This window comes from Mastigoproctus giganteus, chromosome 5, assembly GCF_048544385.1.
Source record: "Mastigoproctus giganteus isolate SK-2022 chromosome 5, ASM4854438v1, whole genome shotgun sequence".
Lineage (NCBI taxonomy): Eukaryota > Metazoa > Arthropoda > Arachnida > Uropygi > Thelyphonidae > Mastigoproctus > Mastigoproctus giganteus.
In genome coordinates this window covers 25,819,702-26,108,059 of record NC_143579.1, presented here as the reverse complement: position 1 = coordinate 26,108,059, position 288,358 = coordinate 25,819,702, and the positions used below count along the sequence as shown (strand labels likewise).

The 288,358-nt window shown below is 36.9% G+C and overlaps 1 protein-coding gene across 12 annotated transcripts; it reads right to left on the bottom strand.

Annotated features, from left to right (window-relative positions):
* Positions 1-54,832: 54,832 nt before the first annotated feature.
* Positions 54,833-275,585, bottom strand: gish (casein kinase I gish). Of its 12 annotated transcripts, XM_090373943.1 has the most exons (12): positions 274,917-275,585; positions 201,157-201,197; positions 174,047-174,116; positions 167,585-167,733; positions 165,744-165,978; positions 150,481-150,651; positions 144,071-144,219; positions 98,749-98,814; positions 95,471-95,475; positions 66,807-66,837; positions 64,212-64,420; positions 54,836-55,387 (listed from the first exon to the last, which is right to left on the bottom strand). In XM_090373943.1, the coding sequence occupies exons 1-12, from the start codon at positions 275,104-275,106 to the stop codon at positions 55,339-55,341; spliced, it is 1,365 nt and encodes a 454-aa protein (XP_090230069.1). In that variant the 5' UTR covers positions 275,107-275,585; the 3' UTR covers positions 54,836-55,338. The 12 variants fall into 12 exon arrangements, with proteins under 12 accessions (XP_090230062.1, XP_090230061.1, XP_090230065.1 ...); XM_090373936.1 differs by lacking the exons at positions 66,807-66,837; positions 95,471-95,475 and adding an exon at positions 115,282-115,377 and having other exon boundaries at positions 54,833-55,387; positions 98,731-98,814; positions 144,071-144,216; positions 167,585-167,745; XM_090373935.1 differs by lacking the exons at positions 66,807-66,837; positions 95,471-95,475 and adding an exon at positions 115,282-115,377 and having other exon boundaries at positions 54,835-55,387; positions 98,731-98,814; positions 167,585-167,745.
* Positions 275,586-288,358: the final 12,773 nt, after the last annotated feature.

The following is a 288,358-nucleotide window of genomic DNA, read 5'->3' as shown; positions in this document are numbered from 1 at the left end:
TCCTTATAACGACGATAAACATTGATTTACCCCAGTTGGACCTTGGAACTCTGGTAGTTGTTAAAATATTTCAAAAGAGAACGACTAGCGCATAAAGTTTGATCGAACCTCTCCTTGATCACATCAAAATTCAATCAGAACATACATCGTACACATTACCTAAGCTTCCTTCTGGGAGTCATATATATAGAAAGAGGGTGTTTCAAAAGTGATGGGCAATAATTTAAAGGTGAACTTTAGAGACTACAATATGCAAAAAAAAAAGCCTAGTAAAAAAGGATCCTTAAGTGAATCGTTTTCGAGATATTGCGCATTTCTTGTTGGGATCCACCACTGACAAGGTGAACTGTACAGATAAGGGATCCACCACTGACTTGTTTGTTTAGGTTTGTTTATGCTCATTCTCTCTCTTTCCCCTCTCTCAATGCTCTAAGACGTAGCAGGCACACTAGTACTTGACAAATGATAATCAACATGGAAAGAGGTTACAGCAACGAAGAGTATGCGGACATGCACTTCACGTATAGTAAAGCCAACGGCAGTGCACTCGAGGCTGCACGTTTGTAGCAAGAAGCATTTCCCCGCCGAAGGCAGCCCAACAGGCTCATATTCCCCATGGTACATCAATGCCTTACAGAACATGGGTGCTTCGTACATGGAGTAGGAGCAGGTAGGCCCAGAAGCATAACAGCTGATGTTAAGGAAAGGGTTGTAGAAAGAATATGTGTCAAGGTCAAGGTCAAGGTGTGTTTGTTTTAATTGTGGTCTGCAGGGTTATCTCTATATGACCCTGTAGTATCTCGAAAGACCAAGGCCGGCAAGTGTATGTATGTAGGTGTGTAAGTATGTGTCTTTTTATGTTGAGTGCCGGCACCTGGCAACTTTGCAGCCAGGGGCAGGGCAGGGGGCAGGGGACTAGGAGTCCCCTGCCCCCTGACTCCCAACCTTGGTCACGAGGAGGCTCGCCAGAGTCCGTTCTATACCGAAATATTTTTTTTCAAATTATTTCGGTATAGAACGGGTTCTCCCTATACATACTGGACTTCATTTACTCTGGTATCTTTTCACCATTTGAGAAATATTTTGCCAAAACCTTTCACCGTGTCTTTCGGAGGCTGGTACCAAGTATTCAGAAAAAAGACTAAATGGGAATGCAGAAAATGAAGAATTACAGCATGTTGCATCCCAACTCCCTGTACGCTAAAATGAGCCCTTCTAAAATTTCACTGCAATTTTGTAATTTCTCATTGCATAAAATATTCCTGCTGACGTTTTGGAACGCCTTCCAAAGGCTCTCATTTATGTAGCATTTAATTTTTTAATGAATTCCCCATCTTGGAATAGTAATTTTATTTGAGGACCACCTAAAATTCGCTCTTTTGCATCACTTGTTCGAGGATCCTTTTGCCTCAAACAGGAAAATCCTTCTCCTTTTTTGTCCATTGCTTTCACAAATATTTTTTATCAAATTAGCTTGATGTGAAATGGAAGTTAATAGATTTTTGACACATCCACCAAGCGATGATATCTTACATTTTTCTGTTCTAGTGTAGTTTTTGAACGGTCTGGCCTTTTTTTTTTTCATCCTATAGAGGCAATCCTCCGGTCGGATTTCGCACTTGCCTAAAAGGCACCGGTATTTAGCGTATCCACCTACCAATTTTAGGTTGGCAGAGATATTCCATTTGTATTCTTGATATATTTATTGTAAGAGAACCCAAAGATTCTAATATGTGTCATTCATTGGTCCATGCAATTCATGTGAATTGCAAGGGCAAATGGTATAGATGGATACTTATTTCCATTATGGAGCGAAACTGTTTTCAAACTGACCTTGGATTAATCAATGAAAAGGATCCACTGCTCGGGAACGTGTTCCAGATGAAACTATTTCATTAGTTCGTGGACACAGTTATAATAAACAAAAGCACCATCGATGGAATAATAGGTCATTATATTACATTGCCTCTTTCTATAAAAAGACCCATTGAAACCCTTTTCAAGAAGATTCCACGGCTGAAACCGTGATCCAAGTAATTCAGCCGTGGTTTTGGACTTGTTCAAATTCTGAGAAATCATTGAATTCCGCCTGAGTTATTATAACATACGGGTATGTAGTATAGAGAGCTGGAAAGTCTCGGTCTCCACTCTTTCTGGGTTATGAATCCTCTTGGGGCACATTTTCGGTGCCGAAGCAGAGTCAACTTTATAAATTTCTGATGGCTTTGGCACTCTCATTGTATCATCGTGAGGAACCGGCATTAGAGCAGAGGATACGTTGAGATGTTCCATGCTTAGATCTCCCAGAAAAACAAAAACAACAACAAAAAAAAAAAAAACATCGGTGACGCAAAACTAACAATTGGTTATGCTCTGTGATTATAAACCAGACATAATCCATCTCAAAAACATGTACCACAAAATTTATTTGGTTCGTATTTGGCAACTGGATTATGTTTATAGGAAATGTGCCCTCCGATATATTTCCATTAATTTTATTCCTGATATTTCTGTTGAGATTCCAGGTTATCTAGTACATGATGTTGTTGTGTTAGGGTTTTAGGAGCATCAATGAGTAAGGTAGCACTGCTCAGAAAAAAAAAAAAACAACGTTACATCCCGCTCGAGAACCACTAACTCAACAAAATCTTGAAAAAGTCCCATCAAGATTCCTCACATAAAAAATTCCTCAATGAAACTCTTGTCATTTACAAATGGTGTCGTTTCCAAAAGGAAGCACGCACATATGGCTGAGATTCATGAAAAACGTCAAAACGTTAGTAGCTCAGTTTGTACAGCGATGTGACGTCACACCAAAAATCAAGAGCTATTGTTAGTATAATACGTCAATACCATTGAAAACCCCTCTTCTATTGTTGTTTATCCACTCTATTGTAGTCCTCTAGTATAAATAAACTCGATCGCTTGTAGTTGGTGATTATCATTACCGAGGAGTGCTGAGAATGAGCTCTCTTAGATACATCCATGGAAAGTGGAGGAAAAAGAGAGTTGGTTCTCATCCGTTGCAGTCTCTCTCCTGATATTATTGAGATGAATTTGGTGTACTACTCCTAATGGTAATCGAACTTGTCTTTGTTATTTAAGATTAATTTACATTAGAGGCGGTGGTACAGAACAGCCGGTCATGTTTCTTTGTGGAATTTTGCAAATTCAATTGTAATCTACAAAATTCCAGACGTGCATCGGGCGTGTCTCTTCGAAGACGCTATATACCACGGGGCCATGGTTTTTCAAAAATAAAAAGACAAGAATTATCACGAGAATCGAACGAGGTACCACGTCGGTGATACTGGTTTGGTTTTTGTGATATGGAGTTTATCAGCGGTGTCCTTTGGTGGCTGAGCGAGGTGAAGATGAAGGCTGGCTTTAGTTCATTTGCGGATTAACTTTTAACAGAGGATGTTTCTCGTAGGGGTTACCATTAAGTGGTGTTTCAAGGAAGCGGGAGCGGAACAAGGGGTTGATTGAAACGGAGTACTGTGGCGATGTTGGTTTTACTGTGGTGGAGATTTTTGTTCTGCGACAGAGTAAAACGCACAGATGCTAGTATTTTTGGAGGTACAGTTGGGGTTTATGGTTTTGGGGGGGAAACGATTGGCCACTGTAAATATTGGCGGTACAGTGAGGGTTTTTTTTTTTTTTTTCGGTGTTGGAGTGAAACTATGGTTTGCTAATTTCATTTAAGCGATTTGTATTGGCAAATCTTTGGGAATCGTTCCTTAATGGTGATTCAGCCAGATTTATCTGAGTGAGGTGGGAGGGCGGGATTATTACCATTGTAGGTTCATTGGTTCCTTGCTTATTTCATAACCACCTGCAGCTTCATATAATTCAGATTTATTACTTAATTCATATAAACAGTATACTGCACATTAAAAAATAATCATAAATATCAAATTAAGTAGCAGTTCGAAGATTTTATAAAGACATTTTATGAATTTTTCGCATGTTGGCGCTTGCGAAACAAAGTGATCAGTCATTACGATCAGCAACATTTCAGCGACGTTGCTGTGGAAACTTAAACATAAAGAACTGCCCTCTGACAGCATTTATTCCTAGCATCAGTCCTTGTTCTTTTATGTGCCCTGCTGCACAGTTGGTATAATTGAGATCCTCGAGACACTGTGTGGAAAAACCTGATGATGTATCCCATTTTAACAAGCTGGATTTTTAATCGCGTTTTTCAAAACGTGGCAAACTGAATCGGACTCAGCCAAGGTTAAGAGGGTTTCGTTTTTCTGGCAAAAAGGAAAACGCCAGAGAACAGGCAATTTACAGACAAAATTTTTCGGGATGAAAAAATTTCACAGAATGAAATTTACGGATGTAACTTTAAAACTTATTCCGAAGCCGCTTTTAGATTAAAATTTTTCCAGAACCCGAATCATATTGCATATATGTGAGTCTGCGACGAGTTCGGAAGTTAGACCAGTGATGCGCCCATCCATTATTACAAGATCAGAAGAATCCAGGGTGTTCTTTGACTCTTCGCAATAACGGGTGGTCTGCTTCACTCATTACAAGGTTCTAAAATTTTCTGCAAGAGATTGCGAAAGTGTTCTATTTTAAACAAACATCACAGGAAAATCTTCAATTACCAACCTGGCAGACACCACAGAATGCCAGGTTGGTAATCTGTGGTTCTATCCTGTGATATTACTGCTGGTGTAACGCAAAGAGTGTGCTATCTAATGTCCTGTTCACGGCAATCCTCATGCCCACTATTACCACCATTAAAGGTCTCTTATGCTATGTTGTTGACCTCAACCTGAAGTTAAACCAGGCAAACAACCCTGCTCAGCTGAACAACAGGATCAATTCGCAACTTGGCGTTCTGTTTGATCAAAAGAGGTCAAAGATCAAATCCTAAGGAAGTATTAGGAAGATAACATTCATTCACATGGCCTCTCTGCTACTTCCTCAGCGGTTTTGAGCAGGCAGCCATGCTAAATGAATATCGCATGCATACCCGTTTCTGCAGTCTCAATAACAGTTTTGCTTACTTCGTGCCCATGGTTACACTGGTGTGCAAAATTTAATGACCAGTCGGGTTTTCACCTGTAGCTTCTCATGGGAGTGGCCTGGATATGGGAAAAGCATTCCAAAGGAACCTCGTGATGTACAGAAATGAAGGAAAACAACACCGGCACAACGGAAACATAACGGTACAGAGGGACTTTATTCAAAAATGGCAACGTAGCAGTGACTGCCATGATTCAGATGCATCACTGCCAAAGAGAGAACAAAGGGAAGAGGTGGTCCTCAGTAGGAGATATGGCGACCCCTAATATCGATGCAGGCGTTGCACCGCCTGTCCATACTTAGAACTATGTTGATAGGTTCTTGCGGTAACATCATCCATTCCTCTGTCAGCGCCATCTTCAGCTGGTGAACATTTTATGGTGGATGTGGACGTGCCGCTAGGCGTCTAACCAGAGCGTCCCATATGTGATGAGATTTAGAACTGTGGAACGGGCAGGCCAATCCATACGAACAATGTCCTCACTTTCCAAAAGCATATCAACAGTTGCAGTGCGATGGGGTGTGGCATTATCATCCGTAAACACGAACTCGCTAGGCGTCTAACCAGAGCGTCCCATATGTGATGAGATTTAGAACTGTGGAACGGGCAAAATGGCACCTCGAAACAGACGCACATGGGGAAGGAAAAAAGAAAATGATGAATTCATAATAAAAGCTAAGAAAATTAAATATGAAATCTTATTACGTTTGATTGCCCTCAGGGATGTGGTACACAGGCTGAAGCTGCACAATACACTTCCGTTAATGGAAATTCTCTCACTAAAAATTCCATTAAATATTTTGGATAACTCAGTCATAAATTCTTATTTTTATTTTTATATTTTTGTCATTATCTTTAAATATTTTAAATATTAATATATTTTCACTTTATTCGCATTTTATTTTCAACACTGTTCTTAAAAAACAAATTTAATTGCTTTAAACTTCAGCATTTTAAATAATTATTATATAATTATATATATATATTTTTTTTTGTATTTTATCATCAGTTTCACGTAAATATTTAAAAATATGAAAACACAAATTCTTATTATTGCAAAGTAAATTAAAGTTTTCAAAAATATAGCAAAATCATTTTGCATATCCAATTAAAAATAAATAAATTCAAATAAAAGAAACAGTCATATTTTATGAAGACTTACATTAGGCTTACTAACAGAATTATTTTAATTCATAGTGAAAAACAATCCATTTTGAAATAAATTATTACGCAAAAAAAATAATTTTAAATGGCAATTAAAAAGCATAATAAATATAAAATTCACATCAAAATCAATTAAATGAAAAATAACATTAAAATCAATTAAATCAAGAATAACATTTCAGTCAATTAAATAAAAACTAATTTAATTAAAAATCACTAAATTGAAAAACATAAAAATGAAGACTCATAAATTAAGAGAACACAAAATTGAAGACTCACATACATTAAAAATCACAAAATAAAATATATTGAGATCCACATAAAAATCACATAAAATCACACATTCAACAAGTACAGATCAATGTTGATCAATGTTTTACATTATAAACCATTTTAAAATGGTTTATAATGTAAAATAAAAATAAAAATAAATCACAAAATAATAGGAAGTTTCAAATATCGTCTACTAGATGGCGATGTTGGACATGCACAGCAAAGTATTCTATCTGCCAATCTAAGAACTGATTATATAACTAGTCATCTCTTAGTGTGGCAGACCCAACTTGGGAATTCTACTGGGATTACCCAGATTGTCAGGGAGACGGGGAATATACAATAGGTGGAACAGGACCAGGGTTTATCTGCCAGGGGCAAAAGTTGGTGATGTTATAGAGCAGATATCATTTTTTAAGGGCACAAAAGGTGATATTGTTGTACATGTTGGAACTAATGACATTAAGAGTAAAAGATCTGCAGATTTACTCAAGTACAGATCAATGTTGAAAAAGAGTCTCGGGTTAGTGTTGAATGTGAAAGTGTCTGCAATTATGCCCAGACACGATAGGAGGGAGTATATGGTGAGAGCCTTGTCAGTCAAAATTGCCCTGGAGAGATTGTGCAAGGCTCAAGGGGTAGAATTTTTTCAGCTCGTCTGTGCTTGTTGACAGGAGAGTCTGCTTCTACAGGGATGGGATACACTGAAATAGAGGGGGGTGCAAGAATAGAGGGGGGTGCAAGCAGGGCTTTTGTGGATTTATTGGATGATTGTTTTCTACATCAGCATGTTTGGGAGGCAACTAGAGGGAGTAATACTCTTGATTTGATTATCAGCAGTGATTCTTCATGCATTAAGAATCTGCAGATAAATGAACCACTAGGTGGCAGTGATCACAGTGTGCTGAAGTGGGATTTACTCAAAGAGGTAACTACCATTAGGGGTAAAGGGAAGGGTTATTGCTTCCGTAAAGGCGACTACGATGGACTGAGACAGTATTTAAATTCTATACAGTGGGACCAACTGATGATGTTACCAACAGCAAATTCAAAATGGGAAGCATTCAAAGAACTTATCTTGGAAGCTACTAGGCTTTACATACCAACTAAGAAATATTGTTCAAGGTTTAGGCCAAAATGGATGTCAGATGAACTAATGAGGCATATGGCAGAGAAGAAAAATGCATGGGATACATACAAATTAACACATGACACAGAAGCCTATGATAGATACAAGTTGATATGCAACCAAGTTACAAAGGAGGTTAGACAGGCGAAGGCAGATTACGAGAAATCCTTGGCAAGGGATGCAAAGAAAAACAGCAAAGAGTTCTTTACTTATGTAAACTCTAGAAGGAAGGGGATGAATCAGATTGGTCCACTTGATATTGATGGGTCAAGTGTTGATGATCCTGCTCAGGTGGCTAACAAACTAAATGAATATTTTGCATCGACATTCACACATGAGGAGTTAATCAGCGAGGGGAATGCCAGAGGTGTATTCAACTCTAGCAGTAAGCTACAGAATCTTGAAATAACTGGGAGTAAAGTGGAGGAGAAACTGTTGATGATAAACACAAGAAAGGCACCCGTGGTGGATGGGATCTATCCAGTTATATTAAAGGAGGCAGCAAAGGAAGTAAGCAAACCCTTAGCCATAATTATGAGAGCTTCCTTGGACTCAGGGGAGGTACCCATAGACTGGAAATGTGCAAATGTGACCCCAATTCACAAAGGGGGATCAAAGGCTGACACAAATAATTATAGACCTGTGAGCTTAACTTCTGTTCCAGGAAAATTAATGGAGGCACTGGTTAAAGAAGCACTGCAGGATCATTTAGACAAGACTTCAGTTATAGCTCAGACACAGCATGGTTTTGTTAAGGGGAAGTCTTGCCTGACCAACTTGATTGGATACTATGATGCAGTCACAAAAGAACTGGATGCAGGGAATAACTTTGATATTATATACTTGGATCTTAGAAAGGCTTTTGATACTGTTGCACATGGAAGACTGCTACACAAATTGGAGCAGTGTGACATTGGAGGCAAATTGCTGCTATGGATAAAGGGGTGGTTGAGGGGGAGAAGACAGAGAGTGGTAATCAATGGACACTGCTCATCGTGGACTGATGTTATTAGTGGAGTCCCTCAGGGCTCAGTGTTGGGTCCATTATTGTTTTCTGTATTTATAAATGATATTGATGATGGTATATCGGGCTTAATGTCCAAGTTTGCAGACGATACAAAGGTTGGCAGGGTTGTCAAGGACACTACTGACACTATGCTGCTGCAACAAGATCTGGAAAGGTTGAGCAGATGGGCTGAGAGGTGGCAAATGAAGTTTAACATTGACAAATGTAAAGTACTACACATGGGAAACAGCAACCCCAGAGCAACGTATCAACTCTGTGGTACAACACTGACAGTGGTAGAGAATGAAAGGGACTTGGGGGTGGTTGTGCAGGCAGATATGAAGTTCTCTGAGCAGTGCAGACGGGCTGCAAGAGTAGCTCATGGAGTATTGTCAATGATATACAGGAATTTTTCCAGCAGGGATAAGGAGGTGATTATTCCATTGTATAAGGCGATGGTCAGGCCACACCTAGAGTACTGTATACAGGTCTGGAGGCCTCATTTCAAGAAGGATGTAGAGCTGCTGGAACGAGTACAGAGAAGGGCAACAAGATTAGTGAATGGAACAAAGGGGTGCTCTTACGAAGAAAGGCTTAAGTTTTGCAAATTACAGTGTCTGGAGACTAAGCACCAGCGAGGTGATCTGATAGAGGTGTATAAAGCCTTGAATGGTTTAAGCATGCTCAATGCTGATGGGATTCTTCCTCTAGCTCAGAAAAATCACCTGAGAGGGCATAAATTCAAATTGAGGAAAGACAGATGTAGGATAGACGTGCGGAAATTTGCCTTTAGCCAGCGGGTGGTTGGTTGGTGGAACAGACTTCCATCCCTTGTGGTGGAGGTTGATAGCCTAAATAAGTTTAAGGCTCAGCTGGACAGGTATTTTGAACGAACAGAGGGGTGAAGTGGAAGTGGTTTTTTTTTTTTGGCTGATGCTGCATAAGCTTGCTTTCTTGCATCAAATGCCTCTACTAATGCTAATGCTAATGCTAATATTTGCTCATACTATCGAGGTAGAGTTAGGACGGTCGGAAAACTGCTAGCTTGGGGGGACTCAGAGTAAAAAGTTAAAAGTGGCCACAGGTAGAGGCACAAGTGATTCTTGCACTGCTTCTATTAGAATGAGCAGCAGCATGGAAAGCAAGGCAATGGAAATTTCCAGGACTGCTGGGAGTCGTAGTGGAACAAATAAATACATGGGCTGTGTTAGGGTAACTAAGAGTAGAAACAGGTACATATATACTTGCATGTACACCAATGCTAGGAGTATAGTTAATAAATTTGATGAGCTTGAAGTGCTAGTCAAGACATCAAAGGCAGATATTGTTGGGATATCATAGACCTAGTGTCACACAGACATAAGCAGTGCAGAATTGGAATTTGGGGAGTACAATGTGTACAGATAGGATAGACAGGACAGGAAGGGAGGAGGGGTTATTCTGTTAGTTAAGAAACACACAAAATGTAAGGAAGTGCATCCAGTTGATTGTTGGTGGACAATGCAACGTTGAGTCAGTTTGGTGTGACAAAAGCACTAAGAAAGGAAAAATGAGAGTAGGTGTGTGTTATAGGGCTAATGAATCTGATGAGTATAATGAGCAATTCTGCAGAGAATTACACTGGGCCAGTAAATCAGAAAGTGTGTTTTATAATGGAGGATTTTAACTTTCCAGACATTGATTGGAACTTGTGGGTTAATCACTCGCACACTAGCATGAATATTTTGGATTTATTGGATGACTGTTTTCTGCAGCAGCATGTTCGAGAAGCAACCAGAGAGGGTAATACTCTTGATCTGGTTATCAGCAGTGATCATTCGTGAGAATTTGCACATAAAGGAACCACTGGGTGACAGTGATCACTAGGGTTCGGATTTTTATGTATTATCATATTCATTTTTCGTTTATATAAAGACATGAAACTTAGTGTGTCCATGTTACATGGTCTGAGGATCATAGAGAAGCGTGTTTATAATTTCATATTTCATCATATTTACACATTAGGTCATAATTTCAAAAAATATATGAAATATCATATTTAATAGCATATTTTATACTTGTTGACATAAAACTTTCATATTTCGTCTTACGATAATCGACAAATTATTTATAAAATTGATTTAAAATATATTTCTAAAAAACCGTAGGAATTTACATTTAATCATTCCACATTCCAGCATGGGCGGGCACGAGCGGCTAAATCTACTTATTCTCAGTGAGTACCATCGCCCAGACGGCACCGTTTTAAGGCTAGTTGGCTTTTCATCGGTGGGTAGTGGTAGGACAAGTAACAACAGTCTTCTCTATTAGTGAGGCATTACTTATCCGAGGTAGTGCAATACATGGGCAACTCGTTTTGAAGGAAGAGCACAATATGAGATACAGACGAAATGATGCCTTTCACATTATTATCGTAGTTGTTCTTTAAGAGTTATCTATGGCGTATCTACACCAAAATTATATAGGATCTTAAAGATAAGATGCCTTGTTGCATTTAATTTTACTTAAATATTATCACGTACACCTTCTGGCATCTCTCATATTGTGGGATTATCTTCACAAACAAATAATAATGTTTTTTTTTTTTTGTGGGATAAATTTTAATTTCGTTGCAAAGGTTTAGCTCTCCAGAGATAACAAATACAATCGCTTGCAAACACGACCACACATTTCGTTTGGTGGTAATATTTCGTTTGGTAATTTTAGCACCTGTGGAAGACAACTTATGCACTTATGCACTTTGGGAAGATTATAAGAGGCTTTTAGTCATTAAACAAAATGAATTATTATAAGTTAATTGTACTGTCGAACCAATCAATAAGGATTTAATCAGTGAAAATCTGCTGAAGACGCTATTTATGACTTGGTTCTTTGTTCACTGACATGGATCATACGCCCCTCGAAGTCTATGAACATTTCTGAAAATATCAGTAAGGGCACGTCATTTAGTTTACGACACATTGGTATACCAAGGATGTCCCCAAGGCTCTGTACTGGGGCCCGTGTGTTGGAATCTTGTATTACATCAGTGACTCTCTCTCGTTGTCTTTAACACTGTCATTCTATACCATATGTAAATGATTTGGTAATTTGTGTTTTGGAGTCTTCAGGATTAGTCTTGGAGACAAGGAATCAGAAATTATTGGAGTATCTGACCCAATGAGGTTGAATATCTCTATAACAAAACCGAAGCTGATGGTTTCTAAAGGAGTTTTCCATTATGATCGTCCACCTACTGCACGTATTTATAATAAACAAATAGCGTATGTCAAGACCAATAAGTATTTAGGAATAATTATAGATTATAAGCTAAGTTTTAGAGAATTTAGCTAATAAAGTAAGTACTTTTAGTGCAGCTATAATTAGGATAATGAGAACAGAACTGAAATTAAATAAAAACCCTTAGATTGAATTATAAGGCTGTTTTCTTGCCTTATAATATAATAAAATTGTTTGCAGATTGGTTGCAAAAAGGGAGACTGAGCAATTAAATTAGATTGATTTTTTTTTTTATGAAAACCCCAAACACGAGAGGTATTGGAACCTATAGTACTTAGTACCGTGCTTGGGTTGGAGGTTGAGAAGACGAAAGAAGGTATTTGTTGACATTGGACTTGAACTTCTGTAGATTGTAATTTTCAGGAAATACGTATGAAGGAAGGTTGTTCCAGAAAACGGCAGTTGAATGAATAAACGAGGAAGATGAAAAGTTGGTTCTGTGAGTTTGAAGTTGGACAGTAAATGGATGTTGGCTGGTGGCTGCACGTGTTCGGACTGTTTTGAAAAAGAGATTGGGAATTATAGAAGCCAATTCAGAAGAACAGTGCCCATGGAAGTATCTGTAGAAGAGGCATGCAGCAGAAACAGTACGTCTATGAGAAAGCGAGTGGAGAGACTCTGTTAGAGATGAATCATTAGTTAACCTAACTGTCCTCTTCTGAATGGAATCAAGAAGCCTGGGAGAGGTTTTGGGGGCACCACCCCAGATGTGGGAACAATATTCCATAGCATGGCGGATTTGCGATTTATACAGAGTGAGCAGCTGTTTGGAAGAAAAGTAACGCCGAGAGCGAAAGAGAAAACAAAGTTTTTTAGATGCAGAGGAAGCAATATTTGTAATGTGCTTGTGCCAAGAGAGATTAGAAGTCAGGGTAATCCCCAAAAGAGATATATCATCTTGCCCGGAAATCGGAGTGCCAGCAAAGATAAGCATTGGAGTAGAAGGTTCATTTTTGCGAGATATACGACAGGACGGAGTTTTAGCAGGGTTGAAATCAACTAAGTTGTCTTTGCCCCACTGGAGAATTACCTGGAGATCGGCATTTAAGGAATTGGTAGCAGATTTTCGAGAAGTGGAAGCTGATTGAACAGAGCAAGGTTTCTCAAAATGGAAAGTAGAATGCAATGTGCTATCATCGGCAAAACTATGGATAGGATTTCCAGTCAATGGAAGACGGTCGTTAATATACAAGAGAAAAAGGGAGGTGGAAAGAACTGAACCTTGGGGGACACAGCATTAGTGGAGAAGTTAGAAGACAGAGAGCCATCTACCATCACCCTCAGTGAGCAATCAGAGAGTTGGCAAACCATAAGATGGAAGCTTGTTTAAACGATCTTTATTCCAAACACGATCAAAAGCCTTTGAGATGTCAAGAGCAACTGCTTGTGTTTCGCCAAACGTTTCCATTGAATTTGTCCATAAATGGGTAACATAAGCCAAATATCACCAGTGGATCGACACTGACGGAATCCATACTGGTGATCGTTGATCATACGGAAGTTTTCTTGGTAATTTAAGAGTTGGCAGTTCCTTACTTTAGAAAGAGTAGAAATAATTGCAATGGGACGATAATTGGATGGGAGGGACAGGTCACCCTTTTTAGGAACTGATTAGATGAACAAAATTATTTATTAACTAAAATTGATAATTTAGTGAAATGATTTTGGAGTAGAATACAGTGGCAAACAAAAAAAACTGCATCACCTTAAAAAAAGTAACATTTGTAGGGAAACGGCTAAGATATTGTTCGATTACAGTCAATTTGTTTGTCGCAAAGCAAAGGTATTGCGTCAGATAACGCTTCTATACGTATCAGATACGGGGGTCGAAGGGTATACACGCTCATCAGTATCCTGTTTTCCGCAGGTATAAGCATAGCTCCATATGTTCAGTTGACACCAAGAAAAAATTGTAGCTGTTGCTCTGTCCCAGGAAGGGCTTTCTGCGCATGCTACCTTTGATAAAATAGGCTGCCACCAGTCAATAGTATCCCGAGTGCTTAAATTAAAGCGTGATGTGAAGAGAAGACCTGGATCAGGCCGTAAAAGATTGACTACGCCTTCCCAAGATCGATATTTTAAATGGCTATGCCTTCGTAATGCTCGCTAGTGCTCCTGATCTAAAACTGGACTTTGAAATGGCCTCTGGTGTTGAAACTTGTGCACGAACTATCCAAAGATGGCTTTCGGAATGTGGTCTGAATGCCTATCGGTCCAAGAAGAAGAAGCCTTTCTTGTCCCAACAAATGAGGAAGAAGCGACTTGCTTGGGCTAAAATGCATGTTTCATGGACAAAAGAGCAATAGCACACAGTTATCTTTTCTGACGAATCGAAATTCAACCTGCATGTCTCGGATGGTAAGCGATACGTCAGAAGACAAAAATCGGAGGCATACCATCCTGACTGCATAACACTGACTGCAAAGTTCCCCGCAGGTCAGATGGTCTAGGGATGCATAACAAGCAAAGGGCGAATTAAGTTTATTAATGGAACGATGAATGCAGAAACCTACACTGCTATCTTGGAAACCAAAGGTACCTCAAGGTACCTCTTGAGGTACAGAAATTATGAAGGACACAACACCGAAACAGCAACGGAAACAAAACGGTACAGAGGGACTTTATTCAAAAATGGCAACATAGCACTGGCTGCCACGATACAGATGCATCACTGCCAAAGATGGAACAAAGGGAAGAGGTGGTTCTCAGCAGGAAATATGGCTACCTCTAATGTCGATGCAGGCTTTGCACCGCCTGTCCATACTTAGAACAATGTTGTTGATAAGTTCTTGCGGTAACATCATACATTCCTCTGTCAGCGTCATCTTCAGCTGGTGAACATTTTATGCTGGGTGTGGACGTGCCGCTAGGCGTCTCCCCAGAGCTTCCCATATGTGTTCGATGGGCTTCAGATCGCGGAGGAACGGGCATGCCAACCCATACGAACAATGTCCTCACTTTCCAAAAGCATATCAACAGCTGCAGTGCGATGGGAACTGAATGTCAAAAATAATTTTGATATCATATACTTGGATTTCAGGAAAGCTTTTGATTCTGTTGCACACGGAAGACTGCTGTACAAATTGGAGAGGTATGGCATGAAGGGTAAGTTGCTACAATGGATAAAGGGGTGGTTGAGTGGAAGACAACAGAGAGTGGTAATCAATGCACACTGCTCCTCGTGGACAAATGTTATTAGCGGAGTTCCCCAGGATTCGATGCTGTACCCATTGTTGTTTTGTGTATTCATCAATGATATTGATGAAGATATATCAAGATTAATGTCCAAGGTTGCAGACGATACAAAGGTTGGCAGGATTGTTAACGACAATAAAGACAGTATGCTACTCCAACTGGATCTAGATAAGTTGGGCAAATGGGCTGAGAAGTGGCAACTGAAGTTTAACATTGACAAATGCAAAGTACTGCATATGAGTAGCAATAACCCGAGAGAAAAGTACCAACTGTGTGGTACTACATTCAGGGAAGTGAAAAGTGAAAAGACCTGAGGGTAATTTTGCAGTCAAGTATAAAGTTTGCTAAGCAGTGCAGACGGGGCTGCCAGGGCGATTCATGAAGTCTTTTCAATGATATATAGGAATTTTGCTAGCAGGGACAGTGAGGTGATTATCCCGTTTTACAACGCAATGGTCAGGCCACACCTAGAGTATTTTGTACAGGTCTGGACGCCTCATTTTAGGAAGGATGTAGAGTTGCTAGAACGAGTACAAAGGGCAACAAGATTGGTGAGTAGAACAAAGGGGTGCTCTTACCAAGAAAGGCTTACGTTCTGCAAATTGCAGCGCCTGGATTGTTGTTGTTCTTTGGGGTTTAATGGCGCAAGAGCAACTTCGGCTATATTGCGCCTCAGCGCCTGGAGAGTAGGCACCTGCGAGGTGATCTGATTGAGGTGTATAAGGCCTTGAATGGGTTGAGCAAGCTGAATGCTGATGGGATTCTTCCTCTTGCTGAGATTAAAAATCTGAGGGGGTATAGATTCAAATTGAGGAAAGACAGTTGTAGAATAGATGTCCAGAAATTTGCCTTTGGCCAGGGGGTGATTGATTGGTGCAACAGACTTCCATCTTTTGTCGTGGAATTTGATAGCCTAAATAAACTTAAGGCTGAGCTGGACAGATATTTGGAGCGAATGGAGGGGTGAAATGGGAGGGGGGGGGTTGGCTGATGCTGCATAAGCTTGCTTTCTTGCATCATATGCCTCTACTAATGCTAATATCCATACACTTTTAAATCTCTGGCCTTTACAGCGTACTGTAACATACAACAATGTATACTAAGCAGAGATGGAGGAAACTCCTGGTGCCGTTACACCCTAAACACACTTTACAGTTATAACCAGGGCCGGCCTTAGGCCGTTTTGGACTTAAGTTAAAGGGCTCGTGTGAAACCTGAAACAGTGACTTTTTAAATATGTTTCGAAAATATGATTAACATTTTATTAATGAGTACAAAGGACGCAGACAAAAATAATGTTTTTATTATTATTATTTATTTATTTATTTTTTATATTTTTTAAATTCATAATATGTGAACAGCAAAGTCTATATAATCTATAAAGGAGTGGAAATTTTATCCATTGTCTTGGTAATTATCTCAAGGCCAGTTTTGACACATCCCTCGAAATATCAAAAGTAATTAATTTTCACACATGCATACCCCACTTTAGGTATGGGCCAGCCATTCACAAATTATCAATGATCCATGACGTTGTCCAGTTTTGATGCTAATATGTTACTCATTGCTGTAGATTTATTTATTTAAATATTTTACTATTCTTTGCGTTCTGTTGCAATTGGACAGAACGATTTGTAATTTTATTACTCTGGTGTCAGCATTTTTTTTTTTTATTGAAAATTTGCTGAAGGATCATTTACAGGTCAGAGAAAGATGTAATATGAATTTAAAAAAGATATTTTTCTTTTTTTTTAAGTTTGCGTTATGGACAATAATGAATGATAAATGGCTGGAAGTCAAGAGAAGAATTAATTTTGGATGGATAGCATTCAGGAAATATAGTCACATACTGAAGAGCAATATCCCAGTTTGTCTGAAACGTAAAATAATGAATCAATGTATACTCCCCACCATGACTTATGGAAGTGAAACTTGGGCACTCACCAAAAGAATAGAAGAGAAGCTGAGAACTACACAGCGAAGAATGGAACGAATTATATTGGGAATCAGACTGTTAGATAAGAAGAGAAACACATGGATTAGGCAGCAAACTCAAGTAAAGGACATTCTTATCAAAACTAAAGAACTAAAATGGTCTTGAGCAGGACACATAGCTCGAAGACATGATGAGAGATGGAGTAAGAAAATAACAGAATGGTACCCAAGAGAAGCAAGAAGAAAACCTGGAAGACCACAACGTAGATGGACAGATGAAATTCACGAGTTCGTGGGTAGTAAATGGATGGCCATTGACCAAAACAGAAGGAACTGGAAAGTTACTGGAGAGGTCTTCATCCTGCAGTGGATTGAAAATGGCTGATGATGATGATCGTAAGGAGTCCAATATTGGTTTAGCATTATCAATAAAAATAAAAAATAAAAATAAATAGGAGTAAAGACGTTCTCCTAAACATCATTAAGACTTCCATACGGCCCAGTACTACCATAGTATCGGACTGTTGGAAGTCATATGATTGTCTGGATTCTAAGGGTTTAAACAGCTTTCTGTAAACCACTCAATTCATTTCGGCGACCAGGAAACAGGGGCAAACACTAACACAACAGAGAGAACAGAGCACCATTAAACGGCAACTGTCATTAAGCAAAGTCGATGATCAGTTCGACTCCTAACTAGGAGAATATATATGGCAAAAGAAACATTCCGGCAGCAGCGACCTTACCCTGGATTTTTTGAAAGCTGTGAGCAGATGCCACGTGCCACCCGCGTGTCACTTGATAACCGCTGGGCGAGGAGAGGAGGGGGAACGCAGTGAGTGGACGGAGTCACAACCCGTCAATCACTGCTTTCCCTTCCTCTCCTCGCCGCCATTTTGAAAGGGGTACCCATCTCTGAATATTTACCAAAAGTGATCTTTTGGAACAAATAAACACAAATGAAATAATAAATTCACATCTCTTAAAGCAAGGCAACATAAATTTGTATTAATTTTTAACATTATACTTTCCCTTTTATTTTATTATTTGTAATGAATATATGTTAAAATACTATCACTAAATACAGATCAAAATGATCACACTACGTTAGTAGTGCGAAGGGCATCATTTTATCTGTATCTCTTTTTGTCTGTGCTCTTCCTTCACAACGAGTTGCCATGTATTGTACTACCTCGAATAAGTAACGCTTCACTAAAAGAGAAGACTATTGTCAGTAGGTAGCACCTATTCTCAGTGGGCACTACCACCCAGACAGCACCGTTTCAAGGCTTGTTGGCCTTTCATCGGTGGGCGGGCAGCAGTGGTGTATTCGTGCCTGAACGACGTTCCGGTTCTTTTTTTCTAAATGTCATACTAGAAAATCATTAAATTTATAGACCTAATATTATGAAACAATGGCATAATCAAAGGGGAGGGAGAAATATCTATTTTACCCATTGCTACTAAAAATATATCTTAATAGTAATCTTTAAAATTAATAGATTTCTTTACAAACAAAAATATAAATTTCGCAATGAAACGAACGTTTCTTACTAAAGTACAATGTGTTAAATAAAGAGATCGAACGAATGAGATATACTGTGATGCGTGCGAACGCTGCATTTTGATTTGTCATGAGCTGAACGCTAGAACTGGTTGTTCTATGAACCATGAGTCTGAAATCTGATTCAGTTACTGTACAGTCGATGTGGCGTAAAAACCTGTAATTGCACACATGACTATCCTTCTGAAATCTCTTATATTGTGGGATTATCTTCACAACTGGATTGTCATGTCTGCAATACTAGGGTGCCTGCCCACCCACCGATGAAACGCCAACAAGCCTTGAAACGGTGCAGTTTGGGTGGTGGTGGTACTCACTGAAAATAAGTAACAATAGTCTTCTCTATCAGTGAAGCGTTACTTATTCGAGGTAGTGCAATACATGGCAACTCGTTGGGAAGGAAGAGTACAATATGATAAACAGATAAAATGATGCCCTTCACACTACTAACGTAGTTTTTGTTTAAAAATTGTCTATGCTGTTTTTAAACTAATATTATATAGATTATTGTACTCTTAAAGATATGATGCCTTGTTGCATTTAATTTTACTTAAATATTATCAGGTACACCTTCTGCCATCTCTCATATTGTAGGATTATCCTCACAACTGGATTGTATTCATGAAGATGATTCGAATTTCATCATAGATAATTTCTTTATCTGTAATATTTTCTTTATTCGTCTCTACTGATTATTCCAGAGGATAACAATTACTCTTCTAAATTACCTCAAAATAATAACCAAGAAAATCGCATCCAAATTAATATCACGGAATTTATCACAGAAATTCAAACCTGTGGAATCCAGCGAAGAAGCATAGAAGACACCATTCTGCATATTCGATGTATTTTCGAACAATACACTCTCATGGAGAAACCGTGCCTCCTCCTGAGTGTAGACTTCTAAAATCAAATCTTTTGACACTGCCAGCCACGAATACCTGACAAAAGTTATCAAAGCGGCAGGTTTTGGAACCAAATTCTAAAACTGGATTAGAACATTTACAGCAAAGCACAATCACAGATAATTATCAATAAAATCTCTCGGCATCGTTTCCAATAAATTGCTCATGTGAGACACGGAGACAATTGATCCATGATAGTTTTTGTCCTTACCTTAGACACAATTCCAACATCCATGGAATAGAGATACAATGGTAGAGCAGTGCCAAAATAATGGCATACGCCGATGACGTTATGCTGACCATTGCATCCGAACAATCGATAAAAGAAATATGGCGCATCCTAGAGAAGTTTGCGAATGTCTCAGCACTCAAAATAGACCTCCAAAACACCAATGCCGTGTGGATTGGGAATAGGGAAAATAGACCAGAAGTTCCAAGAGAAATAATAATAAGATTCTTTATTAACATAAATTTTATACACTAGTGATTCCTTACACAGAAACCCAGAGGAATCTTACAATTAGTTGTTTATACAAGTGATTTTGATTTATAAAAAAATAAATAAATAAATAAAATAATAATAATAATAATAATAACTAAATAATAATTAATAGATCAAAGCAAAGATAATAGTCAAAATGTAAAAATGAATGAAGTAGTAATTACTGCGAAAAAGGAGCAGAACATGAAATTACATCGGCTAACTAAGATCGGCACTTACATAAATGTCCTTTACAAACAGCAAGATGGGACAAGATGCCATCTCGATATGCCTTGTCTAACGTCCACAGGTCGATGTCGATGTTGAGCGAGTTGAGAGTGTCCAGAGTCACATTAGGGAAGTGTCTCTTGAAATTATGTAACCGCTGGAGCCTTGAGCATAAGGAGGGAGTACTACGGAGATGTCTGCCTGGCAAACGCCAACCAACCGTGTTCCAGATGTTGATGTGATCCTGCTTAGCTGAGCACAGATGAAGGAATGACTTTATTTTTAGCACATGGGCTCTGTGGACTATGGGCGTATATTGCAGGTTGCAGCAGAGAGTAGATTTAGATGTTGTGTAGATCTGGTGCGACCACAAGTTGGCTCACTTCAGCACCCAGAATTCGAGGCCCCATAGTTTCCTGAGGCCTGGTGGGTGGTGCCGCCGACCAAACTTCCACGGCATAGGAGAGTACACTACAGAAGTAAGTTGCGAGGTACTTCTTTATTTTCTTATTGTGCGTTTTGCACAGATCAATTTTCATTCCCCAGAACACTCTCAGGGCTTTGGAATACTGAGCTTGGATTTGTTTTTTATAGGTGAGGTTGGCATCAAGGATTACTCCTAGGAATTTGACACTTTCTGTGGGAGTCAGGAGACATTTCCTGCCAATTCCGGAAGTAGAGAAGATGCAGTATCAGTAGAAGTCATCCGACTTGGCATAAAGATGAGATAGTTTGACTTCTCTGGATTGACTGACAGGCCAAAAAATTTAGCATACTTACAGAATGTATTTAGGTAGCTGTTTACAGATTCAGAGGCGGTTTGTCTTTCTTGTGAAGGACCAACATGGCGTTCGCATGGCAAGTAGCAAACAATATCATCAGCATACGATAGGAACGCTGGAATTTGATCCATCAGTGGAACGAATATTGCTGCAAATAACAAGGCTGAGAGAAAACTACCTTGTGGGATCCCTACTTCGACGCTTTTAGTGACTGTAATGCCATCGCCTTTGAAGTGAAGCATTCTCCTATATAGCAAATTATTGAGGATCTCGAGCATATTTTCGGATATTCCGTAGAATCTCTCAAGTTAGGCAAGAAGGGGTGTTATTTGGACTGAGTCGAAAGCAGATTTCATGTCGAGAAAAATGGTGTGAAGATCTTCGTTGTCATTCCAGGCCTGAAGTATTTTCTGTGATAATGACTGTAGGCAGGTTACCGTAGATCTATTAGGCATGGCATAATGGGTGTGTTCTGGCCTATGCGCAAAGATTGCGAGTGCTACATCGTTATAGATACACTTCTCGAGGCATTTCAGGAAGGGAGAGGCAATTGATATTGGCCTGAAGTCAGCCGGTCTGGCAGTTCCGAAAAAGCACAAGGCTTTTTCGGAACTGCCACGACTCTGTATGATAACCAGCTTGAAGGCACCTGTGCAAATTTGAGTACTTTGTTGTAGAGTTGAGTGAGCTCTTTGCTGATGAAATAGGAAGCAATTTTTAGACTAAAAAGAGGTATTGCGTCAATTCCTATGGTGGACTTGTCAGGTAGAGAATTTATTATTTTTATTAGTTGTTCTTCGGAAATTTCTGTATTACTAGTAGGTGAAGAAATGTTAAACGCTTCGTTCCAAGGATATGCTTCGGACACACGGTGATCTCGCTTAAAACGCAGTACATGCTCACACCATTCCTGGACATCTAAAGATAGAGGGGTGCAAATATGACTAGTGGACCACACACGTTTTCCCCTGAATAGCCGGCCGTTCATGAAATTGTCAATAGAAAATTGTTTCCCCTTCTGGAAATCCATCCTTGCTTTGGAAAATCTGGCGTATGACTCTTGTGAAGGCGACTTCTTGTAAGAGGCATGGGCTGCCTGTTTTTCCCTAAAGGCCTTGGTCAGGAGGTCATTCCACCATGGCTTTGAGTGGGGACTAAGGATGCAAGTTTTGGACATTGCAGACCTTGCAATGAATTCCATCCATCTCGAAAGCCAGTAGGCAGCCTCATTTATGTTAAGCTCAGCCAGTATGTTCCATGGGTAAAGTTGGAAAAGCGTAGTAACTTTTCCAATGTTGATGTATTTTGGATTGTATACTCTCCTGACAGTATTCGTAGTTTGTACTTGTGTGGGTTCATCCTTAGGTGCCTGCAGAGATATCATCGCAGCAATCGGAACATGATCGGACGGGAGGAAGTTCCAAGTTATGGTCAGGGTTTCCTCTACTAAACAGTTTGAGAAGATGCGCTGCAGGGTGGCATCGCCGTGTGATGGAGGAACATGAATAAGACCAAAGCCCATTTCCGACATGTTCAATGACAGAGTATCTAGGAGCTTCTTTGTGGCTGGCAGTGGAAGGTTAAAGTCTCCGAGGATGATGAGCTTTTGCCGATGATTGATTGTGGATGACAGCCATGCTGTCAGATTAAGGACAGAATCCTCAGAAACTGGTGGAGGTAAATAAACGGCACACACAGAGATCGACAACCAGCAATTCGGTAGATTCCAAGAACAGCTTCTATGTCACCTCCTGAATAAGTGGATGCCTTAATCAGGGGTAGTGAACTCCTTTGACAGATTGCTACACCGCCACCTCGTCTCCCAATTCTATTAGCAGCCAGCGTGTGATAGCCAAGATTTGAGGTGAAGGCAGCAATTTCCATTTCATCTCTGAGCCAGGTTTCAATCAGAATGACGAAGTCGTACTCTGAGCAGGAAAGCAAATCTCGTAGACCCTCTAGCTTGTTTTTGACACTCCTGATGTTTTGTAGGAAACATCGAATTTTTACTTCGACAGAAGGTTGTACTATGATGAGATTACTCTTGGAACAGTATTTGCTTTCCACATAATGATCTGAAATCTCGTCCCGGGATTATTATTATTATTATTAAAATCCGTTTATTAAAATAGCAAGTGTTTGCTTTCACCCCTTATACACAGCCGACCGGCTAGAAGGGTGTACAAAATGCAAGAATTGCAATTATATACAATATAAGGGTGTACAAAAAGCAAAAATTACAATTATTTACAGTATTTACAATATAAGAAGAGTGTACAAAATGCACGAATACAATTATTTACAATAATTTACACAAGTGTGTATATTTACAATATTGTTTACAAATTCACTCATTGTCAAGATTATAGTTGAAGTAAGCAGTGCGCTTCTGAGATGCTCTTCACTCTGTACTGCTTGCTTTCGGAGTATTTCACAGGGTCTATTGTCAATGAGTTGAAAAGGTTCACTGCGTTGTTTGGGAAGAAGTTCTTCAGACAGCACAGGTTGGATAGTGTAGAATGCAGTGGTAGGTAGGGACTGTCATTACTGCATCCAGCACGTGGAGTAGAGATAAGTCCTCGAAGACTGGGGGCGTCAATCACACCGGTAAGCATCTGAGAAAGAAGAAGAATATTCCTGGATGCAATGTGAACTCTCCAGGGAGTCATATTTAAGTTGGTATATAACACAGCCCTGGAGATGGTGAAAGCATTGCCCGTGACCCTGTTCATCCATCGCATTACCCAGTACTCGACTGCGAGGAATCTATCCCTGTTCATCCATCGCATTACCCAGTACTCGACTGCGAGGATCGATGTCGCGTTTGATGTGCTCTCTTACTGGATATTCTAACTGGAATGCGATCGGTCCGATGTCCGCTCGTCATCTCCACGTTAGACATCCATAAGTTGCACCCGCTCTCGGATATAATTTGGGAGACTCCGCTAGAGAGGACAGGTAGCTATGCTGGTGTAGTTATACATTGTTGTGGAATGGGGTTCGGGCTTGATAAGTTCTTGTTCTTTGGTGTCCCATAGTATGGCATTACCAACAGACCTCTGGGCCAGTATTCTGCATTGAGGTATTGTTGGTAATTAGGCCCATCAATCTGTCGATGCAAAATCGATGCAAAAAAACATGTTTCAAGGCGAAATGCTAAAATCCATGAAAGAATGACTAGAGTGTTTGGGGAAGTAGCACCCGGAGTTCGAAAGAGGACGGGAAGGCGGTTGAGGATGATTGGTCGCCCATCTATGAAACAGTCAATTCTGAAACAGTTGCCATCGTTGATAAAACTTAACGCAGAAGGATATACTTTTCTTATAGAAGTATTTCAACAATAATACTTCCTAAAACGAGGTCTGGAGGCCTCATTTTAGGAAGGATGTAGATTTACTTAAGCGAGTACAGAGAAGGGCAACAAGATTGGTGAGGCGAATGAAGGGATCCTCTTCAATAAAATTACCACCTCACAGATCTTAAGTTCTTAAGATCTGTGAGGTGGTAATCTGTGACAGGCTTAAGTTCTGCAAATTGCAGTGGCTAGAGACTAGGCACCTGCGCGGTGATCTGATTGACGTATATAAGGCCTTGAATGGGTTGAGCGCGCTGAATTCTGATGCGATCCTTCCACTTGTTCAGATTACGAACTTAAGGGGGCATAAATTCAAATTAAGAAAAGACAGATGTAGAATAGATGTGCAGAAATTTGCCTTTAGCCAGCGGGTGGTTAATTGCTGGAACAAACTTCCATCTGTCGTTGTGGAAGTTGACAGGTTAAATAAATTTAAGGAGGAACTGGACAGGCATTTGGAAGAAATGGAGTGATTTTTTTTTTTTTTTCTGGCTGATGCTGCATAAGCTCATACAATTGCTTTCTTGCATCACATGCCACTGCTACTTCTACTTCCGTAAAAATTCTCACTTTTTTTTTTTTCTCGTTTTTTGTTCAATTTTTTTCCCTTTTTTTCTGGGGCTCCATGTACAGCCCCGGGCCCGGATGCCTTGCACCCGCGGTATCCACCCTGTGGCTGGCCCTGGGCACCTGTGAGGTGATCTGATTGAAGTGTGTAAGTCTTTGAATAGATTGGGAATGCTCAATGTTGATGGGATTCTTCCTCTTACCCAGATTAATCCCCTGAGGATACATAAATTCAAATTGAGGAAAGACAGTTGTAAGTTTGCCTTTAGCCAGCGGGTGGTTGATTGCTGGAACAAACTTCCATCTGTCGTTGTAGGAGTTGACAGCTTAAATAAATTCAAGACAGAACTAGACAAACATTTGGATCGAATGGATGGGTGAAATGGAAGGGTTTTTTTAACTGATGCTGTCTAAGCTTGCTTTCTTGCATCCAGAGGTGTATTGCTAAAAAAAATAGTACCGGAACTCTCGTTCTCCAGAAGACTATATGATAACGCCACATCGACTGTACCGTAACTGAGTAAGATTTCAGACTCACGGTTCATAGAACAACCAGTTCTAGCGTTCAGCCCATGGCGAATCAAAATGCAGCGTTCGCACGCTTCGCAGTATATCTCATTCGTTGGATCTCATTATCTAACAAATTGTACTTCAGTAAGAAATGTTCAAGTTTCATTGCAAAATTTATATTTTTGTTTTTAAAGAAATCTATTAATTTATTTAATTTATTAATTTAATTAATTTAGTTTTTTATGCTACTAAAAATATATATTTTTAGTAGCAATGGATAAAATAGATATTTCTTCCTTCCCTTTGATTATGCCATTGTTTCATAATATTAGGTGTATAACTTATTGGTTTTTCTGTTATGACATTTAGAAAAAAGTACCGGAACGTCGTTCCGGTCCGAATACACCACGGCTCTGCTAATGCTAAATGAATTTTGGAAAATTAAAGTTATTATTAGCAGTGTGTAAAAGAAATAGTGATATTTTTTATTTTATTAAAATGTAATTAAAATTAATTATAATCTGTACGCCAATCTTAAAAAGTCAGTAGCTTTTCATCCAGAATGCTGTTTTTGAAAAGTTGGATTTTTTTAGAAAATAGTTTAGTCACGTAGTTAAAATCATTCTTTTTTACAAATAGATATAATAATCGGAACTATTAACCTGGGACTATTACTTTAATCTTAGTTTGAAAGAAATTATCCGTCTAGACGGATAATTTCTTTCAAACGGCCTAAAATTTCTTTTAAAAGGCCTAAATTTTATATTTAGACCTTTTAAAAGGCCTAAATATAAAATTTCATGAAAATCCATCTACTGGGAATCCCTCTGTTACATACGGACGGACATTTAAAAATATCTGAACTATTAAAAATAATTCGAGAAATGAAATTAATAAGAATTAGCAATTCTTATTAATAGAAATATCTAGCATTAATAAACTCCAAACACAATTCAACAAAACTGAGTACTATGTAATCCCATTATTATTATTATTATTGCTCTTATATTATTTCTCCCTCATTGGGGATTCCACCTCGTGATGGGTATTGCTACTAAGTACACACACAATTGTTATTATTATTAGCCATGTGGTGCAAAGAAACCTGAGGCTTATGTTGCACTAACCAAAAGAAAATTATGCTGCACCAGCAGAGAGAGAGAGAGAGAGGTGGGGAGGGTTCAAATCTGGCCTGTTGCCGGGCCAGTCCAACACTGTAATGCCAGCATTTCCGAGGTACAACTACACGTCAAGGGAGAAAAACGAGGGAAAACATTGGTGTAAGTATGTTTTAAGCCTTGTGAGACAAGATATGAAGCAGATATGAAGTTTTCTGAGCAGGGCAGACGGTCTGCAAGAGTAGCTCGTGGTGTCTTGTCATTGATATACAGGAATTTTTCTAGCAGGGATAAGGAGGTGGTCATCCCCTTGTATAAGACAATAGTCAGGCCACACCTTGAGTACCGTATACAGGTCTGGAAGCCTCATTTTAAGAAGGATGTAGAGCTGTTGGAAGGAGTACAGAGAAGGGAAACAAGATTAGCGAATGGAACAAGGGATTGCTCTTACGAAGAAAGGCTTAAGTTTTGCAAATTACAGTGTCTGGAGACTAGGAACCTGCGAGGTGATCTGATTGAGGTGTATAAAACCTTGAATGGTTTAAGCATGCTCAATGCTGATGGGATTCTTCCTCTTGCTTAGAATAATCATCTGCTAAATTCAAATTGAGCAAAGACAGTTGTAGGATAGATGTGCGGAAGTTTACCTTTAGCTAGCGGGTGGTTGATTCCTGGAAGAAACTTCCATCTGTCGTTGTAGAAGTTGATAGCTTAAATAGATTCAAGGCAGAACTAGACAAACATTTGGAGCGAGTGGGTGGGTGAAATGAGAAGGTTTTTTTTTTTTTTTTTTTTTGGCTGATGCTATATAAGCTTGCTTTCTTGCATCATATGTCTCTACTAAAGCTAATGCTAAGAAGACAAACTCATCATCAATGTCGTGGTGGGTTGCCCAAACGTGTTCGGCAATGGCCGAGTGTTCTACATCCGCTAAGCGGATTTAGAACACTCGGCCATTGCCGAACACGTTTGGGCAACCCACCACGACATTGACCCACACCGCGATGTCGTGATTGTGGACAGGTCTCGCCACTATTGACGACGCGCCTGGTTGGAGTCGTTGAACATCACATGCTCCAATACCTCGGTCAACAGGAGCAATCGATGTCGTGTCCACCCTATATCGAAACAACCATTTTGATTAATGAGAAACGTTGGCAACGTCCACATGCATCACAGCCACAGGCTTCAACATCCAGCAATTAATCATGTACTGATTGGCAGTACACGTGTTCCACTGTCAGCTTGACCGAGAAGGTTGACAAAAGGTTAGCTTTCCACCTGCAATAGCAGTAGGATAAAAATTTATCCCGCAATATGACAGATGCCAGAAGGTGTACATGATAATATTTAAATAAAATTAAATGCAACAAGGCATCATATCTTTAAGAGTATAATAATCGATATAATATTGGTACACACCATAGACAATTCTTAAACAAAGAAAAAACTACGTTAGTAGTGTGAAGGGCATCATTTTATCTGTATCTCATATCGTGTTGTTCCTTCACAACGAGTTGCCATGTATTGCACTACCTCGAATAAGTAATGCTTCACTAAAAGAGAAGACTATTGCCAGTGGGCACCACCTATTCTCAGTGGGCACCACCACAACCACCCACACGGCACCATTTCAAGGCTTATTGGCCATTCATCGGTGGGTGGGCAGGTACTCTGGTATTGCAGACATGACAATCCAGTTGTGAAGATAATCCCACAATATGAGAGATGTCAGAAGGATTGTCAAGTCTGCAATACCAGGGTACCTGCCCACCCACCGATGAAAGGCCAAGAATCCTTGAAACGGAGCAGTATGGGTGGTGGTGCCCACTGAGAATAAATAATAATAGTCTTCTCTTTTAGTGAAGCGATACAGGGAAACTCTCTCGGCGCCTCCGTAGCCAGGTGAGTAGGAGCATCAGTGCGTAGCACACGCTTCTTGATTAGACCGGGGTTCGAGCCCGTCACCACCAAATACAGAGGATGCGGGAAGGTCAGGGAATGACCACTGCACCGGAGCAATATGGCCTTAGTTGCTAATGCTCCTAAAAACCAAAATAACAACAACAACAGGGAAACTCGGTGTGAAGGAAGAGCACAATATGAGATATAGATAAAATGATGCCCTTCACACTACTAACGTAGTTTTTTGTTTAAGAGTTGTCTATAGTGTATTTACACCAATAATATATAGATTATTTTACTCTTAAAGATATGATGACTTGTTGCATTTAATTTTACTTAAATATGTTAATACAATTATTTTTAATATATGAAATAATATTTAAATAGGGATACTATTATATTCTTAAAAAACATCAATGTTATGCATAAAGAAGAAATGAAGAGCAAGATCTGTAGAATCACTTCCAAAACATCTGGTTAGCTAGTGATTCAGCTTAACTTCTTGCTTGGGCATCTTCTGATGCTATTTCTCAAAGCGCATCATCGAAATCACCAACTTGATACCTTTACACTGCATTCGCCTTGTTTCACAGAGAGGCTTTACAGAAAGCCCCTTCACATATTTTTGGACGAAAAACCCCAGTTTCTGGGGGGAAATCTTGCAATCTACTCCTGAGACCGACTAACTCAGCCACGGAGTGAAAAAAAACCCATAAAGTTCCTCGCGTTATCGATGGGATTCGAAACTGGGCCTTTTCCACCCGGTGTGGAGAAGACAGTGACGATACTACTGTGCTACCCGTGCAGACACAGGAGCTCCAGAAGCTGATTATAGCTCGAAGTAGGCGCCTTTATCCAGATTTCTAGGATATGCAAAGGGCGCTGAAAAAAATCTTTCTGCCAGGGGCGCAGGAATACCTTAATCTAGACCTGTTCCTGATGGCGGATATCGGGTGTACAATTAAGAATAACACTCGGCTGATTTCATTGCACTAGAAAATTCTTTTTCTAGTGCAATAAAAGATCGTTCTCACAAAAAACTATTCAAGTGCTTGATCAATTTTCTCATCTGATCTAATTTTTAAATCCTCGTAACTGGGTAGGACCAGCATACCGATGACCCCCCCCCCTGCATTGCACTACCTCGAATAAGTAACGCTTCACTAATAGAGAAGTCAATAAGTATATCGCAAATACATATTAATTTTCGAATAATTAATTAATGTTTTACAATTCTTACTCTTTGTGCCACAGATAATTGTTCAACTGTATCACAAGATACCTTACATTACTAACTAATTAGTGACAACATTGACGTAAAAAATCGCAATGTTAATAACAATCATACTTCAGCTTAAAAACGGTTGGTATGATCCATATAATTTTTATATTCAGTATTTACAACATACACTGTGCTGCCACTTTATTAGGTACACCTACCTAGTAGCGCGTTGAGCCTCCTTTAGCCTTCAAAACAGCCTGAATTAGTCTAGGCATGGATTGAACAAGATGCTGAAAATGTTGGGCAGGAATGGAGTACCATGCAGACATGAGTGTGTCACGCAGTTACTTGAGACTCGACGGAAGTGTAGGACTGCAGCGAATAGCTCTTTCCAGCTCATCCGAAAGATGTTCAATAGGATTGAGATCCGCGGGCTGAGTGGGCCACTGCAGCAAAGAAAAGTCATTGTCTTGTTCCTGGAACCATTCCATGGTGATTCGGGCTTTGTGCACCGGCGCATTATCCTGCTGGAAGTAACCATCTGACTGAGGATGAACTGTCAACATGAACAGATGCACTTGATGAGCAACGATGTTTAGGTTCGATGTGGCATTCAGACGTGAATCTATGGGTATCAATGGACCCAACGTGTGCCAAGAAAACATTCCCCACACCATAATACTGACCCCACCACCTTGCAGAGTAGTCGTCAGACATGACGGGTCCATGTATTCATGTTGTTTTCGCCAAATTCTAAGCCTTCCATCAACATGATGCACCAGGAACTTTGACTCGTCAGACCAAGCAACTGTTTTCCAATCCTCGATAGTCCAGTGCTGGTGTTGCTGTGCTCACAGGAGGCGTGCTCTCTTGTTCTTCATTAATAACAAAGGTACGCGATGTGGCTGTCAGCTGTTGTAGCCCATTCGCGACAAAGTGCGACTAGTGGTCCGTTGCGATATTTTGTTCTGCGCACCATTGTGACCCGTCTGCTTGCTTGCACAAACCTAGCCATCCTCCTCTGACCTCTCTCATCAACAAGAGATTTTATTCCACAGGAGTGCCGTTGAGAGGGGTGTTTTCTGTTCGTTGCACCATTCTCGATTCACCCTTGAAACTGTGGTGCGTGAAAAGTTCAGGAGAACTGCCGTTTCAGAGATGCTTTGTCCGGCACGTCTTGCACATACTGCCATGCCACTTTCGAAGTCCGTTAAGTCATTCCTTTTCCCTATTGTTGCTACGGTTTGTACGCTTAACTGATATAGAAAGGTTGTTCTGCTGCATTTATATCCACAACTGTGGTCGTGTGACTTGCAACGTTGTGGAACAAACCATTTGGGTGCACAGTAGGGGTGTACCTAATAAAGTGACAGCACTGTGTATATACACAGTAGAACCAGGATAAGAAATTTTTCAATGGACTGGAGGTTTAGAACTTACGCAGGAAAACTTCTTAGAAGAGAAAAAATTATCTATGGGTATGAAATATTAACTACACAAATAAAAATAAAAATATACGCATATTATTATTATTATTATTATTATTATTATTATTATTATCCATATGGTGCAAGGAAGACTGAGGCTGTTGTTGTACCAGTCAAAAAAAAAAAAAAAAGAGTTACTACCAGAGAGAAAACAACAGTCAGAAGTAGAAGGGAATCATCAAGAAAGAGAAGAATGATATCCAATCCAGCTCAGGACCGTGGGTGTGCCAAACCCATACTCACCAGATGTGAGCCACATAAATTAAAGATGATTTTTAAAGTATCATTTCAGAATTTATAAATATTTTACTGTGCCTATGGAAAACATTTTTAAACTGAGGATTACTAATTGCTTAACATTCTGTTCATTAAGCTTATTACCAAGTTAGAAGGATGAGCTCCTTTCGAGTTTCAACATACCTTAAAAGGTCACAATTACAATAAGACAGAGCAACACTGCACTAAGTAATTCAGAACTTAACACTTAACGTGGTCGACGTATCCAATTATGAAAACAATTGCAATATGTCACTTCCATTATATCAAAATGCTTATACTAAAAAGGTATATCAACGCTGAAAGCCTCAGACTACAGAAAATTCACTAATCGAACAAGTTAGTGCCAAACAAAGCACCATTTCAGCCACCCAATTAGGTCAAATGGCATTGTTTCTATTATATCTCATATTACGAATGCCTTCACAACGAGTTGCCCTGATATTGAACTACCTGGAATAAGCGACGCTTCGCCAATGGATTCTTCTCTTTATTGGCGAAGCGTTGCTTATTGGGGGTAGTGCAACATCAGGGCAACTCGTTGTGAGGGCATTCACAATATGATATACATGTATATCAAAAATGATGCCATTTCACCAACTTCGGTGGTTTATTACAAACTAAAATGATGCTTGGCATTAACTTGTTGGATTACCAAATGTTTATATTGTTTAATATTTTTTTTAATATTAAAAATAAATAATTTATATATTTAAAAAAACGTATTAAGTGGTTAAACATCATTAGAATAATACACTGCATTCTTTATTACGAACTTTTTATGCGGGAAAACAATACACTGCAACATATACAGTTGAAATCGGGACTTAAGAAACCAAACCTAGTACAGGGGAAAAAAAAAAAAAAATGTATATATATATATATATATATATACACGCCGCGTCCCTAAAGGGCCCGGAGGCCTGCCTACATGGTAGCTACGCCACTAGTGAGGATAGTAGAAAAGGAAGTGTAGCAGATATGTGAAAGTGAAAGAATGTTAATATCCTAAAAGTTATGATGAATTAAGAAAATTATGGACTGAAATTTTTTTAATTCATCATAACTTTTAGGATATTAACATTCTTTCGCCTTTCACATATCTACTACGCTTCCTTCTCTACTAAAAAAAACCCAAATTATTATTTTTAGGTCACCCGAATAATTCAATTCATCTGTCGTGCTGTGTGTCATATGTCTGTTAATTGCGTGTGTTCTATGGTCGATTTGTCTGTTTTTCAGGACGAAAAACCCCAGATTCTGGGGGCAAAACCTTGCTATCTATGCCTGAGGCCGACTAACTGAGCTACGGAGTGAAAAAAAGTCCATTAAAGTTCCTCGCGTCATCGACGGGATTCGAAATTCGTTCAGAAATCTGACAAATCGACAACAGCACGAGTGGAATTTATAGACATAATCTTATAGACGTAATCTTTATAGACATAATATACATTTTCTTCACACTGGAGGCCTCGACGCAAAGTTTCAAAGGCTGCCAACATTTCAAGTTTGGAAGATTTAATATTGCCCTCATTGCGTTCGTTGCTCCCAATTTCATCCAACTCATCGTCGATATTGTCACTAGTTCTTTGAATACTCTCGAAAAGTTGAGGTCACTCGGATATTCAGCTACTGTGACATCCTTTCCAACTCCTAAAAATTCTTCAAGAACAATTTCTCCACTGATCAAACCTCGCTTGGAGTTCTTCCCAAAATTGTTCAATGTCTTGCATTCTTCTCATCGCTGTTAATTGGCACTCAATGCGATTTTTCTGTTTTGTTTCGTCATCTTTCTATTGAAATTTAAAATCCACTGTTCAAAAATTTCACTTGTCATCCAAGCTTTTTTGTTGTTTTGTAGTTCAACTCTAACAACTTTACTCCTTTGAAACATCGGGTTTGTTTACTTTTGCTTATTACCAAAAGCTTTCATTACCAGCCAGATTTTTCATTACCAGCCAGATTTGCACTAGCCAGTGTCTTGTTCGGCAAACATTTAAAAAATAGACCTGTTTCAACAAAGTTGAATATGTCTTTGGGCTCGTAGTCCTCCATAATTTTTTTCAAAACTGTTTTTTTCCAATAGTCTTCTTCAATTGCAACCACACTTTCACCAGAAATAACTGTTTCGATTAGGCCATGGCGCTTTTTAAATTTGTCCAGGCAACCAGAACTGGCTTGAAATGTTTTATGCCACAGAAAAGATTAGTGCTCATTGACTTTTCTTTTATTAATGGCCCAGATATCGGCGTGTTTAGATCTCAAATCAACTTCATTCACTTAAAAGCGGCTTAATCGTAATGATTTCGCACGTTTCCTCAAACAGCTTGAGAATAGAAAGACGGTTTTCCAGTTGACACGCTACTGACAGGAATAACAAATTTTTTTTTTTTTTTTTTTTGATTCTCCGATCTACACTAATAAGCACTTCAACTTCACTCACGGATTTCCTCCTAGACACCGTAAGGTTACTTGCACAGCAGCTAAATCAAAACTGATTTAAACACAACTTGTACCTACCATACAGAGATAGGTGAAATTTAGTGAAATAGGGATAACTCATTTCTGCTTAACAACAGATGAATATCCGGGTTAAAAAAGTTCGCCCTCTCCCAATTCTCTAATAGGGTACTTACAATAGAAAACAGGCTGACCAGAGCCAATGTCCGTGTCGGGAATATTCCTTAATCTTTGCCAATGGCTGTGGACACACAGATAGCAGTTGACCAGCGCGACTTCTCGTTACAGTAAATGCTTTAACCCTTAGCTATTAAAGCTAAAGTGATTAATTCTTAATCCATTTAGCTCTTAATTCGTGCTTTCTACAGCGTCAGCGCTATTGCCTAACAGCCAGAGTTACGAACAATGCGTATCCAGATTTCTCGAAATCAGTTCAATATAACTGTAAAGTGTGTTTAGGGTCTAACGGCACCAGGAGTTTCCCCCATCTCCGTTTGGTATACATTATCGTGTGTGTGTTACAGTATGCTGTAAAGACCAGAGATTTCAAAGTGTATGGATATTGTGGGGTGTAGTGTCGTGTATGGTTGTTCATCTGGCCATTTAGCGGCTGGACCCCTGCTGAGGCCCAACGTTGCCTACACTAAGCCCCGTGGAGGCAGACTAGATACACCAGTTATTATTAGATAAGTACTCTGGCAGGTCCTGCTACCTAGTTAGCATTAGCATTATCAAAGGCATATGATGCAAGAAAGCAAGTTTATATAACATCAGCCAAAAAAAAAAAAAAAAAAACTCTTATCTCAACCATTCACTCGTTCCAAATGTTTGTCAAGTTCTGCCTTGAATCTATTTAAGCTATCAACTTCTACAACGACAGATGGAAGTTTGTTCCATCAATCAACCACGGCTAGCTAAAGGCAAACTTCTGCACATCTACCCTACAACCGTCTTTCCTCAATTTAAATTTATGCCCCTCTCAGGCAATTATTCTGAGCAAGAGGAAGAATCCCATCAGTATTGAACATGCTCAAACCATCCAGAGTTTTATACACCTCAATCAGATCACCTCGCAGGTGCCTAGCCTCCAGGCACTGTAATTTGCAAAAAAGCCTTGCTTCGTAAGAGCAACCCTTTGTTCCATTCACTAATTTTGTTGCCCTTCTCTGTACTCGTTCCAACAACTCTACATACTTCTTAAAATGAGGCCTCCAGACCTGTATGCAGTAATCAAGGTGTGGTCTGACCATTGGCTTATACAAGGGGATGATCACCTCCTTATACCTGCTAGAAAAATTCCTGTATATGATTGACAAGACACCATGAGCTACTCTTGCAGACCGTCTGTACTGCTCAGAAACCTGAGGCTTCCAAACCTGTACACAGTACTCAAGGTGTGGCCTGACCATTGCCTTATACAAGGGGATAATCACCTCCTTATCCCTGCTTGCAAAATTCCTGAATATCATTGAAAAGACACCATGAGCTACTCCTGCAGACCATCTGCACTGCTGAGAAAACTTCATATCTGCCTGCACAATTACCCCAAGGTCCTTTTCATTCTCTACCACTGTCAGTGTGGTACCACAGAGTTGATACGTTACTCTGAGATTACTGCTTCCCATATGTAGTATTTTACATTTGTCAATATTAAACTTCATTTGCCACCTCTCAGCCGATCTGCTCAACTTTTCTAGATCCTGTTGCAGCAGTGTATTGTTATTATGTCTTTACTTATGTAAACTCTAGAAGGAAGGGGATGAATCAGATTGGTCCACTTGATATCGATGGGTCAACTGTTGATGATCCTGCTCAGGTAGCTAACAAACTAAATGAATATTTTGCATCGACATTCACACGTCAGGAGTTATTTAGCGATGGGAATGCCACAGGTGTATTCAACTCTAGCAGTAAGCTAGAGAATCTTGTAATAACTGAGAGTAAAGTGGAGGAGAAGTTGTTGAAGATAAACAAAAGAAAGGCACCCTGGGTGGATGGGATCTATCCAGTTATATTAAAGGAGGCAGCAGAGGAAATAAGCAAACCCTTAGCTATAATTATGAGAGTTTCCTTGGACTCAGGGGAGGTACCCACAGACTGGAGATGTGCAAATGTGACCCCAAGTCACAAAGGAGGATCAAAGGCTGACACAAGTAATTATAGACCTGTGAGTTTAACTTCTGTTCCAGGAAAATTAATGGAGGCACTTGGTAAAGAAGCACTGCAGGATCATTTAGACAAGACTTCAGTTATAGCTCGGACACAGCATGGTTTTGTTAAGGGGAAGTCTTGCCTGACCAATTTTATTGGATACTATGATGCAGTCACAAAGGAACTGGATGCAGGGAATTACTTTGATATTATATACTTGGATCTTAGAAAGGCTTTTGATACTGTTGCACATGGAAGACTGCTGCACAAAATGGAGCAGTGTGACATTGGAGGCAAATTGCTGCTATGGATAAAGGGGTGGCTCAGGGGGAGAAGACAGAGAGTGGTAATCAATGGACACTGCTCGTCGTGGACTAATGTTATTCGTGGAGTCCCTCAGGGCTCAGTGTTGGGTCCATTATTGTTTTCTGTATTTATAAATGATATTGATGATGGTATATCAAGCTTAATGTCGAAGTTTGCAGACGATACAAAGGTTGGCAGGGTTGTCAAGGACACTACTGACACTATGCTGCTGCAACAGGATCTGGAAAGGTTGATCAGATGGGCTGAGAGGTGGCAAATGAAGTTTAACATTGACAAATGTAAAGTACTACACATGGGAAACAGCAACCCCAGAGCAACGTATCAACTCTGTGGTACTACACTGAGAGTGGTAGAGAATGAAAGGGACTTGGGGGTGGTAGTGCAGGCAGATATGAAGTTCTCTGAGCAGTGCAGATGTGCTGCAAGAGTAGCTCATGGTGTATTGTCAATGATATATAGGACTTTTTCTAGCAGGGATAAGGAGGTGATTATTCCCTTTTGTAAGGCAATGGTCAGGCCACACCTAGAGTACTGTATACAGGTCTGGAGGCCTCATTTCAAGAAGGATGTAGAGCTGCTGGAACGAGTACAGAGAAGGGCAACAAGATTAGTGAATGGAACAAAGGGGTGCTCTTACGAAGAAAGGCTTAAGTTTTGCAAATTACAGTGTCTGGAGACTAGGCACTGGCGAGGTGATCTGATAGAGTTGTATAAAGCATTGAATGGTTTGAGCATGCTCAATGCTGATGGGATTCTTCCTCTCGCTCAGAATAATCACCTGAGAGGGCATACATTCAAATTGAGGAAAGACAGATGTAGGATAGACGTGCGGAAATTTGCCTTTAGCCAGCGGGTGGTTGGTTGGTGGAACAGACTTCCATCCCTTGTCGTGGAAGTTGATAGCCTAAATAAGTTTAACGCTCAGCTGGACATGTATTTCAAACGAACAGAGGGATGAAGTGGAAGTGGTTTTTTTTTGGCTGATGCTGCATAAGCTTGCTTTCTTGCATCAAATGCCTCTACTAATGCTAATGCTAATTAGTGCCATTAACAACCCTTCAAACCTTCGTATCGTCTGCAAACTTGGACATTAAGCTTGACATACCATCATCAATATCATTTATAAATAGAGAAAACAACAATGGACCCAACACTGAACCCTGAGGGACTCCACTAATTAAATTAGTCCATAAAGAGCAGTGTCCATTGATTACCACTCTCTCTCTCTTCTCCCACTCAACCATCCCTTTATCCATAGCAGAATTTGCCTCCAAGGCCATACTGCTCCAATTTGGGCAGCAGTCTTCCATATGCAACAGTATGAAAGGCTTTTCTAAGATCCAAATATATGATATCAAAGTTATTCTTTGCATCCAGTTCGTTTGTGACTACATCATAGTATCCAATCAAATTAGTCAGATAAGACTTACACTTAACAGACCCATGCTGTGTGCGAGCTATAACTGAAGTCTTGTCTAGATGATCCTGCAATGCTTCTTTAACCAGTGCCTCCATAAATTTCCCTGAAACAGAAGTTAAACTAATATGTCTGTAATTACCTGTGTCTCTCTTTGATCCTCTTTTGTGGATTGGGGTCACATTTGGACATCTTCAGTCCATGGGTATCTCCCCTGAGTCCAGAGAAGTTCTCATAACTATGGCTAAGGGTTTGCTTACTTCCTTTGCTGCCTCCTTTAATACAACTGGATAGATTCCATCCACATCTGGTGCCTTTCTTGTGTTTATCTTCAACAATTTCTCCTCCACTTTACTCTCAGTTAATACAAAATTATCTAGCTTACTGCCAGAGTTCAATACACTTCTGGCATTCCCCTCCCTGAACAACTCCTCATGTGTGAATCACGATGCAAAATATTCATTTAGTTTGTTAGCTACCTGAGAAGGATCATCAACAGTTGAACCATCGATATCAAGTGGACCAATTTGATTAATCCCCTTCCTTCTAGAGTTTACATAAGTAAAGAACTCTTTGCTGTTTTTCTTTCCATCGTTTGTCAAAGATTTCTCGTAATCTGCCTTCGCTTACCTAACCTCCTTTGTAACTTGGTTACAGACCAACTGATATCTATCATATGCTTCTGCGTCACGTGTTAATTTATATGTATCTCACACATTTTTCTTCTGTGTCACGTGTCTAATTATTTCATCTGACATCCATTTAGGCCTAAATCTTGAACAATATTTTTTTGTTGGTATGAAAAGCCTAGTAGCTTCCAAGATTAATTCTTTGAATTTGCTGTTGGTAACATCATCAGTTGGTTCCACCGTATAGAATTTAAATACTGTCTCAGACCACCGTAGTCACTTTTACGAAAGTAAAATCCCTTCCCTTTACCCTTGATGGTAGTTACCTCTTTGAGTAAATCCCACTTCAGCACACTGTGATCACTGCCACTTAGTAGTTCCTTTATCTGCAGATTCTTGATGCATGAAGGATCACTACTGATAATCAGATCAAGAGTATTACTCCCTATCGATGCCTCCCGAATATGCTGCTGTAGAAAACAATCATCCAATAAATCCACAAAAGCCTTGCTTGTGTGTGAGTGACCAAACCACAAATTCCAGTCAATGTCCGGGAAATTAAAATCCCCCATTATAAGACACTCTAATTTACTGACCCACTCTATTTCTCTGCACAATTGCTCATTATACTCATCAGATTCATTAGGCCTATAACACACACCTACTCTCATTTTTCCTTTCCTAGTGCTTATGTCACAACAAACAGACTCAACATTGCATTGTCCACCAACATCAATTGGATGCACTTCCTTAGATTTTATGTCTTTCTTAGCTAACAGCATAACCCCTCTTCCCTTCCTGTCCTGTCTATCCGTAAAGTACCTGCCCGGCAACCCAAAGGTCGCGGGTTCGATTCCCGCCTCGGGCTTGGATCAAAGTACTGCAAAAACCTTGGGAGGTGCAATATGGCCCCAGAAGCCGATGCGCCAACAACTACCAAATCAATCAATCAATCCTGTCTATCCTTTCTGTACACATAGTACCCCCCCTCCAAATTCCAGTTCTGCACTGCTTATGTCTATGTGACACCATGTCTCTGATATTCGAACAATATATGTGCCTTTGATGTCTTGACTAGCACTTCAAGCTCATCGAATTTATTAACTATACTCCTAGCATTGGTGTACATGAAGAATACATGCACCTATTTCTATTCTTAGTATACACAGCCCGTGTATTTACTTGTTCCACTATGACTCCCAGCAGTCCTGGAAATTCTCATTTCCTTGCTTTCCAGGCTGCTGCTAAATTGCATTTCAATAGAAGTAGTGCAAGAATCACTTTTACCTCTGCCAGCGGCTACTGTTAATCTATTAGTCCATGTATCCCCCTAAACTAGAAGTTTTCCGACCCAAGTCTGCCTCGATAGCATCACCAAATATTCTTGCGCCCTTTCTATTTAAGTGTATCCCATCCCTCTCAGTCTCTCCTGTTAACAAGCACAGACCACGCTGAAAAAAAGTCTATCCCTTGAGCCTTGCACAATCTCTCCAGGGCCGAATTGATCGACAAGGCTTTCATCATATATTCCCTCCTATCGTGTCTGGGCAGAATTGCAGACACTTTCAAATTCAACCCTAACTCACGGCTTTTTTTCAGCATTGTCTTGTACTTGTTAAGTAATTCTGCCGGTCTCCTACTAGTTTCCTGAGATTACAGTGGCTACGACTTATTAAAAAAAAAAAAAAAAAAAAAGAGGATAAGACCCTGTTAGCACTGAGAAGACAAGAGAGTTTGCATATTGATTTGGATGCTTTAAATTTTGGTTGTGTGGGACATTCGCTGTTGATTTAGACAGAGTAGGAGGGTGATGAAGACTGGGGCATGAAAGTCAGAGTAAGAGGTCGATAGGGAAGGGGACCCCTTTGAAGATCAGTGGGGCAGGCCCATGCCCCACCAGAATTTTATAAAAGATACTACTGGATGTTTGAAAACCTCTTTCTTAAAATTATTCGAACGATCAAGAGATGGAAGTCATGTCACCTGCTTTAAACTTAGAATGTATCGCATTAATCCCGAAAAGCACAAAAAAAACCCTTAAAATGTTTTTAAATAGATAAATTATTTATTATATATATTATAAAAAATATATATTAAACAATATAAACATTTGGTAATCGAACAAGTTAGTGCCAAGCATAATTTTAGTTCGTAGTAAACGACCAAAGTAGGTGAAAAGGCATCGTTTTTGATATACATGTATATCATATTGGGAATGCCCTCACAAAGAGTTGCCCTGATGTTGCGCTGCCTCCAATAAGCAACGCTTCGCCAATAAAGAGAAGAATAATGTTACTTATTTTCGGCAGATACCACCACCCAGTGGTGGTATCCGCCGAGAATCCATTGGTAAAGCGTTGTCTATTCGAGAATCCATTGTCGAAGCGTCGCTTATTCGAGGTAGTTCAATATCAGAGCAACTCGTTGTGAAGGTATTGTAACGCCGCCTTTTCTCTCCGTTATAGCGCGGGCATGCTACTGTAACTTTCACCAATATCCATACACTTTCAAGCATGCTCAACACTAAAATGAATGTCCAGAGAGTCGGGTTTTAATGTGTTCGTCTACCAGTTTGAATTAGGACATAAACCTCACGTGTTCTTCAATCTTATTCGTGGAATAAAATTGGCAACATCGGAGGGCGCTGTGTTCTCCACCCTGATTCTCTATTGAATTAACAGAGCCTCTAGAGTGGCCGCAAATAAAGGTTCTTTCTTAACTTGGATTCCGTGGTCCGTGTGTAACCAGAGAATGTCATGAGGCAAAGTTAGCAAACAAACATGGTTTATTAAACAGCAACATTACATAACAACAATACATATAAACATACAATAAACATAATATAACCGTATCTAGTATCCAGGTAATTGTTTAGTTAGTTTTAGGGATATTTGGTTGGTACATTAAATCTGTGTATCTTCTTGTAGTTAGGCAAACAACGATTCCTTTCCTCTAGATGATGACATAGATATTCTCCTATCTTAGTGTTAAATGAGTAGCAAAGGTAATTGCTGGGTAAACAACAGAACACAATATGGTATCATTGGATAATATTACTTTACTGTTACAATCACATCAAACACATCTTGAAGCTTACTTCAATGAGAAGAAAGGTGGGTATAATATGACATACTATCATATACAATTCTATTGATTAAAATGGGGTGAACTTACCGCAAAGTTCTGAGCCACGTCGGAGCGAGGACTTCACTACCTCCGGCATCATCTTATCTCGCTTCTACTCGGGGTAATACCGCTCTCTGCCTCTTTTCTCCTTACTGCTCTCGAATCAACTCGACTGCGACCACTGGACCACGGCAACTGGACAACTTTCTGATCAACGAACTGGACCACTCCCTCGACGACGACTCGACTCCTTTGTTCTCAATCTCTATATATAAGTTTGTCCCCTTTCTGCCTTTCCCTCTGAGATGCAGGTGTTCATCTGGACGGTCAGGCAAAAAGGGTTTTTGCTTGACACTTTTAGGACCTGACTCACCCAGGGACGATATTTATGAAGGGGCTTGCATGTTCGTGCAGGGCTGCTTTGGAGAAGTTTATGTGACATTCACTTCTCCCCTTTTTAGTCTCCCCACTACCAAACATTCCGCTGATACGTGATTCAGTCGGCATCAGTAGTATGACTCTCACAGGGGCGACTTTTCTCTCTGCAGAGTGTCACATCTCACATTCTCTCTTTTGAAAACATGCGTCAGCCCACTGCCTGGGGAAAGATGACCACTCTCCGCTAGTGGGCGGCACATGACGGGGCGATACTGTTTCACTCGCGCGGCGTCACCTGCACACCACAGGGGGCAGCGACGCAACCTTCTCCGTTGGGGAGGGAGGAAGCTTTACTTATACAGGCCGTGGAAAAGTATTCGCGTTTCCAAGATTACTTATTCAGATAAGTCCAAGAGGTAAAATAAAGCTATTTTTACAGTATTCACAATATGAGATATAACAGAAACGATGCTATTTCGCCTACTTGGATGGCTAAAATAATGCTTCGCTTGTCAGTAACTTGTTCGATTAGTGAATTTTCCGTAGTCTGAGGCTTTCAGCGTTGAAACCTTTTTAGTATAATCATTTTGATATAATGGAAGTGACATATTGCAATTGTTTTCATAATTGGATACGTCGACCACGTTCAGTGTTAAGTTCTGATGGTTTTGAACAGTTCTGAATTAATTAGTGGAGTGTTGTTCTGTCTTATTGTAATTGTGACCTTTTAAGGTATGTTGAAACACCAAAGGAGCTCACCCTTTCAACTTGGTAATGAGTTTAATGAACAGAATGTGAAGCAATTAGTAATCCTCAGTTTAAAAATGTTTCCTATAGGCACAGTAAAATATTTATAAATGATAAAATAATACTTAAAAATCATTTTTAATCTATGGGGCTCACATCTGGTGAGTATGGGTTTGGCACACGGTTCTAAGTTGAATATCATTCTTCTCTTTGTTGTTGTGATTCCCTTCTACTTCTGACTCTTGTTTTCTTTCTGGAAATAACTTTTTTTTTTTTTTTGACTGGTGCAACAAAAGCCTCAATCTTTCTTGTACCATATGGTTAATAATAATGTGTATCTTTTTATTTTTGTTTAGTTAATATTTCATACCCTTAGATCATTTTTCCCCCTTCTAAGTTTTCACGCGTAAGAAGTTCTAAACCGCCAGTCCCTTGAAAAACTTCTTATCCTGGTTATACTGTGTACATATGTTGTAAATACTGAATATAAAAATTATATGCAGCATACCAACAGTTTTTAAGCTGAGGTGTGGTTCTTATTAACATTGCGATTTTTTATGTCAATGTTGTCACTAATTAGCTAGTGATGAAAGGTATCTCGTTATACAGCTGAACAATCTGTGGCACAAGGAATACGATTCGGAAAACATTAATTATTTGAAAATTAATATGTATTTGCGATATACAGTACTTATTGACTTCTCTATTAGTGAACCGTTACTTATTCGGGGTAGTACAATGCAGGGGGTTGCCGGTATCATATCATAAAAAAAAACCACGACAACTCTCGATTCATTCTTTATTGGCACAACTTAAAAATAGCGTAACTTCAATAAACTTTACTTAACCGTACATTGTGCAAAATATTATAATAAAAATGCTTAATAAAATAATTTTCTCATTTTTCAGTTCCTTCATCCAGTTTTTACCACGTACAAGTACATAATAAACATTATCATATAATATCGGTGTAGATACACCCAGTGGCGGATTAAGGATAGTTGGGGCCACTAAGCAAATTATATTTGGGTCCCCCCCCCCAAAAAATAGTAATAAAAAAAAAGAATAAGAAATAAATAAAAGTTATGTGGAAATAAATGAAATTTTGTACTTTTTGAATTTTTTGCTTAAATTTTCCCTTAAATTAATCAAAATTTTTATGTTTAGTGAAAACTATCTATTTTAGAACACTATAGGAAAATGTCTTGGCTTGGGCCCCCCCAAAGCCTGGGGATCCCAGGCACGTGCCTCATTGCCTTAATGGGTAATCTGCCACTGGATACACCATAGACAACTCTTAACCTGCAGGCCGAAGAAGACGCCTTTGTTGACCCAACTAATGAGTAAGAAACAACTTGCTTCGGCAAAAACGCATGTTTCATGGACAAAAGGGCAATGTGACACCGTTTTTCTGACGAATCGAAATTCAACCTGCATGGCTCAGATGGGAAGCAATATGTCAGAAGACGAAAATCAGAGGCATACCATCCTGACTGTATAACACCGACTGCCGATCAGATGGTCTGGGGATACATAACAAGAAACGGGGTGAGGCGGACGAATTAAGTTTATTAACGGAACGGTGAATGCAGAAACCTACACTGATATCTTGGTGGAGTGCCTGAAACCCATTATTAGGGATCACTACACAGACATCCAAAACTACATTTTTCAACAGGACTCAGCACCTTTCCACACTGGCAAATTGGTAAGTTTTATGCTATTTAGATTTAATGATGAGTTTTGTCTTCTTGTCTCACAAAGCTTAAAACATACTTACACCAATGTTTTTCCTCGTTTTTCTCCCTTAAGGTTCAGCCATACCTCAGAATTGCTGGCATTAGTCTTGGACTGGCCTGGATTTGAACAGTGCAGATTTGAACCCTATCGAAAATTGCTCGTACATAATGTCGTCTAAAATTGCTCAGAAGAAGCAAACAAGTAAGGTTCAGCTGCAGAAGAGCATTGTAAGGTGTGGTACCACGAAATTGGGCAACCGTATATCCAGAAGTTGAAAAACTCTAGGCCAGATCGTTGCAAGGCTGTAATTGCAGCTTGAGGAGGAACAACAAAATATTGAGAACTTATTTTGCTGATTTATAGTACATAATACTATTTAACTTGTTATTTCAGCTTGTACATGTAAATGCAATAAAATGTATGTTTGGTTGTCATGATTGCCATTTGCATGATTTCTCATATTTCCATTAATTACGCATTTTAAAATTTGGGAAGATATTTATGGCAGTTAGGTATATCATATGGAGTCTATTTTATTGGATTTCATTCACAGAGATATATATCCCAGCTGACAAATGGATTTCGAACATTTCAGCAACCCAAAATGCATTGCAAAACACTATTTGCAAAATTAACAAGTGATGCAATTTTTTTATCTGCCACTGTTAGAATCTTAAACTTATTTAAAATATTATGCCTAGTTGCATTTAGTTTTATTTAAATAATAAACATTATGAAAATTTGGTCTTTAAGTGGAATGATCTGGAACCAATTATCCTCTGATAACGAGGATCCCCTGTACTTGGTAATGCATTGTGAAGGATGAACACAATATGAGATAGATGAAATGATGCTCTTCATACTGCAATCATAGTTATAGTATATCTATATAGATAAAAGGCTGCTGTACAAACTGATGGAATGTGGCATGAAAAGGGCAAGGTACTGCTATGGATAAAGGGATGGTTAAGTTGAAGACAGAGAGCAGTTATTGATGGGCGCTGCTCTTCATACTGTTATCAGTGGAGTTCCCCAAGGTTCAGTGCTGGGTGCATCATTGTTTCAGTATTTATCAATGATATTGATAAAGGTATATCAGACTCAATGTCTAAATTCACAAATGATACAAAGATGGGCAGGATGGTTACCAAGTCATCAGTTTTAGCTACTGCAAGATTTAGAAAAATTAGGTCAATGGGTTGAGAAATGGCAATTGAAGTTTAACATTAACAAATGCAAAGTACTGCATATGGGTAGCAGTAACTTCCAAGTAACTTATCAACTGTGTGGTACTACACTCAGGGTAATGGAGAATGGAAAAGGCCTGGAGGTAATAGTACAGTCAGATGCAATTCTCTGCACAGTGCAAACACAATGCCAGCCACCTCATGTGGGTTTGCCAATGATATGCAGAAACTTTGCTAGAACAGGAATAATGAGATGATTATCCCTTTGTTTAAGGCCACATTTTGAGTACTGTATGCAGGTCTGGAGCCTCACTCTAGGATGTAGATCTGCCGAAACAGGTGCAGAAAGGGGCAACCAAACTGGTGAAAGGAACAAAAGGTACTCTTACCTAAAAAGGTTTGTTTGGCAAATTGCATCTCAAGACTAGGCACCTGCAGGGAGATCTGATTGAGGTGTTTAAAGCTTTGAATGGATTGAGCAAGCTATGTTAATGGCATTCTTCCGATTGCTGAGACTACACAAGGGGCATAAATTCTAGTTGAGGAAAGATAGTTGCAGGATAGGAGTGCAGGATGTTGCCTTCAGCCAGCAGGTGTTTGCTTATGGGAACAGGCCTGCAACTGTTGTGGAAGCGGATGGGTTGAATTAATTCAAGGAAAAACTAGAAATTCTTGGAGCATACTGATGGCTGAACTTTTTTTTTTTTTTTTTTTTGTGCTGATGCTATACAGGAGGAATAGTAAATATTTTGGGAGGTTATAGTATTGATTATTCTGAGTAAAAAAGTTCACATAAACATGTCCAATTCTCAATGGATGGAGATATAACTGTTTGAAACTGGCATGCACAGCAGATGTGACCAAGCAGTTATAATCTGACAATGTTTGGTATTAGAAGTGTTGTTAAGAATGCCACACATCTTCACACATGCGGAACATGCCGATATGGTGTTTGTCTATGGTTTTGTGGTGGAAGTGCTACCATTGCTTGTAGAGAATACTGTCGACAAGTTCCTATCCGCAGAATACCAGATTCAAGGGAGTTTCCTAGGGTTTACACCAAACTCTGTGACACTGGTAGTTCCCAGCACTTATATTTCTTCTGAATGTGCAAATGAACAAAATGTGGATGAAATAGAATGCATTCTTCAGTCGGTAGAACGTAGTCCTACTATTAGCGCACAATGAATTTCCACACATATTGGTGATCCAGACAAGAATATAGCGAACATTATGTGAGCACAGCTTATATCCCTTTCACATACAGCTGGTGCAATACCTTCAACCAGGACGATGCCCAGTGATTGGAATTTTGTCAGTGGCTAAATGCTAATTGCCCATTAATTCCATTAATACTGTTCAGCGATGAGGCTACTTTCACCCATGATGGTATCAACATCCATAATTCTCATAGGTGGTCAGATGAAAATCCACATGCCATAACTGCTTTATATATGTCAGAAAATGTAACTTCAAACTCATATTGACTGGAGAAATAAATAGTATAAAATGTAAAGAAGTGGTACAAAACAAGCATTGGGAAACAAGTAATATGTATCTCATGGCCAGAAGTCAATTTTATTTATTTTTTATTTTTTTTTTTAACTGGGAGTTTTGTGACCTGTAAAAGTAAGTCTTGGAAAGGGAAAAAAAAAAAAAAAAAAAAAGTAAGAAAAAACTTATTTTTCCATTTGTTATATGAGTAGTTAAGTACACAGGTTAGGTGCCATAATATCAATCAACAAAAATATTTCTCTGGGAAAATAGATTAGATAGCTTTTCTGTAGTACATTGTCACAAATTAGAGCTTTACACAGATCTTGAGATAGACAGGACTATTTTAGGAGGGTTAGGATTAATTTGAATCAACAGAGATTAAACATTTTACCTCTATTCTCTTCACAAACTTGTTGAGAAGTAATGCTTAATTGTTGATTCAACAGTAATATTTAAAACAGTTCACTAACTTGACTATATTACCATTCCATCCATCGTAAACAGCATATAAAAACAGGATAAATGTACAAAATCATTAAATCTTTTTCATGAACCATGATGTTTTAAACTATGGTGTTAAGGTCAAACTGAAAATTAGAAATCTATACATAAAGTCTTCATAGTAGTTTTTTCCGTAATAAATGATACTACAAATTAATTTTTAGTTACAAAAACTATGAAAAAGGAGAATTTTACATGAAAAAATTTCAGGATTGCTTTCACTACACTTCCCCCTCCCAAAGAAAGAACTTCTTGAAAGGGTCTAAAGAAGGGCAACCCACCTGGAGGAGATTGGCAAAAGAGTGCCTATATGGAGGAAAGACTTTGAATCTAAGGGCTACAAAAGCTTGGTGATTAAGAACCTTGGAGGAGGGGACTATGAGGAGAGAATAAAGTGAATGAAGATGAAATTAGCGGGTTAAGCTACCTCTGTCACAGTTCAGGCTGACAGCTTCAAGAAATTCAACAGCCACTGGACAGGTACCTACATGAGAAGGAAAACACAGACGTACTTTATTTGTTTACTTTATTCTATTTGTTTATTTTTGTTTTTTGGCTGCTGCAGCATCACATATCACAATCAACTTATTATTGCTGCATCAGCAATAATAAGTTGAAGTAAACCCTGTGTCTTTTTATAAAATATCAAACAAAAACACTGGTTTTAGTTGTAAGACTGAAAATAATTTTTCTAGTTTATATACATGAGCAGAAGAACATTACTTTTTACATGTGTACCTTACTCATATATATGCCAGTGCATCAAATTTCTTATTATCACAAACAAAATAAAAATTATTTTTTAGCATTTCAGGCCAAGGCAAAATAGCAAATATTTTATCGAATAAGTATGAAACTGCAACGAAAAAATGCTTTATTGTATGCATAAGCCTATTCTTATTTATAAATAAATGGTTATTTTATTTTAAAAATATTATGAATACAGTAAACTCTCGCTAATCCGGATCAAAATATGAAAAATTCTGTTTGCAGTTGAGTATTTGAGAGAGCCACAGGATTTAGGAAAGCAGATGAGTCACTCTGTGCACCGATTGATTGCACACAGAGAGACAGAACATACATTACATTGTCTTGAGTGTTGTTCAGTATCACTGTTGACTCTGAACCAGACGGATGTTACTGCTTATATCCTTTCATCTGCATACTTCTTTATATGTATATATGTACATAAGTTAACATATTTTACATAATTATGAATTATAAAGAATTGAAAAGTGGAATAAAAAGAAAACAGGTTACTTTAACTATCATTAACAAGCTCAAAGTGATACAACTTGAAAATGGTGTTTTGGAAAAAAAAAAAATTCCTGAAGAATTTGGTATTGACCAACAGACTGTGCAGATATTAAAAAACAAAAAAATTTGATGTGGGGAGTGATAAAAGCAGTGCATCAAACAGACAGACATTAAAAATACCAGAAGCGTTGCTACAAGCTGTATTATTTAAATGGTACTCACAGAAACAATTAAGTGGCATTGGCATGCAATGCCAACAATGCCACCTGATAAATGTATAAAAAGACAATACATTTATTTATCTATTGATGGATAAACGTATTGTTTTTTTATGGTTTTTAAATAAAGGCTCTACAGTAATATATTTTTTTATTTATTTTCATCAGCACTATTTATATCATTAAATTTTCAATTTATTTGCTTTCTAAGTTTCTTTGTCTTTTAGGGCATCTTTTGCTTTACTAATCCGGATTATTGCTTAATTTGGAAGCCCTCTCCCTTAATTAATCCGGATTAGCAAGCGTTTATTGTATATGCAGAAATTAGCTGACAGTGAAGATTTTACAGAAGGTTTATGATTTCACATGCCCATATATGTATTGGTGCATGTAAATATAAATACCGCATAAAAGAAAACAGACTTTATAGAATATTATAACATATATTAAAAGCAAATTTAATAAAAAGAAAAAAATAAATGAAAATGCTGGTATTCAAAATTTTCAGATACACTACTGTTAATGGTTACCTGTTGTGTATCTTGTTATTAATAAAAAAATAAAACAAAATGGAATATAGAATATAAATAATATAATACTTTTAAACAATACACTTTAATGTTTTAAACATTAAGAACTATAAATTTAATCAGATGTATTCTTTTTTGAAGAAATTAGAAATTTGCTGTTGAGTAAAGGTTCTGATTGCATTGCATTTTGTTCTTCATGCCATGATGTTTTCAACTGTATTTAATTTATTTTTTCTGTTAAATAATTATTTCTTTTATAAAGTTATCGTAAAACTATTCTGAAGGAATTCAGAATTGTACCTTTAAATTCTCATTTAGGAAATATCTCACTCTGCATATATAAAAAACCCATACATAAAAAAATAATGCAGTCAAAATTAGCGAGATTTTATGGAAAAATATGTGTACAGTACTTTGTACCACAATTACTTTTAGCACATAAAGTAAAGCATAAATGTGAGATAATCCCAATCCATTATTGAGAAAGCTGATTTAATGTAATAAATTGCCCATGCATCAATTCTGTAACTTCTGTGTGTAAAATCACCAATATAAAATTTTTCTAGAAAAGTCAATGCAGGAAGCATCTTATACAATTATTGCAACTTATATCATGTTATGTTGCATGTATCTAGATAAAATTGTAGCTTTACAACCAGTTTCCACAGCCTGTCAAGTAGAGTTAAAAATTCTATTATTCAAACCATTTAATGTGGCGAAATATTTAAATTTTAATAGTTTGTAACAAGAAAAAATAAATAAAAAAAAATTGTACCACTTCAATAAATATTCATTATAAAGATGTAAGACTTTTTTTTTTTTATTTTGCAGCTCAGATTATTTTAGCTTTATCTAAGAATTATAATTCGTACTTAATAAGGAACTTTGTAAAAGAATAAGAGAAGTTTACCTCAATATGATACGTAAAACACTTCCATACTCTCCAGAAATTAAAACGAAAACAATTTTAAAAAAATCGAAAATCTTACATTACAGTAAGAAATAATTAACAATAATTAAAAATAAAATGAACACAATTAAAAATCAATTTTAACGCAATTAAAAATTAAGTAAAAATTTAATTTAACGAAAAAAATGCAAAATGATTTGTCTTCCTGAAGCTGACAATGCTTTTCGACCATATGTCGTGATCACACGAATGAAAATTACCGAATAGGGCTGAGCATGGAACTTAAATAGGGATTATTTGTTTTCACGCATGCGCATAAAGGACCGCGAGTCGGAGATTAGATATGGCTGGCAAACATTAACAGAATTCTTATGTAATTTAATTTCGACAGTTTCTGCAATTAAGTCTCGTATAATTACATTGGACACTAAGTATTTTGGCCTCGTTAAACAAAAAAGTATTTATTTTTTTAAAAAAAAAGTAAAAGAGGAAACTGCATAGAACCCTGATAAGATGAGTCACAATCACCGCAAGAAATGTTGTATACTAGGTCATTTATTTGTGTTGTGAACGAGGTAAGGACTGAGCGATTGTTCGGTGTAGTGTTTAATTTCCATATTGGCCTGGCTACAATTTTAAATTTGGTATCTTTAAAGAATCTGTTGTTTGTGCCACTGTTCAACATATAGGACAGAAAGTATTTTTTGATATTACTATTGTTGGTTGGTGTATTTTTTTGTATTCTATCCTTGGCTTGTATCCTAAAAAAAGATTGATATCAACATAGAACGTATTGAGCATTATAGCTCTGGTTCATACTATCAAATTAATAAGGAACTATGAGTATTAAAAAAAAAACTCAAAAGCAATTCTGTGTTAGAACTGTTTCAGATAAGGCTGCCAAATAAATTGCAACACATTGTCAGATAATTTTAACCTACCACACAGGAAATACCCATTCAGCTCAGTATCTGGAATATTTGCAATATTCCAGTAAACTGTATGGTAAAATAAAGACTGTTGAACATATCTGTTATCCATGTGTATTATTCAGTAAAATTACATCTTAAAAGAGTTGTCTTTTTATGTAGTAATAAAATACTGGAATCAACAGAATAGAGCTAAATATACGTTCTTGACAATTTTCATATTACTGCTTTCCTTTAACTCCTGAATGGGTGCATTGGAGTTGGGGAGTCCAATCCTCAGATGAAATGTGTTGTTATCATCAAAACATTCCATCGAGCTTCTTATCTCTAAAACATTTCTCACCTGCTAGTGGAAGTCTTCACCAGGAAGGTTTAGTCCAAGTGTTGTATGAAGCAAGCAAAGAACTTGATTTTTGTTTTTGAAGTGAAAACTTTTGTTTTTAGGTTTAGAAAATGGAAAAGAATTCTCATCCTACCACAGTGTATTATTAGTAATATATTCTCAGATGAAATGTGTTGTGGCTTATTTTGCAAAATAAGACAATCTGAAATTTGATGGTGAAAACATTTTTCAAGATGTAGTTTATATGAGGAGAAATCTAAGTAATCTAGCTACTTAGATTTCTCCTCATATAAACAGATTAATGCACTTACAAGAGTTGACTGATTATTTTCAATTCTTTCCAGTATTCACTATATTCATGTTTTCAAGGACTGGCTGAGGATCTTGGGGAACACATGGTCACTGTTATGCACGTTGTACAATCAAAACCTATGCTATAAAATTATACTGCCACAAAAAATGCATGGCCAATTTGTTAACTGAGTGCTGTTCAATTTGGGTCCCACAACAAAGAGTTGTAAATCACCTTCAGACTTGCAGCTATTTAAAAGCATAAAAGAGAAAAACTTTTTTTCCTGAACGTATAAAGTTTAATTAATCCAGTGATATATTATATTCTAAACCTGACACAAATAAGGAAAATTTAGCTGCTGATAAGTTTTGTTGGGGTGGTGGTGGTGGTGGGGGAGCAGGAACATTATATAGTAGCTGGGCCATCAACTACAGGATATTATTACTATCTGAATCAGTTTTGTTAAGAATAAAATCAGGAAAAAATTTTAAGGAAAAAATCTACAAACCAGATTTTCATAGCAATTTTATAGTAGCAGTTTCTGAGAAGTAAAACTTTTGTTAATACCACTGATTCAAATACTTAAATTTGCAGTTTAAACAGACAATTTAAACTGTTGAGAAACAAATGTAATGACAGGATTATATACATCTATATATATTGATAGCACATAAAAAATTAAAAACTGCTGACATGGCCATTTTCAGACAAAATCTTATCTTAAATCTGGTATCTCTCCCATTTGCCAAAAAGTAGGAACTAGATTCAGCATTCCTTTATGTATGAATATATGAGTATATGAATAAATTATAGCACCTTATTTCCCTGGAAAGAAATACAAATTTCTTTTAACTAATGAAAGAAATTTTGCAAGCTTTCAGTTTGCTTTGCCTCATGTCTCTTCCTCCCACCCACCCACCACAGCCATACCTGATCTTAATGATAAAAGGGATTATTTTTCACATCTCTGAGCACTACATACAAAATACTGGAAAATATTTGACCATGCTGGCACATAAGCATTTATTAACAATCACAAACTAAGCATTCAAGAAAATTCTCAATATTTAAAGGAAAGGATTTATCATAAATCTTTCTATTTTTGGCTCTAAAAAATTTATAAAGCTTCAAGGCTGGTTAACTAATTTGAATATGAGAATGTTTCAGTAATTAAATTCATGAATATGGAATTACTGTCTGGCTAATAAACATGCAGCTCTTATGTATTAACTCCAAAGTATTAACTCCAAGAGGATATGCTGTGCCCAAAAAACATTGATCACTTTTTTAATTTTTCGTTTCCTGAACAGTTACTTATCAATGACAAGAAGAAGAAATTTAATTGAAAATATTTTTATAATTATCTGAAATACAAAAAAAAATAATAATAAAAATAAATAATAATAACAATCAGTCATTTTCTAAATCAGTCCTTAATCATACAAAAATGATCAAAAATACCACACCTTCAACAGACCTGGTTTTTATTCCAGCTATACAGAATACAAATATTTGTGAGAATTTTACACATAACTACAAAACTTATACATAACATTCATTCATGAAAAAAATTTCATGAAAGAACTCAAAAGCCACAGGACTGACTACAATATAGAAGGCAGGAAATACCCAATCCTGCCCGAGCACCTAACACTGTTGTCGGGATTTCAAGCAATTATTACAGCAGGTACCACCACTTGATGTGTCCCACCTGAAACAACCATAAGATAAAATTGTCCTGTGAGCTTTTGGGGGGAAAAAATGAAGTAAAAGAAAAATTAATATATGCATGTACATGTGTGTACAGTATACACATGTACATACATACACATACTCCCTTTCCCTCCCTCCCTCCCGACACACACACATGCACACAAAATCAAACAGGAACACCTTTCATAAGGTGCTACATGTCACACTTTCTAAAGTTATTTTGTCCTTGATTCCATTACTGAAGCATTATAGTGGAAGCACATTCACAAAATAAATTATAACCAAATTATGCCAGAAAATAAAGGGGAAAAAAAAAATCAAATAAGCATTCTGTGAAGTAATTGTGAAATATTGTTGGAGCTCTGCTTTCACAGTTTCTGTTGAGGCAATTTTTAATTATATACATGTGAATCAGCAACATGAACTGTGAAAAATGGGCTTAAAATGTGCTTAACTTCAAAGAGGAAAATGTGCAATCTGCTCAAGCAGAAATTTAACACACAAGTGCACTGAAAGACTCAGACATCACCATTAACTGCCAAATGCAGTGATAATGGTGAACTGAAATAATGTAATATTTACAGTATGAAAATTACAAGTCAAATTTCCGTTACATAACACTCTGTATCAGAGTAAACATTCATACAGTAGCAGCGGTGGCAGCAGCATTCAAAGAAAAAAAAGTAAAAGAAATAAAAAAAAAAAAAAAACCCTCAAAACTATAAGAATTCAGTCTAAAGCTTCCTTATGCACAGAGATTATCTAAAAGATAAGTAAAGTACGTGCAAAAGCAACCACGACAAAAGTGATTTTCATTAAGTACTAGGCTTTACACTCCTCAGTGCCAATTATAATTTAAAAGTATTTATATTAAATTACAATACCTATAATATATATATATATATATATATTTATATATATCAATGTCTCATGAGTATGTATATAGTTATATATATAGATATGTATATATATATATATATATATATACATATATATACACACACACATACAGACTTACTAATTAATATTTTAAAATTCCCTCAATTTCTTCAGTGTTTATTCATGATTAGGTATTTCATAATGGAACATGGCTAATAATCACATAAAAATGTGACTTATGTTGAATGGCATACAGATTGATTTATGGAAAAAAAAATTTGAGTTTTTAAAGTACTTCACCTATCTATCAAAAACTAACAGCACCTTTGATATTCTAATCATACTATGTTACGAAATTATTCTGTGCTTTTTTTTTTAATGTTACTCGTTTTGTACTAAACCTACTGTATTTATAATACACGTGAACAATGGCCACATATTTTACTCTGCTGCCAGTCACTTGCAACTCAGACATGATCCAAATATTTTTACTGCTGCACCTGATGATCAAAGCCAGTGTGTCTTACACTGTTAACCACGGGAAGGTAAAACCAGGAAGTACTTATTACTGCACTCAAGATGTCCCAGTCTGTGCAGGAATTGCGCTCACACTTTCTTTTGAATTTGAAGTTGAGGTCCATAGTAACACTGCCTCTTGCTCAGGACTACATGTAACGGTGAGTCATTTCTGTCTTCCAGGTTTCTTTTTCTTTTTGAAGAAGCAACAGCACCTAATAGATAAAAAAAGTGACAATATAATTTTTTAATACAAATACATATATTACAAAACATGAAAGTCTATCTGATTCTCCAAAGTCCATGAAAATCAGATAGGATCTCACAAACTGATTCTAAACTTTAATTGTAGATCTATAAATTTGGTAGAGGCAAAACTTCAATTACAAGTTGCATATAAATTATCAACTTCATTAACAAATATGCTACATTAAAATTATATATGCTACAAGAAACTAGAAAGTTTAGAATTCAATTTGCAACCTATAAGTAGATTTGGCAGTAGGTGCTAAGGGATCTGATGAGTCATCATTAATATTTTCCATATAAAAGCAAGTTATCCAATCATGCACTTAACATCAGTATCTCTTAAAGACATTGAAGGCTAATGAAATGAAAAATAAAATGAAAAATCCTAATTCTCATAAATGATGCCTACTCAGGAACAAGTGGGCCCATGTATAGCTGAGTGGTCAAAGTGTACCATTCTTTCTGAGTTACTCATACCCCTTGTTCAAAGCCATATGTACCAAACAAGGAAAAAAAAAATGTTCTTGTATTCTCTATTTAACCCCTGGCCTTCTGACTCTGAAGGGCTTATATAACAGTTGTGTTCATTACTTTTCTCATTGCAAAAGTGATTCATATGTCAAGCACAGTTATAAATACTACAAATTAATATTTCTTTTTGTGTCAGATCTAAAAAGTGGCTCACAAATTATCCAAGGATAACAGAGTAAGCTTAGTGATTACGTATGGGAGTACCAGGTGCTACACACCATTCAGTGTTGCTGAAGAATTTAACAAGCAGAATTGATACTGGCCTCTAATATTAAGAGTAGGAGATCTGAGGTCTTAATACTAATAAGTACAGAGCAACGTTGAGAAAAAGTTTGCAAGTTGTGACAGAATTTGAAAGTGTCTGCAATTCTGCCCAGACACAGGAGGGAGTATATGTTGAGAGCCTTGTCAATCAATTCGGCCATGGAGAGAATGTGCAAGGCTCACGGGGGTAGAATTTTTCTCAATGTGGTCTGTGCTTCTTAACAGGAGAAATTTGTTTTTACAGGGATGGAATACACTTAAATATATGTGGAGTGCACGAATATTTGCTGATGCTATCGAGGCAGTGACAGGTGGGTCAGAAAACTGCTAGCTAGTGGGGGGATACACAGAATAAGAGATAACTAGAGCCACAGGCAGTGGTGAAAGTGATTCTTGCACTGCTTCTACTGGAACGTGCAGCAGCCTGTAAACAAGGTGTTGGGGATTTCAGGCCCTACTATGGATCATCATGGAACAAGTAAATACATGGGCTGTGCTAGTGTATCTAAGAGTAAGAACATGTGCATGTACACTTTCATGCGCACTAATGCTAGGAGCTTTGTTCAACAAATAAATTTGATGAATTTGAAGTACTGATTAAGTCATCAAATACAGATATTGTAGGGATATCAGCAATGTGGCGTTACTCAGACATAAGTGAGACTGAATTTGAATATGAGGAGAACAATGTATATAGGTAGGACATACAGGACAGGAGGGGTGGAGGGGTTATGCTCCAAGTTAAGAAGCATATTAAATCTAAGGCATCCAAGTCAACATGGGTGACCAGTGTTGAGTCAGTTTGGTGTGATATACGCATTGGGAAAACAAAATTGAGAGTAGGAGTGTGTTATAGGACTAATGACTATGATGAGTATACCAAACAGAGAAACAGAGTGGGCCACAGTAAACCAAAATATCTTATATGACTTTTTTCTACAGCAGCACGTTAGAGCCAACATGAGGAAGCAACACTCTTGATCTGGTTATCAGCAGTGATTCTTCATGCATTAAGAATCTGCAGGCAAAAGACCCACTGGGATCCAGTGATCACAGTGTACTAATGTTGAATTTAATTAAAAACATAATTACAGTCAAGGGTAAAGGGAAGCGTATTACTTTCATAAGGATGACTACAGTGGTCTTAGACAGTTTTTAAATTTTATGTAGTGGGACCAAATGATATGTGGGAATGTATTCCCAATTCATAAAGGGAGATAAAAGGTGACATGAATAATTAGACCTGTTAGCATAACATCTGTTCTAAGAAAAATAACAGAATCACTGGTTAAAGAAGTAATGCAGGACCATCTAGACAGGAATGCAATTTTACTCAGTCAGAGCATGGATTTGTTAAGGGGCAGCCCTGTTTAACAAAACTGATAGGTTACTATGAGGCAGTGATCAAGGAACTGCATGCAAAAAATAATTTAGATATCATATACTTTGATTTCAGGAAGGTTTTAGATATTGTTGCACATAAAAGACTGCTGTACAAACCAGAGCAATATGGCATTAAGGGTAAGTTACTGCATTGGATAAAGGATGGTTAAGTGGAAGAAGTCCTTAGTCCATGAAGAGCACTGCACTTCATGGACTAATGTTATTAGTGAAGTTCTCCAGGGTACAGTGCTGGACCCATTGTTGTTTTCAATATTTTTTAATGAAACTGACGAAGATATATTAGATTTATGTCAAAATTTGCATGATACAAAGGTTGGCAGGGTGCTTAATGAGAGAGTAATCAGGATGAACTAGGGCAACAAGATCTAGAAAAATTAAGTCTATGGGCTGAGAAATGACAGTTGAAGTTTAACATTGGCAAATGCAAGGTGCTGCATACGGATAGCAGTAATCCCAGAATAAGTTATCCATTGTGTGGTACCACATTCAGGGTAGTAGAGAATGAAAATGACCTGGGGTAATTGTGCAATCAGATATGAAATTCTCTGAGCATTGCAGACATGCTATCAGGACACCTCATGGGGTTTTGTCAATAATATACAGAAACTTTGCTAGCAGAGTTAAGGAGGTTATTATCCCTTTGTATAAGGCAATGGTTAGGCTGCATCCTGAGTACTGCATATGGGTCTGGAGGCCTCACTTTAGAAAGGATGTAGATCTGCGGGAATGTATGCAGAGAAACACAACCAGATTGATGAAAGGAACAAAAGGATGCTCTTACCTAGAAAGGCTTCAGTTCTGAAAATTGCAGCATCTTGAGCCTAGGTACTTGTGGGGAAATCTGATTGAGGTGTTTATAAATCTTGAATGAACTGAGTAAGCTGAATGTTAATGGTATTCTTCCACTTGCTGCAACTATACATGTGAAGGGGCGTAAATTCAAGTTGAGGAAGGATGGTTGCAGGACAGACGTGGAAGTTTGCCTTCAGCCAGCTGTTAGTTGATTGTTGGAAAAGGCTTCCATCTGTTGCTGTGGAAGTGCTGTGGTGGTTTGAAAAAAAAATTCAAGAAAGAACTAGACAATTCTTGGAGAGTATGGATGTGTGAAGTGTTTCCTTTTTTTTTTTTTAGCTGATGCTATATAAGCTTGCTTTCTTGGATCATTTGCCACTACAGCCACTCTCTGACTTACATAAGGGTTAGGTTCCGTGGAACTCTACGCAAGTCGAAATTTCCCTAAATGCTTATGCAGCACTCGCAACTATGTGCGCTGAATCTGATTTAAGTAAAAAAGAAATGTTCAATGAACATGTAAATAGAATTATTTATTCAATTTTTTTTTATCTCATGTGCAGGAAAAATTACAAAAACTATAAAATTACAAAAAAGAGAGCAAGGAGACCAGCATAACATCAGCAAGTTTTACCTTTTGAGCATTGTTGCCAGAATTAACTCTCCAGCTGATAAGCGTGCTGCTGCAGAAGTTGAGGGCTTTGGAGATTTATAAGGGGTTTTTACCAACATATCACAAAATTTCTCTGTAGCTGCAGAATCGGCACTAGCAACTTCACTGCATACTTTAACGTTGTGGAAACCAGCACGATGCTTGAACACCCGTTGCCTGCCACGAACTTGGCTTCGGGTTCACCGTACTTACCCTTAATATCTTCATAAATACTTCTTATTTTTGCTTGAATGGCCATTGGACTCAGGGACACTTGCTTCCGAATCTGATTTTCCATCCATATTATTAATAGCTTTTCCATCTTCAATATAGCACCTGAACACTGTTTTGTGATCACTGTTGCTCTTAAATGTGTTGATCCTTTAATATGTTCATTTATACGCGCACTGTTCCTTAAAATAGTATTCGCTGGTGTAGCAGCAAGACCTAATTCCATGCAACAGATGACAAACTTTGTCCCGCTTCGTACTTCTTAATTAATCATCTTCATTTCTAAATCAATTTTGTTTCATTTCCTAGCACTTGCACTTTCTGTTGGTCCCTTTCCCCTCACCATTGTAAAAGGTAAATAGGAATAAAGAGAAGATACTGAAAATTTATTTATGTTTTTTATATGATTGAAGATTTCAGTGAAGGAGAACTCATTTCAACATAAGATGTGCAAATGTATCCCCAATTCACAAAGGGGAATCAAAGGGTGACACGAGTAATTACAGACCAGTTAGTTTAACTTCTGTTCTGGGTAAAACAATGGAGTCACTGGTTAAAGATGCATTGCAGGATCATCTAGACAAGACTGCAGCAATAATTCAGACACAGCATGGGTTTGTTAAGGGCAAGTCTTGTCTGACAAATTTGACAGGATATTATGATGTGGTTACAAAGGAACTGGATGCAAAAAATAATTTTGATATCATATATTTGGATTTCAGGAAAGCTTTTGACACTGTTGCACATGGAAGACTATTGTACAAATTGGAGCAGAATGGTATTAAGGGTAAGTTGCTACAATGGATAAAAGGATGGTTAAGTGGGAGAAGACAGAGGGTGGTAATTAATGGGTGCAGCTCTTCGTGGACTAATGTTATTATTGGAGTCCCACAGGGTTCAGTGTTGGGTCCAGTGTTGTTTTGTATATTTATCAATGATATTGATGTAGGCATATCAGGCTTAGTGTCGAAGTTTGCAGATGATACAAAGGTTGGCAGGGTTGTTAATGACAGTAATGGCAGTGTGCTACTGCAACAGGATCTAGATAATTTGGGCAGATGGGCTAAGAAGTGGCAACTGAAGTTTTACCTTGATAAATGCAAAGTACTGCATATGGATAGAAGTAACCCCAGAGAAACGTACCAACTGTGTGGTACTACACTTAAGGTGGTAGAAAATGAAAAATACCTGGGAGTAATTGTGCAGTCAGATATGAAGTTTTCTGAGCAATACAGACAGGCTGCCAGTCATGGGGTTTTGTCAATGATATATAGGAATTTTGATAGCAGGGAAAAGGAGATGATTGTCCCTCTGTATAAGGCAATGGTCAGGCCACGCCTTGAGTACTGCGTACAAGCCTGGAGGCCTCATTTTAGGAAGGATGTAGATTTGCTTGAGCGTGTACAGAGAAGGGCAACAAGATTGGTGAGGGGAATGAAGGGATCCTCTTACCTAAAGAGGCTTAAGTTCTGCAAATTGCAGTGGCTGGAGACTAGGCACCTGCATGGTAATCTGATTGAGGTGTATAAAGCCTTGAATGGGTTGAGCACATTGAATTCTGATGGGATCCTTCCACTTGTTCAGATTATGAACCTAAGGGGGCATAAATTCAAATTAAGAAAAGACAGATGTAGAATAGATGTGCGGAAATTTGCCTTTAGCCAGCAGGTGGTTAATTGCTGGAACAAACTTCCGTCTGTCGTTGTGGAAGTTGATAGGTTAAATAAATTTAAGTAGAAACTGTACAGACATTTGGAGGGAATGGTGTGATTTTTTTTTTTTTTTTTTTTGGCTGATGCTGCATAAGCTCATACACTTGCTTTCTTGCATCACATGCCACTACTACTACTACTATAACACCGTAACGTAAAAACCCACAGAATTCTAGTTATCGGTATTATCACAAATGCAATAAGATCGAGTTTACTACCTGCTTATAATAGATTGTGCTAACAGAAAAGCCCAATAAACTGGAAAGTACAAATTTTTTTATTGTTTTATGGTAGTGACCTCCAGAAATGTGTTTTAGAAAAATACCACAAAGGCATTCAAAATTGATTCTTATAATGGAACATATAATAACAAGAAGATAATGGTTTCATGCAGAACTGCCCAAGGGAACTACTTTGAAGGAGACAAAAATAAATAGGGGGCAAGTTCAATTTCAACTTTCTTTCAAGTCATTTTTGCAACTTTCTAGTTTGCTGCCTTGTATGGCAGCAAATGTCTTTTTTCTTTTGTTTTTTTTTATTATTATTAATTCTAAATTACAGTCAATAATATTAAGTATTAGTGTATCAATATGATAAACTTTTCTGAAAAATAAATAAATAACTACAGTCAAATCTCATTAATACAAAGTTCAAGGGACCTAAATTTTCACATTTTGTAATAACGAGGTCCCCCCAAAAGTGTCAATTTCCCCCCTTTTTTTTGGTACATACTGTATATCCAAGAATAATAATAATAAATAATAATAATATCAGAAATAAATTAGTTTAAATTAACAAAATAAATACAAAAGCCTTGTCTAACAATACAGTAATAGGAATAACATATTATTATTAATCTTTAAAAGATTTTATTTTATTTGTAAGATGATCTAAGCAAAAGGCAATTAATGGAAATGAAAATATTGTACAGTATATATTTTGATATACCGTATAGAATATTTTAATATCACAGTAAATAGAATTACAATCTTAATATAAAAGGAGACATACAAACCATTAACTTTTTAATAAATTAATCTAATTTAAAGAAAGAATCCAAATGTTGTTTGCATTTGCACTTATATGCATTTTTAACTACAGCACAGACATTATCAAATGCAATAGTTGTTTCTTTATCAACGTTACTGCAGGCCAACACATTCTCTATTTTGTTCAATGCATTTTTGGGCATCTTTTTTAGATGGCAGTGTGTGTGTGTGTGTGTGTGTGTGTGTGTGTGTGTGTGTGTGTGTGTGTGTGTGTGTGTGTGTGTGTGCGCGCGCTTCTTCACTTTCCCTGTAGCTGGTAACAAAAACATCATTTTGTTTGCTGCTCAGCAGCTGGTGTTGCAGTGGTAGCAACTTCATCATCCATCTTTACAAACTCTTCAAATTCGCCAACAATATCCATATGCTCCTTCAAATTCCTCAATGCCTTTTCACATTCGTCTGCTGGAACATGTTTTTTGATGATATTCTCACTCTTTCTGAAGCAAGTTGATTATTACACTTGATGCAATACTGTCTCAAGCAATACATAACAAGATTACATATAGCATCCAAGACATTCCAATTTGGCTGCAAATTGTTCCCTCCTATGTTGCGGATCAAGTACCTTATCAGGTAGGCTCTGTATGCTCTCTTTCGGTTATAAATAATGCTTTGATCCAGTGGTTGCATTAAACTGGTGGTATTGGTGGGTAAAAACAACAGTGGTATATTTGTCAACTTATGTGTCTCGGCAGAATGTGCAGTAGAATGATCTAGAATCATTAAAATGTTCCTTTTTCTGAAGCCATTCTTCTTCTGTCCACTTTTGATAACCAAGACTGAAAAATTTTGACCATAAGCCAAGCACTTCTATTGGCCTCATAATCACAGGGAAGTTTTAACTGTTTTAAACCATCTTGTCTTGGAATCACAAGTGGGCGTAGTTTTGTACTGCCATCTTAACTGCAGCATAACAGAACAGTGAGTCTTTGTTTGCTAAATTTTTCACCATGACAAGACTCTCCTCGAACAGCAAATGTTTTGTTTGGCAGCAAATTATAAAATAAACCTGTCACGTCAAGATTAAAAATATTTTTTGCCTCATTTTTCAAGAATGGACCATACAGAAGACAACCAGTCTGTAGCCTTTTCTTTGTTGACTAATCCAGACTCACCGCAAGCATTTCATGAAACCAAGTTATTCCTGTCTTTAAATCTTCGGAGTCAGCCACCGCTGCATTTGAAATCACTAATTCCATGTTGCTGAGCTAGATAATTTGCCTTTTCTTGAAAAATCCGTACCTGATATTGGCAAATTAGATGCACGCATTTGCTGGTACCACTCAAAGTTTTGTTTCAAGCTCCTCGTGTTTGGCACCACGAATTTGTTTCCTGTTTTTCATCGCTGCTCCAGTGTCATGCACTTCAAGTCTTATTTTGGTTTTTCAGTATTGCAGATAAAGTAGGTAAAGAGATGTATTCCTTTGCAATGTCTGTTTTACTTCTTTCCATCCTATCAGCCTCTTGTAAATATTTAGTTTAATTTCCAGGCCTAATTTTATCCATTTACATTTTGTTGCCATAACATGGCTAGATAAGATTTAATATAAACAAATTTTAAATTAATTTAAAGAACACAGGTTCCAAAAAAAAGCTCAGATAAAATGGCACAAAAAAGACATTGCTGTGTACTGTAGAAAAAGACTCTTTGAATTGGCATAACAAATGCAACTGACCTCAATCCTGTGGAGAGTGAGGAAGTGCATGTAAGAAAATTTGAAAAACTTTTTATTCTTTTGTTAATTTAACAACTCACCCTTCGGAAAGATGTTTTTCAGAGTGCACTTGACGTTGCAGCCACCATAATCTGTTTCTGTTTACAAAACTAATTTCTAACAAGTCAGTGCTGTCCTTCGGGAAGTAGGGAGCTGGGTGGCCAGAGGCAGTAATCGGACAGCTCTGCCAAGATTTGTATTAAACATACAAAAATTACAATATTTATTTCTCACGGGGTGAAAAAGAACTTTGTAATACATATTAACCAAATTTTGTAATAAACGAAAATATTTACATAGAAAAGCCTATCCTTTTGTAGGGGAATGGTATGTGCTTCATATAAACGAGTACTTTGTATAAAACGAGTTTGTATTAACGAGATTTTACTGTAATACCACTATAAGAAAGAAAAAAAGCAAACACTAATCATGGTACTCACTTTGTTTCTGAAACAACTTCCACTTCCACGGGTACTGTAATAGGTGTATTTGAGTGGCCTGTGGTAGGATCATCATTTGCTAGATCTCCATTTGTAGAACTTACAACTTGGACAGATCCATGCCGATCAGCAGGAGTTAAGTTACCACCAAGCATGTTATTTCCTTGTTGTTTGTTAGGTTCAATCCAAGCACCGCGTTGTTTACCTTGCTGCAATTGCATATATCGTAATAAATATGTATAAAATTATTCAGAAATTTTAACAAACATGCATGTATATAAAACTGTCAACATTAAATTCACTTAATTATAGGACTTTTGCCATTTTGTAAACATTAGTGAATTACCTAAAAACAGTCCTTGCCAAAGACCTTGAGCTCTTAGGCTGCTATGCCACCACAATCAATTGTCCCTGTACAACACTAACTATTTCTACAATTATACAGATAAACAGCAGTAATGTAGCATCACCTTAATAACCTAACCGTTTCAGTTGTTATAACTATTTCTTAGAAAAATAGTATGCAGTCAGTGAAACAACCATATAGTTGCAATTTAAATTACAAGATAAGAGATGGTAATAGTTTAGAAACATCTTTGAAAACAACTAACCTCTTTATTCTGCACATTTAAATATTCACGTAGTAATTTCAGTGTGTTGAAACTTGGCAACAAAACAAAATTGAACAGAGAGACTCAATAGATGTAATGGCAAGGAGAGAACTAATCTTTTCATAAGCACATTGTAAACTGCCATATGATGTAATGCACGCATGGAATATATGGGTTTCAACTATTAGGGGAAATCTTGATGAATAGAGAGCCTTTTCTGCTTGGCTAGTAGAAAACTTAACATTCTCAAGACACCAGACACTAGAAAAATTAATCAGGGGTCTGGAATGTAATGTGTACAAGTATTCTAATTTATATTTCATTACGAGTGCTTCCACAGTGTGAAGTTTATAATAATTAATTTAATTAGGATTTCAGCATTATCTAATTATGGTTTATGTTTGTGATTACGTGTGTGTATTGTAATTTTTGGAATTTCATTACCAGTACATACTGATGAGCAAAAACATTATGGCCAGCAAGTCGTTATGCAAATCGAAGCAACTACAGGTGAACTATGTCACGTGCATGGGTCGGGACACTGTATAAAAAACACCTGATACTGGGCTGCATTAATCAGTGTTACTCTTGTTCTTCAGATGAGAAAGGTAGCGGACTTAAGCGAGTTTGACAAACACCAAATTGTAATGGCCAGACGACTGGGTCAGAGCATATCCGAAACGGTATGGCTGGTGGGATACTCATGGTCAGCCGTGGTTAGTACCAACCGAAAGTGGTCTGAGGAGGAAAAACCCACAAAGCACTTGGTGTTGGATGACCACAGCTCATCGATGCTCGAGGTAAGCGAAGGCTCTCCCAGATGGTATGTGGCAACAGAAGGGCGACTGTGGCACAACTCGCCGGTAATTGGAATGCTGGTGACTTGAGTAATGTGTCACAACACACAGTACATCGAACCCTGCTGAAAATGGGGCTGCGTAGCCACAGGCCGCTCCGAGTGACAATGCTAACCATGATTCACCAGCGAGAGCTCCTACAATGGGCACGCGAGCATTGAAACTGGACCTTGAGTGACTGGAAGAAGGTCGTCTGGTCCAATGAATCACGTTTCCTGTTGCACCATGTGGACGCCTGGGTACGTGTGCATCACTTACCTGAGGAAGTGATGGCGCCTGGATGCACCATGGGATGAAAACAAGCCAGTGGCGGCGGTGTTGTGTTTTGGGCGATGTTCTGCTGGGATACCCTGGGTCCAGTCATCCAAGTGCCAGGCACTCTGATGTCTACCACCGACCTAAACATCATTGCTGACCAGGTACACCTTTCACAGCAATGGTCTATACCTCTGGCAGTGCCGTCTTTCAGCAGGATAATACACCAGGCCACACTGCCCAGACTGTTTGAGACTGGTTCGCGGAACATGAGGAAGACTTCCAGGTATTGCCCTGGCCTCCAAATTCCCAAGACATCAATCCCATCAAGCATCTGTGGTTTGTGCTGGAACAGCAACTCCGATCTGCAGCATCTGAACCACAGACCTTAGAGGAGTTAAAGGATCTGCTGGTTACGTGTTGATACCAGATACCACAAGACATTTAGAAATCTTATAGCATCCATGCCTCGCCGGTTATGAGCTGTTTTGGCTGCACGTGGAGGACCAACATCATATTAGTTAGATGGTCATAATGTTTTGGCTCATCAGTATATATTGTATTCATGAAAGTAAGCATGCATGTTTGACACATCGGAGCATCCATTCCTGACAGTGTGGACTCATCAGACCATAAAACTTGCTTCCAAGTTCTCCTACATCCATCCTCTGTGTTTCTGGCACTGCCAATGCAACTGTATTTTTTATAGGTTTCTTTGCATGGTGTGGGCAACAATGCCACGTGATATTTTTCGGAATTAAATGCAGAGGTTAGCTGTCTCATCATATGGTTAAGATAATACTTTATTATCTGCATACAGCCTTGTGAAGATAATACTTTATTATCTGCATATAGCCTTGTGAAGATAATACTTTATTATCTGCATTTTGCATACAGTCCAAACTGCCATGGTCCTAAATAAAGTAGCCAGGCAGTGTATATATTCCAATACGATGGAGCAATGCTCACACAGTCTACACTGGAAATGTCAAGGTTGTCCTCCCTACATTTAAATACAGTTCATAAAACATGAAAATGCATAGGTCATGAAATTTGAGGGGGCACATGCAACCTATTTGGCACCTCTAATCTTTCAGGCATTTTTCACTAGCATACGTGCATTCTTTTCTAGCCCATTCTCCAATCAATCTGACTTGTGCATAGTGTCACCAGAGCCCACAAGTTATTTATATTTGATATGAGTGTTAACGAAAGTCAGCTTTTCATATATATTGTGTTCTCTACAACTAAAGCATATACATAGACAGAGATATTTGTAAGCCTCATTCAGCACACAGAGTTATTAATTTAGGTATAAGTGGCTATTACAGTCTAAACTCAGTGGGAGTAAGTCAACAAACAGAAAACAGGAAATTAAGTTTAATAAAGAAGTTAGACATATTCTTTGGGGAGTGAATAAGCACAAAAAGGTTAAAACCAAAATTAAAAAAACATAGCCAGTGGGTACAAAAACAAATCCTAACTTTTTGTGCTAATCTGAACTAGAAAGTGCATTATGATGCTTCTGCTATATAAATAACTAAAACGTCATGCAATGTTATTGTGCTAGTCTTAAATGATGAAAATGAAAAAGATTTTCATTGGAGTAGTGTTGCACTAAGGGCAAGTTGCTGCTATGGATTAAGGGAATGGTTGAGTGGAAGAAGACAGAGTTATCAATAGGTACTACTCTTCTTGGATTGATGATATTAGCTAGAAACCAGAGACATATGAAAATTAAGATTTATACTTAAACTGGTCTTGAACTGCTCAAATTAAAATTTATTTTTCTCTTAAATTTCTATAAACCAAAATAGGTCAGAATAAATTATTTACTCAGAGGATTTTAACATTTATATTGTGGAACAAATGTATAAAAAAATCTTTACAAGTGAAACTATTATACAGTGTGTCTCAAAAATATCGGTACAAACATTTAGGGGAGGTAGGTAACATCTAAAGGAATGCGAATTGCATAGGAACCCATAACCGGAAACGTAACCGTAAGTCGGTACACGGCGCTGTTCATCAGTTCGCGATAGGGAAAATTTCTGGTTTACTCATTCGAGCAGTAGTCATCATCGCACAAAGAGCATGCATCGATATACGAACTGTGAGCTGGCAGACATGCACCTAGTGTATGGATTAGCAGAGGGCTCACAAAGTGTGCGCCCCCATGCGACACAACATCGCTTCGCAATAAATGTGTGGGCAGGTATGGTCGGTGACTGCTTAGTCAGCCCATACCTATTACCATCCCGCATGAAATCCACTAAATATCGGATCTTTCTTGAACAAGTTCTACCAGGTTTACTTGACGATGTTCAGCAAATGTGAGATGCAACATTTGGTTTCAACATGACGGGGCGCCTGCCCATTATGGAAGGTGTGTTTGTGACCATTTGAACAGGCGTTTTGGATGTTGATGGATAGGCCGTGGTGGGCCCGCTGCCTGGCCCCACGCTCACCTGATTTATCGCACCTTGATTTCTTTCTGTGGGTGGGCCCTCAAATCTATCGTGTATGAATCTCCTGTGGAGATGGAAATGGATCTCGTGGCGAGACTCGTCTGCGCTGCTGCTACTGTCAAAGAAACTCCAGGTGTGTTTGACCGTGTCTGCCAATCCATGCTGCATTAGTGTCACACATGCATCGCGTCTCATGGTGGAACCTTCGAGCATCTGTTGTGGACTAATGTTATTAGTGGAGTCCCACAGGATTCGGTGTTGGGTCCACTGTTGTTTTGTATATTTATCAATGATATTGATGAAGGTATATCAGGCTTAATGTGGAAGTTTGCAGATGATACAAAGGTTGGCAGGGTTGTTAATGACAGCAATGGCAGTGTGCTACTGCAACAGGATCTAGATAATTTGGGCAGATGGGCTAAGAAGTGGCAACTGAAGTTTAACCTTGACAAATGCAAAGTACTGCATATGGGTAGAAGTAACTCCAGAGAAACGTACTAACTGTGTGGTACTACACTTAAGGTGGTAGAAAATGATAAAGACCTGGGAGTAATTGTGCAGTCAGATATGAAGTTTTCTGAGCAATGCAGACAGGCTGCCAGGGCAGGTCATGGGGTTTTGTCAATGATATATAGGAAATTTGCTAGCAGGGAAAAGGAGGTGATTGTCCCTCTGTAAATGAGGCCTCCAGACTGTGTACAGGTCTAGAGGCCTCATTTTAGGAAGGATGTAGATTTGCTTGAGCATGTACAGAGAAGGGCAACAAGATTGGCGAGGGGACGGAAGGGATCCTCTTACCAAGAGAGGCTTAAGTTCTGCAAATTGCAGTGGCTGGAGACTAGGCACCTGCACAGAGATCTGATTGAGGTGTAGAAAGCCTTGAATGGGTTGAGCACGCTGAATTCTGATGGGATCCTTCCACTTGTTCAGATTATGAACCTAAGGGGGCATAAATTCAAATTAAGAAAGGAAAGATGTAGAATAGATGTGCGGAAATTTGCCTTTCACCAGCGGGTGGTTAATTGCTGGAACAAACTTCCATCTGTCGTGGTGGAAGTTGATAGGTTGAATAAATTTAAGGAGGAAATGGTGTGATTTTTTTTTTTTGGCTGATGCTGCATAAGCTCATAACACTTGCTTTCTTGCATCACATGCCACTACTACTACATCATGAAATGCATCCATCTCATACTCCATTGTTAATATTATGTCAAATAAATGTTTGCCACTAATTACTGTCTTGTGTCATTTCTGCTTCTTGTGCCTCTGCTACTACTTTCCCGTGACGTTTCCAGTTATGGGTTCCTATGTGATTCACATTTCTTTAGATGTTACCTACTTCCCCTAAACGTTTGTACCAATATTTTTCAGACACCCCATATAGTTTTAAAAAAGTGTTTTGGCATCGTTTACATTTGAATTTGCATAGTATACCAATCAAGGGTTATAAATGAAATATTTCAAAGGAGGAAAAGAAAAGCAACAAAATCATGATAGTAACTGTAAAACTGGAAATAAGAGTCAGCTAAATCAGACAAAAAGAAACTGTCTGTAAAATATCAAGGAATAAATAAAATAAGATTATAAATGCCACAGTCTTAAATGATGAAAATGAAAAAGATTTTCATTGGAGTAGTGTTGCACTAAGGGCAAGTTGCTGCTATGGATTAAGGAAATGGTTGAGTGGAAGAAGACAGAGTTATCAATAGGTACTACTCTTCTTGGACTAATGATATTAGCTTCTAAAGGTTCAGTGCTGATCCAGTGTTGTTTTTTATATTTATTAATAATATTGTTGAAAGCATATCAGGTTAATGTCCACATTTGCAGATGATACAAAGGTATGCAACAAGATCTAGGCAAATTAGGCAGGATGGCTGAGATGTGGCAACTGAAGTTTAATATTAAAAAAATGCAAACTCATATGACAAGCAGTAATCCCAGATTAATGTACCCACTGTGTGGTACCACACTCAGGCTACTGAAGAATGAAAAAGACTTGGGGGTAACTGTGCAGTCAGATATGAAATTCTTTTAGAATCTGTGAGGAGATCTTATTGAAGTGTTTTAGGCTTTGAATGGACTGATTAAGCCCAATGTTGATGGAATGCTTCCTTTTTCTCAGACTGCATAGACACAAGAGGATATAACTTAAAACCGCGGAAGGATGGCTTGCAGGTTAGATGTACGGAAATTTGTCTTCAGCCAATGTGTGGTTATTGTTAGGGGGAACTGCCATTTGGTTTTGTAGGGGTGAGTAGTTTGAAATTCAAGGAAGAACTAAACAAACTGTTCGAAGAAATGGACAGATAATGTAGGAAGTTTTTTTTTTTTTTTTTTACTGATATTGTATAACCTTACTTTCTTGCACAATTTGCCATGACTAATACAAATAAACACCTTTCTTGATTAAAACGGAAAATGCCAATTCCATTTGAATCAAGAAAAAGTGTGAAACAACAATAATGCAATCTTTTGTCTTTATCAAGTTCTTTAAGTTTGTGCATTACATGAATGTGATGAGGATGTAGGCCTAATTTTTTTTTTTTTAACAGCCCTTTGTTTACCTGAATAAGACATTCCCATTTGCAGTGCAGGTCAAGTCAGTGATTTTTTGGGAAAGAAGCAAAAAACATTGATCAAAGATAAAATAAAACAAGATAAAATCTTCAAGTTCTCTTTTTGTCACAAACACTAGCTGTTTCATGAAAATGGGTTATTAATTGTGAAACTGTTGATTTATTTGGTACTGATGAATTGGAATATTTTTCTCAAATTTTGGTCTTGACGATGACATACAATACAATTTTGAACAAAAGTACTGTTCAACTATAAACTCACATTCAGACATGAAATATGTCATGATAATTTTGTCATGAACCAAAGTGATATGGATAAGTTTCTAACCAAATAACCATTGTTCTGCATGCAGAGGTATACAGAATTTCCACTGATGTGCAAACTTATAAGGAAAAAAAAAAAAAAAACCCTTACCATATCACCTGTCCATCACTTCTAATAACACTAGTTTACAAATTTAAGTTTGTTCACTGGGGTTTGAATTTCAATAGGTCCTACTGCTGAAATATGTTCCCATGATTTCAAATATGACTTAGATTTTTTTCTATCACATCCAGATACATCACAATTTAAGATATAAAAAAAGTATTTTTTTTACAAAAGTATATAACTTTATTGTATTTAGTAATGACAAATTGATAGGATTACATTTTCATATATCAAAAAATACATAAATACTAACAAGTATTAATTTTCGAGCTTCTGAAACTTTCATTAATCAGACCATCTCCTTGTTTGAAAAGAACATTTAATTGTTTTTCCTTTATGTACAGTGCCAGATTTCTCTCTTTTTAAACACCAGCAGTAAGTGGCCATCATGCTTATATTCCACCTTCCCTGGTTGTTTGTTGTTTGGTGTTTAGGAGCATTAGCAACTAAGGCCATATTGCTCCAGGAATATGCGGTGGTCATTCCCTGACCTTTCCGCATCCTCCGTATTTGGTGGTGACGGGCTTGAACCCCGGTCTAATCAAGAAGCGTGTGCTATGCACTGCTGCTCCTTCCCACCTGGCTACGGAGGCACCACCTTCCCTGGTACCTCTGCTCCATTTCCTTTATGTCCTGATGGAATCTCTCCCCTTGTTCTTCACTCATCTGTGCAAGATTTTTCGGGGAAAAATCAAGATGGGCATGCAAAAAGTGAATTTTGATGCTCATATTGCAACCTAAATTGTGAAGCTTTTCGAGCATATTTTGAACAAATTTCTCATAATCCTGTGATTTATGATTTCCTAGAAAGTTTTCCATTACACTTTTAAAAGCAATCCAGGTTTCCCTTTCAACATCAGTCATAGTAGTTTCAAACTAACCGTCTAAAACCAATTTTCTAATCTGGGGACCAATGAAGATACTCTCCTTAAGTTTTGCATCAGATAAACCGGAAAATTTACTGCAAAGGTACTTAAAGCAGTTGCCATCCTTATTCAATGCTTTAACAAATTGCTTCATTATGCCTAACTTGATATATGGTGGAGATAAAAGTATATTATTTGGATTCACCAAACTTTCGCACACAATATTTTTTTACCCCGGTGTAAGATTGTGCCTCCGAGGCCATTACTTCTTTGTCCAATGCAGTGCTTTAGCTCTGCTATCCCATTCACAAAAAATGGCATTTTAGTGTACACACCCTGTTGCCTCAACAACATATATAACACTTTTAAGTCTCCACATAGTTGCCATTCATGATCTTGATATTTAATTTTCTCCAGAAGCAACTTTAGATTGTCATAAGTTTTTTTTAAGTAGACTGAATGAGCAACTGGCACAGATGTGTACTTATCTCCATTATACAAGAGAACACCTTTTAAGCTAATCTTAGAAGAGTCTATAAATAGTCTCCATTCACTAGGAACATATGATGGAGCTCCTAAGGCACTTATTAAACCAGCGATATCACTGCAATATATGAGAGGGCCTTTCTGTGAAAAATACTGTATAAACTCCCTTTCACGATTTCTGTACCAGGAAAATGAAGTACCTGGAGCAAGTAAGTTCTTTGCTTAAAGTCTGGATCCCAGAATTTCAGTAACATACTTTGGAAGGCCTAAGTCCCTTACTAAATCGTTCAGTTGTTTGTTTGTTATTGGTTTTTAGGAGCATTAGCAACTAAGGCCATATTGCTCCGGGGATATGCAGTGGTCATTCCATGACCTTTCCGCATCCTCCATATTTGGTGGTCACAGGCTCGAACCCCGGTCTAATCAAGAAGCGTGTGCTACGCACTGCTGCTCCTGCCCACCTGGCTACGGAGGCGCCAAATCGTTCAGTTCGACTTGCGTGAATTGCTGTGCCGTTAAAATATTTTCTGGTTGATAACATTCCTCTTCACTAACCTCTTTAGCTTCTGCTTCGATGGAAGAAGATGTGGACTCCAAAGTTTCTGGTGGAGGTTTTACAGGCAGATCAGGTCCATGCAGAACTGGTCTTATGGCTGCCGGTAGATATAGATATTTGATGTCCTTTTTTATTTTTGGAATTGTAACCTTTAACATCACATACACAAAAGTAACATTCGGCATGGCTTACTGGCTCACGCCACACCATAGAAATAGCAAGCACACCTTTTTTCCTTGACTCCATTTTCTAAGATGTTCGACACATGTATGGCATACTTTATGCGGTGCCCACGATTTATCCTGATCACCTAGTTTTATGTCAAAGTATGCATAATGCGATTTTTTTTACAAAATCGGTAATATTTCGCCTCTGCTTTACAGGAACAAAACAACCACATAGGTAACAAAATATGCCGGGACAGTTTATACACTTTCTGGTTGCCATACTAAAAGAAAATTAACACACAATGAGAGCTCACGACGGTTTTTACAGGAGTACTGTAATCACATAAGGGATGTGCCACTTATATAGGCTCTGTGGCTGAGTGGACTGTACAAACAAGTGAGTGCATGCTCATACAAGTTTAACTTGAAACTACACACAGGAGTCTCCGAGGCACCTCCGTAGCCAGGTGGGAAGGAGCAGCAGTGCGTAGCACACGCTTCTTGATTAGACAGGGGTTCGAGCCCGTCACCACCAAATACGGAGAATGCGGAAAGGTCAGGAAATGACCACCGCATATCCCGGAGCAATATGGCCTTAGTTGATAATGCTCCTAAAAACAAAAAAAAATAAATAAATAACAGGAGTCTCCCAGACTCCACTCGGAAAATGAAATTCTGGGAATCACAGATGGGTCGGAAGAGCGGAATGGGGGGCCATCTACCTTCCTGGGTCAAGGTTGGCTACCTTGCAGTGTGTGTAGTTACGGGTTAAACATGCACAGTCTGTTGTATTTGAGGCAAATATTTTATACTGATTACAAATATAGGGGTATAAAACTTGTAAACCATTGCAGAAACTATAGTTATGTACACATTTGTGTATAATACCTAGGTAATATTTTGTTAATGAATTGTGAAAAATCTTTGTGTGATAGAAACAAACAAACTTCGGTTTAGTAATCAGTAAATGTGCATAAATAACTGCCACATACTTTTACTCAAACCCCAGATACACTGTAAACCAGTGTAATTTATCCAGTTCTCCCTTAAATTTATTCAAACTACCTACATCTACAACACCAGATGGAAGATTGTTCCCACAACCAACCAACCACCTGCTAGTTGAAGGCAAACTTCTCGACATCTATCCTGGAACCATCTTTCTTCGATTTGAATTTATGCCGGTCATATATATAGTCTGAGCAATGGGAAGGATTTCATCAGCTTATTCAATCCATTCAAAGCCTTAAACATCTGAATCAGATCTCCTCACTGGTGCCTAATCTCCAGATGCTGCAATTTTCATAACTAAAGCCTTTTCTGGTAACCGCAACCTTTTGTGCCCCTGACTAATCCTGTTGCTCTTCTCTGCCCCATTTCAACAGATCTACATTCATTCTTCTTGAAATGTGGCTTCCAGACCTGTATACAGTATTCAAGATGTGGCCTAACCACTAGCTTATAACAATGGGATAATCACCTCCTTATTGCTGCTGGCAAAATTCCTGTATATCATTGACAAGATCCCACGAGAAGCCCTGGCAGCCTGTCGGTACTGCTTTTGTTTTCACATGTTACCAAAATAAGATAAAGTAGCTCTTTCATTATGGCTTACTAAAGTGTTTAATTACCCTGCAATAATGACCGCAAAAAAAAAAAAAAAAAATTAAAATAAAGTTTGCACTGCTCTGGTCATGGTAGCCAAACCGAGTATTAAGGAAATTTATTTATAAGGAAGGAGATGCAACTACAGAAGTATAATATATAAAATTAATATAATACTTATTGAAATTATGAAAATAACAGAAAACAACACTGTGACATACAATGAGACTTCACATTAGTTCATTTTTGTTTATACAAGGTAAAGGCAAAGAACTGCAGCTGTCACCTTTAATATGGAATAGATGCAAGAGAAGCATTTAGTGAATAATAGATATTACATTCTGCAGAGCTCAGAAAAACAATTGAAGTACAGGGCAATTCATCTATTCTGATGCTCCTGCAGAGAAAACTGGCAGATGATTTGGTAGGCACACTAAACAGAGTGCAGACTCTCTCTCAAGGAGGAATCATATGCAGACAAATATACACCAATACAAAGCATAGGTGTTCATAGCTTCTGTAATCATTTGTGAGTGATAATACAAATTATACGACTGTATTATAAAAAGACTACAACAGCAGTGAAACTTTTACAAGAATAAAGGCAGTGCACCAGCAACGTTATAAGAGTTTCACTGTACTCAGCCAGTCACTGTACAATGTGCATTTATGGAAGAATTTATCACTGGTCTATTCTTTTGAGAAGAAATCATTCCAGCAGCTCTACACCATGTTCTTTAAATGATAATCACTACTATTTTGTTTCGGCTAGCTCTTTTATTGCAGCTCTCCAATAGCATGGATGCCTTGACATAACTATTGTTATGAAAACTGGTACTTCTCCTTCACTACATGACCACCTCAGTAACTTTATCTGAATTCTTACAACTCATGACTGGTATTTTCTAAAGAACAATGTCTGTCTTGGCAAAATTGACACCTTGTAGATCCAAAAGGAAGCACAAATATATTACTGCCAACATCTTACATGTTACAACTGAAACAATTATTTACGTCAAATATATCACAAAACACAAATGACAGTGAACCAAATAATTCATTTCTCAATGCTGGTGCATCTGTCTGTGGTTATTCACACCTCAGCATCAGTAATAACACACAATATAAACACACCTCTCTAGCTGTAAAGTTTGGCACTATCTATAAATTTTATGTGCAACATCTTTATACTGTGCTTACAAACAAAATACACTTTGCGTCAATTACCAAGAGTAAGCAAACTTTAATTACAACCACTATATATATCTAAAGATGTCACAAAACGGACAAAGTACAAAATCCAAAGTGAAAAAAAGTTACAGAATATTTTGTGTATCAGAGTTGGTCAATACCAGAAAATAAGATGAACTGATTTTTCCTTTTTCTGATAACCAATACATTCTGTCAGAAAACTGTAAAAGATACAACTAGAGATACCTGTTTACAAACTATTCTAAAAGTGATTTGAGAAATAGAGCATAATACTTAGAAAGTATGAGAGAAAGAGGAATAAAGGCAATGGGTGAATTCTAACAATAAGAGAGAACACTATCAAGGGATGAGTTGCATGAGGAATACAATAAGGAGGATCAAAGTCACCTAAGCTGTGGAGAGAAAAAGCAATTAACAGTTATACGACTCAAAATCAAAAGGAAGCATTAATTGGACCTGCGGGAATGAATAGAGAAAAAAAAGAGAGAAAACTCTAAAAAAGGGAAGAGAAATTGTTGTTAGGAAGGTGAAAAATGAAAATGCCAAATGAGATAAACAGCTGTGAGAAGAAAACTGAGCAGGAGGGAGACAAAAAATGAGGAAAGTGAAAAGGAGTATGAACAGACTGCTTAGAAATTTGTGATTTTTTAGTGGACTGACTACTTTGGTTACAGTGCACCAGTTCATAAAGTTTATCACATGTCTGTACAAATGTGCATTAGCTCAAAGACAACTTGCATATTGCATGGATTTAAAAAAACTAGAATAACTCATGGGTGGGGGGAAGTCATACTTCCTTCTCTGCCTATGATTAGCAGAGGAATGCCTCTTTAATTGAAGAAGCTTTTAAGAATTTATGATTTGGATTGGAGTTGAATCCAGACTTCTCCAAATGAGTGATAATACATTATGAACAGTCTTAGCAGATTAAGGATAACTTCCATCTGTCATAGTAGAAGTTGATAGCTTAAATAAATTCAAGGCTGAACTAGACAAACATTTGGAGCGAGTGGATGGATGAAATGAGAAGTGTTTTTTTTTGGCTGATGCTATATAAGCTTGCTTTCTTGCATTATGTGCCTTTACTAATGCTAATGCTAATATAGCATTATAGCAATGCTAACACTATAGTGCTATATTCTTAGATACTCCTGATATAACTGCTATATAACACAGGAAATTAATTCTGTTTATGCTTTGTTCCAAGTCCATTGTGCATATTTTCTTATACAAAGGAAAGAATTTTGTAATAAATTCTGTAATGTGAATATTTTACTGAAATTTTAATGTTATGTCTTAACAGTGTCCAGATAAAATTTTCTTTCCTTCTTTCTTCTTTTTTTTTGTTGTTGTTATTAATACTGTGAACATTATAAGTTATCAAACCAACAGTTCTGGGTCATTTTATGATTGAATTGTCAGAAAGGACTTCTGAACACAAAAACTTGTTGAAATATTTTCTAAAATGTTGCCCAAATACAGGTGTAAGATTCATACAGAGTTTTGCACATAATATTTCTTACCTCACTTAATCTTTATCATACATTCTCTGTCACAAGGCAGGTCCACAGACTCAACCACATCTTCAAAAACACAAAGCAACACAATACAAATTATATTCTTTTCATATAAATCAAAAATTTTGACATCCTGCTTTTATATCATTTCACATCCCTTTGAATTGATTTTTTTAAATTATATTTCTTTGAGTTAACAAGTAGGATGCATAACTTTGTTTTTCAATCCCTTTAAAAATAAATCTTCACAGTGGTGCAAGGGAAGATATGTATTTTTTATTATCTCTCTATACATTATAAACGTTTCCTCCTGATATTCATTTGACCTTGAGAATGCTGCATGGTGGGGATGGGGTAGCCAATGGGAGAAGAGGGATGTGGGTCACATGGTACAAGTGGGTGAGGCAATTACTTCGCAAAAAATTTACAGAATAATTACATAGGTAATTTCCTGATTAGATAGCGATTAGTGCTTTTCAACGGGTGTCTGAAATCTGTGTCATCTGATTTGTTAATTATACATACTAATGTAGTAATTAACAAAATGATGCAACATAGATTGGCAATCACGGATTCTGAGAGAAAATGACGCTGTCAGGGGTCTGCATAGAAATATAGAGAGAAACATGCCGAAAGGTTATGAACTTTACATACATACTAGCTTTGGGGGATACACGGACTAATAGATTAACAGTAGCCGCTGGCAGAGGTGAAAGTGATTCTTGCACTGCTTCTATTGGAATGAACAGCAGCCTGGAAAACAAGGTGCAGGGGATTCCAGAGACTGCTGGGAGTCATTGCGGAAAAAGTAAATACATGGGCTGTGTTAGGGTAGCTAAGAAAAGGAACAGGTGCATGTATACTTGTGTGTACACCAATGCTAAGAGTTTAGTAAATAAATTTGATGAATTTGAGGTGCTGGTCAAAATATCAAAGGCAGATATTGTTGGGATATTAGAGACGTGGTGTCACACAGATATAAGGAATGCAGAACTGGAATTGGGGGAGTACAATGTGTACAAGAAGGATAGACACTTTAGGAAGGGAGGAGGGGTTATGCTATTAATTAAGAAACACACAAAATCCAAGGAAGTACAGCCAGTCGACATGACTGGATAGTACAATGTCGAGTCAGTTTGGTGTGACATAAGCACTGGGAAAGAAAAATGGAGAGTGGGAGTGTGTTATAGGCCTAATGACTCCAATGAGTATAATAAACAACTGTACAGAGAAATAGAGTGGGCTAGTAAATCAGAGTGACTTATAATGGGGGATTTTAATTTCCCAGATATGACTGGAATTTGTGGGTAGGTCACTCACACACTAGCAAGGCTTTTGTGGATTTATTAGATGATTGTTTTCTACGGCAGCATGTTCAAGAGGCAACTAGAGGGAGTAATGATACCCTTGATCTGATTATCAGTAGTGATTCTTCATGCATTAAGAATCTGCAGATAAAGGAACCACTAGGTGGCAGTGATCACAGTGTGCTGAAGTGGAATTTATTATCATTATTAGCTATATGGTGAAAGGAAGCCTGAGGCTTATGCTGCACCAGCCAAAAAAAAAAAAAAAAAAATTCCCGAGAGAGAAGTAAAAGGAATCACCAAGAAGAGAAGAATGATGATATCCAGCTCAGGACCCTGGGTGTACCAAGCCCATACTCACCACGATGTGTAACTACCATCAGGGGAAAAGGGAAGGGTTTTTGCTTTCATAAAGGTGACTATGGTGGTCTGAGATAGTATTTAAATTCTATATGGTGGGGACCAAATGATGATGTTATCAACAGCAAATTCAAAATGAGAAGCATTCAAAGAATTAATCTTGGAAGCTACTAGGCTTTTCAGACCAACTAAGAAAATCAAATACTGTTCAAGGTTTATGCTTAAATGGATGTCAGATGAACTATTGAGACATGTAGCAGAGAAGATAAATGCATGGGATACATATCTAGAAGATAAATGCATGGGATTCATTTAGCTAACAAACTAAATGAATATTTTGCATCGACATTCACACATGAGGAGTTATTCAGCAAGGGGAATGCCAGAGGTGTATTCAACTCTAGCAGTAAGCTACAGAATCTTGAAATAACTGGGAGTAAAGTGGAGGAGAAACTGTTGAAGATAAACACAAGAAAGGCACCCGGGGTGGATGGGATCTATCCAGTTATATTAAAGGAGGCAGCAAAGGAAGTAAGCAAACCCTTAGCCATAATTATGAGAGCTTCCTTGGACTCAGGGGAGGTACCCATAGACTGGAAATGTGCAAATGTGACCCCAATTCACAAAGGAGGATCAAAGGCTGACACAAGTAACTATAGACCTGTGAGCTTAACTTCTGTTCCAGGAAAATTAATGGAGGCACTGGTTAAAGAAGCACTGCAGGATCATTTAGACAAGACTTCAGTTATAGCTCAGACACAGCATGGTTTTGTTAAGGGGAAGTCTTGCCTGACCAACTTGATTGGATACTATGATGCAGTCACAAAAGAACTGGATGCAGGGAATAACTTTGATATTATATACTTGGATCTTAGAAAGGCTTTTGATACTGTTGCACATGGAAGACTGCTACACAAATTGGAGCAGTGTGACATTGGAGGCAAATTGCTGCTATGGATAAAGGGGTGGTTGAGTGGGAGAAGACAGAGTGGTAATCAATGGACACTGTTCATCGTGGACTAATGTTATTAGTGGAGTCCCTCAGGGCTCAGTGTTGGGTCCATTATTGTTTTCTGTATTTATAAATGATATTGATGATGGTATATCAAGCTTAATGTCCAAGTTTGCAGATGATACAAAGGTTGGCAGGGTTGTCAAGGACACTACTGACACTACACTGCTGCAACAGGATCTGGAAAGGTTGAGCAGATGGGCTGAGAGGTGGCAAATGAAGTTTAACATTGACAAATGTAAAGTACTACACATAGGAAACAGCAACCCCAGGGCAACGTATAAACTCTGTGGTACTACACTGACAGTGGTAGAGAATGAAAGGGACTTGGGGGTGATTGTGCAGGCAGATATGAAGTTCTCTGAGCAGTGCAGACGGGCTGCAAGAGTAGCTCATGGAGTATTGTAAATGATATACAGGAATTTTTCCAGCAGGGATAAGGAGGTGATTATTCCATTGTATAAGGCAATGGTCAGGCCACACCTAGAGTACTGTATACAGGTCTGGAGGCCTCATTTCAAGAAGGATGTAGAGCTGCTGGAACGAGTACAGAGAAGGGCAACAAGATTAGTGAATGGAACAAAGGGGTGCTCTTACGAGGAAAGGCTTAAGTTTTGCAAATTACAGTGTCTGGAGACTAGGCACCAGCGAGGTGATCTGATAGAGGTGTATAAAGCCTTGAATGGTTTAAGCATGCTCAATGCTGATGGGATTCTTCCTCTAGCTCAGAAAAATCACCTGAGAGGGCATAAATTCAAATTGAGGAAAGACAGATGTAGGATAGACGTGCGGAAATTTGCCTTTAGCCAGCGGGTGGTTGGTTGGTGGAACAGACTGCCATCCCTTGTCGTGGAAGTTGATAGCCTAAATAAGTTTAAGGCTCAGCTGGACAGGTATTTTGAACGAACAGAGGGGTGAAGTGGAAGTGGGTTTTTTTTTTTTTTTTTTTTTTGGCTGATGCTGCATAAGCTTGCTTTCTTGCATCAAATGCCTCTACTAATGCTAATGCTAATATAAATTAAAAGGTAACATGGAAGCCTAAGATAGATATAAGCTGGTCTGTAACCAAATCACAAAGGAGATTAGGTAGGCAAAGGCAGATAGTAATAGTAACAGTGGCATGTGATGCAAGAAAGCAAGCGTATGAGCTTATGTAGTATCAGCCAAAAAAAAAATTCACACAACCATTCCCTCTAAAGGTTTGTCCAGTCCTTCCTTGAATTTTTTTTAAGGTACCAACTTCCACAACAACAGATAGAAGTTTGATCCAGCAATTAACCACCTGTTGGCTAAAGAAAAATTTCTGCATATCTGTTCTATAACTGTCTTTCCTCAACTTGAATTTATGGCCCTTAGATTCATAATCTGAGCAAGTGGAAGAATCCCATCAGAATTCAGTGTACTCAACCCATTCAAGGCCTTATACTCCTCAATCAGATCACCTCGCAGGTGCCTAGTCTCCAGCCACTGCAATTTGCAGAACTTAAGCCTCTCTTGGTAAGAGGATCCCTTCATTCGCCTCACCAATCTTGTTGCCCTTCTCTGTACACATTCAAGCAAATATACATCCTTCCTAAAATGAGGCCTCCAGACCTGTACGCAGTAATAATGGCATGGCCTGACCAAAGACTACAAGAAATCTTTGGCAAAGGATGCAAAGAAAAATAGCAAAGAGTTCTTTATTTATGTAAACTCTAGAAGGAAGAGGATGAATCAGATTGGTCCACTTGATATCGATGATTCAACTGTTAATGATTGTGCTCAGGTAGCTAACAAACTAAATGAGTATTTTGCATCTAAATTCATACGAGGAGTTATTCAGGGAGGGGAACACCAGAGGTGAATTAAACTCTGACAGTGAGCTAGATGATTTTGTAATAACTGAGAGCAAAGTGGAGGAGAAATTGTTCAAGCTGAACAAAAGAAAGGCACCTAGGGTGGATTGGGATCTATCTAGTTATATTAAAGCAGGCAGCAAAGGAAGTAAGCAAACCCTTAGCTAATTATGAGAGCTTCCTTGGACTCAGGGGAGGTACCCATGGGTTGGAGACGTGCAAATGTGAACCCAATTCACAAAGGAGGATCAAAGGGCGACACAAGTAATTACAGATCTGTTAGTTTAACTTCTGTTCCAGGGAAATTAATGGAGGCACTGGTTAAAGAAGCACTGCAGGAATATCTAAGCAAGACTTCAGTTATAGCTTGGACACAGCAAGGTGTTGTTAAGGGGGAATCTTGTCTAACCAATTTGAATGGATACCATGATGTGGTCACAAAGGAACTGGATGCAGGGAATAAATAGATATCATATATTTGGATCTTAGAAAGGCTTTTGATACTGTTTCAAATGGAAGACTGCTGCACAATTGGAGAAGTGTGGTATTGGAGACAAATTGTTGTTATAGATAAAGGGATGGTTGAGTGGGAGACAACAGTGAGTGGTAATCAATGGACGCTGATCTTTGTGGACTAATGTTATTTATTAGTCCACGAACAATGGCCCTAACACTGAACCCCCCAGGGTTCAATGTTGGGTCTATTGTTGTTTTCTGTATTTATTAATGATATTGATGATGGTATATCAGGCTTAATGTCCAAGTTTGCAGATGATACGAAGGTTGGCAGGGTTGTTAATGACACTAATGACAGTACACTGCTTCAACAGGATATAGTAAAGTTGAGCAGATGGGCTGGTTTTGGTTTGTTTTTTTTTTTTTTTTTTTTTTTAGGAGCATTAGCAACTAAGGCCATATTGCTCCGGGATATGCGGTGGTCATTCCTTGACCTTTCCGCATCCTCCGTATTTGGTGGTGACGGGCTCGAACCCCGGTCTAATCAAGAAGCGCGTGCTACGCACTGCTGCTCCTTCCCACCTGGCTACGGAGGCGCCTCCAGATGGGCTGAGAAGTGACAACTAAAGTTTAACATTAATGTAAAGTACTGCATATGGGAAGCTGTTGTTGTTATTTGGTTTTTAGGAGCATTAGCAACTAAGGGCGTATTACTCCGGGATATGCGGTGGTCATTCCCTGACCTTTCCGCATTCTCCATATTTGGTGGTGACGGGCTCGAACCCCGGTCTAATCAAGAAGCGTGTACTACGCACTGCTGCTCCTTCCCACCTGGCTACGGAGGTGCCCATATGGGAAGCAGTAACCCCAGAGTAATGTATCAACTGTGTGGTACTACACTGACAATGGTAGAGAATGAAAAGGACCTGGGGGTAATTGTGCAGGCAAATATGAAGTTTTCTGAACAGTGCAGACGATCTACAAGAGTAGCTCATGGTGTCTTGTCAACGATATACAGGAATTTTTCTAGCAGGGATAAGAAGGTGATTATCCCCTTGACAACAAGTGGGTGGTTGATTGCTGGAACAAACTTCCATCTGTTGTTGTAGAAGTTGATAGCTTAAACAGAGTCAAGGCAAAACAAACATTTGGAGTGAGTGGATGGATGAAATGAGAAGGGTTTTTTTTTTTTTTTTGGCTGATGTTATATAAGCTTGCTTTCTTGCACCATGTGCCTTTGCTAATGCTAACTAATCAGAGAATAGTACAGTCAGTCCTCGTATAACACGTGTTTACACTACACGAATTCGATCATACACGATTTATAAATAGGGGAACGATACCTTATATAACATGAACCGAATTCACTTATGCACAATTCGCCTTTGTGTTTACAAGAAATGGCAGTCGAATGCAGAATCACCCCAACCGAACGCAACACGATAGGAATGAAGAGAAGATTCTGAAAATGTATTTATGCTTTTTATATCAGTGAAGGGGAAACACATTTCACCATAATAACTTAAAAACCAACACAATTCCAGCTATCGGTATAATCGCTAATGCAATTAGATCGAGTTTACTACCAGTTTATAACAGATTCCACTAGCAGAAACGCAACTGGAAATTGTTTTTATTGTTTTATGGTAGTAACCCCTAGAAATGTGCTTTAGTAAAATGTGAGGTGTTAATAGTGTATCTCTGCCTTTACGGTGTTGTTTATTCAGTTGCTACATGCGCGCAGCTTTGTTTATGTGTATCAAGTGTGCCTCCTCGTTTTGTAATTGTGCTTTATTCCCTAAAAATGAGTAAAGTACTTAAAAGGTGTGAAAAGGAAGCGTTCTGGTGACGACACTGCAGATTCAGAGAGAAAAAGAAAAGTAATAACGATAAACAGAGGCAGACTGGATCAAAAATTCTTACCCAGGAAAATTTATAGTGGCCTCATACTATGGTTTATGGCCACAATCACACTGGCCTCCGGCCCAACGGGGGTTTCCCCGGTAAGGCTTATGGCCAGTCCGCCTCTGTCGATAGAGAAAAAAATATGAAATTGTGAAATGCTTTGAGCGAAATGAAAGACCATGTGATATTGCACGTGCTACAGACCTAAATTAGGCAACGCCGAGAATTAGAAAGAATGCAGAGAAAACAAAAACAACTTTCATAGCAGGAACAACTCAAAGTGTAACTAAAATCCATTATATTAAGACACAAAGAATTGGAAGAGATGGAACCGCTGTCATCTGTGTGGATAGAAAATCAAACAAAAAACAAGTTTGCTTACGATAGAAGTAAAAGCATTAGCAATATTTTATTACATAATAGTCGTAATAAAATGCGTAAGTATTTTATTACGGTATGTTTTTTTGGTATGTTTTGGTTACAAATGTGTGTTCAATCTTGGGTGGTCGGCACCTAACCCCATTTTTCCCATAGGGCCTATTGTTTATATTGCACGATTTTGCATTGCACGAGGGTTTCTAGGAACGCAACTATCGTGCTATACGAGGACTGACTGTATTTTATTTGCATTAGCATTAGTTGAGGCACATGATGCAAGAAAGCAAGCTTATAGAGCATCAGCCAAAAAAATTCCCATTTCATCCATCCGGTCACTTCACGTGTTAGTCAAGTTCAGCCTTAAATTTATTTATGATATCAACTTCCACAACAAGAAATGGAAGTTTGTTCCAGCAATCAACTACCCCCTGGCTAAAGGCAAACTTCCGCACATCTATTCTACAGCTGTTTTTCTTCAACTTGAATCTATGCCCCCTCAGGTTCTTAATTGCAGCAAGTGGAAGCATCCCATCAGCACTGTGCCTGCTCAAACCATTCAAGGCCTTGTACACCTCAATCAGATCACCTTGCAGGTGCCTAGTCTCCAGATGCTGCAACTTACAGAATTTAAGCCTCTCCTGGTAAGAAAACCCCTTTGTTCCTCTCACCAATCTTGTTGCCTTTCTCTGTACTCATTCTAGCAACTCTACATTCTTCCTAAAATAAGTTCAATGACAATGGAGAAAGTGGAAAATCAGCACCACAGGAAGCAGGTAGCTAATATGGATGAAGAACAGGCCAAAACAGCGAGCCATTAAACGGCACATAACACAAGATCTTCACAAGATCCTGATAACGAAGAAACCACTGAAGTATCACATTGCAATGAGCCGCACTAATGTGCAGTTCTTTAGAGGTGCAGGTGTTGGTGAGCAAAGTGAGCAGAGGTGGAGCCCCATAGTTATTATTATTATTTAAAAATCTATGGGAACAAAATCAACAAACCATTTATACTTGATTTATCAAATATCCACATTTCTATTTTGAAAAAAATTGAGAGAATTTGGGAAAAAAATTTTATATCAGTTTTAAAATCACATGCCCTAACACACATTTTTAATCACAATCTTATCATTTTGTATCATGAAGCCCTAGATACAATCTGTAATACAGCGAAAACTCCATTTATACTGTACCTCTTCATACCACAGTTTTTGATGTAAAGTGAATGTGATCATGTCCCACAAAACGAATTATGAAAAAAAGTGTATTCAAATAACTAGCAATTTCATACTGTATACTGGAAAAAGTGAAGGCTGTATGTACTCTTATCTACTGTACATCCTACTAAGATATTTCCAAGAGGGAAAATTAGCTATTATATTTGCTTCCATATATTCAGTATTCAGTTGCAGAGTAAGTTTTGTAAACAGTAGGACAGCCACTGGATGGTTGTTCTACTGGAGACAACCAGTTTCTTCCCTCAGCTAGCGAGATGCCACTCGCTTTCCAAAAAACTTGGAAAAAAAAAAAAAAAGGGCTCTGATGTTCTGAAACCAAAAGATGGCAAGATAAGAGTTGCATTTCTGCCAAGGAACACAACTGCATTAAGTCAGCCCATGGATCATGGCATTATTTGAGCCTTCAAAGCCTACTGTCGTGGTGAGCTACTTGGTGTTGTGAACGAACTCCAAAATTCAAATTCTAGAATTTCTGAAAATGCTAACACTGAAAGGTATTGCGTGCAATATTGGATTAGCATGGGAGAAAGCAGCTCAAGGAATTGAAAACTGCTGGAAAAAATGTATTGCAAAAGACAAGATTACTAATAATAACCTTGAACTAGCAGTATTTTCAGAACAAGAAGCAAAGACTGCTCATAACATATTTGGTGGCAGTCTGCTTGGAATGAGGTGGAAGCACAAGATCTAGTTATACTGACTGTTTCCATAACAGTCACCATTGATAACTTTCATATCACTGATAAGTGCAATATGGCCTAAGTAGCCCTTGCGCCAAAAATAACAATAACAACAACTCTAGTTATGCATTACTTGAGTGAGGAAGAAATCGCAGCCTCTGTGAACATTGGGAGGACAATCGACAAACAGAAAGCCAGTAACATAGGGAGTGACTCAGAAGATAATGTGGATGACTTGTGTAAGGAAAAAACATCAAATATTAACAGTGCTTGAAAACAGTAATGAGGTGATGTCGAGGTTAGAATGTCAGAGCAATAGTGAACGTCTTCATTTATTGCATCTGACCACTATTAAGAATTATGTACTGAAAAAAATTCTATCATAGGTTCAGGAAACTAAATTATACAACTACAGTATTTCAAAATGGATGCATAAAATGCAAGTCCATAACAGAATTATGTATTAGAAGAATGTAAAGGGAATGATATGACCTTTAATAATTTGTCTTTTAGTCTATTACTCATAAAAGATTAGTAAATAAAGTATTCATTTACATAAATACATTTCATTTAAATTATTAAAGAAAATGTAGTAGTAGTAATTGCAAATGATGCAAGAAAGCAAGCTTATATAGTATCAGCCAAAAAAAAAAACAATAGTTCACCCATCTGTACCCTCCCAGGAATTTGTCTAGTTCACCCTTGATTTTATTCAATCCATCCACTTCCACATAACATGGAAGCCTGTTCTAACAATCAACCATCCAGTGGCTGAAGGCAACCTTCCACACATCTATCCTGCAACCATCCTTCCTCAACTTGAATTTATGCCCACTCATGTGTAGTCACAGCAAATGGAAGAATACCAACATTCAGCTTACTCAATCCATTCAAGGCTTTAAACACTTCAATCAGATCTCCCTGCAGGTTCCTAGTCTCAAGATGCAGAAATGAAGTCACCTTTCTAGGTAAGAGTACCATTCTGTTCCCTTCACCAATCTGGTTGCCATTCTCTGCACCCATCCCAGCAGATCTATATCCTTCCTAAGTTGAGGCCGCTTGAAAACCTGTATACAGTACTCGAGATGTGGCCTAACAATGACCTTATACAAAGGAATAATCACTTCCTTATCTCTGCTAGCAAAGTTTCTGTATATCATTGAATTTCATGTCTGACTGCCCAATTACCCCAGGTCTTTTTCATTCTCTACTACCCTGAATGTAGTACCACACAGTTGATAAGTTACTCTGGGGTTACTGCTACACATGTGCAGTACCTTGCATTTGTCAATGTTAAACTTCATCTGCCATTTCTCAGCTCATTGACCCAATTTTACCAGATCTTGTTGCAGTAGCGCATCCTGATGACTGTCATTAACTATGCTGCCAACCTTTATATCATCTGCAAAGTTAGACATTAAGCCTGATATACATTCATCAATATCATTGATAAATATTGAAAACAATGATGGGATCAGCACTGAACCCTGGGGAGCTCCACTAATAACATTAGTCCACAAAGAGCAGCATCCACTGATAACCAGTCTCTTGTCTTCTTTCACTTAAGCATCCCTCTATTAGTATTAGTAACGGCCGTATGGTGCAAGAAAGCCTATGGCTTATGCTGCACCAGCCAAAAAAAAAAAAAAAAAAAAAAAAAATTCCGAACAAAACAATGATAAAAACAAAAATTAAATAAATAACTAAATAATAATAATTAATAAATAAATAAAAATAATAAAAAGAAATAAAAAATAAATAACAAGGAAATTAATCCTATCATCCTATGCGCTTCCCTTACCCGAAAGTACTATCCAGATGACCTTTGAATTTCCCCAAACTGTCGGCCTCTACCACCCATGAAGGCAACTTATTCCAGTAATTTATAACTCGCTGGCAAAAATAAAACTTCCTGCAGTCCAATCTAAACATTTCCCCCGTAACTTGAATTTATGTCCCCTAGTTCTAGCATCATTTATAATCTTGAAAATTTTGTCCTCATTCATTTTACTGATGCCTCTCAGAGCCTTAAACACCTCAATCAAATCTCCTAGGTGTCTAGTTTCCAAACTCTGCAACCCACATATTCGAAGTCTTTCTTCATAAGGACGCCCTTTTGCCGATCTCACCAGGCGAGTTACCCTTCTTTGCACCCTTTCAAGAAGCTCGATGTCTTTCTTTAGGTGCGGTCTCCATACTTGAACACAGTATTCCAAGTGTGGTCTAACATAAGCCTTATATAATGGGATCTATCTTAATCAGTAACTTGCCCTTAATGCTACATTGGTCCAGTTTGTAGATCAGTCTTTTATATGCAACAGTATCAAGAACCTTCCTGAAATCCAAGTAATGATGTCAAAACTGGCTTTCTGTTTGTCGACTGGTTAGACAAAACCACCCTTGACAAATCCATGACTGTAGTAAAATTGCATTCCTGTCCAAATGGTCCTGCATTATTTCTATAACCAGTGATTCCATTATATTTCTTGGAACAGACATTAAGTTAACAGGTCTGTAATTAATCATGTCGCCTTTTGAACTCCTTTTATGAACTGGGGATATATTTGCACATCTCCAGTTAGGTTTGCACACTTCCCTGAATCCAAGGATGCTCTCATAATTATGGCCAAGGGTTTTCTCACCTCCTTTGCTGCCTCCCTTAATATAATTGGATAGATTCCATCTGCCCCAGGTGCTTTTTTTATGGCCATCCTCAACAATTTCTTCTCCGCTTTCCTTTCAGTTATCACCAAGTCATTTAGGTCCTGATTAGAGCTTGATATACTTCTGGCATCTAGCCTTACCAAACCTTACTTGAAGTCTTACCAAACTGTGTAAGCTTTGTCCACTAATGTCTTATATTCTTTAATCTCTTGCTTTCTTCCTCTTCTGGGGATACCTATTTCTTTCATCCCAATGCTTTCCTTCTCTTTCCCATCCATTCCCTTACTCCTACTTCTCACGTTATGTTCCTTCCTTTTTATTTTTCATTGGGATAACAAGTTTTCTTGTTATCCCACTAAGAGTCTTTACCTGTTTGTGGTCTCTGGCATGCCTCCACGTGGCATGGGATGGGAGTCAGGGGGCAGCGAACCAGGTGTTCACTGCCTTCTGACTGCAAAGTTGCCTGGAGCCAGCATCAACATAACACGCATATAAATTTTACACACCAATACTTATTCACACTTGCCGGCTTAGGCATTTTTGCTTTTCAGACGACTTTTGCTTTTCAGACAGGATTTCCCCTGTGATACACAGGGGAAATCCTGGAGACTGGCCCAAAAAACAAGAATACCTTAAATTCCTTAAAAATACTTCTGGCTTCCCCTTCCCTAAAGAATTCCTCTTGTGTGAATGTAGATGAAAAATACCTATTCAATTTTTTTTGCAACCTGAGCAGTGTCATGAACAGTTAACCCACAGACAAAGTGGCTCAATGTGATTCAACCCCTTCCTTCTACTGGTAATATAAGCATAGAAGTCTTTCACTGTTTTTATTTGCATTCTTTACCCTAGACTTCTCATAATCTGCCTTAGCTTGCCTAACCTCCTTTGTGACTTCATGACAGAGTAACTTATATTTACCATAGGCTTCTGTATCACCTGATAATTTATATGCATTCCATGCACTTATCTTCTCTGCAACATGACTCAAATTTATCTGGCATCCATTTAGGTCTATGCTTTGAACAGTATTTCTTTGTTGATATGAAAAGCCTAGTAGCTTCTTTGATTATTTCCCTGAATACTTCCCATTTAAAATTTGCTGTTGTTACATCATGATTAATATACAGGCATACCTCGGTTAACGTTACCTCTGATAACGAAGCTTCGATATAACGAAGTCCGCAATTTCAAGCCCCATTTAACATAAAAAAAAAAATATTCCAGTTTAATCACCTGAAATCTAAACAAACTGACGAAATTACGGAAACCTTTTGGGCTTCTCGTGGTTGGTTCGAGAAATTTAAAAAACGGGCCAGGGTTCATAGTGTAAAATTAACAGGAGAAGCCGCGAATAAGTTTTCAGAAAAACTAAAGGAAATAATTGAACGTGAAAATTTTCCACCAAATTTGGTGTTCAGTGTTGACGAAAGCGGTATGTTCTGGAAACGGCTACCAACAAAAAGTTTCATTTCTATTGAAGAAAAACCAGCTGCTGGGTTCAAAGCAGCCAAAGACCGTTTAATGTTACTCTTTCGATCAAATACCTCTGGCGATTATAAATTAAAATTGTTATTAGTTTACCATTCAGAATATCCGAGGGCGTTAAAAGGTAACATAAAAATGAATTTACCTGTAATATGGAAAGCAAATAGAAAAGCGTGGGTTACCAAGGAGTTATTTACTGATTGGTTTGTTAACCACTTTTGTCCTGGAGTAAAACGGTATAGTCAAAAAAACAACTTTGAAGAAAAAGCTCTTTTGTTGTTAGACAATGCTCCGGGACATCCTACTGATCTTAACACGTTGGACACATGCATTCCTGTCAAAGTTGTGTTTCTTCCAGCAAACACAACTTCTCTGATTCAACCATTGGATCAGGGAGTGATAGCATCATTTAAAGCTTATTATCTGCGTCGAACATTAAGCAATTTAACTGAACTAGAGGATAAAGAGGAAATGACAGTTAAAACCTTTTGGAAAACCTACACCATTAAAAAGGCAATTGAAAACATTGATAGTTCTTGGAAAGAAGTCACTAAGAAATGCTTAAATGGAGTTTGGCGCAAAATACGGCCAGAAGTTGTACTAGAAGAAGAAAATAGCATCCAAGAAATTAGAAATGAAGTTATCCAGATGGCTCAATCAATAGGTTTCGAAAATGTCGATGAAGAGGATGTTAGAAATTTATTGAATGCAGAAGATGATGGTTTTTCAGTGGAAGATTTAGAAAACCTTGTTGGCAACGAAGACAAAGATAATGAAGACGAAGTTAAAGAAGTTCCTGCCGAAAAAGTGTTAACAAACAAAGATTTAAAAAGCTGCTTAAATGACATTGAAAACGTTTAAATTTTTTTAGTGAAAATGATCCTGATTTAGGAAGAAGTTTTATTGTTAAGCGATCAGTGTTAAATGCAATAACTCCGTATAGGCAATTGTTAAATGAAAGAGAAAAAAAGCATAAGCAATCAACTTTAGACTCATATTTTAAAATGTGATTTCACTTTGTAAGTTGAATGTTTATTTAATAAAACTTTTCTTTGTTCGAAAAAAAAAGCTTTTCATTTTCTTTAAGTAGGAACATATCCCTATTCTGGCCATAGTATTTTTACCTCTGAAAACGAAGTTTCGCTTAACGAAGTAATTTCGTGGAACGCATCCTATTCGTTATTCGAGGTATGCCTGTAATTCACAATTTAAAAACTGTCTGAGACCTATATAGTCACCCTTACAAAAGTAAAAGCCTTTCCCTTTACTCTTGAAAGTAGACGTTGCCAAGTGGTCAGGAGCGAGAGTGCATAGCACATGTTCCTTGAGTGGACCAGGGTTCAAGCCTGTGACTACTAAATACAATAAATATTTGTATTGACAATTTATTGTAAACTCTACTGACTTTGTTGTCGTGCCGGAGTATAAACAGAAAAAAATTAATGTCTTTAATTAAATTCCACATTAGTACACTGTGATGTTAAAAAAAATTGGGGAAAAATGGTCAAATTTTTTCAGCTATAATGCACTTCACTTGTAATGCAGGTATTAAAGTTGTCACCTGATATCCACATCATATCGATGTTGCACTGCACTTATTAGTGAAGCTATCTTTCTGAAGTAGACTGGTTAATCTTTTCCAGCAGAATATGTACATACACACATTTTTCATGTGTGGGTCTTGAGGAGTATATATGTATGCACTTATGTGCATAGATATATATTCCTATATAAGATTTGATTTTTGAAATAATATACATACTCCATAAATAAGATTTTATTTTAAAAATAATTTCACTCCAATATATGGTAACAAAATAAGAACAAATTAACATTTAAAAGCACTTGTGTACAAAGTTTAAATTTCTTTTTTATTTTCAAAATTGCACAGAAAAATTCACTCTAGAGTTAACATAAAACTCACTACTCAGGGCCCAGGAAACCCACTCTGGTAAAGATTAACCAGAACTAGTTTTACTTTTATAAAAAATATAAGCCTAACAAACTGAAAGTATTCCCTAAATTTAACTATATATACAGAATAATATACATCAAATAATAGAGATATACTATCATCAAAAAGAAGGTTAATTTGCTATGAAAAGTGATTAAACATTTAATATTTTTAAAAACAGCATTCTACGATACACCCAAATATTGTATCTGATGTATAAAAATAAATATGTATACTGTGCATGTGTGTGTTCTTTTCTTTCATAAATTATATAAAATTATTCAAATAGTCTAAATGGAGCACTTCATTTTTAACAAGTTATGAGCTATCAGACAAATAACTGCTACTATAATTCATTATTCTGTTGTGCACATGAACATCAAAGAAAATCATTAACTCTTGTATATCATAAAGAGAGAGAGAGAATTTATGAAAGAGATTTAAGAGCAAATGGCAGAAATTTCTTAAGTAAAATTTTTTTAACTACAAAAAAGTCAAAGAAAAGAATATGACTAATTTGGTTAATTATTATGGTCCAAGTAAAGTGAAATTTTGCTCAGAGAACTAGTATTATGATGTTTTCTTTAATTATTCAAAATTATTCTCACTCATTTTGTAACTTATGCATATTTAAGGTAACACTTATTTAGTTAAAACTACTAAACACTGTTCTTAAATTAGTGTTGGATTTTAATAAAAACATGGGAATACCTAGCTAGAATAGCATTCTGTGGACAGTCGAAACATATTTTAGTCTCATGTCAACCACTGTAACTATGTAGCCCAAAATCAACATGATTAAGTGAAACAACAATGAACAACATTCAGTATGGAAAGACACAAATAACCTTTACAAGGAACTGTGCCTTCTCAACACTACGCATAACATTTTGAAACAAATTTCATGACCATTAGCCAATGTGATGTATGCTACTGTGATGAGTAATAGTGAAATGACATCTTTCTGATATCCCATTTGTATGCATACTAAATTGTATGCATACCACACTGTACTTTGTGGTACACACTTTCACAGTGCAACTGTCTGAGCAAGCCAAGGACCACACAAGTATATTACATATCAAAATGTTGGCTATAAATACAGAACTGAGAAGAGTTGTACTAAAGTTTAATTGTATAAAGGATGCAAAATGGACAGATACTGGAGAATAACATTTTCAGTAATATTAATTATTTATCAAATTATATGCAGGTAAAGTTAAGTTCCATTCTTGCCTAGTTTAACCATTTCTTAAAGAATTCTGGAATCACTTTTTTTTTTCTTTTTTTTTTTTTTATAAAATATACATACATAATTGATGTCTTTTTATCTATTACACTATATACTTCTATATCAACTCAAAATTTATCAAATTATAATAAAATAATAAATAAAGCTTGTTTGGGGAAATATTATAAAACATTACAGATTAGAAAATGTATATATATAATTAGAATCTATAAAGTTTAAATAGACTGAAACAACAGGGCTTATCTTATAAACTGCATCAAAAGATGAATCAAGCATTAATGCTTAATATAGTAAAATATATGATTTAAATTCTTCTGTAAAAAAGCAAACATTAATTGCAAAATGAAATATTATGCTGCTAAATTAATCACTCCACTACATACACTTATTTAGAAATGATAAGCATATCTGTTGAAATGAATAAAGTGTACCGTTGCAAGAGCTGTACTTTGAAGATAAATTCTCAGTCAGAATATAATTCTTGCAAACAAGGCCAAAATCATTTCTGATTGCTACCAGGGGGTAAACTAGGAGAAAACATTAATATTTTCCTAAATTATCCATATTAACTCTCACCAAAATTAAATCACATATAGTGGAGAAACAATTTACATCTAAGTCATTATATACGATTTTTTTTTTTCTTTAAACCAAAGTCACTCCCAGTGAAATTATATTTCAATACTTGTTTACAATATAAAATATTGTAATAGTTCATAAAACAATGCTACCCTGCATTAGTTTTTACTGTCGACCATTTGAGGACACTGGTGTCCCTCCAGTGGAGATATTGCTTCAGCTTAAGCTTTTTAGAAACAACTACATTTGTCTATATAGTCAACCAAAAGTAACTAATATAATTTTTAATCAGATAATACCACCCAGCAGGCAAATCTGTTATCCACTAAAAACTCAAGGTGGCCAGTTAAAAATGATATTAGTTACTTTTAGTTTATTATATGGACAAAATATAATCTAAAGATCCATCACCACAATCTAATCACCATTACTGGAATGACAACAGCATTCCCAGATGGTCAACAGTAAAACATAATGCAAAGTATCATCGTTTTATAGAACTATTTCAATTTATTAATAACCTGCATTGAAATAGACACTGCTGCTTAATTACATCGTAAACTATTATATTCCGACTTTTAACATATATATATATTAAGCTGTATTTTGGTGGGAGATAATGAGAAAAGATGACAGAATTCAGTGTGTTACTTAGAAAATAACTCTTAAGGACTCAGAAGACTAATATGGATGTCAGGCTTTTGAGTCAGTAACTGAGTAAAGAGCCTTAAGATAATGATATGCATTTTATCAACATATTTCAACATGGTTTCATGTGTATAGTTAATTATATATACAGTAAACTAATTATTTGAAAGGCTTTCTTCCAATCCATTTTTTTTAAAAAAATAGGCATTACTAAAAGACTTTGCTTGCTTAGCATACAAAATCCTTTAGAAATCCAATTATTGAAAAATGGTCCTGAATTATAAAATTAAACAGTTTTTTTAACATGACACAGAAAGCTAATCATTGATAATTTAAACAGCAGTCATTCCCCGATTTGTATTTTAATCCCATTTTTATCTTAACCAAATAAAAAAAAAAAAAAAAAGAATATTTTGGCAATGTGGAAAAATATCAAATTCATACTCATTCTAATGTATGATTAATTTTTTTTTTGTTTCAACTTCTAATTTTAAAATAGCATACATGATTTCATAAGTATGTTTCAAAAATAATATGTAAAATTATGAAGTATAATTTAATAATTTATAAAGCACTTGTACAACTAACGGTAAATGAAGAACCTTATCTCTTATTGTATAATGCAAGTATCATAAAAAAAAAAAAAAAATTTGCACAAGTATAAGTTGGTCTTGAGTGCATTAACAAATACTACTGTGTCCATTTACAAGAAATTGAGAAACTGATAACTAATGAAACTGATTTTGACATCCAATTTATTGTTTTTTTTTTTTTTTTATTCAAACTGTAATTTGTAATCACTGATTTGCTTATTTTCTTGTCATCATATGATTTCTTTTAAATAAATGCAATGTGACCTGTTATTGTTGATTTTTTAATAAATGCAAAATTATCGACTTTCCGTAATCTCTCTTCCCGCCCCCCTTTCTCTTTTTATATCTGCCATATATATTAATGACAGACATTAATTTAATATTTAGATGATAATGTCAAGTTTGGAAGCAAATTATATAAACACTATTAAAAACTATAACAACAAGATACATCTGGGTAAGGAGAAGCAGCATTCTACCACAGAATGAGCAAACAATGGACCATATGAAACAGGTTATAAAAATTGGATTATATAGGAATCAGCGGTCAAGAAAAAATTGCAAGAGCAGAAGCACTTCTTTTGTTGTTATTCAGTTTTAAATGAAAGAAGTTTGTTGTTTACACAACTTATTTATACTCCTTTTAAACAGAATATAAAAAAACACAATATTCAACTTGCTTTGACAAAAATATGTGCCATCATATTTAACCAGATATGCAAATTACTTGTGCTTATAAAATTACCTGTTGTTACTCATAAACTACATCATCATACATTTTATGAAATTATGTGAATTAAAATAAATTCATGTTATATCTAAATACTTCTTGAAAAACCTAAATAAAATTTTCTAGTGTACTTAATTTTACATCAACTTTTGTAATTGCAATGTTGATTTGCAAAGTGATGGAATCCACTAACATAAGACTACTGCTATTTGTGTGTTACTAATTTTAAAAATTTCATCTCTGCCCAGCTCATTTCACTTAGTTTATTAGACATTATGTAAATTCTGACTTAGATTCAAATTGTTTAATCCACTCCTTGTGATCTCTTGTATACTTATATAATAAAATTGAACTTGCCTTATTAAATAAAGTTTGCATATTTTACCGAATATGCAAACTCTATTAAAACAAAAAAGAACGAGATCAACATAAAATTCTGACCTATTTCCAAAGCATTCATTCATTTTTCATCACTTAGAGAAGCATGACTTCTATCAGTGAATTATGTGAAATTATTCTGTTGACAATTAATATATCATAAATTGTAATTTTTTTTAAAGACAGCATATAATAGAAATCAGTAATACTAATTTAATATCATAAATACTATTTAAGCATTTAAATTTTTCTGCTAAAGAGCATGAAAAGCAAAATTTCAATAATAATCTTAAAAATTTACTTGATATCAGATTTTGAAACAGAATATGATCTTATGATTCTATTAAACCCTTTGAATCTGATTTTTCCCCACTGTGATTTGAATAATCTTTGAAGACTGTATATTTGTGAAGTACATTCACAGGCACTTAACTGTTTTCCAACCATCAAGTCCAAAAAAAATATTCCTGCATGCTCCACACAAAATGTATGGAATTAAAATATAAAATTCAACTATCTTCAGGATTACTGCATTGCAGTTTCCTGCAAGCTTAATAAATATTTAAAGTTCCTCATAAAAATACAGATACTAATAATTTCTTTAAATGTAGCAGACGATATGTAGGCAAATTAACAACTTTGAGAAACTAATAAACACTAACTCTATGTTAAAATTAAAACTGATGAACTCTCACATAATCTGAAATGTCACTTATCTGCTGTGTAGAACACAGTGAGAATAAAATTTTAAGGTAGAGATAAAATTTTATTCTTGTTTTTATTACCAAGTTAATTACACTGCACATGCTGACTGTGCTTATGATATAAATCTTAATGAAAAGCGAAATGTAAAATCTCCAAGTTAAGTATACTGCACATGTGATTATGTTTATCAAATAAGCCTTAATGAAAAGTGAAATGAAAAATATTAATGAATTACTTTTTTTCCAGCACCATCTCACACACACACACGCACCCACTCTAGTATTTACTTCCATTATCTGAAAAACAAAGTAGTGTACAAAAGAAACTCCTTTTCTATTGTTTTTTTGACACATCATACAGATAGCCACAACTAAAATTTATGGTGACCCACAGCCATTCAATTATTTAATGTTTCACTAGCTTTGCATGAATCAATATTAATCTCCTTCAAAATAAGTAATCATTGCTAGTGTTATAAATAATTTTGCTTTTAATATTATTCTTATTCTGTCAGAGAAAGAGTTATGATTATTAACACAGAGGATAAATACAGATTCAATTGTGATAAGGGTTATTATTATTCTTAATACTATATATACATATATGTACTGCATAATATAACTTAACTACAAAAAAAAAGTTTGAAATAAATTTGATTTATGGTATGTCTGAAAGGAAATCTGCAAGTATCTGCTGACACAGAAAATAGTTTCAGCATGTTCAGCAGACCTAATCAGTTACTTACCCGTGTATCAGATGTTACATGCCTTTCCCTATTTGGTGACACAATTACTTCCTGACCAGTTTGCAAAGAACCTACAGGGGTAGCCTATAAAAAATATTAAATATATTTTTGGTTTTATTTTGGTGCTCTGTATGATCTCTCTTTCTCTCTCTTTTTCTCATCACATTCTTAACACTGATAGTAAGAAAAATCAATGTTGTTTTTGCTGGTAACATTTAAGTCTTTTAATTTTATAATGATATTTTATAAACCCAACCTTCTAATCATATGCCAATAATGCTCATTTTCTATTAATGAGCTTTTAAGTGATTTTATTAGATTCTCTTAAAAACAGCTAGACAAAAAAAAAAAAAAATGCATAAAACTGCATGATTAGCTCTTTTAGCTAATCTCTCTGCTTTAAGAAGTATATATATAAACTTTCTTTTAATTTACATGAAATTTTTATATACTCTATGTAAATTATATGAGTTGTTCAAATGAAGCATACATAAACACTGAATGGGAACAGAACTGGTTTCAATGGCACACCACCTTGTGTGTATGCCAGAGATGCATATACTGGTGCAGCAGGCAGATTTTATTATTTATTTATTATTTGGTTTTTAGGAGCATTAGCAGCTAAGGCCATATTGCTCCGCACATATGTGGTGGTCATTCCCTGACCTTTGCACATCCTCCGTATTTGGTGGGCACGGGCTCAAAGCCCGGTTTAATCAAGAAGCGTGTGCTACGCACTGCTGCTCCTGCTCACCTGGCTATGGAGGTGCCGCAGCAGGCAGAGCAGACTATGTTAAAAGTGCACGATAAACTGTGGCATACACAAAGTGTAGCTCAAAAATTTGCACAAATCAGCAGTGTGTTGTAAAGCAGTTTCTGAAAGCAGAAAGAGTACCTCAAAGTGATTTGCACTGCTTGTAAGTTTGTGCAAATACTACAACGAATGTCAACCCGTTGCTGACTCCCCATGACCTGAATAAAGCACTTTATGCCATTAATGATGCAACTGTGAATTTGGATCACACTGTGTAGGTGATGAATATTTCTATTATCCAAAAGTCGTGCAATGTAGGAGCACAAATATTTGCACCCTACACTAACAACAGTATGGGAGGAAGAGAATAACTTGCTGCAATGGATTGCAGTGTTGACATTGTTATGAGCACCACCCAAAGAAGCCAAATCTGCAATGGAAAAATCAGATCTATAGTGATATGAAAAGGCTTTTTGAATATCAAATTGCAGTAAGGTCTTGTTCTCATTTCTCTTTGTTCAACAAGAACCAGCCCAGAATTTTTGTCACTAGTTTCCTGTTCCTGTGTTAAATGCTGACAACTACCGTGAAATGCTACATTTGTAGCACGCAATAGAGAAAAATCCAGGCATGGTGAGTATTGATGTTATATTACTACACAAATTTTTTTAGTCAGTAAGGATTGGGAAGGCTAAATTTAAAGTCTTTGACAGGTACCTGAACATCCTTAAGAATCTCTATCTCCTTATCTCAAATGCAGCTAAAAAGGATTTGGTCTCTTGAAAAAAATGTCTGAAAGGCAAGCTTTTTCACACAGATGCTACAAAAACAGTCAAAATAATGAGCAGTTGCCCGAATTCTATGGCATAGAAGTGAATCTGCTTGTGTAAAAATTGGACATATGTCTAAACACCTAAAATAATTTTGTATAATCCTTTGTAACACAAAATAAAATATATACATTTTCTGTTTCATTCGAACAATTCTTATATTATGCTAAAACCACTCTGATCAACTTACAGAAATTAATATCTTACACTATTTGTACTTATGGTGTGAAAGTTCTATTTAACTTAAAAGTTCTTATATTAATAATGCTAAGGATTGCATGCTGCTTCCAGTTCTGTAAATTTTTAAAATGCACAAAACTGAAATTAGCATGCAAACATCAAGAAAATAATACTGATATATTCTCAATTTTCTTAACATTCTACAATTAAATATTACTATTGGCTGAACATGCTGAACATAATATCATATATATCCTTTAGATATATGCAATATTACATTTTAAATATTAGAGTACATAGTAAACCTAGTTTTACTGTTTTGTTTCACGACTTCTGTACTGCTATATTTTCATATATTTCTCAATTCCAATATATACGAAAGTGAGAGAGAAAGAGAGGGAAGAAATGTGCTAATATAAAAGTATTTATGAGGGAAAAAAAAAAAGGAACGACATTAGTCAAGTACCCAAAAACTTTCAGTCTTCTACTATCAGTGAGATGGAGAAGGAAAAAAAAAAGGCTATTTTAATATAATTCAAAGATTGGAAAAATAAAGATTCATATGTTAGTGAACTAGTGTGTATAGCACTTGGTCATGAAACTTAAAACTGCAAGCAAGTATATATTTTGAAACCACTGCTTGTTTTTTTTAACACTGGGTTTTAAATTTTTCTCTAATAACTATGATGAAAGTTGATGCACACGTAGACAAAAGCTTATAGGAATTTGAAAATCCATTAAAAAACACCTACAAACACAATCTAAAACACAAGGAGAAAGCAAAAAAAAAGATTTTGGTACTTAAGAAAAAAAAAAAAAAAAGTTTCCAAAATAAGTTGTCATTCAAACACCTATAAAGTTGTTATCATCATTTGTAAATAGAGTAATTTTATATATTATAGAGGAGGTGCTACCCAAAAGTTCCCAAAATGTATTTATAAAATAAATTACAATCACCCTGGGTCTTATTTGCCACTGTCACCTTTGAAGTAGTCCCCTTGAGAGCATAAACACTGATCCCAGCATTTCTCCCATGATTTGAATATGTCCTGAAAGTCCTTCTTAGTCATAGTGTTCAGCACTGCCTGTGATTCAGTTTGGATATCCTCTATGCTGTCAAATCTTTGACCCTTCAACTTGATTTTCATTCTTGGGAAGAGGAAGAAGTCGCAGGGGACTAAGTCTGAGAAATAAGGGGGTGTGGGACAATGGTCATGTTGCTGGATGCCAAAAACTGCACCACAGCGAGAGATGTGTTGGCCAGGGCGTTGTCATGACAAAGGACCCAGTTCATTGTGCACCACTTCTCTGGACATTTCCTCCTAGTCTTTCAATGCTACAAATGTCGTGGATGGTCTGCCTGCGGTCTTCACGGATCGCCACCTGAACTTTTGTGACATTTTCCAGGGTGGTGCTCAAGGATGGACACCCAGAGCGATCATTGTCATCAACCAACATTCGACTGTTTTTAAAACAGTTAAACCACTAGTAGATCCGTATCTGGCCTAAAGCATTGTCACCAGAAGCTTGTTTCAACTTCTTATGGATTTCTGCTGATGTATCATTAAGAAGGAAACAAAACTTCATGCAAGCATGTTGTTCTCTCAACATCAGCCATCACAAACTACGAAAAACACACCGCCAAAGAACTGTGCATAAATATTTAATGACTCTATCCAGCCAAATGCCATTTGGCACACTGATTCACAAAAGATGCATGCAGTGTTACCTAGCGCCACAAGTCCATACTAGACTTAGTTCCCGTGCAACATTCAAATTTCAGGAACATTTGGGGAGCACCTCGTATATATATATATATATATATATATATATATATATATATATATTTTGTATTTTTAAGAAGTTGAAGGGGAATATATTTAATAATACATTTAAACTGTTTATGGACCAGGGACACTGCAATTTTTAGCAGAATGAACCCAGCAACCATAATGGATATATAAATTGGTAGATTGTGAGGAAGAGAATGGGTAACGAGTTAACAAAACAGGAATTGGAACTATGGAAAATACAGAAGGTACAAGAAAAATAAAAAGAAGTACTGAACACTGAAAATCCTATGATTTCAATGGCGATTTCAATGTTGAAATCATAGGATTTTCAGCATTAAGTACTTCTTTTTATTTTTCTTGTACCTTCTGTGTTTTCCGTAGTTCCTATTCCCATTTTGTTAGCTCGTTACCCATTCTCTTCCTCACGATTTACCAACTTATATATATTACGTGTATATATATATATATATAATTCACTTGTCATAGTGAATTTTATAAGTATCATGTTTATTTTCTTGGTATCATCTTGCCCGGATTAATAGCCTGAGGGGACATAAATTCAAAATTCAAATTGAGGAAAGACGTAGAATTTATGTGCGGAAATCTGCCTTTGGTCAGCGGGTGGTTGATTGCTGGAACAAACTTCCATCTGTCGTTGTGGAAGTTGACAGCTTAAATAAATTCAACACAGAACTAGATAAACATTTGGAATGAATGGAGGGATAAAATGGGAAGTTTTTTTTTTTTTTTTTTTGGTAGATGCCAAAAGGCATATGATACAAGAAAGCATGCTGTATAAGCTTGCTTTCTTGCATCATATGCCTCTACTAATGCTAAGGTTCATGCTATTTCATAATCTAAATATTTTTGATATATTATCCCATTGTGAGAAAATAATGATAATGTCTTGCAACTGGTCACAGACCAAAAGAGCTGCACTAGAGAAACACCACACAACTGAATAATAGTATAATTAACAGTACAACAGTGTTTCAACACTGGAAACACTTCACCTAATGAATATCAATAAGATGAATGAATGTGCTTTAACACCCAAATATATTAAGTACATTCATTTATAAAATAATGTCACTGTAATAATGATAAATATATGTGAACACATTTTATTTGGAATTTTTGTACTTCCTTTTTTATACTGATAAGGTTCCTATTTAATCAATATAAATAACATAAATGAAAGCTGGTATGATAAAATTTCTACCTAACTAATCTAAAAACCCATCAAGATTCTATAGATTTTAAAGCAGCAACTAACTATTTTCTTCCATCACTCTGTTTCATCAATTCTGATATCACAGTAAAATGCATAACTAATGTCATTTAGAAACTGTGCATTCATGAGAAATATTATGTATTCAAAAATTAATTAGCATTCATTTTTATTGACTATGGAATTAATGCATTTTTGTTAAAATTACTAAATATAAAATAAATGCATTATACTGCAATTTAATGTTGTTATTCACTGATTTTTGGTACATCAACTACATCATTCATAGTGTGCCAGTTTACATAGCACAGCAGTTCATTTAGTTTATCATGTATTATGACTCTACAAGTATATATTTACAGTTAACCTTCAGGTTGAACATGCTAAAAACTTGAATAGCTCAAGGAGGGAGGAGATGTGTCTCCCCCCCCCCCAAGATCAACTAACTACTGCCCCCAAATGAAGATTCAATTTTAAGAATTTAGATGGAAGGTAAACCAAGAACTTTATAACCATGTGACAAGTGGCAAACCCATTACCATAGTGGACATAACAATTTGATTTTTAATTTTAAAACTAAGAGTAGTTACTATTGCCACAAATCATTTCAGATCACTTTGATGGCAAAAACAAAACAAAACAATTTTAAATAAGCCTATTCCATGTAACATGTTAACTGAATCATTACAATCATAAACCACCTAAAGATTCACTTTTTCACAAAAAACACATTTTTTTAAAAATTATTTAGTAAGTAAAATACAAAAATATATACTGAGATGGATTAATGTCTGAAGAATTTTATCTTAAAATGCAGCTTGGACATGTGATTTTAAAATCATTCTTTCAAGAACTGTCAAAAACAATGTTCTAAAACTAAAAGCTATTTTCTGATGACCCTTCATAGCATAAAAATAGAGAATGTTTTGCTTCAACCTCTGTCAGCAATTCATATATTTCTCAAGTGATACCGCTGATAACTAATAAGGGGGTAAGTTCACTTTGTCAGGTAAATTCAGGCATGGTTTTATTTTGATTATTGTTAATCAACATAAAATTTTACATTTCTATTGATATATAAATAGTTTAGGTGAAGTTCTTGAGGAAAATTTCTTTGTAATTATATTTTAAATGTATAGCATAGGGACAAGCTGTATTGGTTACCATATAAAACACATTGGTTACCATATTACCAATGTTAACAACACTGGTTACTATAAAACGTTGGCAAACTTCAACACATATTTGTCAATACATCTGTTATATAATTACTGATCTCATCATACCAACATGAAGTGTCAAGTTCAGCACTTTTAAGAATTGTACTATTAATGTTTATATCTTAAATCCTTTTATGCATTTCTCTTTTTAATCATGTCAGAATTCTTTAAGATTTTAATTCATTCTAATTTTGCTTACACTCTTAATTATGTTGTGTTGCAGTTTATCATATGTTATAATATTATGCTACTAATGTTACAAGAACCATTTGAACCAGAAAGCAAGATTTCTTGTTTAGATAATAGTATGCAATACAGTACAAACAAGTATTTAAATATAAAAGATACTGATATTTTATGGTTTTTTTTTTTTTTTTTTTGATTTGGTAGTTATTGGCGCATCGGCTTCTGTGGCCATATTGCACCTCCCAAGGTTTTTGCAGTACTTTGATCCAAGCCCGAGGCGGGAATCGAACCCGCGACCTTTGGGTTGCCGGGCAGGTACTTTACCCACTCGGCTAGTGATATTTTATGGAAACCTTATATTTATATATAAGGAAACCTTATATGAGTGTCCATAAAATAATTCCAGTCTTTCAAATTTAAATACTGTAATTATAAAAAATAAAAAAAAATCCTACCATTAATATCTGGATACCCCGTACATCATCATCATTCTTCGTGATTCCCTTCTGCTTCTCTCTCTCTCTCTCTCTCTCTCTCTCTCTCTCTGGGTAACTCAAATTTTTTTTGGCTGGTGCAGCATAAGCCTCAGGCTTCCTTGCACCATATGGCTAATAATAATAATCCACAAATAATCTTTATTTCCAGGAAAATTAATAACATATACTGAAGACTTTAGCCTTTACGACATCCTCTAGACTCTGTGGAACACTCTCCACCAGCTTTTTTTTTTTTTTTTTTTTTTTTGTAAATGTCCTCTGATATTTTTTGCCATTTAGGGTGACCAGTTCAGCTTTGTTTTTTTAGCTGATCTCTCCTCACATGCACCCAACAATTCATCGCACAGGTTCTTCATAAGATTGAAGTCGGGGCTCTGAACTGGCCAGTCAACTTTTCAATGATCAATGCCCTTAAACCAGTCAGTCAACAACATGAGGTACAATGTGCAGCATTGTCCTGCTGAAACAGGTAAGGTACCTTCCCTAATGTGCTGCCACAACATAGGTAATGCACTATTGTCCAGGACATCTAAATAGACAGGTAATGCATTATTCTTCAGGACATCTATATAGACCTAAGCATTCATGGTTTTTTCCAAAACAACCAGTGGTTCCAGCCCAACCCATGAAAGTCCCAGACAATCAATTTTCCTCTGTCAAACTTAATTGTTATTATGATACAGTCTAGTAAGTAGCTTTCTCATTAATGAAAGATGGCTCATCACAACAGTCAAGTTCATGACCAGTCTCACCTCATCGCCCTCCTTCTGGGACAACTGTGCATGGAGGATCCCAGTGGTGCATTTACAAGAAATCCCCCAGCTATGCCCTCTGCAAAGAAGCCTTCACCTGTTGGACCAGTTTCTTCCTCAGCAGATACTATTTTGAGTCCAGGACTTAGATATCGACTTCCAATGAGTTCTGTCAAGATCGACAATATAGAAAAAAGAATACTCAGTGGGGTGGCCAAGGCTACCACTACTATAATATGAGTCTTGAGCAATGTATACTCTTAATTCAACCAACTATGTATATAGTTGAGGTATCAACTATGAATATATTGAAGTGAATTATGCACTTCTGTGCACTTCTTTAGTATGTATTTTTGAAATAAAATGGTTTGTACACTCATTTAATGTTCTATATATGTAGTATACTCAAGTCATTTCTCCATTTTCCTGTACTTTATTTCACTTATTTATGTATGTATTTTTTGGCTTACTGAGGCAATAATGTCTCTGTAGTACACTGTTAAACCCTGGCCACTGTGCCATGACAGGCTGTTGCAACTACTATTATGTAAATTATCATTCTAATCATTGCAATAAAGATTCTTCTTCTTTCTCCAGACATCTGCCACGCCCAGACAAACATGACTATCTGACTGGTAGAACATGTACTGTGACTTGTCACTCGGAAGTACAGCTTTCCATTGGTCTATAGTACTAGAACAGCGGGCCTTATAACAACAGTGTAAGGCTCACTGTACAGATGGTGTCTGGCATTAGTCAGGGTGATTAATGACTTGTGGACAACTGCAGAACTGTGGTAACCCATATCATGCATTCTGTTTACTGTATTGGCTGAAATGTGTCTCCAGAGTCTCACTGAAAGCCTGTATGTTCCACAACAACGTCAATTTATGTTCCAAGTGGACAATTCTTTGCAGGGGATCTTCTGTCATGTTCTCTCAGCTTTGGAGGTTTTCCAGGTTATTTTGTGATAGTTTCATCACCAGTCCACTTCCATTTTCAGACCACACCACCAATCATCAATATAGATATCTTCAGTGCCATTTAAATGTCAAATACAGATCAAATGGTTATGTGGCATCCCATTATCATTCCATTACCTGGAAGTCTGTTAACTCTGTCAGTAGCAGTGTGTGCGCATGCATGCACATGCATGCATGTGTATATAGACACATTTAATATGTATATTTTAATGATTTTAAGTATATTTCAGAGTGTTTCACAAATGTGCATCATACTTTCAGGATTGGTTCATGACCTGGAAATGATGAAAAGAGTTCATATAAACATGTCTGATTATGAACAGTGCTATAGCTTCTTGAATTTTAGACAAGTTTAAAAAAAGTTAATGTACACAGTACATTACATGTCAGACAAGGTTAGAATTTGATTTCTTTAATTAATTTTTTTTTGTGATTAACAAAAGTGAAAATAATTATCTTGTTACCAATTAATTACTAATTGATTAACTAATAATATATAAATGTAACTGTTTTCATTTACCGAACACACCTCCCACTGTAACCTTAACCACATTTTTTTAATGCATAAATTTGCACAATCAGCACATGGCAACAAGCATAATATCCAATATTTCAGCTACAATTTACAGTACATGGATAACCTAAATTATGTGTGATAAAAGAGAATCACCTGATTTTGATTGGTCCAATTTTAATATTATTTTAGTAGCAAAGGATACAAGAAAGCAAGCTTATGCAGCATCAGCCAAAAAAAAAAAAAAAAAACTTCCCATTTCATCTGTTGATCCTCTAACAGTTTAATTAGTTATACCATAATTTATTCAAACCATCTCAACAACACCAGATGGAAGTTTAATTCCAACAATCAACCACCAACTGGCTCAAAGAAAATTTTCACACATCAAACCTGCAACTATCCTTCAATTTGGGGGTGCCTCCGTAGACAGATGGTCAGGAGCAACACACGCTTCTTGATTAGACCGGGGTTCGAGCCTGTGACCACCAAATATGGAGGATGCGGCAAAGTCAGGAAATGACCACTGCATATCCCCGGAGCAATATGGTCTTAGTTGCTAATGCTCCTAAAAACCAAATAACAACAACAACCTTCAATTTGAATTTATGTCCCCTAATGTGTGTAGTCTGAGTAAGAAAAAGGATTCCATCAGCACTGAGCATACTCAATCCATTCAAAGCCTTCAACACCTCAATCAGATCTCTTTGCAAAACTGAAGCCTTTCCTGGTAAGAGTACCCTTTTTTCTGCCCTCTTGCCAATCTTGTTGCTTTTCCTTGCACCTGTTCCAACAGACCCACATCCTTCCTAAAATAAGGCTTCCAGACTTGAAAGCAGTACTCAAGATGTGGCCTAACAATTGCCTTATACAATGGGATAATCACTTCCTTATCCCTGCTAGCAAAATTCCTTATATCACCTGACAAAACCCCATTAGCTGTCCTGAAAGCATTTCTGTACTGCTCAGAGAATATCATATCTGATGCATAATTACCCACAGGTCTTTTAATTCTCCACTACCTTGAGTATGGTATCACACATTGGGTACACTAATCTGGGATTATTGCTACCCACATGCGGTACTTTGCATCCATTAATGTTAAACTTCAACTGCCATTTCTCAACCCATCTCCGAAATTTTTTCTTAGATCTTGTTGCAGTAGTATCTTACCTTGATTACTGTCATTAACCACCCTGCAAACCTTTGTATCATCTGCAAACTTAGACATTACACCTGATAGGCCTTCATAAATGTCATTAATAAATAAAGAAAACAACAATGGGCCCAGCACTGAACCCTGGGGAACTCTGCTAATAACATTAGTCCAAGAAGAGCAGTGTCTACTGATAACCACTCTCTGGCTTCTGCCACTCAACCATCCCTTTATCCATAGCAACAACTAGTGCTTTAATGCTACACTGCTCCATTTGTATAACAGTATCAAATTGATTATGCATAATTGGCACGCACATACACAGTGCTGACCTAACCTAACAAAGTATTTCATTGATGATACCACATTTCTATTAGGGATCATGTTTGCAAACACTAGTTTACCAAATTAAAAATTCCATGCTCATTTCACATTCTTTATATAAAGAACTATACATAATGTAAAAATAGATAATTTAAAGTTTGAATAATTCTGATGCTCCTTTAATCCTACTGTATATATTTTACATAACATCATACACTGAGTGGCCAGTTTAATGGGTACACTAGTCTAAGAATAAGTATCTTCTTTATCCCTCAGAACAACGTCAAGTCACTGGGGCATGACCTACATGAGATGCCTAAAACATTCCACATGGATGGTAGCCCACACAGACTCAATTTTATACTGCAATTGTCTCAGACTGAATGACATCCCCGCTGTGAATAGATCATCCACCTCATCCCACAGTTGCTCAATCAGGTTGAGATCTGAACAAATCAACGATGCATCATAAAATCACCCTCATACTCCTAGAACTATTCCTGAATGAATTGTGCTGTGTGACATGCTACATTATCCTGCTGGAAGCAACCACTATCAGATGGGAAAACTGTGAACATGAAGGGATGCACCTGATCAACAATGACATTCGGCAGGCTGCAATATTTGGATATTTGTATTCTTGTACATAGCACCAGTAATCACCCATAGAACCACCAGCATTTGGATCTTGATCCTAATATTAGTGGATCACTAATATTAGGAGACCTAACGTGCAGCACAAAAACACTTCTACACCATCAATCACACTTCCACCAACAGCCTGTAATGTTAGCAGCTGGCAACAATGGGTCTCGTGCTACTGTCATCATATTCTATCTGTGCTGTTGTCATGGAATAAGTGGAATGAGGATTCGTCAGACCAGACAACTTTTTTCCATTCCTCAAATGTCTGGTATCAGCATTCCTGTATCCACAGTTGATTGTTTTAGCTGAACTAACTACTGCTATGCCCCATCCATGACAGCATCCAACACACTATGCATTCCAACATAACCCATTGTATACCACTGTTATGCGGTGCTATCATTTCAGCAATTGTGACCTATCAGCTAATATGTTCATTTCTTTTCACCATCAGTCATCCTTTCACATGCTGCCTCGAGCCATAGGACTGCCATTGGCTAGATATTTACTAGTTAAACAATTTTCAGTATATGAGGGGCATTTTAAAAGGTTGTGGTTGAATATGAAGGGTTAATTTGAGGAGTCTGGTAGCACGTTACTTTTCAACATAGTCCCCTTTGGAGTCAATACACTATCGCCACAAATGACGCAATGCATTGTTTCCAGCTGCAAAGAAAATTTTCTCTTGCATCTCTGGGAATGCATCTATTGCAACAATGATGTCACTGTTGGTGAAAAATGGATGCCAGCCATGTATTTTGTCAAATTAGGAAATAACTGAAAGTCCAATGGTGCTAGATCCAGTGAACATGGGGTGAATATCTAGTGAATTCAAGATTTCAAGGATGCACTCATGCAATGCAGCCATGGCAATGACAGTTGTCAGCAGGTGTGCTATCCTGGTGGAAAAACAAGACTCCTTTGCTGAGTTTTTCTCAGTGTTTATCTTTGTTGTTTTCATGCAAATGACCCACAGGGTCTGCAGAATATGACCCTGCGACTGTCTTGCCTTTCTGAAAATAATCCATTAGCAACACAAAAAAACCAATGCTATCACCTTGCTAGCAAAAAGAATCAACTTGGCTTTCTTTGGAGGGGAGAAGAGCTGTATTTCCACTGTTTGGACCACTCCTTTGTCTCTGGCCAAAAGTGATGGCCCACAGCATCATCCATCACAAACCTTGAAAGGAAATCTGTTGGCTCTGGTTTAAATGATGCATATATTCACTTGACTTACAACCCTTGTGTGTTTTTGATCTGCTGTCAGCAACTTTGAAAACCACCATGCTGACAGTTTTTCACAGCAAGAGCCTCTGTTATTATGTGATACACATGTTCATATAAGATGCCCAAGACATTGGCAATGTACCAAACTATCACTTGTCAATTACTGATCACTGGATCATGCACACTCTTAATGACCTCTGGAGTAATGGGTCATCTTACGGGCTATCCCTCCCCCATCCCTCATTTAAATTCTGCTGCCTGCTTCTTAACACTGGAATAGGAAAGAGCATCCTCCCTCAATGTTTAACCATATCCTTATGAACTGCCTTTGGCATCAGTCCCCTTTTTCCCAAACAGTGGATAACTGCATGGGAAATAATTTTGTCAATCTTTCCTCATTCACACAACTTTGTTGACGTCAAGATCTGTAAAAAGATACATTATTGAAACTGCATGAAATTTGGTGGATTACTATTTGAAGTGTTATACATTGAGTGCAGAAAATTTTAACAACATAACCGCTGCTCTTTCATACTCGGGCCACCAACTTTTCAAATGCCCCTTGTACACTATAGGCACTGCAGCGCAATCACAGTCCAGCAGAATCACAGTGTCTGACTTGCACTAACACATCTGGTACAAACTTGGTCACTTTGCTCATGCTGTGAGCCCATACCCTCTCTGAATTTCACATACACTTCACCAGCATCTGACTACCTGTTTTACACCCTGACAAACACTTGAATGATGGCAGTGTACCTAATAAATTGGCCATTCACAGTGTAAAAGAGAATTCTTCTTAATTATTTTAGAAAAAATTTTACTTATTTTTATTTATACATTTTCAGAGTTTTGTTGGATATTGCAATTTACTTTGTCCGCTGCTGTTGGCAATATTTTACACAAGTCTGTTCATATAAGAGAGGGGCAGAGGAAGATGTAAAAGACAATTGGTAATATTTTAAAGTATCTGCATTAATAACATGTCTAGCTTATTATGTGGTACACATGTTCACATTATTACATTATTAAATAAAAGCAATTGAAAAATAATTATCTGTGCTCTCTCTCTCTGTACCTTTGTTTTCAAAGTCTATGCAATTGTCTGCAAAATATAAATCCAACTGCTTACATATTTTTCCTTTTTACACTTCCTGGATTCTCAATAACCTTCACTAAATTTAAATTACATTTGAGATTTAGTGGAAATATTACTGATAGTGGGTGGAGATTCCACTGATGCAGTCTTTGGAAAACTCTTAAGAGTTCTCCAAATGCTGTAACTCAAAATAGTTGCAATCACTATCATATCTCTAATAAATCAATCCTTGTGCTTTATTCAAACAAACTCTTCCAAAAATAAAAATAACACTTCAACAGTCACTTGTCTTTAATAACCAAAACTTTCCTGAATCTTTTCATAAAGTACAGACGTACCTTTTACTCTTTTATTAAGAATCTTAATCTCAAGATGTTTTTTTTTTTTATTAAATGCCATGCAACAGATTCAGTTGGTTTTTATAAATTATTTAATTTTTTTTTTTATTTCTGCTCTGTTTTTTTTTTTTTTTTTTTTTTTGATATAAGGCCCTTTTACTTTCTATATATTTTTTTTTTTTTTTTATCAACAAATTGCACTCATCCATTTTCATGGAATTCTTTTATTATTTAATTGTACACCAAATGAAAATAATTTTTATATATAATCTATTACAATGAATTTAATTTCTTAGTCTTTAAAACCTTTCTTTTGTTTGAAGTTATTCTTAACCTTATTTCTTTATAATTAGTTTCTGTATTTTTTTTTTTTTTTAATTCAAGTAACACAGATAAAAATAAATTAAAAGGAATTGTTGATTTAAATAATGCCCCTCCATACAGGCATTACTCAAATTAAGATATGAATGATTCAACTGCGATAACATCAGTTTATGTTACCAAAACTGCCTTCTTAAGAGATTTCCTATTATGCATTAAGGAAGAACCAAAATTCACCTTTCAAGGTTATCAGTATTATATATTTGCAATAATAATTATTTCACCTTGATGCACTAAGAACTGTAAATTAATTTATTCTATATTCTCAAAATATTTATAACGGAAAACATTTCTCAAAACATTATTATTTATTTAATACTGACTGTCAAAATCCAGGTTACAATGATTTTTTTCTAACCAATAATATCAACAATAATGAACATTATTAAACAAATATAGGACAGTCCTCCAGAAATTGTTTATTATATAAATGCCAATTTAACTAAAAGAAAGGTAACAACAACACCTTAATTTTATTACCATGAGTTTCTCAGGAAGATATTAGCTTGAATTTCAATATGGTATTATGCCTATACTTACTATTAAAGCAACAAGTAGCAATTAACAATAACTTGGAGGGGAGCTCGAATATCTTAAGAATTATTGTTTTGATCCAATATAGCTTAAAAGTTAGTTTCTTTAACCATTCCACAAAAATAAATTATAGTCATAATTTTAAACCATTTTTAAACCACACAGTTTTTACTTTATTTTTTATTTTTCTGAGAATTTCCTGCCATCTGCATTTCCACACATGAAACAATTTCTCCTTTTATGACTGATATTTCAGATGCTAAATCCAGCTTCTTGCATTTCAATATTCATTATTCATAAGCACAACAGAATAAAACATTAATAGAATAAATAACCTTAAAAATAAAAGTATACTTTCAAATAACATTATTATATTGATGGTGATTTAACCACACTAGATGAGATTTGTAATATTAAAATGCTACATTTAATATTAAATGAACTCTTGTATACAACTTGTATATAAGGACGTGCTGCAGGAAGTTTTGTTACTGCTGAGGAAGGAAGCCGATGCTTCTGAAAGCTACAGATTTTTATCGTTTTTATCGCTTTTAATCCGGTTTATTTTAGTGTATTTTATCAGAAGGATTTCATCATAGTTTTAATGTTTTTTACAATGTACATAATTTAATTTAATATAATAGCAGTTTTTGTAAATATTTATTTTATTTTATTTGTAAATATTTTAGTTACAGTAAAAATACTTATATTTTCATGGCTCGTGTATGAGTCTATTTATTGCTAAAATATTGTATACAACTTGTTTCAGAGAAATACATCAATTGTTAACTACAATTTTTTTTTTTTTTTTTTTTGTAACTGATGAACAGACACTTAATTTTAAATTGATTTTTTTTAGGCCATTTTTCATTAATTACATTATTAAACGTTAATTACATTATATAAAACGTTATTTTATGTTTTATGCATTTACATTCATTATGATATTAAAAAACAACAACCACGAGGAAAATATATGATGACTAACAAAAACAAAAGCAATATTACTCTGCAGAAAAATAAGAATAAGCAAAATAATAAAGGTAAATAAAAATATATATATTGTATTTTTCAAAAAAAAAAAACGCCTGAATTTGGTGAATATTCTACTTTTACTATAATTAACTCACACCCACTGGAAAAGACTATGTTTTATATTACTAACTATTCTTGTATTATACTAGAAAGAGAATTAACCAAAAAAAAAAAAAAAAAACTCTTGGTACAACATTTCAACCTATTGGAAACATAAATAAGAATAACAGCACTTTATATAACTATGATATTTAGTGCAAACCCATCATGGACAACCTGAAAATTTTTCCAACAGATAATTAGGAATAAACAGCCTAGAATGCAATATAAATAATTTATTCCTCTGTATTAAACTATACTTATTAATTTACTGAGTCAAATTTATTATGCTCAAAACAATATTCATAACACTCAGTCATGAACTATCATTAATGTTGTCCTAGTATGATTAGAAATTAATGTGCTAAAACATCTTTTTAGCAAATCTAATTTCTAATTGAAGATCAGTACTTTTATTTTATATACCCAAAGTCTGTATCAATTTATAGAAGGGAAACTTATAAAAGTTTAATATAAGAATATTTTAAATAAATTAAAAAGACAACAGATAATTTTTTCATGCAGCCAGAGTGACCAACAGAACAAATGAAAGGTTAGGGAAATGTTTGTTCATATGAGCCAATTTAATTTTTTTTTCTTTTTATTTATTTTGGTTTTGAAAAAGTTATCAAAGCAAGCAGTAGACATAATTTTTGGGGTACATATTAATTTAATTCACTATGTCAACATTTTGACCAAAAAAAAAAAAAAAAACAACTTCAATACAAAGGAAATGGAGGGGAATGTAAAAAGCAGGCACATTTAGCACTTACCCCTCTTGCTACTGCATTTCTCCAGTTCCCTTGACCTATGTTAGTCATTAAAGTCCTTGCTCTGCTCTTAGTTAAAGAACTCAGATCTCTGTTTTTCTTCGGATAACAGGAAAGGAAGGAAAGAAAAGTGTAGCTTGTAACCGAAATCAGCAGTAAATGTCCTATTCCTGTTTATCCAAATGTAAAATTGTCTTCTTCCCTCCCCCCCATTGGTTTCAATAACTGATGATAATTCCAATTTTTTTTTTTTTTTTTTTAACTCAAACCTTAATTTAGTGAATGTATATTTTGAATGGAACTCTGCTAAAATATTGGGGAGGATAAAGTACTGAATAAAACCAGATGAAAGTGATCTTTTTAGCACAGAGGTCAGTTATATGAATTCAAGCAGAAAATAATCATTATTCCATCCTTAAATACACCATTTAGTCCACTATAAGATAACAAAATATTTTGCATAATCATCTCCATTTTAAAAGTTCCTTTTTATACAGTGAAACTTATAAACCTTTTATTACATATACAATTACACTGCAATAATATGCTAATAAAATCATACATCTCCAAGCCAATTCATATAAAGAACATAAACAAAAATGTGTTATAAAAATTTAATCATTAAAGAATTAAAGGTTGCACTGTAATACTTTTATGACAATGAAACCTTTTCTTTATATTTATAGTCCATTATTTTCATTTAAAATGTATCTATGACTATCCTCAAATCAATTTCAATAGTAATCTGCTTGTGTATAGTTTTAGGGGTATAAAAATAAGCAGTGTAACCTTCTTCACAAACTGCAGATTATAAATAACAAAATTCTGCTCCATAACAAAACAATGCATGGACACATCACTCTTATGATATATATACAAGCATATTTCATAGATGAAACAATATATGATAAATGGATAAATTAAGAAAAATCAAATTTCTCAAGAAACCATTCATCCAATCATAAAACTATTTGCTCTTTAGAACTTGAATTCCTTACTGATAAGCTAGTATGAATCAGAGCTGTAATGCTCAATACATTCTATGTTGATATTAATATTTGTAAAATAATAAGAGGAGTTTACCTCAATATAGTACGTAGAACACTTTCGTAAGTTTTCGATTTTTTTATTTTAATTTCTGGAGAGTATCATACGGAAGTGTTCTACGTACTATATTGAGGTAAACTCCTCTTATTATTTTACAAACTTACTGATAAGCATAATTTTATGACAGTATATTTGATCTGAGTTGAGAAAGGTATGACAAGGCAATACTACTAGGTTTTAAGAAACACTTTTCCATGTAAAAAGACCTAAATTAGATTTATTGTCAGGATTAATATTTTTATAAATTTTAATCCCAATCAGTCCCAATACCTAAATTAAAATTGATATTTCTGAATTCCTTATTGAATCCTGTCATAGAACCATGCATTTGGTTCCAAAAATAACTGTCATGTTGAAATCTTTCACTGAACCTGAAATAGAGCCATATATGTCACAACCTGCAATAAACTAATAAGCACTGGGACCTGAAAACAAACTTTCAACAAGATAACACAGGTTCCAGTGCCTATTAACTTATTGTAAGTTGCATACTAGTAAAGCTCTATTTTAGATTCAATCTATAAAATTTTCCAAGCAGCAAATTTTCAAAATCCAGTCCCTATCCACATGCAGAATTCAAAAATGTTACCATTTTATAATTTGCAAGAAGAGCAAAAACCAAAAAGCACACCCTTGTAAATATAAGTACCTACAAGCACTGCCTCTGGTGAGGATAAAATATGTAATAATGCTGCTTCAAGAAACATATATATATTTGAATCTAAATTGACTGAAACAATGTTAAAATTTACAAGATTTGATTGATTGATTTGGATTTTTGTGGCGCAAAAACAGCAAGGTTATAATGCGCCATGGAAAGAATAAAATTCAAAAAAGATTAGACTTGTTAGTTTTAAAAAAGGTTACTTCGTCTAAAGTTGCATGTGTATATATATATATATACAGACATATCAATACATAAAAGCAAATTGTATATTTCATATGAGTGTATATATATTGATCGATTTTAAAAATTTAAAAACTGCTGACACGTTGTCGTTGTCATTTAAAATCTGACTGAGTGTATATGGCTCAGTCAGATGGGTAAAAGCGCTAAAACGAGCATTTATAAAATTGGTACAATCGCATAAAATGTGTTGGACGGATAAAACGGTGTCGCATTGCTCGCACATAGGAGGGTCATCAGCCCTCAGCAAAAAGGAGTGTGTAACATGACAGTGTCCTATGCGGAGCCGAGCAAGAACAACTTCCTCTTTGCGATCCCTGCGTGAGCTGGACCGCCATGGATGGATCACAGGCTTAATTCGACATAGTTTGTTTGTAGTAATCAGTCGATGCCACGAATCTTGCCAGTGAGATTGTAGGTTACTACGGATCACTTGCCTGTAGTCTGTATAGGGGACCAACAGGTCAAGATTATCCGTCAGGGCTACCGATTTGGCTGCAATGTCAGCCAAATCATTTCCTCTAATCCCGATGTGACTGGGGATCCAGCAGAAGCGGATATCGAATCCACTTCCATAGAGATTGTATATTATCTGCTGAATTCGGGACAGGGTTGGATGGTTAATGTGTGACATCGCTGATAAAGCCTGTAGTGCACTCACTGAATCAGCATATATAATACACCGTTGGTAACGGTGTTTTCTTATGTGATCTAGAGCTAACTCTATGGCATGTAGCTCTGCAGTATAAATGCTACAGTCAAGGGGTATCTGCTCTGATATGGTATTATTTGGAAAGACAGCAGCAGATCCCACATACGATTCTGACTTCGAGCCGTCTGTGTAAACTGGCAAGAAGTCAGAATGTTCTGCACGGTGTTGTAAATAGAGCTGCAGGTAGACAGAAGGCGGAGTATTAGACTTCGTCGCAATCTTGAGCGAGAAGTCACATGCTGGTGTTTGTGCATGCCAGGGTGGAAGGGGCTCCTTCGGTGATCGAGCGACCTTGTCTACCGAGATGTTAAGCTCACTGAGTAGCTCTTGGACACGAATGCCGAATGGGCGATTAGCGGTCCGTCGTGTGTTGCAGAGATTTTCCCATCGTGGCTCGAAAACGGATGTCCACGTGGGATGATCTGGCAGCGACTTCAGCTTGAAGGCATATTGTAGAGACAACTGCATTCGTCGAAGCGATAAGGATGGTTCATTTGCTTCGACATACAGACTTTGGACAGGTGATGTTCTGAATGCACCAGTAGCAATACGAATGGCTTGATGATGGATGGGGTCAAGCCAACGAACAGCGCTATTTCTGGCAGATGCATATACCTGAGACCCATAATCTAATTTTGAACGTACAAGTGCGCGGTACAGACGTAGGAGAGTGCATCGGTCTGCACCCCAAGAGGTAGAAGAGAGAGAGCGGAAGATGTTAAGCCCTCTCGTGCACTTTGTACGAAGCTGACGAATGTGTTGGACAAATGTCAGCTTTTTGTCAAAAATGAGTCCCAGGAATTTCGCCTCTGATACTACTGGAATGGTGCTTTGTCCAAGTCGTAATTCAGGCTCAGGGTGGAGGTTACGTTTGCGACAAAAATGGACGCAAACGGTCTTCTCCGGTGAGAACCTGAAACCATTGGCCGTGGCCCAGATGTTAACACGGTCAATAGCTTTTTGCAGTTGTCTCTCAATAACCCTCATATTGCATGATTGAGCAAATATACTGAAGTCATCGACGTAGAGTGCACTGTTTATAGTTGGAGGAAGTTGTTCAGAAATAGAGTTTATTTTAATGGCAAAAAGCGTGACACTTAAGACAGATCCTTGTGGTACCCCCTCCTCTTGGCAAAAGGGCCGCGAGAGGGAGGATCCTACACGAACTTGGAAATAGCGGCAGGATAAAAAATTTTTAATAAAAATTGGAAGGTGGCCTCTTAGACCGAGGTTGTAAAGGTCTTTTAAAATACCAAATCTCCAAGTTGTGTCGTACGCATTTTCCATGTCAAAGAAGATGGACACCAGATGTTCTCTTTTTAGGAAAGCATCTCGAATAGATGTTTCCAGTCTAATTAAGTGGTCCAGTGTGGACCTGTTTCTTCGGAAGCCGCACTGAAAGCGGGAGAGAAGGTCGTTCGATTCTAAATACCATAAGAGACGAGCATTGACCATTCTCTCCAATATTTTGCACAGACAGCTGGTCAGAGCAATGGGACGATAGTTTTTTGGACATATAGGATCCTTTCCTGGCTTAGCAAAAGCAAGAACAGTTGCCTTGCGCCAGGTATCCGGAAAATGCTCTTCAAGGAAGATTCTGTTGTACAGGAGGAGCACATGGTCCATGGATTCTGGTGAAAGATGTTTGATCATTTCATAATGGATGTTGTCTGGTCCAGCAGCTGTAGCCTTTGTACGGGCCAGTGCTGTCTTCAGCTCATTGATATTAAATGGCCCATTGTATGGGTGGGAACCCTTCGATGTGAATTTAAGGGCGTGTTTTTCAATGTTGTGCTTTAAGACCAGAAACTCTGGGGAGTAAGATGATGTTGAAGAGATGTTAGAAAATGTTTCCCCAAGAGCATTGGCTATTGCAGTAGAGTCTGCAATAGTACATCCATTATAGGACCGATGAGGGGTATGCTGTGTATTTTCCCTTCATTTTCCGGATTTTTTCCCAGACCACCTTAGTGCTGGTCGTCTGGGTAATGGATGATGTGAAACGGATCCACGATTCCCTTTGACTCTGACGGCGGATGTAGCGTGCTTTGGCTCGGGCACGTTTAAAAGCTAGTAGGTTGACTGTGGTAGGATATCTTCGAAATATCCCCCAAGCCTTGTTTTGAGCCTTTTTAGCTGCTGTGCATTCTGGATTCCACCATGGTTTTGGAAAGGGAGGAAACCGGGTGGATGTTTTTGGAATTGTAGTTGCAGCTGCATGGACAATATTTTCTGTTATGTATGTAACTGCATCGTTTATAGGCTCCTGACTAGCTGCAGAGTTGTCAAATTTTGCCAGGTGTTGAAAGGCACTCCAATCGGCTTGATCAAACTTCCACCGCGGTAACCTGACAGGAAGACAAGGTCTCCCAGTAATTAAGGTGGTTATCACGGGGAAGTGATCACTTCCATACAGGTTCCCTTCTACCTCCCAGGTAAGTGACGAGAGAAGAGAAGGCGAGCCGATAGAGAGATAAATGGCAGAAAACATACGGGTAGGCATGTGGAAAAAGGTGTTTGTTCCCACATTAAGAAGGCAGAGGTCATTGTCAATGAGCATACGCTCTATGACTCGTCCCCTTCTATTAATGCTAAGCACTACCCCACAGGGTGTTATGTCCATTAAAGTCCCCAAGAAGTAAGAAAGGGGGAGGCAACTGCATTAAGAGATCTTCAAGGTCTTTCTGGCAGATGTCAGTACCAGGTGGCAAATATATAGAGCAAACGGTTAGTAAAAACCCCACTGTTATTCGAATTGCTACTGCCTCTATGCTGGTAGTAAGTTGCAATTGCTGAAAGGGGGTATGGTTGCCCACAAGGATTGCGACTCCTCCATGAGCGGGACCATCCCCAGTTCTATCCTTGCGAATGACAGTAACGTTATGCATCCTGGGGTCATCATTTGCCCTTAGGTAAGTCTCCTGTATGCAAAAGCAGGATGGTTTGTGCTTTTGCAGGAGTGCCTTGATGTCTTCTGCATTTTGCCGGAATCCACGACAATTCCATTGTAGGAATTTAGCCATTATTTTGGCTTGGTGGTTCCTTCAGGCGGCTTCCGAGGTGCTGAGGGCTTACTTTTGTCAGTCTTAGATTTATCCTTCCTGGGGAAGTATGGACGCTGCCCCGTGTCCATATCCTCCTCAGTAAAGAGTTCCAAGACTGCTTCTTCTTGTACCTCCTTCTGCTCCACATCCATTTTTTCCTGAGAACTAGGATGTACGTCTGATTTTTTATTCTTTTGTTCAGAAACTGATTTTCTAACAGGTGGGGCACTAGGAGGTAAAGATATTGGAGTGGCAGCTGATTGGTCCTTTTGTGCGGGTTTTATTGAACTTAACAGGTAGCGAGCAATGGGAGTGAATGACTCTTTTGGTGGTATGGTCATTTCGGTCTGAGTTCCGATGGAACATTTCCCTGCTACCTTCTGAGCGTAGGTTGGTTTATTTATATTTATAGGTTTCACCGTTTTTCTTGCCTCTTGATAAGATATGTTCAGCTCTGCCTTAAGTCGCTGGATTTCTTTCTCTTGTTTCCACCTCTGGCATGCCCTTGAGTATGCCGGGTGTTCTTCTTGGCAGTTAATGCAGGTTGGTTTTGCAGCTGAACATGATGTTGTTTCGTGGTCCTTTGCGCCACACCGAGCGCATACAAGGGTTCCACGACAAGCCATCTGTGAGTGTCCGTATTTCTGGCACTTGAAGCACCGTAACGGATTTGGGACATACGGACGCACTGGGCAATTAATATAGCCAGCTTTGATTTCATGAGGAAAAGTTGGTGAATTGAATGTTAATATGATATTTCTAGTAGGAACTAATTTTCCATCCCTACGCATGGATATACGTTTAACAGCTGTCACTCCCTGTGGTTTTAACTCTGAACAGATCTCTTCTTCAGTTACATCCATCAGATCCCATTCCGCAATGACACCACGGGATGAGTTCAGTGTCTTGTGGGGGGTTACAGTGACAGGCATTCCCCCGATAGATGTAGCACGGAGGAGCTGTTCTGAGTGTATATCACTTCTGGTTTCTACAAGTATGTCACCCGAACGAAGCCGTTTGACAGACTTAGGAGAGCCTGCCAACCCTTCCAAACCCTTCTGGATAAAGAAGGGTGACATTTTTCCTATGGGCTTCTCACTAGTTGAGTGAATTATCAGGAACCGAGGTGTAGGACCTGATATAACCTCCTTTTTCTGTCTTTTTGCAGAAGTGACGTTCTCTTGGTCTACGGTAAAATTTTCAGTTAGGGACCGGGTTGGGGCCCCAGAAGAAATTAGTTTATCAGGATTCATGCAGTTTTTTAAGTGGTTCAGTGCCCGGGCTCCCCACCCACCACGGAGCCCAAAGGGACGCCCACTACCCGGCACGCAATAAATGCGCTCGGGAGTGGGACGCCAGGGCTACCCAGACACTATACCCGCACCGCCGCCAGCCTGAATCCTGTCCCTCGGACCATGAGGGTAGGGGCGTGGCATTGACACGGTTGACCCTCGCAGGCGAACCTACTAGCCGATTGATCCTAGCCGGGCCTTCCAGGACCACCCGTCTTGTCGAAGCAGGGGCCAAAGTGGTGTATTGAAGCTGGGCCCCTCAACCACCAGGATCCCCCTTTCCGAATTTCCACGGGTCGCAGCGCACGGCAGACACGCCAGATTCCATTGATGTAAGCCTGGAACCTGGGCTGTGGGCGTTGGATCCCAGTGATGCTAGTCTGGAAGTCCAGCAGCATCACTGGGAGGTCCCCTCACCACGTACAGGTGCCCACGTCGAGGGGAAATTTACAAGATGAACAAGAAATGTGATGAAAACATAACAGAGCCAGGAGCAGCAGAAATTAGGTAAATGAGCAAGAAGCAAATGTCTGAAATACTAAGAGTTCAAATACTAAGGCAATGCATGTCCACAGTGTAATCTTCCCCCCCCTCCACAGGGCACCCTGTTCCTATGACTTTGATCCAGTACAATCCCTGTCTTCCTTCCCCACCTCCCATCCCAACTTTTCCACCTGGGGGGATGCTACTGCAACAAATCTTTCTCTGCTCTTAACAGTCCCCCCCAAGGAGGATGCGCTCTTTCCCCAGTGGTGCTCCCTTTAACATCTAATTTCCAGTTGGAAAGTCTTCCTATCATTCACGGTGGGGGGCATCAACCAGGATTTTCCCCACCAGAGACTTTTCTATTCCCTACTACATCCAGCCTGCCACCCTGAGGCAGAGGAATGGCAACATGGGGTCCCTTTGGGTGAACTGCAGCTAAATGGCTGCAGTTCACTTAGTGGGACCCCAGCACAACAATGCTAAAATTCACACTATCTCTAGTCTTTACAAAGTTTGGATTGAGTATATAAATGCAGAGTTGGGGGGGGGCAGTGCCGCTTGACAATCAACACTAGTAGTAGTAATAATAATGGCAAATGATGCAAAAAAGTAAATTATATAGCATCAGCCAAAAAAAAAAAAAAAAACCCCTACACAGTTCACCCAACCACACCTTCTAAGAATCTGCCTAGTTCTTTCTTCAATTTATTCAACCCATCCACTTCCAAAAAAACAGATGGAAGCCAGTTCCAACAATAATCACCTGCAGACGGAAGGCAAATTTCCACATATCCTGTAAACATATTTCCTCAACTTGAATTTATGTCCCCCTCACGTGTGTAGTCTCAGCAAGTGGAAGAATGCCATTAACATTCAGCTCTTGCTCAATCCATTCAAGGCCTTAAACATCTCAATCAGATCTCCCCACATATGTCTAGTCTTGATCAGCTGCAATTTGCATCAGATCCAATTGATGTTGGTGGACAATGCAATGTTGAGTTTGTTTGGTATGACATAAACACTGGGAAAGGAAAAATCAGAGTAGGTGTGTGTTATCTGATGTGTATAATGAGCAATTGTGCAGAGAAATAGAAATAGAGTGGGCCAGTAAATTAGTGTCTTATAATGGGGGATTTTAATTTCCCAGATATTGACTGGAATTTGTGAGTTGGTCACTTGCACACTAGCAAGGCTTTTGTGGATTTATTGGAAGATTGTTTTCTACAGCAACATGTTCGGGAGGCAACTAGAGGGAGTAATACTCTTGATCTGATTATCAGTAATGATTCTTCATGCATCAAAAATCTGCAGATAAAGGAACCACTAGGTGGCAGTGATCACAGTGTGCTGAAGTGGGATTTACTCAAAGAGGTAACTACCATCAAGAGTAAAGGGAAGGGTTTTTGCTTTTGTAAAGGTGACTACGGTGGTCTAAGACAGTATTTAAATTTTATACAGTGGAACCAACTGATGATGTTACCAACAGCAAATTCAAAATGGGAAGCATTCAAAGAATTAATCTTGGAAGCTACTAGACTTTTCATACCAACAAAGAAATATTGCTCAAGATTTAGGCCTAAATGGATGTCAGATGAACTAATTAGACATGTGACAGAGAAGAAAAATGCATGGGATAGATATAAATTAACATGTGACACAGAAACCTATGATAGATATAAGTTGGTCTGTAAACAAGTTACAAAGGAGGTTAGGCAGGTGAAGGCAGATTACGAGAAATCTTTGGCAAGGGATGCAAAGAAAAACAGCAAAGAGTTCTTTACTATGTAAACTCTAGAAGGAAGGGGATGAATCAGATTGGTCCACTTGATATCAATGGTTCAACTGTTGATGATCCTGCTCAGGTAGCTAACAAACTAAATTAATATTTTGCATTGACATTCACACATGGGGAGTTATTCAGGTAGGGGAATGCCAGAGGTGTATTCAAATGTGGCAGTAAGCTAGATAATCTTGTAATAACAGAGTAAAGTGGAGGAGAAATTGTTGAAGATAAACACAAGAAAGGCACCTGGGGTGGATGGAATCTATCCAGTTATATTAAAGGAGGTGGCAAAGGAAGTAAGCAAACATTAGCTGTAATTATGAGATCTTCCCTGGACTCAGGGGAGGTACCCATGGACTGGAGATGTTCAAATGTGACCCTAATCCACAAAGGAGGATCAAAGGGAGATAGGTAATTACAGACCTGTTAGTTTAACTTCTGTTCCAGAGAAATTAATGGAGGCACTGGTTAAAGAAGCATTGCAGGATCACAAGACTTCAGTTATGACTCGGACACAGCATGGTTTTGTTAAAAGGAAAGTCTTGCCTGACCAATTTGATTGGATACTATGATGTGGTTACAAAGGAACTGGATGCAGGGAATAACTTTGATATCATATACAGTGAAACTTCTCCTCACGGACACCTCTCTTTAACGGACATCTCTCTACAACGGACATTTTCAAATTCCCCAACTCACCTCTATTGGTTTTAATGTGTTTTCAGCTTCTGTCTAGCGGACATTCTCTGTAACGGACGCGGACAGGCAATCTGCACTGTTTTGTTTAGATTAGCACTTAATTTGATCTTCCCATAACGGACTGCGGGAGAGCTCACGGCCCTTTTTCTAGGAACTTTTCTTCCACGTATTGCCTCAATCGTGTGTTTATTTTCTATTTCCGATTCTCTGAATTTTATCAAGGTTTACGTCGCGGTTCTAAACCCTTTTTCAAGAATTTTCAGGCACGGGTAAAACTTCTGATGATTTCGGTGTGTGCAGGGGGGTGGGGAATTTGGTCGGCCTTTCGTCTTTTTAGTTTCAGTTTTCAGTTTTGCTCAGTGTCGTGTGAAGTGCATAATGTCTTCTCGTAAACATTTATCTTTAAAAGATAAAGTCGAACTCATTAATGTGTATGATCGGCAAAAAAAGTGTTCGCAATCTTGCTGCAAAATTCAAAATCGGGAAGACGCAGGTAAGCGACATCCTAAAGAAAAAAAATGAACTGCTCAAACAATTTTGGCAACACGGAAATGATCAGGTTCAAAAATCATTCCCGAAAACTGTTGGACTTCAAATTGACAATGTTACATATGAGTGGTTTTGTCGCGCACGTGCTAAAAAAATTCCCATTAATGGGCCTATTATTAGGGAAAAGGCTTTGGAGGTTGCGAAATCTATGGGAGTAAATGAGTTCAAAGCTTCTGCGGGTTGGCTAGACAAGTTCAAAACTCAGCATAAAATTTCTTGGAAAGCCGTAAGTGGTGAAGGTGGATCTGTTGATACTGTGGTTGTAACAGAGTGGACCGTTAAATTGGAATATTTATGTCATGATTTTGAAGCTAAGGATATTTACAACTGTGACGAAACAGGGTTGTTTTTTAAAGCTCTTCCTGAAAAAACAGTGAGTCTAAAAAACGAAAAGTGCCAGGGCGGAAAAATTTCTAAGGAACACTTGACTGTACTATTGTGTACAAATATGAACAATCTCTTGTTATAGGAAAACCACAAAATCCTCATTGTTTCAAGGGTATAAAGTTGAATCTTTTGAATGTTGACTGGAAGTCTAATAAAAAAGCATGGATGATACAAGATATCATGAGCGAATGGATGTCTCTCTCTCTCTCTCTCTGGATAACTCTGGAATTTTTTATTTTTTTTTTGGCTGGTGCACCATAAGCCTCAGGCTTCCTTGCACCATATAGCTAATAATAATAAGTCACTTTAACCAAAACATGTTTCGTTAAAACAGAAAAATTATTCTTTTCATGGATAATGCTGCATCTCGCCCGCGCATTGAATTGTCCAACATTCAACTCGTTTTTCTGCCACCAAACACATCTGCAGAGTGTCAGCCCTTGGATCAAGGGATAATAAAAAAATTTAAACTTCACTACAGAAAACGTGTTTTAGGACATCTCATTGCAAACATGAACGATGTAACATGTGCGAGTGACCTTGCAAAGAAAATCAGCATCCTAGATGCGATTCAATGGATTTCCTCTTCAGTAAACGCAATTAGAAAACAAACTGTCGTGAACTGTTTTGTAAAGTCTGGCTTCTCAAACGCAAAAATTGAAGTTGTGAACAGCAATGTGGAGCACCAAGAAGAACAAGAACTTCAACATTGATAATGTACGATACTTCAGCTACAAGTGACCCTGGCTACAAAGATATAGACTCGAACCTCACTACAGAAGATGGTGCTCTAGATATCAACGACAATATCATCGATATTTTTCAAGAAGTTCCTCATGAGGATGAAGAAATGGAAGGAGGTCATTCTGTCGAATGAACATATTAATGACGAACCACCGATGAAAATAGAAGCGCTCATAAAAATCAATCGTTTAAAAATGTTTTTCGCCGCTGAAGAAGATACTGAAGGACTTTCAATGGTTTCTTCACTCCAAACAAATGTTGAAAACAAAATTATCAGCCGGAAGAAGGTGCAGAAGAAAATAAGTGATTACTGTATGTATTTTTCTTAAGATAAAGTCATAATATGCATAGCACAATTGTATGTATATTATTTACAAAAATATTGTGCAAAATCTGTATATAATTAATTTAATTTTACATTAAACGTGTAACGATTTTTCTTTCTTTCTTTTTTTTTTCCTCCCTCAGACTTCTTGTTAGCGGACACTTCTCTCTAACGGACAAATTTTCGTTCCCCATGGCTGTCCGTTAAAGGGAAGTTTCACTGTATTTGGATCTTAGAAAAACCTTTGATACTGTTGCACATGGAAGACTGCTGCACAAATTGGAGCAGTGTGGCATTGGAGGCAAATTGCTGCTATGGATAAAGGGATGGTTGAGTAGCAGAAGACAGAGAGTGGTAATCAATGGACACTGCTCATTGTGGACTAATGTTATTAGCGGAATCCCTCAGGGTTCAGTGTTGGGTCCATTGTTGTTTTCTGTATTTATAAATGATACTGATGATGGTATATCAAGCTTAATGTCCAAGTTTGCAGACGATACGAAGGTTGGCAGAGTTGTTAATGACACTAATGACAGTATGCTGCTGCAACAGGATCTAGAAAAGTTGAGCAGATGGGCTGTGAAGTGGCAAATGAAGTTTAACATTGACAAATGTAAAGTACTACATATGGGAAGCTGTAACCCCAGAGTAATGTATCAACTCTGAAGCACTACACTGACAGTGTTAGAGAATGAAAAGAAGCTGGGGGTAATTGTTTTACAAATTACAGTGTCTGGAGACTAGGCACCTGTGAGGTGATCTGATTGAGGTGTATAAAGCCTTGAATGGTTTAGCATGCTCAATGCTGATGGGATTCTTCCTATTGCTCAGAAGAATCACCTGAGAGGGCATAAATTCAAATTGAGGAAAGACAGTTGTAGGAATGATGTGTGAAAGTTTGCCTTTAGCCAGAGGGTAGTTGGTTGGTGGAACAGACTTCCATCCCTTGTTGTGGAAGTTGATAGTCTAAATAAATTTAAGGCTGAGCTGGACAGGTATGTGGAACGAACGGAGGGGTGAAATGGGAGTGTTTTTTTTTTTTTTTTTGGCTGATGATGCATAAGCTTGGTTTCTTGCATCATATGCCTCTACTAATGCTAATTTCTCCTTCACTTTTTTCTCAGTTATTACAAAATGATTTTGCTCCCTGTTAGAGTTTGATAAGCTTCTGGCTTCCACTTCCCTACAGAATGTGTGAATGTAGATGCAAAACACTGATTCAGTTTACCAGCTACCTGACCAGAACCATCAACATTCGAACCATTGATATCAAGTGGACCACAATCTGATTCATCCCTTTCCTTCTTAAGTTTATATAAGTAAAGAAGGCTGCTTTTTTTCTTTGCATCCTTTGCCAGAGATTTATCGTAATCCACCTTCATTTGACTTACCTCCTTTGTGACTTGATTACAGACTAGCTTATATCTACCACAGACTTCTTTGTTACCTGATTTATATGCATCCCATGCATTTTTCTTCTCTGCCACAAGTCTCATTAGTCCATCTCACATCCATTTAGGCCTAAACCTTGAACAGTATTTTTCAGTTCTTATGAAAATCCTAGTAGCTTCCAAGATTAATTCCTTGAATGCTTCCCATTTAGAATTTGCTCTTGGTTGTATCATCAGTTGGTCCCACCGTATAGAATTTAAATACTGTCTCAGACCACTGTAGTCACCATTACGAAAGCAAAAAGTTTTCCCTTTACTACTGATTGTAGTTACATCTTTGAATAAATCCCACATCCATACAAAGTGATCACTGCCACCTAGTGGCTACTTCATCGGCAGATTCTTAATTCATGAATAATTACTGCTGATAACCAGATTAAAAGTATTACTCCCTCTGGTTGCCTCTCAAATGTGCCGTTGTAGAAAACAATCATCCAATGGGTTAGAAAACAACTACCCCACAAGTTCTAGTCAATATCTGGGAAGTTAAAATCCCCCATTATAAAACACTCTGATTTACTGGCCCACTCTATTTCTCTGTATAACTGTTCATTGTACTCATCAGAGTCATAGGTCTATAACAAACTCCTACCCTCATTTTTGCTTTCCCAGTGCTTATATCACACCAAACTAACTCAACTTTGCACTGTCCAGCTATGTCAAATGGATGCACTTCCTTAGAATTTGTTTCTTAACTAAGAGCATAACCCCTCCTCACTTCCTATCCTGTCTTGTACACATTGTATTCCCCAAATTCCAATTCTGCATTCCTTATATCTGTGTGACACCACATCTCTGATATCCTAACAATATTTGCCTTTGATATTTTGACCAGCACCTCAAATTCATCAAATTTATTTTCTATACTCCTAGCATTGGTGTACATGCAAGTATACATGCATCTGTCCTTAGTTACTCTAACTCAGCCCATGTATTTACTTGTTCCATGATGATTCCCAACAGTCCTTGAAATCACCAGCACCTTGCTTGCCAGGTTTCTGCTGCTCATTCCAATAGAAGCAGTGCAAGAATCACTTTCACCTCTGCCTATGGCTGCAGTTAATCTATTAGTCTGTGAATCCCCCAAGCTAGCAGTTTTCCGATCCACCTAACACCACCTTGATAGCATCAGCAAATATTATTGCACCCTTTCTATTTGTATATCCCATCCCTGTGGATGCAGTCTGTCTTGTTAACAAGCACAGACCATGCTAAGAAAAATTCTACCCCATGAGCCTTGCAGAATCTCTTCAAGGCCAAATTGACTGACAAGGCACTTATCATATACTCCCTCCTACCATGTCCTGGCAGAATTGCAGACACTTTCAAATCTAACCCTAACTCGGGACTTGATCCCGCTTTATGAATTGGGGATACATTCGCAAATCTCTAGTCCATAGGGACCACCTAAATCCAAAGTTTTTCTCATAATTATGGCTAATGGTTTGCTTACCTCCTATGCTGGCTCCCTAAATATAATTGGATAGATTCCATCCCAAGTGCCATTTTTTTATATCCATCTTCAACAATTTTTCCACCACTTTCCTTTTAGTTATCACAAAGTCATTTAGCTCCTCATTAAAGTTTGATAAACTTATGGTATCATCTTCCCTAAACAATTCCTCATGTGTGAATGTAGATCCAAAATACCCATTCAATTTGTCTGCAATCTGAGCAGGGTCATTAACAGTTAATTCATACACATCAAGTGGCCCAATGTGATTCAATATACACTATAGTCCATTCTATCATATCCTGGCAGAATTAGAGAATTACTTACCTAACTTAGCATAATTAATAATTATTATTGTGGATTATTGCGAGATGCAAAGCAAAATGGAGACAGAATAAATAATGGGAAGTTTAATATTAATTGAAAAACACACATATATTAAATTAAATACACCTAAACCTCTTTTTACGCGATAGATATGTTCCTAAACATTACGCGTACAAACAAAGAATTTGTGTAAAAAGAACTACTGACTCCATAGAAAAAGTTAGGATTGGTTCCAAACCTGAAATATAAGCAAAATAATAAAAAGAAACAAACGTTAAATTCGTTAGGATCATAAGATTTTTATTTACATTTCATGGAGAATGCACAAACATATAATGAATTTTAATAACTTTTAAAAAAACATATTCATTTCAGTTGTTTGCTAAGGATTCTCTAAAAAAATTGTTATGTGCTATCAGTTTCTGACAATAAATGTGAAAGCTTTCGTTTTTGTGAGATTGTAATATCACTAGAACTACTAGATATGGTATTATTGTCATCGACTTCCGCCTCAACTTGTGGAATTCTTCTTGTCATGTCTTGAACAAAAGTACCACTGGTTGTTTCAGTAGTTTTTAGGCATGAATTAAGTTATTAATCGCCGTGTTGATGCTTTAGATAACTCGCGATATAATTCTCTGTATGAAACATTAACAACTTAAGCTCACATGAAAACTTCCCAGCATGTTCTTCATTTGGATCATGTCGGGCAAAATAATTGCCTAAATTACTGGCCAGTTTAAAACCTTTAATTATATCAGCAGTAAAAGTAGGATTATCTTGATCATTATCATTAACTTCTTCGCTTTCAGGAGTCTCAGAAACAATCTCCACTATTTCGTCTTTGCTAAGAGGTTTATCAATTAACAATTCTTCGATATCTGCCAACATAAGATCATCGAATCCTTCTCCGCCAATTTCACATGCCAAGCTTATTATATTGGGGAATTCTGCAGTATAATTGAAGGGAACAGGAGCATTCTCTTTAACACATGCGGGCCAAATAGCATTCCAGCATGCATTCAGAGTTTCTGGTCTCAATTCAGATAACGAAAATCAAACCTGATCAATACAATCCATAATTGAAAATTTTTTCCACACATCCATAACTGACAGTGTTTCATCATCATTTAGCTTGTTCAAAACAAACTGAAATGTTTGTCTGACATAATGTTTTAAAAGTTGCAATTATACCCTGATCTAGAGGTTGTAGCAATGATGTGGTATTGGGCGGCAGAAAACAAAATTGCACATTTGGGTGTTCTATGACAGGATGGCCAGGTGCATTATCAAGAATCAAAAGCACTTTAAATTTGAGACACTTGTCATTCAAATAGCGTCTAACTTCTGGCACAAAATGTTTGTGGAACCACTCAGTGAAAATATCAATGGTCACCCAAGCTTTATTGTTAGCCATCCAATGAACTGGCAATTTTTGAAAATCTATGCCTTTCATTGGCCATGGTCTTAATGATTGATATGAGCAGTGGTTTTAACATCTGATCTCCTAAAGCGTTCAAACAAAATAGGAGTGTTATGCGATCCCTTGCTGCTTTGAACCCACCAATAGTTTTTTGCATTTTTGATACGTAAGTTCTGTTTGGCATTTTTTTCCAGAAAAGGCCAGTTTCATCCATAATCCAAACTTGTTCACGAGCGTAACCTCCATCTTCAATTATTTTAGCAAGTTTTTGTGGAAATGCTTTAGCAGCTGTTTCATCAGCAGAAGCCGTTTCACCTTTAATTTTTATATTATGAAGAGCATGTCTTAATAAACTTAGCCAGCCAACCATTGCTTGCATGAAATTCATATTTTTTCCTCTATTGAGATGAAGTATCTGGCTGCAGTTTTTTAATCTGTTCATAAAATCTCAATGCTCATTGCTTGATGGAATTTCCGTCAACTGGCATTCTTTTTTTCTACATTATCTTCTATCCACATCACTAAAGCTTTTTCGGCCTTTTCTAGGAATGCAATTCTACAAAATTCTCAGAATTTCCTTGAATTACGGATTTTTTCCTAACTTAGACTTTAGGTTGGTGGCTTAAAAGTGAATAAAAATCGGGTAAAAAAAATTATTTCTGATATCCCAATTTGCGTAACTCCGAATTCGCGTAAAAAAAAATTCTCATAAAAAGAGGTTTAGGTGTATATACAAATGCTTTCAGTTAGTTTGTTAACCTTCATCAGTCAAACTGACGGTTAAGAGTGTGGAACATGAGGGCATGTACTGCCAGTCATGTATATGAACTGCGTGATGTGATGGTTAATTGTTGGATGTTGAAGCCTGTGGCTGTGATGCATGTGAACATTGCCAACATTTATCATTCATCAAAATGGTTGCTTCAATGATATGGTGGACACGATATATAATGCTCCTATTGACTGAGGTATTAGAGCATGTGATGTTCAACGACTCCAACTGGGCACGTCGCCAGTAGTGGTGGGACCTATCTACAATCTTGACATCACAATGTGGGTCAGTGTCGTGGTGGGTTGACCAGAAGTGTTCAGCAATGGCCGAGTGTTCTATGTCCGCTAAGCGGATGGCTCTTTCGTGTTTCGAAAGACATTTTCCGAGTGGTCTCCCAGTTTCCCCAATGTAGCAGCTAGTGCAGTTACGGCAAGAGATGCAGTAGACTAGACCACTTTATATTAAGGTAGGAACCGGTGTTTTCACTTTAGAGATGAGGGATTGTAACTTTCTGCCTGAAAGTTGTACGCATTTTATCCCATGTGATTTTAGGACCCTAGAAACCTGTTGTGATAGGTTTGGGTAGTATGGGATAAAGGCGCTTGCAGTTGAGTCATTACCTTGGATGTTCCTGTTGGTCGCTCTATGGTCATGTTGTGACTATCCCACCACACAGGTCACACCTGTGTGGTGGGATAGCCATACTTCGCAAGATCCGCCTTGACTTTAGCAATCTCAGTGCGCCTCTCGTCTACAGAAGCAGAGTAGGTCCAGGCATGGGTTAACAAGGTTCATGCAGTGCCAAGAAGATAGCTGCACACATGTGCTGACCAGAAGTTGGTAAACTGGCAAGCACACATTGGTTTACGATAGACAGTTGTCTTCAAGCGCATGATCTCGCGTTGGACAAGGGTGTCCAAGTATGCTATGGTATTGTCCGATTCTAGCTAGATGGTGAATTTTATGAAAGGCAACAGAGAAGTGAGGTGGTCTAAGAGTCGGTCACCAGAATTTCTGGGGATAACCACAAACACATCATCCACGTAGCGGATCTGGTACATTCGTAAATGCACGACCCTCTAATTCTCCCATCACGATTTTTGCCGTGACTGCACTAACTGGGGAACCTGTACCATGCACCTGTTGGTAAATGGAATCATTGAACATAATTGCACCACCTGTTAAGCAGTCTGAGGGCGGTAGAGATATCGTCTGGTGTTAGTTCAGTCCTGCTGCCAAGGGTTTGGTCATTATCCAAGAGTTCTTTTGCACATGTGATGGCAAGTTCCATTGGGATGGAGGTGAAAAGTGACACTACATCAAATGATGCCATGATTTGATTTTCTGAGGTGGATAGGGTTTGGACCCATTCTATAAATTCGCTGTTGGAGACTGTGCTCGTAGTCTTGCCTACATACCCTTGACAGGTGCGACCGACAGACACATGACCACGTAGCGACCAACAGGAACATCCAAGGTAATAACTCAACCACAAGCGCCTTTATCCCATACTACCCAAACCTATCACAACAGGTTTCTAGGGTCCTAAAATCACATGGGATAAAATGTGTACAACTCCCAGGCAGAAAGTTACGATCTCTCATCTCTAAAGTGAAAACCTTAATACAAAGTGGTCTAGTCTACTGCATCTCTTGCCGTAACTGCACTAGCTGCTACATTGGGGAAACTGGGAGACAGCTCAGAAAATGTCTTTCGGAACACGAAAGAGCCATCTGCTTAGTGGACATAGGACACTCAGCCATTGCCAAACACTTCTGGTCAACCCACCACGACATTGACCCACACCGCGATGTCGAGATTGTAGATAGGTCCCACCACTACTGGTGACATGCCTGGTTGGAGTCATTGAACATCACATACTCTAATACCTCAGTCAACAGGAGCAGTGGATGTTGTGTCCACAATATCATTGAAGCAACCAGTTTGATAAATGACAAATGTTGACAACATTCACATGCATCACAGCAACAGGCTTCAACATCCACAATTAACCATCACATCACGCAGTTCATATACATGACTGGCAGTACACGCCCTCATGCTCCACACTCTTAACTGTCAGTTTGACTGATGAAGGTTAACAAATGAACTAAAAGCTTTTGTATGTATTTAATTTAATATATGTGTGTTTTCCAATTAATATTAAACTTGTCATTATTTATTCTGTCTCCATTTTGCTTTGTGTCATGCAATAATCCACAATAATCATAATGAATCCAGAATGCACAGGCCTATTTAATCATAATTAATAACTTTGTATCTAGGAAAGCTTTAATAAGAATGGAAGATAAGACAGGGAAAACAAATAATAATTATGCAAAAAGTGTTGAAAGCGTAACAAGTTAGTTTAAAAACATTTTTTAAGCCTACTTTAACCTATGGAGCTGAGAGCTGACAAGGTATAATCAAACTGATCAAAAATTGTAATACAGTGGAGGCTGCTTATTGTGATCATTTTGGGACACAGTTTCACCACCCAATACAAAATACTTTAATTTGACTATCCATGTGAAAAAAGTCATCAATTAAAAATAAGAATTATACTTCTGGTAACCTAGACACATTATGAGTTTCACACAAACCATTAAAAACAAATAAAGAAAATAGTAAAATCAAGAATTAGAAGAGAGTTAATGCTCTACTGTAAAATAGTCAGACTGGTAGGAGTACAGATACAGTACTTTCTTTCACAGAGTAATGATACTGACAAACCATAAGAATTGTACAAAGCAACAGCTTTGAACATGAAATATACTAGGTAGTAGATGACTCTCATCAACCGGTGCAATACCACCACTTTGCTTATTTGAGGCTGGAGCCCATGTTTAGTCTCCAGAGCTAGGTTCCACCATGTCCTCATCTCTTCCACCATGCAGTATGACTGATGATTTTTAAGGCTATGATAAACATGATGGGGAGATCCAATCTTCCTTACATTTCGAGGGTACAGCTCTAAAATGTTGTTTGCAGGCCGGCAGCTAGTTAGTACACCACACCTAATCTATTGGTAATTCTCTAGGAGGCTTCCGGATCAGTTAGTGTATAATCTTGCTACGTCTACTCTGCCAGACAGTGACTGGAGGGAATCCGAGTAGTGTGTGTGCGGGGGGCATTGTCGAGGCCATGTTATGTCAAGGATCTGGGTATATTCTTACCACGTTTGTAAAATAATAAGAGGAGTTTACCTCAATATAGTACATAGAACACTTCCGTATGATACCCTCCAGAAATTAAAAAGAAAAAAAATCGACAACTTACCAGTACAATAAACCGAATTAGGGTACAGGCTAAGAATAGGATACAAAATACTACACCAACCAACAATAGTAATATCAAAAAATACTTTATTTCTGTCCCATACGTTGAACAGTGGCACAAACAGCTTAATAGATTCTTTAAAGATACCGAATTTAAAATTGTAGCCAGGCCAATACGGAAGTTACACACTATACTGAACAATCGCTCGGTTCTTTCCGTGCTCGCAACACACGTCTTACCAAGGTTCGACGCGATTTTCTGTAATATTCGTGTAAATCAACATGAAGCCTCGGTTCGTGCTTCTCGTTCAGCAGCGTCAGAATTAGCATTTCATGCCATTAACGAAAAATATACATTTTTATTTAACGAGGCCAAAATACTTAATGTTCAACGTAATAATACGCGACTATTAATTGCAGAAACCATAGAAATTAAATTACACCAGAATTCTGTTAATGTTTGGCGGCCATATTTGATCTCCGATGTGTGGACCTTTATGCGCATACGTGAAGACAAATAATGACTATTTAAGTTTCAGAAAGTAATTTTGGTAATTTTCATTCCTGTGATCACGACATACGGTCGAAAAGCGTTGTCATCTTCAGGAAGGAAAATCGTTTTGAGTATTTTCGTTATATTCTTTTAATTGCATTAATTTGATTTTTAATTGTTTTAAATTGATTTGAATTGTGTTAAATTGGTTTTTTAATTATTTAATTATTTATATTTTACTCTAATGTACCGATAAGTTGTTGATTTTTTCGTTTTTTCCGTTTTAATTTCTGGAGGGTATCATACGGAAGTGTTCTACGTACTATATTGAGGTAAATTCCTCTTATTATTTTACAAATATTATCATCAACGTAGAACGTATTGGGTATTACAGCTCTGATTCATACTATCTAATTCTTATCATGTGTACGCCATATCCAAAAATTTCATTACTTCATGAGACGTCCCCCCCCACCTTTTCTCACTATTGAATACATCCATGAGGTTGAACACATTATTGAATACGTTCTTGGTCCTTGAGGTTGTCACAGACATTCTCTCAGATATGCCAGACAAGCTGTACTTGCTACCTGGGAGCCTAAAATGCTGATAGAACTGATATTCAGGTGACATTCAAGTCAAGTGGACCTAATTTAGGCAAAGTCAAGATGGTCCGTGACAGCCAAATCCTCTGCTTGCACCTTCACGATAGTGAGATTGTTAGTAAACCTAGATATAACCTCCATGCACAAGCTCACTGTGGGTGACCACCCAAGTGTGAACCAACGTAAGCAGGGGTCGAGGTGTGGCGCCCACACCATATAGAGGAATACCGCCCCTCTGTGTTATCAGGCAGTACTAGTTGGTAGATGACTCTCATCAACCGACGAAATACCACCACTTTGCTTATTGGAGGCTTGAAAGTGGTGGAACCCATGTTTAGTCTCCAGAGCTAAGTTCTGGTAACCCTTCCCCATCTCTTCCATCATGCAGTATGACTGATAACTTTTGAGGTTATGATCAACATCATGGCGAGATCCAATCTTCCTTACATTTCAAGGGTACAGCTCTAAAACAGTGTTCGCAGGCCGGCTGCTAGTTAGTACATCAGAACGAACCTGTTGGTAACTCTTTAGGAGGCTTCCGGATCAGCAAATGTATAATCTTGCTACCTCTACTCTGTCAGATAGTGACTGGAGGGAGTCCAAGTAGTGTGTATAGGGGGAGGGGCATTGTCGAGGACACGTTATGTCAAGGATCTGGGTATATTCCTACCACGTGTACACCATATACAAAAATTTCATTACTTCATACAGCATGTCCCCCCACTTTTTCTTGCTATTGAATACACCATGATTGTCAAACTAATATAGTAAGCTTATCTGCAAAAAGATCTGCTGTAATCTCAACGACATCCATTTCCACTTGCAGTCTGCCAAACCCCGTGTACTTTTTCTGACAGAATCTCAACTATCGGTTGATTCAACTATTGCTCATCTCAGTGCCCAAATTATTCACTATATGATTCCTTTCGCCTCAAAGGTGGTACTTATGCATATATCCGTTCCAACATTCCCTATCAGAGATTGGTAATTTGAAATCTCCTTTTTTTTGATTTTCTCTGGCTTAAAATCCCTCTTCCTCATTCTGCCAAATTCATCTGTTGTCTCTACCGTTCTCCCAACTCCACTAATCACTTAAAGCTCTTTGACTTCCTCTCTTTGAAACTTGACTTTCTCCAGTCCAACTTTTTTTTCTAACAGTGAGGTAATTTTTCTTGGTGATTTTAATGTTCACAACCCCAGCTGGCTTCTGTTTTCTAGTCACACTGACCCAGCTGGTCGAGATGCTGAGGCTTTTGCAATTACTAATGACCTCACACAGACTGCTCATTTACCAGAATACCAGACAATCCTAACCATACAGTCAACACACTTGATCTTTTTCTCACAAACAACTCTTCTAAGTACACGGTCGAAGTGAGTGGTCCTTTAGGCACCTTAGATCACAACTTGGTGATTGTCTCTTCTCTAATGGAGTCTTTATCTCATGGCTATTCCCAACCTTGTGTTGTTTGTCATTACAAGAATGAAAAATGGGGTCACCTGTGAGATTTCTTTTCTTCTTTTCCTTAGTCGGATTACTGTTTCAAAACTTCTGATGTCAACTTTTGCTCAGATCGTGTCAGTGAAATTATTTTTGTAGGAATGGAATCCTTTATTCCACACTCCACTTTAAAATCTCATCCTTTATCTAAATTTTGGGTTTCCAATAAATGTGCTAAGGCTGTTCAAGAGAAGAACGTTGCATATTGTAATTGTCTTGTTTCCAATTCTTCAGTTTCATTTTCTGCCTACACCAAAGCTCGCAACAATTGTAAAGCAGTTATTAGTCAGTCCAAGCAAGATTTTGAACAGGCTAAGAGTAGAAAACTCACTTCTTGCATTAATGGTAGCCGAGCATTCTGGTCTCTTTCCAAAGCTATTGGCTGCAACTTTGGCCCATCTCTGCTTCCACCACTGTCAAAACCAGATGGTTCTGTTATCACTTTAGCCAGGGATAAAGCTGACCTGTTTTTTTTTTCCATTTTTCATCTAACTCATGTATTAATGATCTTGGTAAAACACTTCCCACCAATCCCACCAACATGCTCCAATTCTTCCTGTGGTCTTCCGTCAAAAGGATGTCAGAAGGATTTTGACAAATCTTGATGCTAAGAAAGCTCCAGGTCCCAATGGTATTTCTCCACTTGTTCTCAAAACTCGTGCTCCTGAACTTACTCCTGTTCTTTGCCGCCTTTTTTCACTTTCTTATTCCAAAGATGTTTTTCCTTCTACTTGGAAATTTGCTCATATCCAACCAGTTCCTAAAAAGGGTAAGAAATCCCTCCCATCCAATTATCGTCCCATTGCAATTACTTCTACTCTTTTTAAATTAATGGAGAAATCAATTAACCGCCAACTCTTAAACTACCTAGAAACCTTCTGTCTGATCAATGATCGCCAGTATGGATTCCATCAGTGTCGATCCACTGGTGATATTCTGGCTTATGTTACCCATTTATGGACAAATTCAATGGAAAGGTTTGGTGAAACACAAGCAGTTGCTCTTGACATCTCAAAGGCTTTCGATCGTGGCATAAAGGTCTTCTAAATGAGCTTCCATCTTATGGTTTGCCAACTTTTTTTGTAATTGGTTATCCAGTTTTCTCTCTGATCGCTCACTGAGGGTGATAGTAGATGGCACTCTGTCTTCTAACTTCTCCACTAATGCTGGTGTCCCCCAGCGTTCAGTTCTTTCTTCCACTCTGTTCATCTTGTATATTAATGACCTACTTCCATTGACTTGAAATCCTATGCATAGTTTTGCTGATGATAGCACATTGCATTCCACTTTCCAGTTCAAGAAACCTTGCCCTGCTCAAGCAGCTTCAACTTCTCGAATATCTGCTACCAATTCCTTAAATCCCGATCTCCGGGTAATTCTTCAGTGGGGCAAAGACAACTTGGTTGATTTCAATCCTTCTAAAATGCAGTCTTGTCTTATATCTTGCAAAAAGGAATCTTCTGCTCCTATGCTTACCTTTGGTGACACTCCGATTTCTAGGCAAGATGATATAACTCTTTTGGAGATCACACTGACTTCTAATGTTGTTGTTATTTGGTTTTTAGGAGCATTAGCAACTAAGGCCATATTGCTCCGGGAATATGCAGTGGTCATTCCCTGAACTTTCCGCATCCTCCTTATTTGGTGGTGACGGGCTCGAACCCCAGTCTAATCAAGAAGCGTGTGCTACGCACTGCTGCTCCTTCCCACCTGGCTACGGAGGCACCCTGACTTCTAATCTCTCTTGACACAACCACATTACAAATATTGCTTCCTCTGCATCTAAAAAACTTGATTTTCTTTTGCTCTCGGCGTTACTTTTCTTCCAAACAGCTGTTCACTCTGTACAAATTGCAAATTCGCCCTACCATAGAATATTGTTCCCACATCTGGGACGGTGCCCCCAAAACCTCACTCAGACTTCTAGATTCCATTCAGAAAACGGGCAGTTAGGTTAATTAATGACTCCTCTCCACTCCCTGTCTCATAGATGTACTCTTTCTGCTGCATGCCTTTCGTACAGATACTTCCATGGGCACTGTTCTTCTGAAATGGCTTCTATAATTCCCGCTCTCTCTTTCAAAACAGTCCAAACACGTACTGCCACCAGTGAACATCCATTTACTGTCCAACTTCAAACTCACAGAACCAACTTTTCATCTTCCTCGTTCATTCATTCAACTGTCATTTTCTGGAACAACCTTCCTTCATATGAATTTCCTGAAAATTACAGTCTACAGAAGTTCAAGTCCAATATCAACAAATATCTTCTTTCATCTTCTCAACCTCCAACCCAAGCATGGTACTAAGTACTATGGTTCTAATACCTCTCATGTTTGTGGTTTTAATAAAAAAAAAAAAAAAAAAAAAAGGAAGTTTACAAATTAAAACCAGGGACCACTCACGAATTTAAATATTCAATTCTGGTACCATATCAGATAAGTTGAGAAAATCTATTGGACATGTATATAAAGTTACAAAAGAGTTTATGCAATGTTGGAGCTTACAATTGAATTTAAACTTTGTTATAAAATAAATAGTAATAAACAATCTCCAATTTGGTGAAAGAAGGTTACATCTTTTACTTTAAAAAGATGGAATGACTTATAAAACACTGTATATTATAAATAACAGATGCATACTTTTGTTACAAATTTCACATTATGAAAGATTTTATTTTCACAATTAAACTTGAGATGAGAAGCAGACTGTTTTTAGCTGCATTCCAAATATTTTGGATATGAGGAACCATACGCCACACAAAAATATTAATTAGTGCATCACTATTGCAATAGGCATTTTTGATAATTACAAAAAAGTAGGACTTCCTCATCCTCTTGTGTTTTTGTGGCCGACATGGCTTAAAAAAACTGCTTACCAAATGCATTAATCTTAATTTTTTGGCACATTTTTATGAGTTTCACTGTTATTATTTTTCTATATTTTATCCTTACAAAGCAATTTCCTTATTTGAGCTTCTTGGGAGGAAGAAAATTACAGCAATTTTCAGAAAATTGCTATAATTGTAGTATTTAAAGGAATAGAACCACATTCATGCTACATAATACCCCAAACATAGCAGCATCTCTATGCTATTCAAACAATTAAATAGTGCTACTGGATGAAGAACTGGTTCTCTGAATAAATATGATTATATTTAATTAAATTTAAATATTATTTAATTGACAATAATTATAGTCTGATGACTTCTAGCTACTATGGCTTACTAATCGAATATTTAATTTAACACTTCAAAAAATTCAACTGACATCTTGCTTCCTCACTGTGCCTATTACATATGTGAGCTCATTCTATGTTCTACTGTCAGCAACTTCCAAATGTCAATAATAACACAATTGTCTTATTAATAACACGACAAAGTCTTTTGGCCTCCAAACCAAATTTACCATTTACCAAATTTTTTTCCCGAAAACCATACAGCTTCTGTTATGAGTATATTAAATACCCAAAACTGTAACATTTTGCTGGATTAGACCGTATACATACCACACTGACACTAAGGTTACTTTCATTTAAACTATAATGACAATGGAAAACATACAGGCATGAAACCATTTATCTAGAACCCTGAAAACCAGCTGTTCCTAAATAAAATTTGCAAATCTCTGGAATATCATAATCCAAAATCAGCACTCTTTGGCAATTGTCCTGGTCCAGTGAACCCAACAACTGCAAAGAAAATAACAAGATGGAGCAGGCAATGACAAATGACTACAAAAAGACTTAAACCCGCAAAGTGCACAGCCAAATGGACATAAGGAATATTACAAGCAGCAAAATCATGCCTTTCAAAAATACCCCAAGAAAAAATTAAACTTACTGTAAAGAGGCCAGGTACTGGCTTTTGTGAGACTGCAAAAGGCTAGGTACTTTTACTCTTTGGCTGTTCAGGTGGGATTCATGATAACTAATCATAATCAATGAGAAATCCCTGATGACAGCTGAGCTAGTGTTCTTTTACAGATCAGGTTATAGTCTTACCCCCCCCCCCCTCTCTCTCTCTCTCTCTCTCTCTCTCTCTCTCTCTCTTCTTTTGAGAAACTGCATATGAATAAGACACAGTAGAGAAAGAAAAAATCCAGAGATTATTAGCCAGACATATGTGAATTTTTCCATGTGATGCAGACAAACAGCAAAGAGAGGCAAAGATGTCATGTTCCGGTAAATGATTTACAAATAAAATGATTTACAAATAACTACATATGTAGATAGGGAAGTCATAATTCCACTATATAACAAAATTGAAACCACACTTGGTATACTGTGTCTAGGTATGGGAACAACACCTTAAAAAGACAGAATTTCTTGAAAAAGCCCAAAAAGTTCAAAGATGCACGATGTGCAGACTGACAAAAGAATACCCATTGTCAAAACACTTTGAGGATATCAACCCTATAGCCCAGACCTTGCTCTGTGTGATTTCTGGACTTTTCCAAACTTTAAAAACATTTACAGACTCAAAAATCTGCAAGCTTAACAAATCAGTTACTCTAACCATTGCTGGATCACAGGGCCTTCACCCAAGGTTCTTAACTCTACCACTGTATCAAATTTTCCCAGCTGCCATCCTGAAACAAAATGAAAGGCAGGAAAAATATATCCTTTTTCTCCCCTAAGGAAATCCAATCATTATCCAGTGTTTATTCAATAATGCAGTCTACTTAAATAAATAATGCATTTTGATAAACACAACAATGGCGTGTAACTGATTATATACACTAACACGGCATGGTTGTCATCCAATGAGAATGTCTTATAATCGGAGCTACCATTCTGCCAATAATTTTTTGCCACATTGAAATGATTTTGCTAACCCCAATTCCTAATCTTAACCTCCTCACTTAATTTGGAGAAAATCAGACAGCCTATCCTTAATTAAATGTAGAGGTACACAAAGCTTTCTGCTTTATAAGAGAAAAAGTGACCTGTATTACAGTCACCAGTATGAGATGGGGATGTAGTAGGAAATAACTATGAAAGAAAGTGGAATTACTTCCCTACCCACAACTCCAGTTGTCTGGCAACCGCGTCATGTCATTAGTACAGATAATTCCAATAATATGCTTACAAAAGTCATTCTTATAAGCTAGCTTTCAATAATTTTTTAGCTCTTTAACAAATATTTATTTGACAGAAGAACAAAAAATCAATGTCAGTATAATCAAACCAACTTTATAGAAAATGAGCTACTGAAAGTAATCTTTCCTTCAAACTTTCCATACTATTGATATTATAGTTTTCAACAGTAAGTAATGCTTAAATCAATCCAAAGTGACATTATTCCATCAGTTACTGTGTTAATTTGTTCTTGGTTTCTCTGCATAAAATGATATACCACATCACAAAAATGAGCAAAAATAATTACTGTTACATTACAGAAATTAAATGCAGCTTCCACATGCATAAATTACCACTGCTAAAAAATACACTTACAAGTTGTTTTCCAGTCCAATCAAAATCTCCATCATCCACATATCCTTTCTTCTCAAAAAGATCTTGGAAGAGTTTCCTTAAGTAATCATAATCTGGAGTTTCAAAGAAATCTAACCTCCTAACATACTGAAGGTATGTGGCCATTTCTTCTGTAAATCATTAATAAATTCATTAAAAATTGCACAGGTAACAAGAACAAATAATCCATTATAGAAAACCAATGTTATATTGAAATAAGATTCCTTCATATTTAAATAACTAAGGTTATATTTAAAAAAACCACCTTTTAAAATATCCTTGTGATTTATGAAAACACAATGGTAACACACCATTGTGAATTACATAAAAAAATGTAATTCAGAAAAACACTTGAATGCTAAATATTTTCAGTTAAACTGAAGCTCACAATTCAGATAGTTTTATGAATAAAAAAAAAATGCTCTGAGTGGTATTCTCCAAAACTACTATGTGTTCCTATGAAATGTAAATTTAAACAGAGTAAATCATAACAGATTTTCCAACATAAATAATGCAGAGGATTTTTTTTTAAAGACTGTGCACAAAGACATTGCTGCACAACATAGCTGTCATACGTTGCTCACTGACATTTTCACTCAGTGTTTGCTCTCAACACTTGATTGTTTTATTAGCATTAGCATTAGTAGAGGCATTTGATGCAAGAAAGCAAGCTTATGCAGCATCAGCCAAAAAAAAAAAAAAAAAAAAACCACTTCACCCCTCTGTTCGTTCAAAATACCTGTCCAGCTGAGCCTTAAACTTATTTAGGCTATCAACTTCCACGACAAGGGATGGAACCACCAACCACCCGCTGGCTAAAGGCAAATTTCCGCACGTCTATCCTACATCTGTCTTTCCTCAATTTGAATTTATGCCCTCTCAGGTGATTATTCTGAGCGAGAGGAAGAATCCCATCAGCATTGAGCATGCTCAAACCATTCAAGGCTTTATACACCTCTATCAGATAACCTCGCTGGTGCCTAGTCTCCAGACACAGTAATTTGCAAAACTTAAGCCTTTCTTCGTAAGAGCACCCCTTTGTTCCATTCACTAATCTTGTTGCCCTTCTCTGTACTCGTTCCAGCAGCTCTACATCCTTCTTGATATGAGGCCTCCAGACCTGTATATAGTACTCTAGGTGTGGCCTGACCATTGCCTTATACAAGGGAATAATCACCTCCTTATCACTGCTAGAAAAATTCCTATATATTGTGTAACATTACACTACCAATAACAATACTAAGTGCATTGTCTTAACTACAAATTAGACATAAAAACTTCATCCCATAAGCACATAATATTTTAGTGAATTTTCTAACCTATGGAAAGTTGGAAATGAGATCACACATCTAAGAACAGCATGACAAACTATGAACAACAGCACTTGATTATTTTATGCATTACCACTATATATTTCTCACTATATATTCATTTTATGAATATAAAGTGAGAAAGCAGTTTGTCAGTAAAGTTTAGACTTTATTTACCTTTACCTTTTTTCTTGTGAGGAATAGTGTATGTTACAAATTCTCATATGGAAGAACTCTGGGAAAACATTAAAGTCGAAGTGGCTAATATATCCAAGGAACAGCTGCAGCATGAGCTAGAATCTTTTTAGAAAGTACATGGAGGGCATCAGTGCCTTGCTGTACAGTGGTAGTCCTACTGTTGTGCTACTGATGGAGCTAATCAAGTGAAAATGCCAGCAAGTGCCTTGCTGCCAGCACAGTGACCATCATTATCTCTATGCATAGGCCTCAAAAAACCTTTCTGTATTATAAATTGGATTTTGGTTCTCTGATAATTCATCAGATAATTGACAAATAAGAATGAAAACCTTTCCAAGTGAAGAATTCCAAAAATAACAATGCTGTGGTCCAAAACTTGGTTGCATTTAAGTAAACAGATTATTATTCACATCACAGAATAATCACATTTAGAAAGTTTCTATAATTGTAATAATAATTAATTCCATGAGGGTTGTTCAAATAGAACATGTTAAGGCTTCTAAATTTTTTCAATATACAAGCCAGTCTCATCACAGACTTGTTTAATGGTCACTGATGAGACCAGGTTCCTGGATGCAAGATATGGAAAACCATACCTAATAAATGACATCAATATCTGGCCTTATCCACTTTCAAGTTCAGTATGTTTTTTTTTTTTTTGGTTTTTTTCACCCTTCTCTTGTGAAATATCAATATAACACAATGAGGACTTTCCTGGCCACCTGCTTATACTGTATGATAACTTTTTATGACTATTATTTGTTTTTTGTATCATTTACACCATTCAACTCTGTCTTACCCTGTGTATAAGCTATTCTCAGCTTATTTCCCAAATGCAGAACCTTACATTTGGCAGCATTAATAACCTTCTACATGTAACCATATCAAATGCTTTGCTACAGTCCTCATATACAATATAAAAATTGTTTTTGTATCCAACTCTTGTGTGACTGACCAATGTTTGCTGACCAACTTGTTCACCAGGTTGGTCAGCAAACATTTCCCTTCAAAAAGCCAAATTTTGATCCATTAGGATATTATACTTCTCAATATCTTTGATCACAGACTCCACAGCCTTCCCTGCCACCAAGGTTAAACTAGCCTGTCTATAGTTATTCATGATCCTTAGCCGTTTCTCCCACCTTGTGTACTGATGAGAAACAGGCACCTCTCCAATCTTTCAGTATCACTGGGTAAATGTAATTAATATCTCACTTTAACCACTTTCAAGTTCAGTAGTTTTTGTTGTTTGTTTTTCTCTTGTGAAATATCAATATCATACACTGCTAAGTGTATATTAGCACAATTTTTTCCACCTCAAAAGGGACTTTCTGTGTGAAGATTGATACAAAATATTTATTCAACTCACCAGTAACATCTTCTGGGATTATCTGATTCTACCAATTCCACTGGAAAAGGATTATCTGGTTTCTTATTTTTTACTTCATATTTATGAATTAAAGTCCTTGTCCCCAGTCTTGGCTTTCTTAGTTAATGCTTTCTCATACTCAGACTTTCCCTACCTAATCAACTCTATAGTCTTGTTACATGTTTAGTTATAAGTGTTACATAAATATGAGTTGTCTGTCATATTGTAATTGCCTCATGCAGCCTTTTCTTGTTCTATAAAGCTGTCTAAATACTTTCTCACTTGTTTTGGCATCCTCTTTGTGCAGCATCTCCTTAATAGAATGATGTTTCAATGATGAATGTCTTAAAAATATGCCACAGTTCAACTGCATTTTCCCTACATTTCTTCTCAACTGGTTGAATCCAAGAACCTCTTCAGTCCACAGTAATCACCTTTTTTGAAATTAAAACTCATGTCCTTAACACTGACTACCAAACTCTCATTTGTCATTATACACTTTAAGACATTATGGTCACTTCCTCATAATGGTTCCTCTACTTACCATCATATTTGTGATCACCAACTAATGAAAATTTCTGTTGCTTGTACTCTCCATGACATGTTGATATTGACACACAAAGTCATCAAGTTGATTCAGAAAATTTAACCCACAGGTTGAGTTGAAAGGCCACGATTTACAATCAATATGTGGTAAATTTAAATCTCTCATAACAAGGCAATTAGACTTACTTGCCAAATCAAGGTGCATATACTCTTATTGCACTTGCCACCATCAAGTGGTCTGCAGTACACCCCCATCTTGAAATTGAATCAGGATATGATCATTCTGAATAAGGGTATGATTTTACCATTCAGGCAGCTTTTGATCAAAAGCATATCCCCTCCATCCTTTCTATACACCTTGTACATTCTAAAATGAAACTCATTATCCCCTACATCACATTGACCCCAAGTCCCAATTAACTCCATTATATCAGCATCTACAAACTTAACAAAAAAGCTAAATTTCACGCATTTTATTGACAACAGTCCTAACATTACTATACATAAGTTTTGTATTTCCTTCCTTGACATATCTCTTGTAATTAATGAAGCGTGCTGCATTATCTCCAGCGTGCTGCACATTGCTTTTATCACATTCTTTCACATACTTAACTGAGTTCTTAACTGCCTACTGACTGTAGGTTCACCTTCATTTTTATTTCTTCCTCAGGAAGGTATGCAGTGTCTGTGAATGTTGCCAGAGTTGCCATCATCTCTCTCTTCTCACCAGTTAGCTAGCATTCTCTGCACAATACAGATTTTAATACAGACAGAATGTCAGGGTATTCAGTACTGTGCTTGTTTCTAGCTGAGACTCCAAAGATTTTTGCCATAAAAATATAACAATCATAATGTGGTTTTTTTCTTTCCACCATATCAAAGAGACAGCAAAAAAAAGCATAGAACATCATTCACCTTTCAGCCACTGCTCCAGGATATTTCCTTAAAATATGAATAAGATATGTCAAGCCCAGATTTTATCTCAATGAGTTCATAGCAGAAATATAAGTGATGACCTGTATTTATAAGCCTTGGATTAGGTCCATATTTCTCAATGGTGTTCTGCAGGCACTTCCCAAGTATTCCATTTTTCTACATTTCAATGTTTTGATGCACATTTAAACAAAGACAAAATATATTCAATGTATCTAAACTGAATACAAATTCTTGTGATGTGTAATCAATAAAATAATCACAAAGCTGATTACCCCACTGCACAAGCCAATGGTTAGGCCACGTCTGAAATACTGCATATAGGTTTGGAAACTTTGTTTATTAAGGAAATATCCTGGAGATTTGTGGTAAAAGGTGCAAAGAAGAGCAACAAATTCAGCTGGAAGCACAAAAGGATATTCTTATCAAGAAATTAGTGTTGATTTTATAACAGCTAAACGATGTGGACTTTTTCTGCATCTGCAAAAAAATGAGAAAAATTCATTATTCGTACCCTCCCCATTGTTGGGGTTTTGTAAATTGCAGTCTCTGAAAACTAGGCATCTGCATGGTGACCTAACTGAAGTGCATAAAGGTTTTAAAAGAGTTGAGTAAAAAAAAATGCTGATAGCATCTTTATTCTTTCTCAGACAACACACACGGCATGACAAACTTAAATAAATAAAAAAAAAAAGGATGGTTGCAGAATGGATCTGCAAAAATTTGTAGTTTGAATAAATTTATAGGCGTGGACAAATTATTACAGGTGAAACCTCTCTAAAGAGATAAAAACACTGGATAAAAAGAAAGTGTCCACTACTCTGAGGTGTTTGCTTTACAGTGGTCACTGTAGCCAGTTTCAACAATTCGAAAAATAAAATTCATTGTAACTGTTACAATTACCTTTGCAGTCCATTAGTAGAGTATTAATTTTTTTTTTGAAAGAAATATATTACAGCTGTTTATCCCCCCCCCCACCACACACACTTTTTTTTGTTATGCACAGAAACCAAATCCTGTATACTTACTACAGCACCCACTTTTTTTTTTTTTTTTTTTAATTCTGGAAACATCTCAAGTTTCACAATTTTGTCATCTTGCTAAGTGATACTTGCCATTAAAACTACATTAGACAGGCCAAAGAAGTGTGTCCAAATTATTGTGCCATCTGCTCCATGAGTAATCCATGGCCACGTCTAATTACTTACAGTATTATTATAAAGGCAAGTATACTTGCCTTAATTGCAAACCCCACTGACGTATGAAAACATGCATGTATGTTAATTACCATTGAAAGTACCCAGTCCAGGAAGGTTGAAAATATGAAAAGGATACCTAATAAAGTGTCTGCATCCATATTATAGGGTGCCCACTTTGGAGGGGATTTAACATGTAATTTCTAATACTTCTGGCTGGAATGGGACCCAAGCCTGGGTGTAACACAGCAAGAAGTGTCCCTTAGGGGAGGTTTCACCATATTATTATTTTATTTTTTGGCTGGTGTTGTATAAGTGCTGCTTCCTTGTATCATGTTGCCAACACTAATACTAATTTAAATTACTTTGCTTCTAGCCATAAAGACAAAAGTTTTTGTACTGAATGTGAATGAACCTATAAGGGTTATATAGATTTGGTGTTCTGCCAATTTCTTACTCATTCTGAAGTGTGCTTCTGAAAAACACTTGATTAGACATCAGTGAAATCAGAGAAATAAAGGATAACCTATATAACCCTACACACTCTATCATATCCTATGAATAGCCAGCATAAACATGTTCACATAAGTTATAGGATTAAGGTTTGAATTCACAATCATAAATTTCTGCTTTAAAAATATCCTAATGTTTGATTTTCTTCATTTCCTTTTTTTTCTCCCCAATATCTGCTTTCAATATAATTACTCTATTCTCTTTACCATTAATATGCAACATAAAAATATTTTTCTAATTCAATTCAGTTAGTATTACGTTGTAAATTTCCAAGTGCAATAATCTGTTTCGTGGATACCCAAATAATTTCAGCATGTAAAAGCTTACCTGGGTAACCTTCGCATAAAACATCAATTGGCGTTGCTCGTTTGGTATCACCAATTTTTTGATACCTTTCTTTTAGAGTATCTGCCTTCAGTCCTTGCCAAGGGAGGCTACCCCGAAGGAAATACATAAACATGTGACCCAAAGCTTCTAAATCATCTCTTCTGCTTTGTTCTAAAAATAAAAATTATAATAATCTTTTATTAACTTTGCAAAAAATAAATACAATTCTCATTATTTTTTCACACAATAATAAGGTATAACTTTTCTCATAATTACAAAATGTAGATACAAACACAATCATCTCATAGTCAGGTATTAATAAATAGGCAGCCCAGATTACAGTGTACAAACAGAAATACAATACTCACCATTTAAACTGCCTCATCTTTAGGAGCATATGCTTTGAGCTCAAAATAAATGGAGTGACAGATAATGTAGACATGATATGATATGATTCAGTTCACATCAATTCAGCAATATACACTTTAAAAATATAATGCACATCAATAAAAAGTACTGTGTTTCCAAGAACAGCAATACAAGCAGACAAATTAATTGTTGAAGATAAACAAGAAAGGCACCTGGGGTGGATGGAATCTATCCAGTTATATTAAAGGAGGTAGCAAATCAAGTAAGCAAACCCTTAGCCATAATTATGAGAGCTTCCTTGGACTGAGGAGAGGTACCCAGGGACTGAATATGTGCAAATGTGACCTCAGTCCACAAAGGAAGTTCAAGGGGAGACACAGGTAATTACAGACCTGCTAGTTAACTTCTGTTCCCTAGAGTAATGTATCAACTGTGTGGTACTACATTGACAGTGGTAGAGAGTGAAAAGGACCTGGGTGTAATTGTGCAGTCAGATATGAAGTTTTCGTAGCAGTGCAGATAGTCTGCAAGAGTAGCTCATGGTGTCTTGTCAATGATATACAGGAATTTTTCTAGCAGGGATAAGGCAATGGTCAGGCCACACCTTGAGTACTGTATACAGGTCTAGAGGCCCCATTTTAAGAAGGAAGTAGAGCTGTTGGAACGAGTACAGAGAAGGGCAACAAGATTAGTGAATGGAACAAAGGGTTGCTCTTACAAAGAAAGGCTTAAGTTTTGCAAATTGCAGTGTCTGGAGACTAAGCACCTGTGAGGTGATCTGATTGAGGTGTATAAAGCCTTGAATGGTTTGAGCATGCTCAATGCTGATGGGATTTTTTCTCTTGCTCAGAATAATCGCCTGAGAGCGCATAGATTCAAATTGAAGAAAGACAGTTGTAGAATAAATGTGCGGAAGTTTGCCTTTAGCCAGCAGGTTGTTGATTGCTGAAACACACTTCCATCTGTCGTTGTGGAAGTTGATAGTTAAACAGATTCAAGGCAGAACTGGACAAACATTTGGAGCGAGTGGATGGGTGAAATGAGAAGGGTCTGTGTTGTTGTTTTTTTTTGGCTGATGCTATATAAGGTTGCTTTCTTGCATCATGTGCCCTTGCTAATGTTAAATGTCCAAACAGAGAGATGAAAATGTGGTGAAATTGTCATTTTGGTGAATAATGATTAGGGTTCGGATTTTTATGTATTATCATATTCATTTTTCGTTTAGATAAAGGCAAGAAACTTAGTGAGTCCATGTTACATGGTCTGAGGATCCTAAAGAAGCATGTTCATAATTTCATATTTCATCATATTTTACACATTAGGTCATAATTTCAAAAAAAAAATGAAATATCATATTTAATAGCATATTTTATGCTTGTCGGCATAAAATTTTCATATTTCGTCTTACGATAAGTAACAAATTATTTATCAAATTGATTTAAAATATATTTCTAAAAACCATGGGAATTTACATTTAATCATTTCACCATGGATGGGCAAGACCGACTAAATCCCAAATTTATTTTGATTGGTTGGTTAGTCACTCACAACAACACATTAGCATAATTTTATGCTTTAATTTAAAACTTTACAGTAGTTTCGCCTTATACTGAGTTCAACGAATTATTCGTTCAACTTATTTTATACAGTAGCAACATCAGCTGTTGGCGAAATGAAACCAAAATCTAGCAAAATTTAGCTTTTTAGAAAATGGATTTCTTCTGTGGTTAAAGAAGCATCTAAAGACACATACCAAATGGATGGAAAAATAATATATTGCAACACGTGCAATAAAGCGGTACGTAAATTAATTAATTACCTGGTAATAGATCTATCATAATTTTTATTTTTGGATGCTTTGATATATGGACATTCCAAATTTAATGCTCATGCTTATTAGTTTTTTCATACAAGTCGGAAAATAATAATAATTTTTATAAATAATCTTAAATAAATATATAAATACTTTTTTAAGGTTCCATGCACGAAAGTATCCCAATTACAATAGCATAACGTTACTGCTTTGCATGAAGCAAACGTAAGGAGAAGGAGAATTTCAGGGGTGCGTACTACACAGTAGCTGCTTACTACAGAAAACCAAAAACCACCAGATCCATTCTTTGCCAATTTATGCCAAGCAATGGTTGCTGCAAACATTCCTTGGAACAAAGTGAACAATCCGGTCTTCAAAAGCTTCTTGTAAAAATACTGCTCCCGAAAAATTCCTGACAAATCAACATTACAGAAAAATTACCTTGAGAACTGTAATAAATCAGTATGCTCTCACTGATTTTATTAAATTATTAATTATATGACCAAAGACTGAACGCTGTGTAGGCAATATTTTAATTAGTTTATTTATTTACTTACTTACTTACTTACTTGCAGTGTCTAAACAATATTCGCGAAGATATTTGAAGCAGCTGTGTGTGGGGTTCAGTTGATGAAACTACAGATTGTGAAGGCAGATATGTAGCTAATTTTATTGTCGGAAAGCTTGATTCAGATGGACCATCTAAATCGTATCTCCTTGCATCAAAGGGTCTGGATATAACTAATCATGCAACTTTTGCTAGATTTCTTAATGATTCTCTCGCTAAGTACTGTATCTCTGTGATCGACTGATCGCCTCTACATTGGAATGGGAGTCTACACAGTTAAAATTAAACTAAAAAATAATATTTTTGTATTTTTACTTATTATTTAATTATTTAAAATTATAAATGTATAATTTATAAAATGATAAATTAAATTAATATACAATTACTTATTTGTTTCAGCTATTTTGTAGCCGGACGGTGTAAAAGCTGATCATTTTCTTCTTTTATTAACAGATTCAGCAACCTACATGCTCAAAGCCAGGAAAGCATTGTAGATATATTTTCCGAGCATGATACATCTTATTTGTTTGGCCCATGGTCTCCAGGGTATAGCAGAACAAGTGCATTTGGAATTTCCGTTTTAAATAAAACTTAAACACATGGTATTTAAAGCCATGAATAATTTTATGTTTATTTACAGGTAATTGACAACTTGGTATCCGAGGAAGCTAAATCCATATCTGAAGCACAGGAAATTTTTGATAAGGAGAAGGTATCCCACGATGTCGCTTATATTGACAGTAATTTCTCTTCCCTATCTTCCTCGATTACTAAACTGGAGGCAAAAGATATGCCTATAATTAAGGGTATAGAGATTGTTCGAAAACCAGAGGACAAGATGAAACAAGTTCTGGGGGAGATCGGAGAGAAAATTGTTAATAAACTAGATGCAGTTTTGGCTAGAAACCCGGCTTAACCCACCATATGAAAAATTTCCAAAGTTTTAGAAGGTAGGGCCATTAAGGTACTTCTTCAAGCTCCCAATGTCATTAAGGTGTTTAATTTTGCCCCGATCACATCTTGTGATGTTGAGAGCTCGTCTGCTCACAAGCGAAAATTAGCAGATGATAGAAGGAGATTAACTCCAAAACATTTGGAGTGGATACAGGTATCGCAATGCTATGGAAAGTACTTAGCAACTTAAGTGTTAGTAGCCTAGTATGTTAGCCTATACATTTTGGCTATTGTATGTTTAAAAAATTTTATTTTAATGTTTATACTGAAAAAAAAAACCTTGCAAATTGTGATGTTTTCATTATATTACTTGTTAGAAATTTGTATAACAAATCGTACAACTTTAAAAGAATAAATAAAGTAAATATTATCATTTATACGGTATGTAAAGGTAAATTATTTTGTCATATTTAAGGTCATATTTGGTTAAATTTAATGACATATTTTCATCATGTTTTGACATTTTTAAGGTCATAAAAATCCGAACCCTAATAATAATTCATGCTTCTTGCACTTGAGAGGTAGAAAACAGTGAACATCCTAAATGTGTTTACAGAGCAAGTGAAGATGTGGTGAACATAAAATGCCAAGGAAGAATGTCCACATTGTCAGGATATTAGTATTAATAGAAGCATACAATGCAAGAAAGTAAGCTTATGCAGCATCAGCCAAAAAAATTAAAAAAATGCTCCCATTTCACCCCTCCATTTGTTCCAAATGCCTGTCCAGCTCAGCCTTAAATTTATTTAAGCTATTAGCTTCCCCAACAAAATATGGAAGTTTGTTCCACCAATCAACAACTGCTGGCTAAAGGCAAATTTCTGCTCATCTATTCTACAACTATCTTTCCACAATTTGAAACTGTGCCTCCTCAGGTTCTTAGTCTGAGCAAGAGGAAGAATTCCAACAGCATTCAGCTCGCTCAACCCATTCAAGGTCTTATACACCTCAATCACATCACCTTGCAGGTGCCTACTCTCCAGGCGCTGCAATTTGCAGAACTCAAGCCTTTCTTCACCAGTGGTATATGGCCTCTTGTTTCAGGCAATCAACCAATTGTCCAGTATGGATGGGACCCATCATACTGGACAATTCTCACACACTAGAGTGTAAAAAACAGAAATACAATGAAATACTATAATAAAACTTCCTACAAACCAGAAAATTTCATTCATTCATTTTACTATTCCCTCTTAGAGCTACAGACCTCAATTAGATCCTCCTGTAAAGTACCTACCAATCGTTATAGCTTATTCGATGCCTTTCCCTCTTATGGGCCTTTCCTTCCAATCTTACTTATCTTGTTCCTTTCCAAGAAGCATAATGTTGTTTTTTAGATGTGGTTTCCATACCTAAACAGAGTATTCCAAGTGCAGTCTCACAATGGGTTCAGATTCTTTTGCCTCATACAATGGAATTACAACCACTCCATCTTTACATGTAAATATTCAATAAATCATCAATAGAACAACCTGGATCCCTTCCTTGCCACCTGTCTACACTGCACAAAAGCCTTCATGTCTGCCTTGTCATAATCCCTTCCTCTCTCATTTTTAATTCAACCCTACCACTTATAAGTTTTTAGGATCATTTAAGAGCATATGTAGGGACATTTAAGTGTCAATATATATCACTATTCAATGCAGTTGAATGTAAGACCTTACATTCAACTGGATTGAAACACAGTTACTAGTTTTCTCACTTACCTGCAGGTTATTCAAGTCATTCTAAAGGAGTATTGCTTGGTACTGGTCGGTAACCACTCTTCTGATCTTGACATCTACAAATTTTGATATTACACTCTATACCAGGGGTCTGGGAACTTTTTTGGGCATTACCCCGAAGTCTATTTGTGTTAAACAATATTACCACCAAACATTTTTTTTAATATTACGCTGCTTACAATCAAGTACTATCTATTACATATTTTATAATACTTCTCCTGAATTTAAGTTTATATACATAAATACTACTGGCAAATAAAGTAGTCCGGCCTAATTAATAGTAATGTTAAATATAATCAACACACATTAGTTTGTCAAAGAGTGTCGTTATATACACACTAGACACCTGGTAAAAAAAAGTTAATTTTACTTTTATTTATTTATAAATGTATACGCAGGGCCTTACAGCTAAACCAATGCGCTCTGCACATTAAACAATAAACAAAAATAAAGAATAACAATAAAATAATAAAATACAAAATTATAACTATATACAAAGCCATATTTTTTGTAACAAAAATAACATAGATACAAAATTAATAAAAAGGATTAAATAATTAATCATTTAATTAAAAACATCCTCACTTCAAGATTTGGAAAAGTGGTGCTGTTTCAATTTCGATAAAACAACATCGATATCAGGACTTTATGTCAGAGCAATTTGAATGCAGTCTTCGGGGTCTAACTGATTTCTGTATTTTGTTTTTAAATTTGTAAGGGTAGAAAATCCTTATTCACAGAGGTAGGTTGTTGCAAAATGCAAAAGGCAGCAGTATTTTTGTCACTTCTTCATGTGCAATTTTAAAAACCTTTGCAGTTTCTGACATCCAGAGGTAAGAAGTGCCTCTGCTAATCCTGCGGGCTCCTCAGGTATATTTGAGAGTTCACAGTTGAAGGGGTTTACAACCCAATTGACAGTATCAAGCTCTGGAAAGTACTCTGAGAAGCACTTTTTGAATTTCATCAAATGCCTTGTAACTGACTCCTTGATGTCACAAAGACTGAGATCTTCACAATCTTCCAAAATCTCTGCTAGCTTTGGAAAAGCAGCTATCTTATTTTGTTCCACTTTCTGGTTCCAGTACAAAAGCTTTGATCCAAATGCTGAAATCTTTTCTCATGTGAAAATGATATTGATGTTTTTTCCTTGCAATTCCTTGTTCAAGGACATCACATGACCAAAAATGTCAGCTAAATATGCGAGATGTGCAAGCCAAGTGGAGGTTCTCAACTTATCTGCAAGGGCATGCTTTTTATCCACCAAAATGATTTCTAGCTCAGCTCTGAGAGCCCACACTCAATTCAGAACATTTCCAGTTGACACTGGAATGTTCTGAATCTGTATGGAAAAGGAGCGTTGAATATTCAGCCTCCCCATCCTCGCATAAATTATGAAATAACCACATGTTTAGTGCATGTCTCTTGACAGTATTGACAATTTTAATTACATCATTCATGACAACTTCCAGTTCAGGTCCCAACTGCTTCACAACCAATACTTGACGATGGATCATAGTTGGTGTTAGTTGTCTGATGACACCAGGGGTTTCCCCCATCTCTGCCTGATGGATCATATAGTGAGTAACTTAAATTTTTGGATTTTGTTTTTTGGCCAAAGCCAAAAAGCCACTAACTTGACCCAATATGGCTGGAGCTCCATCAACAGACACACCAATACAGTTTTCCCACTTTAAATCAATGCCTGGTGTTTTGAAATATGCATCAACCTTATTGACAATATCATTCTGCGAAGTCTTGACTCAAGAGGAGAACAAAAAAACATTTCTTCTTCATTTACATCAGTTCCCCTGTATCGAACATACACCATCAGCTGCAAACTGCTACTCATATCAGTAGTCTCATCAAGTTGAATAGCCAAACGTTTGATCTCTTTGACTGAAGAAATCACTTGTTCCCTCAAATTTTTTGCTAAGATAGAATTTTTTTCTTTCAAAACTCTTGCAGACAAAGGCACTGAATGCAGTCGCATGGCTTCTTTCTGGCCACACATGATTTCTGCCATTTTCACAGCTGCAGGTTTGACCAATTCTTCACCAGTGGTATATGGCTTCTTGTTTCGGGCAATCAACCAAGCCAATTCAAAACTAGCTCTTGTTGCTGAACGTTGATCAAATGTACCTACTAAGTTGTTTTTCAATCTTTGCCTTTTGATAGTTATTTCCAAATTCTCATAGTATTCCTGCAATTTGGAAGAAAGATGTGAGTGCAAATTATCCAAGTGTCTCTTCAATTGATTCTTTTTGAAAGACTCTGCAGTCAGCACTTTCAAACAAATGGCACATTGTGACTTCATTTGTCCTTTGTCTTCTATTTCTGTAAAACCATAATTGAGGAACTATGCCAGGTATTTTCTTTTTCTATTTGATGCCATTTGAAGGGTAGAGAAAACTAACTGAAAAGGGAAATTTTTAAATTAATTATTTTATTAATTAGTTTTATTTTTTCTGAACTTTCATTACCCTCAAAATTTTTACTTTTACCCCATTTGGGGTAATTTACCCCTGTTCCCCAACCCCTGCTCTATACTATCATCAATGTCATTTAAGAAAATCAAAAATAACAGCACCATTCTCTGAAGGACCCCACTCCTAACACCAGCCCAATCCGAAGAATACCCATTAATCACAACCTTTTGCCTCCTGTTCTGCAGCCATACTAATCCATTTAAGGATCTTACCCATGCTCCCATGTTCCAGCTTATACAGTAATCTCTTGTGCAGGACTTCATCAAATGCTTTGTGTCTCCAAAGCATTTGAAGGCAACAGCTGAAACAACAGAAACAAAAACTGAAATAGAAGCAAAAATTGAAACAACTTTTTAATATCCCTCACCCTTTCAAGCTTCCACTAAACTCAAAATGGAGCAGCAAACAAAATTGACTGCCAATCTTATAGGAGATTCTATAAATGTCTGGAGAGGCATAGGCACCACATCTGCTGGCTATACAACCTCAGAAATGGCAGTATCAGAGAGCTGCACCTGCGGTCTTTGCAACAATCATGTCCACACCATGGATGTATATTAGCACATCAATGCATACCTGTCCTTCACACTCCATTCCCCTCAACTGCAACATTGACAATGAAAAATCCATTCCAATTGGCTGTCTTTCTTCAAAGATAAAGAAAGAGCTAATAAGACTTATTCTTAAGTCTCAATACCTCTTAAATGGGAAATGACCCATTTTTCTCCAGCCATTTCCCATTTCTCCAATTTCCACAAAACCATTAGCCTTGTTGAAGACAGGAATGTAATCTCCTTCAGGCTGGCAGGTACCCACTAACACAGTGATGGATGTTAGTCCTTGCACATACTCCAAGTACTGCTACCTCTATCAGCATGAGCTGATTGAGCAATATCATTATGTTCTACATGGGGTGAGCTAACGTTCTCTGGGAGGCTAATTTTAATTAATATTCAATATTATATATATTTTATAATACAATATATACAATACAATATAAAACAATATATTTAATAATTTAATATCATAATTTAATACAATGGGCATATTTTATTGTAATATATTTACACAATAACAAAAATTTTCTTCTGCACACCTTGGCTGCTCATTTTTATTTGATACCTTTATTCACAACTAATTAATGCTATGTATTCCATGTAATGAGGAATGAACTAATGAACTGACATACCCTCCAAATTGGGGGTATTATACTGATGCTGTGTATTGTTATCAGCATGCTGGCAGATAACTGATGCTGTTTTGGTACACTGGCAGACAATCCCTGGCTATCTCCATGTGCCAGGAATGATAACCAACTAGTGGTAGCATATGCTATGCTGGAAATTACCTGTACAGTATTGCAATTGATGGTGGAGTTGCCAGGAAAGCTAGCTAGGCCAACCTTCTTTAATAATTTTTTTTAAAAAATTAAAAAATTCCAAAACCAGTCATAACAGTGCACTTCAGTTTTTAATGAATAACATATTCACCACCTTCTTAATACTATTCAATTAAAAATGATATTAACTATTTTAAGTTACTCATGGATCAATACAATCATTTCTAAAAAGCAAAAGCCCACGGTCATTGACTACTGAATGGATAATAACATTCCCACGCAATAAAGACAGAAAAAAATATTACATGTGATTTTCTCAAATTATTTCAATAACTGAAATATAGAAAGTTGAAATAGAGTCCTATTTCTTTACTAAAATGACATTATATTGCTTTTATGACATCTGTGGTTCAACACTGAAGAAATTCATAAGAATGGAAACACAATGAAAGAGAACAAAGCCAACCGAAAAGAATTTTTTATTTCCTTTTGAAAACTTATTCCGCTAAAAAAAATAAATAAATCAACATAACCTCTTATGAATTAACTATTTATTTTACTTTAATGACAATTTTAATCTTCTTAAGAAATACTGCTGCCCAATTTATGGCAAAAACAGATACCTGATATTTTATTCTGCCTTGCTTCAAAATACTCGACATCTTGCATGGATTGGGTGATGTGCTAGTCATGTATCTTACAGTCTAACTCACCATAAACATATTACATGATTTAAGGAATGTTTTATGTTGATGCCACCTTTCTTCAATGTCATTCTTCTCAAACTAGATGCTTGCAATGGTGTCTTTGGAGACTAGTGCATTATTACATGGTCACAATTACTTCTATAGAACTGCTACAGGACAGACAGTCAGAATTGTTTACAACTCAAAGCAGAACATGACTCCGAAGGTTCTAGCACTATAATCAATAGCCCTAGTCTAAATCGGAAGATTCTGCACCATGATACCTTATTCTATAAATTTCATTGATAACAGCATTCTTTGACTATTCTCAACATCCACACTTCACCATTTGACCTAAACAGTGTGCGCAACGTAACTTTCTACTCCTTAAGATCTTGTTCAATCACTTCGGACTCAAAGAACAATGCTCACTCCAAGTGACATCACGAGGTGCAGTTCTATCACAGAAATCAAATTTAAATACAGAAATAATGCTATGTACAGTCAATGATCATTTTAAGGAAATTGTTCAAAACAATTCTGCCTCTTGTCAAAAGATTTTGGAAACAACCATAAACATAATTAAATCTGTACAATAACTATTTCCACTCACCCTCACCTCTTCGTCTGATCAACTTCTCTGAACTATTTACAAACATCAGCATTAGCAGAGGCATATAATGCAAGAAAGCAAGCTTATATAGCTTCAGCAAAAAAACAAAAAAAAACTTCCCATTTCTCCCATTCATTCACTCCAAATGTTTGTCTAGTTCTGCCTTGAATTTATTTAAGCTGTCAACTTCTACAACATATAGAAGTTTATTCCAGCAATCAACCACCCGCTGACCAAAGGCAAATTTCCGCACATCTATTCTACAACTGTCTTTCCTCAATTTGAATTTATGTCCCCTCCGGCAACTAATCTGGGCAAGAGGAAGAATCCCATCAGCACTGAGCTTGTTCAACCCATTCAAGGCTTTATACACCTCAATCAGATCACCTCGCAGGTGCATAGTCTCCAGACACAGCAATTTGCAGAACTTAAGCCTTTCTTCCTAAGAGCAACCCTTTGTTCCATTTACCAATCTCGTTGCCCTTCTCTGTACTTGTTGCAGCAGTTCTACATCCTTCCTAAAATGAGGCCTCCAGACCTGTATATAGAACTCAAGGTGTGGCCTAACAATTGCCTTATACAAGGGGATAATCACCTCCTTATGGCTGCTAGGAAAATTCCTGTATATCATTGACAAGACACCATGAGCTACACTGGTATCACACAGTTGATACATTACTCTGGGGTTACTGCTATCCACCTCAGCCCACAGGCTTAACTTTTATAGATCCTGTTGCAGTAATGTAGTGTCATTAACAACCCTACCAACCTTCATATCAAGTGCAAACTTGGACATTAAGCCTGATATACCTTCATAAATATAATTAATAAATACAGAAAGCAAAAATGGACCCAACACCAAACATTGGAGACTCCACTAATAACATTAGTCCACATGTCCATTGATTACCATTCTCTGTCTTCTCCCACTCAACCATCCCTTTATCCATAGCAGCAATTTGCCTCCAATGCCACAGAGCTCCAATTTGTGCAACAGTATCAAAAGCTATCCTAAAATCCAAGTATATGATATCAAAATTATTTTTTTTGCATCCAGTTCCTTTTTGACCACATCACAGTATCCAATAAAATTGGTCAAACAAGACTTCCCCTTAACAAACCAATACTATGTCTGAACTATTCTTGTCTAGATGAGCCTGCAGTGCTTCTTTAACCAGTGCCTCCATTAATTTCTCCTGGAACAGATGTTAAACTAACAGGTCTGTAATTACTTGTGTCACCCTTTGATCCTCCTCTGTGAATTGGGATCACATTTGCACATCTCCAGTCCATGGGGACTGTCCCCTGACTCCAAGAAAGCTCTCATAATTATGACTAAGTGTTTGCTTACTTCCTTTGCTACCTCCTTTAATATAACTGGATACATCCCATCCACCCCAGGTGCCTTTCTTAAGTTTAACTTCAACAATTTCTCCTCCACTTTGCTCTCAGTTATTACAAAATCATTTAGCTCCCTGCCAGAGTTTGATAAAGTTCTGGCATTCCCCCTTCCTGAATAACTCTTCATGTGTGAATATAGATATAAATACTCATTCAGTTTGTCAGCTACCTGAGCAGATCCTCAATAGTGGAACCATCGATATCAAGTTGACCAATCTGATTCATTGCCATTCTTCTAGAGATTACACAATTAAATAACACTTTGCTGTTTTTCTTTGCATTCTTTGTCAAACTTCACCTGCCTAACCTCCTTTGTGATGATTACAGACTAGCTTATATCTACCACTTGTTTCTGTATCGTCTGATAATTTATATACATTACATGCATTTTTCTTCTCTGTCACAAGTCTCATTAGTTCATCTGACATCCATTTAGGCCTAAACATTAAACAATATTCAGTAGTAGCCTAATAGCTTCCAGGATCAATTCCTTGAATGCTTCCCATTTAGAATTTGCTGTTGGTAGTATCATCAGTTGGTCCCACCATATAGAATTTAAAAACTGTCTGAGACAACTATAGTCACCATTACAAAAGCAAAAACTTTTCCCTTTACCCTTGATTGTAGCTACATCTTTGAGTAAATCCCACATCAGTGCACAATGATCACTTCCACCTAGTTGCTCCTTTATCTGCATATCCTTAATGCATGAATAATTACTGCTGATAATCAGATCAAAAGTATTACTCCCTCTGGTTGCCTCTCAAACATGCTGCTGTAGAAAGCAATCATCCAATAAATCCACAAAATTCTTGCTAGTGTGCAAGTGACCAATCCACAAGTTTCAGTCAATATCTGGGAAGTTAAAATCCCCCATTATAAGAAAATCTTATTTACTGGTCCATTCTATTTCTCTGTACAGTTGTTCGTTTGTACTCATGTTATTAGGCCTATAACACACTCCTACTCTCAATTTTGCTTTCCCAGTGCTTATATTACACTGCACTGTCCATCCATGTCAACTGGATGCACTACTGTAGATTTTGTGTGTTTCTTACCTAACAAGCATAACCCCTTCCCATCCTGTCTATCCTTCCTGTAAAAAAGTGTACTCCCCAAATTCCAATTTTGTATTCCTTATATCTGCGTGACACCACATCTCTGATATCCAAACAAAATCTGCCTATGATGTTTTGACCAGCACCTCAAATTCATCAAATTTATTTACTAAACTCCTAGCATTGGTGTACACAAGTATACATGCATCTGTTCTTATTCTTAGCTACTCTAACACAGCCCATGTATTTATTTGTTCCATGATGACTCCCAGCAGTCCCTGAAATCTCCAGTACCTTGTTTTTCCAGACTGCTGTTCATTCCAATAGTAGCAGTGCAAGAATCACTTTCATCTCTGTCAGTGACTACTGTTAATCTATCAGTCCATGTATCCATCAATATAGCAGTTTTTCGACCCACTTAACAGTGCCTCGATAGCATCAGAAAACATGCCTCATACCCAGTTAATATTTTCTGGTAATCTTATTGTGGTAAATTATCATCAAAATTACCACATTTCACTGTTAACTGAAGCAGTTATTAAAAGGAGGTTTTTTTTTTTTAAATCAATACTGGGTCACATATGACTACACCCTTAAACATCATATCAGTCAGAAGGCTATACTTGCCCAAAACACATAAAAAATAGGTATAAAAACTTGGTAATACAGATTTCCAAGCACAGGAGAAAGTTGTCAAAAACAACATTAAATTTAATATACAGTCAAAAGACAATCAATAAGACATTGAACAGCAGTTAAAGAATGCAAAAAAAACAAACAAAATCATTATCAAATATATATCAAATATTGTAAATAAAATAAGAGTACAGGCAACCCCCATATAATATGTTACTTCTAAAACAAGGTTTTGCTCTTAACACGATTGATAAATTGTGGCAATTCTCACACAACACAGTACTTATATGACACTGTTTCACTCTAACACGGTTTGAGAATTGCGGGAAATCTCATATAACACAGTATTTTTGGTCTTTTCTTCTGGGAAAACCCTGCTATTATGTTAGATGTAATTTTCAACGTTTCCATTCCTTTTTGTGAATCCAGCTGTTGACTTGCTAGTCATCGTCTTCGTGATATTTTTCTAAAGCACATTTCTGGAGGTCACAACCATAAAACAATAAAAACAATTTGCGTTTCCAGTTTATTGGTCTTTTCTGTTAGTATAATCAATTATAAACAGGTAGTAAAACTCGATCTTCTTGCATTTTGCTATAGTAACGATAGCTGGAATTCTGTGGGTTTTCACGTTATTATGGTGAAATGTGTTTCCCCTTCCATGAAATATTCATCATATAAAAAACATAAATAAATGTTCAGAAACTCATTACTCTGTATCTCACTTGTGCGCATCATGTTCTTTGCTATTAATTTCTTATCATTTTTACTGTTTTAAATTTTACAACAAAAAAAAAAAAAAAAAAAGTCAATGAACAGAAATATCAATTAGTATGTATGTACATATTACAGTACATATTAATTAAGCTATGTACATAAGTGTAAATTTATTTTTATTTTGCTAACTGGAAAATATTCTTCCGATTTTCACCTATCATTTAACTTTGTTAATTGGTTAGGTATTAAAGTTCCAAAGCAGGAACTTTAATACCTAACCAATCAGCAGGGGTCCACTGTATTTTGTTGGGAGATCCCTGGGTTAGGTTCTGTGCTATTGAACTTGTGCTTGTTTGAGACCATAAAAAATTGCAACTTCGAAGCGTGACTTTTGAAGAGAGCAGAAGGTACACGAAATCTAGATGCTGCAGAAGAGATTGTGCTTAGCAGTGATGAAGAGGAAGAAAATTAAATGAACGTAGATTATCTGACATATAAGTATCACAGTTTGTATGGTAACATGTTTGTTCAGTTATTACCATTTAAGTTACTAATATTATAAAAATAAAGTTAAAATATTAAGTTATTATTACTATAAAAATTAGGTTTCTGATAGTTATAAAAAAAATGGTGTATTTTTGTTAGCTTTTGGAATGTAAACCCCCCCCCCCCTCCCTTTTTGTACTTGTCCTTAGTCTCGTATAACATGGTTTCGCATTACACGAGATTTTGTAGGAACCAAAACTGCCGGTTATACAAGGGTTACCTGTACATCAAATACTAAACATGTTTTGTATATAATTTAGAGAACTTCGAATTGATATATAACAGGATATCTTCAGTAAGTAAACATGCATTATAACACAACAAATATGACAAACTAAAAACAGATCACTTACCTTTTCCTAAGTGTGTGTTGATACTCATGTATCGTGCTGTACCAGTTAAGCTTTTATGTTCCCTATACGGTATGTGTTTATTAGTTTCTGGATCTATATATTCCTTTGCTAGTCCAAAGTCAATAATATGGATGATATGATTCTTTTTTGTTGATTGTCTTCCAATTAAAAAGTTTTCAGGTTTAACATCTCTATAGATTAAATGTTTGGAATGAACATATTCTATCCGGTGTAACTAGAAAATAAAAGGAAATGCATATACAGCTAAAGACAGAAGTAAAAAATTACTCGGTAATTGTTTTTAATGCAATTTTAATGAATTACATTAATAAAAGTGATAAATTATTTATCTGAGACTGTACTGACTTCCAGAGTTAGTACAGTTCCAGAATTAGCATACTGACTCTGGAACTACGTAAAATTATAAAAAATAATTTATACACATGGGTACATAAAATTAGATATTCCCTCAAACTGAAATGTAGGTGCACAGGAGTCTAGTAAGTCTGTTTTTGATATACTCTTTCTTGCCAATGTTGTTCACCCAGTTAAACCTCCCAGTACCATTTAATAAAATCTGAAAAAAAAATCAATATCAAAAAATTCACTTTACACTTATAAAAGTGTAAAGTGAAAAGTTGAAAGGAGTAACAGTCTGAAAAAATAATATTTTCTGCTGTTATAATTGATATGTAATATAATGCAATAAACTGTGATAATTTTATTGCAGCCACAGGAAGGCAAAATTTTATGAATTTAGACAGACAACAACTAGATTTATGGAAGAGGTAATTGAAGTACATTGCAAACAAAGGGCCAAAATATACTACTTAAAACTTGTTTATTTTTATTTAAAGAAGTTTTAAGGTGAGATGGATTACAAACAAATAAACTGAAAGAGGAGGGGATTTTTGTTTTTTATTTTGTTTTGGAGAAAGATATCAATTTATAGCCTTGTTATAAGTTTCTATAGTACACACAAAAGTCAGTGCACACAACTGAAATTATGACATGTCATATTTTAGTTTAATGGTGCACTCATAACATTACAGAAAAAAAAAAAAAAAGCTCAGACATATAGGTGCTAAAAGAATTTAATTTTAGTGCCAGAACAGATCACACAACCAAGCAACCATTAGCAGTCTATAAAAAACATACGCTGCTCCTAAATATCACTAAAGTATTGTGTTACTGTGTGTTTAGGCTGTGCAAAATGTTGGGAATGAAAATTGGCCTATGCAACCTACCCCTGGGCTACAAAGGTTTATAAAAATAAACTTTTTAAATAACTTATTGTCATCAGTAATACTGACCAAATATAAAAATCAATGAGAAGTAATTCATAAATGTCACACAATTCCACAGCCACTGAATTTCCTCTCTAAAGAAACACTGCCACAAATTTGAAAAAGCTACTCAAGAACTTTTCAAAATTATAGGATGTATTTTGAATATTATCAGAGACCTTTGTGCAAAATGAAAGTGAATCCATTTTCTTCTGCATGCCTATCTTCCCTTGAAAAAGTAATGCTACATGAATCCCAACTCTCATGGCTACCCATCATGTGGACATCATTTAGCAAAAGCTTCTTAAACACCTCTTAAGTACAGTATAGGATTTTTAACTCCTGAGCCATAGGATTTTTAACTCCTGAGCCATAACTTACTACAACTGAAATGTAACACAACACATATATCACCTAACTTGTTCAAGATATTACAGATCCAATTTAACCTACATAAAAATTCTGCTACAATAAAGAAACAAGGACATTATTATATAATTTTATACAATAATTTTTAACAAAAATTGATATTTAAATCTAAATGGATATACTCACCAGTTGAACAGCAAGCATGAGAACTGTTTTCAGGGAAAACTTCCTATCACATAAATCAAACAAATCCTCCAGGCTTGGACCAAGTAATTCCATCACTAATGCATTATATTTGCCACAGGGACCAAAGTAATATACTTTTGGTATGCCATCTATTAAAATAACTATCATAACATAAGTTTTGATATGCAGTAAAATATCCTATAATAAAGCAGAAACATAATAAAGTGCAAAAGAACTGTTCTTATATAAACAGACCTTCTTCAATTAACTTTTATTAAATCTTAAGCACAAATATTAGGCAATCTTAAAATATTATTAACTTTAATCATGTCTTTAAATGAGACATTTTCTCCACAGATGATATCCATCAAGAAATAATTCTAATGCTTTATACCATGATAAACATTTTAATAAATGAGCAACATATTACAAACCCTATAGCAGGTTCTTATTTACATGCACAATGAGTAAGAACAAGGGATCTAAATTTGCCTTTCTCAAACTGCTGATGGCATGTCGTAATATGCCTCTAATTCAGTCTAGCATTCTCACAGCCAATTGTTCTTCAACATCCCCACACCCTCCCCCATTAATACCTAACTGTTGAAAAGCCCATCATTTATATTTCTTTTCTCTCCTTATTTCTACTTAAAGCAACTCGGTTAAATTTCTTGATGTAAAAGGCTTCTTTTATTTTTCTTTATTCAAAGTCACTTTGCTCTTCTGTTACCACAAACTGCTCTTCTGTTACCCAGCGCATGCGGTGCCAATTCAACAATGTACAAAAATAAATACGTTTAAATGTGACAAGTATACATAAGCGATGGAGAGAAAATTTAAAACTTGAATAGGTGAATACAACAAACATGTGGCTAATAGGAACAAAAAAAGAAAGAGTTGGATTCTCTTTTGTAATATGATGTCAAAATTATTCTTTGTAACAATCTAATAGTAACTAATCAGATTGGTTAGGCATAATCTCCCTTCAACAAATTCATTCTGTGACTGCCTTATGGCTCCACTCCTATCATTAACTACTGACTATTTAACTCCTTGCATTACTACTTTAATTACTGACTCCATTATTTTCCTTGAAATAGAGGCTAAACTTATAGGCCTACAGTTACCTACTTCCACCTTTTAACCACCCTTGTGAAGAGGAGATATATTTACGCATTTTCAATTTGCAGGCACGTCTCCCAAATCTACGAATGCTCTCATTATTATGGTTAAAATTTAACTACCTCTTTTTAGCATTAGCATTAGTAGAGGCATATGATGCAAGAAAGCAAGCTTATGCAGTATCAGCCAAAAAAAAAAAAAAAAAAACCGCTCCCATTTCACCCCTCCATTCATTCCAAATACCTGTCCAGTTCAGCCTTAAATTTATTTAGGCTATCAACTTCCACAACAAAGGATGGAAGTCTGTTCCACCAACCAACTACCTGCTGGCTAAAGGCAAACTTCTGCACATCTACCCTACATCTGTCTTTCCTCGATTTGAATTTATGCCCTCTCAGGTGATTAATCTGAGCAATCCCTTGTCGTGGAAGTTGATAGCCTAAAAGAATTTAAGGCTCAGCTGGACAGGTATTTAGAATGAACGGAGGGGTGAAGTGGAAGTGTTGTTTTTTTTTTTTTTTTTTTTGTTTTTTTTTTTGGCTGATGCTGCAGAAGCTTGCTTTCTTACATCATATTCCTCTACCAATGCTAATGCTAATATAAATAGAACTATTCCAACAGCCCCAGGTGCTTTATTCACGTTTGGCTGCAACAATTTCTCTTCCACCTTACTTTCTGTTATTATAAAATCATTTTTAACTCCCAATCAGTATTAAACTTCTTCAAACCCATCTCTAAAAATTTTCTTCATGGGTGAATATAGACAAAAAAATATTTATTCAGTTGATCAGCAACTGTACAGAATCATCAACAGTTGTGCCATTTATGGTCAGTTGACTAATATGATTCATCCCTTACCTTTTAGTGTTGACACATGCAAAGAATTCCCTGCTACTTTTCTTTGGACCCTTAGCCAAAGACTTCTCATAATATGCTTTAGCCTGCTTACCCCTCACGTCATTTGATTAGACTAATATGTACTTACTGTAGAAGTCTATACCCTGACAATTTATAATTATCCCATTCATTTTTCTTCTCTATCACTAAGTTCATCTAAACCTTGAACAATATCTCTTAGTTGGCATGAAATTCTCAGTGGCTCTATGATTACACCTCTGCAAAAATCACTTTCCATTTGCATGCATTTGCACTTTTTAACAACATTAGTTGTTAAAATTATAGATAAAGAAGAAATAAGGAGAAGGCGGAAAGACTATTTTAGGAAGCTATTGAATATCACAGAAAAATTAGATACAATGGAAGAAGAGGTAGGAGAGAGAAATATCAAGAAAGTAGTGATAACAAGAGAAAAGATGAAATGAAAGGAGGTAAATCACCAGGATGTGATGAAGTGACTATAGAAATGATAAAATGTATAGAGGCCTTGCAGGGCTGATGCACAGAGTAATGAAAGTAGTATGGGAGTAGAAAAGGAGAGAGGGGGGAGTGTGACAATTATACAGAGATCACCCTGACTAGTCACATAGGAAAATTGTATGAAAGAATAGCCAAGAGAAATGAGAAAAGACCAAAAGTGGGATGAGGGAAGAGCAGAGTGGCTTCAGAAAAAATAGATAATGGATCTAATTTTTGTTTTGAGACAAATGATAGAAAAACATTACAAATATGGAAGGGATCTTTTTAGATACTGAAAGGTGCAGATAGAAGAAAATTATCAGAAGTGTTTAAGAAACAGGGAGTAGAGAAGTCATTGATGGAGAGTAGTAAAAAGTCTATAAAGATAGACTGTGAACTGCAAAAAAAACAATGGTTGGAAAGATCAGCTAGTTTGAAATTAATAATGAACTGAGAGAGGATAGTGCACTCTCTACCCCCAGAGGGTAATGAAGGAAGTAGAGAGGTGCAATTTGAAGTTTAGCAATGTTAATAGTAATGCAATGAAAATGACAAGGAATAAAGGAGAGAAGGGGATTAACATCTTTACTAAGGGAAAAAATGAATAGTTTCAGATATTTAGGGAGTATAGTGGAAAAAGAAGAAAATGAATAAGAAAATATGTAGAGCAGACCAAGAAGAATTTTTTTATAACTACAGTAGAGCATCACTTATCCGGAATAATTGTTGTTAGATCTCTTCTGGGTAGCCAAATTTTCTGGATAATTGAACCGAAAAATTTCCGGATAATTTTTCCAGTAAGATTAAATAAATTTAATCTAATTATTTAATTAAATAAAGTAACTAAGATTAATAAAATAAAAAAGAAATTATAAACTAATCTTGGAAAACAGAAATATCCATCCAGGCATTTTTATGATTTTTATACAAAACAGGAAAATTAGAAAGATTTTTAAATGCTCTCAATTTTTTCAACTTGCCGATAACAAGCATGGACAATCTGTGTGTTCCAATAAAATTTGCACACATAGCAATTTTAACTTGCTATTTTCTCATCTTAAAACTTGGTGCAGGCATTTCTCTTTTAGTGGCTAGGGTTTTTCTCAGTAATGCTTCCCATAATAAGCCCATCTCATCAACATTATAAACGTTTTCTTTCTCGTAATTTGCTTAACTGAAGTGAACTTATTTTTAAAGGACACCGCTGCCGATTCGTCTGCAGAAAGTTTCTCGCCTTGAATATCTAGTTCATGTATACCGTGTCTCAGTTTAAAGTTTTTCAGCCAACCTGTGCTTGCCTTAAAATCTTCATCTCTTAATTTTTGATTAAAATCGAATGCTTTTTCACACAACATTGGGCCAGACACTGGTTCACCTAAACTTCGCTTCTGAAGAAAACAAAAAAATAAAGTGCACTCTTCTAAAGCGGTATTTTCAGGTTCAACAGTCTTTTTCCTGCTAGATCCTCCTTCACTATCCATAATCTACACAAATACTGTTATAGCACTGGAATTTTTCTTGATGTCGTAAATTGTTGAAGTCCCCACATTCACTTTGTAGAGATTTCCTAAATTTTCACCTTTTCTAATTCTATTAATAATTTCCATTTTTTGTTGCAATGTTAAAGCTACACTTTTTTTTTTCCGTTCACATTTTACCATAAAAAATTGAGAAAAAATAATAAATCGCACATTTTCGGGTCAATATTATTCTCATAGAATCTGGAGCTAAACTAATCTGAAATTCACTCATGGTTTCCGAGAAAACTCAGGTCTCTGTGATATTTTTCTAAAGCACACTTCTGAAGGTCACACTGAATTCTATAGATCACAATCATAAAACAATTTGCAGTTTTCGGTTTATTTGTCTTTTTATTTGTACAATCTGTTACAAATGGGTAGTAAACTCAATCTTTTGCTTATTATAATCAAAATTCAATTTGCAAACGTGATCACTATAACCAGCACTTACTGTACTACCTTTAATTTAAAAAAAGAAGAAAGATCAGTCTTTAAAATTATTCTGGATAGATGACGTTCTGGATAACTGACGTTCTACTGTATTTTTACAGACTTACTTTGGAGAAAGAAGGTACTAATAACCTATGGATTGAAAATGGACTGAAATCGTGAGAATATTATCAGAATGCAAGCAATGGAAATGTACTTTCTGAGGGGTGTGTGTGTGTGTGTGTGTGTGTGTGTGTGTGTGTGTGTGTGTGTGTGTGTGTGGAAAGAAAGTAAGAAACATGGTCATATTCGGGAGAAAGTGAAAGAAAAATTATTATAATAAAAGACTGAGAGGAACAGATTAAGATGGTTTGGACATTTAAAGAGAATGGACTGCCAAACTAATAACAGACTGCTAAAGAGGATGTTAGAAATAAAAATGGAGGGCTCAAGAGGAAGACCAAAAGAAGATGGCAAGGAGAGGCTTTATTCTCAACTGACTGCAATTCAAGACTCAAGTGCAATGCAAATTAAACTTCCTTTACAAGACATTAGCTGTGTGAAATGTCTTGGCATTATATAACTGTAGTACCTCTTTGGAACTTCACTGGTGGAAGGAACTCAAGACAACTCCAGTGCTTACCTACTCTAGTTTTCCCATTTATATAGACTTTTGATCACAAACATTTTTTTTTTTTCAACTTGGCAATTACAACCATTAATAAGTATGGTTTGCTCCAGTATTAGAGCACTCACTGAAAAAGTCACAATTTGTTGTTTTTTTTGCCTTTTTCTTCTTTGGTGGTACTGTACTTGTTGCCTGTTCATGAATTTGATTATGCAGTTCTGGTTAAGGCAGTCAGTCATACTAGCCGATATTGAATGAAATTTTAATTATTTTGTATTGAAACAGAAAATGCCAGGTAACTGTGAATGATATCAATGTTATTTCAATAACACTGACATCATTTATGTATGTGCACCCTCTAGTGATATCTGCATCAGGGTTTTGCCTCTCTTTCCTTTATTTTAGATTGACAATAACAGAATTTATACTTATATAACTATTACATAGCTGCAGCTCTTCTATACCCATCTGGTTTCTGTTATATCTGCTATTCTGATACCATACCGAGTTAGTTTTCTATTGTTAATTCTACTTCTTTGTCATATAAACTTCTAATGTTGATGGAACAACCATCTATTTAGATGGTTGTTCCAGCAGCCCACTCTCACTCATTCATTTAGTGAGTGAGTGAGAGAGAGAGAGAGAGAGAGAGAGAGAGTGAGTGAGAATAGGCACTCATTCATAGCCATATAGCTGGTGCTCTACTAACAGTTTACTACAAGATGAGGAGTGAGCAATGTGAACACTAGGTCTGGAACTCAGTCAGCTCCCAAAAAAGCTTAGCTTAGAAAATGTGCAGGTCTTCTCCCAGTAAGACAGCCTTATCCCCTTCAGTAACCCTCCTATTTTTATACTAATTTTAAATAATTTCACAAATTCGATTCTTAAAGAAAATTGTCAGCGTGCCAATTTATCTCATGGATGCACACATACATAAGACTGTAGCTTTATATTAGTTTAGACTTGTCCCATACATCCTAAGTAATCTTTTCTTCCATTAAATACTTAATATTTTCTATATCTCTGAAGCTACAACTTAAAAAACTAATTCTTTTCATTTGTACCATTAATATTAAATTTAAAACTTAATTCACAGATTTTTTTTTTTTTTTTTTTTTTGTGACAGAGGGAAGGGAGGTTGGGACCATATAAATGCTACATACAAATGCTGCTCTTCAGAACCATATGCTTTTATTTTTGACAATTTTTAGAACCAACTTTTACATTTTAAACTTCCACTGTTTTAAATGCCATATAATTTTGTTCATTAATATTAATGGCTGGGTATATTAATATATCCAGCCATTTTGAAACACAGGTAATTTATAAATTTAAAGCTTTACACATTATAACTAATAGCATAAACAAGAGTGTGAAAAACATTCCATAATTCTTAAAAAATCTTACCATGATTCCCAAGTAATTTGTAAAACCTATATTCAAGATGTAACTGGGGAGCTTTAGCCTTCATTGGTTCCTAAAAAAAATTAAAAGAGAGAGAGAACAAAGGCTTAAATTAAGCATGTTTCATAAAAAATAGTTAACACTGAAACAGAAGAATTTATATTAGCCTACTAAAGCAATGCACACAGCTGACAAAAATTTAAGCAATCATGTCATATAAGGATCATTTAAAAAATAGCAGCAATCGTGTCATATACAAATGCTCGGCAGCACGAATCATATGGCACTTAGGTTACATATAAAAGGATATCAGACAGATACAATTGCAAAAGTTTAGTGAAGTGGAAATCACATTTATTTTCCAAGTACAACATAAATGATCAACTCAAAACAAAACAAGATAAAACAAAATTGTAATTCTGATTACAATGGGATTAGAAATTTAATTAGACTTTAATTAGAATTAGAATTTTTAGCATTTCTTTTTTATAAAGAATGTCCCATACAGAATTCAAAATTTTAAAACAAAATTTTACTCCAATTAGACTGTTTTCACATAAATTATCTTCCTCTGCCCCACAACATCATTCATTTGTTTCTAAGAAATATACAAATTAACCTTACATAGAAAAACATATCTGGAGAGAAGTAACAACAGATATTTACTTTTAATGCTGATCAACAAAATAAATAAAAAAAAAACAGAAGCACTAATTTTAGAAAAATCAAAGGGCTTTATAGAACAAATTATAAAAATAAAATAAGAAAATAAAATATTAATAAGATAAAATTATTCAATTTATAATTACAAAGAATATTCATATATTACCGCATGGAGATTTAACACAAAAGGAAATATAATCGTGACATTATATGAAAAATAATGTTGATTCCACATGAAATTTATTAGTTTAATTAGTTGATTAATGCTAAATTAAAGGTTAATTATAAGCAATAGCTAATGTTTATACTAGGTGTACTGGGCATAGATTACTTTTGTAATAATTAATCTGTCATTTAACATTCAAATAAACAATCAATTTCATGTGATATCAGTTATTATTCATGTAATTAATGTTATACATCTTATTATTCATGTACTTAATGTCAATTCATCTTCAATTACATTGACAAGCAACTCAAATGGTGAGATCAGCAGAAGGATGACTGTATAAGGAATGACTCCAATTATGTGGGCTACAGAGCTTGGCAACCAGGTGCCTCAGAGGTGACCTGCTTGAGATTCATACGGCTCTGAGAGGGATTTAGTAAAATGAATGAAGGTGGAATTCTGACTCTTCTAAATTCCAGAACTAGGGGTCATAAATTCGAATTACAGGGCTTGAGATTTAGATGAGATTGCAGGAAGTTTTCTTTTAGCCAGCGAGTCGTTGATAGCTGAAACAAGTTGCCCTTGCAGGTAGTTGAGGCTGACAATTTGAATGAATTCAAAGGTCTACTGGATACTTACCTGTGTGACGAGGGAAGCATATAATTTGTGTTTTCTTATCTACTTGGTTGCATTTTTTTTTTTTTTTTTGCCAGTGCAGCAAAAGTCTGTGGCTTCCTTGCACTATATAGTGAATACTATTACATGCCTTTCCCTCAACATATTAGAAATGAATCACAGTATGAAACTAATATAGTAAATTAATGATACAATTAGAGTTTTACTTAGAAAGGTGCAATTCTGCTATCTAAATACCAAGATATCATAAAAATAAGAACAAAGCTATATTCATTCTCAGCAGTGCAAAAGCATGACTCTCCACCCAAAGAAATGAACCCATCAAAGTTTGATTGCTATTTTCACAATAAATGAAATCAAAGACCATATTTCAGTCATAGACTGCTATCCAGCCAATTGTCAATGGACAATTGTATATGATCTGAATATAGAGTGAAACTGAGGCTGTTTCTGCAGGATTAAGTTTCTCAAATTGGAAGGTGGAACATACAATACTATCATCAGCAAAACTACGAATAAAATTTCCAGCCAGTGGAAAATGACTATCAACATAAGAGAGGAAAAGAGTGGGAAAAAGAACTGAAACTTAGAGAAACTAGCATTAGTGGTGGTGAAGTTAGAAGATTGAGCACCACTCACAGTGAGTGCTCAGAGAGAAAGCTCAAAACCCAAAAAAAAAAAAAAAAAAAAAGTCAGCAGTCCATAAGATAGAACCTGTTTAAATCAAGGCCTTTTATGCTGAACTTGATAAAAAAATATATCTCAGAAATCACAAGAGCAACTGCTTGAATTTTGCCAAATTTTTCCACTGAATTGTCCAACAATGAGAAACACAAACCAATATATCAACTAGTGAATCAACTGATGGAATCCATATTGGTGATCATGATTAAATTGAAAGTTTCAAGATGGCCAATAAATTTCTCCATTACTTTGAAAAGAATAGATGTAAGTGCAATGGGGCTATAAATGGAAGTGAAAGACCTGTCACGCTTTCTAGAAACTGGCTGGATATAAGCAAATTTCCAAATGGAATAAGAAAGTATGAAAAAACAACACAGAACAGCAGCAAGCTCAGGAGCACAGGTTTTGAAAACAAGTGGAGAAATGCCATTAGGATCTGGAGTCTGGAAATTTTTAGGCACCGAGTGTTCAGAATTCTAACATTCTTATGTTAGAAGACCACAGGAAGAATTTAGTGGAGTATCAGGTATGACAGGTGGTTACCAGGGCTATTGATACAACAGTTTGAAGAAAAATAGGTTGCCAGTAAATTCACTTTGTCTTAGCTGAGGAAGCAACAGATATTAAAAACACCATAAGAAACATCAGGTGTTAACAAAAGTGGGAACTGTAACGGATAGAGGTTGCAACCAACAGCTCTGGCAAAATACATTAATGCTAGACTACCACCAGGGCAATGTTAACACGACAGCTAAACCAGCCATGGCTGGGGGCCTCATTTTCAGTGTAAATATTTTCTAAAAATAATAATAAACCCAAGAAAACGCAATATAAAAGCATTCTTAAACTTAACTTGTTAAGTGTTTAAATTTTATTCTTAGACCTTTTTATTGTACAATAAATAAGTTAAAAGTTTCTATTAAAATTGTTTTTATTATTACTTTATTTTTTAAGTCATATACAAAGGGTACTAGGAAAGTTTTGCAATACAGCTTTGTTTATTTAATTTTTTCAAAGTAATTTCCTCTACATTCAGTACACCTCTCCATCCTCCGAAACCAATCTTTAAACCAGTTCTGCCAAGTTTCACTAGGGAGTAAAGCACACTCGTTGTCCCAAGCCCGTAGAAGGTCCTCATCACTGGAAAACCGCTTCCCTGTTAGCTTCATTTTCACATGCGGGAACAGTGCAAAGTCGCAGGGAGCAAGGTCTGAACTGTAGGGAGGGTGCTCGAGAAGTTTCAGTGCTGTCGTGGTCAAATATTCGGTGCAGGCTTTGGCACGGTGAGCTGGAGCATTATCGTGATGGAGGTACCAGGTGTCCATTCTTGACTTTGGCCGCAGGTTCTTCATAGATCCAATGACTTTAGGCAGGCATTGTTCAGTATACCACTTAGCTGTGACTGTCTTCTGCATGTCCAAAATGACACGTTCCACAATTCCACTCGATATGAAAAATACAGCTATCATTTTCTTCTTTACAGATCGGGATTTTCTGACAATTACGGGTGTGTCGTCATCATCAAAGACCCAAACTTTGTTTTGAGCCTTGGTCAGCAGATCGTAATAGTACAGCCAAGTCTCGTCACCTGTCACGATGTTGTTCACATACCGAGATTGTCCCTTATCAAACTTTTTTAACATCTCCCGGCACCAAGTCACACGTCGTGTCATCTGCTCTTCAGTCAGTTGATGCGGCACCCAGAGAGAACAAAGTTTCTTCACGTGCAAATGATCTTGCAGAATCGAATGAATTGCTGGTGCATTTAGGCCCAAAGTATCCTCTATCTGTTGGTAGGTCACTCGCCTGTTTTCGTCAAGCATTTTCCTCACAGCAGTAACGTTTTCCTCCGTAACTGACGTTCGTGGCCTTCCCGGGCTCTCAGAATCCTCCAGAGTGAAATTTCCCCTTTGGAATTCTCTATACCACCTGAATATCGTTGTACGATGTGGACAATCATCATCTAGTGCAAGAGTCATTTCTTCTAAGCACTGGTCTATGGTTAAACCATGCACGAAATTATACCACAAAACTGTCCTTATCTCATTTCGTGACCACGATGCCATCGCAAGCACTTTACACTCTCACTACTAATGAATAACTGAGCCCATCGACTTGGCGCGGCGGCTACTATGCACGTATGAACATGTCTCAACATGCAGCAACAAACAGCTTCCTGTGATTCACTGCTGCGTCATATTGCAAAACTTTCCTAGTACCCTTTGTATATACAGCCAAGTTATATATATAAAGGGGCCTCAAATTTAAATATGGCTGGGGACCTATTTCACCCTTAATCCAGCCCTGACTACCACAATTCAACAAGAAGCAAGTTTTCTACTCTTAACCTGTTTAAAATCAAGTTTCATCTGATAAATAGCTGCTTTACAATTGTCATGAGCTTGTGTATGCAGAGATGAGCTGAGAACTGGCAACTGAAGTTTAACACTGACAAATGTAAAGTACTGCATATGGGTAGCATTAACCCCAGAGAATTGTTGTTGTTGTTTTGGTTTTCAGGAGCATTAGCAACTAAGGCTATATTGCTCCGGGAATATGCGGTGGTCATTCCATGACCTTTCCGCATTCCGTAACCCCAGAAAAATGTACCAACTGGACAGTGTTACACTCGGGGTAGTGGAGAATGAAAGAGACCTGGGGGTAATTGTGCAGTCAGATATGAAGTTTTCTGAGCAATGCAGACAGGCTGCCAGAGTAGGTCATGGGGTCTTGTCAATGATATACAGGAATTTTGCGAGCAGGGATAAGGAGTTGATTATCCCCTTGTATAAGGGAATGGTCATGCCACACCTTGAGTACTGCATACAGGTCTGGCAGCCTCATTTTAGGAAGGATGAAGAGATGCTAGAACGAGTAAAGAGAAAGGTAATGAGAATGGTGAAGGGAACAAAGGAGTGCTCTTATGAAGAAAGGCTTAAGTTCTGCAAATTGCAGCTTCTGGAGACTAGGCACCTGCGTGGTGATCTGACTGAGGTGTATAAGGCCTTGAATGGATTGAGCAGGCTCAATGCCAATAGGATTCTTCCTCTTGCTCAGATTACAAAGCTGAGGGGGCATAGATTCAAACTGAGGAAAGACAGTTGTAGAATAGATGTGCAGAAGTTTGCCTTTAGCCAGCGGGCAGTTGATTGCTGGAACAAACTTCCATCTGTTGTTGTGGAAGTTGATAGCTTAAATAAATTCAAGGCAGAACTAGACAAGCATTTGGAATGAATGGATTAGTGAAATGGGAAGGGGTTTTTTTTTGGCTGATGCTGTATAAGCTTGCTTTCTTGCATCAACATGCCTCTACTAATGCTAATGAAGCTGAAGATTTGGATACAATCCAGTTATGATATGCTACATTCTTATCTTTAAAACACTTATTAAAAAAACCAAGGTTTAGATAAAGATGAGATTTTTGGGTGGAATGCAATATAAAAGATTATCTGTATGAGAATAACTTCAGTGAAAAAATGAGCAAACATTAGGTTCAAAATATTTAAAATAGTAATCCAACAAAGGAAAAGAGGAACAAAAATCACACAGATATCCCATTTTGCATTACTGTAATGTAAACAACACAAGGCTGAGAATGGCCGTGAAAGAAAGGCTGCATTGGAGAAGAGCCTCTCACTAAGTAATGACCTGAAATGCTGCACAGAGGACCACTAACACTGACTGTGTACTTAGGTCTGTTAGTGAGAAAAAGATCAATGGTACTGGATGTGTGGTTAAGATTTATGGTATTCTGGTAGGTAAATGTACAGACTGTGTGAGGTCACTATTAAATGGAAAAGCTTTGGCATCTCAACCAGATGGGTCAATGTAAGTAGAAAAAAGTGGAGTCAACTATGAATAATAGAATCATCAAGGAAAATTACCTCACTGTTAGGAAAGTTAGGCTGGCATCAAGGTTTTTTTAGTTTAAAAAAAAATGAAGTCAAAGCATTCCAAGTGATTAGTTGAGTTGGGACTAATTAATGCTACTAATCATCACAGTGATTTTCTGATCAGTTTTTTGTGGTATATTTACTGTTCCTTTTCCTACAACAGCCTTGAAGACCTAACCATGTCTGTCTTTTGAGCAAAAAGAATCATAGCATTTTTAGTATTTTAGCAAAAAATCATGTTTTCTTATCAATATTAAAAAAAAGTGACAGTATTAATGAAGGAAAGAAGAATATGTAATGTTCAGTAATGAAAATTAATATTACTGTACGGGTAGGTATGAGCAAAGATGCACCAATCCTGTATTATAATGCAAGTTCATGTCCTCTATTCTGCACCAACAATTCAAATAAAGACTACTACTCCATGGGAGAAGTATACAGTAAACCCCCACTATTCGCTGGGGTTACGTTCCTGAGAAATGCCGCGAATACTGAGTTGTGGCTCCCATAGTAATAAAGGGGTTCCGTTCCAAAGTATGAAATATGCAAGAAAAACTAGTCTAAAATTTTGTCTATGTATGTATTTATACATACCTTCATAATATGACAATGTACATAGACAGTACATGTGAAATGCAAGCATATGACATCGAAATGAAAATAAGAAACAAAATAAGTACTGCACATGGGTAGCAATACCAAAGAGAAGCGTACCAACTGTGTGGTACTACACTCAGGGAAGCGGAAAGTGAAAAAGACCTGGGGGTAATTATGCAGTCAAAAATGAAGTTCACAGAGCAGTGCAGACTGGCTGCCAAGGCAGGTCATGGAGTCTTGTCAATGATATGAGCAACGTATCAACTCTGTGGTACTACACTGACAGTGGTAGAGAATGAAAAGGACCTGGGGGTAATTGTGCAGGCAGATATAAAGTTCTCTGAGCAGTGCAGATGGGCTGCAAGAGTAGCTCATGGTGTCTTGTCAATGATACACAGAAATTTTTCTAGCATGGATAAGGAGGTGATTATTCCCTTGTATAAGGCAATGGTCAGGCCACACCTTGAGTACTGTATACAGGTCTGGAGGCCTCATTTCAAGAAGGATGTAAAGCTGCTGGAACGAGTACAGAGAAGGGCAACAAGATTAGTGAATGGAACAAGGGGTTGCTCTTATGAAGAAAGGCTTAAGTTTCGCAAATTACAGTGTCTGGAGACTAGGCACCGGCGAGGTGATCTGATAGAGGTGTATAAAGCCTTGAATGTTTGAGCATGCTCAATGCTGATGGGATTCTTCCTCTTGCTCAGAATAATCACCTGAGAGGACATAAATTGAAATTGAGGAAGGACAGATGTAGGGTAGATGTACAGAAATTTGACTTTAGCCAGCGGGTAGTTGGTTGGTGGAACAGACTTCCATCCCTTGTTGTGGAAGTTGATAGCCTACATAAATTTACGGCTCAGCTGGACAGGTATTTTGAACGAATGGAGGGGTTAAGTGGAGTGTTTTTTTTTTTTTTTTTGGCTGATGCTGCATAAGCTTGCTTTCTTGCATCATATGCCTCTACTAATGCTAATATATACGAAAGGGACAGGGAGATGATTATCTCATTATACAAGGCAATGGTCTGGCCACACCTAGAGTACTGTGTACAGGTCTGGAGGTCTCATTTTAGGAAGGATATAGAGTTGCTAGAACAAGTCAAAGAAGTGTGATAAGATTGGTGAGGGGAACAAAGGGGTGCTCTTACCAAGAAAAGCTCTGCAAATTGCAGTGCCTGGAGAGTAGGCACCTGCAAGGTGATCTGATTGAGGTGTATAAGGCCTTGAATAGGTTGAGCAAGCTGAATGCTGATGGGAATTTTCCTCTTGCTTAGATTAAGAACCTGAGGGGGCACAGTTTTAAATTGAGGAAAGACAGTTGTAGAATAGATGTGCAGAAATTTGCCTTTAGCCAGCAGGTGGTTGATTGGTGGAACAGACTTCCATCTTTTGTTGTGGAAGTTGATAGCCATAATAAATTAAAGGCTGAGCTGGACAGGCATTTGGAACAAATGGAGGGGTGAAATGGGAGGGTTTTTTTTTTTTTTTTTTTTTTTTTTTTTTGGTTGATGCTGCATAAGCTTGCTTTCTTGCATTGTATGCCTCTGCTAATGTTAATGCTAAAGATTAGGGACATTATTCCAGTGAGTAAAGCAAGTCAGTAGGTTGGTGTGGGCCTGATATCAGCTGCATAGTATTATTTAGTTGTGTGTCTATAATTTTTGTGAGGAGACTATTAAGCCACATTGGAACAAAGTTTTTGGTGCATGAAAAAGTTAAACCAAGAGCTGTGCTGCATAAACAAGATTGGTGAGCAAGAAGGGCTTAAGTTCTGAAAATTGCAACACCTGGAGAGTAGGTTTGTTTGTTTGTTATTTGATTTTTAGGAGTATTAGCAACTAAGGCCATATTGCTCCGGGGATATGCGGTAGTCATTCCCTGACCTTTCCGCATCCTCTGTATTTGGTGGTCACAGGCTCAAACTCCGGTCTAATTAAGAAGCGTGTGCTACGCACTGCTGCTCCTGCCCGCCTGGCTACGGAGGTGCCTGGAGAGTAGGCATCTACGAGGTGATCTGACTGAGGTGTATAAGGGTTGAGCAAGCTGAATGCTGATGGCATTCTTCCTCTTGCTCAGACTAAGAACCTGAGGGGGCATAGTTTCAAATTGAGAAAAGATAGTTGTAGAATAGATGTGCAGAAATCTGCCTTTAGCCAGCGGGTGGTTGATTGGTGGAACAGACTTCCATCTTTTGTTGTGGAAGTTTATAGCCTAAATAAATTTAAGGCTGAGCTGGACAGACATTTGGAACGAATGGAGGGGTGAAATGGGAACTTTTTTTTTTTTTTTTTTTTTTTTTTGGCTGATGCTGCATAAGCTTGCTTTCTTGCATTGTATGCCTCTACTAATGCTAATGTAGTTGCAGATCATACAAGGTTTTTGTATGATGTTATTTCAAGTTCTCAATTTTGCTGGAATATTTGTTATGAGTTGTTTAAACAAGAGAATACAATCCAACATTACACTCAGACATCTATTATGATGAACCACTTTGTCATTAAAAGTAATACTCAGTTCAGTGTTTGCTAGTTTACTGTTTAGGTGAAAGCATGAAACTTTTATTTTCTGTTTATTTTCTGTGAAAAGCATGAAACTTTTCTGTAGACTTCCATTTGGGAAACTCTGCTCCAGAATCTCTTCCGTTCTGCTCAGATGTTTGTGCCCCACAGATAGTGCCAAATCATCGGCGCAGCACAACTTTCTGGCATTTGTATCAAAAGATCGAAATATATAAGTTGAATAAAAAGAATAGCCAAGACTGAGCCCTGAGGTTATACACATTGTTTAACTTCCTCTCTCTGCTATTCATATCACCTGAGATAACCTGAAAATAATTGTTACTGAGCATGCTGTTTAAAAGTTTTGCTACTGTTCTTCAAGGAACTATTCACTGGAATATTATCTATTATATATTATCCCTCTTACCCAACGGTGTCAAAGGCTGCAGTAAGGTCAAACACAACAGATGTTTTAAGTTGCTTTTGAAATTCTACTTCTATGTGAAATGTCAGGAAGAGGACTTGATCACAGTGCCACAGTTTGGTCTAAAACCTGCTTGATCTGCTGGTACATGCATGTTCTAATATAACGTTACTGATTCTATTGTAAATTAACCTTTCAAGAAGTGCATAGCAGCAGGGATATGGGTCTCTTAACTTTCTGGTTTGTCATTTGGTTTTCCTGGTACTGAAATTATTTTCAACTTGCAACCTCAGTAATGCTAAATGAGCTACAGGATGGCAGCCGTTCTAGCTCAATTGATAAATCTCTTGGCTATTTCAATACTTGGCATCACGTCCAGAGTTTGCCACTGGGTATGAAGCACACAAAGAAATAAGTGTGACATAAATTTTAATCAATCAATTAACATTGGTTACAATAAACGAATATCACAATGAAAATAATACTGATATGATGCCACAATCTGGGCATTTTGGAAAGCTCTGCTATAAATTAAGAACATTTGGAAAAAAATGAAGCTCATTACCATTAGTATAGGCATACGATGCAAGAAAGCAAGCTTAAGCAGCATCAGCCAAAAAAATTAATAAATAAAAAAACTCTCCCATTTCACCCCTCTGTCCAGCTCAGCCTTAAATTTATTTAGGCTATCAACTTCCACAACAAAAGATGGAAGTCTGTTCACCCACCAATCAACTACCTGCTGGCTAAAGGCAAACTTCCACACATCTATTCTACAACTGTCTTTCCTCAATTTGAATTTATGCCCTCTCACGTGATTATTCTGGGCAAGAGGAAGAATCCCATCAGCATTGAGCATGTGCAAACCATTCAAGGCTTTATACACCTCAATCAGATCACCTCGCAGGTGCCTAGTCTCCAGACACTGTAATCTGCAAAACTTAAACCTTTCTTCATAAGAGCAACCCTTCATTCCATTCACTAATCTTGTTGCCCTTCTCTATACTCGTTCCAACAGCTCTACATCCTTCTTAAAATGAGGTCTCCAGACCTGTATAAAGTATTCAAGGTGTAGACTGACCATTGCCTTATACAAGGGAATAATTACCTCCTTATCCCTGCTAGAAAAATTCCTGTGTATCATTGACAATACACCATGAGCTACTCTTGCAGACCATCTGCACTGCTCAAAAAACTTCATATTTGCCTGTACAATTACCCCCAGGTCCTTTTCATTCTCTACCACTGTCAGTGTAGTAGCACACAGTTAATACATTACTCTGGGGTTACTGCCTCCCATATGTAGTACTTTACATTTGTCAATGTTAAACTTCATTTGCCACCTCTCAGCCCAACTTTTCTAGATCCTCTTACAGCAGCGTACTCTCATTAGTATCATTAACAACCCTGCCAACCTTCGTATCATCTGCAAACTTGGACATTAAGCTTGATATACCATCATCAATATCATTTATAAATACAGAAAACAACAATGGAGCCAACACTGAATCTTGAGGGACTCCACTAATAACACTAGTCCACGAAGAGCAGTGCCCATTTTTTTTTTTTTTTTTTTTATCATATGATGTGAGCAATATACGAAGGAACCAGTTTTTTCCAGCTTCCTTTGTGTATCATGGCCATGAGGTCCAACCGGGAGAGTACAGAACCATCGTAATATCCAAGGCCAAGGTGGGATTCGAACTCGCGACCTCTGGGTTGCCAGGCAGGCACTTTACCCACCGAGCTAGCCTGGTCGGCCAATGTCCATTGATTACTACTCTCTGTCTTCTCCCACACAACCATCCCTTTATCCACAGCAGCAATTTGCCTCCAATGCCACACTGCTCCAATTTGTGCAGTAGTCTCCATGTGCAACAGTATTAAAAGCCTTTCTAAGGTCCAAATACAGTAAACCCCAGCTATTCGCAGTATCTGTATTCGCTGTCGCTGATTTAAACCTAAAAAAATGTGAATTTTAGAGCGCCGTGAACATTTTCAGCCATAAAAAAAAAAAACATGGAGTACTCTGTGGACAGGGCAAGATGGTTTTAGCTTTGACCAATCCACAGAGTACTACTCTGTGGACCGGTCACAACAGCGCTCAGTGGATGGGGGGTGACAAAATCGCGAGCACGGGTGTTTCCCCACTAATTCTTGTTCAGTATGTGTAATGCGTTTGTCATGGAAGGTTTCGTCTCTTGCTTTTAACTAATGTTTACAAAAGTGAAAAATCTACCGTTTTGCAGTGTGTTGGTGTAAACAGACTTTTTCGAGCATGTTAACGTTAAAAGAAAGTGACCTTATTGTGGACAAGTTCTTTTCTAACCCTACAAAAATATGGCTACAAATAACAAGGGAATTGTGAAAAGATCAAGGAAGGTGATGACATTAGCGAGTAAAATTGAATTATTAGACAAAATTTCTAATGGTGAAAGTGTGACTTGGTTACAGACCAGCTTATATCTATCATAGGCTTCCATGTCGCCCATTAATTTATATGTATCTCATGCATTTTTCTTCTGTGCCACATGTCTCATTAGTTCATGACATCCATTTAGGCCTAAACCTTGAACAATATTTCTTAGTTGGTATGTAAAGCCCAGTAGCTTCCAAGATTAATTCTCTGAATGCCTCCCATTTTGAATTTGCTGTTGGTAACATCATCAGTTGATCCTGTTGTGGGTTGGTCACACACATTAACAAGGCTTTTGTGGATTTATTGGATGATTGTTTTCTACATTAGCATGTTCGGGAGGCAACTAGAGGTAGTAATACTCTTGATCTGATTATCAGTAGTGATTCTTCATGCATTAAGAATCTGCAGATAAAGTAACCACTAGATGGCAGTGATCACAGTGTATAATACTTTTTTTATTTTAATAATTACTAAATGTAATTATTAAAATTGAGAACATAAGATTCAATTTCTTGTTTCTGTAATGTTTCTTAATAATGTTATTAATATAAAAGCATATTGATAAAACTCTTCAACTGAAGTCTGTATAGCATCAGGTTTTTTTTTACTTATTTTTATTTATCATGATCATTTTATTAAGATTTTTGTTTACAAAAGACTTATTTTTCTATTTTTTTATAGATTTACTTGTTATATAATTTTTTTTAATTTTGTGTATCCTGACTGTGCACAAACGGTACAATTATACCTATGATTTATGTAACTGCAGCAAACATTTTTATAATTCATTAATAAAGGGATAAAACAAAGAATCAAACATGTCCTATTCTCATTGTTATTTACATACATTTGTTTCAATAAAACCCTCAGGATAAATTGCTGATATCCATTTTTCAAGGAAATCCATTTTTACAAAATAAAACTTAGTCTCAGGCTGTACAATGACAATCATTTCTATAAAATGGGATATTACAACATTTCATAAAGTCAAATGCAATAGCTCTGAACATAGACAAAACAATGGTTCATGAAATTAATATCTAAATTAGTTTGAAATATATTGTGCACTAGAGACCTTGATAAAAAAAAAAAAAAAAAAAAAACTGGACATAACATATATATTTCATAGAATAAAATGTGTCTCATCTTATTGAAATTAGTGTGGTGATTCTCTTTAGCAGAGCTGTACAATGACAGTCTTAAACCTGGAAAAGTTCCAAGAGAATGAAATGAAAAACAAGTAGTACCATTATACAAAGATGCTAGTGCTAAGAAAGAAAACTTGCTTGGGGGGGACACCATTCAGCTGGTTTATTTTAGGTGCATTAGTCAAGATATAACAACAAACAAAGATTTCAGAAATATGGATCTATAAGTATGAATAACAAAAAAGAAAGATGTGAGTAATGTAGTATATATGTATTTTGTCAAGTAATTTGATAGAGTGCTATACAAAAAAGCTTACAGGAAAAAACTAAAATACCATATTGTAACAAAGCAAACACACAGACCTTTCGTTTTTACCAATGTTTAAATATATATATATATATATATATATATAAACTGTAACAGAAACAGATGCTATAAATAATGAAAACCTGACACAAATTATATACAAGGTGTTTCAAAAGTATGTACGAAAAATTCAGTGATGCATTCCAGGGTCCAAAATAAAAAAAATAATAATAAATAATAAAAAAAAACATATAAAGTGTCAGATTTCAAAAGATTACAGTTATATATAGCTGCTTGAATTTAAAAAAAAAAAAAAAGCTATGGAGTTCTGAGTGGTAAAAAATAATAAGAATAATTAAAATGTATCTAGTATGAGTATAGATTTTATTAAGTATGTCTCTGCTTATTCTTAACCATTCAGACCTCCATATCCATTTTGTAAAATTTAATACAGCCACCAGTGTAAACAAAAAATACAAATACTTATTCAGTTTTTCAATAATATTCAGTTACCTAAATCAAGTCAGCCTGACACAGCTGAGTGTTCAATGCAGAGTATGGTAGTACACACATCTGAGTTAACTGCAGTTCGAGCCTATGTGCCTGCTAAATATGATTACTGATAATATTCTTGTTTAGATGGTTAGTTGTAAACTCCTCTGACTGATGTGGTCATGCCAAAGTATATATAAACAGAACTTTTTCTTTTTTTTTTAAACAAGACAAAAATTCAAGAGTATTAGTCCATTAATAGTGTTAAGAAATTCAGTAGTGGCTTAGCGAGTGTCAGTCTACAATATTCTAAAACAATCTAGTTCCACATTCTAAATTTCAATTCATAATATAAGATTCATGATGACAGAGTCAACTATTTTTCAGTAGTAATTTGTATTAATACAAATATACATGATAAAAAAATCAAAATTTATTTGATTTCTGTAGCATTTTGTAAATTTGTCCTGAAATATTTCTTAACTATAACTATGGTTAAAAAAGAGCAGCCAAAAATACTATGACACATGATACAGACTGTTATGACGCCTTTGTAAATTCTGCCAGTGATTCCCTTGAGTCAAGGGAATTTACTGCATGTTCAGGCTGCGCTATATATTTGATAGTCACTCTTGCAGGCAGTCACCGTATAAATGATGAATCATTTCTGTATACTAAATGCAGAGAATGACACAATCTAAAATTAAAACTTGGAGAATGAATAGAAGTAACTGGGTCACTGAGTAAGCAGGTTGATGCCCTACAGCAGATTAAAACTGGAGCAATGACTCCAGCATCTAGCTGATATGCCAAGGGATGAACTCCTGATTTAGGTTCCAGATATGAAACATAAAAAAAAAATAAATAAACTGCTTTGGTTTAACAGGAGTTACCTGAACATCACAGGATATGTGACATTAATGTTAGAGAAGAGTTTCAGGATTAATTCCCTTGAACTCGAGAAGTGCCAATGCTTCTCCCAATACACAAATGTGGGGAAAGAGATGTGGAACAGATCAGTAAATACAGTAAAGTTATTTTAATATTTTAACCTCAGTGGCAAGGAAGATCATGGAGTCTCAATGATCAGAGATTAGATATCATTTTGAGAAGTATAATATCCAAAATGGATTATAGCACAGCTTTGTAAAGGAGAAATCTTGTTTGGCCAACCTGATAAACTACAACAAAGTGGTCACATATGATTTAGATACAAAAAACAATTTTGATATTATATTCTTAAACTTGAGAAAAGCATCTGACATGGTTCCAAATGGGAGTTTGCTGTACAAGATGGAGTCGACTGGGACCCAGGGCAAGATCCTGAGATGGACTGAGGGATGGCTGAAGAACAAGAGGCAGAGAGGTGTTATAAATGGTCATTCTTCAGAGTGGGTAAGGGTTATAAGTGGAACTAGTCTTGTTTCTGATCTTTAATGATATAGATGGGGAAATAAGGAGTGCAATGTTAAAATTTGCAGATGATATGCAAATAACACTGAATTTCTTCAAAATTTTTATCAATTACTTCATCATCACCTATATCCATATCCCTGTGTACTGACAAAAGAGCCAGTCTTACTAGACAAGCTTCCAGCTTCCAGAGCAGGTCGTGGGGTCTTGTCTTTGATATACAGAAATTTTGCAAGTAGGGTGGTTAAGAAGGTGATTATCCCCTTATATAAGGCAATGGTCAGGCCATGCCTTGAGTACTGCATACAGGTCTGGAGGCCTCATTTTAGGAAGGAGGTAGAACTGCTTGAGCGAGTACAGAGAAAGGCTATAAGATTGGTGAGGGGGAACAAAGGGATCCTCTTACCAGGAAAGGCTTAAGTTCTGCAAATTGCAGTGTACGGAGACTAGGCACCTGCGAGGTTATCTGATTGAGATGTATAAGGCCTTGAATGGGTTGAGCAGAAAGACAGTTGTAGAATAGATGTGCAGAAATTTGCCTTTAGCCAGCGAGTAGTTGATTACCAGCACAAACTTCCATCTGTTGTTGTGGAAGTTGATAGCTTAAATCAGTTGTGTCCAACCTACCTCCAAGTCGGATACGGCCTGCGCAGAAATTGAACGAAAAACAGTGTTTTACAGTCTTGCCACTGCGTGTGCAGGTATGCGTCAAGCTAGACTGTATCAAACGTGTTCATGTAGCCCAGTGCAGTCATATGTACAGTAAATACAGTACATATCAATATTTTCATATTGTGAAATTCTATTATTTTGATATAACTTGTTCATTGTATTGAATTATTATTAATTTGCACTGAATTAAAAAATCATCCTTAAAACATTCCAAAAGAGGAAAGTTGATTTGGAGTGTTGTGTTTTTAAACACGGTGAATTAAAAACTATTTCTTCAATCAGCATAACAAAAAAGAAGTGTTTGGTATGTAAGGAAACTGTGTCATTCACCTTAATATTGAAAAGCAATGATCCTTTTCAGGTTGTAAATTTTCTAAAGTGAGCATTTAAAAGCAAAAAGTAAGTTTTTTTTAAAAAAAAAACAAAAGTCATATTTTTATAATTTTAATAAAATCTAAAAATGGTATAGTTTAGGGCTAAAGCCTCAGATTACATAAATAGTTTAACTAATGTACAAGTTAGTGCATTTGCATCATTTCTGTACATAGCCAACTAAATAAATAGTTATAAATTGGCATCATTAAGTATATCTCATATTGTGATTATCATGGCAACTCGTCGTGAAGATATCACAATATGAGATATACTTAATGATGCCAATTTATAACTACTTATGTAGTTGGCTATGTACAGAAATGATGCAAATGCACTAATTTGTACATTAGTTAAACTATTTACGTAACCTGAGGCTTTAGCCCTAAACTATACCATAATCTAAATTACTCCACACCATCAGGCATCTCTCATATTGTGGATTTATACTTTGCAACTGGGTTGTCATCATTGCAACACCAGGGTACCTGCCCACCTACTGATGAGGAGCCAATAAGCTCCAAAACGGTGCCGTATGAGTGATGATATCTGCTGAGAATAAGTAACAATAGTCTTCTCCTATGGTGAAGTGTTACTTATTTCAGGTAGTGCAATACCATGGCAACTCATTGTGAAGATATTCACAATATGAGATATACTTAATGATGCCAATTTATAACTACTTATGTAGTTGGCTATGTACAGAAATGATGCAAATGCACTAACTTGTACATTAGTTAAAATCTAAAAAATAAATCACTGACATAGATTTGTTAATAGATAGAAAATAAAGAACAGTAACATGAAAATAGAAACTTCCTTTTACATGTAACAATATATGGAAAATGTAACCCACTAATTTTTCTCAAATCACTCAGTGCGGCCCACAAAACAAATCTAACTTTGAATATGGCCTCTGTAAAGGAAAAGGATGGACACCACTGGCTTAAATAAATTCAAGGAAGAACTGGACAAACGTTTAGAGTGAATGGATATCTGAAATGGGATTTTTTTTTTTGGCTGATGCTGTATAAGCTTACTTTCTTGCATCATATGCCTCTACTAATGCTAATGTCTCCGTAGGCTGGAAACACTCCTTTCGACTGCTGCTGCTGTGGAAACAAGAAGAACAACTAATATTTTGAGCAGAACACATATATTACAGGAATAAGCTTCCGTCGCAAAGAGGATGCTTCGATGGCAGTAGTTGACAAGCTTTTTTCATTTACTGTTCTCCATTTCATTTTCCACAGCTCATATTCTCCACAAATAACATTGGGCATTCCTGGTAAATCATGTTCATAAAATTTTGAAACTAAAGTAATACTTCTGAGTTCTTTATCCTTCATGACTTGTGCGGAAATGAGGCACTGCAGAGAAACAACCGTCTCCTCATAAGTCATGAACCTTTTGGTTAGAGAAGTAATCGGGTATTCACATATAAAACAAATATTGTTATCTGATAATACTCTTTGGGAGTATCAAAAGGCACACTGTCTGTTTCTCTGAATTCCACATATAAGTGGAACTAACTCTCCTATGTTCAATTTTTTCGCAACGTGTTTGACTTCACTGTCGATGTTCTGTTTGAAGTTGTTCTGAATTCTTTCTCATATCTTTTAGTACGGTAATAATGTGGTAGATTTGCACTACAGCATTTAACAAATCAATTTATTTTGTTTGAAAATATTCTGAGGTGTTGTAAGTTAAAGATAGCAGTTTACTCACAGCAAAAATTGCAAATAGAAAAGAAAACATGCATATGCTATTTATTAATGCATTTGACTTTTTTGATGAATCATTCATGTGTTCTAATTTAATGGTTTCAAAAGATGAAACAATTGGTTTGACAAAGTTTTTGAATAACAACTGCCAAATTCTGTAAACCCAACAAATTTCACACAAAGTCTTTACTAGGGTTAAATCTGAGTTTGGCTTCATTTCCTTAATAGTATTTTTAGCACAGAGGTTCATTTGCAAATAAAGGAAAAAATTTTACAAACTTCAGAAAGAACACAATGCATTTTGGATATCAGCAACTGCAGTATAGTTGAATAAACAAAGATTTAAGCAAAGTGCTACAGAGTGCGTGTATAAAGCCTTCGGGTATTTTTCTCTTAGAATGGCTTGCACACTTTGAAATTGTCCACATGTACCTGCTGCTCCATCATACAAAGGTTTTTTAAATTGAAGCCCACATCTATTAATGTTTTCTCTATTACAAAAGCAAGTGAAGTGCCAGTCACATCGGTTACTGGGACAAAGGTGAGGAAATCATCTCATAACTTCATATTTTCTTCATTAACATACCTAAACGTAGCAAAAACTGCTGTGTGAGAAAATTTTTGATTTATTAACCTTACTCACAATTCTTGATTGTATAATGTTTCCACATATATCGATTATGCATAATGTTTCCAAATATATTGATTATGTATAATGTTTCCACATATATTGATTATGCATGTTTCCACATATATTTATTATGCATAATGTTTCCACATATATTGATTATGCATAATGTTTCCAAATATATTGATTATGTATAATGTTTCCAAATATACTGATTGTGTCATTTTGTACTATGGAACTTGTATACATTGTGTTGCCGTCACTTGTTTTTAAATATTTCTCCAAATTTTTATCTCCGACATTTTCACAACATTGCAGCAGAGTGTGAAAGTGACCATCATTTTAAACTGGTTCAGCAGTGGATATCCTTCCAGAATCTTTATGGCTTCAAATTGCCAGCATTCGTATACCACACATTATATTAGAGGCACAAGGTTAATTCTATTTTGGGTGATGTCCTGCCTCCATTTTTAACTGCGCTGATCAATTATCGATTTTTGCTAATAATTTTGGCTAAGTTATCAGCAGTGACTAGTGAATTTTTATGATATTTTGTATGTTTGTGTTTTTTAAAAATAATTTTACAGTTTTTAATAGTTTACGTGAGTGATTAACCTGTGCACCAGGTTTAAAAGAGTAGGCTCGTGGAAAAACACATGATATTTTCAAAATAGCCCTTCTTTCAATTGCAAATAACTCATCCATTTATACATTTACAGCCATGTAGCTGAAATTATGGAGTAAAACTGCTTTCAAATTGTCCTTGAATGAATTAATGAAAAGCCTCCACTGCTCGGGGCAATGCTCCAGATGCAACTCTTTCATTAATTCCTCAACATTGTTACAATAAACCAAAGGACCATCTGTGAAGTAATAGGTCATTATGTTAGACTGCCTCTTCCTATAAAGACACCTTGACACCCTTTTTAAGAAGACTCCACTGCTGAAGCCGTGATCCCAGTAACTGAGCCTTGGTTTTACAGAGTTCCAAATCTCTGATCAAATCATTCAATTCTGCCTGAATGATTATATGCAGCTTTGCAGTATCAAGAGTTTAAAAGTCTGGATCTGTACTCATTATGGATCCTACATCTTCTGGCGACTCCTTTTCTGATACTGAATCAGAGTCAAGTCCATAAGTTTCGGGTGCCTTTGGCAATAGCATTGTATCATCATGAGGAACCAGCCTTAGAGCAGAAGGTATGTTGGAATACGGTACTTTATGCTTAGATTTCTCAGAAAAACCAGAAATAATGATTATGCAAAAGTAACAATCATTTGTGGTCTCAAGGTTCCCACCATATCACCAAAAGGCATCAATTCATGACTACCTCTAAGCCAGCCTCTTAATGTACTTGAACATGAGATATAGGAAATCTTTAGAGCCCATATTTTATCTTGATCTCCGACCTGACATCAAAAATTGAATTCATAAGCTTTTCTCACAAGTTGTGACAGTGGCTTCGCTGCAACTTTAATACCACTTCTCTGCAAACGTAGCAAAAGATATTAGGCTTATTTCAGCAAGAACACAACATATTTCATGTATGGTCAAGGTACACACACACACACACATAAGAACACAATTAAGAAATTGTAGATTTTTATTTCTAATTTAAAAACAGTTCACAATTTACAGTAACGCACACAACACTTGTTTACAAACACAAATTCACTAAAACACTTGTTCACGTTGTTTACCACTCACTCTCTGAAACACATACACTTTTTTAAATACAAAAATGTTTGCTTGGTGCAGAATCCATTCAAATACATGGTTATTCAAAATGAAGTCCGGGGTTTCAAACAATTTTGAAACAATTATTTCAAACAAACAAACGAAACTTGAGATGTTATGCGTTCTTTTGAGATGGCTACAAATGATTATGACACATGCACTTTCCCCAAAAAAAATTCTGAAGCCCCGGACTTCATTTTGAATAACCCTGTATGTATGTGTGTGTGTGTGTGTGTGTGTGTGTGTGTGTGTGTATATATATACACACACACACTACATATACCAATAGAGAAATTTCTAGAAGGCTCACAATTTTTCTAGAGAACACTATCAAAAGGTCTAGAACCTTCCAAAAACATCCCGACCTTTGTTCTGCATGTAACAGTATTCTAGAATACTTCAGAACATTCCAAATGTTGTAGAAAACTCCCGAATGTTCTAGAAAAAAAAATTTTTTTTAAATAAATAGATAAAAGAGATGAAAAAGATGATTATACCAACTACAGGTCTTGGTTTTCAGTCATTAACCTATGATATTTGAAAACTGAGGGTGATAAGACTTTTTAAGCACATATCAGTTTTGAACATATTTCCTATGAGAATCTGTCAAAAAATGTAAATATTGACATTCAAATTTCACGATTATTTAATGCAAAAAAAAAAAAAAAATTTGTGTGCGCCGAGAACGCATAGCAGAAGTTAAGCAACCAAGCTTACTTCACATAAACTTGGTTGCTTGTCTGAAATCCTGTCTTGAATTTATCAGTATAGGTCCCAAAACTTGATGATCTTTATACAAGTAAATATCTTGGAGTAACGGTTTTTTTTTTAAATATATTATATATCTTAATGAATAATAACCATACATTAGATGCAATCATCTAATGTATGGTGATGAAATGGAGTCATGAACTATGTGTCACTGAATGGTTAGCTGAACACCTGCCTGGCCAGAGGATGATTTCAGTACATGGGAATTCTTGTCAGAAAAGATTCCATGGCATTCGGTGAGATCTATTCCTCTACTTTAATCAAATCTTTCACACATCAAAAAGGTGGATTCTCATTTGCAGTACACCACCATGTGGTACTGCAAATGAGAATCCCAGCAAGGCATAATGACTAAAGTACCACCATGTAGTACTTTAGTCATTATGCCTTGGTTGCTTACATCTGGGACTTCGGGGATCCTTCCTTCAAGAATGACAAGGTTACACCCAACTGTGAAGACCTTATGCATGGCTCTCCACCTTACCTGTAAATCTATATGAACCCTTGCAGCCTGTGATCACCAACACTGTCTTCTTATTGTTACTTTGCACCTCATCCCATCACAGTAATGCCACACTGTGTTAATAACTAAGAAATTAAAGGCAGATTACACTCCACGTAGGCTGAAGTGTTCATTATTTCGCCAATTTCCATTTCTTGATAAACCTGCACACCATACCACTAAAAGAATATTTAAAATTTGGAAGCTTCGATTAAATAAGGTTGAAAATGAGAATTCAACCAGTAGGCCTACACAGAGCAATGTTGCTTAACATGACAATGTGTGGCCCCACTACAGCTGCATAACCTTGGCAAGGATTTTTTTGAAAAGCTTCAGTTCTGCAGATTGCAACGTCCACAGACTAGGCACCTGCAGGATGATCTGATTGAGGTATTTATGGCCTTGAATGGTTAATTAAGCTGAATGTGAATGGAATTCTTCCTCTTGCTAAGACTACACACATGAGGAGGCATATATTTAAGTTGAGTAAGGATGGTTATCATAGGATAGATGTGCAGAAGTTTGCCTTTGAAGCCAGCGAATGGTTGATTGTCGGAATAGGCTTCACCTGGTGTTGTTGTGGAAGTGGATGGTTTGAATAAATTCAAGAAAGAACTAGACAAATCCTTAAAGGGTAAGGATGGGTAAAGTGTGTCTGTGTGTTTTTTATTATTATTATTTTTTTTTATTTAATGCTATATAAGCTTGCTTTCTTGCATCATTTGCAACTACTACTACTACAACAATAAAGCAGCCTAATTATCTATTAAACAGTTTCACATAGCAGCAAGATAAAATCATTCAGGTTCTCCGAGCCACCTACTTGGAATGTCTGTAGTATACAATGCTCATTAGGAAGTAACTGCCATCTTGCAGGGCTCAAACAAATGAACAGTATAAAACACAACAGATAGGCCTCAAGGCATGGTGAAGTGCAAAGACACTGAGATACGACTATCGTGTCAAGGCAGTTGCTCCAAGGCAACAGATATAACTCTGATGAAGAATTTAAAGTAACTTTGAAGAGCCGGTTGGCCTCTCTGCTCAAATAATTTTACTTGAATGGCATGCAAAAACGTTTCAAGCACTGGACAAGTACTGAGGTAGGTGGGGCATGTGTAGAAAAATTATATATCAAACACCTCATATATGAAAGACAGACTTGATTTTTACTTATAGCTCACCTCATTTCCACTTTCATAAAAACTATTTTTAACATTTTTGGAACAGGAGTTAGCATTTCATGTAAATGCTGCCCAATTCCACCAAAAGTATTTAACTGGTATATAATACACTGATGGAAACGTACTAAAATGCTGATGGAACTGATATTCGGCTGACACTCAACCAAGTGGACCTAATTTCGGTGAAGTCCAGTCAGCCTGTGACATATCCAAATCTTCTGCTTGCACCTTCACTGAGTTTTCTCTTTTGCTCTCAGCATTACTTTTTCTTCCAAATAGCTGTTCACTCTGCACAAATTGCAAATCCACCCTACCATGGAATATTGTTCCCACATCTGGGGCAGTGCCCCCAAAACCTCTCTCAGGCTTCTAGATTCCATTCAGAAGAGGGCAGTTAGGTTAATTAATGACTCCTCTCTAACAGAGTCTCTCCACTCGCTGTCTCATAAACGTACTGTTTCTGCTCCATGCCTTTTCTACAGATGCTTCCATGGGCACAATTCTTCTGAATCAGCTTCTATAGTTTCTGCACCCTCTTCCAAAGCAGTCAACATACTTTTACTGTACAACTTCAAACTCACAGAACCAACTTACCACCCTCTCTCTTTCCTGAAATAGTGGGTCGGAAAACTGCTAGCTTGGGGTGATTCACAAACTAAAAGGTTAAAAGTAGCCACAGGCAGAGGTGAAGGTGATTCTTGCACAACTTCTATTAGAATAAGTAGTGACTTGGAGTGAGGGGGTGCTGGGAGTTTCAGGGACTGATGGCAGTCATTGTGAAACAGGTGGGTATATGGGATGTGTCAGGGTAACTAGGAATAGGTGCATGTATACCAATGCTAGAAGTATAGTAAATAAATTTGATGAATGTGAAGTGGTCAAGACATCAAAGGCGGATATTGTTGGGATATCAGAGACATGGTGTCACACTGATATTAGGAATGCAGAATTGGAATTTGGGGAGTACAATGTGTACAGAAAGGATAGGAAGGGAGGTGGTGTCTTGCTGTTAATTAAGAAAAACAAAATCAAAAGAAGTGCATCCAGTTGATATAAATGAACAGTGCACTGTTGAGTCAGTTTGGTGTGACATCAGCACTGCGAAAGCAAAAATAAGAGTAGGAATATGTTATAGACCTAACGACTCGAATGAACAATTGTACAGAGAAATAGAGTGGGCTAGTAAATCAGAATGTCTTATAATGGGGGATTTTAACTTCCCAGAAATTGAACTTGTGAGTTGGTCACTCACATACTAGTAAGACTTTTGTGGATTTATTGGATGATTGTTTTCTGCAGCAGCATGTTCGAGAGGGTAATACTCTTGATCTGGTTATCAGCAGCGATCATTCGTGTATTAAGAATTTGCAGATAAAGGATCCACTAGGTGGCCGTGATCACAGTGTACTGATGTGGGATTTACTTAAAGATATAATTAGCATGAATTGTTGAGGAGGCTTCCATCCTGCAGTGGGTTGATAATGGCTGCACTTTACTTTTTTTTTTTTTTTATAATTACCATCAGGGGTAAAGGAAAGGGTTTTTGCTTCCATAAAGGTAAGTACAGTAGTCTCAGACAGTTTTTAAATTCTCTACAGTGGGATCAACTGACGATGTTACCAACAATAAATTCTAAGTGGGAAGCATTCAAGGAATTAATCGTGGAAGCTACTAAAAGTTTCATACCTATTAAGAAATATTGTTCAAGGTTTAGGCCTAAATGGTTATCAAATGAACTAATGAGACTCATGACAGAGAAGAAAAATGCATGGAATGCATATAAATTATCAAGCATCTCAGAAGCCTATGGCAGATATAAGCTAGTCTGTAATCAGGTCACAAAGGAGATTAGGCAGGCAAAGGCAGATTACAAGAAATCTTTGGCAAAGGATGCTAAGAAAAACAGCGAGGATTTCTTTACTTATATAAACACTAAAAAGAAGGGGATGAATCTGATTGGTCCACTTGATATTGATGGTTCGACTGTTGATGATCCTGCTCAGATAGCAAACAAACTGAATGAGTATTTTGCATCTACATTCACACACGAGAGGTTATTAAGGTTTGAAAATGGCAGAAGGTTATCAAATTGTAGCAGGGTGCTTAAAGATTTTGTAATAACTGAGAACAAAGTGGAGGAGAAATTGTTGAAGTTAAACATAAGAAAGGCACGTGGGGTGGATGGGATCTATCCAGTTATATTAAAAGAGGCGGCAAAGCAACTAAGCAAACCCTTAGCCATAATTATGAGAGCATCCTTGGACTCAGGCGAGGTCCCCACGGACTGGAGATATGCAAATGTATCCCCAATTCACAAAGGGGGGATAGAAGGGTGACACGAGTAATTACAGACCAGTTAGTTTAACTTCTGTTCTGGGTAAAATAATGGAGTCACTGGTTAAAGATGCATTGCAGGATCATCTAGACAAGGCTACAGCAATAATTCAGACACAGCATGGGTTTGTTAAGGGAAAGTCTTGTCTGACAAATTTGATAGGATATTATGATGTGGTTACAAAAGAACTGGATGCAAAAAATAATTTTGATATCATATATTTCAAATCATGGTTATCATGGTTTGAAATTTTGATATCATGGATTTCAGGAAAGCTTTTGACACTGTTGCGCATGGAAGACTATTTTACAAATTGGAGCAGAATGGTATTAAGGGTAAGTTGCTACAATGAATAAAAGGATGGTTGAGTGGGAAAAGACAGAGGGTGGTAATCAATGGGTGCTGCTCTTCGTGGACTAATGTTATTAGTGGAGTCCCACAGGGTTCAGAGTTGGGTCCACTGTTGGTTTGTATATTTATCAATGATATTGATGAAAGTATATCAGGCATAGTGTCGAATTTGCAGATGATACAAAGGTTGGCAGGGTTGTTAATGATAGTAATGGCAGTGTGCTACTGCAACAGGATCTAGATAATTTGGGCAGATGGGCTAAGAAGTGGCAACTGAATTTTAACCTTGACAAATGCAAAGTACTGCATATGGGTATAAGTAACCCCAGAGAAACGTACCAACTGTGTGGTACTACACTTAAGGTGGTAGAAAATGAAAAAGACCTGGGAGTAATTGTGCAGTCAGATATGAAGTTTTCTGAGCAATGCAGACAGGCTGACAGGGCAGGTCATGGGGTTTTGTCAATAACATATAGGTATTTTTCTAGCAGGGAAAAGGAGGTGACTGTCCCTCTGTATAAGGCAATGGTCAGGCCATGCCTTGAGTACTGTGTACAGGTCTGGAGGCCTCATTTTAGGAAGGATGTAGATTTGATTGAGCATGTACAGAGAAGGGCAACAAGATTGGTGAGGGGAATGAAGGGATCCTCTTACCAAGAGAGGCTTAAGTTCTGCAAATTGCAGTGGTTGGAGACTAGGCACCTGCACGGTGATCTGATTAAGGTGTATAAGGCCAGTAAAGGATAGTGAAAGCTTAAAAAGGTGTATAAGGCCTTGAATGGGTTGAGCACACTGAATTCTGATGGGATCCTTCCACTTGTTCAGATTACGAACCTAAGGGGGCATAAATTCAAATTAAGAAAAGACAGATGTAGAATAGATGTGCGGAAATTTGCCTTTAGCCAGTGGGTGGTTAATTGCTGGAACAAACTTCCGTCTGTCGTTGTGGAAGTTGATATGTTAAATAAATTTAAGTAGAAACTGAACAGACATTTAGAGGGAATGGTGTGATTTTTTTTTTTTTTTTTGTCTGATGCTGCATAAGCTCATACACTTGCTTTCTTGCATCACATGCCACTACTGCTACTACTACTTTTCTTCTTCCTTATTTATTCATTCAAATTCTGTTTCCTGGAACAACCTTCCTTCATATGTATTTCCTGAAAATTACAATCTACAGAAGTCCAAGTTCAATGTCAACAACTTGTTTCATCTTCCCAACCTCTAGCCCATGCAGTACTAAATACTATACATTCTAATACCTCTCGTGCTTGGGGTTCTTATTAAAAAAATAAAAAATTAAATTTTTAAAAAAATACTGTTTTTGCCTTTTTTTTTCCATTTTCTCTTGTAATCTTATTAAAAGATGACTTGATAACCATGTACAAATATATCACATTTGTTTTGTTCATTCCTTTGAGTATGTTTAATGCTGCTCAATGTAAAAAAAAGCAAAGTTTTTTAGAAGCAAATAAAGAAAAAAAAACTTACTAATTTGATGGCAACATGTTCATTATTATAGAGATTTTTACCTGAAAGTAAAAACAAAATTATATAAGTCTACCTTTACTAATTATAGATTCTATTCTATGAATTGACGAAAATAATAACAGTTCAAATAAAGATAAAAATTCAATAGTAAAAATTTAAAACAGTCTTACAATATTTAAACTGAAAACACTTACAATATTTAAACTGAAAACACTTACAATATTTAAATTGAAAACACTTACAATATTTAAATTGAAAATGATACATCAGAAAATTGAAATATCAATTATAATGGCTAGAGATTAACTATTTTGTTGATCAAAACAAAATGCAAATCAAATTTTCTACATTATTTTTAATATATGTAACACAAACATAGATAAACAAATTTCATAATTAGCATATCTTTACTGCAGTGTTTCTCAACCATGGTTCTGCAAAACATTGTCAGATTGTGTGAGAAATCATGGAACAAATAAATAAATTTTAGAGGTGGTAGATGACTTTCATCAACCGGTGAAATACCACCACTTTGCTTATTGGAGGCTTGAAGTGGTGAAACCCATGTTTAGTCTCTAGAGCAAAGTTTCTGGCATCCCCCCCCCTCCCCCTATACTTCTCCTTCAACCCATGCACGGTACTAAGTACTATAGGTTTTGATACCTTTCGTGTTTGGGGTTTTCGTAAAAAAAAAAAAAAAAACACATTTGGAAATGCTGTGAAAAATTCCAAATAAACCTCAAAATATCAGGGAGAATTTTTGTCTGGCAATTCTTGAGTAATCTCCATGCACCACCAACTGAAACCCTTTTTTTTTTTTTTTTTTTTGTTTTGGTCAGTTCATAGTTAAGGTTACATTAGTTGTACTGTTAAATATTGAAGCAGAGCTACCAAGAAAAGAGAAATGCTTACATCAAAAAAAATCAAGAAAAATAAGATGCAATCGTGGGATAATCTAATCTCCACAACAGGCAAACACTGATCCCTGGGGAGTGGTGTACAAAATCACCACAAACAAGCTCCCCAAGGGTGGGGGGGGGATGAACAATGCCACAAAGATGCCACAAGGTACAATAACAAAGACATGGAGGGACTCCACCACCAATATCCTAAATGTAATATTCCAGGAACCACATACACTAATGCTGCCTAAGCAGCAGAAAATATGTGATGCAAATCAAAATTACACAACACAACAGCAGAAGCATCCTTTCACTATGGATTAGCTACGGGCTGCAGCACTGAAAATTAGGAACAAAAGATGCCCTGGCCCGGACTTGATAGAACCATAGATACTTAAAAAGACTGTGAAATACGAGTCTGAACTCCTCCTCTATCTCTTTAACACCAGCCTACAAAGCAGGGAAACATCCAACACACTGAAAGACAGCCAACCTGAAGCTGATCTTAAAAAATCTTGCCAAGGAACCTGACCAACTTGACTCATACTGTCCTATAGCCCTTCTTTCAGCCCTAAATAAATTGTATGAAAGACTACTTCACAGCAGAATACTAGCCCACTACACTGCAGCAAACCTCACAAACCCCAATCAATTCGGGTTCAGGCCTGGTCTGTCAACAATTGAAGCCATCCAGAAACTTCAGAATGAGGCACAACAATGTACCAAGGAATACTTCCTCACCATCCTGGTTGAATTTGCCAGGGCATTCAACTAACTTTTGATGGCCAAGTGTCCTCGCCAGACTCCGGGTTGCAGAGACCCCAATTAACCTCTACCAGAGCATCATGACCTACCTCAAGGATAACAGAATAGAGGTAGTCATACCATTCCAGAAAATTTGTTTGTTATTTGTTTTTAGAAGCATTAGCAACTAAGGCCATATAGCTCTAGGGATATGCTGTGGTCATTCTCTGACCTTTCCGCATCCTCTGTATTTGGTGGGCACAGGCTCGAACTCCAGTCTAATCAAGAAGCGTGTGCTACACACTGCTGCTCCTGCCCACCTGGCTATGGAGGCGCCTTCCAGAAAGTGACAGAGCATCCACAGGGGCTGCTCACCAGGATCGGTCCTGGGGCGGCTCCTGTGGAACACAGTCTTTGATGAATTTCTTGCAATGGACCTGGGGGGGGGGGTTGGATCACAGGCCTTTGCTGATGACCTAGTCCTGACCATGGCGGTGGACTCAAGGACTAGCATGACTGGAGGACTTGACCAACCACGTGCTGGGGATCCTGCAAGAATGGATAACGACACTGCCTAAAGATATCATCAATGAAGACTTGCTCAATTCTACTACACACTTGATATCAAAAGATCACCCCAAATTAAGCTCCAAGGGAACATGACAAAGCTGATGAAGCAAGTGAAATATCAACTTCCATCTTTTGTTGCAGAAGTTGATAACCTAAATAAATTTAAGGCTGAACTGGCACGTATTTGGAACGAACGAATGGGTGAAATGGGAGCGGTTTTTTTTTGGCTGATGCTGCATAAACTTGCTTTCTTGCATCGTATGCCTCGACTAATGCTAAACTCTGACTTATCACAGATAACAACCTCTCCTTTAAACTGTACCACCTATACTTAAAAGAAATTAAGAAAATACATGGCTATGATTGCCAGGGTGTCAAGGCAAGACTGGGGGCTAAATAGACGTACTCTATGTCTGTACTACAATGAAGTTTTCATCCCAGTGATCACCTACAGAGCACCCATCTGGTACAAGAAAGTGATCACCGTGGTTAATATAAAATTTCTCGACACTATACAGTGAAGACCTGAAGTTCGTGTACTGCAGTATGTTATACCACCTTTCCAAAGGGAAAACAACAAACCTGATTGGATATACCACAGACCCAGCAAATGCCTGCAATACAGAAAAGAAGCAAATGCTGATGCATATACAGCACGTTTTTTTTTTTTTTGGTAGTTGTTGGCGCATGGCTTCTGTGGCCATAGTGTACCTCCCAAGGTTTTTGCAGTACTTTTATCCAAGCCCGAGGTGGGATTCGAACCCGCGACCTTTGGGTTGCCAGGCCGGCACTTTACCCACCTGGCTAGCTCGGTCGGCTACAGCACATGTGGCAGAACCATTGTCCGCATCCACAAAGGGGTAAGTTACAAAAAATATTCATACCGCACATAGAAAGAGTGTATCCCAATTACCCCCCCCCATGATTTTCCCCAGGGTTAAATGCAACCTTCTTGCTGATGGGGCACGGACCGAAAAAGGGCAAACTTCCAGCGCTTGGAATTATTGAAAATGGGGCATGCACCTGCGGCGAAGATGAATCATGGAAACACTTTATGTAAGAATGCACTCTATACGAAGACTTAAGATGTATACTCATTACGCAAATCATGTACTTGCCTAAAAACCGGGAACACCAACTCCTTGAATCTGAGGATAAATATAAAGCCATCAGCAAATATGCACAAAAACTATTTGCAAGAAGAAGACAGCGAGTGGCCCCGTAAAACAACATGGGAACGCGCTACCAGCACACAGACAGACACAGTCAAGTAAAGGAGACAGAACCATGGAGCTGAGAGAAGCTGCTACCTGATGATGCAGGGAACCACAAAGCAGAACTACAAACCCAAGGACTAAGAATTAAAGTGCACCCACCTCGTTGACAACCACCACCAACAAACTGAAAGGACAAAGGTCCCACGAGCAACTGCAAGACCCTCACTGAACTTTGTCTTTCACTAAGCTATATCAGACTCTGATCTCCACCCACTCTCAAGTGACAGCTGGATGGGAGGACACTATCATGAGGACAAAGAACCTCCCAGGCCTCGCCTACCAAAATATGTCCACAGATGAAGATGACTCCACCTACAAATGGAAAATGGATGAGACTGCACCTCAAGTCCATCCAAAGCCTATATGGCCCCGACCACACCGGATGGGAACCTGGTCCCATGAGTAACTCCCAAATTCTGGTGACCCAGATAGGAATAACATAACGGCAAAAGAGAGCAGTGTTGCTGTATGGCAAAATTGGCTTTCCTGACTGCGCTCCCGTGCATGGTCCTATCTTCCCCCCCCTAGTGAGGGGAGGAGACAGTTTCCACAGTCTCCTCCCTTTCCCGCCGCCTCCCCATTATTCGCCTGGTGAGGCATGGGCCTGCCTCACTAACAATCTGGAGATGCCTTCTCTATCATCCAACATAAGGGGGGCAGCTGAAGGCTGTCTTTCACCCCCAGCCTTCAGCTTCCCCCTTCACTCTATCTATACGCCAGTACATGTCCCACACTGTAAAATACTAACAATGTCTAAATTAAACTACGTACACAAACTTTTAGGCCTTACAAAATCTAGTGTCTACCCTTAATATGCTCTTTTTTTTTTTTTAAGGCCCTAGCCACTGAAATCTCAGGAAACTAGGTGGCATGGCCTGCCAGAGTAAAATATAGAGCTACTGGTCTGCCTCCACAGGGCCAAGTGTGGGCAACGTTGGGCCCCAGAGGCTAAATGGTAGAAGAACAAAGATGCATAACACTACACTTACAAAATCCATGAACTTTTAAATATCTGGCCTTTGCAGTGAACTGTTACACCCACAAAGAAAGCAATGTTGAGATGGGAGAAACCCCTGGTGCTGTCAGACACGAATACACATTACACTTGTTACAAAGCCACCTCATCAGTGGCACAGAAAAGCAACCCCTGTGCCACCAGGAGAAAAAGAGCAGCACCAGTGAACACTCTGGAAGTAGTGTCCATATTTGTAAGTCACATATTGTGAGAATTCTTTTTTCCTCTCAACCACTACCCAGAATTTTCCACATTTCTAGTCTTTATCTCTCTGCTATCAGAATGTTTGAAGTGCAGTTCCACAGATCACAGTAATAGTGATACTCAGAATGATTATTTTTTTTTCAGTAACGATTTCATGAACAGCATTTAGTGGATACTACAGTTATTCACTATTTTGTAGATAAGTCTTTGCGTAGTTTTGTAATTAGGTTTTTACCGAAATTGTGACTGTTCTTGTGTATCTAAAATCCTACTCACATAAAGAGTATTTTCATATGGCTGTTGAAGATTGAAAAATATTGAAGTATATGAAAAAAAGGTGAGTCGGTGAAAGAGGCCTGTGAAAATTAATCAAAATTATAAGAACCAAGTATGAGTAAAGCAGGAAGAGAAATGACTGATATTAAAAAAAAAAAAAATTCACCTTTACAATGACAGTTACTTGGCCATGGGTTTTACATATACGCTTGTTTGTTATTTTGGTTTTTAGGAGCATTAGCAACTAAGGCCATATTGCTCCGGGAATATGCGGTGGTCATTCCCTGACCTTTCCCCATCCTCCGTAATTGGGGGTGACGGGCTCGAACCCCGGTCTAATCAAGAAGCGTGTGCTATGCACTGCTGCTCCTTCCCACCCGGCTATGGAGGTGCCGGGTTTTACATAGACTGGAGATGAAAACTGTCACATTCCATTACATTACACAGTGGGAAAAAACTAATAAACACAGCTATGACCCTGACCAAGTTAAATTGACACTTTGCTACTAATGATGTCCACTTTTCAAAATAAAACAGTTGATTACTTTTAATGACTTTTGGATTCACAAGGAAAACAATGTAAACATTTTGAGAAGAAAGTAACTATAAGTGAAAAATCTCAAGGAGAAAGTTATTTAGTAACATAGAAAATGCAGTCTCACTATTGCTGAAACCTTGAAAATGCCTGCTTATATAAAAAAAAAAAAAAAAAAAAAGTGAAAACAAAGTTAAGCAAAGACAAAGAATTGGAAGTTCCTATTTCTAATGATACTTCAGTAGGCACGTGGATGACATATCACATGATGATATTGAAAATGTCTTGTCAGAAATACTAAAAAATACTATGCTCTACAAGCTGAAGAGTCAACAGACACAAGTAAAGTTTAGCTGTTGGCATTCATGCAATTTGAAAATGACGATGAAATAAAGGAACATTTTTGTAGTAAAAAACTGCCATAAATGACTAAGGTCAGAGGTGGATTTCCCATGAAGCTAATGAAGCTTAAGCTTCAAGGCCCCTCACTTAAATGGGCTCCCTTCCAAGGCCCTGAGAGGTACCCTAGCAATGTGTTCACATGGTTATACATTTTTGTAGAATTTACAAAAGTAAGATATTTTAACTACAATCAGTTAAGACTGCTATCTCTCTTTCCACTCTAACTTAGCCTCTATCACACTTCTATCTGTAACTTTATTCAACAAAGTAAAACAAGTTCTGGGCAATTGTTAACTTGCCATTGAACAACATTCTTGGTCAGGCATATGACAATGCACCTGTTATGAAAGGTGAAGAGAAAGGGCTGCAAGCACTCTTTAAAAACATTAATAAATAAGCAAAATATGTGTCGTGCACAGCTCATTCCCTTAATCTCATAGGAGAAAAAGCTGCCTCCACAGTACCTGAAGTTGTTGAATCCTTCGGTATTTTGCAACAGTTATATGTTTTCTTTTCAGAAACTGCCAACTTGGATTTTTCTTTAAAGAGACTAAATGTAACAAGATGGTCTGCCCATTATAAAGCTGTTCAAGCTTGCAACTTTGGTATAACAAAGTTTTAAGGACTCTAAAATATATTTTCGAAGACGCGGAAGAGAAACCCGAACACAAACGAGATGCAAAAAGTTTATTCAGAAAGTTGATAAAGCTCGAATACACCATTTTAACTTTTGTCATCTTTAAATTTATTTATTAAAGAACTGAGAGAAATTTCAGATAAATTAATGGAATATGAAACAAAAGCAATAAAGATGAGCGATGAAATCAATAGAAATTATTCTGACATCGAGAAGTGAACTGTAACAAAAAAATTTCAGATCCTACCAAAAGCAGTAATTCATTAAGAGGAAGAGATAAATTTCAAAGAGAAGTAATGAATAGGCTCTTGGATTATTTGATACATATTCTGAGAATTCTTTTCTCCTGTCAACCACTAACCGGAATTTCCCACATTTCTAGTCTTTTCTTTATCTCTCTGCTACCACAATGTTTGAAGTGCAGTTCGAACATTCTGGTAGCAGAGAGATAAAGAAAAGAGATAATTAATGAAGAGGAGTGAATCATATGAACACAATGGAAAAAGATTTAAATTTCTTGCTGATTTGACACGAAATACTGACATCAACAAAGATAAAATAAAACTCATAATATGCTACTGCAATGAAGATATTGATGATAAAGTGGTTAATGAGTGCCATCAATTCAAAGAGTGTTTAAGATTAGTCACTGCACAAGAAAACTTGAAATGTCCTGAAACCTTATAGCTCATATATGAAAGAAACTTGATAAAAACATTTGACACAGATCCATCCTAAAAATTTACATATCATTACCAATAATCAGTTGTGAAGCTCAAAGAAACATTTCTAAACTATCAATAATAAAAAACAAATTTCGATCACCCATGCTAGAGGAAAGACAGAATTATCTTTCTATTCTCTCTTTAAAATATCTTACTCAAGCACAATGTCTTTCTTCTCGCTGTAAGTAGAGCTTGTCGAACTGTCTCTACAGCTGCTCTGAGGGTCCTCAGTCATCGACTGCCAATCCAATATGAAGTAATGTTACACTATCTTTCTAATATTGTAGAAGAAAAAACGTTCCTGCGATTGTAAATGGTATAGCATATAATACTGACCTACAGGAAAATGTAGACATTAAAAGAATGAGAAATGAATGCTGCAGAGCTTGGCAAAATACCTGGTCTACTTCTACCTTGGGTAGGGAGACCTTTAGGTTTTTTCCCCGAGGTTGCTGATTATAATAAGAAAATGGACTGGTTCAATCCTGGCTTATATGATACGTTTCTATATACCAGTCATGGCAGTCTTATCTCTATAAATTGTTCTCATTCGGATTAAGTAACACTCCTCTCTGCAGTTGTGGTGCTCAAGAAACTGTTCAGCACTTCGTCTTTCATTGTCCTCTCTATGATGATTTAAGACTGGACTTTCAACTTCTCACAAATGTATTCAATTGCTCTGAAATGCCAAGACTAGTTACCTGTCCTGAGTATTATGCTGCCTTCTCCACCTATGCGGAGAAAATGTTTAAACAGAGAAAAAGAATTCTTACTCCTGAGGTTCAGTAAAATACTAACCTAATGTTAATTGATAGAAAAATACCGCCGTCTATCAGTTAGTTGGAAAGATTTTACTGTTTGTTTTTTTTTGAACTTTAGATGGAAGGGTTTAGGGCCCTTTTTATTGTTTTGGAAACCAGAAATTGTAACCATTCTTTTGAAGTATAAATCTTTGTAACAATCAGCTGGTTGTTGGGGACTGATAACCTTGGCTTGTTTGTAGACTGTTTCCTTTTTTGGATTCTCTTACCTGCTGGACTCCAAAGTCCAGTGTTTATTTTGTATCATTATCATTACCATTGTAAATAGCCTTTATGTATCATCATCATCATTGTCTATAGTTGCTTTAAATTGTACACTATGTATACTGTTACCTTTTAGTGGCAGATAGGAGAAACCCTGGAGCCTGCAAAACTTTAATAAAATACTTTAAATACTTTGTCCAATGCAGTCTACAATGCATTACAAGACACAGTTCAGATATTTTAAATATCACCTCAAGAAAAATGTTGCAGTAGCACACAACGTTATTCAACTGGATTTGACAATGTCTATGACTCGAGGAAAAAAGAAGACTGAAAACCATTTTTGTGTCTAAATAGCAGACAGATTGGACCTCTGCCAACATTGGTGGTGTAACCTATGATTTATTCCAACAGTTAAGAAGATTGCTAAAAAGAATTTACTTTGGTTTTCTCAGAGCCTTCAAGCTACCTTTCTTTTAACTGGACATGGTAGCCACAACAGTAAACTTTAAGTTGGGCCTTCCAACTACAACCTTGTGTCTTTGCGGTTCTGATGAAACAGTAGATCATATTATTTATGATTGCCATTATTACCATGATCTACAACATGAACTGAACATAGCTGTAAATAACTTCACCAGAAATAATATTAACGAAGGCTATATTCATTCTCTTCAACTTGTTTGCTGTACGTGCCTTCAAGAGAAGAGAGGAACTTTGAGTCTCAATTCCTGCTCAGTAAGTTCCAGTAGGTACCTCTTCTGTGATAGAACTAGTGCTAAATTCTGTTTAATGTCGAGTAATAATTGTTTAGGATATCATCACATCCTGAGCTCCTTCCTTTGAACTTTGCATATTCTGGAAGTCATTGGGGCACTTGCTCAGATATTTTTCTGGTTGGTGATTGTGTATTGTGGATCCTCACAAGGAATGTAAATAAATGTAAAATATGCAGATCTTACTCCAGGAAGTTAACTGGGTGATTGAAATATTTTAAAAAAATTGCTTCTATGTCATTGTTGATATGTCTACTGTGGACACAATGCACTTTCACTTTTGGAAGACTGTGAACATATTAACTTGAAGTTTAAGTGGTATTTTACTCTCAACAAACCTTAGGAAAATATGGGAAATTTCTCTGCAAGCCAATGTATGATCCCTACTGTCCTCCCTGCTATGAGGATCAACTGGAATGGAATTAGTTATAAGCATCAATTTCTTTCAAGGTATCTTATTAATTATACACATCTGCAAGTGGATTTGCTCTCCCGTACCTTTGGAACCCCAGGGGCTCACATCTGGTGAGTATGGGCTTGGCACACCCAGGGTCCTGAGCTGGATATCATCATTCTTCTCTTTCTTCGTGATTCCCTTTTGACTCTCTCTCTCTCTCTCTCTCTCTTAGGGTAACTCGGGAATTTTTATTTTTGGCTGGTGCAGCATAAGCCTCAGGCTTCCTTCCACCATATAGCCGATAATAATAATAATAATAACATCTCCTCCTCCTCTTAATGAACTTTCATCCTGGAAGATGTTAGGAGAAACTTATTTATTGTGTATATACAGGGTGTTTCAGTTAAACGTTTCAGAACTTCTAAGAGGGGTAGGGTACATCCTGACAACTCGAAATCATATAGCAATGTGGGGTCGGAAATGCTTTCCTGAAGCGGTGTTGTACACAGAAGCACCATAAAGAAAAGAGACCGTAAGTGAGAAATCGTTTTAATAATACATGAAAAGAAGCAAAAGGTACATGGATTAAAGTAAGTGTTCGAAGTTTCTTCCACGGTCTACAATGCACGCCTCACATCTCCGACGCATGGACATCCGAACATTCTGGAATACTCCAGGCAGCGTGTCCAGACACAGCAACCGGAGGATTATGCACCTCATATTGCTTTCGCACAGTGGTACCTTGGAAAATGTGCTACAAATCCCCTTTTTCCTGCTGAAGTGTTGTTTTCCGATGAGGCATCCTTCACAAGGGAAGGAATTTTCAACACGCATAACGACCATATCTGGGTGGTCGAGAACCCGCATGCAATACGACGTCGTGCAGCACAGATTCGATTTTCGGTCAATGTATGGGCCGGTATTATGGGAGATCACCTCCTCGGACCTTACCTGTTACCGTGTCGTCTAACCGGACCTATCTACTTGATCTTTCTGCAGCAAGTATTGCCACAACTTTTGAGAGATGAACAGATTTCTGCATCGACGCAACAGACAATGTGGTTCCAACACGATGGAGCCCCTGCCCATTATAGCGGAGATGTTCGTAACTACCTGGATGTCACATTTGGTCAACAGTGGATCGGACGTGGTGGTGGTGGTCCCGTGCGTTGGCCTGCTCGGTCACCCGACCTATCATGTCTTGATTTTTATTTCTGGGGTCATATGAAATCGCTAGTTTATGACACCCCTGTTGACAATGCTGAGGAGCTGGTTGCAAGAATCGCAGTAGCTGCCGAAGAAATTCGAAATTCGCCTGGAGTATTCCAGAATGTTCGGATGTCCATGCGTCGGAGATATGAGGCGTGCATTGTAGCCCGTGGAAGAAACTTCGAACACTTACTTTAATCCATGTACCTTTTGCTTCTTTTCATGTATTATTAAAACGATTTCTCACTTACGGTCTCTTTTCTTTATGGTGCTTCTGTGTACAACACCGCTTCAGGAAAGCATTTCCGACCCCACATTGCTATATGATTTCGAGTTGTCAGGATGTACCCTACCCCTCTTAGAAGTTCTGAAACGTTTAACTGAAACACCCTGTATGTTCTGTGAATATATGGCTTGGTGTCTATGTCTGAGTGAATTTTTCACCTTGGAAGATGTTGACAGATACCTCTTCTTTTTAAACAAACTTTTACAGTCTGAATATGTTTGAAGGGTACTCTGTGTCATCTCGGCGTGATGGTTTGCTGATGAAATCTTCAGAACAGTTTTTTGTATATATTCGGTATTGAAATGCGATTGTGTTAATAACTTCCTCAGAGTGTAAATATCTGTTAGCAGCAAAGACACTGCATTGGTTCACCTCAGAACTGAATTATCTTTCTGGATGAAATCTTCATCGAGGAACTATTCTTTTTGGATCCTGATGATTTAGGACATAATTATAAAGATATATGTTAGAGAAGAAAGAAGCACTCTCTTCTTCTTTCCTTTGGTCTTGCTTTTTTTAACTTCTTTCTCTTCATTTTTACTGGCAGATCCCTTCATCTGATCCTCCTCTTTGCTATCCCTTTCCATCCCACTTCCAATTCCTGTACTCTTATTTCTATACTCCAAATTTCAATATTCATCTTTAATCGTGTTCTCCTGGGACTTTGTCCTAGGTTGGTGCAGAATGATGATAATATATCCTGGCCACCTCCTCGTGGATGGGACGTGGTGACCAGGTGTTGCTGCTTCCCACCTGCTAAGAGCCAGGTACTGGCCAACAACACTACAACAGAACATGTCATTACATTTATACACCCAAACACACTACATACAAACGGCTAGTTTTGGCATAAGCTTCACTACAAGATGTACAATAGCAGCTGATGGGGGAACCCTGGGGTCTGCAATATCAACACACGAACACATGTCCAATGCAGTCTGACTGTTGCACACCACTTATCAAAATGAAGTAATAAGTATAAAATGAAGTGCTTCCACATAATTTAAAAAAAAAAAAAAAAAAAAAAATACTGTATTGTAGCAAGTCTGTATATAGGATTCAGTTTTAGTGGTATGTAAATGCAAAAAAAAAGTGCTGATACAATTATCTCTGTATTCTCTGCAGTATAATAACATTTCTTTCGAAAAAAAAAAACTTCTACCAATGAATTGCATAGATAATTTTGACCAGTAATCCTCTATTTGTAGATAACCACAAATAGAGAGTATCAACAAATCTCCTTTACAAAACTAAAACATTGTATGAATACAGTACATGCTACAAATCTGAAACCACTTCCAAGTGATAGAGGATATCTTCAAGTTTTTATTCAGAAAATGTGCACACTAGAATAGATGACATCACAATTGCAAAACTGTAACCATGGCAAAATTTCCAACCCAGACAAAGTACAGTGCAAATTTTGGTTCGACAAGATCACTGCTACTGCTATTATGTGCAAATTTCAAACACTGTTTAAGAAGAACGAGTAGCCCTACAATTCTGCAATTGTATGAAAAATTCAAAAAAGATGCCTCTGTGTAATTGTCTTGGCAGATGTGGTGGCTGAAAAAAAGTCATTGAGGGCACAGTAGAGCTGGTTCGAGAAAGTTTTCACCAGACAATGAGCCAATTGTGAGCTTAACAGCCCAGCCAACAGTGTGTAACCAGTTATACTGCTGCCTGAGGATGAACCTATACAAATTACAGCTCTTATGGAAGTCACTGATCGGCAACAAAACCAAGCGGAATTTTATTGATAAATTTCTTCACAATTACAGTTTTGTGAGTATGCTGCCAACTACTGTAGACACACTTTCCAGTGGTAAATAAAAACTTGAAGATACCTTGTTTCACTTGGAAGCAGTTTCATATTTGTATCATGTAACCTATTCACACAATAACATTTTAGTTTGTAAAGGGGATTGGGGGTTTGTGGACACCCAGTACATTCAATATTTCTATATATTCGATAAAAACACTGTGATGCTTGATATTATTTTCATAACTGTTTATCAGTGGAGATGCCCAGCTTTTTGACTGAGGGACAATGACAGTTTTCCCATGCCATCACATACCACTTTCACCTGGCATAAGAAACAGTGATCATTTAAGTAACTACATATGAAGTTTGTTCGTGTGTGCAGATTTTTCTTTGGAATGCTGGTCAAAATTTTCCTAGGCATTAACAATGATTCTGTGCTAATTTTTCAAGAAATTAAATTTCTTGCCATTTGCAACAGTTTAAAAAGATTTTCAGCAACTGAAGGAAAATTTGTAATTCCTCTGCATGAACAAAACTTTTGAAAAATCAGAGAAAAAATAATTCAAAATTGCTCATTTTTTCGATGCCACCTATATTTTCAATCTTTTCTGAATATAACTATGAAAAATCCACATTATACAGGGTGTCTATAAATTAATCACCTGATTATGAAGCTCATTTAAAATTTTATTGTAATAGGTATCTTAAAATGGTTTGCTGCAGCTATCAAAGCAATTCGTTGGGTTTTTTTCTCATGCAGCTTGACCTCAGCAAGCACCGCGACAGTACAACATTAAAATAGCAATAGTGCAGGAGAAAGCAACATGCATGTTGTGCTGTGGGACACTAAATCTCAAATGACTGTAAAGATGTTTTCAATGGGAATTCCAGAAAGATCAACCTACAAATCAATGAGGTGATGGCAGAAACAGTTTCAAGAAACCAGCAGTGTGCTGCACCAGAAAAAAGCAGGTAGACATAATGTATCTTTAAATAAAGTTTCTGAAATTCAGGAAGTGTTTACCCAAAGTCCTACAAATACCCACCATGCAAGCCTGCAGCTGCAAATACCACAAGCAACACTGCTGCACAAGGTGGTTTGCAAGAGACTGAAACTTTATGCTTACAAAGTGCAAATCATGAACTAATGAACTAATGAGACTCGTGACAGAGAAGAAAAATGCTTGGGATGCATATAAATTATCAGGTGACGCAGAAGCCTGTGGCAGATATAAGCTAGTCTGTAATCAGGTCACAAAGGAGGTTCGGCAGGCGAAGGCGGATTACGAGAAATCTTTGGCAAAAGATGCTAAGAATAACAGCAAGGATTTCTTTACTTATATAAACTCTAAAAGGAAGGGGATGAATATGATTGGTCCACTTGACATCGATGGTTCGACTGTTGATGATCCTGCTCAGATAGCAAACAAACTGAATGAGTATTTTGCATCTACATTCACACGTGAGGAATTATTACAATTTGAAAATGGAAGAAGGTTATCAAATTGTAGCAGTGTGCTTAATGATTTTGTAATAACTGAGAGCAAAGTGGAGGAGAAATTGTTGAAGTTAAACATAAGAAAGGCACCTGGGGTGGATGGGATCTATCCAGTTATTTTAAAGGAGGCGGCAAAGCAACTAAGCAAACCCTTAGCCATAATTATGAGAGCATCCTTGGACTCAGGGGAGGTTCCCACCGACTGGAGATGTGCAAATGTGTCCCCAATTCACAAAGGTGGATCGAAGGGTGACACGAGTAATTACAGACCAGTTAGTTTAACTTCTGTTCCGGGTAAAATAATGGAGTCGCTGGTTAAAGATGCATTGCAGGATCATCTAGACAAGACTGCATCAATAATTCAAACACAGCATGGGTTTGTTAAGGGAAAGTCTTGTCTGACAAATTTGATTGGTTATTATGATGTGGTCACAAAGGAACTGGATGCAAAAAATAATTTTGATATCATATACTTGGATTTCAGGAAAGCTTTTGACACTGTTGCGCATGGAAGACTACTGTACAAATTGGAGCAGAATGGTATTAAGGGTAAGTTGCTACAATGGATAAAAGGATGGTTAAGTGGGAGAAGACAGAGGGTGGTAATCAATGGGTGCTGCTCTTCGTGGACTAATGTTATTAGTGGAGTCCCACAGGGTTCGGTGTTGGGTCCACTGTTGTTTTGTGTATTTATCAATGATATTGATGAAGGCATATCAGGCTTAGTGTCGAAGTTTGCAGATGATACAAAGGTTGGCAGGGTTGTTAATGACAGTAATGGCAGTGTGCTACTGCAACAGGATCTAGATAATTTGGGCAGATGGGCTAAGAAGTGGCAACTGAAGTTCAACCTTGACAAATGCAAAGTACTGCATATGGGTAGAAGTAACCCCAGAGAAACGTACCAACTGTGTGGTACTACACTTAAGGTGGTAGAAAATGAAAAAGACCTGGGAGTAATTGTGCAGTCAGATATGAAGTTTTCTGAGCAGTGCAGACAGGCTGCTAGGGCGGGTCATGGGGTTTTGTCAATGATATATAGGAATTTTGCTAGCAGGGAAAAGGAGGTGATTGTCCCTCTGTATAAAGCAATGGTCAGGCCACGCCTTGAGTACTGCGTACAGGTCTGGAGGCCTCATTTTAGGAAGGATGTAGATTTGCTTGAGCGTGTACAGAGAAGAGCAACACGATTGGTGAGGGGAATGAAGGGATTCTCTTACCAAGAGAGGCTTAAGTTCTGCAAATTGCAGTGGCTGGAGACTAGGCACCTGCGCGGTGATCTGATTGAGGTCTATAAGGCCTTGAATGGGTTGAGCACGCTGAATTCTGATGGGATCCTTCCACTTGTTCAGATTACCAACCTACGGGGACATAAGTTCAAATTAAGAAAGGACAGATGTAGAATAGATGTGCGGAAATTTGCCTTTAGCCAGCGGGTGGTTAATTGCTGGAACAAACTTCCATCTGTCGTTGTAGAAGTTGATAGGTTAAATAAATTTAAGGAGGAACTGGACAGGCATTTGGAGGGAATGGTGTGATTTTTTTTTTTTTTTTTTTTTGGCTGATGCTGCATAAGCTCCTACACTTGCTTTCTTGCATCATGTGCCACTACTACTACTACATCCAGGAAATTAAGCCTCACAACATACCATGAGAGGAATTTGCTATTCATATTCTCAACCATATAAACAAATATGAGCACTTTATGGAAAATGTTGTTTTCGGTGATGAAGGAACATTCCATCTGTCTGGTAAATTTAACAGACACAAATTTCGCATATGGGGATCTGATAATCCCCACTCAGTGCGTGAACATGAACATATTAGTCCCAAGGTAAATGTGTGGTGCAGACTGTCCTTTAATCAGGTAATTGGCCATTATTTTTCCATGAAAACACTGCGAACTATGCAAATTATCTAGATATACTTGAATTGTACGCTGAACCTTATCTGGAAGATATGCAGCCACATGTATTCTATCAGCAAGAAAGAACACTACCACACTGAAGCTTGCATGTGTGCAATTCCCTCAATAAAAAATTTCCTAACCAATGAATCAGCTGGGATGGTCCCATTCCATGGCCATCTTTCTCCATGGATATTAACACCTATGGATTTCTTTGTATAGAGCTTTATAAAGGACAAAGTGTATGCAAAAATGTCAATGTCACAGAGTTATTATTTAGAGACTGGGTTAAACAAGCAGTGACTTCCATTTCTCAAGAGATGCTTCAAAATACTTGGAATGAAATCGGCTACCATCCTGACATTCTATGTGCTACCAAAGATGTTCATATGGAGGTTTACTGAAGTGTGGTTGCATGATACAAAATTGTGATAAGAAATTCTTTTAGTTGCTTTATTAAGTGCAGAAAACTGTTTTACAATAAATTTTAATCAAGCTTCATAATTAGATAAATAATTTATACACACCCTGTTAATATTAAAAACATATTTTTAAAATTAAAATTCCTTCTGGACCTCCTGTCACCGAATGAATGCAAACTTAAAAACTGCAACGCACACCTTCAATGTTGAAAATGTTTTCTTTGAATTCTCCACAGAAGGATCCAGAAATGTCTGTTAATTATAGCACAATTTAGAAAAATTCATGATTAAGTTAAACCTAATTAGATGAGTGTGTCAGTGCACTTGCTGCATGAAATGTGAAGTGCACACACCGACAGTTTGATTCCAGATGATGAATCAATATCACAAAGCCAAAAAGCATTACTAACTTGAAGAAAGCATGGGCCGGAAAATCCAATTATTATAAATAACTCTTCATGACATATGCCAATCAACATGTGCATATAATGAGGTTTAACTTAACCATGAATTTTTCCAAATTGTGCAATAATTAACAGTCATTTCTGGAATCTTCTGTGGAGAATTAAAAGAAAACATTTTCAATAACAGGTATTAAACGTTTCAGCTATGTGGACGGAGTAGATGATGCACAGATTCCTGTAATATTATCAGTACTAAACTGACCCCACACAACTGACATAGGGCTAAAGGGGGAAGTGTATCTTATTACATTAAAAAAAATTTCCATGTGAGTAAAAATGATGAATATGTACTAAAACTAGTAAATGATCTAATTATCCATTAAGAAAATATCACCAAAATTAAATGCTCTAAACAAAGTCATTTATATTCGTTTTTACTAAAAGTTAATTAATTGAAACACATACGTACAATGATAATCATTAAAAATAACTCTGAATAAGTAACTAATTACACTGAACATTTTTCTGAATTATTGAAACTGGCTAATCTCCGCAAAGCAAACAGCTCCCTTTGATCAGAAGAAAGTGGACACTTCCTTCTGACCAACGTATCTGCTTTAGAAGGGTTTAAAACTAGCAATCAGCAAACAAATTTCATTTTATAACTATGCTAAAGGGAAATAAGTAACTTCATTTCCACTGCTTATCTATGGCTGGTATAAAGAAATTCAACTTAGTCACATAAATATACAAGAGAGCATCTTATAAGAGCAGCATAAATATACAAGAGAGCATCACAGAAATTATACAAGAGAGCATCTTACAAAAAAAACTTAAAAACTTGCAGTTCAGTAAAAATTCTGTTTTCACATGCACTACTACTAACCTTTATAAAACCAAAGAACTTCTTAAGAGACTTCTCAACCTTTAATCTCTCTCTCTCTCTCTCTCTCTCTCTCTCTCTCTCTTCTAATAATATATATACAATACTAGTTAAAACAACAGGACTTCTATCCTTGATAAATAATAGTCTTAAGTTAATCCTTGCTTAAAAGAAATAGCATCACCACTTAGCATGAACATGAGGATGTTGGCACCTTATTGCCAACAATAATAAAAACAATAAAATTCAGCAATAATAAAGAACATAGTTCTCTCTAAAGAAGTGTCTTTCATTTGGGTTACAGTCAGGTTTACCTTGTACCAAATGTTCTGCATATGAGAAATCAATAACTTATCAAAAAGAATTTTTTTTTTCTTCAAAATGCCAAGGTATGCTTAGCTCAAAGAACAATGGAAGCCACATTTTAAAGCAATACTAAAAATCAAAATTTTAGGTACATTAAATGTTATGAGAAAGGCAATAATACATTTTAAAGCAAAATAAAAAAATAAAAACATTCTACATATTTTTGTAAAATATTTTATTTATTCATTTTATTTTTAAGTTTATTAATACCCTGGACAAAAGAAAAAATTTAATTTCTTTCCAGATCCTATTAAATCAATTTTCAAATATACTCAAAATTTTGGTACTCTGAGTTCCGTAATGGCATTAAGTTCTTAATGTCATACCATTACACAACATTAATCACATTATCAAAAAGTGCAAGAAAGAAATACAGTAATACTAAATTAAACTGAATACACAAGTTACATAAGAAGTTCCATGAAATTATTTAAAGTTCCAAATATTTATTACAGAACTCACGTTGCATAATATTTGAACACATCATATAAATGGTTAAAAAGAACTTGAGTTAATCATGATTACTGTTAACATATTAGACCAGTCCATTTACTGTACCTTACCAATCCTTGTTTCATGTAATGTGAAAAGGATTTGACTGAAACTATGATAAATTCATAATTGTTAAACTCTTAAAGGAGAGTGCAACTTTATTAAAATTCATTCTTAAGATTATTAATCACTCTCACTTTAGAAGATTGCTAAGTCACTGCTTTTGCTTATATTGTAAATGGAAATAAAAAGAAGACAATGGAAAAAACAGGATCTAAATAAATAAATATTAACATGTTAATTTTATATTTGCTTTCTAAGGAATTCCTAGGTGGGAAATGGGATGTGTGTACAATGAGTCCAAAAAAAAAAAAAAAAAAACAACACACATATGCACAGCTTTATCTTTTACCATTTTCTTTGAGATAAAGAATGGACAGCCTTGGATGTTTCACTGTGTGTGTGTGTGTGTGCACATGTTTACTTTACAACATGGATGTCTAATATTACTAAATTTGATAAGAAAGCAGAACCATCACACTCCATATCAATAAAGAACTCACAAAATTGATATGACTCCATAAAAATGAGTTTGCAAAAAAAAGGAAGATTTGAGATCACTGAACTCTAAACAGTTTAAAAATAATTTTTTGAAAGAGAAAAGAACAAAATCTAGCCAAATCAAAGTATTCCTTTTAGAGACATGCAGTATACCCTTCAATTCTAAATGTCAGATATCAGTATTAGTAATGGCTACATGGTGCAAGGAAGCCTTATGGCTTATGCTACACCAGCCAAAAAAAAAAAATAATAATAATAATAATAAAATAAAATAATAATAATAATAATAATAAAATAAAATAATAATAATAATAATAATAAAATAATAATAATAATAAAAAAATAAAATAACAAAAAATACATAAAATAAAATAATAAGAATAAAAAAAATTATTATTTTGTGATCCCTCATCTCTAGAGTGAAAACACTGGTTCCCACCTTACTACAAAGTGGACTAGTCTACCGCATTTCTTGCGGTTACTGCACTGGTTGCTATGTCGGAGAAATTGGCAGAAGGCTCGGCAAACGTATCTCAGAACACAAAAGAGCCATCCGCTTAGCAGACTTAGAACACTTGGCCACTGCTGAGCACTTCTGGTCAACCCGACGACATTGACCCACGCCACAATGTCATGGTTGTCGATCAGTCCTGCCATTACCGATGCCACATCTGGTTAGAATTGTTGCACATCATGTGCTCTAATACTTCGGTCTACAGAAGAAGTGGATGTCGTGTCCACCCTATTATTAAGGCAACCAATCTCATGACTGACAAACGTTCACATACGTCACAACCACAGGCTTCAACTTCAAACAGTTAGTTGTTACATCACGCAGTTTACTGTGCATGACTGGTACTACACGCTCTTACGTTCTACGTTCCTAACTTTCAGTTCAACTGATGAAGATTACCATAATAACTGAAAGCTTTTTGTACTGTACATATTTAACATATTCTGTTTTACTATTTTAACATTAAGCCTGTCATTTATTTTATTTTACTTTCCGTTTCGTTCTGTGCTACATTATAGATTATACAAAAAATATTAATAATAAGAAGAAAATTTTTTTAAAAATTAATAAGAGAAAAGGAAATGGACAACCTATGCATTTCCCTCCTTCCTAGGTAATTATCCAGATGACCTTTGAATTTCCCCAGACTGTCAGCCTCTACCACCCACATAGGTAACTTATTCCAATAATTTATAACTTGCTGGCTAAAATAAAACTTCCTGTGATCCAGTCTAAAGAACTCCCCCCACATAACTTTAAATTATGGCCCCTAGATCTAGACTCATTTATTACTGTGAAAATTTTGCCCTTATTCATTTTGCTTATGCCTCTCAGAGCCTTAAACACCTCAATCAAGTCTCATCTATGGTGCCTAGTTTCCAAGCTCTGCAACCCACATATTCAAAGTCTTTCCTCATATGGACACCCTTTTGCCGATCTCACCAGGCGAATTACCTGTCTTTGGACCCTTTCAAGAAGAACAATGTCTTTCTTTAGGCACAGTCTCCATACTTAAACACAGTATTCCAAGTGTGGTCTAACAATAGCCTTATATAATGGCATTATGACATCCTTATCTCTACTAGTGATTGTTTGATAAATCAACGATAGGACACCATGGGCCCCTCCTTGCAACCAGTCTACAATGCTCGGAGAACTTCATATCTGACCGTATCGTAATACCCAATTGCCTTTCCTCCACTACTGGCTTTAGTTTAACTCCGCCAAGTGTATAAGTTATTTTGGGGTTACTGTTCCCCAGGTGTAATACCTTAAACTTTACTGAATTAAAGCATAGCTGTCATTTTTCTGACCATCTCTGAAATCTATCTAGGTCATTCTTCAGAATGACCTAGAATGACCTGCTTGGCGGCAATCATTAACTACTCTACCAATCTTACATCATCTGCAAATTTAGACGACATGCCCTCTATCCCTTCATCAATGTAATTTATGAAAATCCTAAACAACAATGGTCCTAATAATGATCCTTGGGGAACTCCACTTCTTACATCAACCCAATCTGAGGATACAAAAGTAATAAAACACTCACATCCAGTTGAAAGCGTAAACAACACAAAAAAATACTTAAATACTAAAATAACATATTAGTAAAGCACATGAAATCTGTTCAATGGACAATATTAATAGATAATTAAAAATCTGTCCTATCTAAAGATGCAAAATGTTTATATTTTTATTTATAGTATGTTCTCTCTCTCTCTCTCTCTCTCTCTCTCTCTCTCTCTCTCTCTCTCTCCTTTACAGTATTTCATAAAACTATGTTAATGAACACTAGGCTTTGCTGGTCAACCCACGCACGTTTTTCTACATAAAGTGTATAGGTATGTGGAGTAAGTCAAATCTTTTCTACATAAAAGACACTTGTCGAAATACACTGATCGATATCTAATCAGGAAATGATCTATGTAATTATTTACCTGTGCATTTGTAGTGATGCAATTGCCTCGCCCACTTGTACCACGTAACCTGCATTTCTCTTATCCTATTGGCTACCCCACCCACCATGCGGCATTCTCAAGGTCGAATAAATATCACTATATAATTATTTACCTGCGTTTACATAGGTCGCTTAGGAAAATGCCTTTTGCTTCGGGTTCCATAACGCATGAGAAATATTGTTGCATCCAAAAGAGCAGGACTAAAATATTTAACTAAAATATTTACAAACTATATAAATATTTACAAAATACCAAACTATATCGGGTCCCTTCATCAGCTGACATTACAATGGAACATCAAATAATGCCGGGCGTGGTCATGTATTAGACAGTGAAGAATGTACACAAGGTTGGTGAACATTATGGAGGCAGTTATCTATAAATGGAGGACAATGTAATTATTTGCTTGCGCATTTGAAGTGACATAATTGCCTTGCCCTCTTCTCCCATTGGCTCGAATAAATATCACTAGGAGGAAAACTTTTTTAATGTATAGAGAGACAATTAAGATAATTACAGTATTCTTCCAAGTAAAGAGATATGCAAAGCAGATAACTTGTACATACAGAGAAGAGTATCTTCCCCCTATTAAGCTGACTCTTACAGAACACATGAGTAATAAGTATGTGGACTTGAAATATACTATGTAACAAAATTTCAAAAAAAGATTCTGTTTATCTGCATTCTTGGTGTTTCCTTATGAACTTATTTTTTGCGCGAGTTGTGGCATACGGTGTCCATTTATGCTCCTGATATAAATTTAGTTTTAGATAGTTATACTTAACTTTATAGAATGATTCGCCCACCAGTGAATTCCTCTTCCTCTGCTCAAGCCTGATTCGTGATATAATGAACAGGTATTTCTAATTTTTAAATATTCCTGCTCACTTTTGAATTCCTCCATTACATTGTATGTATAGCGCTTTAACCTTCATGAACCAGGCAAACACCCCATTACCCTAAAGGCATAAGGTGATAACGCGTCAACCTTGACCAAGTCACAAAGCATTGCATTACCAAGATCCCTAGGGAAATGTTCCCTCTCTTCAGTCTTTTGTGTTAAGTACACCTGTCTCAACCATTTAAGCTTTCTTGTGTTCTCACAGTCATCAATGTGGAATGCGAATATAAAAGCTGCAAGCTTAACAATGCCAGAGGAAAAAACTACTAGGAATTAAAGACTAACTCCTAAAAGTAAGCATTGTTTACTGCTTCCAAGTGATTTTAAACCCGAAATCAGGCATGTCACAAAAACAGAATAATTTGCAACAATCTGTCTGCCTAGCCTGCCGCGACGGGAAGGAACCAACCATTCGATGTCATGTATACAAATTTACCTTTTGTGCCCACTCAGTTAAAACAGACATCACACATCTTTTCAAACGTCAGAGAAGGTTCGTATGTGACAAATGTCTTGGAGATGTCTCTGAAATACCTGAACTTCATCTCTCCCAGACTGAAACTAGCCGTAGCGATCAGACAATCCCTGATCCAAATCAATACTCTCAGTCAAATACTGGTTTGCCTGAACCTTCACTCATGACCGTCGCATGTGTCGAAGCAGTGAGCAATGCAACGTCACATGATGGCACTGCCAATCACGTTATATGCAGCACTAATCACCCCAATTTTCCATCAGATCATAATAATGATAAAAACTGTGCCTCGAACGCTAACGTATTCTCCATCTCAAGCCAGTCACTAGTCATAACAGATACTTTCCAAGTCGAAGGTAATTCTCCAAGAATTAATGCCGAAATTACAGTGTCAACACCTCTACAGCCAGAGTGCAGATTTCGTGATCCGCCTAATTTACTAATTAAGGTACCAAATTGAAGATCTCAAGGATGAGGTTTACTCACTGAGGAACCAAAATAAGCATATCACTCATATGCTCTCGGACCTCTGTTCTTTGGCTAGCCAAAATAGCAAGCTGACATATCTCAGGCACCAATAATACCCAAAAGTACAAAAACTAATCATCCAGTAAAGTCTCCTAGCCTTATAAAGCCTGGCTCCCACACCCAAATCCAATCAATACAATCACTAGGAAGTCCTGCAGACACTCCGATTGTTTGTTATTTGGTTTTTAGGAGCATTAGCAACTAAGGCCATATTACTCCGGGATATGTGGTGGTCATTCCCTGACCTTTCTGCATCCTCCGTATTTGGTGGTCACAGGCTCGAACCCCGGTCTAATCAAGAAGCGTGTGCTATGCACTGCTGCTCCTTCCCACCTGGCTACGGGGGCGCCTAGACTCTCCGACTGAGGATGTTAGCATGGACCAATCACGCACTCATCAGAAAGACATACTCAGATACTCAGTGGCTGGTGAGCAACCACAGCTTCATGCTATTGAAGAAGTATCCCAGCGAGAGAACCGACCAGGAAATAACAAAGACTCCCTACAGGCTCAAAAACAAAACAATAATTTAACTAACGCCCATCATGTTCTGCCCACCTCATATGCTGGCATGCTTACCAACAGCCCTTCTAGTCATACCTATGTCCCATCTGGAGATATATACAAAATTCCCTCATTCCAGCAGCCAACCCCGCCCCATATTCCTCAGGATGCCACCGAGTTACCAATACTGATCGCACTCCCCATCATGCTGTTATCACTAACCAGACCTCTTTATCCCAACAAGTAACAGCCTCCAAATCTCGTCTGACACTGGCCGAAAAATATATCTCAGTCGTTCCCACCAGAACAAAGATCTTCGCCTCCAGATTTAGACCTAGAACCTCTCCTGAATCTATTAGGAGAATGTTTATTAAGGAGCATAACCTCTCAGTTCAGGTTAAACGGCTTAAAAGTTGGCAAACATCCTATGCCTCCTTCCTTATAATGTGTTCACCTGCTGTCTACCAAAAGGTTGTAGATCCTGCCTCCTTGCCCCAAGGAATATATATCAGACCATTTTCTGAGGAAAACAGACCCCACAACAATCTCAACTAATCCACCCTCCTCGATAGCAATCAAGGTCTCAAGGAAACAAGTATGAATGCTCCAGGTATTGTCTCAAAATGTGTGCAGCATAAGTCGCAATTATACTAGTGGTGAACCACATCAGCATCATCAAACTGATTCCATCAGCCTGTGATCACCAGTAATAAACAGTTCGGGAATGCTCATCAGAACATGGGTCACGAATCAACGAACTCGAAAGCCTGCCTTCAATAAAAATGAGGTATGTGCCTTAAAAAAGATCCCCTGGAATTATGCAGTCAGAGTCTTGTACCAGAATGCTAGAAGCCTTCGCAACAAGCTGGATACCGTTGACCAAATTCTCCTCGCCAATGATATCAATATCCTCTGTGTCACTGAGACCTGGCTCAATAAAGACCAAGAATATTTTATATCCTGTGTTCCAGCTGGATATAATTCTGCTTTCACTTCTAGAGTTGGGCAAAGAGAAGGTGGTGCTGCAATTTTCTTTAAGAGCTCACAAACCTCACTCATTCATCAAGTCTCTAGCCAAACATCAGCGTACGAAGCACTTGCTGTTACTCTCAGCTACCATAGGGTCCTCATAGATGTAGTTATATATATACCGCCAGCACCTTCTTATGAAGCCATCCATGAAATGTCTAACTGGATCATCAACCAGCTTCATCCTTCAGCCTTGCACTTCGTCTGTGGAGATTTTAATCTTCCTCCTCAGCTAGCTAAGCTTCAGCAAATGCTTCTATCAAACTTATCTTGTATAGAGTTACAAATGATCAATGATCTACCAACCAGAGGTAACAACCAATTAGATCTCATCCTTGCTTCTTTTCCTTGCACACCTGATTATCTGCCAGAGACTTATTTCAATTCGGACCACAAGCCAATTGGTGTTCTTTTACACATACCTGCTCCAAACTTCAATGTTGTGAATTCGACTAATACCAAAGTAATAGTAAGTCCCAGGTTTTTGAGTATTTCTAAATGTGTTGAGGCTGCCTTTGATTTGCAGCATCAAAGAGAATTTCCATCATGCCTCAGTCCAGAGCATGGTGGACTCCCCATCTTAACATAAGCTTCAAGTTAAAGCAGCATCTGCACATCCAAGACAGGACAGCCTACTCCAGAGCTCACCCAACATTTAATAAGCAGAAATCAAAAGCAAATAAACATTATATGGATAGAACCCTTCGTAGCGAAAAATGCCCCTACTCTGAGCAGCCTTCTGATTTCCCCCTAAATCTTGAACCTGACCAGTGGCTTGACTTCATATCTAGATTTGCCTCAAACACGGAACAATGTGCTGATCTTCATACTTCAACAACTAGAATCCCGCCTGACACTCTGTCGGCAGTGTCAATCTCCAGGGAATAGCTTATTGCTGCCATTAATTCTACATCAGCTTCTGCTACGGCAGATGCTGACAGAATCCCCCAATTCATTATTAAATGTCTTAGCCCATATATTTTGGATCCCCCTTCTATTTTTAATGCTGTTTTGTCAAGCCATTTCTTTCCCTAGCAGTGGAACATCTACCTTGTGAAGCCTATCCCCAAAATACCACCTATAGGTGGTAGATGACTTTCATCAACCGGTGAAATACCACCACTTTGCTTATTGGAGGCTTGAAGTGGTGAAACCCATGTTTAGTCTCTAGAGCAAAGTTTCCGGCATCCCCCTTCCCTCTCCCCATACTTCTCCTTCAACCCATGCACGGTACTAAGTACTATAGGTTTTGATACCTTTCGTGTTTGGGGTTCTCATAAAAAAAAAAAAATTCAATCTCCTACACTTCTTAAGCATTACTGGCCAATCTCCAATGCCTCAGTCTTCTAAAGCTCCTTGAGAAGGTACTTCTCCCTGTTATAACTAAACAACTTCCACATCAGCCTCCTCAAATCCATTACTCCCTTCCTCATAGTTCCAGTGTGACTAACCTCTTTAGCCACCACGAGCTCTATCCTCTCTGCGTTTGAATCCCAAGCAGAGCTTGCAGTCACCTATGTAGACCTTGAAGCAGCTTTCGACTCTATAAACGTTCCTGCAATGCTGAAGCTACTTTCAGACCACTACCAGATCAAGGTAGACACTCTACAGTTCCTCACATCACTCCTTCAAAACAAAATAATCCAGCTTACTGTCCATGGGTACATATACGAGCGAGTATCTCTTCAGGCATACCACATGGTGGTGTCTTATCTGGGCTCTTGTTCACAGCACTTATCTCTCCACTAGTTGAGTCCAGGTATGATATCTTATGTTATGCAGATGATATAAAGCTCCTCACACCGATTTCTCCATACAATGATCTTCTCATGATAACAGGATCAATTAATAATACACTGACGGAAATTGAAAACTACCTCAACCAGTTCGGATTAAAAATAAACCCAGAGAAATCTGAATTTATGATATTCTCTTTAAAGAAAACATATTCTTATATTCAGCCCATTCTGTGTAATTCTCCAATTCCCATCGTCAATAAACATACTGATCTTGGGGTTGTGTTTGATCCCAAGCTCTGCTTCAGTTACCACATAGATAAGCTCCTCACACTGGCAGCTCGACTCCGATGGATTGCCAAACAGCATCTACATTATATCAATGAAGTCACAACTACTAGAAAATATATAAAAACCAATGTATACTCTCCGCTTTTATATGCTGCAGAGGTATAGGTATCAACTGCCACTAGCACAATCAGGCCACTTTTTTCTGCTGAGTTTTGGCTCTTAAAATGGGCCATAAACAAACAAACTTCCTCCACAGCTAAGGACAACTGAAATGGCCAGCTTGATTCAAATTCACGGGCTCCCAATGCTGATTAGGGTGAAACGTCTTACCACGACTATCAAAATGATGGTTGGCAAGATTTCAGCACCATCATTCTGGGACCTGTGCTCATGGAAAGTCCCTCAGTCTTCCCTGAGAGCGACTCCAACTCTATGCCCACATCTCAGTCGTCTCCACCTATCTGATAGGTTCCTGCCTTTTCAGCTACTTTCATGTGCCCAGTCCTTGGATGCTGACCTTAATAAGTTCGCTTCTTAAGTGAACAGGGAATATAGACGTCGCATCCTTGAATTGTACTTTCCTGTCCCTGATCCTTCTCCTCGAAGCTCACCTTAATGCTGCACGCCATCAATACCACCTGATGTGAAGACGGCATACTAACTTTTCAGTATGACAGTTAGTAATGATGGACTAACTACTTCTGTTCAGTGCAAAGAACGTTGCCTGTTTATACTACTATGTGTGTATAAAATTATTTGTTTCTGCCAATATCTTCTTTATACATTGTATTGTAAATAACTGTATGATACTTGGGGTTTTGAGTTGTACTTCCACATATGCATTTCCTATGTTTTATATATCAATGCTCCCTATTTATATTGTATTATTACTGTTAACCCTTGGCCTGGTGGCCATGAAGGGCAACCTTGCAATCTATCAAATTGCATTATCATTATTATTATTACTGCAATAAAGATTTCTTATGCTGATTCCAAATATAACCTTAGTTTTTGTAAACCATCATTAATGTAAATATGCAATAATACTATATCAGATTTATTAACAATGTTTAATTTCTTTACAGAATAGAGTAGAAATATTGCTACAAATTAAAAAATTCCCAAATTAAAAAGTTGAAACCCTCCTTTGGTTAAACAAAAAAAAATTTCCTTAACAATGCACATCTGAACATCTTTGTTTTTTTAGTCATTGGGATCGTCCTAAACCAATAACCAGATATAGTCACTATTCATAGCTTCATCCCACCTTCCTTGGCACATCATTCTAGAGACTTAAGTCCTGATGGAATCTCTCCCCATGCCCTTCACTAACATCACTCAGATTTGGTCTGGGTAAAAAAAAAAATTTAAAAAAAGTTAGCCATTTGCTACAAGGCAAAACAACTGCTAGACATTTCACTCAGCATCAGCCATTTTGTCTTACAGTTCTTGTTAAGGCAACATAAGCTAATCTTATGGACCGATAAATATGCCACCTTTCATATTTGCATCAGACAATTTTGGAAACAGATATGCTTCAAGGCATCGCCTTGAAGATCCAATGCTTTAACAAACTGTTTGACCAATCACAACTTGATATGGAGCTGTAGAAGCAAGAAAGAGCCTCTGGCACCTTGAAATCACAGAAATTCCATTTATGCTAGTCATATAGGATCTTCTCTAGCATATGCTTCACATTTCTGTGATCTTCTTTAATATGAACAAAATGCACAATAGGAGTTAATGGGTGTATATTCCCACTGTGAAGCAACACAGCTTTCAAACTTTTACTTAGTGTCTATGAAAATATGCCATTCTTCTTGAGTGCGACTAATACTGATTTCTTTGTGAAGATCAATAGTGGCATGTCTTTGTACGTGGAAGTCTTTGCAGGCTGCGATCCAGTTGTTGTTGAGTGTGTTGGTGCATCAGCAACTGTGGCTATAATGCACAGATGAGTAGTGACTTCGACTGGTAGTCTGCGATCCAGTAGATTACACTCTTTGAAGTGATAAAAGCTCTACATTAAATGTGATTAGACCCACAAAGAGAAAAGCAAAAAGGTTTTCTCACCAGAAGACTACAGTTCTGCAAACTGCAGCACCTGGAGAGTATGCACCTGCGAGGAAATCTGATTGAGTCCTTCATCCTGCTCAGACTACAAAAGAGACAAATTTCAAATTCAGGAAGGATGGTTACAGTACAGATGTGTGGAAATTTGCCTTCAGCCAGTAGGTGTTGTAGAGGTGGGTAGTTTGAATAAATTCAAGGAAGATTAAAAACTAGACAGACTATTTAGAGAGGATAGACTGGTGATATGGAAAGTGTTGGATTTTTTTTTTTTTTTAGCTGATGCTGTATAAACTTGCTTTCTTGTTATCATTTGTCAACTACTAATAGGGAATATTAGGAGATAAAGTTTTGTGCTCTAATACTCCCAAATATAATGGAGGTTTTTGACCTGTCTAGGTTGGGGTTCTTATAGGTGAAGAGGAGCTCGTTCAAGACTTGACTTTCTTCTGAAATGATTTTGTAGGGGTCTGACTTGATATTCTTACAGGTGTTGGTGACTTGAAGAAGTTGAAACTTTTCTGTAGATATACTTCCCTGTTGATGGCTCCAGAGTCCCTTAATTAAAGGAGGCCTTCCATCCACATTAGTCAGGTTAACAATGCTTTGTTAGTGTGGAAGGAGTGGTCCCCTTTAAGGGAGTGTAGAACTTTAGATTCACTGTCTTGGGATGTTGAGCAGTTTTTTTTTCCTGATTTGGCAGTAGAACTGGTTTTGATCTGTAAAATTGCAATAAAGATTTCTTATGCTGATGTGATGTTTTCACAGAACTGGGTGTACTGGAGTTTGCTGATGAGTGGGAATCCTGAAAACTGGGATGAACTGGAGACTCCAGCAGAGTTTTTGTTCTTTTGTATATCAGAGAGATGCAGAAGAACAAGTTGAAATTCTAGTCAGGGCAGTGGTGGTAAGAAGCAAGACTGCAACACCAAGTTGCAGTTGGAGCTCCATGGGTGTGCACTGGGGAAGCAAATGGACATGTGTTGGAATACAAACTAAAATCTCTTGTTGGAGTAGTGTATGGCTGATATCTTGACCTTGGGGACAATGCTAGGAAAATGTGCTGATTTACTTTATTGTTTACTTTATTCTGTTCTCTTTACTTTATTTCAGTCTTGCTTACTGCATACAGTTTTTGACTATTATCTGGTACTTCAGAGCTGCAAATGCTATTCCATAAATTTTTTATTTCAAATTTCACACAGTAGTGTTCTATCTTTCATACTTCCTATGTCATGTTGCCTGGATGCGAAATATTGCTACAGTTATATTTAACAGTTAAATATAAAGTTATTGGATTTAAATATAAACATATTTATTGGGAGCCACAGAAGAGGACCTATTAGCATTAGCAGTGGCAAATGATGCAATAAAGCAAGCTTATACAGAATCAGCCAAAAAAAAAACACAACACCTCCTATTTCACCTATTCATTCCCTCCAATAGTTTGTCTAGTTCTTCCTTGAATTTATTTAAACTTCCACAACTACAGATGGAAATTTGTTCCAACAATCAACCATCCATTGGCTAAAGGCAAACTTCTGCAATCTATTCTGCAACCATCTTCCCTCAATTTGAATTTATGCCTCCTCATGAGTGTAGTCTGAGTAAGAGGAAGAATCCCATCTGCATTGAGCTTGCTCAATCCATTCAAAGCCTTAAACACTCCAATCAGTTCACCTATTCTTCTATATCAGAGAGATATAGAAGAGGTCCTCTTCCAGGTCTCCAGTGATGAAATCATACAGAATAAGAACATCAGTTGACTTGGGATAGATTTCTCTGGATTGGAAAAGTGCCAATACAATACATCACCAATACATATTAATGATGACATTATCCATAATCACAATAAGCAGCATACATATATTTTGAAGATAACACATGATTAGAAAACATTGACACACTATTTCTTTTTATTTTTATCCTTACTTTTATGGTTGATTTTATATAAGCTCGCTTTCTTGCATCATATGCCACTACTACAAATAGGACACAAAAACAAGAGAGCACAAATATAAACTATATTTCGTGAAGTTTACAGTAGGTTGCCATATTTTCAATCACTGGAAGAAACTTGCCTTCCTGATGGATGAAGATGACAGTTTGGCAAGGTTCAAGAGACAATTGGACCAGTACTTTCTGGTAGTTGGAAGAGTAAGGTAAATAGGATACAGGTTGTATAGGCAGATTATTTTTTTTTTTTTTTTGTTAATGATGCAGCAAAAGTTTACATTCTTTGCATCTTATAGCCTTTACTAATACTAATTTTATTATTATGGCAATTAGGGTTCATTCCTTTAGTAATGAAATAAAAAAAAAATTGACTGTTCATTGACCTTGGGTATCATTAGCTAATCAATTCAGCTGTAATGTATGGTTTCTCTCTTTTCCCCCATTCTTCTACTATATAATAATAGGATGGGGAGTAGAGAGAAAAAATTTCAATAGTGTTTATTGTGTTTTTTCAGTTTATGTTATTTTCTTTTCTCTTACTTTCCTTCCTATATACAAAGAAGACTTTACCTGGAATAAATTACAGGTTAATCTTTATTATTTCCCCGGTAAATAACATCCTGGAAACTTATCTAAATACAGAATGCCAGGTTATTCTGATGGTTACTCTCAAGGCAATTCTAGCTATGACATGTCAGTATATTAGTCAGTGAAGTGCATAGGTTCTAAAAAGATTATTTCTCGTGTTCCAGGATAAAATGGAGGGAGTAACCACCAGCATAGGTTTCTTCTGGGTGATTTTTATATAAGCCCCCTCATGTTTTTTCCTGGAACTGGAAAAGTTTCACATTAACAAGACTAGAATTCTAAATCTTTCCAGTAAGTGCAAAGTGCCAAATCCACTCAATCACAGAGATCTTACAGTGACGGATTGTAGAGATGGGTTACATTTCAGTTTCAGGAAGACTGTTGTAAGGATTACTATGTAACTGGCTTGGCACATACTAAACTATTTAGTAAGCAAAAAGTCTACTTTCAAGAATGAAAATATTCTGTATAAAGTGCAGTATGTGTTCATCAAGTATGTGCAGTATAATAACTTTCTTTTCTGGAAGCAGTCTTCATTTCAACTCTGAGTCACATATAGAAAAATTCTGTGAGGTAGCTGATGGAAGGAAACAACAATCAAATATGTACAAATAAACTTTCCATTATTCTTCACAGTGAAAAAATAAGACATTAAACATCTGACAATTTCAAAAGTATATCTTCCACAGTAATGGGAAGTAATAGATAGCTAAGTAGTAAAAACAATGGACTTCATAAATCAATCATGGCTGAGTAGTAAAAGTTTACTGGTAACATCTGATACGGGATCAAACTAAGGGCTGTTTTTATTAATTTTAAGCACTAGAAAGATGATGGTTTAAATTTCTTAAGATCTGAGGAAAATAATTATTGCTACTTACTATATTTTATTATGTATAAGGTACTTTATTTTTGCAAAAATATGCTCTAAAGTTATGTTATTTTGTTATGTTAATAACTGTTACATAACAGTTATTAATAACTGTTATGTGTAAATAACTGTTACTGTTATTTTGTTATGTTACACTGTATCCTATACAACAAACTTCCAAGGAAACTGGGCATTGGTGGAGGGGGAGATGGAACTATTTTAGTTAAAAGTCAAGTGCAATGCATTAAATTAAAAACTTACTAGTAAAACCACTTTTAATTTACAGGTGTAAATGAATTTTAAAAAAATGTGCCTTAATTAATCTCAAAATGTTCCAAAAAAAGTATTATACAGAATAATAAAGTATTATACAGAATATTATACAAATAAAACTAAGATACAAAAACATGATTTTCTGTAGCTCAGTTTTATTTAATGTAGATATAAAAAAAAAAATTATATATATTCACATAATAAGTTGATATGTAGTCTAGGAAAAAATATAATTATTTGGCTGCAGAATCTAAGAGAGCAATTAAAATTAGCTTATAATTAATTTGTAGCCGAGTGGTCATGAGCGGGAGTGCAGTAGCACACGCTCCTTGAGTAGACCAGGGTTCAAGCCCCTGACTGCTAAATACGGTCAATCTGCCAACCTGCACTGGACCAGCAGGGCAAATTATGGTCCATTTACCTCAACATGGATTGTTGAGGAGGCTTCCATCCTGCAGTGGGTTGATAATGGCTGCAGTTTTTTTTTTTATAATTAATTCTATAAATAATTTTTCAAAATCAATTGAATAAAGTATAATGATTATATTAATGGAGTTTAAAACAAAGAAGTACTTTAATAAACTTTAATAAATAATATTGAAAATAATATTAAAAAAACTTAATAAATAAGGTTAAATAATATTAAAAACTTTAATAAAGAATGTGCTCTGTAAATTAATACCACCTCACATCACTCACCCAAGATTTTCAATACATTCAAAAACAGCCTACTAATCTCACATTATTAAATTAAGCCCAAGCTACCTATTTGTTTTATTAACTAGTAGCATGTTATGGGAAATTTAAAAAACAAATAAATAAAAAATTTTTTTTTAATAAAATATAAACAGCAATAAACAAATCTGTTTTGAAAATTTTAAAAGTAAAGCCCCAAGACTACTGTGGATACTGACAATGAGATTTATAAAGAACATTACATACTGTATTACTGCATATAAAACAAATAAACCACATCATTAAATTGCTTATTTTAATGAAGAAAAGCCACTAAATAAAATCCCAAAGCACACAATAAAACTTATTTTTTTTTTTCTCTGTGGCAAAAACTAGAGCAGAACAATAGAAAAATAAGAGCAATTTCCTAATTAGCTTAAAGACAGACTTTCCTCCAATACACCACAATTAAAAGTAAGTTGTGCTTTAGCTGTAACTGTTTCTTTTTGAAAGGTCAAATACTGAAGTTGTTCATGCAAGAATATCTAAATTAAACTTAGCTGTGTTAATTAAGCAGGCAACTGACTGTTCAGCGCAAACTCTGGTTTTAAAATAATTTTGTGAAAAAGAGAATTTGAGCCCAATGAATTTTTTAATTCACTTCTAAATATAACACAAGTATTAAACAATCATAAATGAAAAAAAAATCTGAATAAAAAATGTATTTATTGTGGAAGAATGGAGTAAATTCTGACCACAATTTTTTTTCATACCTTTACTACTCCTGCTGGGAAAGCAATTTTTGCCATTTGAATTTCTAGATAACAAGCCTCCCCCGCAAGTATTATTTTGGCAAAGACTAATAGGAACATGGTTTTTATCCCTAGACTTTTTAAATACATTAACATGTCATATTTTATTTCATTCCACCAACTGAGCAATACAAACTCGTGTGTGCGTGTGTGTTCTAAGGCAGCCATTGAATAAGCATGTATAAGGGAAAACCCAGACGAGCTCACAGGAAGTAAAGCCCTACACCTCTACCTCAGATTAATTATAAATGTACATATATAAGTCAGTTTGCATTTTCACAATGTTCCTTTAGTTTATAATAGAAACAGCAAAACTTCTTTCCAAATAAGGAATCTGGAAAAACCACAGTACAATTATGGCCAGCAAGTGCATCAGCATGATGAATAAGCTACAAATCATTACTATAAAAACCAGAATCAGTTCAATACCAATGTATTTGCCAGACAGAATGTTGTTAATCACCTCTTTGATATTTACTTCTGAAAGGCTCTTATCTACAAGCTCGTATTCTATGTGAAATACCCAGAAAACCACTACATTGTATGTGAGATATCTACCATCGCAAAATTAGCACTTGGTATATGCAAAGTATACAGTACAGCCAATTCCTGCAATCAAAATAATTATATTTTTAATTCCTTTGTATAAACAACAGGTACAAACTTAGTGTTTTATATTTTTTATTTCTACTATATTACTATATTCAGCCACATAATCTGTGTTTAATCATATCATTAATGGTTGGGAATGACTTATTTATAACTGCCAATTTCTAAACTAATTTTATACCTTAAATCAAATAAATTTTCATCTTATGAAATCTTAGTCAGATCAAATTAATTCATTCGAAAAACTCATTTGGAGTAAGAAACTTTAAAAAAAAAAGTTGGTCCAAGTCTACAATGCCATCTTTTTAGCTGGTTGGTTGGGTGTTGTAAGGTTTTAGGTGTAACAGCAACTTAGGCCATATTGTGCCATATATAATATGTCTGCAAATTGAGTGTGTTCTGTGGTCGGTTTGCTGGACAAAAAACCAAGCTATCTTTGCCTAAGTGAAAAAGACCCATAGAAATTCCTCTGGTTATCAACGGGATTTGAACACAGCTTTTACCCACCCAGTGTGGGGAGGACGACAATTATACCAACTGTACTATCCACGAGGGCTTTTTTAACTAGATAATGATGATGTTCTTATGGAATATGTGAATGGGAGGTCAAAATCAAGTATTTAGTTCCCAGAAAACTGCCCTTATATATACAGGGTGTTTCAAAAATGATGGTCAGTAATTTAAAGGTGAAAAGTGAATGGGAGGTCAAACAAAAAGTCCCAGTGAACATCGGGCTGCAAATGAACTGTTTTCGAGATAATGCACATTTTCTGTTAAGATCCACCACTGACTGTGGGAGCACTAGTTTAGCAAAAAGCTGTGAATCCTTTAAGAATGGTTTGTTTGTTTGTTTGTTTGTTATTTGGTTTTTAGGAGCATTAGCAACTAAGGCCATATTGCTCCGGGATATGCGGTGGTCATTCCCTGACCTTTCCGCATCCTCCGTATTTGGTGGTGACGGGCTCGAACCCCAGTCTAATCAAGAAGCGTGTGCTACACACTGCTGCTCCTTCCTACCTGGTTACGGAGGCGCCTATTAAGGGTGGTTTTATTAAACATAAGATAATACATTTTTAATTTTTGGTTTCAACACCACAGGATTTTACAGATGTTACATGTTACAGGATGTTACAAAAGGTGTTCAAAATGCTGTCTGCATCCATATGCAGCTTTGTAGTCTTCTCTGCATTGAGTTGTGAATCCTTTCAGGCATTCCAGCGTCATTTCTGATTTGCTGAAAGGCTCCAACCCGATGCTGCAATTCATCAACTTTGTTAATGTCAGAAGTGTACACCAAGCTTTTTTCATGACCCCAGATACAAAAATTCATAGGATTTAACTACTCTTCATTGCTGTAACCTCTTTCCATGTTGACTATCCTTTGACAAGTACTAGTATGCCTGCTACGTCTCAGAGCATTGAGAGAGAATGAGCATAACCTAACCTAAACAAACAAGTCAGTGGTGGATCCCAACTAGAAATGTGCAATATCTCGAAAACAATTCACTTAAGGACCCCTGTTTACTAGGCTTTTTTTGCATATTGTAGTCTGTACAGTTCACCTTTAAATTATTGACCATCACTTTTGAAACACCTTGTATTTACACACACACACACACAGTCGAACTTGGTTATAAGAGCATCAAGGGACCAACAAAATTTCCTCATTATAGCCATTACTCGCTATATCAGTGATAGCAGAGATGGGGAACCCCTGGGGCCATTAAACAATGAACACTATACATCAGTAATGAGTTAAATCTACCTCCTATTTTTTTAAATTGTCAATAACTTGATAGATTCAAAAAAACAAAAGAAATATTAGAGAGAAAAAAGAATATAAGTATATACCTACATTATTTGTATTAATATGCTTGTATAAACTACACTTAATATTAAACACAATTTATTTCTCTGTAATTAAAAACAATACTATTTAATAATAAACACGATTTCAATTAGTCTTTAATTATGAATCTTAAAATTGATGTTTGTTTTAAAGATTTCACTTTGATAAGTTTCCCCTTAAAACACTCAATGCGTTAAAAGTGTCATTACTTGCCTCAGTGCCTTCAAAAAAATTGACTAATGTGTCCATTGCACCTTGAGCTTGTGAGATTGTCAACACTGATTTTGATGCACTTTCAATTGTCATCATATCATCACAATCATAGTCTTTGTTGAGCACAGCATCTACATGTCCCTTTCTATAGGAAGACCCCTAGTTAATAAGTTGTCATTGACTCGTACAAATTCATTGATGTTATCTGTATTAAAACCTACAACGTTGTTATGTAGCAACCGTTTGGATAATGGTAAGTTGTTTTCTTCATTTCCATCTTCTTCACTACAACTGAAATTTCATTTGAATTTAATTTCGATTTCTTGAAGCAATTTGATATGGTTGTTGAAGTAATGTTATTCCCCGCATCATTCAATAAATTTATATCATCCAATATCGATATAGACTTGGTAAGTTTCTCTTCTCTCTGAATGATCAGATGTAGAACTAGAAATCTTTTATAAAATCCTTTCAAACTCTTGTTTACACCTATGTCCATTGGTTGTAAAATTGATGTCGCACTGGGAGGCAGAAATGCCATCTTAATGTTGGACAAATTTTGAATCTGGGGATGTGCAGTTATCAACTAACAAAAAAATATTTTTTTTCTTTTTGAATAGTTCCTTATTCCAATCATTTACTTATTACTAAAAAATATCTGAAGTCAACTAAGCTTTCTTGTTTGCAGTGTAATCCACAGAAAGTTTCCTTATGTTTTTGAAACACTGAGGTTTTAAAAATTTTCCGATAACAATTTTTTTTTTTTTTTTTTTTTATCAGTTCCTGTCATATTTGTGCATACGAGCACTGTCAAGCAAGCCTTTGATTTTTTTTTCCAACACATTTTTCCCCATTGAATTTAAATATATTGTCAGGTGTCAAATTTTAAAAAAGTCCTGTTTTGTCAGCGTTGTAGATGTCTTCTTCATTGAAATCTTTCCTGATTTCTGCCCAAACACGGTCAATCCATTCCCTGCACCTTATTGGATCTGCAGATCGAGATTTTTCACTAATTTTTGCATAAATGATGTTATGTCGCTTTTTAAATTGATCCAGCCAACCGCTGTTACACACAAAATTGTCGCGTCAAAATTGTTTAGCAAATTTTTCTGCTTTAGCTTTCAAGATCAGACCATTTATTGAAAATCCAGCACTTCTTTGTGTGGTGAACCATTGAATCAATGCTTCATCAATGTTTGTAACCTCGCACTTTCTAAATTTATTATTTTTTTTTCAGTTATGTTCTTTTCCAGTGTCGATACGTAAAAATCTTATTTCTTCCACAATGTCGATACACTTGAAGAGGACAAAGAAAACTTTTTGCACACTTCAACATTTTTTGCACCACAATCTAACTGGTGCAAAAATAATTTCGACTTTTTCACGAATCGAGAGACACTTTCTTCTGTTAGTAGACATGTTTCCGAAAGAAGAGTTCGTTTCTAACTGATTTTACTCTAAAATGATAAACTGATCTGCATACAAAGTTAGAAAGCCCGAAATGCATACAAAGTTCTAAGAAGTCGCGAAATGCATAAAGTTCTTAGAAGTCCCAAAATGCATAAAGTTCTTAGAAGTTCGGATATTAGCATTTGCATTAGTAGAGGCATACGATGCAATAAAGCAAGCTTATGCAGCAGCATCAGCCAAAAAAAAAAAAACCACCCATTTCATTGTTCCATTCGTTCCAAATGCCTGTCCAGCTCAGCCTTAAATTTATTTAGGCTATCAACTTCCACAACAAAAGATGGAAGTCTGCCCCACCAATCAACTACCCGCTGGCTAAAGGCAAATTTCCACACATCTATTCTTCATCTATCTTTCCTCAATTTCAATCTGTGCCTCCTTGGGTTCTTAATCAGCTTGAGCATTCAGCTTGCTCAACCCATTCAAGGCCTTATACACCTGATCAGATCTCCTCGCATGTACCTACTCTCTCCAGGTGTTGCAATTTGCAGAACTTAAGCCGTTCTTGGTGAGAGAGCACCCCTTTGTTCCCCTCACCAATCTTGTTGTGAGGGGAACAAAGGGGTACTTTCTTTGTACTCGTTCTAGCAACCCTACATCCTTCCTAAATTGAGACCTCCACACCTGTATGCAGTATTCTAGTTGGGGCCTGACCATTGCCTTGTATAATGGGATAACCACCTCTCTGTCCCTGCTAGCAAAATTCCTTCCTATTACTGACAAGACTCCATAACCTACCCTGGAAGCCCCTCTGCACTACTCAGCAAATTTCATAATTACCTCCAGGTCTTTTTCACTTTCTACTTCCTTGAGTGTAGTATCACACAGTCGGTATGTTTCTCTTCAGTTATTGCTACCCATATGCAGTACTTCGCATTTGTCAATGTTAAACTTCAGTTGCCACTTTTAAGCCCATTTGCCCAACTTATCTAGAATAGCTCTGTCGTTAACAACCCTGCTAACCATTGCATCATCTGCAAACTTGGACATTAATCCTAATATACCTTCGTCAATCATCATCATCATCCATTTTCAATCCACTGCAGGATGAAGGCCTCTCCAGCAACTTTCCAGTTCCTTCTGTTTTGAGCACTGGCCATCCATTTACTACCCAAAAACTCATGAATTTCATCTATCCATCTCCGCCTTTGTCTTCCAGCTCCTCTTGGGTAGAATTCTGTTATTTTCTTAGTCCATCTGTCATCATGTCTTCAAGCTATGTGTCCTGCCCAAGACCATTTTAGTTCTTTAGTTTTGATAAGAATGTCCTTTACTTGAGTTTGCTGCCTAATCCATGTGTTTCTCTTCTTATCTAACAGTCTGATTCGCAATATAATTTGTTCCATTCTTCGCTGTGTAGTTCTCAGCTTCTCTTCCATTCTTTTGGTGAGTGCCCAAGTTTCACTTCCATAAGTCATGGTGGGGAGTATACATTGGTTCATTATTTTATGTTTCAGACAAACTGGGATATTGCTCATCAATATCATTGATAAATATCCAAAACAACAGTGGGTCCAACACCAACCCCTGGGGGACACCACTAATAACATTAGTCCATGAACAGCAGTGTCCACTGATTACCACTCTCTGTCTTCTCCCACTCAACTATCCCTTTATCCATAGCAGCAACTTACCCTTAATGCCATACCTCTCCAATTTGCACAGCAGTCTTCCATGTGCAACAGTATCATAAGTTTTCCTGAAATCCAAGTATATGATATCAAAATTATTTTTGGGATTCAATTCCTTTGTGACCACATCATAATATCCAATCACATTGGTCAGACAAGACCTTCCTTTAAGAAATCCATGCAGTGTCTTAACTATTACTGCAGTCTTGTCTAGATGATCCGGCAATGCTTCTTTAACTAGCGATTCCATTATTTTCCCCAGAACATAAGTTAAACTAATAGGTCTATAGTTACTGGGTCACCTTTTGAACTCCCTTTGTGAATTGGTGATACATTTGCACCCCTCGAGTCCATGAGGATCTCCCCTGAGTCCAAGGAAGCTCTCATAATTATGGCTAAGGGTTTGCTTATTTCCTTTGCTGCCTCCTTTAATATAACTGGATAGATCCCATCCATGCCAGGTGTCTTTTTTATGTTTAACTTCAATTTTTCCTCCACTTTGCTCTCAGTTATTACAAAATCACTTAGCTCCCTATTACAGTTTGATAAACTTCTGGCACTCCTCTCATTGAATAACTCCTCGTGTGTGAATGTAGATTCAAAATACTCATTCAGTTTATCAGCTACCTAATCATGATTGTCAATAGTCAACCCATCTATGTTAAGTGGTCCAATCTGATTCATTCCTTTCCTTCTAAAGTTTACATAAGTAAAGAACTCTTTACTGTTTTTCTTTGCATCCTTTGCCAAGGATTTCTCGTAATCTGCCTTCGCCTGCCTAACCTCCTTTGACTTGATTATAGACTAGTTTATATCTGCCACAGGGTTCTGTGTCACCTGATACTTTATAATGGACCCATACATTTTTCTTCTCCGCCACAAGCCTTATTAGTTCATCTGACATCCATTTAGGCCTAAACCTTGAACAGTATTTCTTAGTTGGAATGAAAAGCCTAGTAGCCTCCAAAATTAAGTCCCTGAAGACTTCCCATTTAGAATTCAACGTTAGTAACATCATCAGTTGATCCCATTGTTCTGAATTTAAAAACTGTCTGAGACTCCTGTAGTCACCTTTACAAAAGCAAAAGCCCTTCCCTTTAGCCTTGATGGTAGTTACATCCTTAAGTAATTCCCTTAAGGAATGAAAAGCCTAGTAGCCTCCAAAATTAAGTCCCTGAAGACTTCCCATTTAGAATTCAACGTTGGTAACATCATCAGTTGATCCCATTGTTCTGAATTTAAAAACTGTCTGAGACTCCTGTAGTCACCTTTACAAAAGCAAAAGCCCTTCCCTTTAGCCTTGATGGTAGTTACATCCTTAAGTAATTCCCACATTAGTAAATTGTGATCACTGTCACCCAGTGGTTCCTTTATCTGCAAATTCTTAATGCATGAATAACCACTGCTCATAATGAGATCAAGAGTATTACACCCTCTGGTTGCCTCACGAACATATTGCTGTAGAAAACAGTCATCCGAAAAATTCACAAAAGTCTTGCTAATGTGCAAGTGGCCAATCCACAAGTCCCAGTCAATATCTGGAAAGTTAAAATCCCCCATTATAAGATGCAAATGCATGCAAAGTTCTTAGAAGTCCCGTTTCCAAAATTCTTAGAAGTCCCGAAATAAACTTATGGTTCAGTGAATACAAGACAATCTGTGAAAACATTAATGCGACAAGCAGAACTCCAATGCACTATTGTATAGCCTCATCCCCGAAAGGATAAGGTCATAAACCGGCCGCTAATCCCGATGCAATGCAGGTGGTCATAAAGCTAAATCACCTTTTTGATTTTTGTCTATTCCAAGACTTGGATTTTTTTGACCCTGAACAATGAACAATGTTTACATAGTTACCAAAATTTGTTCCACATATCCATGTAGTACACTTGTTATAACAGTGAGCGATTGTATGGGAATACACGAAAATTAAAATCATTATGGCTTTTTGCTCATCACAGCCATGATCTTGTTATTTCCGTGCTCATTATAACCAAGTTCGGCTGTATTATATAAATAATAATAATAGGCTGTAGTGACAAAATGGAAATAATAATAATAGGTTGTAGTGATAATTTTTATATAATCTGCTTTTATTTTTCAGGTGCTCTTAATTTTTTCCATTGTAACTACACCTGACAGGTCAGCACCCTATCTATACACTATATATAGGGTAAGCACCCTATCTATTTGCCTGTGTGTGTGTGTGTGTGTGTGTGTGTGTGTGTGTGTGTGTGTGTGTGTGTGTGTGTGTGTGTGTGCGCGCGCGCACCTCAACACAAATGTATATGTACAAAAGTTAATTTGTCTTTTGTGGGAAAAAAACATGGAATAACTTGTGGAAAAACCTTACACTAATAGCAAGTGAAAAGACCATAAGACATTCGTCCCCCCAGTAAAATTTTGTAGGTGGTAGATGACTTTCATCAACCGGTGAAATACCACCACTTTGCTTATTGGAGGCCTGAAGTGGTGAAACCCATGTTTAGTCTCTAGAGCAAAGTTTCCGGCACCCCCCTCTCCCCATACTTCTCCTTCAACCCATGCACGGTACTAAGTACTATAGGTTTTGATACCTTTCGTGTTTGGGATTTTCATAAAAAAAAAAAAAAAAAAAACAACAAAGGCATTCTGAATTTATGAAACCAAACCTTTACTTATCACAAGCAACAGAGCCATTACACTGACTGACGGATTTGAGATGCTTTACTGCATTAGGTACAAGATCATGGGGAACTGTCTACTCCCTCAAAAGATCAACACCAAGTGTGCTGTGCTAAAGCTTGCTCTTAACTTAAAGACAAATTTAAAAAGATAAACAACTTGGGCAGAACCATAAATATTCATCTTTAAATTGGCGAGTCATATTCATGACTCACCAATGAGCCATGATGAGTCAAACCATGAGTATTCACCTTTAAATTGGACATAAGACCAAGCTTTAGTGCCAAGTATGACTCAGTAACATGCCTCAACTCTGTCAGATATTGTTTTCTGCATATCCCTCACAATCCTTCAGTATATCATTACATTGTACTGTCAAAGAGATAAATGGTATAAAACTAAAAACAGCAAAATGGTGACAATGAATGCCAGGGTAACAAAATCCCTTCCCATCTCTTGCCCATCTACTATGTATCTTTGTGTAAAAATGTTTCATTTAATGAATATAATTGTAACGAAAAATAAATAGCTTCATTGCAAAAATTCATAGCACTGCAAAAAATTAATCATTACAATGAAATTTTAAAAAGAAAATCCTTAAACAATACACTTTTTGATCTTTGGTAAATGGCAGGCAATGCTGCAATTATTTCCTAACTGAGCATTTAATTGCATGATTAAGATTAGTGGCCTTTGATCTGTCTACCTTTCTAAAGCCTTATTTGAGTAATTCTGAAAGTAACAGCATTAGCATTAGCATTAGTAGAGGCATTTGATGCAAGAAAGCAAGCTTATGCAGCATCAGCCAAAAAAAAAAAAAAAAACCACTTCCACTTCACCCCTCTGTTCGTTCAAAATACCTGTCCAGCTGAGCCTTAAACTTATTTAGGCTATCAACCTCCACCACAAGGGATGGAAGTCTGTTCCACCAACCAACCACCCGCTGGCTAAAGGCAAATTTCCGCACGTCTATCCTACATCTGTCTTTCCTCAATTTGAATTTATGCCCTCTCAGGTGATTATTCTGAGCTAGAGGAAGAATCCCATCAGCATTGAGCATGCTTAAACCATTCAAGGCTTTATACACCTCTATCAGATCACCTCGCTGGTGCCTAGTCTCCAGACACTGTAATTTGCAAAACTTAAGCCTTTCTTCGTAAGAGCACCCCTTTGTTCCATTCACTAATCTTGTTGCCCTTCTCTGTACTCGTTCCAGCAGCTCTACATCCTTCTTGAAATGAGGCCTCCAGACCTGTATACAGTACTCTAGGTGTGGCCTGACCATCGCCTTATACAATGGAATAATCACCTCCTTATCCCTGCTGGAAAAATTCCTGTATATCATTGACAATACTCCATGAGCTACTCTTGCAGCCCGTCTGCACTGCTCAGAGAACTTCATATCTGCCTGCACAACCACCCCCAAGTCCCTTTCATTCTCTACCACTGTCAGTGTTGTACCATAGAGTTGATACGTTGCTCTGGGGTTGCTGTTTCCCATGTGTAGTACTTTACATTTGTCAATGTTAAACTTCATTTGCCACCTCTCAGCCCATCTGCTCAACCTTTCCAGATCCTGTTGCAGAAGCATAGTGTCAGTAGTGTCCTTGACAACCCTGCCAACCTTTGTATTGTCTGCAAACTTGGACATTAATCCCGATATACCATCATCAATATCATTTATAAATACAGAAAACAATAATGGACCCAACACTGAGCCCTGAGGGACTCCACTAATAACATCAGTCCACGATGAGCAGTGTCCATTGATTACCACTCTCTGTCTTCTCCCCCTCAACCACCCCTTTATCCATAGCAGCAATTTACCTCCAATGTCACACTGCTCCAATTTGTGTAGCAGTCTTGCATGTGCAACAGTATCAAAAGCCTTTCTAAGATCCAAGTATATAATATCAAAGTTATTCCCTGCATCCAGTTCTTTTGTGACTGCATCATAGTATCCAATCAAGTTGGTCAGGCAAGACTTCCCCTTAACAAAACCATGCTGTGTCTGAGCTATAACTGAAGTCTTGTCTAAATGATCCTGCAGTGCGTCTTTAACCAGTGCCTCCATTAATTTTCCTGGAACAGAAGTCAAGCTCACAGGTCTATAATTACTTGTGTCAGCCTTTGATCCTCCTTTGTGAATTGGGGTCACATTTGCACATTTCCAGTCTATGGGTACCTCCCCTGAGTCCAAGGAAGCTCTCATAATTATGGCTAAGGGTTTGCTTACTTCCTTTGCTGCCTCCTTTAATATAACTGGATAGATCCCATCCACCCCGGGTGCCTTTCTTGTGTTTATCTTCAACAGTTTCTCCTCCACTTTACTCCCAGTTATTTCAAGATTCTGTAACTTACTGCTAGAGTTGAATACACCTCTGGCATTCCCCTCGCTGAATAACTCCTCATGTGTGAATGTCGATACAAAATATTCATTTAGTTTGTTAGCCACCTGAGCAGGATCATCAACACTTGACCCATCAATATCAAGTGGACCAATCTGATTCATCCCTTTCCTTCTAGAGTTTACATAAGTAAAGAACTCTTTGCTGTTTTTCTTTGCATCCCTTGCCAAGGATTTCTCGTAATCTGCCTTCGCCTGCCTAACCTCCTTTGTAACTTGGTTGCATATCAACTTGTATCTATCATAGGCTTCTGTGTCATGTGTTAATTTGTAAGTATCCCATGCATTTTTCTTCTCTGCCATATGCCTCATTAGTTCAGCTGACATCCATTTTGGCCTAAACCTTGAACAATATTTCTTAGTTGGTATGTAAAGCCTAGTAGCTTCCAAGATAAGTTCTTTGAATGCTTCCCATTTTGAATTTGCTGTTGGTAACATCATCATTTGGTCCCACTGTATAGAATTTAAATACTGTCTCAGTCCATCGTAGTCGCCTTTACGGAAGCAATAACCCTTCCCTTTACCCCTAATGGTAGTTACCTCTTTGAGTAAATCCCACTTCAGCACACTGTGATCACTGCCACCTAGTGGTTCATTTATCTGCAGATTCTTAATGCATGAAGAATCACTGCTGATAATCAAATCAAGAGTATTACTCCCTCTAGTTGCCTCCCGAACATGCTGATGTAGAAAACAATCATCCAATAAATCCACAAAAGCCCTGCTAGTGATGAATACTCTACAAAACACAACAGGGTTGTGTTTTGTAGAGTATTCATCTTTTTGGACATAAGACAGATTATCTGTGCTGGTAAGGTGCCAATATTTTTTTTCTGCTGATGCATCTTAAATGCGATCATCAGCAACTTAGACAATACTATGCAACTGTATGTTATGTCTGCAGAAGTGTGCATACATTGGCCAACTTGAATAAAACATAGAACAACTCATGGGGGGGGGGGCCTAGTCTCTCATCCTGAGATCAGCTAACTACAGCCACAACTGAAGGGGCCTTTATAAATTCCTCCAGTCTACGATGGGACTTGAACCCAAAACTCTCCAAATAACTGACAAGTGGCAAACCCACTTAATTATCAAAATATCATTATACTGATATTTTACTGTACAATGGAACTTTGATTATCCATGCTAACAATGGGGAAACATTTAATTGAAAAACATGGATACTCAAAATATACAATTTATTCATAGGAAATTCACAATCAATTATAAAAGAAATAGATTTATTCACAAGAAACATGATTTTTATGTAAAGTTCTGCATATACACCAACCTACCAAACCTTATGTATCTATTTAACTTAATTTTGCATTTTTCTAAAAAAAGAACAAAAGATTACCTTACAGGAAGTAATCTGATATTAGTTTTTGCTTTTTTTTCTGTCGAAACCATTTTTGCATATACTAGTTCAAATATTTATGCATATATTGGTTCAAATTCTGTAAATATAAAACGACACATTTACATTTAGTCAAATAACAAAAAGATCTGCAGATTAGGATAAATCGTGACATATGACTGCCATTTCAATGAAAATAATCACATGGAGATGAAGGAAGAAGTTCATGAATTTTAGACCCACGGTAGATTTATTTTATAAATATTGTAATCTCCATTATGTCCTTTACAGATAGTGAAAAAATCAGCTTTACACTAGCTTCTAAGAATACACTATATGCATTATGTCTGTACAAACCTCTATTGGACTAATTTGCATAATATGCAGGCTAAAAAATCTGAAATAATTTGTGGGGGGCCTAAAACCTGAAACTGGCTAATTACCCCCAACTGAAGAGGCGATTAACAATTTGTATGTCTCCAATGGGATTCAAACCCAGAGCTCTCCAAAGCAGTGTCAAGTAGTGAAATCACTATACTATCATCACAGATGATATAAATCATGATAGGAGTTATTTCTTTTTTCAGCCATACAGAATTATTTAATTTCAAATTTAAAAAAAGTTAAAACAAAATTAGAATATCCAATTCACCAGATTTTGTACAGCAATATACACTGATGAGCCGAAACATTAGGACCACATACCTAATGTACAGCCAAAACAGCTCATACCTGGTGAGGCATGGATGCTACAAGATTTCTAAATGTGTCTTGTGGTATCTGGTACCAACACATAACCAGCAGGCGCCTCCGTAGCCAGGTGGGAAGGAGCAGCAGTGCGTAACACACGCTTCTTGATTAGACCGGGGTTCGAGCCCGTCACCACCAAATACGGAGGATGCGGAAAGGTCAGGGAATGACCACCGCATATCCCGGAGCAATATGGTCTTAGTTGCTAATGCTCCTAAAAACCAAATAATAACAATAATAACCAGCAGATCCTTTAAATCCTCTAAGGTCCATGGTTGAGATGCCACAGATTGGAGTTGCTGTTCAAACACAAACCACAGATGCTCGATGGGATTGATGCCTGGGGAATTTGGAGGCCAGGGCAATACCTGGAAATCTTCCTCATGTTCTGTGAACCAGTCTCGAACAATCCGGGCAGTGTGGCAGAGCGCATTATCCTGCTGAAAGACAGCACTGCTAGAGGGGAAGACCGTTGCCATGAAAGGGTGTACCTGGTCAGCAATGATGTTTAGGTAGGTGGTAGACATCAGAGTGCCAGACACATGGATGACTGGACCCAGGTTATCCCAGCAGAACATCGCCCAAAGTATTACACCTCCATCACCGGCTTGTTTTCGTCCCACAGTGCATCCAGGCAGCATCACTTCCAAAGGTAAACGACGCACACGCACACGGCCGTCCACATGGTGCAACAGGAAATGTGATTCATCAGACCAGATGACCTTCTTCAAATCACTCAAGGTCCAGTTTCAATGCTCGTGTGCCCATTGTAGGTGCTGTCGCCAGTGAACCGAGGTTGGCATGGGCACTCGGAGCGGCCTGCGCTACGCAGCCCCATTTTCAGCAGGGTTCGATGTACTGTGTGTTGTGACACATTACTCCCATATCCAGCATTCCAATTACTGGCGAGTTGTGCCACAGTCACCCTTCTGTTGCCATGTACCATCCAGGAAAGTCTTCGCTCACCTTGAGCATCAATGAGCCGTGGTCGTCCAACACCTCGCCGGCAGTTCGTGGGTTCCCCCTCCTCAGACCACTTTTGGTAGGTACTAACCATGGCTGACCATGAGAACCCCACCAGCCGTGCCATTTCAGATATGCTCTGACCCAGTTGTCTGGCTATTACAATTTGGCCTTTGTCAAACTCATTTAAGTCTGCTGCCTTTCCCACCTGAAAAACAGAGTAACACTGATTAACGGAGCACAGTATCAGGTGTTTTTTTATACCGTGTCCCAACTTGCACGTGCGCCGTAGTTCACCTGCAGTTACTTCAATTTGCATAATGACTTGCTGGTCACAATATTTTGGCTCATCAGTGTATATATATTTTAAAAAAATACCTTCCAAGGAAGATTGACAAAGTTAAGGTAAAGATTTATAAAACAAAGCATTCAATTAAAAAATACATACTGACAAAATAACATGGAGAGTGTTTATCACAAATAGTTAAAGAGGTGGTAAAAAAAAATTTTGAAAATTATGTAACAAGAGGAAAAGAATCCAATTCTACAGAATCTATCTGTTTATGAATTCTATCAAAGAAATGATTTAAAGAAACAAGCAGTTCAAGCAAAATTCAAGTTTAAAAGTAGATGTATTTCTGAAATTTTAACTGGAGCACTGAAATGTTTATATTCCCGTGGGGACTATCAATAACTCTATTAATTATTTCATAAATAATTTTACAATCCATCACAACCCTTCTAGTGGTCAGTGAAGAACCTCAGTAGAGGCACCAATACAACTTACTTAACCCCCCCCATGTCAATTATCGCCTAGGACCCAGACAAGCTGTTTTCATCTTTATTTGTCCATTCCTCCATGAATGAAATCCTCTCTCCTTATCAACTACAAGTCTGCCTTTTTTCTCTCCCCTCCTACCATTGGGCCTCCAGTTCACTGCTATTTTTATATTACTCTCCACATTTTCCTCAGATGTGTCCCAGCAAAATCCACCTTTTTTTTGTTTTGTGAAGTGCAAGACATTGCTGTCCAATCCTCTATCTTATTTCTTTATTTGCTATTTTTATTATCCAGTGTACTCCATCCTATTATTTTTCTCAAACCATTAATCTAATGTCTTCTGTTTCCATCACATATGTAAGTACTGTCCTAACTGAAGTATTAAACATTTTTAATTTTGATTTTTAGATGTATTTGTGTGGTTTTCTATATTTTGTTCAATCTACTAAAAATTACAGATGCTATTCCTATTATTTATTTTGAATTCTGAATCTATTCACACTTTACATAATTTTATACTGCCTAAATATATAATAAAATTATCAAATTCCTCTATATATAGCTTTCAAGAACCATTTATATTATTTCCCATTATTTTAGTTTTATTTGAATTTATCTGAAGATCCACTTTCTGCATAATTTATTTTATTTTGCTAAGCTTTTTATCTGAAGATCCACTTTCTGCATAATTTATTTTATTTTGCTAAGCTGTGTTTGCATGTCATTGGCATATTATGAGCTTCCTAAATTTCTGTTCAAGTGAGTCCAATAGTTTCTGCATTTGCTTTTCTCATTACCAAATTTAACATACTGGATGGTAGAGGGGATAGTGCACAGCCTGGTTTGACTCCTATTGATATTTTAAACCAGTCTGTATTTCTATCTTCCGCTCTAACTGCTGTTGTTTGAAAATATTCCACAATAACTCTATTTATGCTGTCAAAAGTCTTTTTGAAATCAATAAATGTTCACTTAATAGGTGATTGTCATCCTTCACATTGTTCTTTAATATTTCTTAAAATATAAATTTGGCCTGTACACAAGCTTCCTTTTTGAAAACCTGCCCTGCCATCTTCTTTTTTGTTTTTTCCTTTCTGCAATTAAGATTCCTCATTACTTTGTATATGTTCTATGTTTTGCTAGTAATCATTTGTTATTTGCTTCAATTTTTGTATAAGATGTTTAAATCATTCCTCCTGGATGCCTGTTCTGCTGTTGCCATTATATCTTCAAATGCTTTTCTTTTATCTTTTATGATACTATATTTCACTTTCTTATCTATTATTTTGCATTCTTGATCAAGGTCTATTTTTCTTACTTCTATTTTGGTAATATTCTTTTTCTCCACACATTTTCTTCTTTCCTCTTTAGTAACAAACTATCTTCAGATACATATGTATTCATTTATGTATTCCTTTTAACCCACTATCTGTTCTTAGGCTTCCTATATAACTTTTGAAGTAACCTGGTCTAAGTCACTGATACTCCTAAAAACCAACCACAGCCATATAGCTTTCTTCATGATATTCCAGTTATCTTCTACCATATTTATGTTATCATTTCCAGATATGACATTAGTTAGTGCATTTGCATCATTACTACATAGCTGAATTTTTTTAGACAAACTGAAATTTGCACATTGGCATCATTACTGTAACATCTCATATCATGGAATCCTTCACAATGAATTGCCCTTCTTATACTTTAAATAAGTAATGCTTCCCCATTAGAGAAGACTGTTTTTTTTTTTTCTTTATTCTTCTGCATCATTTGTAGATGCATTACTATTATAGTGGTTTTTATATAATTTGTCTTAAATCTAGCCTTTAACAATCTTTCATGCATTGGTTTCTAATTAATATGTAATTGTAATATTATTTAAACAAACAGTTATCCAAACAACAGACATCTTGTTGATTATTATCTTTTCATCCTGAGTACAAGGATGGAAAAAGAGTACACTCACCTGCAATCTGTATATTTATTTATCATTTGCAAGTGCCTTTACATTCCAGCTTCCTTTGTTACCTGTTATATTCAGAAAAGGTTCCTCCATCCATTAAAATTCTTGCAACTTTGGTCAATGAGTTTCATATCTGCATTCCTGCCACCTCTCTCTCAGCCTCGTGTATCCTCCTGAACTTATCTTGGTTTCCAAAGCAATTTTCTTTTACATGAATGGCTTGCTAGGCCATAGCATAACCCTCCTCCTTTATCCAGGCTTGGGACTGGCAGGGTGACATTAACCATCCTGGCGGAGTTATAACTACCTATAACTACTATAATTATAACTACCTATATAACTATGATTTGGTGCAGTAATCCTGATCAAAACCGAAATGCAAGGGTGGTTGGTAGGTGGAAGAGACTTCCATCCCTTGTCGTGGAAGTTGATAGCCTAAATAAGTTTAAGGCTCAGCTGGACAGGTATTTCGAACGAACAGAGGGGTGAGGTGGAAGTGGTTATTTTTTATTTATTTATTTTACTTTATTTTTTTTGGCTGATGCTGCATAAGCTTGCTTTCTTGCATCAAATGCCTCTACTAATGCTAATGCTTTCTAAAAGAATAACACAGACAGTGTTACACAGAGTCCATGCTTAAATACAAGCAAGGAGAGACAGAATAGCCATTTTATAAAGATTTTCCAAAAAAATTAGGATTCTCAATAAGCCAAGGATATTTGTTATCATTTTTAGATATGCTTAGTATATGATCATTAAATGACCAATTAATACTGAAAACAACTCTTAAGTCTTTAATTTGTGAACTTCTGACTAAATTATTATTATCTGAAGTATAATTAGCAGAATTTTTGTTTAACAATGTCACCCATTTATTTAAATAGGTTTACACACAGCATAATTCTCAAAACAGTCAGCAAACCTGTCAGAAGCCAGCAGTAATTTCAAAATGCAGGCAATACTATTTACAGGATTAAAAATATTTATATCAGCAACATCACATAAAAAATTTATGTGATGTTGCTGTTAAAAAATCATTTATTAAAATGGTAACGTGGAAAGGTCCCAAAAATAAGTCCCTTCTCAAATTAAAAAAAAAAAGAAAGAAAACTTTGAAGTGATTGCAGTTCCCAGTCTGATTTGTGCAGTAGTAGTCATCCCTGAACTGTAGTAGTCATTCCTGAATAGTTGTCTCAGGCACAGAAATACCTTGTCCTGGCTTTGAGTAGATTTATCACCAGTTTCAACTAGTATCTTCTGAAAAATTATGGAATCCATGATTAAGGATGTGATGCAGGATCTTCTTGTTAGTAACAGTATAAATGACAACGTGGCTTAGGTAGAGAGAGGACATGTTTGACCAATCTGGTAAAATATTATAAGGCAATCACAAAGTAACTGGATGTAGAGAACAGTTTGACAAAATTTAGATATATTTCAAAAAGTTTTTTTTACATAACTCCATATGAATGATTTCATGCATTAGTTTGGAGAACTAATGCATGAAATCATGCATCATGAAATTATGGCACTGGGGGAAGTGTGCTACAGTGAATAAAAGAATAGCTAACTGGTAGGAGACAGTGGTCATTAATGGGCATCACTCTGAATGGCCCAGTGTAATGAGTGGGCTCTCAACATTTTTGTGATAGCACTCTTGTTTGTTTTCAATTTCCATTAATGATGACAACAAGTTGAGCAGGATGTTAACAACGAGCATCACAGAATGCTGCTGCAACACGGCAAGGAAATTATATAACTGGTCTAAAAAAATAAGACATATTTTTAGACCACTATTTTTTTAAATGCCAATAACTGCAAAGTTCTACAGCTAGGCCACAGTAACCCTAAATTAAATTAATAATCGTATAATGTAGTACATACACTCAATACTACTAAATAATGTAACACACTCGACTAATAAATAATGTAACACACTCAATACTACTAAATAATGTAACACACTCAACATTGTTCAAGTTCAAAAGAAGCTTGGGTTGTAATATAGTTTGACATGAGGTTTTTTCAATGATATTGAAATTACTATAGACCACAGATATAAGGAAATTTGACTTTAGTCGAAGGGTAATCAACATATTGGAAATGGTGCATCATCCTATGATGCAGCAACAGCAGGGCCTCAGCTCAGGGGAAAACTAAAAGTAAAATAGAAAAATGACCTTGACAGTCAATAAAGAAACACTGCAACAACGCCCAAACTCATAATAACATGCCTCTATATTACAGCCAGTTACTACCTAACCTTTTAGAGGCCACATTTATGAGGCCAACTTAAAGAGAATTAGATGAATATTTGGAAGAGGAAGATAAAAATATAAAACTTGAGAAAATTTCACTTCATTTCATTTTTGTTTTATTTCTGATGGCAAATACTACACAAGCTTTGCTTCCCCGCATTGTTATAGAAATACTTATATATATAATATACACATTAAGTAGCATTTAGTAATTTTTTATTATTATAAAATGACAATATTACTGTCCTCCATGATAGTATAGTGACTTCACTACTTGTCACTCATTTGGAAAGGTCCAAGTTCAATTCTCAACTATGACTGGAGGAATTTCTAAAATCCTCTTCAATGGAGGCTGTAATTAGCCAATCTCAAGTGGAGGAAGTAGTTTTCCTTGCAAGCCATTCTAGATTTGCCACATAACATACAAATCAGCCCCTGAACACACACACCTTACAGAAATAATACACAATGGTGCAATATGGCCTAAGTTACCTAAAACCCAACAAAAATGATGATAAGCCAGTCAAACCAAATACTAATGATAAGAAATATAAATTGGTGGCTTCTGTCTGTATGCCTATAGCCTGACAAACCACAAATGTACAATCTGTTGAAAAGCACTGCTTAAAGGGGAACAAATCACCTCTCTCCATAACAGTGACTTCACCAGTCATTTGGATAGGCCTGTACTGTATTTCCTGTCGTAGATTAGAGAAACTTTAGACTTTTTACTTGAGATCGTATCTGGCAAATTTCAAGCAGAGACTGTTTTTTTGTTCTGTAATTAGAGTTTTTCATCCAGTAACCCTTTTCATTAATGCTATAAGTACTACAGAAATAAAATATTAGCACTGGTTATTGTTTTAAATATGCAGTAAAACACTGCCACTCACTAGGAAAGAAAGGATAAGGTCCTATGGGGAAAAAGGCAGATAGGTTCTTGATTCATAAGATACGTTTGTATAAAATATATTTTAGTAGTACTGCATTAACATATTTTATACATATTGACTGGCGAATGATTTTGCCAAGTGTCTACTGAGCAGAAATCGAACTGTCTGATTGTAATGTGTGTGCCCATGGATATACAATTCTATATTTACTCTGTATCGTAGTTTATATATCACAGTTTATATATATAACAGTTTATATATATTGCATTGAAATAACATTTCTTTACAACAGTTATTACAACAGTAATAACTGTTGTAAAAAGCAAACAACCAAATTGGTGGCACAATGTGGAATTTATCTAAGAAAAAAAACTTTCAGAAGAAACTGAACAGCTGTGTACTAAAAGAGTGGAACAAGTTGTAAAAGAGGATTCATTGATTAATCTAAATACCCTCTTTCTAAACAGAGTAGAGAAATTTCAGGGAGGAGCCACCCAGAATACAAGAATATTAATCTGAAGTATATGAAAATTGTGAAAGAACTATTTATGATATACTTATGACAAGAAAAGTTGAAGGTTAAAGTAATAAGCTGAAAAATCTTACCTGGCTAAAAACAAGGATACAGTACCCTCCAAATTTGTGAACATTATAATTCCTGAAAAAGTAGTTCATATAGCAAAAGTTCAAAACTTAGGAGCAATTTTCCCACAGATGGTATAACAAGATGTGTTCCAAAAAATAAAATGTTCGCTCCCAAATATGATTCACGAGTGGGTAACCATAAGATTTATACATATCAGCAGAGGCAGACTGCATTTGAGGGCCCATACTTATTAATTAATGAAGTATATATTAAATTAAACCAAATAACAGAAGAACAAAGTTAAAATATCAATGATGAAACCTAGAACAATGGCTTTTAAAGGAAAAAATACAGTGAGAACAAAAACAGTTATAGACAATAAAATATTAGAACAAGTAAAAATTTTAAATATCTAGGATGTGATATAACATATGATGTCAAAGAAGATATGAACCAGAAATTGGCGAAATTTCAAAATATATGTGGAACAATAAAAAGACCTCTGGCTAAGAAAACAAGAAAAGAAACAATTGAAATTTTACAAAGTAATGGCAATAACAACACTTCTTTAGGGTTCTGAAACATGGATACAGAAACAGAGACATTAATAGAATACAAGCTGCAGAAATGAAATTTTTAAGATATGTTAAAGGATGTACAAAATTAGATAAAATTCAAACGTAAATATTAGAAAGGAATTAAAGATTTACTCAATTAATGGAAAAATTATAGAATATAGACAAAGATGGAAAGAACATGTAGAAACAATGGAAGATAATAGATAAAAGAAGACCAAAGAAAACAAGGGCAGACCTCTTTGAAATCGGAACAGGCAGATCGCCTAATCCATGAAGGAAGATAAGAAAAGTATATATGTACATAATAATGTTTTTGCTCGGGAAACAAAAATCATAATAGCACTGCAGTTTAGCACAACTTGGGAACTGCGAATAGAGAATGAATATTACTGTATAATTTAAATACAAATAAAAAAAAATAAAAAGCACAGAATTAATACTTTTCTAGCTCATGCTTACAATTGGCTAACCTCAATCTCCTTTCTACAGGGAGGTTTCCTGAGGCTTGTGCAAGATTAGCAATCTTCTTAACATTTTTGTTAAAAGTTTATTACTTTTCCATGAATCTTACACAACTGGCCATGTGACATAACTGATGTTAGCTTTTGCTGACATTCACCAATCATGGTTAATGGCTGCACTTTCTCATTCTAACTACACGTTCAAAAAAAAAAAAAAAAAAAAAAAACACTATATTATGCTTTGCCAAAATCAAAGCTCTCGCTATGAATTTTGTAGGAACAAAAAAAAAAAAAAAAAAATTCATTCAAACACTTTCAAAACAAAATATTACAATTTGGTATTAGGTAAAAATAACAATAAAAAAGTTGAATTTATACAAAAATGAAGGTCTGTGAAACCAAGGTTGGGAGAAATACGACTAGTGGTAGAAGGCTGGTTGTCATTCCTGTTTAAGGATAGATAGTTAGAACAGGAGAAATAATAATACAATACACTTTGCCAAAAATTTATACTTCTGCTAATTATCAAACAAATATAATAATAAAAAGACTGAATTCTACATGAAAGTAAGTGTATGGGATTCTGAATTTACTAAAGGAGCAGGCTCCCAACAACACTTTCCATGTACTGCCACTACTGATTGTCAAGAAGTATTCCATTTTTTCTTGTTTTTTGCTTTCCCTCAACTAAACTTACCTTAACAAAAATGTCAGGTTAGTTTAGGAAAATGAGGATAAGTTACTAAAATTTTTATTTCTAATTTGCAGTTAAATAAAGCAATATGCTCATTGATTAGATGATGTTGCATGAAACTAACAAATGCTTTTGATATTTGCAATATATATATTTTTTTTTCCAAAAAGCTGCTTATGTACTCAACTGGAAACAAGAAATGGCTTTGTAACAAATAGCAAATTTTTCCCCAAGCAATAAAGTAAGCTATTCTAAACAGAAATCATTTTTATTAGACAGGATATCGTTGGTAATTTATACTTTCACCATATGTGCTTGATAGTACATTTCACCAAAATTATAATTTAAATTGTGTGCTTTAAATTATGTTAAATACTGAACAGTCATTAAATGCAGAAATATCTGCTACTTACACAGTTCACTTTAAGAACATGACACTTCATGAAGTTGCAGTAAAGTTTGTAAGACTAAGATATGAGTTTGAAATTGAATGTTCAGTCACAAAATTGAATGTTTGTTACAAAAACAAAAATTTTTGTTTTCATAAGACTGAAACTTGTAAATTGAGATTTCACTGTTTTATCAAAGTTGAGTCTACATGAAAAAATGGAGGTGTTTTTGGTAAGAAATGGAAGTTTTATTTTCTTTTAAAACTGCTAACATTAACAGAAACAAGGCCTTCTGAAGGCTACACCAGTCCAGAACATTTCTATTTTCAAGAAATTTTACATCATGTAAAATTCAGTCTACAACAATTATCTAAAATTCAGTTCTTTCCTTCCATTAATTAAAGCCTTATTCCATCTCATACCCTCATTACATTACAATTAAACCAAAACAGCCCTCTGGATTAAAAAAGTGTCATTGGTTATAAGGAAAGTAGTAAAAAATGGGAGTATTGGCTTCAGGTGGTATTTGAGAAGATGATTATTCCTTAGAACAAAGATAAAAATACCTCCTTTTCCCTACTAACAAAATTCCTGTATATCATTGACAATAACCCATGATCTGCTCTGGCAACCCATCTGCACTGCTCAGAAAATGTCATATCTGACTGCACAATTACTCCCAGATCTTTTTCATTTTCTACCACCCTAAGTGTAGTACCACCACAGTTGGTATGTTTCCCTGGGGTTACTTCAGGATCAAAATGACTGTGATAACTGAAAGGAAAATGGAGGAGAAATTATTGAAGAAGGACATAAAAAAGGCACCTGGGTTGGATGAAATCTATCCAATTATATTAAGGGAGGCAGCAAAGAAGGTAAGCAAACCCTTAGCCATAATTATGAGAGCATCCTTGGATTCAGGGGAGGTCCCTATGGACTGGAGATGTACAAATGTATCTCCAATTCATGTAATTACTCATGTTGCCATAAAAGGCAACATGAGTAATTACAAAGCAGTTAGCTTAATGTCTGTTCCAAGGAAAATAGTAGAATCACTGCACATTAAAATCCATTACACAGCATGGATTTTAAAGGGCAGTCTTGTCTATCTGATAGGTTACTATGATGCAAAAAAATAATTTTGACATCATATACTTGGATTTCAGGAAAGCTTTCAATACCGTTGCACATAAAAAGCTGCTGTTCAAACTGGAGCAATGTGATGTTAAAGGCAAGTTACTACTATGGTGAAAGGAATCTTAAGTGAAAGAAGACAAGAGTGGTTTTCAATGGGCACTGCTCTTCGTGGACTAATGTTATTAGTAGCATTCCCCAGTGTTCAGTGCTGGGCCCATTGTTGCTTTAAATATTTATCAATGATATTGATGAAGGTATATCAGGCTTAATGTCTAACTCTGCAGATGATACAAAGGTTGGCAGGGTGGTTAACGACATTCATCCAGGTGAAATACTACAACAAGATCTAAGAAAATTGGGTTGAAGGGCTGAGAAATGGCAGTTTAAGTTTAACATTTACAAATGCAAGATACAGCATACAGTAACCCCACAGTAACTTAAATGATAATACACTTAGGGTAGTAGAGAATTCAAAAGACCTGGGGTATAACAGTGCAGGCATGCTGACAGGACAGCTCATAGGGTTTTGTCAATGATATACAGAAACTTTGCAAGCAGGGATAAGGAGGTAATTATCCCTTTGTATAAGGCCATGGTTAAGCCGCATCTAGAGTATTGTACACAGATCTAGAGACCTCACTTTAGGAAGGATGTAGATCTGCTGGAACAGGTGCAGAGAAGGGTGCAAAAGGGTGCTCTTACCTAGAAAGGCTTCAGTTCTGCAAATTGCAATGGCTCAAGACTAGGCACTGGAACTGAGATCTGATTGAGGTGTTTAAAGCTTAGAATGGATTGATTAAGCTGAATGTTAATGGCATTCTTTCACTTCCACAGACTGCACACATTAGGGTGCATCAATTAAAGTTGAGGAAGGATGGCTGCAAGACAGATGTTCGGAAGTTTGCCTTCTGCTAGCGGGTGGTTGATTGTTGGAACAGGCTTCCATCTGTTGTTGTGAAAGCGGATGAGTTGAATTAATTCAAGGAATAAATAGACAAACTGGCAGTTACTGATCAGTGAACTGTGTAGGGTTTTTTTTTTTTTTTGGCTGATGCTATATAAGCTTGCATTCTTGCATCATTTACCATTACTACTACTACTAATGCAAAGCATAAATCCCAGAAATTTTATATTCATATGAGATGTGAATTATGTCCATGAATCATGATGGGAGATATAAAAATAAATGCAACTTCTCAATGCAAGTCTCTGGACAAGTTGGCCATGAGTAGTAAATGTTTAATCAAACCAGTGTATAATACTGTAATGAGCAGTAAATGTATAATCAAACCAGTGTACAGTAATGATTATATATGCCTTCAAACTCATCCACGGCAATAAGTAGCACAGATTCTATACCTTTTTTGTTCGGGGTTTTCATTTAAAAAAGAAAAAAATTAAATACAAATGAAAGGAAAAGCAAGCATATCATTTCAAAAAGGCAGTACCAGTTCTTCAATAATAAGGAAACTAGATTAAAAATAAATCTACAGACAATGATATTTTTATAACAATAGGTGAGTACTCCACTGATGATTCTGAATGCATAAAAGAGCACCACAATTAAATAAGTGGGCATCAATATGCAGTAAGATGTAAGGGAAAATATATAAGATAAATAACATTATAAGGTCAGCAATAAGATGTATGTTGAGAAGACACATCAAATTTTTTTATAAGATTGTGAAATGATATTAGTTTAAGGGCATTTCAAAATTAAGCTGCTGGACAGAATTGCCAATTTCAGTGAAATGTTCCAAACAAATCAATACTGTGTAGGAATTTATCTCAATTTTATGCAGGTTTTTATACGCTGTTCATTTTTTTTTTTTTTTTAATTAAAGAAAAAATATCATCACTATAAAAATATATACAGTATATATATATTTTTTTTAATATGTAATATATGGCAATGCTTAATCACTCTTGGATATTAGTTGCTATTTGTTAAAAAATTAACAAATACACATTATCAAAGGTAATTAAGACATTATCAAGATATCATCATGATTTTAATTTGCCAAAATGATAAGTGTTTGCCACATACAGCAAATAGCCTACATGACAAAAGAAAAATGACCATGAGAGACAATAAAGAAAGAACATACTAGAGCCCACTGCATTCCAGTGACAGAACTTGTTCTCTTCAAACCAGATTTCATTATTGTCCTGCTAAATCACATATTACCTTTCACTGTAAAATTTCATCTGTGCAAGAAGTGCAACACTGACAAGAATATGAAAATACATTGATTGTATTGTCTAGAGCTGTGGAACACAAACTGTAATTCATGAGGACTGTGAGAAAGTGGACTTTCTGCTCAATATGTGAAGCATTAGCATTAGTAGAGGCATTTGATGCAAGAAAGCAAGCTTATGCAGCATCAGCCAAAAAAAAAAAAAAAAAAAACTTCCACTTCACCCCTCCGTTCGTTCGAAATACCTGTCCAGCTGAGCCTTAAATTTATTTAGGCTATCAACCTCCACAACAAGTGATGGAAGTCCGCTCCACCAACCAACCACCCGCTGGCTAAAGGCAAATTTCCGCACGTCTATCCTATATCTGTCTTTCCTCAATTTGAATTCATGCCCTCTCAGGTGATTATTCTGAGCTAGAGGAAGAATCCCATCAGAATTGAGCATGCTCAAACCATTCAAGGCTTTATACACCTCTATCAGATCGCCTCGCTGGTGCCTAGTCTCCAGATACTGTAATTTGCAAAACTTAAGCCTTTCTTCGTAAGAGCACCCCTTTGTTCCATTCACTAATCTTGTTGCCCTTCTCTGTACTCGTTCCAGCAGCTCTACATCCTTCTTGAAATGAGGCCTCCAGACCTGTATACAGTACTCTAGGTGTGGCCTGACCATTGCCTTATACAAGGGAATAATCACCTCCTTATCCCTGCTGGAAAAATTCCTGTATATCATTGACAATACTCCATGAGCTACTCTTGCAGCCCGTCTGCACTGCTCAGAGAACTTCATATCTGCCTGCACAACCACCCCCAAGTCCCTTTCATTCTCTACCACTGTCAGTGTAGTACTACAGAGTTGATATGTTGCTCTGGGGTTGCTGTTTCCCATGTGTAGTACTTTACATTTGTCAATGTTAAACTTCATTTGCCACCTCTCAGCCCATCTGCTCAAACTTTCCAGATCCTGTTGCAGCAGCATAGTGTCAGTAGTGTCCTTGACAACCCTGCCAACCTTTGTATCGTCTGCAAACTTGGACATTAAGCTTGATATACCATCATCAATATCATTTATAAATACAGAAAACAATAATGGACCCAACACTGAGCCCTGAGGGACTCCACTAATAACATTAGTCCACGATGAGCAGTGTCCATTGATTACCACTCTCTGTCTTCTCCCCCTCAACCACCCCTTTATCCATAGCAGCAATTTGCCTCCAATGTCACACTGCTCCAATTTGTGTAGCAGTCTTCCATGTGCAACAGTATCAAAAGCCTTTCTAAGATCCAAGTATATAATATCAAAGCTATTCCCTGCATCCAGTTCTTTTGTGACTGCATCATAGTATCCAATCAAATTGGTCAGGCAGGACTTCCCCTTAACAAAACCATGCTGTGTCCGAGCTATAACTGAAGTCTTGTCTAAATGATCCTGCAGTGCTTCTTTAACCAGTGCCTCCATTAATTTTCCTGGAACAGAAGTTAAGCTCACAGGTCTATAATTACTTGTGTCAGCCTTTGCTCCTCCTTTGTGAATTGGGGTCACATTTGCACATTTCCAGTCTATGGGTACCTCCCCTGAGTCCAAGGAAGCTCTCATAATTATGGCTAAGGGTTTGCTTACTTCCTTTGCTGCCTCCTTTAATATAACTGGATAGATCCCTTCCACTCCGGGTGCCTTTCTTGTGTCTATCTTCAACAACCTCTCCTCCACCTTACTCTCAGTTATTTCAAGATTCTGTAGCTTACTGCTAGAGTTGAATACACCTTTGGCATTCCCCTCGCTGAATAACTCCTCATGTGTGAATGTCGATGCAAAATATTCATTTAGTTTGTTAGCTACCTGAGCAGGATCATCAACAGTTGACCCATCAATATCAAGTGGACCAATCTGATTCATCCCCTTCCTTCTAGAGTTTACATAAGTAAAGAACTCTTTGCTGTTTTTCTTTGCATCCCTTGCCAAGGATTTCTCGTAATTTGCCTTCGCCTGCCTAACCTCCTTTGTAACTTGGTTGCATATCAACTTGTATCTATCATATCACTCACTGGCTGCAATAGTGGCATAACTAAAAATTCGTAGTTCTGAGACAATCAACAAGAAAAATTTGACTTTTATAATCAGTTTTTTTAGAATTGAAGAAATTATGTGATTGTTCTAATGTATATTGGGATTCATCTCATCATAACCAGTGGTACTCAAAATAAGGCTGGTTTGATCAACATTCCCTTATGGGTAATCAAGATTTCAAAAATTTAACCCCCACTTTCGAGTTGTGCCACTATTGCACAACAATCACTCAAAATTTGTGACTTGAGTCTCTGAAATATCGAAGGTAATTAGGATAAAGAACAAAACAAAAAATTAAACAAGAACTTCATTTACATTCATAAACTCAGGAACATGTATGAACTACATTTTAATCTTCGAGAACATAATTGTGGAAAAGCATAAATAACAATACGTTTAGTACGAAATTATTGGTATAAAAACAAGCAAAAAATTTAAATAATTTAGCCATTCTTAGAAAAATTTAATCCTTCAGTAAATCAACTTTTAGACTGTTATAAAAACACTTAAGAGACACAAAACAAAAACAAACTATTTTGATTACAATATTGGCTCAACTAAAATTATGCCAACTGATATTATCAGCAAGAAGGTTATATTACGCTGCAATACTGGCACAACTCAAAAAGGGGTCACTGTTGCACACCGAATGCACTCCATTCAGTTCCAAGGTCAGGGGGAAACGGAAGAAGTGCCACTGTTGATGCTTCTTGATGCAGTAAAAACTGAAATGGCATAACGACACTTGTGCCAATTAGCAGAGAAATATTGAACTCACTTTGTACATTGTATTGCATAAATACAGAATCCACAATCCAAACCTCATTAGTTGTAATAACTGAAAAATTAAGAAATTTGAGTTGTGCCACAATTGTAGCCAGTGAGTGATATATAAGTTACATAGCAAAAAAGATTTGTGCATGTCACACTAGTTCTGAAAGGAAAATTGTTGAAATTTTTTTCTCCTGAAAAACATTTCAACAATTTTTTTACTGAAAGCCAAGGTAAGTGATTATATAATGAGCAGACTGCATATGAGCAAATTTTTAATTTTTAAATCGACATAGTTTGAAATACTGAAGAGCAATTTTTGGAGGTGAATTAGATATATTTTTGTTATTCAATCAATTTTATTACTGAGAACAAAAAAACAAAATGATATTGTAATTTATGGACCTGAAGTAAAGCTAATAATTAAAAGGAGTCTGTGGCCTAAAATGTTTGTGTAAAACTGGTCAAGAAAATGTCCAACACCACACCATGAAAATCAACCTCACATCATTGGTCTGTATGGAAACATTTTCCTGGCTGTTACCAGACTCGGTTTATTGTATCATACTGAAAGTGTGTATCTTGTCGTTGTTGTTTTGGTTTTTAGGATGTCTGTTTGTTATTTGGTTTTTAGGAGCATTAGCAACTAAAGTCATGTTGTTCCGGGAATATGCGGTGGTCATTCCCTTGACCTTTCCGCATCCTCCATATTTGGTTGGTTTTTAGGAGCATTAGCAACTAAGGCCATATTACTCCAGGGATATGCGGTGGTCATTCCCTGACCTTTCTGCATCCTCCGTATTTGGTGGTCACGGGCTCGAACCCTGGTCTAATCAAGAAGCATGTGCTATGCACTGCTGCTCCTGCCCACCTGGCTACAGAGGCGCTTGCGTGTATCTTGTGATTCATCACTTTTGGAGAATGCATTTCCACTAGTCCAGGAGTTCCCAACCTTCTTTGACAGGCAAACCCCTTTCAACGTAATATTTTTCATCGCAAACCCCTTTCAATATAATATTTTTAATGTGAAACACTAAGCCTATATTCTCTGAAATCGTATAATTTTTCTGAATTTTTTTATAAAATATTTCCAGTACTACGTTTTTATAAGCGGCATTGCATAGTAATAAAAACTATTATTAAGTATTATTTATACTTTGTAAAGCAGTTATTATTCAGTCTAATCTAGTCCAAACTAGATTTCCAACTGGCTAAGAGTAGAAAACTTGCTTCTTGCCCAAATGGTAGCCAAGCATTCTGGTCTCTTGCCAAAGCTATTTGGCCGCAAATTTTTGCCAATCTATGTTCCCACCTCTGTCAAAACCAGATGGTTGTGTTGCCACATCAGCCAAAGATAAAACTGACCTGCTAGCATCCTATTTTTCTTCCAACTCGTGTATTAATAATCTTGGAAAATCACCTCAAACCATTCCCAGTACACTCCATTCGATGCCTCCTGTAGTCTTCAGTCAAAAGGATGTCAGAAAGATTTTGATGAATCTGATGCTAAAAAAGCTCCAGGTCCTGATGATATTTCTCCACTTGTTCTCTAAACCTGTGCCTCTGAACTTACTCCTGTTTTTGTGTCGTCTTTTTTCACTTTCTTATTCCAAAGGTGTTTTTCCTTCTTGGAAAATTGCTCATATCCAGCCAGTTCCTAAAAAGGGTAAAAAATCCCTTCAATCCAATTATCATCCCATTGCAATTATTTCTGCTCTTTCCAAAGTAATGGAAAAATCAATTAAGCACCACCTCTTAAACTCTCTGGAAATCTTTCATCTGATCAACCATCGTCAGTATGGATTCCATCAGTGTCATTCCACTTGTGATATTCTGGCTATGTTAATCATCTATGGACAAATTCAATGCAAAAATTTGGCGAAATTCAAGCCATTGCTCTTGACTTAAAGGCTTTTAATCATGTTTGGCATAAAGGTCTTCTAAATAAGCTTCCATCCTATGGTTTTACACTGTTCTTTGTAATTGGGTATCTAGTTTTCTCTCTGACTGCTCGCTGCGGTTGATGGCAGAAAGCTCTCTGTCTTCTCCACTAATGCTAGTGTTCCCCAACATCCAGTTCTTTCTCCCACTCTTTTCCTCTTGTATATATTAATGACCTTCTTCAATTGATTGGACATCCTATCCACAGTTTTTCTGATGATAGCACATTGCATTCCACCTTCCCGTTTGAGAAACCTTGCCCTGTTTAAACAGCTTCAACTTCTCAAATATCCACTACCAAATATTTAAATAACAACCTCCAGGTAATTTTCCAGTGGGGCAAAGATAGTTAATTTCAATCCTTACAAAACTCAGTCCTCTGTTATATCTTGCAAAAAGAATTCTTCTGCTCCTTGTTCCGGGTAAAATAATGGAGTCACTGGTTAAAGATGCATTGCAGGATCATCTAGACAAGACTGCAGCAATAATTCAGACACAGCATGGGTTTGTTAAGAGAAAGTCTTGTCTGACAAATTTGATAGGATATTATGATGTAGTTACAAAGGAACTGGATGCAAAAAATAATTTTGATATCATATTTGGATTTCACAAAAGCTTTTGACACTGTTGCGCATGGAAGACAAATTGGAGCAGAATGGTATTAAGGGTAAGTTGCTACAATAGATAAAAGGATGGTTAAGTGGGAGAAGACAGAGGGTGGTAATCAATGGGTGCTGCTCTACATGGACTAATGTAATTAGTGGAGTCCCACAGGGTTCGGTGTTGGGTCCACTGTTGTTTTGTATATTTATCAATGATATTGATGAAGGTATATCAGGCTTAATGTCGAAGTTTGCAGATGATACAAAGGTTGGCAGAGTTGTTAATGACAGTAATGGCAGTGTGCTACTGCAACAGGATCTAGATAATTTGGGCAGATGGGCTAAGAAGTGGCAACTGAAGTTTAACCTTAACAAATGCAAAGTACTGCATATGGGTAGAAGTAACCCCAGAGAAACGTACCAACTGTGTGGTACTACACTTAAGGTGGTAGAAAATGAAAAAGACCTGGGAGTAATTGTGCAGTCAGATATGAAGTTTTCTGAGCAATGCAGACAGGCTGCCAGGTCATGGGGTTTTGTCAATGATATATAGGAATTTTGCTAGCAGGGAAAAGGAGGTGATTGTCCCTCTGTATAAGGCAATGGTCAGGCCACGCCTTGAGTACTACATACAGGTCTGGGGGTCTCATTTTAGGAAGGATGTAGATTTGCTTCAGCATGTACAGAGAAGGGCAACAAGATTGGTGAGGGGAATGAAGGGATCCTCTTACCAAGAGAGGCTTAAGTTCTGCAAATTGCAGTGGCTGGAGACTAGGCACCTGCGTGGTGATCTGATTGAGGTGTATAAGGCCTTGAATGGGTTGAGCACGCTGAATTCTGATGGGATCCTTCCACTTGTTCAGATTACAAACCTAAGGGGGCATAAATTCAAATTAAGAACGGACAGATGTAGAATAGATGTGTGGAAATTTGCCTTTAGCCAGCGGGTGGTTAATTGCTGGAACAAACCTCCATCTGTCATGGAAGTTGATAGGTTGAATAAATTTAAGGAGGAACTGGACAGGCATTTGGAGAGAACGGTGTGATTTTTTTTTTTTTTTGGCTGATGCTGCATAAAGTTACAAGTGGTAGATGACTTTCATCAACCGGTGAAATACCACCACTTTGCTTATTGGAGGCTTGAAGTGGTGAAACCCATGTTTAGTCTCTAGAGCAAAGTTTCTGGCATCTCCCTCTCCCCATATTTCTCCTTCAACCCATGCACGGTACTAAGTACTATAGGTTTTGATACCTTTCGTGTTTGGGGTTTTCATAAAAAAAAAAAAAAAAAAAAAGCTCATACATTTGCTTTCTTGCATCACATGCCACTACTACTACTTACTTCTAATCTCTCTTGGCATAAAGCACATTACAAATATTGCATTCTCTGCATTTAAAAAACTGGGTTTTCGCTTTTGCTCTCGGCGTTACTTATCTTCCAAATAGTTGTTGACTCTATAGAAATCGAAAATTCAGCCTACCATGTATTATTGTTCCCACATCTGGAGCATTACCTCTAAAATGATATTTATGTCTGTCCCTCCAGCCTTCCGTCTCTCCCCCTCTTGGCACCTCCATAGCCAGGTGGGCAGGAGCAGCAGTACATAGCACACTGCTTCTTGATTAGACTAGGATTTGAGCCCGTGACCACCGAATACAGAGGATGCAGAAAGGTCAGGGAATGACCACTGTATATCAATGACCCTGAGCAATATGGCCTTAGTTGCTAATACTCCTAAAAACCAAATAACAAACAACCCCCCCCCCCACATTCTAACTAAACCAATGTACACCCGAAACTTAATGTTGCACAATTTAGCCAAAGCCAAAAAATTTAATCTCATCTTTGCTTAAATTCCATTTCGGCATTTTCTGACTTCCAGCGTTAAGCCCCCTCCCCCCCCCTTTTTTTTTTATGCCCTTGCTACTGAAATCTTTGGAAACTAGGTGGCAGGGCCTGCCAGAGTACCAAAATAATCTATCTACTGGGTGTACCTGACCTGCCTCATCATGGCTAAGTGTGGACCCCACTAGGGACCCGACGGCTAAATGGTCAGAGAAACAACAGAACATAATACTACACGGCATAACCAATCCCACACACTTTTAAATCTCTGGCCTCCACAGAGTACTGTGCTTCATGAACAGAGCACAAAACACAGAGATTGGGGAAAATCCTTGGTGCCGATAGACAGCTAACACACATTACACTTTATCCCCAAAACCTCTCTCAGGCTTCTAGATGCCCTTCAAAAGAGGGCAGTTAGGTTAATTAAGGTCTCATCTCTGATAGAGTCTCTCCACTCTCTGTCTCATAGAGTTCTGTTTCTGCTGCATGCCTTTTCTATGGATACTGGGTGTACCTGACCATGGATACTGTTCTTCTGAATTGGCTTCTATAAATCCCACTCTCTCTTTCAAAGCAGTCCAAACACGTCACAACCAGTCAACATCCATTGCTGAAAACTACAATCTACAGAAATTGAAGTCTAATGTCAACAAGTATCTTTCATCTATTTAACCCATGCACGGTATGAAGTACTATAAGTGCTAAAAAAAAAAACAACCTATACATAACAATGGTCCTTGAAAATGAAAAAAAAATTTTTGGAAAACATTTATTTAACATGATATACTATAAAATAGTAAACTAATTATAAGGAATTGTGGGAGGTGTGATTTCTTTCTTTGGTAATTCTTTATTTTTCATTTAATTTTATTTTACTTTATTGTTTATTATTAGTTATATTTTGTAGTTTACAATAATATACCTATGTAAATCTAAGCAGATGCCATTACTGAATTTTTAGTGCAAACCCCACCTCCCTGGTTGGGAACTGCTGCACTAGTCCAACATCCAGTTGCTGTGAGTATGGCTCAAATGTAATTGGGCACTAAATTTTTGAGAATGGTTTGTATACTGTAACTAATCTCTAAAACCCATCCTAATCATGCAAACTGTCTCTCCAGCAGGAGATATCACTGCACTGTAGTAAAGATTTTGTCTGCCAGCACATCTGAACGTTTTGAGGACTCTTTCTGTCAATAAAAAAACACAATCAGCCACTTCATGAATCAACTTTCATGTACCCTTTCAGCTTTTACTCCTGCATGATGTTCCATGGTAACAGTCTCCAAAGTTACAACACAATTTAATCCTCCAATGTCACGTTTCTGTGAACATGCCACATACTCCATCTTATAATTATTACATGAAATGTGTAACAAAAGATTTGGATTTGAAATATAATTATAAGATCACTTGTAAGAAAACAACAGATGAAGTTAGACAGGTAAAATCTAAGTAAATCACTACAAGACAATTTGTCTTTATATAAATAACAAGAGGAAAAGAGTAAACCAGCTAAGATTTTTGATATCATATACTTTGATTTCAGGAAAGCTTTTGGGCAGGGTTGTTAATGACAGTAACGGCAGTGTGCTACTGCAACAGGATCTAGAAACTTTTGGCAAATGGGCTGAGAATTGGTAACTGAAGTTTAACCTTGACAAATGCAAAGTACTGCATTTGGGTAAAAGTAACCCCAGAGAAATGTACCAACTGTGCGTACTGTTACCAACTGAGACTGTTTCTATACTTAAAGTGGCAGAAAATGAAAAAGACCTGGGAGTAACTGTGCAGTCAGATATGAAGTTTTCTCAGCAATGCAGACAGGCTGCCAGGGCAGGTCATGGGGTTTTGCCAATGATATATATAGGAATTTTGTTGGCAGCAAAAAGGAGGTGATTGTCCTTCTGTATAAGGCAATGGTCAGGCCACACCTTGAGTACTCCATACAGGTCTGGAGCCTCATTTTAGGAAGGATGTAGATTTGCTTGAGCATGTACAGAGAAGGGCAATAAGATCAGTGAGGGGAATGAAGGGATCCTCTTACCAAGAGAGGCTTAAGTTCTGAAAATTGCAGCAGCTGGAGACTAAGCACCTGCGAGGTAATCTGATTGAGGTGTATAAGCCCTTGAATGGGTTGAGCATGCTGAATTCTGATGGGATTCTTCCACTTGTTCAGATTAAGAATCTAAGAGGGCATAAATTCAAATTGATGTAGAATAGATATGCGGAAATTTGTCTTTAGCCAGTGGGCGGTTAATTGCTGGAACAAACTTCCATCTGTCATTGCGGAAGTTGATAGGTTAAATAAATTTAAGGAGGAACTGGACAAGCATTTAGAGGGATTTGTTCTGTAATTTTTTTTTTGGCTGATGCTGCATAAGCTCATACACTTGCTTTCTTGCATCAGATGCCACTACTACTAGATCTGCAAAATGGAAACTAGAATCATGGATGATCCAACAAATATGACTAGTGAGGAAAACGGAAATTCTATATTGACATTCACAGTAAAAAATACCTTTTAGGTAGTTCATTAGTGTAGCTCTGAGCAGCACATGATAAGTGATATTCATACTACAGAGAGTCTAACAGAATAACTACAGAGGTGCTGGAAAACGGGTGAGGCCCCATTAACTGATGGCAATTACAGTCATACTGTAGGAGGTTATACATATAACAAATTATATTGGGAATCAGACTGTTAGATAAGAAGAGAAACACGTGGATTAGGCAGCAAACTCAAGTAAAGGACATTCTTATCAAAACTAAAGAATTAAAATGGTCCTGGGCAGGAAACACAGCTCGAAGACATGATGACAGGGGGACTAAGAAAATAATAGAATGGTACCCAAGAGGAGCTAGAAGAAAACCTGGAAGACAAAGGCAGAGATGGATAGATGAAATTCATGAGTTTGTGGGTAGTAAATGGATGGCCAGTGCTCAAAACAGAAGGAACTGGAAAGTTTCTGGAGAGGCCTTCATCCTGCAGTGGACTGAAAATGGCTGATGATGATGATGATAACCGTAGGAGGTTGTGACCTGGTTTCTTCCGTCAGATTATGAGATCTCTGCTAGAATCAGTGGTAATCACTTTGAATTGGAGAAGGGTCAACATCTTGCCAATCCACAAAAGGAGGAAAGCTAAAAATTTGATGGGTAATTGCAAATTGGTCAATTTGACTTCAGCTGTAAGGAAAGTTATGGAATCTACATTAAGGGTGCATTAGCAATTAACATAAAAGACCACTGTGAGAGGTCTCACAAATAAATGGATAAAACAGAATTTTAAAGAGAAAATCTTGCTGACCAATCCAATAAACTACTATGTGGTTACAGAGGATGAGAGAAACAATTTTGACATTACATATACTTAGACATCAGTAAAGCATTTTTATATAATACCACATAAATTTGCTGTACAAGCTGGAATGTATCAAGACTAAAAGCAAGACCTTAAGGTAGATTGAAGGAGGGCTGAGAGCCTAGACAGAGAGGGTTGTTATTGAATTTTATTAGATTATATCAATGGGGAATAAAGAGTATAATGTTGAATTATAAAGATGATATGAAGGCCAAAATATGTGGTTAATGATACAAGTCAAGCGGAGCTCCTCCAAAATGATTTGGGCAAGTTTCATGACAGTCAGTGAAACAGGAATAAGCTAGCATGCATAAAGACAACCACAAGGTGAAAACAGGTGACCAAGAAGGTACACAGTACCTCTTCAATGACTTACTGTACCTTTACATGTAGGTAGAAGGAGGCTATAATCCAATTATATAAGTTAATAGCGAGACAACATTTAAAATATGTTCAGATGCAAATGCTGCACCTAAAGAAAGGCACCAGATTATTAGAAAATGCCCAAAAATTGACAGTTCATCTGGTCGAAATAGCAAAAGGACATCAACATGAAGAAACACTATGAAGATATGGTTGGGTTACACAACTTTTGGGTTATTCCTTCTAGTGGCATCAATGAAAATGGACATAGGTTGTATAGACAATTTTTTGGTCAATTCAAGCAAAAGCCTGGCTTCCTTAAATCTTTGGCCTGTAATAACACTATAATGCACTCTACATTATTAGAATAGCTAATATGTTATAAATCATATGATCATCCGATGCTGTCCCAATTTGTTAACCTAGCATGTGTGTATGTATGTGTGTGTACACACACATTATATATAAAAGTTGTAAAAGTTGTGTATGTGCAACCTTTCTGAGTAGCCTAACTCTGCTTCTGGGATGTGTCAGGAAATTAAATCTTAAGTGATCAAGGGGTACCATTCATTTGCTGAGACACAAACCTGAATTTGGATAGTAAGAGATCATCTTTATACTTGTGGGCACGTTTCTCTAGAAAAATTGACATGGGGATGGGCATTTTTACATCCCTACTTCAGGATCTAGGATTCAATGAAAGTGAAGCATGGAAAAATGCCCATCCCCATGTCAGTTTTTCCTAGAAAAAAATGCCCACAAGTGTGTTTGCATGCTTGTGGCAGGCAGCACCACAGCCACAAAACATTCCAATCAACCAATATATTACTGAACTCCATTTTCTCAAATCATTCTTTCTGAAACTATATTATTTAATTAATTATTTCTTCATAAATCACTAAATTCATCTTTGTTTTTATGCTTTCTTTCACCCTCCCCAATGTTTAAATTTCCACTGGCACTGGACAGATTCTAGAGAACTGACCTAAATCAAAGCTGGCTAATAAAGAGTTGAAGTATGAGGGGGGGGCTCATGTCATCAAAAATTAGGCTCCATCAGCAACCAATCCAAACAATTTCTTCAGTCAGACATATTTCACTCAAATGTTTCAATAAAAATAGCTGACCTGTAATGTCCTTATTATTAGCATATGGAAGTATCTGAAATAATTGCCTACAATCCCCCCCCCAACTCCAGTACAACAAAAACAGAAAAAAAAAAAAACTTGAATAGTTCAATTCCCCTAATACTACCAATTAAAAAACAATTAACATTTTTCAGTTCCCACCATTTCAAAATGCAAAAAACTGCTCATCTCTATAAATTCCTTTTCTTTAAATTTTGCCTATTTTAAACTTCTAATAAACATATACATATTGTACATGTAATTAAACCATTTTACCTAGTTGCAAATTTAAACTGATTGATATATTGAAAGCTTCATGGCCTCATTAAAATATTACAAGTCTTTGCATCTACTTTTCTCAGTAGCCTTAGCAAACCAAAATTTAAATTTAAAAAAAAAAATTATGTAAATAAGTTCTTTATATATCTTTTTTATTCTGTTTATCCTGAAGGGCACTGACCACTCATGCACTACAAATGAAACACTTCTCTACTCAGAACTGTATTGTCCTTTATTTATAATACTATATTAACACCTTTAGATTTCACATTTAGGATACTAAATCAACATCAGTAATAAATTAAATAGTTACTACAGGACAATCACAATTCAGACACAAATATAAGATAGAGTAAAATAAAAATATTTGAAGAGTTTCTTGGTATGCTGAAGTGAGGCCATTATAAAAGTGGCCTCCAAATAATAAACGAAGCCATTCTAGCAAAAAAATAAAATGTGTATACAATGTGCATGTGTATAAACAAAGAAATGGCTTCTTCTGGAGTTACTGGAAAGGTTTTCAGTAGTCAAAAGTGGAAAACTTATTCTTTTTTTTTTTTTTTTTACTGCTAAACATTATAAAACTTGCCAAATACTGCAAAAGGTCAGATTTGATCATATTTATTTCTTATATTTAGTGCCATATGAATCACCAATACTGTGATTATACCACTGATGAGGAATATATGTGAAAGAAGTCTATAAAAAATTTCAAATGTTCAGGAAATGGGGAAGTAGTTCCATGAAACAGTAAAGTTCTTCCTTTAATAACTCATACGTAACAATAAAGTGTTTTGATTATAATGTACAAAAGGCCAATATCATCCATGTCAGCTTTTGTGTAATCTGCTCTATATCATAATTATTGTGTGTATATATATGAGAATGAGTGAGAATTATATAATCAATGAAACAAATATAACAATTAACTTCAAAAAATATATATACTTACAATTTGGAATTCTTGTAAACAATTGGTCATATACAAAGGTGTACTATCATATGGACATGTTGTCATCTGTGATGAGTGGCCACGATAATAAGATTAGCTGATATATGTAAACAAAGTGCTGTACTAACTTACCAAGTCTTAATTCTCCAAAGTTCCCACATCCAATTTTCTTTCCAACTTTGAAATTCGGTCCAACCATCAATACTCCAGTTGCACTTGAGCTAGGTTGTCTACCTTGGTGCATAGCTCTGGGTCCTCCGGTAGTTTTGGACATTCTCCGGGTTGCCTCTTCGCGCGATTCCCTTGGATCACGCTTCTGCATATCTGCAGCCTAATCATACACTCCTGTTTCTTAGCAAAACTTCAGAATATTTTGCTTGTACTGTTGGTGAAGTAACTACTTCGGGCTACTTTGATAAGTAGAGATAAGATGTATCTATTAGGTAATATGGCGCTGCATCTAGCTTCTGGACTACACATAGGGCTCACACTTATAAATTTATTAATAAAAATGTAATTACTACCTAAATATACTCTTGGAGTGCTACATAAGTCCTCTTATACACCACATCTCGTTAAAATCCACTCGTATAATCCATACTGGTTATATGAATATGTCCGCCTTTAGTACCTGCAACCTCTGCACGATGCCAAACGTTAGCACATCACATCTCAACAAGTTAACATTTAAAGAACAAAGCACACACACACGAACACACTCTCACATACACACATACAGAATGGCACAGGCCCCAACTCGTCGTAGCAAACTATCCCACAAATCCTCTTCCTGTTACTCTCTGAAGTGGGCTAGTCAAGACCCAGAATGCCATGAAATTAAATGAAGGGAAAAACAACACCGAAAATGGAATATATCGAATTCAAAATTATAAACACGTTATATTTCGGTATAAAAGAAATTTTAAAAGAAAAAAATCAACCAATAAATTAAAATATTAATTTAAAAATTTTATCAGCCCTTATAAGGAACGACATCTTACAGAAACGTTAATTGATCAAATGTAATTTTAAATGAATTAATCGATAGTCCGTTTATTCTCTCTTTTACTATATTCATAATTATAATATTATTCGTTGTAACGCAAATGAGACATTTTTTTTGTGAATTCTTTGAGGTTATTGTATGTAGGTTATTATACATCGCATAATATTAGCTAACTCCGCAGATAACTAGCGTACAATCTGATTCTGTACATAATGTACACTGCACTAGCGTAGCTAACCTTTTTCGGGCCCGAAGGCAAAGAACATGTTCGGGCCCCTACTTAATTAATGAAAATTGCAAAAACCGGAGATAGCCAAAGACGCCTGGTCCCTAGAGGGCCCAGGCCCGGAAGTTAATGCCTTGCCTGCCTACATGGTAGCTACGCGACTGGTACACTGTTTGTGATATTAGCTGAATTTCATGTAAAGGGAAGCGAAGGAAACTACACATTAGTTGCTTTTAATTAGATTTTCGTCCAGTGACATCTATTAGATTTATTTCTTGTTTCCTAAAGCCATCGGTAGGGCCGGCTCGAAATAATAATACACCATTCATAGCAATGCTTGTTAAGAAGCATAGGCTGTCGAACAGTTTTATTATAGGAGTGCCGATAAAGGGATGTTTCAAATGGAAATTGATCGGGGACAGGAATAAAATACAACTTTATATTGTTTGCCTTGAAATAATTGGTTATTTGCTTGTATTAAACCAGTACCTCACATGACTTGCTTAATTGTATATCAGTAATAATCATTGAAAACTAGATTAATCCAAGAGTTATTAATCCCGGTCGGCCAGTGGCGAAATTACCACACCGCGAGGTCTGCCACAGCTGAGGGGAACCGGAGGTTGGTTTGAATTGTTATTAAAGAAAGACCTGGCGGGAGGTCCAGGACACGTAATTTCGCTACTGAAAATGGTTATGTGCACAAAATCATGAATACCATATTTTTTTTTATTATTAGCTATATGGTGCAAGGAAGCCTAAGGCTTATGCTGCACCAGCCAAAAAAAAAAATTATCTGAATTACCCCGAGAGAGAGAGAGAGAGAGAGAGAGAGAGAGAGAGAGAGAGAGAGAGAGAGAGAGAGAGAGAGAGAGAGAGAGAGAGAGAGAAATAAAAGGGAATCACCAAGAAAGAGAAGAATGATGATATCCAGCTTAGGACCTAGGACCCTGGGTGTGCCAAGCCCATATTCACCGGATGTGAACCCCTGGGGTTGTATACGTAAATCAAACTGTGAATTTTTTCCAGGTTGCAGTTAGATTAAGATTAACCATTGGATTAAAACTCTCGGGAGTAGCCGATCACAAGACGGGTAACACCGGCCGCGGCCGCAACAGCTACATGGGTGATGGGTCTGCACATTGTGCAAATATAAACAAACTTTCATGTGTCAGCAACAAGACCAGTGATCAGTGCCGGATGAGGCACGGGACAGCGGGGCCCGGGGTGACATTCATAGATGGGCATCAAAAACAGAATAACAATGAGGGGGAAAAAAAAATATATATATATATATACAGGGTGTTTCAGTTAAACGTTTCAGAACTTCTAAGAGGGGTAGGGTACATCCTGACAACTCGAAATCATATAGCAATGTGGGGTCGGAAATGCTTTCCTGAAGCGGTGTTGTACACAGAAGCACCATAAAGAAAAGAGACCGTAAGTGAGAAATCGTTTTAATAATACATGAAAAGAAGCAAAAGGTACATGGATTAAAGTAAGTGTTCGAAGTTTCTTCCAAGGGCTACAATGCACGCCTCACATCTCCGACGCATGGACATCCGAACATTCTGGAATACTCCAGGCGAATTTCGAATTTCTTCGGCAGCTACTGCGATTCTTGCAACCAGCTCCTCAGCATTGTCAACAGGGGTGTCATAAACTAGCGATTTCATATGACCCCAGAAATAAAAATCAAGACATGATAGGTCGGGTGACCGAGCAGGCCAACGCACGGGACCACCACGTCCGATCCACTGTTGACCAAATGTGACATCCAGGTAGTTACGAACATCTCCGCTATAATGGGCAGGGGCTCCATCGTGTTGGAACCACATTGTCTGTTGCGTCGATGCAGAAATCTGTTCATCTCTCAAAAGTTGTGGCAATACTAGCTGCAGAAAGATCAAGTAGATAGGTCCGGTTAGACGACACGGTAACAGGTAAGGTCCAATGAGGTGATCTCCCATAATACCGGCCCATACATTGACCGAAAATCGAATCTGTGCTGCACGACGTCGTATTGCATGCGGGTTCTCGACCGCCCAGATATGGTCGTTATGCGTGTTGAAAATTCCTTCCCTTGTGAAGGATGCCTCATCGGAAAACAACACTTCAGCAGGAAAAAGGGGATTTGTAGCACATTTTCCAAGGTACCACTGTGCGAAAGCAATACGAGGTGCATAATCCCTCCGGTTGCTGTGTCTGGACACGCTGCACGTTGAAACGGCCTCCAGATGCTGCAATGGGAAACCCCGACTGCGTTTGCTAAACTTCGTGTACTCGTTCTTGGATTCCCCTGTACATGCTGCAGCACATTCTGTTCGACGGCTGGAGTCCGTGCTGTTCTTACCCTGTCCCTGTCAGCTCTTTCAAATGAACCTCTCTCAGCTAACCTCTGGTGCAGTCTTGCAAAGAAATTATGACTGGGAATACGCGCTCGTCGGATATCGTTCCGCGTACAAACGCTGTGCGGCTGGCCCACTACAATTTGCAGCCCCGTACGCCAAATGCATATCGGCTAACTCTGCGTTTGTGTAATCATCCATCCTACTAACTTGGCGTTCTTGTTCAAGAAATTCGAAATTCGCCTGGAGTATTCCAGAATGTTCGGATGTCCATGCGTCGGAGATGTGAGGCGTGCATTGTAGCCCGTGGAAGAAACTTCGAACACTTACTTTAATTCATGTACCTTTTGCTTCTTTTCATGTATTATTAAAACGATTTCTCACTTACGGTCTCTTTTCTTTATGGTGCTTCTGTGTACAACACCGCTTCAGGAAAGCATTTCCGACCCCACATTGCTATATGATTTCGAGTTGTCAGGATGTACCCTACCCCTCTTAGAAGTTCTGAAACGTTTAACTGAAACACCCTGTATATATATACACTGTGCTGCCACTTTATTATATACATCCCTCCTGTGCACACAAATGGTTTGTCCCACAAAGTTGCAAGTCACATGACCATAGTTGTGGATATAAAGCAGCAGAACAACCTTTCTAGTATCAGTTAAGCGTACAAACCGCAGCAACAATGGGGAAGAGGAGTGATCTAACGGACTTCGAACGTGGCATGGTAGTAGATACAAGACGTGCTGGACAAAGCATCTCTGAAACGGCAGTTCTCCTGAACTTTTCACGCACCACAGTTTCAAGGGTGTATCGAGAAGGCTGCAACGAACCGAAAACATCCTCTCAATAGCACTCCTGTGGAAGGAAATCGCTTGTTGATGAGAGAGAGGTCAGAAGAGAATGACTAGAATTGTGGAATCAAACAGACTGGCACAATGTCGCACATCACGTCAGAATGCAACCTTGGTGCGCAGAACAAAATATCGCAACGGGCCACTAGTCACACTTTGTCGCGAATGGATAACAGCCGCCGGCCAAATCGCGTACCTTGGTTATAAATGAAGAACAAGAGAGCATGCCTCCTGTGGGCACAGCAACATCAGCATTGGACTATCGAGGATTGGGAAACAGTTGCTTGGTCTATGAGTCGAAGTTCCTGGTGCATCATATTGATGGAAGGCTCAGAATTTGGCGAAAACTACATGAATCCGTGGACCCGTCATCTCTGACGACTACTGTACAAGGTGATGAGGGCAGTGTTATGATGCGGGGAATGTTTTCTTGGCACACATTGGGTCCATTGATACCCATAGATTCACATCTGAATGCCACATCGTACCTAAACATCGTTGCTGACCAAGTGCATCCATTCACACTGATAGTTTATCCTCAGTCAGATGGCTAATTCCAGCCGGATAATGCGCCGGTGCACAAAGCCCGAATCACTATGCAATGGTTCCAGGATCATGACAATGACTTTTCTTTGCTGCAGTGGCCCGCGCAATCCACGGATGTCAATCCTAGAGAACATCTTTGGGATGAGATGGAAAGGGCTGTTAGCTACAGGCCTACACCTCCGTTAAATCTCAAGGAACTGCGTGACACACTGATGTCCGCATGGTACTCCACTCCTATAACGTTTTCAGCATCTTGTTCAATCCATGCCTAGACGAATTCAGGCTGTTTTGAAGGCTAAAGGAAGCTCAACACGCTACTAGATAGGTACATAATAAAGTGGCAGCACAGTGTATATTCTTAGTAAAGGGCGCCGCAAATTCTTTCTGCCCGGGGCGCGGAAATACCTTGGTCCGGCGCTTCCAGTGATCCTAAGAGCAGAAGTCAAATGGACAACAAACGAATAATGTAATAACGAAATGACTTGTGTTGTAAAATCTGAAATCGAAATTATTGGCAAAGATTATTGTATTAATGAGCGTATTTCAATTCCTTCAAATAAGAAACAAACGGAAGTTTTATTTGTTTATCCTTCTTTTTTTTTTTTTTTTGCTTTTAATATTACAGCCTGCATAATCCAGCCTGCAGGACAGTGAAACCACATGGACATGCCTATTGGGTGAACTGAGAGTGCATATAACCAGTGGCGGTGCCAAGATTTTCTAAAAGACGGGGGGGGGGGGAGATGGATAGCTGTATTTTCGTAATCAATGATCAAGCATTACATCAACATAAACTTTTCAAGAAACTAAGCTTGAATTACAAGAAATAATTTGAAACTTTTAAAGCAAATTCGAAACACAGAATTTAACAGTAAGCAGACGGTGACCAGAACCGGAACTAGGCAATCCTGGGGCAAAAGTGTTATAAGTACGCCCCCATCTTATGCAGGTAGTCAAACTTTCAGTAGCATAGCTAGGGTCGTAGACGCCCGGGGGCAACATGTCTTCCTGGTGCCCCTGATTGTGATAGATAATTCCTTCAGTTTGCGCCCCTGAAAAGCTCGATGGGCGCAGAGGGGGGAAATCACCATGCACCCTCATTTATACCCTTTGAATCTTTATGAATTTATAAAAGTTACTATTGCAACGATCTACGATTTCCATATATTTATTAATAAAATAATTTAAATAATACAGTGAATATAACAAAACAAAAATATCAGAGTAAAAGAAATTTAAAAATATTCGTTCATTTGTAGAGAATTTAATTTATATAAACTGCCAAGAAAGTACATATAACTACAAAGAAATTATAAAACCAGATAGCTTACGTTTATATATCTAGTATAAAATCATGGAAACAATATATTGTGAAATCTAGTACTAATTATATTAACTTAGTACAGTACTATAATATAGTACTAACTATATTAACTTAGTTAGTACAGTACTATGATATAGTACTAACTATATAGTACTAGAGAATACTAATAAACGAATTGGAAAAGTTGTAAAGGGGTTCGTTCAGATTTTATATCCTGATTTTTCAAATATCTCAAATATCAACAGATATTTGAAAATTTTTGTTTGTCCTCCAGTGGTTAGCACCGGAGGACAAACCAAAAAGCTCAAAGTGTGCCATCGCAAAACGGGCCATACTTTATAGAAGTTTGTAATTGGATTTCTCTGTTATTTTCGAAATTTATAAAACACTGTTCCTCCCTGATATTTTTTCCGTAAGTGATTATAAATCCAGAATTTATAATTTTTTTCACTCTCACAAAAATTTCTGTAATCATAAGTAGCACGTACAAAGATAATGCAGTATTTCTTTTAATAAAATTTTTATTTTTATTTTGAACGAAGAACACAAGTTGACCAGAAGCTATTATCCATGTCGGGAATACGCCTTAATGTTTTGACTGGCTATAGAAAGCAGCTGACTAGCATGACTTCTTGGTATGTGTAATAGGTGGCTGCATACGCCTTACGTTCCACTTCCATAGTGGAACAGTAATCCCTTTAACCCTTAATTTGCGCTTTCTAATTGCTTAAATTGCCTAACGGCCAGAGGTGTAAACAACACATACAAAGTTGTCTCTCGTAATTCGTTCGTTACATTGAATTTTTCTTCATTCTACAGAAACTTTTAAATATAATTACCAATATCAGCGCATCCATTGGAATTCAAAAAATTCGCTATAAAGAAGTTCGTTAAACACAGAACCGACTGTAATTAAATTAAAAATTAAGCAATTTTAAAACATATAACTGGTCTGGTGAGCCCTTAAAATGCTGCAACTGGGGCTGGTGCCCCGCTCGCCCCACCCTAGTTCCGGCTCAGGAGACCTGTAATTTACTCTTTTGCACAGGTACTGTACTTAGGTGTAGGTTAAGCGCAAAGCAGTTAAGTCTATGAGACTATTATATCTGTAACTGCACTCGTTGTTCGGTTCTCTTTGTTGTTCCCTTAACTTAAAACCAGAGTTTTCAGGAGAAAAACTATGAACGCCAGGCTGGGACTGACCAACTCACCCACGGTTCTCTGGCGTGACGGGTACTTTACTTACCAAGTAGTTGTAGCATTCTAAATTAATCATATAGAAATAATGACATCAGTTCAGGATAAAATATACTATACATATTAAAGAATGACATATGCATTCCACTGCAACAATTTTTGAGAAACATCAGAACTGTGCAAAGGTACTTGGGGGTCTGGATGCAAAAAGGGTCAAAGGGCCTCGTTTATTTATGTTGAGACTTTGATGGTTCCCACGATTGGGGGCCCTTAGATCGGGGTCTTGATGCAGTGCATCCAATTCACTCCCCTCCCCATTTGCGCGGCACTGGAAGGAGCACATCCAGTGCCGTCTTTTCCATTAACCACTTTAGCCATTGTCCAGGGAAAGACAAGGCGTAAAGTGGCCTAAGAAATTTTTCGACCATTTTATTTGTACAAACTAATTTTTAAATATACATTTCTAAAATAAATTTCTTCTTCGGCTCTTTCTGTTAGACAATTCATTAAAACGTCATCAAAGTTCGTATTGCTATTAGTGTTGCAAAAACAACTGCAACACTAAATTTTCAGAAACGCTTAAAAATTTGAATTTCTTTAAAATTAAAAATTAAAAAATCATTAAATTGGTGGTCAAGGCCACGGAAAGTGGAGTACTTATAGGTTTGACCAACGAAAACCAAATCGAGATTATATAAAGACTAAAAAGGTCAAATGAAATGTATTCATGGCCAACAAACACCAAAAGAGGATTCTGCATGCATCTAGTTGAACAAATTGTCACAAACAAGAATAACCCCAGGGGCTCACATCTGGTGAGTATGGGCTTGGCACACCCAGAGTCCTGAGCTGGATATCATCATTCTTCTTTTTCTTCGTGATTCCCTTCTACTTCTCTCTCTCTCTCTCTCTCTCTCTCTCTCTCTCTCTCTCTCTCTCTCTCAGGGTAATTCAGAAATTTTTTTCTGGCTGCTGCAGCATAAGCCTCAGGCTTCCTTGCACCATACAGCTAATAATAATAATATGGCTAATAACAATAAAACCTCGAAATTATAAATTTTGTTAATGCAATTTTGGTCTTTCAAAATCATAAAAAGAACGTGAGAAAACTTTCCCGTCGTCTGTCGTGATTTTGTGAACTAAATATTTGGTTGTCTGGAATGTTTGCAAGGAATCTAAGGATGTGAGGTGCCACTATATCGTGCCTTTAAATTGCGTGTATCCTTTAATCGGTTTCCTGTTTCTTGAAAAAAACCGCGAGTTTCAGAGATAAAACCTAACGACATTTGAAACTGCCCTTAATAATCGCTCATGTCTCGATACGATTCAAACCCAGGCCTGTTCCATAGGCTTAGAAAGACATTGATTGCAACTGATGGTGCAGTCAATGTCTAAAACTGCGTGTGTCCTCTTGTCAATTTACCTGTTTTGCAGGATGAAAACCTCGAGTGTCCAGAAAAAAAAAAAAAAAAAAACAGTGTGTATACCCCGTACGCACGAAAGATGTTTCATTTTATATGAAAACATATTTGACCAAAATTAAACGGTTTAAATTTTTAAAATCGAACAGCTGGAACCGAAGTTATGAACGATATAACGTTTTATGCTCACGGCCACTAATTACTCTAACGAATCAACGTTAGTGACTGAGTTTGCCTCATTTACTATACTTTACTATGCTATATTATATTAGGGTTACCTGTTATTATATATTGTGTCTGTAAATGGAATGTTCTCTGGTCAATTTGCCTGTTTTGCTGGACGAAAACCCCCAGTTTCTGGGGGTAAAAACCTTGCTATCTATGCCTGAGACCGAGTAACTCAGCCACGGAGTGAAAAAACCCCATTAAAGTTCTTCGTGTCATCGACGGGATTCGAACTGTGCCTTTCCACCAAGTGTAGAGAGGACAGTGACAATACCGGCGCAGACTATAGAATCATGAAAAAAAACAACTATTATATTGGGCCACCCGAATATTTTTAAATTCATATGCCGCGCTGTGTGTCTTATATCTGTTAATTCCGTGTGTTCTATGGTCGATTTGTCTGTTTTGCTGGACAAACACCCCCAGGTTCTAGGAGGGGGGAAAACATTGACGAGATTCCAACCTTTTATTTATTTATTGTGCCAGGTGGTCCTTGCCAAATTCTGGCAAAGCTGCTACATATTTACAATACCATAGATACAGAATTACAGATACAATTGATAATACCATACAGAGAATGAGTTACATCCATTCAAAAGTAGGCAACAATGTCCAAAAGTCAAAATTCAAAATTCAAGAGCAAATAAAAGTGTTCTGAGCCACTAAGATTGGTCTTATTCATATTTGGTGACGCTAGCCTCAGTTCAAGAATGAAATAAAGACTGTGAGCTGCAAAGTGTCAGTCCTAAGACATCTTAGTCACTCTCAACCATGGAACTCAAATCAACAGTAGTAAAGACAAGTTCAACTCTCTCTCTCTCTCTCTCTCTCTCTCTCTCTCTCTCTCTCTCTCTCTCTCTCTCTCTCTCTCTCTCTCTCTCTGTTGACGAAGAAATCTACTAGAATGTTTGCAGCACCAAAAGCTCAGCGTGTGCATTAGATGATACTGCACAAGAATACCCCAAGGGAAAAAAAGATGTAGTTCAAGTCGCAGTACAAGGAATGCATTATCTTACTGAAATCATCCGAAGTACAGATAATCTGAGACACTCTGGGCCTGGTGCAGCAGGAAATGCACATTACTACTGAGCCATATGGAACGCTAATGTTCTGAGATGAGCAATGGATAACCCACATATTGGAATAGTACGAAAACAAATGTCACATTAGGGTCACCTGGAATATAATTTAATCTGCCAAAGTGGCGGGATTCGAACTTGGGCCATTTACACCCGGTGTGGGAAGGACAGTGACAATGCCACTGTGCTACCGCGCAGACTACACTGAGTGGACAGAAATCGTGGGATACCTACCGAGTAATGGGTAGGCCCACGTTTCGCTCGGATAAATGCAGTCACACGGCAAGCCATTTAGTCCACCACCAGTTCACGAAAGCGTTCCACAGGTGGTTGTTGTTGTTGTTGTCGTTGTTGGGTTTTAGGATTACAAGTGACTAAGGTCATGTTGCCCCAAGTATATTGTCTGTAAATTGCTTGTGTTGTGGGGTAGATTTTCTGTTTGCTGAATAAAAACCCGAGTTTCCGGGAGAAAAAAAATGCAACCCTCGCCTGAGACCTACTAACTCAGCCACGTTGTGAAAAAGACCCATAAAAATTCCGCCCGTCATCGACAGGATTCGAACTCAGGTATTTCCCCCTCGGTGTGGGGAGGACGGCGATCCTACCAACTGTGCTACCCACGAGGGCCGTTCCACAGGTATTTCCATCCACGCTTGCTGCACTGCTGTCCACAATTTCATCGCATTCCTTGGTTGGGGAATCTAAAGTTCGAACCGACCTATCTACAGCATCCCAAAGATGCTCTACAGGGTTCATGTCCAGTGAATGGGGAGGTCATTCCATTGTGGTAAAATCTGCGGAATACTCTTCGAACCAGGATCTAATCACCATGGCTCTGTGGCGAGATGCATTGTCCTGCTTTTAAGGAGAAGGGTGCGAAACTGTGGAGGCCTTTTTGCCTTTTTTGTTGTGTAGAGGTGTCAGCAGTAGGTAGAGAAGTTGAGGGTTGTGCACGTGGAATTTTTTGTGGAAAAATAGTATAAAAGTAAGGAAGGGATACTCGCTTTTGGGAATTAAAACCGAAGTTCGTTAAAGAAAGGTTTCGAGGAAAAGGTACAAGAAAATAGATATCCAGGACAAATTAATTCGGCTGATGGATATTTAGCAAGTGGATCTGGAAGTAAGGTGCCAAATTTTCTTTTATAATGTCTCCCGCGCAAAAATTATTCGAACTAGAAGGATTTAGTACTAACTGGAACTCCCAGAAGGCATTCAGTGTTCTAAAAGAATAATATATGTTTCATGAGACTATTGTTAAGGAATAATATATATGTTTCATAGGACTATTGTTAAGGATAATTATATTAACTCATTAGAGCGCGGAGTTTATATAGAATTTCTAGGAGTTTTTGCATTTGGAGTGTAAAAGTAAATTATAATAACTGTGAAGACCCCTCCTGCAAAGTGGAGTTGTTGTAATATCAATGTTATTCAGGAAGACTGTATTGTAAAATGTATATGTTACCGATGAAGACTGTGTCTTATTAAAAAAATGTACGATCAAGGTGTAAGATCCATTCTTACAAATATTATGTTAATAAAATTTTATCAATTTTTTTGAAAATAACTAATGTTTAAAAACAGACAAGCACTCAGCAGATTTGCTTGCGCTGTGTACATTTCAATAGGGACCGGATTAGCGTAGCAGCAGGAGGGGAGGATTGACTGAACGGTAATACAATGGGTAGGCCAGTTTTGATGCGGTTCTTGTTTACAGAATGTAGGGCTGTATTGAACTTACGGCAGCAGGGGACAAAAGACCGCCCACACCCTAGAACGGTTTCGGACTCCATCCAAAGGGAAGACCCGAGATCAGAGAGCACACCGTGTTCGAGTATCGTAACCAAATACAAACGAGCCGACACGGAAGGCACTCTCAACAATTTCAGGGGCGGTGTCGCGAAAGGAAGCGTGACTGAAGGGTAAGTAGTAGCGGACAGTCTCAGATAAAATTCTAGTGATGATGTAGCGCCCGGATGCTCTCATCACAAAGAAGAAAGTTTGACCTACCAGAATGTGATTAAAAACAATGGAATAAGAAGAGAACGAATGAAAAAGATGATAGTGATGGAGGACTACCAAATGATTGGACGAAAAATAAGGGAGTGAAGGGAAACAAAAAGGTGATGCAGGGAGGAGACGAGAGCCCCAAGAGTCAGAGTCCCGAAACCTGAAAGGAAAGGATCCGGAGGAGAATCCCGGGGAGAGGTGCGTGAGAGTGGCGGAAAGAAATTTAGGGAGTGCGGGAAATGCGTATGGAAAGTCCGACTATGATAGTTTAGTGGGTAAAGGTAATAGCGAAAGGCAGTATGATCAGCGTAAGGAAAGCCAGTTCGAGCTTTTAACGGAAGGCTAAAACGAAACAGTACCCTTGGAGAAAGTCCTGAGTGTGGGAAGATCAACGGGGAGGCAGAAAAGAGCCGTAAACCTAGCGGATCAGCGTAAGCCAAGCCGGAGAGGAGACACCTGTGAAGGACCGGAAATCGGATACTCTTCCAGGTAGAGTGGGAAGAGACCATGTAAATCAGTTTAGAGAATTTTACTAACGAGAACTGTGTTATTAAGAAATCCATGGGGAGGAATGGACAGGACAGTTTGAGAAGTATTGTAACGTGATGACTACTATATTGTCAGGATAGGAATAGGATATAATAGAAATATAGAGAGAGAAAGAGAGTGAGTGAGTGTTGCTCATCAGTTATTAGAGGTATTGGCAAGAAACTAAAAGAAATGTGTTAAAAGTAAAAGAGTTGATATCATGAATTGTCTAATTGCTATTAACGGAGTGAATTGTTTTCGGTAGAAATTTCCTCCTTAGAGTATGTAAGAGAGAGTGAAAAATTATTGGAGTTATTCAGTATATGTTGGAAAGGATATATATATATATATATATATATATATATATATGACCATATAAAAGTCTATAGGATAGAATATTTAAGATTTTGAATTGAAAACCTAGTGGAAGTTTATGAATTGCTTAAGAAGAGTGATTAAGGGAGGACACCATTTCATGTATAATAATAATTACTGTGTTGTAAAAATGGTGATATCATGAATAATTTAGAATGTGTAAATAATTGTTGTACAAATGGTAAATAAATCCTTGTTACGTTAATATCCCATGTTTCGTCTTAATAGACTGACACCTCAGAGCTATAGTAAGTAATAAGAACTATCTAAGCAAGGGAAGTTAGTATAAAATAAAAAAATTAAAAATAAAGTCCTCAGTACTTGGATCTTCTGATTAACAAACAAGATAAAATTAACGGAAATAATACATTATGCAGCAGGTAGCATGTGGGCCTTGGAAGGGAAGTGAGGACCCCCCCCCTGTTTAAAGGA

Bases quoted from the DNA above. Each gene is read 5' to 3' on its own strand.
- gish (XM_090373935.1), bottom strand. From the start codon at position 275,106: ATGCAGAAGCGTGATCCAAGGGAATCGCGCGAAGAGGCAACCCGGAGA. The intron at 165,979-167,584 runs GTGAGTATATCC...TTTATTTTCTAG, and splicing joins TCATGCTTGCTGTTCAACTG to TTACACCGGATAGAATATGT. The intron at 55,388-64,211 runs GTGAGTACCATG...TTTATCTATTAG, and splicing joins GAAGTTGTTTCAGAAACAAA to GTGCTGTTGCTTCTTCAAAA.